Source organism: Lytechinus variegatus, chromosome 2 (assembly GCF_018143015.1).
Source record: "Lytechinus variegatus isolate NC3 chromosome 2, Lvar_3.0, whole genome shotgun sequence".
NCBI classification, from domain to species: Eukaryota; Metazoa; Echinodermata; class Echinoidea; order Temnopleuroida; family Toxopneustidae; genus Lytechinus; species Lytechinus variegatus.
Window position 1 is genome coordinate 2559399 of NC_054741.1, and position 255690 is coordinate 2815088.

At 36.5% G+C, this 255690-nt stretch overlaps 6 protein-coding genes across 9 annotated transcripts; 3 read left to right on the forward strand and 3 right to left on the reverse strand.

Moving 5' to 3' along the window:
* Nucleotides 1–16721: 16721 nt before the first annotated feature.
* LOC121409335 (protein PLANT CADMIUM RESISTANCE 3-like) lies at nt 16722–17057 on the reverse strand. Its single transcript, XM_041601270.1, has one exon. The coding sequence runs from the start codon at nt 17055–17057 to the stop codon at nt 16722–16724; it is 336 nt and encodes a 111-aa protein (XP_041457204.1).
* An 8496-nt stretch (nt 17058–25553) lies between these two features.
* Nucleotides 25554–53210, forward strand: LOC121407059 (zinc finger protein 423-like). 2 transcript variants are annotated; one of them, XM_041597975.1, is made up of 5 exons: nt 25554–26366; nt 41226–41336; nt 44127–44195; nt 47107–47322; nt 48245–53210. In XM_041597975.1, the coding sequence occupies exons 1-5, from the start codon at nt 26285–26287 to the stop codon at nt 52534–52536; spliced, it is 4770 nt and encodes a 1589-aa protein (XP_041453909.1). In that variant the 5' UTR covers nt 25554–26284; the 3' UTR covers nt 52537–53210. The 2 variants fall into 2 exon arrangements, with proteins under 2 accessions (XP_041453909.1, XP_041453910.1); XM_041597976.1 differs by lacking the exon at nt 44127–44195.
* A 14290-nt stretch (nt 53211–67500) lies between these two features.
* Nucleotides 67501–86112, reverse strand: LOC121407060 (probable leucine--tRNA ligase, mitochondrial). The gene is made up of 19 exons (XM_041597977.1): nt 85995–86112; nt 83305–83452; nt 82741–82836; nt 82382–82510; nt 81618–81709; nt 79367–79427; nt 78628–78768; nt 77626–77718; nt 77164–77274; nt 76652–76829; nt 76012–76220; nt 75289–75453; nt 74452–74737; nt 73921–74094; nt 72799–72981; nt 71530–71693; nt 70328–70561; nt 68908–68991; nt 67501–68120 (listed from the first exon to the last, which is right to left on the reverse strand). The coding sequence occupies exons 2-19, from the start codon at nt 83410–83412 to the stop codon at nt 67944–67946; spliced, it is 2685 nt and encodes an 894-aa protein (XP_041453911.1). The 5' UTR covers nt 83413–83452; nt 85995–86112; the 3' UTR covers nt 67501–67943.
* A 179-nt stretch (nt 86113–86291) lies between these two features.
* LOC121407061 (60S ribosomal protein L13-like) lies at nt 86292–96941 on the forward strand. The gene is made up of 4 exons (XM_041597979.1): nt 86292–86354; nt 89092–89345; nt 93378–93551; nt 96512–96941. Exons 2-4 carry the CDS (start codon nt 89100–89102, stop codon nt 96737–96739), a joined length of 648 nt encoding a protein of 215 aa, XP_041453913.1. The 5' UTR covers nt 86292–86354; nt 89092–89099; the 3' UTR covers nt 96740–96941.
* A 20476-nt stretch (nt 96942–117417) lies between these two features.
* LOC121409336 lies at nt 117418–185234 on the forward strand. Its single transcript, XM_041601271.1, has 4 exons — nt 117418–117888; nt 181836–182213; nt 183103–183316; nt 183881–185234. Exons 1-4 carry the CDS (start codon nt 117418–117420, stop codon nt 184135–184137), a joined length of 1320 nt encoding a protein of 439 aa, XP_041457205.1. The 3' UTR covers nt 184138–185234.
* Nucleotides 185235–192051: 6817 nt separating this feature from the next.
* On the reverse strand, nt 192052–236860 carry LOC121407062. Of its 3 annotated transcripts, XM_041597981.1 has the most exons (15): nt 236294–236860; nt 231830–232066; nt 218518–218627; nt 217717–217808; nt 210886–210915; nt 207780–207872; nt 206642–206758; nt 204555–204584; nt 203302–203556; nt 202932–202990; nt 202389–202510; nt 201361–201491; nt 200560–200833; nt 199406–199466; nt 192944–193527 (listed from the first exon to the last, which is right to left on the reverse strand). In XM_041597981.1, exons 1-15 carry the CDS (start codon nt 236579–236581, stop codon nt 193450–193452), a joined length of 1977 nt encoding a protein of 658 aa, XP_041453915.1. In that variant the 5' UTR covers nt 236582–236860; the 3' UTR covers nt 192944–193449. The 3 variants fall into 3 exon arrangements, with proteins under 3 accessions (XP_041453914.1, XP_041453915.1, XP_041453916.1); XM_041597980.1 differs by lacking the exon at nt 199406–199466 and having other exon boundaries at nt 192052–193032; nt 236294–236859; XM_041597982.1 differs by lacking the exon at nt 199406–199466 and having other exon boundaries at nt 236294–236859.
* Between the last annotated feature and the right edge of the window lie 18830 nt (nt 236861–255690).

Sequence of the window (255690 nt, forward strand, 5' to 3'; positions counted from 1 at the left end):
ACAATGAACACGATAGTACTGCAATCACTTATTGTTCCGATATCGTTGTCATATGGATTCTGCTTATATCCGGATCTACTTCAAATTCATTCACAGAGTCTAGTTTCGATGATACGGTTAAATTATAAAAAACGATTTATGAGTTTTGATTCCTTACTTTTCAAAACTAAAAATCTCCAGCCTCTATTTTGAGCTCACGTCTATAACTTACTTTACCCCCGTCTAATCTTGTAGAACACCTATAAAATCATGAAAATGGAATGGATACATTTTATAAATTGAATTAGCGATCACGTCTGCTCTGACAGAACGGAGCGACCTACACCACTGCTAACATGTACATGTATGAATCAAATAGGGCATATTGGGAAAGATGTTATTCTTTTGCTTAATCCAACCTCATCTGGAGCGGTTTTATAAGGCAATATGCCCAAAACCATCAAAAGAAAAAAAAATTAACCAGCTTGTTCAGAAAACATGGTCTATTCTATTCATTGCTGGCTGTGGTATAAGAAATTTCACTGAGGGAGAAGCAATCATTAGAAGAAAAAAAAAATCCCCTTCAAAATGCGGTCAATCTCGGCATACGCAATTATTGTTGAATATACTCTGAAAGACTTTTTATCTTATCAACGCGGAGCTATTTGGTATATAATAAAATGATAATCATGATATAAAACGACTATATAATACTACATGTCGTCACAATACTGCCCCATATTCACATTCAAAATGCACAGATTTTGCACGTACGGATGCAGGCGTTATGAACTTGTAATTCATGTTTTATTTAGCTATTGGCTGCACGCGACGATACATTTCTTTCAATAAACCATTTTGTATTGAATTTGAAACAAAAAGAGAATCATATCACTGATTATTATACTTGTACATGTCTGGGTTGAGATAGGCAGATATGTCTATTATATGCCACAATCATAATAATTGAAAAATCAATACATTCAAGCTTCAATAAAGTCACTGGTACCAAACAATATGATCTTAAAACCAGCATGAACAGGAGAGCCCAAAATCGAAACCATGTCAAAGTACTCAACTTTCTAGGCCTTTCAAAAAGCCAAAAGTCTCTTGGTTGCTTATAATTCCTTCTATAGCTTTGATTTTGAGATAATCTAGAATGTCCGTGCTCGTCAATATATATAAATAAATGTAGTTTTTGTGAAATTATTTATGAACAATAGTGTGATATTGTTGCAAGCCTTAATAATATTATTTTCACGTTCTTCATGAGTTAATTTCACCATTTTACTTTCGGCGCAGTCATATTTCGCCTATATGGTGGCATCCCATCACGGCGAATCAAAAACGACATTTTAAAAAAAGTTTTTGTTTTAATTTTTTTGTGTGTGTACCAGCTTCCTGTACGCGATTCGTATAGAAATGTTCATTTCGACCCACCGTGCGGACACCAAAGGGGAAATCGTCTACCACTCCAGATCATATAACTGTGTTTTATTTTTCAAACCTTGTTTTTTTTGTAAAGCACTTGAAAATGATTTTGCGGTTGCTTTTGCCGAACAATTCAACTCAAATGAATAAAACCTCGATACAAATAACCTATTCCCTTTAAAGTAGGCATATAAAATCATGCCTGTATTATATAGACACACAGCAATTGCACGATCAAAGTACTCATGAAATGATAGTAATAAGCAAACCACGTATACTTGTTTTTCTTTGGTAATGAATATCCAAGTAAACAATGTAATCTCGTCATCTTAATAACAAGCACTTAACAAAATTAAATATGTTTGAACCTAACATCTAATGTTGCATTTTATTTTTCATAACTTCTGAATTATGTTTCCCCCCAATTAAGAACAAATATATCTGGAGTATTGTTTGATTTTGATTGTTGCAATTTATGGTCATATTAATACCCATAATGAGATGATTTTCCTTTATCTGATCCTTATTGTGATATTTACATTGAACAGCCTCATGTCCCAACCTGTAAAACAGTTGAATGATGTTGAGATTGTGAAATGTATACTCGATGCTGAAATTGACACAATGCTGTGATTGGGCCTCAATAGTTAACAAGCATTGAAGATTCCATCAAAATGACAAAATGCAAATGGCATATTGAAGTATTGTGTTATTTCATAATTATGCATCTCAATAGTGTAATGTGTTTAATTAATGATTATCAGTATCCTGACTTATTTTGTGACAAGGGGAATGTTTTTATTAAAGAAATCCAAATTGATAAATATTGAATGATCAAGATTCCATACGAAATAAGACAAACTATGTTAAGCATCAACATGGACGTGACATTACTAGCTCACTCATTATACTATTTCATCCCCCGGGGGACATACCATGCGCGACCAAAAAAAAACAAGTAAAAAGGATGTCTTTTTCACGATAGGGCACGTTACGTACGTAACGTGGTGTCAACAACACAAAAATAATGAAAAAGGGTATCTATTTCGCTAGGAAAACTACGTGTTTAGGGTCGAATATGCGGGGATGATAAAACAAAATTAAAATGTTTTATATAGGATGTACTTTTTGCCCCAACATTTCGTGTTTAGGGTCCAATTTGCGCGAGGTGTATAAGGTGGGGTCGTACTCAACCAAATAAGGTAAAGCCGACGACCGAAGGACCCGTAACAATAAAAAAAATCCTGTACTTGTTTAGGGGTTCATTTCAGGGAATATTTGCCAAGAATATCGTTTTGTTTCCAATGCTTAAGGGTAGGGTTTCACACGCCATTACTTGTAAAGGGGTGCATTTTCAGAATATTAAAATTACGTGTTTAGGGTGCTTTTCGAGACCCCATGGTCGCTCATGGTATCCACTCGTGAATGTAAATGCCCCCCGGATTTCACCGAAGTAATCAAAGTTTCAAAATTTATCAACTTCGATGTATTTCCTCCGATTTTGATGGAACGTCAATACGTCTTGTAGGCCTATTGCTTGTTTCATTCTACTATATTCATCAACATATCATTTTAACCTGAAAATATTCTTTTAAAATAGATTTGAGTCTCATATTTATTGGGTTAAATAGCTATTGCATGCATCCTAATGACTTCGATTCAAAATGAAAGATAATGCAAGGAATTGTTATTCATTATCCATGCTCTATTTTCTAATGACTGAAATGGGAGTGATGGTCGATAGAGGCGCTCAATTTTTTTTATCTACATCTCTGTACACAACCTCTTTTACACACCCCCACACAGGATGCTATGCTTAGCAGTATAGTCTATCCTTCAATTTTTCGTTGCTGCTTGTTCGGTGAAAGATTGTATTATCGTCATTTCTTTACAGCGTGAAACCATATAGAGCTAATAGCTCTATAAGGTGAAACTAGAGCTAATAGCTCTAAGGTGAAACTATCGGGGAAACTATTCTGTATCCACTAACCACATCCAAGGGCAGGATGAAAAAAAAATCACGGTTTGCCACCCCCCCCCGCAATAATAACATTGCCAAGGTAAACGAGTAGAATAGTGTGTTTGCTTCATTACGCGTGAATAGGCGTGTTCGGTTCGACTGACATATTATTGCAGAATAAATCAATTTCAAAGTTCTAGGTTGTGTGATAAAGTGCGGAAAGAAAGGAGAGATGGGTAAAGTGAGATAGAGAAAAAGAAATAAAGAAGAGAAAGAGAGGGGGGTAAGTGGCGGGGATCTGGGAACGATTTTTTTTTAAGAGGGGGTGGTGGTATTGAAAACGGGAAAGAAGGTGATTTTGGTCAGAACAAAATGTCACGAGCAAAAAACAAAAAAGCCATGTGGCTGGAGGTATAACAAAATGTGATATTTTCAAAGAACACATTATGTAATTTTCAATTTTAGCGTGATCATGTTGATTATTAAGGTTTATTATTTTGTTAGGCCTGTCATCGTAAATGAAACGATCGTCGTCATCATCATCATTATCCTCCTCCTTCTCATCATTACTATCACCATCCCAAGCATCATTGTTGTCTCATTATCGTCATCGTCACCATCACCATAACCATTTTCGTCGATCGTCGTCATCATGAAGCTGGAAGATGATGATGATCATCACCTTCATTATCCATCATCTTAAATATATACTCGAAGCAAAAATTAAGATAAACACATAAAACCTACCAAACAACCAACGAGAGAATGGAACCAAGGAGCTTCCTTGATGGAACGAACGCTACACTGATGCTACATGCTGGAGGCCATTGCTAAGGTTCGCAGGGTCAACAAGCAACCGATGGGTCAACAAGGGCTCCGTAACACAAAGATTAACGATCAATCACAAAATAGACTGACCAATCAAGATCAATGTTACACGCGAATTTTAGTTTAAAATCCTGACCAGGAACCAATCAGAATCGTTCTTTAATACTTTCTATTCATCGCTAAGCTTTGTGTTACGGGACCAAGGGTATTGTTAATAGTGAGCTGGATGGGTCCACCAAACCTCATGTCGTAAGTTGGAGCAGCATGGACCTATACTACAGGTCCATACAGCGAGGTACGGAACAAGTCTGATGATCAGCACCTGGGTTGTAGAACATGTATTATTTATAACTGATTTAGAACAACACTTCTATGTTAATCATTATATTATCATTGTGTTTATTGTTATGAACTGCGGAAAGATGATTGTACTTGTAAAATGCGGAAATGAAAATTTAATGAAATGAAATCAAAATCAAACGAAATCTTCAAAAGCCACTACTATCAATTTTGATAACTGTCGCAAACATCCAAGTTCCATAACATAGCTTTTTCTTCTCCATATCTATTTGAAATCTGTAACAATCACTCTTAAAGTCAAACGGTTGCCCAATAACATCAAACGACAAAAAACCCAGCTGATTACATGAATTAAGTCAAGTTTAGGTGATGTTTATGTGGACCTGGACTTGGTAACGGGGATTACTATTGAAGTACGTTAGAATACCCACTTATTAAGTTATTTTCGAATTCTGGTCAGTCGCACACGAGACTATTGTCTATATATAGACATGATAAAAGAGGATTGTTTTTACAAACATGCGGAGGAAGGCTTATACGATACGACTATGGTAACTTCGACATTGTGGTTTAAATTACCACCGGGACCTTGAATTTGATTGGCTAATGAGCCCTGGTACCAAGATAATACGATGAATAATTGGCTGGTCCTATAGTGTAGATGGGAGGAAAAGACTTAATCCAAAATAATACATAAATAAGTAAATAGAAAATGAGAAATACGTGTTTTTTTCGTTATTGCAATATCCGTTCAAGGCCGAGGTTCCTTTTTGTGTAAAGAGAAAGAATTAATTGTTCAAGTGCAATCTTTCAGAAAATTCGATACAATAGAAGTTAAATCAAATATTACAAGGGGGGGGTCGTAGGAGTCTTTTTTTTAATAGCTGAATCGGTTTCTTTTGAAATGATAACACTGTTGAGTGTTGAGTTCAACATAGTTTAGCAGATTGTGGATCGATCTGTACTCAAAAGAATGACAGTACTTTTATACAACGGAACTCTGATTTACCATGGACCCTACTCCATGGATTTGTAAGTGATTCTGCAACTGTCCCATCGCATATTGACTCATGTCGGGCAATAAACCATTCATATGTAGAAAAGTATCCTTCTCATTCCTTCATCCTCTCGATGCAAGGCTGTAGATGTATTATGCTACCATCATAGGCTAGAACGACAACAAGCGAGATGATATACGAGGGAGAGTGTGGAAATGGGAGGGTTGATCGCTCTTCACGGGTAAATGTCATTGAAGTTGATGTTCATGAATGTTGACAAGATACCGCTTTCCATGTTCCGACAACCATAATGCACAGGCAAAAGCGTCCACCCCGCATGCAATCAAACAAGGGACGGTGCTACAGGGGGCGGGGTGGGGGTAACGCCCCCTGTTTTTCAAATTCAATTAATTCTTCATTCATTTTTTTCAACCATAATACAAAGTAATATGAATCAGATACAAACTAATACCCCTTTCATAAACCCCATTAAAATGAATTAGGCGGCTAATAGCAGCATAATTTGGTCGTAAAATTGGAGGAGGACAAGAGTTATCCGCATTACTCTGATGCTGCTATTATCCGCATAATAGCAGCATCGGGACAAGATTTTGAGTTTATGAACGCATTTCCAAATTATGCGGATAATTGCCATGGTGCGGTCACAAGGTCACCCTTTTCCAACACAACCGCATCGGAGGGGGCGTGTCCAGTTGTCATGGCGATTATCCGCCTTTTTCAGGAAGGGCGCTCGTAAAAATAATGCGGCTTATTTTCGGAGTTTATGAACGCAATTTTTATTGAATTATCCGCATTACTCTTAGGCGGCTAATTGGAGGATAGGTTTATGAAAAGGGTTCTAGGGATCGACTTTTCACAGAAAGCAGTATGAAATAAAGCATATGGAAATAGAAGGGGGGGGGGTCCACTAAAATATCGATATATAAAAAACAGTTTCCATGAATTTGTTCCGGCGACAATTATTGCTCCACTGTAAATTCAACACACTAATGGAATGACCATTATTCAATCATGGATTTATCCTAATACTAAACCTACCATAAAACCCTATTTCAACCCTGACCCTATATTAGACGAAATAAAGCCCAGAGAAAACGTCGCCGGAATGTCGTGTCACCCAAAGGTTAGGAGGATATAGTAAAAAAAAAATGAGGAAGAGAAGAGAGAAGAAAGAATAGCATAAAAGAGAGAAAGGGGGCCATAGGAAGTGTAACTCTATACGGCATATTACCCCTGAAATTCAATAAATTTAAGTCGTAAGTCGTCATAATATCTTGGCGCTGCCCCTGAATCAAACCTCTAGGCCTCATATCCTTAACAGTTTTGGGATGCAGGGACGATAATGGTATAAACATGCTGGATAAATGGACGACGATATCATTTTAGAAATGGCCAGGGCTATATGAGTGCAATAAGTCACGTCAACCTCGTCCTCAGCTAACCATATAACACATTCAGGAAAGATTAAACGAATGCTTCAACGTATTTCATCATCTAAAGGGAAATCAGATATTTCTTTTAATGCAAGGAGATTATTTCTATCTAAAATAACACCACATGGCGATTCCATGCCAGAAAAATTGGCCATTTTCACAACATTTTTCAACCTGCTGTCCAAATGAACGAATGTGGTGATATTAAAGTACTACTGGGTAGTGGGTATCATGCAAAATACAGACCACCAACAAAAATATGTCGTCCATAGGTATAGCTTATAATGTTGCGAGTCTTACGGGACATTTCTGCGTCCCGTACGACACAGAAAAATTTTCACATATAATTTACCCATAATCATTTATTTTGTGTGGGTTATTAGTTTTTCACATGACTATCCACTATAGCGTTATCATTGACAAAAAATAATACTTTATTGCTCAAGCATTCGGCTAGGAATCTAGAAATAATTGTCAAAATGTCCTGTATGACACGTATGGAATCGCCACACAGCATCTCTATATAAGGTCTGAAGAGTACCAAAAAGCAATTTGTAAATCGTCATGATGTGGGATCTGAATATTATGAGGTATTCCCCGGGGATAGGTTTTGGGTACAGGGTTGTTCCCGTTAACTCTTCACACTATTTCAGTAATCGACTTTTTTTTTGCGAAATTCAGTATAAAATCCATATCACACAATCATTATGTACTTTGCAAATTTTTAACAATCTATATCCTTTGCCTATATCTGAAATACAACCACTGCTAATCGTGCACTTAAACCAAATACAGAAAGACCAACACATTCCACCATATTCCACCACAATTAACGGTAAGATATACCGAAATATAAGTTGATAGCTTTTTCAAAAAAATCAGTAATTAGCCCCTCCCGAAAATAATGATAATTAAATAAAAAAATCTCATATTTAGGGATTCAAGACGAATGTTGCTTCTTGTGTGGACTGTGAAGTCCTAACCGCAAACATATAACAAAAATATATCTGACTAAGGCTGGAAACAAAGTTCTTTACTTCTCACTGACTATATGTATCAATCAATGATTTTGTACAGCAAAAAAAAATGACTTTAGTCCGAAGCTATTAATGACAGGCATCTACATATGGAAATCTTCTCCCCAGTGAATTTTATTCAATGAATGAATGGAAACAGTATATTCATGGATACGCTAATAGTGGACGGTATTATTTGAACGTAAAATAAGCCGAACAAGTAATTAACGGCTCAATTGTGAACCCCCGCATCTTGCCATGGTCTCAACAGAAAGTAGCATCACATTGATTTGTTGTGAAAGAGGGTAGACTATTGATGTGCACTTTGATATAATGACCTATTGACCCGTATGTACAATCAATTATCATAGAAGTTACTACCTCAACATAGTCCGAGCCAGTGGCGTATAGATGGAGGGGGACGGGGGGGGGGGGTGCTTGAGGGTGCTTGCCCCCGAGTAAGATTGGATCTTTGAAACAAAAATGTAGATATTTTGCTCGCTCGCTTCCCTCGTTCGCAATTTTTAATATAGATTGTGCCCGATATGTGATATTTCACCCTCCCCTCCCAAAAAAGGTTTGGTATTACGCCATTGGTTCGAGCTAAATTAAAGACTAGGTTTATCTAACGCAAGCACATTTCAGTGATCATGATAATTATAACGAGATTCGGCGAAATGTCCCTTTTGTCGAGTCCCAAACTATGCCCAAGCGTAAATGTCATGGAGAAAAGGAAAATCATCACAAATTTATCTCTTTATGTAAGTATATACTATAATAAAATATGGTTATAGTGACTAAATATGTTTTACGATAGGTTATATATTATCTAACATTGTGCCATCAAAACTACATACGTTAGAGGGATATAAATTTGTCAGATATTTTTTTTATTACACTAAAATAATGTAAGTGGTATAGGGACCCCGGGGGAAGAACAAATTGGCTATTCATAGCCAATCTGAAACGGGTTTATCCCTGTGATATAATTTCGGTATACATTAATTATTTATAATGCAATGTATATTTTGTTTTGTATTTCATTAACGTGAATGAAACCAAACGAAACTAACCCCTCCCCTTTTGTAGGGGCGACACCTGCGTGATTTTCTTTCTTTTCTTTTTTTTTTTGGGGGGGGGGTAAGATGACTTATTCTTCCTCAATTCGACATTATGGTACTACAGAGTGTAACACAGACTTCTCTTTTGAAAATATGTTTTTCCTCTCATAGTTCCTCTTTTGTGCCCTTTTCTTTTTAAATATCACTACTGGAAACATGATAAGGATCAATTCGCTTGCTTTCTTGCACAGCGGTAGACATTTTGTCACGAGAGGATAAGGGCACGATCTCTTGCCTAATAGCCTACGTACCCCGTGCTTTGTCAGTCATGAACACACCAACTCGTAACTTACATACGCACACTAGCGTACCTACGGGGGTGGGGGCAGGGGTCATAACCCATGCAAACATGCAAAGGAGCCCGGGGGGCCACTTACATTGACGAGTGGATACCATGCGCGACCAAAAAAACACGTAAAAAGGATGTCCTTTTCACGATAGGGCACGTTACGTACGTAACGTGAAAAGGGTGTCCAAAACACAAAAATAATGAAAAAAGGGTATCTATTTCGCTAGGAAAATTACGTGTTTAGGGTCGAATTTGCGGGGATGATAAAAAAATTTAAAATGTTTTATAAAGGATGTCCTTTTTGCCCCAACACTACGTGTTTAGAGTCCTATTTGTGCGAGGTGTAGAAGATGGGGTCCGACTAAACCAAATAAGGTAAAGCCGATAACCAAAGGACCCGTAACAATAATACATTCCTGTACTTGTTTAGGGGTTCATTTTAGGGAATATTTGCCAAGAGCATCGTTTTGTTTCCAATACTTGTTAAGGGTAGGGTTTCACACGCCAATACTTGTTAAGGGGTGCATTTTCAGAATATGGAAATTACGTGTTAAGGGTGCTTTTCGAGACCCCATGGTCGCGCATGGTATCCACTCGTGAATGGAAGTGGCCCCCCGGGCAAAGGACGTATCCCTGACCCCCCCACCTGGCGAGCTTGAAGACCTTTTTTTTGCTTGTCATGTTTTTTTCTGGTATGAAATAGTATATTTTTTGTTGAAGACTTTTTTTTTGCTTGTCAAATTTAGGTACGCCAATGCATACGCAATGTTCCATTGATAATCATTCTCAGTTCAACTCTATATAGGCCTACTACCATGTTTGCTAGTAGGTCCATGATACTACCAACTGACTAACAAGGCCAATGCCTGCCAACTATTGCAAAAAGGGAAGCCAGCGACATTAGAAACATTTCCTGTAAAAGGACATTTAATTTAATCTGCACATTGACGCCAATACACTTTCATGATATCTCGCCTGACATTCAATTTGGCTTTGTGGCCAGTCAATACATCCTAGCTTTATCGTGAATTCATTTCTTACGTTTTTTTTTCAAACTTCAAATCTAAGACCCTTGATCGACTAGTCCCTAGTAATAACAGAGGTAAATACGTTTGAATAAGTTTAAATTGTACTACTTCCAATTTTCCACGACTCCTGGCAATACGCACAAAAAACCCCACGTTCTGGTCTATATAGAGATGATGATGAGTACTAGATTGACACAGTACATACAAGGGGTGGGGTGCTTAGGATTACTGGACCCCCCAAATTTAAAGACAAAGAAAAAGGGGAGAAACATGACATTATTTGCTAAATATTGTGTAAAAATCGATGTCTATGATCATATCTATACTTTAAAGGGTTACAAAATTTACTTGTTCGCTTCACTCGATACTTAGTAATTTGCCCCTACGCAATGTCTGCGCTTCCTCAATTTCTTTGTCTCACTACGCCGCTCAGTATTTAGCAAAAATTGTCAGGTTAACTGAAATGTGAATTCAGTAAATAGATATTTGTTACTTGTTCCTGTTTGGATGTTTATCTTGTTTGCTCCCGGGATTTGCTCTCACTCTACCTCTCACAATACATGTACTTTTACACGTACCCGCAATATTCACCTCCATACCGACAATTTAACGGGTACATTTGGCATTTTTTTCTAATTCAAAGCAATGCATTTTATTGTATGCATATATTGTATACACGTATTGAAGGTCAGTCACAATAGCAATATTACTAGTCGATGTTCACCCTGCTATGAATGTAAAGCGTTTTCTTTTGTCAGTCCAGCACAGGTGCTGTTTTCATTTAGTATATACTAACATAGAAAAAAAATCTAATGTTCATTTTTTTCCTTTCATTATTTTGTACAAAGAAAATCCAAAGAGAAGTCGTCACAAGCGCAGTCATTTGCGAAATGATGTCACTCAGTTTTGAAACGGTTGCCAAACTCAAACTGCCAAAATCATATATTTTTTTTGTTCACAAGGTTTCTTCGGAAATTCAGAGGAATCAGTTTTTTAGGGGGGAAAATGGAGGATGGATCGGTGGGAGCTTGATTAACTCTCATTTAACTAAAATTTTCAAGAAGAGTTGCCGAAACTTTTAAGAAAGAGAGAGAGAGAGAAAAGAGACAGAAATGAAAGGAGAGAGTGGGGGAGGGGTAAAGCTGTTAATGTATATTAAAGGACAAGTCTACCCAAACAAAGAGTTGATTTGAATAAAAAGAGAAAAATCCAATGAGCCCAACATTGAAAATTTCATCAAATTCAGTTGTAAAATATAAAGAAAGATACATTTAGTTATATGTAAATTCTGGTCTGTATGCAAATGAGGGGACTGATGACATCACTCACTCACTACTTCTTTTGTATTTTATTATATGAAATATTCCCATTTTCTCCTCATTGTCCCGGGTAATTGTCCTTTGAAACATTTTCATTCCTCCCTGAACATCAATCACCATTGCCTTAACATTTTATGGTTCAGTCAAGGTGGTCCTTATACTGTCAAATCTGTAAAAATTGAAATACTATTTCAATGTTTACAGATTTGACAGTAAGGACCACCTTAAGACTTAGTAAACAAGTTGTTTACTTTCAAACAGTACAAAAAAGAAAGAAATGGTAAGTGAGGGACATCATCGACTCTCTCATTAGCATGTCAATGAGTTGAGCATAATAACCGTTTTGTGAAAAAACAAGCGAAACTTTAAAACTTCATATTACATCCGATTTTGATAAAATTTTCACCGTTATGCTTGTTTGATTTTTCTCTATTGATTCAAATCAACATTTTCCTATGGTAGACTTGACCTTTAAATATTATGATCTGATTCCCATGGAACAGGATAATCCTGATAGCGTTTTGAACATCTTATCTCTTCTTCCGTCTTCTCTCTCCCTTAATCTTTCTCTCCTAATTATCTCTTCTCATCTCTCTCTCTCTCCCTCCCCATCTTGATTTTTTTTTATACAATCTCTTCATTTTGAAAAAAAAAAATTGTAAAATAAAAATGACAGCCCTTTTGATAAGGCACCTTTCTAATTTCTGCAGACTGGCGTATTGTTTTTAAGAGTATGAATTTAACTTAAAACCCCACCTGCATGTTGCTCAGTCTGATAATTAATACGACCGCGTGGAATTTGAAGATATCGTATCGGAATCGGAACGAGTCCTGCTTTCACCCGTATACCCTGCTTTTTGCCATCATCATACGTCGTGTATAATACCATTCATATTTGCAAGTGAATATTTGACCATTTAGATGCAACTACAACTCCCGCCAATACAATAATGAAACCACAATAGCGTTAAGGCGCACTTACCAATACGTCATACAAAATAGAGAAATGAGGTGAAAGTTTGCACCCTAAATGCTATGTTGGCAGCCCCCTTTTGAAATGAAAAGGGGACAACTTTTGCCTTTGATCTTGTCTTGTTGGTATCTGGAAATACCCCTTTTGTACTCTATACAGAAAACAACTTGCTCCTTATATTAAAGGGGTGCAAAGTTGCACCTTCCCCAAAGGATACAACTCAGCAGTGTCTTTCTTTTGGAGCAAAAAATGTAATTAACCCTTATTACATTTACTCATTAAACGTGCAAAAAGGATCCTAGGGCGCCAAGCTGGATAAGAATAAAGAGATACAATTTTTACACTTTTATTGAAGTGTTCAAATTCACATTTTATTCTTATCGAGTTTAATGTATGTTACGCTAATACAGGCTCGTCTGAAACCAGGATAAGATTATCATAGAGAGCATATCCTACACATACTTGAAAAAAAAAACAATCGAAGATTACAGGCCTAGATACAAATGAGATCACCACACAATAATACGTTTTACCCCTTTATTCAGTGTTACATACAATTCAATTGGTACAAAATAACATTAGATCATAAACCCATTCTTTCCTTGTTTCCACTGAAAGATTTTGAACATTTCACTATCAAAAGTTTAAAATGTCAGTACAATATAATGTCTACAGATCTCACAATACATCATTTAATTATAAACGATCGCTATTTCTATTCCACTACAAGACTATATCATCTCATCTATACATGTATTATACGTCATCCATTTTACTTCCTTGCTTCGTTTTATTTTTCATCAAACTCAACTGGCAAGTAAAGTTAACAGCCTATTTTGCCAATACGAAATTACCTATGGTATCCGTGATGATTAATACCGACGGAAAAGGCATCAATGTACAATTCAAAAGAGAATAAAAAAATCAGAAACTTCCATCAAATTTCAAAAGGATAAATATACAAAGTTAAATTAAGCTACAATAAGAATGTAATCCATAAATCAACCAAAATTTTGACATTCGAGTACTGATATTGGACCAATACCCCCTCCCCCTGAAGAAAAAAAAATCAAATTATGAAATTACCAAAAGCCCCAGACAGGTCTTCAAAAAGACGTCTACGCTTGCCCAAAGTAAAGAATTACTTAAATCGGCATCTGCATTTTGCAGTAGTACTTATGATTTCGAAATAATATTTCCAGATATATCTCTTTTCTTTTCAGCCAAACTCTGAACTTTGCGTAGACAAGAAAATGTTTGTTGGTCCAACTAAAATCAAGATTTTCATACAGCCTCAATTGCTCGAAGTCAAATTAGAAAAGAAAAACTGACGAGGTGAACTGAAATTTAGAAATGATAATCAACAACAAATTAAAAAAGAAGTTAAACGAACAAAACGATCAAGGTTTAAGAACCAAATATTCAGCATCTCAGTTAAAATGGCCAAAAGACCTCACCCATAAAGATATATAAAAAGCCTCTGCTTCCATGAGATTAGTATTAGGAAGATGAAAAGAAGATAACAAGGTATGATTCCAAATTCAAGGAAATTAAAACTCATGTTGAGATTCTAGTGCGAATCCAAGGTATACAGAAACATATTAAGTGACAATGAAAATGTGAAAGACCAGAATATTTTTTTCCCGATAAATCATTATCATACACTTAACAGAGTCGTGTATGTGTCTTCTCCAATAATAGTTTTAAAGAACAACGTACCAACTCTGTTCTTGTTACATATAAAAATACAATATTGACAGAAAAGAATGAAGAGAATTCAATATCTTTCAAAATGAACTGGTATCTGATGTTTTACGTTGTTTCAAAGGCTTTCGATCTTTACATAACAGAGTCCGAGGAAGCTCGAAAAGGCACATTAATAAGCATTAAATCATATAAGAGATTATAGAGTTAACACAAAAGAAATAAAAAATCGACCACTTTAAGCAAAACATTAGCTTCCTCACGCTGAAAAAAAGGGCAGCTCTTTATTCAAGCGAGCAGAGAGAGAAGTTCAACCAATTAGCTTATTTTAGGCAAGTAGGCTAAGTATACTGCAAGTTATTTGGAAAGCAATATTTTTACCGTTCAGTCTATATTGGAAATTTATTTGAATAACAATTCTTGCTAAAAATAAACAATATGTTTGTGAAAAGATTATTTATGTCCATGCTAAACGACAGTGGTCAGAACTCCAACTCAAGGAAGTTATGGGACAAAATTTTATGACATCATTTGAGCATACTGTTGGTTCATTTTGATTTTTTGACCAATTTAGTCGGACGTCATAATTCACCAAGATATTGTTTATTTTTTTAGCAACATCTTTAAACAGCGTTATCTCTGTGTATACATCAAACAGGCATTTATATACCCACTGAAATAAGCTTAGAAACTAGCCGTTATACAATGAAGGAATAAGCATTTTCATATATATAATACAAGATATTTGACAAATCACGACAATATTCAATAATCAACTATACGTTTTTTCCTCTTTCCATCGTGCAGGTTGTACATTGGAAGCGTTCTTTACATTTTATACGGAAGTTTCGAAAATGGAATCTTTACATTTTTATCTGGTTCTGAAAAATGCTAATTATGATTAAATTATACATTTGCCACGCTGCATGAAATAGGATAGTTACCATCAATAAGAATGTATCTTAATTGCCTTTTGACAGATTGGTTAGGAGCCGTTTCTTCGATCTATAAGTAGACCCTACAACCTGATTATGTACCATCCAAGTTTAACTTTATAATTTCCATTCACTTCTCAGAATAAAATTTCACAGCTAAATTGGAATACCCGTCCAAAGGTAATGAACCGAAGAAATACAAGCCATTATTTATGATTTAATTTTCTGTTTTCTGTTTCTATTCATAGTAACCATAGGAACTCGGAAGGACATCATTTTGCTGGTAAACACCAAGCTGGTATAAAACCAGTTACCTCGGAAACATTTTACGTCTAGGGTACGTTTTGGTAACGAATCGCCATGATCGCATTTCATTTAAAATCAATTCAATATCTGGTTGTTCTTTTATGAGGGGGTGGGGATGACATTCGCTACAGAGAGATGTCCAAAGATGTGATCCTGGTTCAATGACCTGTCCTTGGAATCCATCCCATAACCCCTCGTGATGTCATCTCGTTGAAGAGCAGGCCGCCTCCGGGATGCATGGTGGGAGAGCGTTGGTGTTGGGAGGATGGGGTGGGGTGAAAGGGGTTACAATCTGGAGGTCATGGATATGGGGTGCATGCCTACCAGACGATTTTCGGACCACAATTGAGGAGACCGCGAGCGTGTGCAACCTTTTCATTGAATCAATTTGAAAGTCCAGAATACCCCCGCAGGGCAAAGAATCGATATCCTCCATGCATTGTTGTGGATGATTTATTTTATTTTCGTTGAATCCTTGATATTCCTCGCCGCTTCGCGTGGGTATGACCTTTTGAACTGCAGGCGAAAGTATGGAAACGCATAACAGTTCACCGATTTCGTCACTGTGATAAATAGCCCTAGACGAGGTTGAACGCCAAAGCATAACGAGGGTGATTGTCGGGTATCGGCAACACTTCACCAGCCTTGTGATGAGACAGGTGATGCCTGGTAAGATGCAGAGGATGCTCGCCGAATTTCAACTTATTACAATTATCCTGATCATATCAATGGAATACATGATGCGCAAAACGACAGCAGCTGCTCCGCTCCCAGCGGCTTCCGGACATTTATTTCAGATCATTTCAGATTCGGGGTATAACCCAGTGGTGTGCAATCCTCTCAGTCGAGATCATAGATACATAGATGAATAATTTGAAGAAAAAGTAGTACTCCAATAGTCTAACTCCCTTGGTAGTTGTCACAGAGAGAGTGACATTTCAATCCAGCTAAACGTAGCGCTTGTAATCAAAAGGGCGTGGTCTTGCGACACCGCTCTCTGTAGCGTTGGCGAAGCTGCCTCACAGTGCTTCCTTTGCATAATGAATGTACCGTTGATTTTTGAAAGTGATGTCAAGAGGTTTATGAGCGGGCAATAGATTCTCCAGCTCCCAGAGGGGTTGAAACAGACATCTCCAAGCTTTCTTGCATGAGGGCACAGAATGGACAGCAGCAAACACAGAGCAAATCGCCAAGAATGCCCCCTTCTATGCCCTTGTTAGCTCGAACCTTCCCGCGGGTGGTGAGACGGGCGTAGATGTTGACGATGGGAACAAGCAGAGCTATTCCACAGAGGAGGCAGTCATCTCCCAAAGATTCCGCCAACTTTCCTTGGGTATAGCAAGGTAGAACATAGGTGAAGATGCACATGCCAATGTTGCTGAAGCAGCCACAGATGCCATTGCTCCATTCGCCCATTTTGGATGTTGATTTACTTGGTGTTTGTTAGGATGGAAAAAGTGATGGGTGGAACTCGCCTGCGTGGTGGTTCGGTATGACAACTCACTCCAAAGTGAATGGCAATGTCGTTGGGCGATATCAGCGCGGCCGAGAAAAGGGTGTGTATTGTTTGCTTCTGAACGATTTGTCAGATTTCGGGGAGCCCTGCGCATGTCCGACCGACCCGTGGCGGGAGAGTGTTCATGTTTCGACCAATCGTGGCGCCGTATTGTGACTACGTCATGCATAATTAATTCTATAAATGGTAATGAATGCAGTACCTGGACGTTGTGGCTTGGTCATTTCAGGTCGCAGCTGCAACGTTTCATCACTAATGTATCGATCGAATCTCAAATCCAGTTTCTGAGCTCTCTAATTCTGTTCAAGCATTAACAATTTTATTGGTGAAGGCTGCCATTTTGCATACCTGCTCGCTCTTCTTCCCTGATTATAATTTTCGTGAGAAAAACACGATCGATGGCATATGGGGTACATTAGTAATATACATGTAGTAAATCCGTGCACACTTGTCCGAAACACTAGCGAATAGATGGGGCGGAGGTGGGGAGTTGCCCCTCCCCCCAAAAAAGTCCCACGACCAAGATAAAAGAAAGAGAGAGAGAGAAAAAAAGAAAGGGAATAAAATATGAAATCATATTTTCTGGATGCTATGTCAAATTCTGTCAAGAAATTCGATTTAAAAAAATAATAAGTTAGTTTTTGCTTGGTCGCGATTGCAAACATTTTGGGTTAGCGCCATCCATGTGAAACATGAATTTAGGGCCCCAAAGGTCGAATATGAATTTGGTGCCCCCTCCCTAGGTTAAACATAAATTTGGTGCCCAGGGGACAAACATCAAATTGGCGCCCAAAGATCGAATATGAATTTAGCGCCCTTCCCTAGGTTGAACATTAATTTCGCGCACCAGGACATACATATTTGACGCCCCTATGTCTAACATCAATTCGGCGCCCGTAGGTTGAACATCGATTCGGAGCCCCTACGTCGAACATCATCGATTGGGCGCCCCCTATGTCGAACATCAATTCGGCGCCCCTAAGTAAAACCTCTATTCGGCCCCCTCGAGGTTGAAGATCAATTTCGGAACACCTAAATCGACATTATTTGGAGCCTCATCCCCTATGTCGAACATCAATTCGGCGCCCCAAGGTAGAACATCAATTCTGCGCTCCCTTAGGTTGAAGATCAATTCGGCACCCCTAAGTGGAACATTCGTCGCCCCTATGTAGAACATAAATTCGGCGCCCCCTGTGTCGAACATAAATTCGGCGCCCCTGTGTCGAACATCAATTCGGCGCCCCTAAATCAAACATCAATTCGGAACCCCCCCCCCGGTCGAACATCGATTCGGCACTCCTCCTTCTTTTTTTCTCCTCTCTTTCTTCTCCCTGTTCTTCTCTTATCTTCTTTCCCTATATTTTTCTTTCCCTCTCTTTTCTTCCTTTTTGGATCCCCCTTTTTCGCCTACCCGGGAGGGCCGGGCCCCCGAGCCCCCCCAAAAAAGTGGTACTAGTAGTATTAATATATTAGCAGCAGTAGTAATATTAATAATAGTAGTAGTGGTAAAAAAATAGAAAAAAAAGAATAATGATAATAAAGATCATAATAATTCTGTAAAAAACTGTCATAATTTTTTTTATGTTACCCATTTTGTAACAGTAGAATAGGATTTCTAAACATGAATGGATAAAACTTGAGTAAAAAAAGTGAAACGATAGAAAATATACAAAGAATGTATCGTTCTGAAGATTGATTAGTTAGATGATAATATACATTCCGGGGAGATGGAAGTTACTCAAGTTCAAGTTTTATTTTCCTTTCCATTATCAATATTATAAGCAAATACAAATCAAACATAAATTATAAATAAATTATAAACAAATATATACTCTAAATTGACAGATTGAAAAAAAAACACACAACCATGACAACAAAGCAATTTTTGGGGAAAAAATCACTTTATAGAGGGCGACATTGAAGTTGACTCCTCGGTAAACATGTAGCGTGTCTCGGTTCGTTAGACTATATTTTTCGTGGAGGTGCCGTCCTTAGCCAGTGGTTTAAGGCGCCTGACTCTGCATGAAAAGTCCGGGGTTCGATCCCCGGCCGCGGCACCTATGCCCAAGAGCAAGACATTTAATCGACGATGCTCTTTCATTCTGCATTCAAATAAATGGAAATGCTTTATGCATTAATGGTAACTGAGTGTGCACTTGTGTGTTAACAAAATAGCACTTTCAACAAACCTGATTTTCAAAGGGGTCCACATTGGAAAGTGGGAAAAGTAAGCCTACTAAGAGGTGTGTAAAACAGTATTGATTTTATATAATTTAACAAAAATACGGTGTACGTGATGACATGAAACGATAGAATCCCATCATTAAAGAAAACCAAAACCTATGAAGAAAAGCAATCTTATTGGAAAGAGTAAAACAAGAGAATTTTTTTGAATAAGTTTCATCAAAATCGGTTATAAAATAGGCAAGTTTTGGACGTTTAAAAAGTCTTGTTGTACTTTCTATGGGGATCCTCAAACTGGCAATCATGCTTCATAATGGCTGATTTTGTGGAAAACCCTCCATTTGTTTTGTACACAAATTTTCAGATTTCTCCCTTTATTTTAGATATTTCACATCATTTCCTTGACATTTGTGGTGTGAATAATATTTTCCATTACATGTATTATGCTCGAATGAGGCCATATGCAATTTGAAAAAAAAATGGGGGAAATCTGAAAAATATTATTGTGTACAAAACAAAATGGAGAGTTGTAGTGCCACGAGCCCGCTAATTACATCAGGAGGGCTAAAGATATTCGTTCGACCCAACCCATTCGATTTTTTTCAATTTGATATTGCTGATTGACAAAAGTGTATGAATATGATTCAAAATCTAACACTGATTGAAAAAATGGTAACTACTGAACTTCCTTTGTCCAAATTGGGAAGATATATCAATGATTTGGAACTATTTTTTGACTGGCGGAAGAATTGGGGCTATTTTACTGTTTCAGTTGATGAATTTGATACCATCATAGTTATCTTCATAAATGGCGATTTATTTTTGAAATAAGCTGGCTACGATACCCTTTTCTGGTCAGATATGTATCCTATATCCAAAGGTAGTAAACATTTGACCCTCTATAATTTCACATTTATTTTTTATGAATTTTTCTTAAGTGCCATTTTAACACACAAGTCCATGGGAAATGTTTTACGCGCGTGATACCTTGTCCACAAAATCAGCCATTTTGAAGCATGTTTGCCAATTTCAGGATCCCCATAGAAAGTACCAGAAGGCCTTTTGAACTTCAATAACTTGCTTATTTCATAACCGACTTTGATGAAACTTGATTCGAATGTTCCTCTCAGTTTACTCTTTCCAATACGATTGCTCCTCTTCTTGGGTTTTGGTTTCCATAAACTCTCCCACATTTTGCATAACTCTTGTCCGAATTTTCGGAGTTAACTAAGTATTTTATTTCAATCATTGAAAACAATTTTCTTTATCAACATGTTAGTCAACCGACAAGGATTACGGATAAGACAGGCAGCATTTTAGATTTATTATTTACGTCTCATCCATCAGATGTTTCAAACGTTGATATCACTCCTGGTATAAGTGACCACGAGGCTATAAGTTTTAATATTTGTTATATGAGCAAAACTGAACTTAAAAAGAAACATACATATTTTTATTCTAAAGCTAATTTTGAAAAGTTCAGAAGAGATTTGACAAGCATAGTACTTTCTGAGGAAAACGGAGATGTAAAGGAATATTGGCAGTTTATTAAATCCGCCGTAAAAAAGATTTGTGATGCAAATGTTCCACATGGTAATTTGAGGAAAGGATCAAATGTTCCCTGGGTAGATAAGGTTTTAAGGAAAATGATGAGAAAAAGAAACAGATTTTTTAAAAAAGCTAAAAGAACAACTAAAAAAGTCCATTGGGAAAAATATAAACAATTGAGAAAAGAAGTAAAAAAGAAACTTAAAAGAAACTATATAAATTATTTGCGAAATGATATATGTAACAATTTAAAACACAGTCCAAAACGCTTTTGGAATTTTATTAAGTCTAGAAAATGTGACCGTGGTACAATAGATTGTTTAAAGGTAAATGGTACAATTATTACAGAAGATAAACAAAAAGCTGATGTTTTTAATGAACAATTTAATCAAATATTTAGTAATCATGTTACCCTTGCTCACCCTGAATTCACATGTAATGTACCTATTATGGAGGATGTTCAGTGTACCGAAGCTGAAGTTTTAAAACTGTTAAAAGATTTAGATGTATCAAAGGCGCAAGGACCCGATGAATTACCACCACGTTTGTTGAAAGAAGGTGCGGAACAATTGGCACCTGCCCTTTGCAAGCTTTTTAATATGTCTTTATCATCAGGTGTCCTGCCAGATGATTGGCAAAGAGCAAATGTATGCCCACTGTATAAAAAAGGTAGCAAACAGGATCCTGTTAATTATCGTCCTATATCACTTACTTCTGTTACATGCAAAATCTTAGAACGTATTTTCTGTAAACACCTTATTGAACACTTTAACAAATATAACATATTATGTGATAATCAACACGGTTTTCGCCGAAAAAGAAGTTGCGAAACACAACTTATAGAAGCAATCAATGATTGGAGTTATAATATGGAGTCTGGTTCTAGCGTCCACATTGCCTTTCTCGATTTCGCCAAGGCGTTTGACAGTGTCCCCCATGATCTTTTACGAACAAAACTAGAAATGTATGGTGTTACTTCTAAAAATTTACAATGGATTATGAATTTTTTACAAAATCGTTACCAAAGAGTTGTTATAAACGGTGAATGTTCGTCGTGGATTAAAGTTAAATCCGGTGTTCCCCAAGGGACAATTTTGGGTCCGGTGTTATTTTTATGCTTTATAAATGATATACCTAACAATATTTCATCCACTATTCGATTATACGCAGACGATTGTATAGTATACCGTCCTATTTTCACTGTTAATGATTGTAAAATATTGCAACACGATTTAGAAGTTTTAAGTAAATGGTCTGAAACTTGGAAGCTCGATTTTAATTTAACTAAGTGTAAAATTATGAAAATGTCACGAAAGCAACATGATATAACATATATGTACTCTATTAATGGACAGGAACTATTAGACGTTAAATCTGAAAAATATTTAGGTATCATAATAAATGATTCTTTAAACTGGAACGATCAATGTATGGATTTACATATAAGATGCAACAAAATAATGGGAATTATTAGAAGGAATTTTGTTAATTGCCCAGTATCTATTTTAAAAAGTCTTAAAAGTGATTAATCATAAATTATTTTTACTTTCTGCTATAAGAACAGAGCCACCGGGTCAAAATGGCCTCGTGTCCAGGTAATACCCGCGCTTCCCCTTACGATTAATATAAAAAATTAAAATATAGTTTTGATTTTTATCCAAGCAAAATGAAACATTCTCAATTTGAACATAACTGTATAGAATTCCAAAGGAACAAAAGCGAAAAGCAAAAAAAAAAAAAGTAAGGACAAGTGTTATAAGACGCACCTCACGGCACAGATAGTTTTATGTTTTTAGTTTATTTTCTTGGTCATTATGTAGATTATTTATTTAGCATTAGGTTTTAGTTTGTATTCTGTGGTTCTGACTCTCGCCTTTCAAACGTAGAGTCGTGGGTTCGAATCCTAGTCATGGCGTGTTTTTCCTTCACCAAGAAATATATCCACACTGTGCTACACTCGACCAAGGTGACTGAGGTGAATGGGTATACCCGGCAGCTAGAGTAATTCCCTGCGTACACTGAGCGCCGGTGATGGTAGCTCGAGCTGAAGCTGGGGGTAATAGTAACAGCGCTTTGTATCCTCTGAAAAAAAAAAACGCTTTATAAATCCAGCAATTATTATTATTATTATCATCATCATTATTATCATTAGGACCGAATCCTCAAAGGGTTGATATCTTAGCCCCCATGGGATAGTTATTAACTACACAGTAAAAACTGTGGTGTAAACCGGTGTACATAGAGGACCACACCAGTTATTTTACACCGGTGTTAAATTGGTGCTGTTAGTTTTACACCTATAAGTGTTATTACAACACCTATGGTTGTTACATTTACACTCTTTGGTGTTATGTTCAATCTCTAGGGTGTTATTTAAACACCTCAGGGTGTGGTCCTCTATTAACACCAATTGGTGTCAGTTTTAACACCAGTTTTTACAGTGTAATGGGGCTACGTTAGACACCCTTTGAGAAATTGGACCTAAAAGTCTTTGCCTCCTCCTTCCTACCAAACAAAATAATAGACTGGAAAAGGCAAATAGAAATAGAATTGTTAAATGAATAGAAATTAATATTTAGCAAACATTCGATTTAATAGCCCAATAACAGCACCTTTTCATTTTCACTTGACACTAGAGGAGGCGCGATAGCTCAGACGGTAGATCACGGGATTCGTATTCCGGAGACCCGGGTTCGATTCCCACTTGGCGCGCTAGTGCCTTTTGGTAAGGCAATAATCCTAATTACCAGACCCTTCGGAGAGGACCTTCAGCCGTCGGTCCTCTGGTTGCTTGCTTACAAGCATTCATGCTTTCTTAGCAATCAGGTAAAAAAATCACCACCAATATCAATAATTATCTAACAAGCAAAAGAGTGTCATCAGTCCTTTCACAACCTCTCCCTCACCTTCGCAGGGGGGTGGCATTCTCAAACTTGTCTTTATATTTGTTTTCATTTACATTTATTTACTTTTTTTACTTTGTTTTATTTTTCTTAAAACATATCCTGTATTCAGAGTGTCATAAATGTGACATTCATTACACATTGAGTAGGAAGGAATTTTAAAAGCTGGGAGAAAGCGAAGCGAATTGGAAAATGTGATATTTTATAGAAAAAAAATCTAATTTTATGACAAATTTTTACATTCAGAAAGCAATCTTATATTTCACCCTTTTCTTCTCCCCTTCTTTTTCTTGGTCATGAAAATGTTGGAGGGTCCATGGCCCCCAAGCCCCAACCCCATCTATCTGTGCTGCAAAAACCGAAAAGGTTGTATCTGTTTGCCGTAATGACATGAGAACAGAATCTTTTTTTTCACAATCATGAAAATAATCAGTGCGCTGCAAGCTTATTAGAGCCTCCGTCGTAGATGGCGTAGTTGCTTATGCAGCTTTAGGGCCAGCATGAGATATCCTCAAAGGTATAGAGATAAAATGCAAAGTTTTTTTTTAATATAATTACAAAGATATAAATTAATATTTTTTTTTCATTTCCCTCCGATAGGGCATATATTTGCATAAACATTTTAACAATGATATAATTGACATAATACCAAGCATATCATACACACATAACATAATTTTGTACAAAGTGTAGGCCTACAGGGCGCTTCAAACGATAATGTAGAATGTAATTCCATTTGTTTCATGAAAGTTGTCATCACTGACTAATGGTTTTGATTGGCGGAGAGGCATTTATTTGTCTCTTACTGTTACCATAGTTAGAAAGACAACTTGTCAGTGCTGACGACTTTCATGGAACGGTCTCCAGGTCTTTAGGGAGGATTCAAACTTTGTTTCACATAATAATGAGAAAATGAAAATATTTTTATAGAATAATAGACAAAAGAGATAGTGAATGGGTGACATCATTGCGGGATCATTGCTACCTTATTCTAATATCGGCCTGGATGTGCATATTTTTTAAAGCGAAACTTATGTCATTATCATCTAATTTGATATCAAACTTTTCGTTGGATTTTTTTCAGCGTTCTGCTTGTTTTATATTTTAACTTTTATTTTCATTAAAATCCCTTTCAAACTTTTTGTTTGGTTTGACTTTCCGTTCAAATATCAGTGCTACATGAAATTGTGATTTCCCGTCTTACAATTATATTTTTACTTTTCGAACAGAAAATCCATTATTTTGATGAGCTTGTACAGACATAGCATTTATGATTTCCTGGATAAAGAAAACCTTTAGTAAGAAGCTGAGGGTAGCCTTTTTTTTCGTATTCACTACGCGTTCTGATGATTGAACGGGTAATCAAATGGAGGTTGTTTTCAGCTTGCTTGCCCATCCTGCGAGGACGTCCAGGGACCACTCGCTTTTCCTCTCCCTTTTTACCGTGTATAGGATCATTACCGGTCCCATGGGAGGCGTAGAGGGTTGAGGGGACCAAATCCTTTTATGACAAGGTAGCGATCCCGAGGGGAAAGTACCGGATGATACTATTTTCTTTAGGGGGAACTCTAAAGGGGGATTATTTCATTATTTCAGAAAGCTCGTAAGAACAGAAATCTAAAGATCAGTAAAACCAATTGTACTTGTTATTATTTTTTACGATTGATTTAAAAAAGCAATAATCTTAATTTGATATTCATGCTTTTTAACTAGCCATATAACATAACACCCCTCTCTTTATACAATGAACTCGTCTAAAGAGCATGCGTGGTTATCACAGCAGGATACCATTTGAGAGCGTACAAAAAAAATTCGATTCACAGGAGAGAAAGAGGAAAAAGAGAATAAGGAGAAAAGATTGTTCTCGTCGAAATTACCAAGGGACTCCAAAGCATTATGGCCAAGTCTCCCACTGAGCGGAACCCTACAGCGTCTCACTATTTCCGTCATGCCAGGCGGGAAGAAGGACAGCTGCGACTAAGCTCTCCAGCAGAGACACTTCATATCCTGCCACACCGTGAGTTGCGATCAACGCCCAACTGCCGGGTAGAGTGTCGACTGAATTCCCGCTATTCCTCGGTGAGGTCCACGCAGAGCACAGGTTGGGTGCATCCATATGCAGAGACGGTCACGCCCGATTTTCACTGTGAACTTCCCGTTCGGGAGTTGAATTCGGAGTGGTCTGCTGTTACATAGCTCTTTTTGTATTGAAGGTCGAAGACCACTCTGGTCACAAAGATACTACGCACCGAGATACTTTTCTTCATCTTTTTCAACCCATGTTCAACAAGCGCTGTGAATCAGACGACAAATGTAATGTAATGCCGCTTTACGATAATTAACTAACTATCGATTTTAAACTCGAGATATTAGTAACCACTCTTTAATTTAGAAACGGACCAGTAGGACACACAGAAAGGGAAAAGTGACAAGTGGTTTCAAACCTCTTTTTATTTATTTTTCTCAACGTGCACCGGAGGAAGATTGTTCTAATGAGAAAGAAGAAGGCAATCAAACTCGTGTCCACCAGCATGTCATCACGACGGAAGCAGTCAAAACCAAGGGCACTCAAAAGTAAGTTTTGCCTAATCATATTTCGTAGTTTGCAACCCGCTCCATAACCATAATAGGGAGTTAAAACATGGACCTACTAGTAGGTCCATGGTTAAAATAACTGAGAAACCCCCTATGATATGACTGGTAGCCTGAAGACTATTGGCCAACCTTGATTTAGATATTCTGTAGGACATGTAGGAAGACTGCGCGAATCTATTGAACCTCCCAACTCCCTGAAAATCTATACATGGACTGTTATTTAGTTCATATTGCAATCAGCATATCAGGAATTGAACTGACACGACTGAGGACAGCACGAAATGAAGATAACAAATGTATATACAGTAGAAACAATGATCTTAATAATCTAAATACCACTTATACTTCTCTATACTGAACTTTAGATTAGTTTTTAATAGTAAAGCATGGTTTAACTGTTAAACAACTAGGCCAGCTGTAAAGTTCATGTACAGCATTGTATTATAGAGCGTTTTACTTTGTAATTAAGAATGTTTGTAATTTAGTGAAATATTTATTTTAGAATCTTGTAACGTTGTTACTGGTAGATATCTGAAGAATTGATATGTATGATAGAGACCTGCGAGTTGATTTTTGTCAATTATGATAATTGGTGAAGAATGTAAAGCGGTATTGTGAGCAAACAAATGATAGAAATTCGAAATATGATTTGACTCGTCATGAAGTGTGTGAGAATTATTGAACTGTCTTTATCTTTTTGGGCTATACTTCTTTACTCTCTCAACAATATCATCCACCACGCTAATTTGCATAAAGTCGAGTTTTCTACTTTCCCTACAATTCTCAAAGTGCTTCCGTTAACATGGTTAATTTGGTTTTATTCTCTATCCCAATCAAGGAGCTTCAAACAGTTGATTCTATCTCTTTGGGGAAGAATACACTATTTTGATCGCATATAGCTTTAAAGGGGAATCCAGCCTTGGCCATAAAATGTTGTGTTGGGAAGAAGAAAAATAAATTAAACAGAATGGCGAAAGTTTGAAAGAAATCGGACAAGCAATAAGAAAGTTATAGCTGCTTTAAAATTGAGATCACTAATAGTATGTAGATTTCAAATTGGCAACTGGGTAAGTAAATTATGACAAGGGGCAAGGACAACTTTCCCATAGGCCATGTACTTTATTATCAGGGATTTGTGGTTTTCTCCTAAGTACCTATTCCCCTGGGGCAGTAATCTGAATATAATCCTGGTAGTATATTGTTTTATGTCCTCATGAAAGAAAAATATAATTTGAAATAAAACTTTTGGGGAAAATGACATTTTAGCCATAATATGTATTGGAGTACATGGAAGAGTAGTCCTTGCCTTACATCACTATGACATCCCATATGCGGCCAATTTGAAGTCTCCATGGGTATAGTGATTACCAATATTTACAACTTTTAAAAATTCATAACTTTCTTGTTGTTTGTCCAATATTGTTCAAACTTTCATCTATTAACTTGTCTGATTTTTCTTTTTCTTATAAAAACAAGTCTTTATTTGGGTTGGATTCCCCTTTAACGAGCAGTCAGATCTAACTATTCAGAACAGCAGAAATGTAGGTAGGATCATTTTAAGCCTTGATAGATCAACAATTAAAGCTCAGGTCTGTAACACGACAAAAAGATTTAGAGGAGAAAACTCAAGCATGATACTGAAAATTTCATCAAAATCGAATGTAAAGATAAAGAAAGTTTCGACAATGACACATCCTGGCAAATTAGGGAACCAAGAACGTCACCCTCTTGCTTTTTATTCATTGGAATATGATATTGTTGATTTTTCATAGTAATATGGAAAAAAAAGATTAATGGGGCGTTGCAAGAAACTTGCGATCAATCGTAAGTATATTTTTGGTCTCTAAATGAATCATAAGTTGTGACATTAATTGTGACTTTGCAATTGATTTCTTATCTGTTTCGTGAAACAAGCAGTGTAATCGGACATGCTATAGTTGAAATTGATATTATTGTCAGCTTGCATTGCAATTGATCAATTGCAATCAATTTGCAATTGATTGCAAAGATTTTCCTGCAACACCCCTACGTCCCCCTAAAACCGTGAAATCGTCATTCTTCCAATCTATTGTGATTCAATGAATAACTTCATTGATGTCATATCTGAAGAAAAAAAAATATTCTCAATAATTCTGAAGAATTTGATATACATAGTGTTTGAGACATCATCAGCTCTCTCATTTGCAAATTCACACGCGTCATTTGCATCTGAGTTTGTTATATAATATTTTACCGTTTTGCTTGTTTGATTTTCCCCTATTAAATTGTATTTTTTAGGCCAACCTTGTCCTTTACATTATCATGACATTAGCAACCGTGAATATGTTATGTAATCTAGTTTATTGGGCGCCATAAATGCAACACATCGGAAGAGAACATTCTTAATTAACATGACACAAGCCATTTTCAATAGTTTGGTGATTGTTTTCCAAGTTCAAAATGTAGGCCTACAAGCATACGAACGGAAAGACTGATGAGACCATCTAATTCGAGCGTTGTGACCTTAAACAATACATTAAAGAAAAACTTTGGCTCACTTATCAATAAAGAAGTGACACTCGCACAGGAGAAGATACGGAATAAAGATTTAAACAAGGAAAATATGGAGATTAAACATTAATCAACTCTTTTTCTGGCTTCAATGTGAATTGAGAATGAAAGATTTTCGTTATTTTAATAAGGGATTGTAAGGGATGTAACTAATTTGTGATAGATTTTGATGAAATTTTCAGCGTGTTACTCGATGAACTTTACTCTATTTTTTCAGATATTTCTTTTTAGCCCGGAGTTTAATAAGGCTTGCAGATATTTGTTTTAATTTTCAGAATATGATTATGCAAAATGCAACTTTTGGGGTCGTGTATCTTATCAGCGGTAAGGTGTTATGACATTTTAATAGCTCAATCAAGGAAAAAACAGGGATGTAATACTTGTCAATATTATTCTTTGAATCAGGTCAATAGTTATATTGGGATAATAGATTAACAATTTACCCAAGCACTGAAGATTGTGATGTCAGGCATTGAGTAGTGTGGTTCATTAGTCAATCAATCGGTATAGCAAACGATCAATTTCAATAAATCAATAAAGCATAATGTACTGTATTATAATATCAGATAATTGGTTATTATGGTAGGGCTAGCAGCCATTTACATTGTTCTGTCAATCTTTCATTTTCTTTGCCTAATTCGTCCATCCACTTTCTTCACGTTATTCCATGAATTTGAAATTGATTGTTTTTTTTTTAGATGAAAATCGCTCTAGATCTTTTGGTTTTTTAGAAATTTGGCGAAATGAATAATTCCTCCATAATTGCTAATGATTACACTCTCAACATCAAAGGAGCCGGGGGAGATGAACATTTATTTTACACATTATTATTATCATATTTCATATATTTATTGGTATATATATACACCTAAAAATGTGATAAGCTCACACTAGCAAAAGGTTGATTTGAACGAACAGAGAAAATCCAAGTGTATAAAGTTTAATGCTGAAAATTGCATCAAATCGGATGTAAAATAAAAGCTATGGCATTCTTAAGTTGCGCTAATTTTTCACAAAACTGTGATTTGCTCAGCGTATTGATATGCATATTCGAGAGTGGATGATGTCAGTCATTCACTATTTATTTTATGTTTCATTATATGAATTTAATGAATATTTCATTTTTTGCAAATATGACGATAGGGAACCTCTTTATTCAAGTGGAAACCAAAAGTTATGTCACTTTGCAATATTCATATTTCATCTAATAAAATACTATATGAAGCAATGTGTGAACGGTGTCATCAGTTCCCTCATTTGCATACCGACCAGGATGCTGTGCAAAGAACACTTAATTTGTAAATTAAGCGAATCGTCATTACTTTCTTATTTTACATTCGATTTTTATAAATGATTTTTATAAAATTTTCACTGTTTAGGCTTAAAGGGGTGGTCCAGGCTGAAAGTATTTATAGCTTAATAAATGGAGTAGAATTCACTGAGCAAAATGCCGAAAATTTCGTGAAAATCGGACAACAAGTAGCAAAATTATTGAATTTTAAAGTTTAGTAATATTTTGTAAAAACAGTCATGAATATTCATTAGGTGGGCTGATGATGTCACATCTCCGCTTGTTCTTTTGTATTTTATTATATGAAATTAGGTTTTTTCTTTTTTTTTTTCCTCCAAGAACTAGAAAAATTGGATTGACGACTGATTTAGTGCATTAGATATTTATTGCTGCAACTTATTTCATTATAAGGGAGACATATTATTCCCACAAGTATGAAATAATGAAAAAAAATATGATTTTATGTAATAACATAAGAAAACGGAAAGTGGAGATGTGACATCATCAGCTTGCCTAATGAATATTCATGACGAATGTTTTCACAAAATATTGCTAAACTTTAAACTTCAATAACTTTATTATTTGTTATCCGATTTTGATGAAGTTTTCAGCATTTTGCTCAGTGAATTCTACTCTGTGTATTGAGATTTAAATATTTTCAGCCTGGACCACCCCTTTAATTGTTTGGTATTTATCTATTTATTCAAATCTTGGTTGGACTGGTGGACTCTATAATCTGGTTTATAGCTGAATAGCGATTATGAAGATAACAAGACATTGGCGTCATAATGAAACATTTGGGATGATCTTTTTATTTCTAGTATACTTCGTAGTCAGACGTTTGTATACATTATGCGGTATGCCTTTATGCATTTGGACACGTTGACGAGTTTCACATGCAGGCCCATATATTTCTGTACAGTGATGGTGGATAGAGGCAACCCACAGAGAGACGTACAAACCAAGCGAAGAAAAGCTAGGTTGCTCCGATCTCTAGGGGTTCCTTCAACGTCAAGGCTTCCAAACAACCCATAGTTCACTCCTGCTGTTTCAATCTTTCTTTATTCTCTCTCTCTCACCTTCCTTCTATACCTGACCCGCTATGGTATCCATCTTTTCACTCCATCCATTTCTTTACAGGTTCCTTCATATTTCTCCCCTTCTTGCTCAGTCTGTTGCAAATTACATTTTCTCAACCGTGGCAGGGGAATCGGTGGGAGATCAGGAGAAATGGGAAACTCAAAAGTGGAATGGATGAATTCTTTCTGCTGGATCCCCTGGGAAGACATCAAATCTAAATTGCAGTTTTCTTTTTCTCCCGCCATGTCTCTGCTTGCTTGCTTGCCCGAGTTCCCTATCCCCCACACTCTTGTCTCTTTCCTTCTCCCCTCTTCTCTGTTGCTGCTATTTCATACTGTGCGAGAGAAGCACTAATCTCCACAGGGAGTCGGTAGGATTGAATAATGGAAGGCTGTTGCCATGCAAGGGTCTTGGGGAAGATTTCCCCGCGGAGTTTCCAACGTCATTCCGACTGCTCCCACCGGGGACGGACCAAATTACGTGCGAGGCCGAATGTGCCAGGCAGATGTGGGGGTTACCTGGCAACGGACTCCCCCCATGGGAGGTTTAAAGCCCCCGTGGCGGCTACCTGAGTTGATGCACGCCTTGAGGGCCTGATTAGAAGCAGGGAAATAATATTGGAAATAGAGGGAGAGTGGAGATGTTTTTTCGATGATGGAAATGGGGTCCCCAGAAATGGGGCTCCCAGTGGAGCCGTTCTCGATGCTATTGCTGCCATTTCATTCTCACCCCTGGACAGGAATCTACCATTCGAAAACGAGGGAGATAAAAAAAAATTGCATACCTGATATGAATTAATAAAAATATAGCCAATGAAGTGATTTTTTTTCTGACGAGGCAGCTGGCCAAAACTTCTGAGCGAACTCCAGCCACTATGAAGAAAGTTTACGTTTTCAAAACCAGTTAATCACATATGGCTGCATGGACGCCATAATTAATCATTGGCAATTTTTGCTCACTTTACCGAATTTACATATAGATAGGCCTAATCGTAAGGTTAAACCCAAATCCCTATGAATCGAACAAGATGACACTCGGAATGTGAAAGTTTTACAGCTTCACTTATTCTCAAAAAACTTATATTCATTTAATTTCTGGTATTCTAAAAAGGAGTCGATGATGCAACACATTAATTTCCCGTGTATTTTTAAATTTTTTTTATGATATAGATTTGACAATAAAGAATATCTTTACAAAGAAAAAATAATTTTAATCATTGGGAGTCGAAGTTGAGCCATGTTTTACATTATTGAAGGAAAACTAATTATTCATAATAATTCATAAATTTAAAACATACCACCCTTACAAAAATGATGAATAGGTGACACCATGGACCTGTTATAGTAGGTCCATGGTGCAGTCATTTGCCGAAACTAGAAAGTCCTTGATTTGCATTATTTTGAAGAAGAAAAAAAAACACACACGAAAGTTTATAAATTTGTCATTTTAAATAATGGATCAATGATTTTTTCAATGTCATGCTTGTTTGGATTATCTATTCATTTAAATAAATAGGTGGAATATAGGGTCCGCGGAACGGTTTTCAAAGTGGGGGGGGGGCTGACCATGCCAAAAATCACAATCCTATGGTCATGTTTACGTTTTTGTACACGGTTTTGGAAAAAAAAGTGGGGGGGGGGAAGCTGAAGCCCCCCCCCCCGTTTCCGCGGCCCATGGAATATAAGCCTTGAAAAAAAAATCAACGGCATTGTGTTGAAAACTCTAAATCGGCATTGTCCTAGCTATAGGCCTAAACGTTTAAATAACAGAAAAGGGCGGGGGGGGGGTGCGACTGCACAAAGCACCGACGTCATATTTGTTTAAATCGGCGCTTGCATTTCACACACACTTGAACAACAATAGAAACGCCAAATTATGGCAGTTTGAAGTGAAACCGAGTCCATGATTTTGAGAAGTCCAAGGCTTCTCTTCTCTCCGCCAACTCCACGTCACGAGGGACACGAACCAATGTTTGCTGGACCTGCAACAACTGCCTTTCTTCTCAGTCCAAAACGACGTGGAGAAATGGGAAACATCGAATCTCGTGCACAATACACGTTTGGAAAACTTGGTGGGCCGTGGTCTGTGTGCTTTGGCAGCGACCCCTCGGCCCCCCGTGGGACATGGGAGTGAGGATTAGTACGAGTGGCTGTGCCCTTTTGTATGTAGTCCCAGTGGGCGCCCCTGAAGTGGGTGCAGGATGGTAACTTCGTGAGGAGAGATGCCACACAGAAAGACTAGTATAATGGTGATAAATCTGAAGAAATTATAAGAGTTGGGTAGCCGGTATGGGCAAAATATGTGATTGAAATGTATGTAAAATGTGCTTTTAGACTACTATAATTTTGGTCACTAATATTACTCACAAAAACCCCACAATCGTTCAAATTCGTTTATCTGTTCATCCTCATAATAATATGAAAAATTGGATTTAGAGGGGAAGGGGGGGGGGGGGGTGAATTGGAAGTTTGTTGCGAATACAGAGAACAAAACAAGTCATTGGTACCAAACATGAAGGCAGATTATCGTTATCTATTTCTCTCATCCGTTAATGAGTTTCCCTCGTAATGAGCTTCCAGGTGGGATAGAGATTGACGACAGTGATCACCCGTCGTGAGACCGTCAGTTAAAGCCATATGATACAGATTGTAGAAAGGTATAAAAAGGGGCATAGCATTATACTTATGTGAGGTAACCCCACTTCGTCATACTACAAAACCTTTTTATATTGAGCAACGAGCCTCCCCCTGTTATTGTGAACTCTTTTCAAATTTGTTGCTGTATATGTGCCCTTTTTATGGGAGACGGGGAACCTGGGACTTGATCGGAGTATGGACCCTTCTGTAAAAGTATGCCAACACAAGTCCCACTTGGACGAGGGTAAAATTGATTGCTTAGGCTATTATTTCAAAATCACAAAATTAATATGTAATCAACAGTAATACAAGAGACATATGATTTCACAAAGTTATAGGATGAAATTATGTAAGTGGCAGTATTATGTCATGGTATTGGGACCCATAAAATGGAAAACAATAGTAATAGAATTATTTTCCTTTGGAGGTCATATTCGTGCTGACGGGTATTATCTTGTTGAATTGAATGAAAAGATTGTTTTTTTTATTTCAGATTAGCAGCTGTATCTATCCAGGGCCTGTTGCAGAATAAATTGCAATCAAAACACAACTCCAAAGATCAAACGCAACTTGAATTTCAACCAATCAGCAGCACATATTTTTGAGTTACGTGTGACTTCTTGAGTTGTATTTAAACACAATTCTTTTTGCAACAGGGCTTAGAGCGTGATAAGTTGCACGTGCGTTTACAAAGTAAGGAGAAAAAAAAACCTAAAAGTTTCACCATGAAATGTACGTAGTGGTGCATAATTGTTCACAACAAAGTAGTCCCCTTTTATCAATATATTTCAAAACTTTAATTGATATTATGTTTCAAGGTCAAATCTAGAGCTTGAATGAATTAAGTTTCTCTCTTGAAGTGTTGGTTTGATATAAAATGGATATTTATTTCAACCGAAAAAGAGACATCAACCCTCTGGAGGCGCTGCTTTTAACACCCGTATCCCAAAGACCAACTCCCAAGGTGCGAGGTCCCATCACCTGCCACCCCCTGCTGCACCTAGTGGAACGTTCCGGGGGCACCATGTTGACGTGCTGTTGAGTACTCAGTGGGACACCTGAAAACAAGAGGCGGGGGAGATTTTTTTTTTTAAACTATTTTATCGAGTGCGAGCTCTTTTGAAATGTGTGTTGTAAGCGGCTCCTGCCTCCTTCTGTGATAATAATAGTCTGAGTCTCCGAGTTTGTAAGGTGTTATTACATATTCAATTGATTCGTAAAACTTTTAATAAATTCTTAAACAAAAACAAAATTGAGAAAGATGATAATTGTGGCCATGAAAAATTATCGCTATTGGAAAAAACCCAGAGGGGGTGGTGGTAATAAAGTTTCGTTTTGAATCAAAATAAGCTGATAAGCAATGGTCATATTTGGACCGCGCGCTATTATTTCAAAGTTTCCCCCACCCTCATCAGTACAGCCCTTGATTTTGCGGATCTTTTGTTGGTTTTTCCCTTTCAGTGATCTAAATATTATAACAACATAACGAATTGCAAACGTGAACATAGGGTTATATTGCAATTTATAAGGAAATTCGTAACGAGCAGTGTCTAATAAAATAATATATTAACAATCTAAAAGTTGTACAAAGGTCATGTGCTTGTCAGTATACTAACAATATTGTAATTATACTCAGTGACTATTCTCTCCCTTTTCGGCTGCTGAAAGAAAGACCTGAATACTAAAATATAACGAAATTTAAAAACAAGAATGAAGAAAAGGCGAAAGAGGTCCCCTTTCATCCCGGCGCAATGTGTAGCGCCCCCATACTCTCCGCCATCGTGAAGAAGAGTATTAAACTGGGCGTTGTGGCGTGCGCCTGTAATCCAAGCTGTGAGGAAGTTACAAATTGATGCAAAGGGTCGAGGTTCGAGCCCTGGTCACGTCTTTCGGATGGTGACGTTAAAGGTCGGTCCCAGACGTAAATAATCATATGTGATTGATACACGTCTGACAAAACTCAAATACACACACACACACACACACACACAGATCATTATACTCCCACCCCTTACCATTTTCTCATATTTTTAAAATTTGCGTTTCGGTAAAACACGGAATGAAGAAAGGGGAAAAATAGGGAGGGGGGGGGGTACACTGCTTAAAAAAGGTCGAAGAAAGGAAATAAAACAATTCTGTGAACTTCAAGAAACGGAATCAACAACAATGTGTGACTTGGACACCCGTGTAGCTACCTGTTGAGATTATTGTTTGCAAGGGAGGAAAGACACACCCCGGGGTGCCTCCACTACCCCCTTTGTCACACCCAAACGATAGACCAGACAAGAATTAAATCACCATCAATGACCGATCATTGGTCGCGGAAGCAATGGGACCGGGAACTATAATACAAAGGACATTTAAAGAATAAAGTAATGTAAAAAGAAGCATAATAATTGCTCTAATTTGCGCTGAGAGTCTGGTATTGTGAGATGGTGACATGCTGAGCAAAGTGAAGGGCTTCGGAATTGTGATTACAGACGTAATGAAAGAAAAGGGAATAAAGAAATAATCTTTCCAGAAAAATATGTATCAGCAATTATTGTGGCTCGTATAAAACAAAGTGGGGTGTTTTTTTTAACTGGAAAAACAAAATTGTGTTGTATCGATCGAGTGAAGAAAATTGTCAACAAATCTTATGGGAAATGAATGTTTTCATTGCCAGACCATAGGAAACGTTTCCTTAGCTATATACGCTCAAAGAAACGCAACCCCCCTCTCCCGACATGCCCGAGGGTATATGGTAAACCAACTACTAAACTAGTATAGCAAATCAGATGAAATAGCTAAATGTTTATCAGATTACTTTTTATTATTCGATGATGTCCTTCAATCACTATTTCGTTTGTATTTTATTGTTTGAATTATACAATATATATAAATATTTTTTTTTACATATTTGACCTTAAGGATCAACTTGACTTAACCATAGTATATTAAACAATGCTAATTCCACATGTTCAGGGAGGTATTAATCATTGTTTCACTTGACAATGATGAGAAAATTAGAATATTTAACATTTCATCTGACAAAATGGAAAAATAAAAATAGTGAGTGGATGACATCATCAGTCTCCTCATATACCGACCAGGATGTGTACATAACTGTTTGGGAAATTAAGCAAAACTTTGAAATATCATAACCTTATTCTACATCCGATTTTGATTAAATTTTCAGTGTTATGCTTGCTGAACTTTTCTCTTTTTATTCAAATCAACTTTTTGTAGGAGTGGACATGTCCTATAATTTGCGCGAACTTTGTCATGATATCTATAACGAATTTTAATTGTTTGAAATGGATTTACGATTACTTTTTTATGTGCAATTTGATTGAATAAATTTCTTTCGTAGTTTTTTTTTATGTCGTGAAAAGTGCTTTCATTCTTTGTCTGTATGATGACAGCTTACGTCACTGGCTAATTCTTTGCTCAAGCTAGACATAACAATTCTATAAAATTCTACGCCTTCCACCAACAGTTCCAAGTAATCCGTCACTTGTCAAATATGATCTGATATCTATATTTCTTTTGAATAATTCAGTACGAAATTCATCTTATCTTCAATACTCGGGAGATGGCCAGACGAAAAAAGACTGAAGGAAACAAAAGTATGAATTAAAAGATAAAGGAGATTATGCTGTTGAAGATACGTGAGACAGAAGAGAGGAGGGGAGGGGGAGCGGGGGGGGGGGGCAGAAAGAAGGGTTAATGAAAAACAAGAAAGAGTGAGAGAGGAAGGATGGGGGTGAATATTGTACAAAACTAAATGTGTATTTGAATTTAATTATCATGATTATGAGTTTATGGATAAGGGAGATGGGCTATGAGAACGAAGGAAGCGCATACCCCCTGAAAAAATAGGTGAATAATAATAATGATAATAATAATAATTATAACATCAACAACAACATTAACAATAATAAAGGTAGTGAAAGTAATAATACTAATGTTAAGAATATGAATATTTGTTTTTAAAGATGATAAATATTGAAAGAAAATCAAATGAATAAAAAAAAACCAGAAAGATTGTTTGTCAGATCGTAGAATGAAATAAAATTGATTACTTGGGATTAGCACATTTCAGTCACTTCATTGCATATATTCATTTGGCTTCGATTTGCACTACTATTATTCCCCCTATGTATTTCGTTACGATATGCAAGAAAAATATAGATATATAATAACAATGCATAAAAAGTGATCACACCCGTTTTTGTGATGGGAATTCGAAAGGAAAGAAAAAGTGATTGAATAATATGGTAACAGATTAAGGAAAATAATACGATTTTAGTTTGTCACTAATCTGTTTATCTTGTATTGCTAGAGGCATTGATGTCATGAATTGATATTGAAAGTAAAATGAGGAATATTGATGATGGAAGAAAGAAGTAAATAAGATTAGATACCAGATCCAGAAGGTTACAGTTATCAATTTAAACAAATGATTGTGAGATCACATAAGCGTCTCTTTTTATTGTATGAGGGATTTCCCCCCTTTACTGTGCTCAGAGGCTGTGCGATGAATTGGAGGATATGACGTAAGCTTACGTATTTTTCATGTAAATATAGATGTAATTATGTATAGTTTTTTTTAGATTATAGATATTTATTTCTGAACGAGACTGACAATAAGCATAGTTTGATTATTCTTAGTTAAGAATCCCCCAGATTATCAGATGAATGAAAAATAAAGAGGAACAGATTATCTCATCATGTGATTGTTCTGAACGAGATAATTATAATTTCTTGTAATTTGTCATAATTTTACTGCTTGTTATAAACGGCCGTGTACGTTGCGCTGTTGCATTGCACATGGCTTTACATAAGAAGACAGGATAAATTATGAAAAAGAAAAAGAGAAGGGAAGAAAGGATAAAGACTATATGCCATATCAAGAAGCATAACCCCTATTATTTAACTGAAACAAAATGACATCTCTTTTTTGGTCGTCTTGTCCCCCCACCCTCCCATCAAAAAAATCCTGATGCCGCCCTTTTGCATACACACACACACACACACTCTCCCTCTCACACACAAACACACACCTTCACGTCCATTTTAAAATTTAGAATGTGAAATTAAAACCAACCAGTAGGAAATTTATGACTTTTTTTTGGGGGGCGGTTGGAAAAATCATTGTGCTGTCCTCTTGAATTCATGCAAATAATTTATAAAAAGTTTAATAATAATAGAAAAATTGTAACTCTTGAATGGAGTATCTGATTTTACTCTGATTCATATATCATTATTACGGTATCTCATTTTTTATGGATCTCTATCACTATTTAAAATCTCTTTGAAGCTTTGTAGTACAGTACGTTGGAAGAAACCATAGGAAAAATTGGCCGGCTGGCTAGTTGCACTCCCCCAATTTAGCCATTACAGCTGCCAACAGATATTTATCCGAAAATTATACGAGCAACTTTCACGGCCTTTAAAAACAAATTAAATAATTTTGAACGAAAACGTCTACAAAAATAGAAACTAATGCCACAACATATTTTTAGGCCGGGGGGGGGGGGGGTGGTAGGGATTACCATCTTGTGACTTTTAGGATTTAGATGTTAAAAAATTAAAAAATGGCTAAAATTTTTTGGCCTTGATTGAACTTCTCATTTCTTCATTTTAGCTTGTCATGGTCCGTTGTCATTTCTATTTTGCGTATGCATTATTCTTCGCTCTTATGCGTACTTAGCATTCATTAACAATATTGTCAGGTAATGCGAGTATTAATCATTCGGAGAACTGCGTTTTTCGTGATCTTGATTTTAATTAGATGATCTAGTTTAAAGACATTTTGTGGGGTAAGATATGACTTTGGAAAGGTGTGTGGGGCTGTGGTATTCGTGGAAAACCTCGTCACGATCGACAAAAGTTTACCATCTGCCGTGGCCGAGTGGTCTAAGGCGCCTGGCTATACATGGAAAGTCCGGGGTTCGATCCCGGCCGCGACACCTATGCCCGTGAGCAAGGCATTTAATCTACAACGCTCTTTTATCTTGCTTTCAAATAAATGGAAATGCTATATGCATTATTGGTAACTAGGTGTGCACTTCTTTAAAAAAAATCTTCACCCTCAGTTTTCTACTCGCGAGAAAAATTAAAACATTTTGTCGGGGGGGGGGGGGGGGGTTAGTGGGTCGGAGCTAGTTTGCCCCTGCCTCCTACACTCTAAAAACAAATCAGTCAAAAATGACTGATAAATAGGGTCAGATGGGAGCAACTGTTATTCTAGTCATATTTGACTATTTTCTAGTCATATTGTACTAGAAAAGAGTTATTTCTGACTAGAATATATGTCAGAAATGTGAATATCAGTGATTGCCATATCAGTTGCTCCCAGCTGACTACTGGTCTAGTCAATTTGACTGATTTGTTTTAAGAGTGCATAGTATACTGCATTAATAATAATAACTATTTTGAATACCAAAATATCTGTAAGTCCAAAAATGAAAAATAAAATGGGTCGTTAATGTAAATATTATGGAATTCTTCCGAAGGTTTGTTAATCCGAAAACGTTATACATGATTCCCAAGTTTTGTTTCCAAAATAAAATGAGTTTCGTTATTACGAAAATAACGAACCTTAACAATTGGTTAACATTGGTTTAACTTTTAAAAAATCTGAGCTAGAAGGTCACACTTGTCATCTGTGTCTGTGATATGTTCCAAAAATGAAGCCCAGAAAAAATTGCGTTCGAAAATGATTATTTAGTGCTTCAAAAATTGAAACATAAAGTGACCGGAAACACCAAGTTAATTTCATCCCATACACTTATGTGTACTATTTATGTGTCTATAAGACGCCTATTTACAAAATCGGGGTTTGCCTTGTAGTTTTAACCTTTTTATTCTCAATAATTGTTGTTTTCAGGGTTTATTAATTCTAATACATGCACTTGTACACATGTTTCATCTTGGTTTGAGAATTTTTTAAATCGGCTGCTCACAAAGTTAAACAATACCTTTAATTTATTTTCGGGGGCTCTCGAGCCTTCGGGACAGCGAATCGTATAGTCGTTTTCTATTATGTATAAATAGTGGAAATGCCCATTATAGCACTCCTTTGTATCGGCTCCGCTAATCGACGATGTCATCAATACGAGTTTACTGTCTTCCAAAATCTGATTGTCCATTTTCATATCATATTGTATATGAGACACAATCCTCGTGACCCCCATCTCCCCGTGACCTACTTTCCATCACTACACCACAGTTATTAAGATTTAATAAGAATATATCACTTTTACTCTCTATCTCTGTTTTTGTCTCTTTCTTCAGGAGAAGTGAGTGAAGATGAGAAACAACCACCTCTGGCGGATGATGGAACAGGATGCGATCCGGAGAATGGTGGGGGAGATGTTGCCTTAGAAAAGATCGCAGCTTTTGATGGTGGGTATATAGTACTGGCAAGGGAGGGGTTGTTGTTGTGGGGGGGGATGGACCTTAACCTGTTAATGGGCTATTGTGCATTAATTTGGCATTATACAGTTACACGACTCGAAAACCTGAAAGTCTTCTTTGTTCCTTTCTTCCTTTAATCTTCCTTCTTCACTTTGGTCAAAATTTCCCTCTTTTACACTTTTCCAATTCATTTCTGTCCTTTCTATTTGTAGCCCCGTCCCTGGTTCTCCTGAATGCTCGACAGAAGAGAAGCATATGTTAAGCAAAAATCAATTGAAGGATAACAGATATGAACTTTTCAATGTTAGTTTTAGCAATGTTATTTGCGAGCTGCAGTTCCACTTCATACTGTGGAACACGACATGTGTAAATTTCCATTGTGATTTATGATGAGTGATTATATTTTGTTTTCATAAGAGCTTGTTTGGAACAGTGTGCCTGGAAAATGGCGGTTTGTGGAGTATATTGTCGACAACGTAATGGAAAAGAATCAAACATCACATTACTTCCTCTATTTTGATCATCATTTCACCCAATGCCACATGCAGCAGTATGTGCAAAATCTTTAAAATTCAGTTTGATTATACTCATATTCAAAATTCTCTCACTTCGCTCTCTTGCTTGTACTATTTATACAATTTTGTTTTGCCCCCTCTGACAAAAACCCTTCCTGTTGTCATGTTCCCCTTTATACCAGTTCACTCTTTTTAGAAAAAACAGTATTTGCACCACCTCACCGTTGTTATACGGCACTGTGAGAAATGGCAGATCCTATTGATATTTGCTCGTCACAAACTGTTGATCAATGCACAGAATACGAAATGTCTCCCAGTAGGGCGATTTGTGCTGAATAATTCAAGTTAGACAAAACTACGGCATGCCAATGAGGCCTGTAGAATCCGTAATCAAACTTTAAGGGTGTTTTCCTTTCTTTCGCTTTGATGTCTAGCTTTGATAGATATCTTGTCCAATTAAGGTGTTTGTAAATAACCGTCATGATCGTTGATATATGCTCACTAGAGTGTTGTTATGTATAATTGATTGATTGAATGAAAAGATATAACCATAGAGGGGTCATAGATCCGGATACAAGGGCAAAAAACTTATCCGTAATCTATATTAGCGACATTAATTTGTTTTCTATTTAGGCCTACTATTATTGTTAAATTACCTTTCATTGATAAATAGTTTGTATATAGGATAGGAAGTATAGGAAGAAAAAAAACCCTCAATAATTAAAAATACATAAAAAGGTTTTTTTTATATAGGACTATAGGAAGGCCTGCGGGTATGTCGCCAAGAGTTGCAGTATGATGAATGTCAGAATGTAACAATGATTGAAATTTGGAACAATATATCGTTGTTTGCCAGTCTCCAATAATTGATTTAAGTTCTAACCAAGAGAGGAAGATGCAGACAGCTGGGATTTACTTCCCATTGGTCTCAAATAATAATTATTCAAGCACCTATTGATAACATAATAGAAAGGAAGGGAGGGGGGGGGGGTGACGCAAGAACAGAAGAACAGTTGCAGAGGGATGTATCGGAGTGGGGCTTCAAGTCAAAGGGACAGAGAAAGAGAAATGGGAAGACTGGGGGGTGGGGATGGTGTGAGTGGTTCTCATTATCTGTGAGTCAAAAGAAACTAAGTGGATACTTCCTTCCTTTCGTAGCTCGAAGCTGTCAGGGTTTGATCCCTCCCAGGATGTCTCGCTCCCCATCTTCCTCCAGAAAAGACATTTCATCCAGTCTCGAGGGGTGTGGAATCTTGGCAGCTTCCGAGCCTTGACTCATCCCACGTCAAAGATGTTTGGAGTGCTTGTTCCTCAGCTCTTTTCCCCAAAGAAATGCAGACATATTTGTGCTCATTAGGTGATAGGTTGTCGTCTTAAATCACGCAGTTTGTTTATGGATGTTTAATATTAGGTCGAATTGAAGGTGAATTATTTAGGTTTCATCAGATGGACTTGGAGACTCCCCTACCCCTGCATCTACCTCCCTCCCCTCTTTTCTTTACCTCTTCAGAGTAATTATGAATCTGTGCTGCAAAGTTAAGAGACATTTATTTAGTAAGCTCATTTTTTTCAGATGGGCTGATAAAGATAAGCCTACTCGCACCGTTTTCTAGCTTTTTTGTTTGAAATTTATAGCAAACATGGCCTACACTATGTCAAAGGCAAACGTACTGCAGTGATAACATGAATATTTATAAAATGTATTGGATCATAGGATATTGAAAGAGCTAGAGGGAAAGAGAGAGAGTTTGTGAGAAAAAAAAAGATTTCGAGATTCATGTTTGTAACCGCAGGGGACAAAGTACAAATTATCACTAACATTTCGTGATTCTGTCCAAACCCTTCATCACCTTCAGAAATTCCTTTTCTTGGTATCAGAATCAATTGTAGAGACTTAAGAGATCGTTGAATAATTCTTTTATCGTCTGTATGAATCAGACGGCATCTCAACACATTATTCCCCAACGGGGCAAACCCCCACCGTTCAGCCAATATAAAAACTTGCAATAAGTCATGAGGAGTATACTGACAACACCCAGTCATCTTGTATCATTATTCAAACGAGAATACTGTTTTCCTTAGATTCTTCGGAGAGATAAGGAAACGCAGAAACATCCATTAGGAAAACGCGTCAACCCTCTCTCTCGATAGATTGAAGAAGTCCACTTGGTGTATAATGCATGATTCAGATTCCATTAATGGAAAACATGAGGCCATCTTGCTAACTCTCTCAGGGACTGTTCTTTCCATCTCTCACTTGCAGAAGCCACCCCTGGGGAACTCACCAACGACCCGGCCAATGAATCACCGACAGTCAACGATATGATGGCGGGTAAGTTCATAGCTGCATGGAGAATCTTTAGCCAAGCTATCCAGCGAGCTAGCATTTCTTGGCCAGTTAGAGCCTGGTATTATATTTGAGACACGTTGTTTGGTCAGAGTCAAGTTCCATTTTGATCAGTTGTTGCCCAAGAGAGACGATGCGCCATGGGAGTCGTCGTAGTCTTGAAGGTACAGGTTATTCTATAATTTGAAAGATTGCTGAAGCTGTGACCGAAAAAAATCCACTTACATTATTTGTTACCTGTAGAATTTCAAAGCGAAATCTTACTGTATGGGATAGACCTTTTTGATTATTTGTCTAGCATGTCCGGGCGCGATTAAAAAAAATAATAATAAAAAATTTTTTTTTTTTCTTTCCTTAGGATTTCAATATTCTTTCTTGATACTCAAGCCTGTTACACTTCTGAATGTGTTGTCTCGACTGTACACTTCTATCAATTGAAAAATTGCAATCATAACTCTAGGTATTTATTACAATCAGAATAAACTGCTGCAGTGTAGACTTGATTTGAAATACCGATGCCGCTCAGTCATTGGAAGAAATTCGAAGAGGTCACAGGAATTCTGTCAGAGTGTCGAAGAGACTTATTTTCATCCCTCCTCTCACCTTCTATCTTCAATCACATATTATTTGACAAAGTAACTCTTAAATATCTGGAATGATGGGCCTTTAGATGGGCTTTAGAAGAAGGAGGATCTCCAGGTAGTTTTCAATTCTAGTGGCGTATTTTCCTCTGCGATCGGCGGATCGGGCAATGCGGCTTTTCCCATATACGATAGGCATCCTTCTCCAAAGCTGCGGAGGAGTCCGGTCCCCAGAGAGTTGGTCGAGGATTTATGGCGACTTTGTTTGCAAGATTAAAGCTGCAGTATTGATAGTCTTTCGTTCCAGTCACTTGCCCAAATAAAGCTCAGCATTTCTAGAAGTTGATGCATTGCGATATCAAGATTTTGCATTCACAATTAAATCACATTGTTTCGTAATTGATTACTGGTAATACCGGCGCAATAGACTGCTATACTACTGTCTCAACTCCACTAAGTCATTGTTGATATGCATATTTGGGGTTGAGGTGAGGTATTACTAATTGCAACAAGACAGTGTTCTTGTTTGAAATTGTTTATGATGGGGACGATGAAATCCTGTCGCTGTCTATTTCCAGTTATCTCAGAAAAAAACCCACCCACAATATGATTATATACACCACGTGATAGCCTCTTAAACCAGTTTTCAACTAACCATTACTGTACTCCCTTATAGCGATTGTCTAAACAAAAATGCTTATAATTTCAAACCAGTCCAATACTATCGGTTTTTATTAGTTAATTCGAAGATAAATTTCGATATTTTATCAGTATCTGAAGTGTTAATGTGATTACCATCATTGCCTTTTGTGAAGCACTGGTATTTCATTGTCAAAAAAGCCCAAACATTATTTGTTAGAGGCGTGCCGAGAGAAATCGCGTTTAGAGGATACGCCAATAACAAATCTAGAATGGTTTCCCTGTTTCCCACACCCTGAACTCGGTGAAGCAAAAGCAAGGAGCTTCCAGTGACTACTCCGCTCTCGGCTTTGCAAAATGCATAAAAAGCATTGACGCCGGAGATATTGCACCCACCTTTTTCCCCCAAAGACGTGCATTTTCAAAGAAAAGAATAATTTAGGTTAACCAATCGCGAAGGGATTTGCAACATTTACAGACGAATACGAACCGAAGCGTCTTATCTTGCATTTCAATGAATCACTACCAGCAGAATACAACATCAAACAATAAAAGAAGAGAGGGATTTTGTTTTTCCCCTTTTTATGTCCCTCCCGCCTGCCTTTCCCTTTGGGAGAAAAACAGCCCGCAAACACGACTAATGACTTGAACCAAATTACCCCAGTGACCGAGCTCCCGAGAGGATGGCGAGGGAATTATGGGATACGCGATGTGAGATGATGTCATGTGGTAGAGGCATCAACCACTCTAGATATGACTTCCGCCCATCGCTAGGGAACTATGGGGGATATAATAATAGTGTTTGATAGAAGTGCTGAGTTGCATGCCTCATCCCGCTTGAAAACGTTCAACTTGGTTAAGGCGATTTGAATTTTGATGAAAAAAGTCTCAGAAGACGGGAGCGCGACATGATGAGAATGCAGAAACGGGGGACAAGAAGGGGGATGGTTTGGGATCATTGTTGAACGATATTTTGCGTGATGTTCTGGAATGATGATGATGATGAATGCTATTAGCGATATGAATTATTTCTTGTATGGACCTTTCTTTTCGCACTCCCACAGTCTGTACCAATCATTTTGAGATAATAGAAAATATTAAGTCTTGACGATGAGCTGTAAGGTATCCGAAGAATCTAAATCTTCCTCCCGTCGGTTTTGTATGTTGTCACAAAAAGAGCAAACCCCAAACGTCATTACTTTGAAAATAGACGAGAAAGAAAGCTTTAGAAAGCACAATTAGTAAAAATGCGACGTTATGAATCCTAAAGCATGTTGAAAGCTTTTATAAAAGTCTAATAATGCCATCTAACACTTTAGTATTTCAAAACTTTGATGACAGTCAAATCCCTATTTTTTACTGCGTTTATTCGTTATGAAATTTGGAATTTTGAATTTGACGATAGTAGTTACCCACCCTCGGTAATGTTCACCTTTCTCTTTTCATATTAGTGGTTACATATAGTAAAAAAGCTACAAACAATCCTGTATATACGTTTCAGGCTTGTTCCATAATTGGGAAATTCAGAATAGAAAATACACAATTATATTTATTTTGGTTGGGTGGCTAACTAAACTTTAAAGCATTTTTCATTTTTATGATAGAAAATAGTTTTGCTGAAATAAATACCATCGGTCTTTTCAAACGATTTTGAATCTTTGGTCTTTTGTTACCAGGGGATAATACTGATGTCGCCATGGAGATGGATGCTGCGTCTGAAAAGGCTGGTGACACAGCAGAGGAAGAGGATGAAGATGACGAGGATGGAGATGATGGGGAAGACGAGAATGATGATGACGAGGAAGAAGAGATATACAAATGCGATGTCTGCAGTGAGACCTTCAACAGTATTACCGACTTTATGGATCATAGAAATAAAGACTGCCAGCCAGGTAAACTTGAAATTAAACGTCTCATTTTAATTCCTTGGCGCATGAGACATTTGGAATAACAATCCACTAATTTTGAAGATCTATATATTCTGAATATACTATATAATTTAGTTTATCAAAGAAAACCTGCAAAGTTGACATCTGTGTCTAATACTCTGTACAATTTCTGTACCACTAAGTTGATATAAATACAAATTTATTATAAGTTTGCCAGCTCTCTATGTCTCTCTTTCTCTCTATTTGCCACATTGCTTGACTTTGGCTTTCATGCTGCTGTAGAATAGCATTATGTTTGTTATATAGTTTCCTTTAAAAAATATCATATCATTTGTAATCAGGGTTATATGAATGCCATAAGAAAGTATAAAAGTATATTTTTCTATGATAATATGTATGTTTGTTCAATAAGTTTTGTGGCGTTTCGTGCTTAGGAATATATCTCCTTTATTTAGTAAGAATTTTAGAGAGATATGTTGAGATACACTACTATTAGTGTTGCTATTCAAACAGCAGTTATCATTGTCTCCAAAACAAGTGGTGATCTAAGGCTTGCATATGCAAAGGAACTGTAAGACATTGGTTAAGTAGCCAAATTAATACTATTCACATTTTACATGTTGGCTTAAGCCGTCAGTTACTTTAAAGCATCTTTCCATTTTGATATTGTTATACCGAGCCATCGTTCATTTGAATATATATATAGATCAGGATTTCTCCATCCATGAGTCACCACCCATGGGAATCAGCTAAGGTGAACACAATGAAGAGAATTGTCTAATGGGAATAATGAATTATATTTTTCTCCAAGATAAGATTTAAACTTAGATATGATAAATCCCTTGAGGTGTAATTATGATAAGATCATCAAATGTCATTTGTAGCTTTTCGCTTCACTCCTGATTACCCTTTTTTTCTTTTACAGATGACAGTTTGATTGCGGGTGATGTTGAGGGAGAAGCTCAATATCGACTTGAACACAAGGGACTTGTTTCTGCAGTTGATAAGTCCTTACCGTATCCCTGCCAGTACTGCGACAAGTCCTTCTCAAGACTTCGTTTCTTGAAAATTCATGAGCAGAGCCACAGAGATAAGCTTAAATTTGAATGCACTTACTGCGCTCGCCTCTTCAAACACAAAAGGAGTTTGGATCGGCATGTGAAGCTACACACTGGATTCAAGAAATACCACTGTCCATACTGTGATGGAGCATATGCCCGCAGCGATCATCTCAAGACTCATATCCAAACTCATATTAAAGGCAGTGTGAAGAAACAAGGACCCGCCAGCCTGCACCTTTGTCCAACTTGCAACCGTGGCTTTCTAACTAGTCGAGCTCTGGTGCTCCACCAGAACACCTGCAGTAAATCTAGCCCTGAGGAAGAGCTAGCTTTCAAGTGTGATCAGTGCTCCGTTTATTTCTTATCAGCAGAGCAACTAGATGAGCACATTGCCCAACATGCAAGCAGCAGTGGTGTGGTGGTAGAGTATTCTGATGGGGAAGTTAAATCCAAGCGACCCAATAAGCTGGATGTCCAGGACAATAGCAATCACAGCATCATAATGGAGCCTTCCAGCTCATCCCAACCAAATAGTCAGAGTGGAACACCAGATACATCCTTGAATTGTCCTCACTGCTCATGGACGAATTTCCCAAATGCAGAATCCCTGAGCATACACATCCAGCAGATACACATAAAATCTCCTTCCACACCACAGAGCTATGTCTGCCACTACTGTGGGAAGGAGTATCCAAGTCTGTTCAATCTGAAAGAGCACATTTCAGCTCTTCATGAAAATGAAGTGAAAAACCTACAAAGTGGGGACGAAGCTTGCAATTTCATCTGTGGATACTGCACAATGAAGTTCAGCTCTATGACTGAGCTACATGAACATGTTAAAGGTGTGCATTCAATGACTGGACTTATATCTTACCGGGAAGATGGCAAACTTGTCTGCCCATACTGTAATGCAGCCTTCCCAAGTGAGGTAGCTCTCATGGATCATTTCAGGAATGTCCATAATTCTTTTGACAATGCCAAGGATTGTTCCAAGCTTCAGTGCCCTCATTGCACCAAAACATACCCCAACGAACGGTACCTCCAAGAACATATGAAGAGAAGTCACTGTAAACCTTTAGACAAAATGAAGTACCCTTGCCCATATTGCATCAAGCAAAACCTCTTTGACTCGATTGAGCAGCTGCAACTTCACATTGAAGTGTTTCATAAGAGCTCCCACACTCCTGTGTACTTGAATTCCGACTCTACTTGTAGCTCAAGTTCTGGTAGTATCCTTAAAGATCAGCTAAGTGGGAATCACTCCAGTAGCAAATCTAATGCTGACAAACTGTCTCCACCTCCTATTTCGATTCCCACATTCAAAGTTACTAAGGATGTAAAAAAGGAAACAAAAGTGGTGAAGAAAGAGCCAGCCACCAGCCCCATACCAACCCCTGTTTCTATTTCAGTATCGCCACCAGAGGATCAAGAACACCAATCACAAACCGGTGAAGATTCTACAAGTGAGGAGACTAAGGCATCTTGTCCCACCTGCCACAATGAATTTTCCAACAAAGAACAACTGCTTGTGCATGTCTTAACCCATTTCAAGAGCGTGTCCAAGGAGTATGTGTGTAAAGATTGTGGAAAATCTTTTAAAAAGCCTGATGAACTCCAGAAACATCTGTTTGAAATCCACGCTCACCATCTTTTCAAATGTTCCCTCTGCAAAGAGGTCTTTGACTCTAAGGTTTCTATTCAAGTGCACTTTGCTGTGAAACACAGTAACGAATACAAGATTTTTAGCTGCACTAAATGTGGAGTAGCGTACAATGCTGAAGCAGAACTGTTGAATCATGTAAAATCAGAACATCTCAAAATGGTACAACCCTTCAAATGTATATTCTGCAGTCAAAACTTTGCATCCGATGTAGAGTTTCAGTGCCATCTCACTACACATTCGAATCAGTTTCGTTGCCCATTCTGTAATGCTCCTTACCAATCCCAGGAGGCTCTTGATATCCACTTGCAGGCAGCGCATGACCATGTCGGTGGGAGCAGTACTCTTTCAAAACCTGGTGAGCCAACAGAGACTCCTAATGAGGTTCATGGAAGGACTTCTGTTGATAGTGCAAAAAGGGGCTCAGTGACTTCAGAAAGCAGTGTGAAAAGTCCAAAGCCCAAAGAAGACAGTGCTACTGATGAAGTGGCTGGATGTTTTACCTGTCAGATCTGTGATATCATGTTTCCTCTAAAATCCCTTTTGGAGAAGCATCGGGAAACAGAGCACAACATCAAGGCAAGGAGTGCTACTATCAAAATGGAAATGACCCAGTCCATCAATATTGCAGACCATATAAAGGGAAAGTTTTCATGTCAGATTTGTCCAGAGAAGTTCAAATCAAAGTTTGAGATGATGAAGCATTTGAATAATCACAGTATGCAGGAAAAACAAACCTTAGCCCAAATTGCTCGATCATCCAAATCACCAGCAGTGTCACCCCGTTCTGATAGTCCACAACAACCTTGTGTTTGTCAGGTTTGCCACCAGTCATTGCGCTCTGAAGCGGAATTCCTTGATCACACCCAGCGACACAATATAGATTTGTCTTTAGGTTCAGAGAGAATCCGCTGCTTGGTTTGTCTTCAGCAGTTGACGTCTTTGGTAGAACTGCAACTGCATGCTCGCCATCATACTCAGATTGTATCATCATTGTCTGGTCAAGAGCTCTATCCTTGCTATTTATGCGGGAAGGCATTCGCAAGCAGAGCCGATGTGGTACCAAAGCTTGACAGTGATGGGCGGCCGTGTTTCAGCTGTATGCGCTGTGTCAAAACAACCCTTGAAGCTCAGTTTCATGGTGTCACAAAGCCAACCTCAGTCAATCAGCTTGGTGGACAGTTTTCAAATGCCAAAGGAGAGGTCCCTGATTCTATTGTAGCTGTGCATAGGTGTACTGTTTGCAGGGTCAAGTTTGAAACACAAGAAGAGTTAGTTATTCACATGCAGGTTCATAGCCAGGCAACATCCAGCAGAGAGGCTAATGCAAATGCTGTCGGAAGCTCTACAGGGAAAACCTACCAGTGCATTAAATGTCAAAAGACTTTTGCTACAGAGGCAGAGATCCAACTACATGTAACATCACATGTCCTTGCAGAAGGTGTCCTACATGAATGTAAGCTCTGCCGCCAAGTCTTTGATTCCCCTGCTAAACTCCAATGTCACCTCATAGAACATTCCTACCCCGACAAAGAGTACCGCTGTCCAATCTGCAGAGCTTTGTTCAGTTGTGCCAATGACATTCAAGCTCATGCCATTGAGCATGGAATGGACAGTAGACATCACAAGTGCATGAACTGCAACCAGTCTTTCTTCTTTCCCGCTGAACTGATGAACCATGCCAAATCTCATCCACAGTGCCATCAAGAGAGCAAGTTCAATTGTGGAGAATGCAAGCAGAGTTTTGCATCACTCTTCAGTCTCAGCAACCATATGAAGCTTCATCTCAACAAGCCTACAGTGAAGTGTTCAGTGTGCCCTGAGGTTTTTCAGTCTGTCCTGGAAATGCAGCACCATTACTTCCGCGTCCACTCTGAGGCGGATGTGGTTGAGAAGACAAAGACGTATGACTGCTCTAAATGTGGGAAGAGCTTTCCCTGTCTTAGCAATCTCCAGGGCCACATGCGCATCCACCATGATGGGAAGAAGTATACTTGCGGTGAGTGCAACAAGGTCTTTGCACTGGCCCGTAACCTCACCATACACATGCGATCGCATAGCGGTGAGAAACCTTATCAATGTCCTATCTGCGACAAGAGATTTGCCCGCAAGGAGAACCGGAAAGTCCACATGCAGTCACACAGTGGCGTACGTCCGTTCATGTGTCCTCACTGTGGCAAGATGTTCTCTAGGAAATTCCATGTGCAGGTGCACATGAGGACCCACTCCAAATCCCGCATGTCTTCTACCCACCAATGCGAGATCTGCAAGGATAATTTTACCCTGGCCAAGAACCTTCGCCGTCACCTTAAGAAGGTGCACAAGATCCAGAGCAGTCTGCTGCCAACCATTGTCCCGGACAATCTAGATGATGAAGAAGAGGAAGCATTGATGGATGAGGGTATGGGTGAAGGAGAGTCTGGTATGGTGGAACAGGAAGTCAGTAGCAGTCAAGATGTTGCCATGGTATCGGTAGAACATAGGCAATCTGAATAGTGTGATTTTAATAGAATTAGTTTATCAGTTATAGGCTCAAGGCATAGCTTCTGTTGATTCTAAATGATACATGATGATGAAGTTTACATATATGTTAATATGTACATGTACAAGTTTTGTAAAATCATTATCTTAGGAATGTTTGATAATCATACATGTACATACTATTGCAATCTGGACTGGTTTTTGTCTCGCCTGCATAGCAGAGCGAGACAAAGGGCGCCGCTCTTCCGACGGCGGCGGCGCCGTCAACATTGAAATCTTATCAGGTTTTTTATAGGTCATTATGATGAAGTTAAGGGGTATATAGACCCAGTTCATGAAACTTGGACATAAGGGTAATCAAGTATTAATATCCTGCTGAGTTTCAGGTCACTTGACCAAGTTCAAAGGTCATTTAGGGTCAGTGAACTTTTACCATGTTGGGGGAATCAACGTCAAAATCTTAACTCAGGTAAAGTTTTTTAAATGTCGTCATAACTTTGAAAATTTATTGATCTAGTTCATGAAACTTAGATATAAGGGCGGGCATAAGGGTACCGGTGTATCACTGAACTTCCTGCCTATCCTGAGTTTCAGGCCATATGACCAAGCTCAATGGTCATTTAGGGTCAACGAACTTTGGCCATGTTTGGTAATTGCGGAATTGTCATCATAACTTTGAAAGTTTATAAACCCCTCAAAAAAAGTTTTGCAACTCAGTTTTGGGGGATGATATCTTTCTGGTTAATGAAATATAAAAGATAAAACTGGTATCAGTGGAAAGCTGAATTATTCCTCTTTACAATGACATGCCATTTGCTGTGATTATGCAATCATGAAATATGCAATCGCCCTGAACATAGAGAAAAGTCAGAAGTGAAATGTTGCAAAATGCATTGGATTCTAACAAGAGTCTCCATTTCTATAGAATTTTCACCATGCAGGTGACAGTGAATGCACTCGGTCCATCCTCGAAACAAATGGAAATTCGCTATTGGAAACGACGCATTTTGCAACATTTCATTTCTAACATTGCTGCGTATTATCATGTCTGTGTGTTTCATGAAAACACTAGCATAACAAATGACACATGATTGTAAAGAAGAATAATCATGCTTTCTAAAGATATCACTTTTACACATGATGATGGCACATTAAGAAATTTATTAGCACTCAAACTTGCAGTTTAAGTTGCAGAACTCAAACATGACATGGCAACGAATTTTGCAACATTTCATTTTTTACATTGCTGCATATTTATCATGTCTGTGTATTTCATGATAACACTAGCATTACAAATGACACATGATCGTAAAGAGGAATAATCATACTTTCCAATGACACCACTTTTACATATAATGATGGCACACTAAGAAATTTATTAGCGCTCAAACTTGAGTTGCAGAACTTTTTTTGAGGGGTTTATATCTAATTCACGAAACTTAGACATAAGAGTAATCGAGTATTTTATTAATGTATGATACAGTTGTTTTTCAAAGTCAGCACTGCTGCTATATTGAATTGCGTAATGCAGGTGAGACTGCCAGGGGCGTTCCATCTATTTTTTTTTTTATTTAGATGATACTTTCGGGGTGAGCAGTGAAAAATAGCCCCTGATCTGTAGTCTCACATTTTCACCTTTTGTTTCGACCACTGATTATTTAGAAATGAGAATATGATTTTAATGTATTTCAAATACAGTGAGTAATGAATTAGAGTAAATACCTCTTCTTTTCCCTAATTTAGCTACATGTGTTTTCTTTGACACAAATAGTAGGAATACAATTTTCTTGTTTTCTATATTTGTATTCCTAAAAAGTTATGTTTTGTTTAGAATCACATGTTAAAACAAAGTGACTAATCATGAATAACTGAAATGAGTATTTTCATCCAGTTAGTCTTTTTTAAACATTTGCGTTATGTTTGAGTTCAATATATAGGCTTGAAGTCTTACTCTATTTTTTTAAATACTTTATTTTATAAGTAAGCTAACAAGAAGGAATAACTTGGTCTGAACTTGATTCCCTTTTTCGCTCATTTTGACGTAGGTGCCACGTGTTTTAAAGTAATTACTGATTTATTTAATGTTTTGTTCAAATCACAGTGATTGCCTTCAATCGGAATTTTGTCAAGAAGGGAGGAAATAGAAAAAAACAACATAACTTCCAAAAGATACGGGCGAAGATCACCAGTCTTGATAAGCAAATAAAGAATAAATGAAGGCCTACATGTTCTCCTAGTTCATGCATTTGAGACACTCTCCCTACCCCAAATGAAATTTGAGCGGTTTTGCAATTACTTTTTTTTTAATTACCTAACTTTAATATACACCTTTTTTAAACTGTCAGTAAATAGTGACTGAATAATTCAATATTGAACACTTGGAATTTTCAGTTTTGCAACACATCCTATCTCATCTAAAGTGTGTTTTGCGTTTTGTAGGAGTGAAACGATTAATCGTTATTTTTTTGTAAAAGACTCACAATGTAAATGACTCGAACGTAGATGTTAGACGTATTTTCTATATGCGGATATGATACATGTAGATAAACACTAGTTTAATTTGTTAAAGATATGTATAAGGTTGTCTTGAAATTGAAAATGATTACGTAAATGCAATGAATATTTTAGCAAAATTTTCGATGGAACATTTTCATAAATGATGGAGTTTCCGAGACACGTTTGCTATAAACGTTCAAATCTTATGCACACTATTCGGGTGGCACTATGTTTATATGGGCTTTATCATGTCAGAACCCGTTTTTATTCAGATGTGAAAGGTCCGATCTTTTTTTTTTAAATCAATGGTGTTAAGACACGTGAAGGGTTGTCGCTATTTATTTTTTTATGCCGATGAAATTCATGTAAATTACATTTCCATTTTTAGTATTTCCCCCCACAAAATGAAGAACAGTGTATTGTGATGTCAAATCTTAACGAAAAAAGAAGAAGAAAAACTGGTGTAAAACAACGTTTATTTTTTTTCGGAAAAAAAATGTAAATCATGAATTAATACCTTCACCAAACAAAGTTTGAAGGGGGTATATAGGAATCAGCCTGCTGTCGGGCGGTCGGTCGGTCCGTTGCAAATCTTTTCTTCCTCAATTTTTCTTACAAATTTTCATGAAATTCGGAACATACCTTGGTCTTAGGGTAAAGATGTGCAATGCACATTTTGTGTGTGTCAGAAATCGTGTTGCTATGGTAACGAAATATTATATGTCGAAAATGGGTTTAAAACACTGCGATTCGAACTGCTTCATCAGTTTTCAACCACTGCATGCTCATGAAATTTGGCGCACTCTTTGGTCTTGAGGTGAAGATGTGAGAAAAATATTTTTTTGTGTGTGTCAGAAATCGTGTTGCCATGGTAACAACATGGCGAAAAATAGGTTAAAATACCGGAAAATTCGCGGATCAAACTTCTTCCCCAGTTTTTAGCCAGTGTTCATGAAAGTGTTTTTTTTTTCTTCTTGTTTATGACAGAGTTTGTTCTCGAGTTTATTTTTGACAAATAATAAATGAGAAATCATCGCATTTTTAGTATGAAACCATGAACGTGTAGAGCAGTGTCTCCTTTGCTATATACCCGAATGCATACCGAACTCACCATCTAAAGAATTCCAGCTTGTGGGATATGAATCGTTGCGAGAAATGTTTCTGAACTTTGGTTAAACTATGACCAAGGGAGTGTTTCTTGAAGCAAAGAATCGATGATTTTACTGACGAACTTGTTCTGAACCAATCAGAAACAAAGATTTTAGTAGCTTGTAATAGCTGTCGGTGAAAATAACTGATTTTTGTTATTGAGTTGCTAACAGTAACAGGTTTTTTTTTTAAAGTAGACAAAATGTGTTGCAAAAGTCAATGACAATGTAAATATAGTTTATACAACTGTATACCCATTATTTTGCACTACCTTTTTTTTCTGTTAAGAATCAACGCTTTCCTCGTGTGGGGGATCGGGGTTAAATGGGAGGTTAAGAGCGAAATAGAAATGAAGACGTGAGAGACGGCTCACGGGGATGGGGGGGGGGAGGAGAGAGTTGGAGAGAAAGGGGAGTGCGAGTTCAGAGAAAGAGGGATGGGGGGGGGGGAGAGAGAGAAAAAGGCGGGGGTGGGGGGGGGGTCAATGTGGTGTGATTATTCAGGAAGGAGAGTCTATGCACGAAGCACATTATGAACAAAGATTCTTCCAAATTCCATCTTACCGGGAAAAATCAGTATTTTATTGATTGATTTATTTATTTTCAATGCGGCAATTACAATATATACAATAACATTTCAACGAAATATAAATAAAAACAGAGCCGTAGATGGGTACATGTAGCTTATAGTTGCCTGGGTATGGGGAAAGCTAACTTGATAACTGTGACCCGAGGGTCTCCCTCCCGACCAAGCTACATGTACCCAGAATTGGTCTGTAATAATAATAATTGATAGAACATTAAAAGGAAGATAAATACACAGATAAACAACTAATAAATTTGAAGCAGAGTAAATAAATATAGACATGATTGATAATGTGGGTTGTGTAAATTGGTGGTATACTTGAGAGAACATGAAACCGTGTGTAATAGATTATATTATCTCAATAATCGAAATTGACAAATCATAAATCTTGAAATGAGAGTGTTTTAAAGGAAACATACATTTTACTAAGTTGGTGAGGAAAAGGGAAGAGAAAAGTCGCGCTATTAATACAACAGGGATATGGAAATAATATCTGATTCTGACGGTATGTGTATAGATGAAGGAGTCTCATTGTGGCAGTGAAAAGGGGGGAGATTGTGAATTTTAATGACAAATGTGGAAATGATATGTCGCGCTTGAATTGTTCCCAAACCCGACAAAGATTTACTTTATGGAGTTAGAGATATCAATTTTTATTTTAAAACAGATTTTAAGTGCATCCATGCATATCCGGATACATATCCATTGATAATAGCGGGACCCCTCCCCCATTCTGCCTCATAAAGAACAGGGGCCGCGGAACGGTTTTCAAAGTGAGGGGGGTATGGTAATTTTTGCGTTTTTGTACATGGCTTTGGAAAAAAGTGGGGGGCTAAAGCCCCCCCCCCGCTTCCGCGGCCCCTGAAGGAAAGACTGCATGAAAAGAGAGGAATTTATATAAACATACACAAATATATATATGTGTGTGTATATTATTGTCATTTGTGTGTAGTGTTTTACCTGTTCATGAACTATCACTTATATTAAGACAAAACAAGAGAATTAGAGTTCCTAAAGGAGAGAGAGATGGAAAGAACTCTGAAAGTTAATTTTCTTTCGTGTCTCTGCCCATACATCTCCATCGGGCATATTATCATTCTATTTCTATATTCTTTATTTTAACAGTTCCGTGATCCATTCAAACTCCCCGCATGCCAAAAATGTTGAAGGCGAGCAAAAAAAAAATGTTCCCAAAGAAATAGATATGGCTGCAATATGCAAAAGCTGACATTTACGTCAACACGAATGCACGAAGGGACTCCCCGCACGCCATCCAGTACACCTTCCCCTTACGACAAACCTATCAATACTCCCAACAGATCAATAGCCAAGAAATGACGGGTAAAAAAAACATGACGAGATGGCGAGAAGGGACATAAAAAGGCTGGAGTAGAATAAAAGATCTGTCTTCGCTTTTAGCTTTTTTCTTGGTAGGGCGAGGTTTTTTTTAAGTCCCTTCTGCAGATCACACCCCTGGGATGCATTACCTCTTGGCGCGTTTTAATTTCTTTATAAAGGGATTGAAATGAATTATAAGAGGGAGAAGACTGATAAAATACAATTTAACAAGAAACTTGCTGGATCATGCCGCTCCATGTCCCTCCGTTTTGAATTATGCATAGTGGATTTGAGTGGCAAGACGAGTCGCCTTTTTTTGTCCAGCGCCGAGTCCCCGTGGAGCAAGAGAAATGATGAGAAGACGCAATATGAATAGAGATATATTGGTAGGGATGATGACGATTGGTGTGTAGGATTCCAATTATAGGCCTTATGTTTGCCAGGGACAATTGCATTCGTTGCAAAATCAAACTTTAAATTTCACTTCGACTTTCGCGCGAGTGATATTATGGAATTGATGAAAACGCAAGACAGTGCACGATGTAAGACAAAATTTTGAGTGAATATGGTGGACGTTGAAATAATAAAAAAATGCTGCTCTGCACAGTTGGGACTGAGTTTGAGATATATATCAAATCATACGTAGAATTGAGACATAATCAATCCATTATCACACTATGTACATACCTAAACTGTTTTTTTTTTTTTGGGGGGGGGTGCCAGGGTATTTGGATGGGGGGGGGGCATGAAGGACCTAAAGATTACGCATGTGTTCTTCCTTGAATATCAGAGGTATTATAGGTTTACATGACCCAATTGTCTTTCTTTCTTTATCATTTTTTTTTACTATGTGAAAATCGTAGGGGCGGGCGTCTCCGGAACATTTTCTTTTGGTTGACAATTAAGCCGGCAATCAAGCCTGTATATCTCAACGATTACAATCAATAAGTGAACAAAACTCCATCGCGTTTGGTATGACCCATTATCGGCTACATGCATTCTGTTCAATACGACAATGAATCAAAACGAAATAGGAAATTGCACTTGTGAAAACTTTCATTGCAAGCCAAAGAGGGATTGTATTTTTTTTTTATCTTTTGACCTTTAAAACTTCAGGGAGTTGTAATGAATCGAAGGGAAATCAACATCATCACTATTCCTAGGAGGGTTATGATAAAAAAGAGGGTATTGAAAGGAAAATCACTTGACCTAAAAAAGACATCGTTTTAACTCTAGTGGGCGTCCATGGGCGTCTCTTCAAATTCCCTGATGAGGGTCGGCTTAAGCGGGGGGGGGTGATAAGTATCAGAGGAAGAAGGGAATCTTTCAGATGTAACAGGGGTCTATACAGCAAACACCCTTTAAACTCGGCAACCGCGACCCCAGTGGGTGATAGCAGAGTCATCCAGCGCCCTTCCAGTCTGGATGGTATTAACATCTATTTCCTTCGATCGGAGGAACCGCGGCTATTGGAGAGAAGGGGGAAATTGGATGTCATTTATCCCGGTTCCCGCGGGACTCCCATAAAAAGGGCGTCCCAGACTATTGTTACCGATCTCTGAGGGCGTTCGGAAGGCTATCTGTCTCGACTCGGCTATTGCCTGAATAGTAGATTAAAAAAAGAATTGGTCATAACAGGGAGACCTGGTCGATGGCGTAGCTAGATTTTGTTTAGTAGGGTCACAAGGGGCGGGGGATCACCATCTAACCATCTAGACAATATATCAGTAAGGGAGCTTTGGCTAATACCTCAGATATGTACCTTCCAACACTCAGCCCCGTATTCTGAAGTCGGGTTTAAATTAAACTCAGGTTTAAAGTTGCCATGGTTTAAGTATGGACAGCCAATTGTTACATAATCACAAACAGTAGAGATATCATACTTCAGCTCATTCGGCTCTCAAATCATTCATAATTGTGTATGAAGTATAAATAGATGATTGTCTTCACCATCGATGAATCAGGAAAGAGCACAGTGAACATAAGAAACATACAACTTAATCAAAATGTTGATACTTTTGGCCTCCCATACTGAAACTACAACTTTAAACCCGAGTTTAAGTTAAACCCGACTTCAGAATACGGGCCTCAATGTTTAATCATGGACCTATGGTATAATCAACACTGAACGGAACGCTAAGAAAAAATAAAGGCTAGAGTGTCGAAAAAAATAGTATTATGTACAGTGGTGCTAAAAAAAATGAGTGAACCCGATCGGAAAGGATGTTTGTTTCTCTGGGCTTACCGAACATTGTTGTATAGTTATTTTCATTCAGCACATTTGTGGTGGGGGTTCACTAACTTTTTAGCACAATTGTATATCTTTACCACCTCCAGGGGGGCGTTTCATGAAAGGACTTGTCGGACATTTTATCCGACAAGTACCAGTTTATCCGACAGTTACCATAGGAACAGTGCCTCTTAGCCAATCAGAATCAAGGAAAGATGTCAGATCTGACAACTTGTCGGATGAAAATATTGATGAAACGCTCCCCGGATATTTTATACGTTGGGTGCCTCATCTCTTACTCTTTTTTCCGTCTCTCATAATATTTTGCATGATTGATCAGCGCCCGGGATCTGCGTTGATAAGTACTTACCGTGATGAAATAATAGATGCTTGAAAAATGGAAATTTCTGAAGGATACGAATCCTTATTCGATTAAAGGGTAAATATTGAGATAAAGGTACATAATAGAAGGCAGAGGGTTCGGGGGGGGGGGGGGTGAAAAAAAGCTGAGGGATGCAGGCAAACAGAGAGTGACATGCACACACACAAAAAAAAACACTGTACACTCTTAAAAAGGTTGGGTAAATAAAAGCCCCCCAATTTTTTTTTTATGTGGGCAACATACTGTCCACACAACTATTGCTTAAATTCTGTCCAAATTGGGTAATAAAGACTAAAAGTTGAGTAGTAGATTTGCTCAATTGGATAATTGCCCAGAATATATATATTTTTACGAACATACATTACGTAACACAGTGGACAGTTGTATGTTGGGCAGTCAAGTGTACTGCTGCACACATGCGTGACCAAATTATTTCCTAAATGAGTTTTTATCTGTGTGCAAAATAACCCCCTACACAAGTTTTTCGCGGGTTTCATTTACACATGTTGGTCCCTAAAAAAAAAACTTTGGAAAATACCCTAAACACATTTGATCCCGCAATTGACTTTCAAAACCACCCTTCAAAAAAAAAATCGGTGTTTTTGGTACCCTTCTTGAACGAGTGCGCGTGCGGCCCGTCCAAAACTAAAAAAAAAAACACCCCTTGAAACGCGTTTTTTTTTTTTTTTTTTTTTTTTTTTGGGGGGGGGGTCACATATGTGTACAGCAATATATTTGACTGCCCCCGGATGTTGCCCAACATGTAAATGCAAATGGAGACATAAAGACAGACAGAGAAGCGGGGGGGGGGACGACATAGAAATCTTCATGAATCAAATTGACATTACTGTATAATATCAAACGCAGATAGAAATACATGTTACAGTACTCCCCTCCCTGTGCGTATATATCCCTTTCATATCGCCTGTATCCATTCCCTCTGTATCTTGGGTATCAAACCACATGTTTTCCAGTGAGATTCAGCAAGGAGAAGTGAAAGTACAGATATCTCATCTCGGATGATTAACGACAATATTATTTTTTCCTGTGGCAGAAGCATCACATAGTAACACATTAGGCCCAACCCATCCCAGTCTAGCCACTCTGACATCATCAAAACGAGATCGAGGACAAGAGATTTTACTCGAGATGTTTATTCATTCTCTTAAAGTGATTCTCAAGTAAGAAAATAGTACATTTCTGATTCGAGTTTACTATGAAGAAGAAATTAGAATAAGCACAACTTTGGAAATTTCAACGAAATAATATAAAAGTTATTAAAGCACAACTTTGGGAATTTCATTGAAATAAGATGAAAAATTACTAAGTTATGGGATTTATAGCTTTGGCATTATGTCGATGAAACCGTTCCATGCAATCACATGCATGGAACGAGTGAGCCAATGTTGTTACTTTCCCCTTGTTTTCTTAAATACTTTTAGAGTGTATGAAAATACTTAAATGATTATTTCACACATTCATTGAGGACAGTGGAGTTCAATGACTTCTTGTGGAGAGGCCTCATGTTGAGCCCTCAACACACTCACACTTTTCTTTCAAAATGCTCTGTCAAGCCCCCCCCAAAAAAAATAAAATAAAAAGGCGATCACTCTAGTCACAGCCCCCAAAGCAGGGGAGCGTTTCATGAAAGGATTTTATCCGACAAGTCTTGTTTTATCCGACAATTACCATAGCAACAGTACCTGTCAGCCAACCAGAATCAGGGAAAGTTGTCAGATCTGACAACTCGTCGGACAAAATATGTTGATGAAACGCTCCCCAGATAGGAGATACTCAAATTTGTGTAAATGCAGTTTTATCATCTTACGAAATAATATTTTTCCTGTCCACGGCCAGCGAGGGGGGGGGGGGGCTGAAACCACCTCTCTTTTTGTATTCTCGGAGAACAAAATCTTATTGATCATAATGATTTCATGCTGACACAAAAATACAAAAGAAAGAGGAAAGATGACACCTGGATCATTAGCTTACTAATTTCAGTAATGAAAGCATCTATAAGCATTATATATTTAATCATTTTCTTGTTTTTACTGAATTTTGGTATTTTGCTTATTTAAAGGTCAAGTCAAGTCAACCCAACCAAATTAAGTTGAATGAATCGGATGTGAAATAATACAGTTGTTATATCCCATCTACCCTCCCCCGGCCTCCCCCTTGTATTCACAAAACAGTGATATGCCAATCATGAATGACAGAGTGCACATGGCACAGCCCTTCGAGTCACACACTAGCTATATTTGTCCTTCGTTTAAAATAGAAAGTATTCCCAATTTTCCTCCAATAATATATTTCTAAGGGAACATGTAAAATCATCATTATTGGGATTTATCATGCAATTAACAGCTTTATCATTGAATCACTAAGAATTGAAATAGGCTCATCAATGAATCTATAAAACTGTATTGCTGATATAGTAAACTACAAAAGAAATAAGGAAAGAGTGCAATCACTGACTCGCTTTTGCATACTACACAGGATGTGACTATCCTGTTAAGAAATAAGCTAAACTTAAAGAATATGACATGACTTTCTCATTTCACATCCGATTCTGCTAAAAATTTTCAGTAATATTCAAATAAACATCATTTTGGGTTGACTTGGCCTATTTATTCAATTCCCATTAATATAATTCGTTTCAGGACTTGTCAGACATTTCATCCGACAAGTCCTCTCTTATCCGACAGTTTCCATAGTCAAATTGACTCTCAGCAAATGAGAATCAAAGAAAGTGGTCAGATCTGACATGTCGGACAAAAATGTTGACGAAACGCTCCCCTGGAGTAAACTTTTTCATCCCTGGGCAAATTGCTCAAGCATTTTTTCAGTTGGCAATAATAGAAAAGGAGAAATGTTGAATTTAGAAATACATTTGATGAAACATAAAATGGTGACATTCTTTGAATCAATTCACTCTTTGGATGGATGGAGGTTCCCACATCAAAATGTGAATAAACATAGATCACAGCTTCTCAAACGGTGGACCGCGAAGGTCTCCCAGGTGGGCCGGGAAAGCGCCAGAGGAAGAAACAAAAATCAGGGAAAAACTATAGTACATTTCACAGACTTAGACCTGTCTGAAAGTCTGAATATGTTTTATTCGATGGGTGGGTCTACGTGGGTCAAGCAAAGCTAAAACCCGCTTAGGAATCATGCATGTTGCATTAATTACATGATGGTTTCAATCTAACTTTGACGTGAACCTCATCAAGTATGCACACTTTGCTTGTGAATGTAGTTAATTGTCGCCCAGTTACTGGACCTTTGTGAATGCAGTTAGTTGTTGAACTGTTTGTTTCGAACATGCTTCAGAGCTTTGTGTTCAAATTTTAAGAAACATACTTTCATCAAATAGAACTTTTTAAAAGCGATTTAAAAGGGTGAGGGAGGAAACAAATCTACTATTGAAAAGTCTCAGAAGGTAACTTAAATAATATGACCCTGAATACATTAAATTTGGATTCATCATGATCATATATATGTCTGGGGGCTCAAAGGCCTGGCTACTGAATGTTACACACAAATATGCTTATTATAATCATTGCGTATCTTTAAGTCGAGACAAGGAGTCATACAGATTTTCTTAAAATTTTGGTAGGTGGGCCTCGAAAAAAATTGAGAGTCAAAGTGGTCTTTGAGTAAAAAAAGTTTGAGAAGCACTGATATAGATAATATATTGACTCTGGTTTACATACATGCATCTATTAATAGTTTTATCAACATATGAGGATTAATATGACCATTACAAAAAAATACACCTCAATGTAAATGGCTGATTTTTCTTAAAGTTAGAGACGATTATTCTAAATTGTTGAAAATGACAATGCATGGAAGAGTAACTGAATTGATATCATCGCAAATGAAAGGGAGAATCCACATTTTCTGGCCTTTGTGCACATAACTGATTCATTATACTGCATTGAAAAGTTATGGTCTATCTGTATTAACACACAGGACTATTCAGTGTATCCTAATTCAAAGTGTATTACCTCATATGAAGACAAATATATGATAAATTGTACTCAGGGATGCCATTCAGAAGAGGAAAAAGTCTGATAATTATCTACAATGACCCTTCTCCTACACTTATAAAATGGGGGCTTTCTAGACATAAAATACATGTATGTTGAATTGTCTGAATTTGGACTTTAGTCTGAAAAGTGGCATCCATGATGTGTAGGGGAAGGCGGGGTAAGTTGAGCATAGGGGTAAGTTGAGCATAGGGGCAAGTTGAGCCACCAGCCCAGGCCAATAATGAATGAGTCAGAGATTGTGGTTGTGTCATGTATTGATGACCCATAGCCTAACCCCACCATATTGTTTTCAACTTTGAAACAAAAAGTAGTTTTTTAGAGGGAAAAATATGAATTTCAGCCAAAAAAGTAAAAAAGAGTGTGAAATAGATAAGTGCTTTATAAACACACACGTCTTTAAATATAATAAAGACATGATAACAACATTATTAGTCCAGGTATGGATCTTCATTCTTGTCATAGTCTTTTATATGATGGATGCATAATAAATGTGTGGATACAAAATTATCACACTAAGTTGGGACTGGGGTAAGTTGAGCCAAACAGCATGGGGCAAGTTGAGCCATGGTAATTCCTATGGTAATGTATCTTAAAAAACAAACAAACCATAAAAATCGATTGAAATGCTGGTTGAATGGAATAAATTTACATGGCTGCTCTTTTCCTTTTAAAGAATGTTAGTATTTATAGAGAATTAGCAAGTGAAAAGACTTTAAACAAAAATTTGACATGCTGGTTCTCCCTCATACATTTTGTACATAGTTTTTGTGGCTCAACTTACCCCAGAAGGTGGCTCAAACTTACCCCATATATGGGGCAAGTTGAGCCATTTAACATCGTTTTTTTCAAAGGTCACGATGACTTTCAGTGTGGGGATAGAAAGTTATATATAGGTGGAAAATATTTCAGAAGAATTAAATTTCAAGGCAAGGTACTTATTTCGACAAGATTATTAATCATATCAGTTCTAACATGCAAAAAGCAAAAACTGGCACAACTTACCCCGCCTTCCCCTACTGAATTCAAGTAACATAACTTAAGTTATTTGATACATGTCAGAAGAACTAAATCTTTTAAAGACATACAGGCCAATGAACGCTGTCAAATTTACAAAATTCATCATTTAATGTAAATATCAATTTACAATTAGCTTCTTCAAACATAATACAATACAATATTGAAAAAAAGAATAGTTGTAAAATAAAAATAAAAATTACACTGATCTAAGCTTCACTTTAGGAAGCCCAGTCATCCTTTCAGGAGTTATAACAAAGTAGGCCTAAATATTGCACCAAATATAAATGTGAAAATATGTATGTCCCTCATCTCCATGCGCTCTGAACGCCTAGCTTAGCCGGGTAATATAGGAGCGCCTTGAGCACCTAACGAGGTGGATATGTGCACAATATAAAAACCCTATCTTCTTCTCGGGTCACTACACAAGACCTGTTCAGTAGAGGGTACAAGATCTGGCTTTGGAGTTAAAAGACTCCAGGGCCCCGTCTTACAAAGAGTTGAGATTGATCCAACAATCGTAATTCTATGGAAATCCATCAGTGTCATAATTTTTTTGACAGGAAATGTGCAAAATGTCCTTTGTGAACAAAGGAGAGCACACCGATCTTTCAAGAAATCAATGAATTCATGGATATATATTCATATCTAGAAACAATTTTGAGCACACATGCATTTTATTTGTTGACTTTGCTGGCTTTCCATAGTTGCGATTGATTAGATCAATTGTAACTCTTTGTAAGATGCGGCCCAGATCTTCGGCAGTGCACAGCTCTGGTAGGAGGAGGCAGACCAGAAGGTGTACCTCATAATCAAGTCATTGAGTTCAAGGGACTATTCTTCCTTCAATCAGGGAATTTATCAAGATTGAATTTTCTACAAACACAGATCCCAATGGATCACACAATGGATCTCCTGTCATAGACGTGTGTGCTTCATGGTATTATTGGTACATAACCCTTTTCATTAAATAATTGGAAATATATTGTAAATTTGGGTTTTTAAACAACAATGATAGCCAATTGAACTTTATTAGAATAAATGAAAGCTCTGAAGCATACTGCACTTCTTGATTCTAGGCATAGTATGGTGGCATGAATGTTGTAAAAGAAGATGATGGGCAAAGCTGGCAAAAATTTTAAGACTAAATAATACAAATGTTGTACCTTGAGTAAGAAGCCGGGAACTATTTAAGTAGTTTATGATACAAGTTCTGAGCTTTTCTGTCTGAGAAATAGTGGTAAACATGTGGTCACTAATAAAGCTTGAGCAAGGAATATTCACGTCTTGATGTACGTAAGTTTTTCTTTGCTAACCGAGTGATAGACGTGTGGAACGGTCTCCCAGAAGATGTAGCTATTGCTTGTTCAGTGATTGGATTGAAGAATAGACTCGATAAGCATTGGGAGAAGATTGCCTATGACTTTGAATTTTTTTTCAATTTTCAAGTGTTTTCATTGAATTTTTTTGCTGTCCACGATACCCCTGCCACCACAAGTAGTGCATCTGTATAGATTTTGTATGAAGGAGAGCAGCAATGGACATCTCTATTTTGATCGATGAACAGGCTTAGTCCTACAACATTGTTGGATGTAAAGTAAAGTAAGTAAGTAGTTTAGGCCTTATTTTGCCATAAAGTCAATTTAGTATCATATCAAGAAAGTGTTAATTGATGTATTGAGATGCTTCAATGATCTTCAGAGTAACACATTCACAAGGAAATGTCCTTAATCTGGACATCACCTAAGGAAATATTAACACTAAAGTTCAAACAGTCCCTTTATAAAAAGTTCGTAATGCAAATTGATGCCTGCCGAACTCTCTGAAATGCAAGAATCACAAGTGTATATTGTGTTTGGTTTTTAACCGACGTGTATGAATTACATATGATAATGTAAGTCTGGGACTGACCTTTAACAGTACCATCTAATATGAAAGACAGCGAAGGGCAATGTCAATTAAATAACTTGAACAGGGGCATAAGAACTGAAGCTGGGTTTGGAACTCAGACCTTCATGTGTGGAGTCAGGTGTCTTAGACAACTCAGGCACAACATCTCCACTAGTTCCCTCCAGCATATTCCAGTTGTTCAAAAGTACCATAAGCTTCCAGGTGCAGTTCCTTTTGGAACTGAGCTCTTTTTCTGGATTCATCAAAGAAGTTCTTGGTGCAAATATCACCTTGTCAAGAAATTGACAAGGGGCACTTTAGCTGCAACGATCATCTTCTTAATAGTCTTTGTCGCAAGTTGTTCTCTGACCAACTCGCTGCCTAGTAAGTATTGCTCCAGCTCTTCCTTGTTTTCCAGTAAAGATGGTGGAACTTTAATTTTCCCGCTTGTCTTATTATTGACCTAGAGTAGAGGGGAGTAAAAGGGTGAAAAAAAAGAGACTTAGGGGGTACATAACAAAAAATAATCAAATCAGAACAAATGGAACACATTTTTGGTTTAGTCAAAAAACTTATAATGCAAAGCCATAACAAATCGTGTGAAATACATTGGAAGAGAAAACATTGAACACATACTTCTTGCAGCAACATCTTTCAGACAATGGTAACAAAAAAACAAAAAGAAAATAATCACTGTATGCAAATGGACATTTTTCTAACTTCCAAACACATTCTTTATCAATCTACATTTATTCCTGAGTCCTGATACTTAATTTGAAAAAAGAAAGGTAGCAATGATAAAAAAATATAACCAAAATAATTGCTACCAAAATGAATTGCCAATTGCTATGTAAGCATATGAGGTTTTGAGTTGGATTGGTGGGTGATCATACTCATTGAAACAAATATCAAGAAATAATAAAATTTCATTCTTCTTGTGGCATAAAAAGTGCTTCCTATGAACTTTTTTCCCGATGCCATTTTGACCAAAACTTACTTTTTTATCATTTACATCAACTAGACCTGTCTTGTGCCCATATGAAGTACATTTTTGCACAGATGCACCCACTCATCCAAAGGATAACTATATTCTTATCAAGGATAAGACCTTCAGCTCAAAACCTGCAGAAAATTTGCACTTGACCTGAAATAGATAAGACCTACATACCCAAAATCATCCAAATTTAAGCACAGACAGACATGTTTTACGGGGGCATTACAATTGTGTATACATACATATATGTACTCACCTTAACAACTAGATCAATGGTATCCAAGCTGACCTGATGACATTCGGTCACTGACGGCCACCTTTGCTCTAACACCGCCTTGGTCTGTATCAACAATACAAAGAATACAATCAGTGATATCAATAACAAATGCTTTCAATCAATTTCAGTTCAACATTTCGGTAGCTTGTAACTATGGAATGAAATAATTCAAATTTAGGGATATCACTTTACAAAATAGCAGTTTTGAGATTCTGCAACCAAATATAAGTCCTACCACGGCAAGTAACATTCATCAGGCAAGAGTAATACATATAAAATGCAATGCGGAGTGACATTTTCTAAGTACATATTTAGTTTGTAGTAAATTTTTATATGATATTTTAAAACTGGATTTGAATTTTAGCACACTAAAGAACACAAAATGAGCTATTAAATAAAAATCGGAAACCAGGGATTTTCTTTTAGACTTAATGAAAAATCATTCAAGAAAACCCCATAATGTCTAGTAAAGGATCTTTCATTCCTCAATTAAAAGTATCAATCCATTTTTAACAAGAGATGCTAACAAATAAGTACACTGATGTATGGTTCAGTGCATTACTAATCTACAATTAAGATCTCAATCCTTGTTGCGTTAGAGAAAAATGTATTTGTTTTCATTTTACAATAATAATAAATAATAATAATGCTCAATTCTTGTATAGCGCATCACACATAGCATAGCATGTCCCTATGTGCTTAAAGAAGAAATAGTGAAAGGTAAGAATAAAGTAATCAAGATATTTAGATTGGATCATTAGTTCAAAGTTGGTATTTTATGCATTGAAAAGATATGTTTTGAGGGATCTCCTGAATGTACATAAATCACTTTGATATCTCATTGAATTAGGTAAAGCATTCCAGAGGACAGCAGAGGCATGAGTAAAAGCACGCTCACCATATGACTTTGTAAAGACAGAGGGAACAACAAATAATGCTTTTGAGCTTGATCTAAGATTTCGGGATGGCTGGTAATATGATACTAAATCGAGTAAATAGGACAGGGCAATTTTATAAAAACAGCTGTGTGCAAAAACTAGAAGCTTGAATACAATCCGGGAACGGACAGGGAGCCAATGTAATTCTACAGAGATATCTATACATGAAAAGTGATGTTAAAAAATGTATTATGTAATGGTTGCTTCTAAAACTGACATAACAACCGCAGCTGCTTTTTAAAACTGACATTAAAACTGTTGTTGCTTTTAAAACTGATTATAAAACTGATGTCACGATTTCAAAACTGAAATTAAAACTTTGTGCAAAGACAAGCACTTATGAGGATAATAATGTGATAACAAAGACAGAAGTTTTCATCAAAACTGGATGTATGACCTTTAGGATACTTCACATTTGATACGGGTTAATATAATATTATTTTGTAGATCTGTCAGCTTACCCAGTCCCATCTACTCTCTTTGGTGTTGGCAAAGCCTGAGATCCCTTGCCACATCTCACTGGCTATGAGTGGAGCCATCGGAGCCACCATGATGCAGAGTGACCCCAGAGCATCCTGGAAGGCTACAGAGTTCTTGATGAAGTCATCAGGGTATGCTCTCAGCTGATTGGTCAGGGTCATCAGTCGACTGATTGCTACGCTCAACATGTAGTCTGAGCCGAAGTGAGTGGTCACCTAGAATACGGGGAAATGAAGATTGGTGTTATCAATCTAATGGGGTGTTGCAAGAAACTTGTGATCAATTGCAAGTAAATTTTTGGTCCTTTAAGCAATCGCAAGTCTTGCTATTAATTGCAAATTAGTGATTGATTGCTAATCTGCTTCTTGAAACAAGGAAAACAAAAACCTTTTCACCTTCTTAATTGAGATTTTTGAATCACCGCTGTCAGATGGTAAAATGGTCTATCTTCGAGGTAGACCAGTTTATTGCCACGTCACACGGCCGTCAGATGGTAAAACGGTCTCGCAATTCGCTGAAGCATGTTGTGCATTGGGGTAAGATGGTAAAATCTTGAAGATAGACCATTTTACTATCTTATGATGTGTAGTATGAGTGTATACATGTGCTGTGGTTAAACAGTCTGTCTACACAAAAATCTCATTTTTTTCATAATCAAAACCCAAATAAGCTAAAAATTCTTCAATTATTAGTGTTTATTGTGCTTCTTCTTTTCCCATTGCTAAAAATGCATTATTTACGTCTCATAAAAAAGCTCAAACCTCTAAACTTTAAAGTCATTTTTCTCAGAACAGCAACGGCCGAGTTGTAATTGATAACAAACATTTTCGTGCAACACCCCCTAAGTCACATTTTAAATTATTGATTCTATCAGCATTGCATAAATGAATGAAGAATATAAATAAAATAAAAATTCACTTGAAGCATATAGATGCATTTGAACGATACTGGTCAGAGTCCTCAACACAAATACATACTGAATTACAGTGAGCCCTGATAATGAAATAATAACACATACAAAACAATATAAAAGTGGTTGAAATTTTTAGAAAAAGAAAGTCTTGTGATTCACAAGATTTTTGTAAAGAGGATGATTTAGCCACAAGAGGATTTCAATGAATCTCGCCTATTTGCTCATTAGCAGATGGACCGGCCGTCATTATCAATGATAAAAAGAACTCACATCACTGATAGCCTTGTTGAGTTGAATTTCAAGTTCTCTCTCGAACTCAGCATGATGATCTTTGTGTAGACTAGTATCATTTCTCTCACTATCAGTTCTTAAATCATGAAATCTGGTCACCAGTCCCCACAACCTGTTCTTCCATCTGACTACTCCAGTTATTGCTGATTGAAAAGAACCAAAAACATACAGTTATGAGTAATTTTTGCATCTTATCCATCTAATCTAGAAATTTCTTACAGTGGAATTGAAATAATATAATATGCTTCCCAACATGAATACAAATAAATTTAAGTCTCACCATGATTATCTGCTATTTCCTAAAACAGGACTTTATGATTAATTCAAATCTGATAACTTTATTTCAACATTCCACATCATATCTAGGTCTGGTGGCATACCACTCAAGATGAAGAGCCTGACGGTATCTACACCATACTCCTCTATCACTCCCTCAACTCACCTTCAACATTCCACATCATATCAAGGTCTGGTGGTATACCACTCAAGATGAAGAATGACAGTATCTACGCCATACTCCTCTATCGCTCCCTCAACTCACCTTCAACATTCCACATCATATCAAGGTCTGGTGGTATACCACTCAAGATGAAGAGCCTGACGGTATCTACACCATACTCCTCTATCGCTCCCTCAAATCACCTTCAACATTCCACATCATATCAAGGTCTGGTGGTATACCACTCAAGATGAAGAGCCTGACGGTATCTACACCATACTCCTCTATCGCTCCCTCAACTCACCTTCAACATTCCACATCATATCAAGGTCTGGTGGTATACCACTCAAGATGAAGAGCCTGACGGTATCTTCACCATACTCCTCTATCGCTCCCTCAACTCACCTTCAACATTCCACATCATATCAAGGTCTGGTGGTATACCACTCAAGATGAAGAGCCTGACGGTATCTACACCATACTCCTCTATCGCTCCCTCAACTCACCTTCAACATTCCACATCATATCAAGGTCTGGTGGTATACCACTCAAGATGAAGAGCCTGACGGTATCTACACCATACTCCTCTATCGCTCCCTCGACTCACCTTCAACATTCCACATCATATCAAGGTCTGGAGGTATACCACTCAAGATGAAGAGCCTGACGGTATCTACACCATACTCTTCTATCGCTCCCTCGACTCACCTTCAACATTCCACATCATATCTAGGTCTGATGTTATACCACTCAAGATGAAGAGCCTGACGGTATCTACACCATACTCCTCTATCGCTTCCTCGACTCACCTTCAACATTCCACATCATATCAAGGTCTGGTGGTATACCACTCAAGATGAAGAGCCTGACGGTATCTACACCATACTCTTCTATCGCTCCCTCCGGGTCGACACCATTGTACTTGGATTTACTCATCTTCTCCCATTTGACTACCAGCTCCTCTCCTGTGTCCTTCTGGACCGGTGCAGAACCTGTCAAGAAAAAGAGCATATATAATTCGAAGAGCCAGGTCCATTCAAATCACTGGAGCGTTGTAGCCCAGTGGATTAGTCTCCGGACTTTGAAACAAAGGGTCATGGGTTTGAATCCCAACCATGGCGTAATTTCCTTCAGCAAGAAATTGATCCACAATGTGCTGCACTCAACCCAGGTGAGGTAAATGGGTACCTAGCAGGAATTTATTCCTTGAAATGCAGCGCGCGCATAACAGCTGCACTGCTAAAGCCAGGGTAATTATGCTGCATATACTGTAGAGCGCTTAGAGACTTCTGACAAAGTATTAAGTGCTATATAAACAAGTATAATTATTATAATACTGAATGATTCAAGTGAAACTGATCCAGTTGACAATCGGTCCTGTCATCCCCAAAGCTTTTCATATTGACAAACTGTTCCCATTAGTCAAGAGGTAAGGGGTAACTTACTGGCCTTAGACACTGGTTGATGATTATACAAGATTTTGAGTCTTATCAATTGTAGACTAGTCTCTACAACATCTTTGTTGCACTAGCCAAATCTTTAGAGTAGCATGAAAGTCAAATATGAAGATTTCTTAAAGCTGACATACCTTTTTTTGCCATTTTATAGGTCTCTGCCTCTGCCTTAGGACAATACTTTATCTCATGAATTATGTGTAAAGAGAAAGAGATCAGTTGTGGCAGAAAAAATCCTCAATAATAAAGCAAAATGGTGATTGTAAATTTCATTGAACACATTCTAATATAAAATATAAAGTTATACCAAATTTCACAATTATGTTTCATTCTCTTCAAGAGGTATAGGGATCAAGCCTGGTTTACAGTACAGGAGTCTTTCAGAGGATCCCAACTGTGCAACTGACCTTGTTGGATGAAAGAAAGGCTCCTTCTATCTGTTCACTGATTAAAAGATTATTCAAAGAGCTACATTACCTGAGTGATCTACTTGATCAGGCGTGATATATTGACCACTGGATGCCACCTTGTAACTCTGCCCCATCACAAGACCTTGGACAAGCAACCTCTTGAAGGGTTCTTTGTGGGCTACTAGCCCTTGGTCATGTAAGAAATGGTTGATGAATCGAGCATACAGGAGGTGCATGATAGCTGGGTACAAAGAAAAAAGAATGCAAAACCATGTTTCATAGACTTGTTAAATTCAAAGCAATGTTCATACTTTTGCTTGTAATCAGAGTATTGAGAAGATATCAATAGTGAGTCTGATGAAATGCAATGTTAAAATGATTTGAATTTTCTGAGAAAATTACATTTTATTGAATGTTACCTGTTCTCATGTGACATAACTAAATTCATTTTTAAAGAAATTAATGACTGTTATTCTTTGATGGATATTTTTTTCACACCTTTGATATGTTCTATTTCCTAGTCCTTTAATAGAGCAATGTCTGAATTTCACTCTTCTCTGCTCTTTTTGAAAAAAAAAAATCTTAAATTGATTTTTACCATGTTCTTTCCCTCCAACATAGACATCCACAGGCAGCAGCCGATCAGCATTCTCCTTTCTGAATGCTTCCTCCTGATTAGTTGAATCAGTATACCTCAGGAAGTACCAGGAAGAATCTACAAAGGTGTCCATGGTGTCTGTTTCTCTTTTCGCTGCTCCCCCACACTTGGGACACTGCGTATTGATCCAGTCTACCTGGTCAGCAAGAGGGGACAAGCCCTTTCCTGAAAGGGAGTCCAGCTTGGGAAGGGTGACTGGAAGGTCAGCGTGAGGAACTGGAACAGCCTGGAAGATACAATGGACAATCTTATCATTTTGCACATCTGAATGTTATGATAATATCTTTACCTCTGTGACCCTTGACCTTGATATCCAAATAATCAGGTCTCAGTCAATCCTTCATGCATACTTGGAATGAATTTGAAGTTTATCTGCCACTATTCTTTGGTTATCGCGAGAACAAGATCAGGATGTATGGATAGCCAACCTGAAAATATAACGCCAATGGTGGGCAGAATCATGAGAGACCTACATCAAGACACCCTTTACACTTGTCATAACATTTCTTTTCCCTTCGATATTCGATCAGGCCCTTTCTGGTCGAGATCTTACTTAATCTAACTTTCCCTGGCCAGACAATGCTCAAAGCAGGCTATAGTGGGACAGCATGTTTAGGCTGTGCCCCAGAAATGTAATTATATTACAGGTATTTCCAGTGCTGTCCACAAAGTCTGGTATCAGCAAACTATAATCCACTCCCCTTGAAATTAGGCACTTATTACAATCAACATTAAGAAAGAAAATACAACAAAACATGGAATAAAGCTGAATGCTACCTGGCAAATTGGACAGTGTATAACAGGAATGGGAGTACCCCAGTAGCGTTGCCTTGATATCAACCAATCAAATTGCCTGGGACTTGTCATGTGACCACCAATTCCCATCTCTCTGGCACGTTCCATGATGACTGGCCTTGCTTCATTCCTAGACTTGCCGGTGAGCTCTATAAATATTGGCAATTATAAGAGAGGTCCTGAATGGATTATCAAAAACTGATAAAAGGACTGATTAACTATGTCATATAATAGAAATTTTTGCTTTTGACATAATGAGAGATATATCACATCTTTCCTTTTGCATGCTCAACAACATTGTTTCTTTTTAAAGTTTTAGAAGAAAAGTCTTTAAGTTCTTAACAATCAATTGTTTTTTCAATGAAGAATGCCTAAGAGCGCCACGCAGGAAGAGCACATGCCTGCACTGACACAGTTCGCATACAATGCACAATGACTTCTCATCCTCTAGGACTTCTCACATCTGATGATATAACTTTCAAGCTCTCTATCCTAATTTTCATATTATCACCATCATAGTCATCACCACTACCATTATCATGATCATTATCATCATCATCATCATCATCAACATCGTTATCATCACCATCATCAACATCACACACCATATCATCATAATCTCGATCATCATCATCATCATCATCATCATCACCACCATCATCACTCTCCTCCTCATCTTCCACAATAATTTCAGTACCCCCTTACCTGATCTGAATTGATAATCTTCTCATCCTCTAGGACCTTCTCATATCTGATGCCATGCTGAAGAACAAACTCTGCATCCTCTTCCGCCCCGCTGCAAGGAATTCCTAGATGCGACTCAACATTCTCCTCAAAGCTCTTATGACTTGATGCAAACATTGGTAGTGGTTGCTGTGTTAAGGGGTGAAGAACTTGGACACCAAGATCTACATCTGCAGACAAAGAAACAGAACATTATTGTACAGATGAAGATGATAACATGGTTTTTAAAAAAGCTACAAGCTGTAGACATTTACAAGACCAGGACAGCAATTTTGCAAAAGGTAGACCTAGGATTTCACAATTAGGGGAAAGGTAAGGTGGCAGGTATAAAAATGCAACAAAAAAGGCAATGAACTGCTAATTTGACAAATATAAGTGAATTTGACAAGCTAATTATTATTTAGTTTTTGTACATGTCATTCTACTGTAGGTTCCTTTCACTTGTGTGTTCAAATGTCAAAGGAATTTTGGATAATACCATCCTATTTAACTGATATCTCACTTGGTACTATACATTCCTGTCGCTTTTAAAGTGATCCATTATCTTGATGAACAGTTTTAATGAAACATTACCCTGGCAAGAGGAGTGTCTTATTCCCACCTGTTCTCTCGGATTCCAGCCTCCCTAACTTGATCTTGACATCTTGTGAAAGATTCTGGATGAATTCAGGTTTCTTGAGGAGTGTGTGAGTTGGAGCAAGGATGATATGAGATGCTCCATAGATCAACTCAGGATACCGGGTGTGCACTGATATTGACTCTTCTGATGTACTAGGTAACTGAGTAAATAATAAACAAACGCCAGATCAAAAGAATTAAGTATATATTTATCACTGCCATTACCAACACATTGGGTGTATTCTAACATGCCTTAGTAACACCAGTAAAATATGACATAGACTGTATGGTGATCAGCTTTTGTGAAGCTACATCATCGCATTTAGTTAGATCAATACTGATTGACATGATGGTGTTATGGCAGGATTAAGTTCTAAAATCTGAAGGAACATCCTGAGCAATTTCCTATCCAGATTAGCTTGAAGGTCACTTTTAGAGATCGTCTAACCATCCAAACCACCCTTTCAATCTAAGATCTAATAGTTTTCGTCTTACCTGAAGTCTGAAGCTGAAAGCACATCCAGAGCAATCTCCTATCCAGTTAGCTTGCATGCTCTTGATTCCTGAAGGCCATTCTGGCAGATCATCTAGCCCTTCCAGTAGAGACTGTAAAAGTAAAGGCAGTCTCAGTAATTCAGAATCAAAAGTTTTGTTAGTTCTGGGTCCCCTTTCATAAATGTTTCAAATGATCAAATCAATCTCAATTATTTGTATTCAAGGAGGATAATTTGATATTGTATCTCATCAGATTTAGATCAATAGCTTTTCTTACTGTCAAATCGGCTGTGAGCATTAACCCACAGTATGGACAAACGGTATGGCACTTTTTTCAGTTCATACAAATTAAATAATAATCCAGTGTGGAAAGGATTTGATAAAATGCTGGAGACTAAATTCCTCACATGAAAATTCAAATGAAGCAATGTGAGAATGGAGAGAGTGATACTTTTTTCCTACCTTTGAATAATGAGTCATTTTCAGGAACCACTGTTTGAGTAGCCGTTGTTCAACCTTGGCTCCAGACCGCCATGAGCAACCATTCTCATCAACCTGTCAATTACAAAAGAGAATACAGGAGCGCCATTAACCCTATTGTTAGAAGTAAACCAGGTGGGTGTTTCATAAAGCTGTTCGTAAGTAACGAGCGACTTACAAACGACTGGTGATCTTTTTGTGGTAAATTATACACATCAAATTTTCACTCATGTTGATGTAGCGCTTGAGAAAGGACAACCAGTCGTTCATAAAGTTTCTCGTAACTTACGAACAGCATTATGAAACCTCTTACATGGCCTGTAACACAGGTTTGCAATGAATACTGATAGCAGATATGAAAGAAGAACATTGATTGGGTCCTGAGCAGTGTTTTCTATAGGTCATGAATGCAACAATGATATTGACTGGCTAATGCTATTTAGCAATGGAGCGCTTATAGAGTTGTGGATTCCAGATAGGCTCTGCACAAGATGAAGGAAGAGTTTTGAAATTCTGCTTTTGACAACTGTTACAAACTGCACAATGCTACTGGGACCAGATTTGAAAACAAAAAATTGCTGAAATGCTGTAACAAGTGAAAACATTGTATTTGAGTTTCCCACGAATATCAAGGTACACTAAAATCTAAATTTTGGTAACCTGCGGGTCATTAATTTTGAAAACGGGACAACTAATTTACTTTGAGTTATAGCAGCAATCACAGGTTTGAAAATATTTGAAAAAATATAATATGAAGAATTCTTGTTTTACTTTCATATCAGGATAGTGCATATTAAAATAAACTATCCATCAAGATGGAATCAATTTTTAATTCAATAATGCTCACAATCTTCCCATAATGTCTTTAAGAAAGACATGGTATTGCTGAGACATAGGTAAAAATTACACATTTTTTCATTTATTGCTCTACAGGAAATGTCACTTTTGTGACTTGCATCCTTTTAGCATCAAGGGCTGATTTACCTGTTCTTTCGCTAGGACTGTCTGGTCAACGGGATCCCAGTTAACGATGGCTTCTTTCTGATAGGCAAGACCAGCTTCCAGTAATCTTACAAAGATGGATTGAGTCCAGCGATAGTAGTCTGGTAAACATGTTGTCACTTCCTGATCAATATTACATGACAGAAGCATTTCAATAGTCCCTGACTTTCACTGTCTATTGTTATAAGCCACCAAAATCGTTACATCTGATTGGCTTAGATCAAATTTGTCAGTGAAAATCATTGACTCTTGGTTTTATTAAAAACTCTCCAAGTTCATAAAGAAAGGATACCTAACACATTTTAATATATATTTCATTTCAAATTCACAGGCAATATAGTTATATATTAATTGTGTTAAACCAAGTACCCCCACCCTAAAACAAAAGGATACCAAACCGACAACTGCAAACAAAAATGAATCTCCTTGCTGTGTTACTAATAATTTATTTTTTCATTCATCTATTTCAATTTCAAAGCATATTAACATGTAATATAAGTTCAAAATATTTCAATGATTAAAAATATAAAAAAGCTTGTAAATAAAGTAATTTAGCACAACAGATGGTGTACATTATGTCAAAAAGTACTTTGATCACCTATCAATGGAATGTTCAGAACATTGACTACTTTAAAAAATGACCCAAAACCTGAATTATTTGATTACATTAAATTTCATAATCTTTCAAAAATAGTTTATAAAACTTATTTGGAATACTCACTCGTTCCCAGTTGAAACAAAAGCTCAGCTGTTTAAGTTGCCTCCGCATGTAGTCAATGTTACTGATAAAGAACAATAATATATTCATGGAAGAAAATACTTATGGAAATGAGACATAAATAATTTAGTTCTTTACAGATTGCTGAGCCAAAATTCTATTTTCGTTTTTGATAAAAATGTTAAATTAGGTATCATAACAAAACTTACTTCTGTGGATGATTTCATAGCAGCTTTCATATTCCCAATTGTATTATTCACACATAAATTTGAGATAGATATATTTATATATCTTTTTAAGATTTTACCCATTGAATTAGACTAATTTTTTAAATCAAATTTTCTAATTCGAGTTACTTTAATTGATTAAATTTTATTGTCAAAGTGCCCCTGAAATATTTTAACTTCTTTTTCCTTTACCCTGAATTCTCATGATCCATTTAAAAGGAGCTGCACTTGATCTTTGTTATGCAAATCAACTCCACCACTAGCATGCTTAGTACTCTAGGTTGACTACACAACTTGTATAGGTCATGTAGGTAGTGGGGTGTGGAGCTATGTTGGGAATATTGAATGTGTTGGAGAGGTCTCCACAGAAATCAGGGGCCGATTGCATGAAAGGGTCTTTGCAAGGACCGTCTTTCGTGTCGCCCATCTTTTATGACGCGCCATGTGAAATGCATTTTAAATAAATCATCTGCAAACATATTTCATTCTTCCGTTAAATTAAACAAAATATTTGTTTATAAAATGATGTGATATATTATGAAATAGTATAAAATTTGATTTAAAAGCAAACTAACAAATCTTATTCTTTATCATAAATTTCAGAAACACCCCGCCTATAGCGTATCATAAAAGATGGGCGACACGAAAGACGGTCCTTGGAAAGACCCTTTTGTGCAATCGGCCCCAGGGACCATTTTGATTTGTGCAGAGGAAACTATCAGACCCTCATTGAGAGGAGTTTCTTCAAGTTTATGTTTTGCCAGCTTTTGAGAAACCAACTGGTATTGCCAGCTTTAAAGTATCAACTGGCGGCTTTATTTCATATTCATCTTCCAAGAAATCAAGTGTAAGTCTTTGATATTTCTATACTTGTATTAATTTGGACAATCAAACTTCTCGTAGCCATGATATTTTAAGACGTTATGAAAGTATTAAACTATTATTGGTATTGATAACGCTACTAGACAAATATAATTCTGGTAGACAAGTCATGTGAAATTATATATTGAAATCACAAATTTATGTAAGGGAAGGTGGGGTAAGTTGTGACACTTTTTGCATTTTGCATGTTTGAATTGATATGACTAGTACTATTGTAGAAATAAGTACCTTGCCTTTAAATTTGATTCTTGGGAAATGTTTTTCACCTACATATAACTTTCTACCCCCACACTGAAAGTCATCGTGACCTTTGAAAAAACCGATGTCAAATGGCTCAACTTGCCCCATATATGGGGTAAGTTGAATCAATGAGCATTGAACTTGAATCAATGAGCATTGCTCTTCTTCGCTTTGAACTGGACATTACATAAGTCCTTTCCTACTTGGAATAGATTTTTATACCATACCGGTCCGGTAGTTATTGTGAGATGATCAAGAGGGCAATCACATTGCATTACAATCAGAACAAATTGCAAAAACCCAAATCTGTCACTGATTATCCTTGGAGATTGTATATGTTTTACTACCACTTTACACTTGGTTGTAAAATTATTTCACATGTCTTGTAACTGATTTAATTCTGCATGCTAGCATCACAAGAGTGAACGATAGAGATGATTGTATTGTAAACCTTGAAAAATAGACTGATTATTATGTTAATAAACCTGTACTTCAATTAGATGCAGTAATTTTATTCTTTTTATTCTGAGTGCAAGCTTTTACCCGGCATTTATCTTCTTTTCACTAACTTCCGTACGTTAAGCTCCTGATTAATACTTTATGTTTGATATGCCCTGCCTGTGTCAGTAATGCGACCGTGTCCTGGGCTCTCTATTTTTACATCTAAATCAATGTATAAAATGTATCTGTATTGTATGTACTGTTCCTTTAATGCTATCTGTTCAATAAAGTGATGCAAAACATTTTCTTGTCAAAGTGGCAATGACCATTTCTTTCTCTCTCGTCAGAAAACTCTATGGGGGAAATGTATTCCTGAAAATAGACTAAGCACAGGTTTGGGCCAAAACTTACATGTAGCTGAATCGCTTTTTTCTTTGGCAACAATAAGCAGTATTGATGATTACCTGTAAGTCCAGTCGTCAGGCTGGAGGCCTCTGTCTATAGCCGCATTCTCAGCAGGAAGACCAAATGCATCCCAACCCATTGGATGTAAGACCTTGATAAGAGAGAGAGAGGGGGGAGGTGGTGTGTGTGGGAAGAGAAAAAAAGAATGAGGGAGGGTGGGATGGAAGGTGGGAAGAGGGGTCAGGAAAGAGGGAGGGGGGTGGAGGGAGAGAGAGAGAGAGACAGACAGGAAGGGGAATAGGAAAGGAAAGAAAGAGTTTGTTAGCTCCATTGCACTTGCTTTGACGGGGAGCATTTCATTAAAGAAGTTGCTGGACATTTTATCAACATTAATAAGTAACAATGCTTCTTAGCCAATCAAAATCAGGGGAAGTTGTCAGATCTGGCAACTAGTTGTACAAAAAATTTGATGTAATGCGCCCCAGTACATGTCACTTGATGACTTCAATAGGAGACATGGAGAACATCAACCTATTAAAAAACAATTTATACGCAAGTTCCTGAGGAAAAATTCCATTTAACAGTATTGGCTTTCATCTGTTTTGACATAAATGTCATCAAAGACATTCTACAAAGAGGTGAAAATTCCCAGATTTTTATTTTCACAGAGATCCTCTAGGTGTTATTAAACAATACATATATGTATGTACACATTTTGTCTGTAATATACATGGATGTTGACTGTACAATCGTGTCAAAACCACTGAAAATATAAATCCTTCACAAAAGAAAATGATAATTTCAGACAATGTTTCTGCGTTACCTGCTTTCCATTGAGTCTCTGGAAGTGGGCTATGGTATCACTGATAGTGTATACCCTAACATGTCCCATATGAAGCTTTCCTGATGGGTACGGGAACATAGACAGGGCATAGAACTTGTCCTTCTCATCCTATAACATAGAACCAACAAAAACAAAAGATGTCAGGGTGAGATACATGTAATGTGAATGATAGAATCTTTTAATAGCGTGCCACAGTTACACGTAATAGCCCCCCTAAAAAAAAATCAATATGAAAACACTCCATACAAATATTAACCTTATAAGTGAACATCATCATGTCAGTCATGCAGCCTAGATCTTGCTTTTCTTTTAAACCTATTGTGGATTCTTGGTCTTACCTGATTACTCAATACAGATTTTTGGTTTTCTTGAGCAAGATGATCTCTCCAATAGCTCTCCAGTTCTTTCCTTGTTTCAACTGTTAAATCAGATTCCTGTGAATATAAAATCATGTATTATTCCTAAGCAATTTCTTATGAAAAATAAAACAATTTATTTGTCAGCCTTTATATTGTAATGTACATACAAATCTAACATATATATATTAATATCAATAAGCCATATGTATGTAATTTTCCCAATTAACCTTTTAAATCTCCCGAAAGTCCAATAACATTTATAATCATATTAGAAAAAAAAAATTAATTCAGATTTATCTATTATCACAGCATTTGGCTTCAAACAAAACATGTACAATATGTTTTCAAATACACTGTATTCTTATTTTCCAATATGTGAAGTGTTCTTCGTAATCATTGTTAAACTCAGGATATGCTATTTAAAAAGTATAATCCAAGTGGATAATGGATATAAAACATTAAATCTTTCCAATTCTACAACTCCAACACAGAAGCCTCTATTGACTTATTTGGAAAAAGGTCCCATTTCTAATATTTCCTTACCCATATCCCTGTCTTGGAATAGATGCACCTGAGCACTTTCTTGTGCCACAGTGACCTCTGGGTTGATTGAAATAAATGTTGCAAATTTGATTTCAACCAAGGTGACATGATTTAGAAGTGGAGTGCCTACTCTTCAAACGAATTCAGACTGGGGTGAAAGAAATAAGAAAAGGAAATCATAGAAAGTTATGTGTAGAGTTTGGATGGCAATAGGAATTAAAGTTGATATTCAATAAAAAATGAAAACAAACATTATTTGTGATATCATCATTGGCTAACCATATTTACCCAATTGTAATTGTTTCAAAGTGACAAGTCAATTGAAAGTGAATAAAATAATGTATTTTGTATAGATTTGACAATAAGGACAAACTTGACAGAACCATATAGTATTAAACAATGCTAATTCCACATGTTCAGCCCAGGAAAAATTAATCGTATCACTTGAAAATGAGGATAAAATTAGAATATTTCATATTTAATATAATAAAATACAAAAGAAATAGTGAGTGGATGACATCATAGTCTCCTCATTTGCATACGAGCCAGAATGTGCATACATATATAACTGTTTTGTGAAACGAAGCAAAATTTTAAAATATAACTTTCTTATTTTACATCCAATTTTGATGAAATTTTCAGTGTTATGCTTGTTGGATTTTCTCTTTTTATTCAAATAAACCTTTTGTTGGGATGGACTTGTCTGATTGATTTGAATGATTGTGGCATTTTCATCATGGAGCTTCATGACGAGATCTAGTAATATAAGTCCAACTTTTATTCGCGTGCACTCACTTTTTTATCATGGAAAAACATTCATTCAGTGAACGGGCATGCTATCCTCCCTCTATTTTTTTCTACTTAATTCCTAGGTTAGGGAAAGTAGACAAGTATCATGAGTATGGGATATGGGGAGGGTTTCAAGGCTCCGTGTAGACCTAAAGCTTCGGTCTCTCATGTTGGTTGTTCAGCTGAACTCCGTTGGCTTCACTCACCAAATTGGCAAATACAGAGACCGAAGTTCTAGCGCGATCTGTACAGGGGACTCAATGGCCATATGTTCATGTACTTAAGATCGGATAAAACAGGGAAGTGAATTTGCGCGACAGCCGAGGTAAGTCACTGTTTTTGTTCCTTTTAACTTGATTTTTCGGCAATTAATGCCAAGAGGGAATATTAATTTGCATTTTGGTCGCGTTTATGTTCAAAATTTTTATTTATTAAAGACAAAAATTGAAGAGCCCCGACGGGGGGATTTTACATTGCAAGTCCCCTAATGCCTTGGTGGCTGCACGATAGTGAGCCGTCTGTGTACAAGGAGAAATAAAAAAAAAATGTTTATAAAAATTTTCGAAACAGACGGCTGCCAGCTGTCTAGGCTCCATGATGAAAAAGTATATGTAAAAATATTTTCAAATATCATCATGGAGTCCTGAAGGCTAATACAGACAGTATTTGGCCAAGCCACTTTCTTTCAATTTCATGGCCCATGTCCTGGGAGCACTCATGGTTTCAAATCGTCTCGTGTGTGAAGGATTCATATGCACCTGGTGCACGCGAATCTTTCACACCCTTTTTACCAAAATAACTATGACTTTACATCATAGCTAAGAATTCTAATTGTTCTATAACACTTACCGAATCATATGGATTGTTCGTTGAATTCTCTTTGCTGTTTTTTTTAATAAAATAAGAGCATTTTTCGTGATCTTCACGTAGATAACTTCTGCTCAGCGTGGATATCAATTTTTGCCTAAAGAGGGCGCGCGATATTATTCACCAAGCCGGTAGGCACTTAAGAACCAAGTTTGAAAGGATACTCGTAAAATTATGTCACTCTCGCCGATGAATATTCATTTGATCGTGGTCGTGCGTGTTCAATACACACTGAGTGCATGCATGCAGAGAGTTTGTATCGAACATGCACGACCACGATCTAATGAATATTCATCGCGACAGTGACGTAATTTTACGAGTGTCCTTTCAAACTTGGTTCTTAATTAAGTGCCTACCGTACCTTTGTTTACGGTCTTGCAAGCTAGCTGCATTCTAGGCGATCAGCATTATTTTCTTGCTCGTTCAATCCACTTTCATCATCATCTTGTCAAAAGATGGCGTACTTTACCAGTAAGTCATGTAAGTATATACATGAGATGCAACCTGTTGATTTTTGGTACAATTTCCTATTATGCACTGACGACTTGAATTGAGAATGTTTGATACGAAAAATTGCTTTTCGCTTGTTGTTTGCGTACTTTCCACCGCAGTATTAAGGACGGATCGAACGGAGTATCCTGGTTGAGACTTGGAGGTAAGCGATAAAAACACTTTTATAAACAATCTCCAATTTATTTTTAAAACAAACTTAAATCATTAAAATAATACGATAGTGGAGAAATACTGAAACGTTTGGCGTTTTTCATTCCCTCACATTCGTGTGATGAATGAAAACGTCAAAGTCCACTATGAAACCACATGCGTTGTGCGAGGTTAGTATTACTAACCTCGCATGTTGTGTGACTGTGAGTGGCCGGGGGAAAAACACATACCATAATGTAAACGGTTCATTACAAGAAATGCAGCGTATGGGACCACAATGTAAATCTCGCACATCGATATCGTAGTAGCGTAAGTAGGTCTCTATTAATCTCATCTCATGCCACAGGGTTCCCTACACATTACACACATACCGTAATTGTTTGTTCAAAATAGGCCAACTTTGGCAGCTTTTCTTCCCTTCTTTTTCTTAGGAAACACGGCTTCAATTACTTCTGTACTTGATCATGTAGGCTGCCATTTTATCTAAGATGCCAATCGTGTAAAGAGATTCAAGTCAAAATCAAATTTATTAAAATCATAAATAATTACTAGAATTCATATTAAGATTTTAAAAATAATATTGTACATAAAATAAAATACAATAACAAAAATGAATAAATTAAGAATTTTTTCATCAAAAATAATATGATATAAAAAGGAATCTTTATTGTGCTTTAAATTGCATTGTCGCACTAATATATCCTTTTCTGTGAGCACTGCTGAAGTGCAGGGTCAGTTGACAAATACATTCCATTAAAATCGTTGTGAATCTAAATTATTGTAGATGTTCAAACTCTAATGTTACTTGATTCGAATAAAGTGATTGCTATAAATGTAAAATATTCATTCCAGTTTGGAACATGTGTCCATTACAAGTGGATAAAAGAAATAAACCATGACCGTAAAACACTGGTTAGCGAGAGCGATAGTGTGCGGTCGTGGACCTGGGCGGGTTTGCCTTTTCAATCACGAATCGATGTCTGAGACTTGGATTGGATTCTGACCCTATAGCTTTATGAATATGCAGAGGGAATCTGCTACCCTTGTTCAAAATAATTGGTAGACCTTAGAAGTTAGAAGTTAATATAAGCCACCAAGCCGTTTGCAATGCAAATGGCATGCAGAGGCCATCAATCATGCCTTCGATGGTGACTGCCATGACTGCGCACCCAAAATTGAAACGGTCTGACTCGTCTCAGAGTCAGAGATGAATTCACACATGAATTTTCCTTCATACTACAATTTCTAGATCTATCTAGGTATTCTAGGCCTAGATTTAAATGTTCTAATGCATGTAATTCGGCACTGCTAAGATTTCTTCAAAAATTGAGTCAAAATTTATTTGCAATTGCATTTCCACCCTTCATCATTCGATTTCGAAATATCTTCACTCAGAATATAAACACTTGTCATGCTTGTCAGTGTCATTGTTAGTTACCCAGGGAGCTCCAGTCCACTCGCGGGCCAGAGCCCAGGACTCATCTGGGTAATATTAGGCAGAGGATACTCTCTGAAATTATGGGGTAGAATGGGGTCGCAATATCATTAATCACCCCAAATAAAAGGGGAAAAATAAATTATGCACTTGCCTCGATTGTGAATGAAGGTCTATTGTGACACAGATTCCTGACATCCGAGGCACAAAACTAGACCCTTAGAAAAAGGAAAAGTTGTCTCGTTCTTTCTCCTTTTTGAAATTGAAAACAAATTGCCAATCGATGCTGAGAAGGAACGCGACAGAGGTCTAACTTTTCCTTTCTTTGATTAAGTGTCCAGTTTGTGCCTCGATGTCAGGATTCTGTGTCACGATAGACCTTCATCTATATTTTCCTTTTATTTTGAGTGCTACTGTGACCCCATTCTAGCCCATTTTGGAGAGTACCCATGTCTGCAGAGCACTAAGTCTCACGCATTGTGCGTGAGACTCACGCATTCAGGGTCCGTCTCACAATCTCACGCATCGGGACCCGACAGAAATAAAAGAAAAAGTAGCATTATTCGCCAGATTATACGACTGGCCGACCGCCTTCGCGTCGCCCGACACGCCAGACGAATCAAAAGTGCAGTCAGCGCTACGTGATACGATGAATAGCGTGCGTGCATCGCGGTTTTGAAGCCCATATCTCATGCGCGCGCACCTTTTCGCAACGTACGAGTGTAAGTACTGGCCGCGCGCGCACAGAGACGTCGAGTCATGAAAATCTCACGCATTACATTTTTTGAACTTGGCATCTCCATGTCTGCATACCTAGTATTACGCGGACGACTCCTGGAGCTCCCTGTGTTATTGTCATTGGAACCATGTGTCTGTGCACCCACACTCTTTGCAAATGATTGAACTGGGACTTGGAAGGGATGCTGTATTTTGAGGTCTTGATATATATTATCAAAGAATGTAGGTCTAGAGCACCTCTAGTGATCTTCTATTCTAGATCTAGGCCTAATGCCAATCGCCACAAAAAACGTCATGAATCATGATCTGCAATGTGGAGACAGACGCTATGATCCATTAAAAAGAGTAAAACATCTTGCTCTCATTACAAATCGTATCAATCAGTAGTTCCCCAGAACATGATTATTGGGCTGTCACATTGTGAATGTTATAACAGATTTCATGGATAAGCCCAAATGCAATCTCCCCATATTCAAATAATTGAATCCTGTGTTTATAATGGACAAAAATGTGGCAACTTTGTTTTTGTTTGTATTTTTTACATTCAATTCCAAATACTAGCCTGCATTGTTTTACATATAACAGTAGAGGTGCACGGCCAATATGGGAGACTCCAATAAGGGAGACAATCTCCCATATTGGAGACTTGCTTTGCGAAAGAACAAAAGAAACAACACCAACAAAAGCATGATTTTTTCCACCCAAACTTTTGTCCCACTGAGGTCAGAAGCCCATTTGTTTTGTGTGTGGATGACAACAAAAATCCTTATAAAAACAAAAGTAGACGGTGAATTTTTAAAGTAGACGGTGAAAAGGGGTAATATTTCATGAGGAATCTGCTTATCACATTTTTATTTGCCGCCAAGGTAATCCTTTTTAAGCAAATGTAAACAAAGAAAATTGGTCTCCCAAACTGGAGACTGTCTCTGAAATTGGATACCCAAATTCTTTATAAGTCTCTGATATTGAAGATAATCTCTCTCATGGGAGACAGTCTCCAATATTGGCCGTGCGCCTCTACTGTACAAAATATCTAAGTGATCTGTGATGTTTTTCTAATCATTGATCTAAATCGATATTTATATTTTTATTTTTGTCATTAGCATTACATCAAAATGGAAATCGTATACTCATGCACCATATTATACTGTTAATTTGCAAAGCCAAGCCTTTCTTGCAAAATCTTTCAATAAAATTGTTAGGTTTCATTTCATTACAAATTAAATTAGTTTACAAATCATTGACATGATTTGAATTGAAATTTTTTATGACCTCTTTTTCGCTTGACTTAACAGATTTCACCATGACTCGCAAGGGAAACAGAGTCCTTCCAAATGTCCATTTCCGTAAGGAATGGCAAAACTATGTCAGGACCTGGTTTGACCAACCAGCTCGCAAGAAGCGGCGACACAACAATCGTGTGCAGAAGGCACGTAAGATTGCCCCTAGACCTATTGCAGGAGCTCTAAGACCCCAAGTTACTTGTCAGACGTTCAAGTACCACACCAAGCTGAGGGAGGGACGTGGCTTCACTCTTGAAGAGCTCAAGGTATGACCATCTTCAAATATGTCTCAATCAGTTCTCCAGGGATTTAATTTGCTTCACTTGTACAACATGATGTGACTGACTAGGCCCTAGACTGAAAATGCAAAAGAAAGCATACAAAAAGATACCAGGCTTGAGAAAATAATGTAGGGAGAGATCATTAAACATCTCTTTGATCTGGTGACATGACATTTGCTCCGGTCTAAATATCTCAGAGGGCATAGGGTTAGAGTTAGGATTCAGATTATAGATTTTGGTTAAGAATAATGTAAAGATGATGCTTAGGGTTTATTTAGTTCTGGATGTTAGGCATATTCATTGGAGCAAATTACATGGCACCCTACAATGTATTATAAGCCTAAAACAAGAGGTTGTGTATTTCAAGTTTGAAGGTAGGTTGATTATTGATGAAATTGATCTGAATTTTGTTTTTAACTCTTATTTATCACTCTGATGTTGCCAGATTAAACTTTGTTTGAAAATAATTTGAAAGTATCATTGGTGCCAAGTGCATTTGTACCTGCTATGTGAGAGATACTAGGCCGGGAACTGGAAAAGGTGTGAGATTAGCAGAGCCGCCAAGTAGTACTGATTTTCAGTATTTAGTACTGAAAAGTGAGAAGAATACTGATAGTTTTATGTAAAATACTGATAGTTTCATGTAAAATACCGATTTCTAAAGCAAGGCTCCACATTAACTTTTTTTGGTGGTGGCCCGTTCGGGCCACCAAAACCTTCAAATAATTTTTTTTTGGTGGCCCGAAAAATATAAAGAAAAACATTAATTAAAAATGAATAAAACAAACTGAAATATTCTGCAATCACTAACACGTACCACTATTCTTTGTACATCTTGTATGTAAATCGTGCTTGCTGTTATTTTACTTTGCTTAATTTGTGGTAATATATTGTTCTATCATTGTAAATATGAAATGATTGAAAGAGAATAAAAGAATTGTATTGTTCCCAGGTTGTGTAGATTTTTAATCTCCGTATAGACACATACTCATAATGGTAAAGTAAATAAATAGTGATCAAACTCAGATAGATTTACAAAACAATGATTTTTCCTTTCTTCCTTTGATTGTAAAACCTAGATTATGCAGGCCCCAAATCCAGTTTATTTTCTCTTTTCCAGCATATTATAGCAGGAGAAAATCACATGCTGCAGAATTAGAACAATGTGTAAAAGGGGGAAATAAACAAAAATAATTTTTAGAATAGTATATTGAAAAAAGAAAACAAAAATTGTAAAAATGAATACGGTAAGTGAAATAAAACAAAAGAAAAAATGAAGAAAGAAAAAAACAAACGGGTCATAAAAAAAAAATTGAGAAAAAACAAAAGAAAACTTAAGAAAAATAAATAAAACAAAATTATCAAAAATGGGGAAAATTATCATTATTCAGTAGAAACATGTTCTTTAATCAGGCATTTTCAATGGGAAGGGGTATAAATGGTTTAATCACTGAAAAAAAATGAAAGAAAAAAATAAAATGGCAAAAGTTATCTGGAAAAAACAGTGAGAAAATTCCTTCCCTATATTTGACAAAATGATGGAAAAAAATCCCATGTCATATCAATGAAATGCCTTCCCAAAGTATTCACTTCCTTAAGAGTGGTTTAAGAAGTCATTTGTAAACAAGAAAGAAAGAGCGGCCTATTTATTTTTGGCTCAAAGAGACACAGCGCCGAAATAAACCAAATATCAACATACATACAAATGCACATATGGGACTGTGATGTACTCACCTATGTGTTTTATGTGTATTAATGCATTTGGAAATCGGTCTTTTTGAGTCAAAAGAGAGGTCATAATTCCTCCTTTTAATGCTTGCAATTAATCAGGTTTCAGTAATATGGACTGTAGAAGGGCATTTCATTGGTGTAAAATGTGACTTTGACGTAGATTTCCAAAGTTCTGGGGAAGATTTCTTAGCAGTGACATTTCGTATCGCAGCTCCCTGGGTCTGAATAGTCTGCTCGTGCACAGCTAGCTGCATTGGTTTCATGCATGCAAAGCTCAGCCAGACAGCCGGCACGGCCGGCTACTGTATGCTAGCGGTAGGCCTACATACTGTCATGACTATGCAATCTTTGTGTGTGTGTATTTGTGTGTAGATTAACAAAAAAGGCGCATGACGAACTGGCTTGCAATTTTAACTGTAGAAGGTTGATAAATGCATGCAAAATCGGGAGAAAAATTGCGCTACTTTGAAAATTATTGGTTGCCCGATTCGGGCCACCAAAACTTAACATTTTTTCAATAATGGTTGCCCGAGATGAATTTTTGGTGGCCCTGGGCCACCGGGCCACCGCTAATGTCGAGCCTTGTCTAAAGTTTCAGTTGTATGTGTGGTCCTATGGTATTTTTAAAAAAATACTGATTTCCTCACCGAAATACTTATTTTCAGCTTCAAAAATACTGAAATGTTCCTTTTCAGGTTGGCAGCTCTGGATTAGTCAGACATGTATTTATTTACAAATAGTTAGGCCTGGGACTTTCGGGTTTTTTTCTTTTTGGGTACCCGTGGTAATTTTCGGGCGGGTACCCGGGTACCCGAAAATCATGTCGCTCGAAATATGACTGGTGGAAAACCCCATAGGTGACGTCATCAAGCCAATGCGATGCAAGCCAATTTATGAATGAAAATATAGTAAGCATGCGCATTGCAAGCCTCAGCCCAACGCAGTATTCCGTCAAAACAAGTCTGCAATACTCCGTCACCTCGTACCAAAATCGGCCTAGAAATCCACTTTTCTATATTTTATATGAAATATAAAAGGTATTCTCAGAGGATCTGTTTTCCCACCGATACTGCACTGGTAAGCAAATTTTTATTACTTCTTGCTTTTCCGTCAAAATCTTACGAAGTAGCGTCGATATTACATCGTGTTCGTAAATTTCTAGAATCTATCGCTCTGTGAACAAAATCAATTGATTTCCGGGTTTCGGAGAGTCAAATGCGCCAGCCAATCACGATCGTGTTACCATTTCGGTTTATGATAAACTGAAAATGGTATCAAGAACGTGATTGGCTGGCGCCTCGTATGCTCCGAAACCCGGAAATCAATTGACTTTGTTCACGTAGCGATAGATTCTACAAACTCACAAAGACGATGCAACATCGACACTACTTCGTAAGATTTTGACAGAAAAGCAAGAAGTAATAAAATTTGCTTACTTGTGTGGTATCGGTGAGAACACAGATCCTCAGAGAATACCTTTCATAATTCATATGAAATAAACGAAAGTGGAATTCTAGGTCGATTTTGGTACGAGGTGACACAGTATTGCAGACTTTTTTTGACGGAATACTGCGTGGGGCTGAGGATTGCAATGCGCATGCTTACTATATTTTCATTCATAAATTGGCTTGCGTCGCAGTGGCTGGATGACGTCACTGCGCTGCAAAAGAAACATGGCGACGATTGAACGATCTCAGTCACATCGTCATCACTTGAAAAACTAATATATTTATTAAGGATATTTCGAGGGTAATTGGTGAGATTCAGAATGAGACTTGTGTACTTTTGTGATGAGTTTACAATCATGTCTTACACTACGCAATACAAATCAAATGTACGTTATACTGGTGAGCAATTTTCGGGTATCGGGTATTGATTTTTCTACCCGGGTACCCGACGCTTCCGGGCGGGACCCGGGTACCCAGGTTTTAGTCCCAGCCCTACAAATAGTTGTAGAGAGATTTTGGAAGGATAAACAAGTCTATTTTGTAGGAGTTGTGGACATATAGCATTTATTTGTTTAATCCTGATTGAAATTACCATGATGTAATGTTATTTTACTTTTCATGATATCAAGTTTGAGAATGAAAGATAGAAACAACTGCCATCTTTGACGTCATCATAGCCAAGATTTGTTGTTGCCTGGAATGGGAAGTACCAATGTTTCGACTGTTTTGCCTTCTGTCTTCTCAATTTTTTTTTTTAAATGAACACCATGAAGACAGAAATTAGTTTTTAAGTAAAATATCAGAATGTTCAATTTGATTTTTGGTAATCATTTAACAGGCTGCTGGTATCCACAAGAAGTATGCCCCAACCATCGGTATCTCCGTCGACCACAGAAGGAAGAACAGATCAGTGGAAGGTCTCCAAGCCAATGTCCAACGCCTCAAGGAATACAGATCCAAACTCATCCTCTTCCCCAAGAAGCTGAGCAAACCCAAGAAGGGAGACAGTGAAGTAAGTATGGTTTAGATGAGGAGTCGGGTAATGTTGTAACTCGCTCCCGTTGCGGTACGGGTTAACCTGCCGGTGTACCCCCGATCGTGGGTTGCGGGCCATGCCGAGTTCATTATCAAACCCGCAGACCGTTATACGAAAAAGGAGACGTAACGACGCATAATAAAAACATTTACAATGAAAATTTAGTTAGGATCATGTGCTTCTTATGTGGCGGATTCTTGTAGAGACGTAGATATTTCCTTTAAAAAAATGCCGGCGTATTTTTGTCTTTTGAACAGTGAACAGGACTGAGACAGTTTGACATAATACATCGAGTTGCTCTTTCGAAGGATTGCCAGTGCAGCGCAGTCAAAATGAATCGCATATCAATTAAGCTAAGCTAGCTAAGCGCTAGTAACACAAGCTGTTTATGTAAGTTGATGGACGTCCTCGTGCACGTTTGTATTAGTTTACAAAGAATTGGAAGAAAGACAAAAACAAGGAAATAATATGGAGATTTACAAGAAGAAAAAATTGACTGTATCATCCAGGTATTTCAATTTTGATTACTTCATAGACGAGGTCCCATAGAATTGAATATTGTAATTAGGCCCGTTTTGAAAGTCCATTTTTGATGCACGTGTACACGGCGTGTTTTTCGGTCGTGTACACGTGTACACGTTGTAAACACGGTGAGAGCGAGTTATGTTTTCATGTCGACACAGACCCGCATCAACATGTCATAAAAGGGGGTCTATATAACCTTAGTCACGGTTCTAAATCTTACCTTAGAAGTTTGAAGTATCAATCCACAAAAATTTGTGCAAATTAAAAGTTTACTCAGCTTAGCAGCGCATTAAATTAATAAAGAATGCAAAAGAAAATCAGTGCAGGGCCCTAGCCAGCGCCGACGCTCGTTGGATGCGCATTTTGTATACTGTACTGTACATGCATGCACAGATCGCTGCAGAATTAAGTGTAACTGAAGTTATCGATTGATTTTCATTATTTTGTTGCCAATTTGAGGAGCGTTTGTTTATAGGCTTATAGCACAAGTGTACGAGCGTATAACACGTAAGTTGTAGCAATGATCGCTGTCGCAATTGGTGATTCTCAAATTGGCTCTGAGTGTGATTGAGCAGCGTTTTCGGGCCATTTCGTGGTACAAAAACTTGAGTCTCCAGAATGAATGTGGATTAAATCGGCGATTTTTGAAGTGAGCTCACTCTAGATCAATTGAAATATATTGACATATTAGTAATTAAAATATGTGCAGTGTCTGAGAACTAAGATTTAATGTGAGGCTGTGAGCTTGTTCACTGACTTTGTAGTCCCATGCAAGCTTTATGTAGATGCTACCGTGTACACGGTGATGGAATTTAGTACACGTGCACTGACTTGACCGTGCGTGTACACGTGTACACCTGTACCCGAAACGGGCCTAATTGTAATTATGGTTGTGAGTCGCCGTGTCGACTGACCTGGACTAAAAAACAACATTGCCGATCTTTGCTTGGCTAGCTAGCGTGCTGAGCTGCGGCTCCGATCCGAGGAGTTAATTGCGTAATGCTTTCAATTTCGAGATCAGAGCGGACCCATTTCGTGGTACAAAGTCACAAACAAAAACAATTTCTCTCCACAATAAAAGGCCAATTTACAAATTGTAAGTAAATTCACTCCAGGCTAGGTCAGTAGTTGGCATATATTTTCCTGATTTGAGCCTGTATAGTGTGGGGATTGTAGAAATAATATTTTTCATTTTTCAAAGATAAATTGACTTGGTTAAAACCCAGCGGGTCAGGTCCCGCTTGCAAATTATTGGATTATACGGTACGGTTCGGGTTTTCACTTGCGGGTTACAACATTACAGTTGGGTAGAGATGGGTGTGGTCTCCATATTTGATACTAGATTATCTCTCTAGCCACTCACTCTGGAAGGCACATGTAAATTGTACTGTAAAACTGTTTTTTTCCTTGACATCAGCCCTGACCTTGAAAACTATGATGTGGCCTTGGCCTCGTTGGTCTGAAGTCCCTTGCCTTGGTTTTCATTACCAAGAAAACAGAAAAAGAAAGGAAAGTGGGTGAAGTAATAATAAAGGGTCAACGTTTTTGCTCGTTCGCTCCCTATTTTGCTCCATATATGCCATGTAAAGCCCCCTCTAAATGGTTGGCTCATTACACTACTCAGTACTGCCTTGAAGGTCTGAAGCCCTTGGATCCTTGGCTTGACCTCGAAAAGCCAAGACCTGGGGAGCAGTTCCTCAACATTTTCGTCCGACAAGTTGCCAGGACTGACCTCGATTATGACTGGCTGAGAGGCACTGCTATCATAGTAACTGTCGGATAAAACTAATGTCAGACAAATCTAGTTATTTGACAAGTCCTTTCATGAAACCCTCCCCTGGCCTTGCCTTTGCTTTGGACTTGGCCTTGGCTGTTCGGCTATGCACACAACACTGGTATAAGAGCTGAGTGAATTCAAAAGAGTATTGTGAACTAGAAACAATCCATTGATAAGGCATTAAAAAGTATCGCGAATGGGGCCCCCATTCTTTTATGCAAGGATATATTTTGATTTATATTTTCTCAGTGATTTTGAAGAGTTCGCATTGTGTGTCTTTTTATGAAAGTGATGAATATCTTCAACACAACGGTTAATTTGCTGTTCAATAGAATATATCTGAAGTATTTCTTTAGCAATGCCTTGAACTTTTTCCCTATTTCCATTTTCTTTTTTTTTCTCAAGTGGAATTCATGAAACAAATAATTTCTTGGTGTGCAAAGAATGCACGGATGTGAAAATAAAGTGACCTGAATTTTTACAAGATTCAACATTTGTTCTTACAGATTCCCCCCCCCCCTCCCTTATGGTAAATTTTAATTATCTCTTTTGCAATTTATTTTTTTTTCCAAATAAATTTTTTTTCTGAGACGAGATATTATTCTTTGGCACTTTCTCTTTTAATCTTCACCAGGAGGCCGAGCTTAAGATGGCAACTCAACTGTCTGGTCCAGTCATGCCTATCAAGAGCGTCCAGAAGCGCGAGAAGGCCCGTGCCATCAGCGATGAGGAGAAGAAACACAGTGTGTTCCAGGCTCTGCGTATGGCCCGCTCCAACCAGAAGCTCCATGGTATCAGGGCAAAGCGTGCTAAGGAGAAGGAAGCTGAGGAAGCCCAGAACAAGCCCAAGGGCAAGAAGTAAACTCCCTTCCATCTCCTCGTCATCCCAACATAGGATATCCATACAAAGAACACAACAGAACTCGCATCAAAATAACCTCAGTCCTTGTGAAATCCTGTCGTTGAGTAAGATTCGATCACGCTATTCAACGTGCCTAGAAGTGTACATTACAAGATTACCTTATTGAGACGTGCGGTTTTCAATAAACAGAAGCTACACAGGCAGAATCGTGTGCTGTTCTTATTTGTGAATGTGTTTGTAGTCCGTTATGTGCGTGCGACTTACCGGTACTGGGGAAACTAGGAATATGGATATCACATTTATCTTTGTGTAATAATAATGCACTCGTATCTCCATGCAGAGTACTCAAGTCATGTAATGTATACAAATAATGCATGCAGCCGAGTGCGTTAGTGGAAATGCAGAGCACGCAAGGTTTCTTTAGATAGAAACCGCACTGTTCACGAGCCGCTTGCGGCGAGTGCCCAGTGTGCATCATCTAAAGAAACCGAGCTTTCTCTGCATTTACTTTAACGCACGACAGAGCGAATGCGTTATTTGTTTTATAAAATAGCAACACAGAAACAAATTTTTAACGAGTTACAGTACAGTTTAGTTGGACTTCTACCGCACTGGTATGCTCGAGCGTGCAATATCGATTTTCGTTTCGCACCTTTTGCACTGCCTTGCAGTGCACCAAAAAAGTTGGATGTCGTGTGACGCATATTGGCCAATCACGATGCTTAAAAATACAGAGCTATGATGATGCCTTAGGTCATGGTGAAATTGTGATGGTTATGATGAAAGTGAAATGGTGATGGTTATGATGAAGCCTTGGATCATGGTGAAAGTGAAATGGTGATGGTTATGATGAAGCCTTGGATCATGGTGAAAGTGAAATGGTGATGGTTATGATGAAGCCTTGAATCATGGTGAAAGTGAAATGGTGATGGTTATGATGAAGCCTTGGATCATGGTGAAAGTGAAATGGTGATGGTTATGATGAAGCCTTGGATCATGGTGAAAGTGAAATGGTGATGGTTATGATGAAGTCTTGGATCATGGTGAAATGATGATGGTTATGATGAAGCCTTGGATCATGGTGAAAGTGAAATGGTGATGGTTATGATGATGCCTTGGATCATGGTGAAAGTGAAATGGTGATGGTTATGATGAAGCCTTGGATCATGGTGAAAGTGAAATGGTGATGGTTATGATGATGCCTTGCATCATGGTGAAAGTGAAATGGTGATGGTTATGATGATGCCTTGGATCATGGTGAAAGTGAAATGGTGATGGTTATGATGAAGCCTTGGATCATGGTGAAAGTGAAATGGTGATGGTTATGATGATGCCTTGCATCATGGTGAAAGTGAAATGGTGATGGTTATGATGATGCCTTGGATCATGGTGAAAGTGAAATGGTGATGGTTATGATGAAGCCTTGGATCATGGTGAAAGTGAAATGGTGATGGTTATGATGAAGCCTTGGATCATGGTGAAATGGTGATGGTTATGATGAAGCCTTGGATCATGGTGAAAGTGAAATGGTGATGGTTATGATGATGCCTTGGGTCATGGTGAAAGTGAAATGGTGATGGTTATGATGAAGCCTTGGATCATGGTGAAAGTGAAATGGTGATGGTTATGATGAAGCCTGACATGTTCTGATCACCTTGATATTTTTGTAGGTCAAAAGTTTTTCAGTACTTTGTAATTTTTTCCGTCGTGTCATTGCATAGTATACATTTGTATGGTCCATAGTTGACCGTTAGTTTGAAAGTTGGACAGGGAAATTGCAGCATAGAAATATTAATGTTTATGTGCTAAATTAACTTCAGTAAAATATAGGAAATAATAAGATATAAGAGTTTGATCTACTAACCACCAACTTCACAATTTCTACAATAGGCGATTATCATGATCAAGCGTAAGAAGGAGAAATTGTATAGGTCAATGTTGCAGGGAAAAGCGCGGGGATTAGAAAAATAATGAAATGGAATAACAACAAGGTAAATGGGGTGGATGAATAAGGAGCCAAGGGGGGGGGGGTCCCTGAATCCAATTTGCCAATCTTATATCTTTTTTACGGATCTTCTTTTTGGCAGAAAGCATTTTTATTTGTCAGAGGATGACGTCAAACACAATTCCACGTGTGATGATTTCTGAAGCATGATGAGTAAGGCAAATTGGATAAGTTCTGTTGTTTTGTAAGTGATTTACAAAATGGCTACAAAACAGCTAATCATATTAATTTAATTATTGTTAAACGGATATAATCGTATTTTTGTGAAAATGTGATATTCCCATGCGGCTGTACTTGGTTGCCGGAAAAATACGGCGAGGTAGGGAGGCTGGGGTATCACCTCTGAACAGTACGTACTATTAGAAGATAAAAAACACATCACATTTTAAATTTCGGGCGAGAATTTACCCATTAGAGTAATAAATGCTTTAAGTATCAAAGATGTGAGTGCCCCGGCACAGATCCAGGGGTGAGGGGGACATATTATTGCAAAACTAAGATTCGACATTTATAATGTGATAAGTAAGAAAATAAACTTAACGGTTTACGGGAGCACTTTCCCGTCTAAAACTATCCGGAAAGCTTGGGAATGAGTAATTACATTGAACATTTAGACTTTTTTCATACTATTTCTATCCGGGCACCCCCTGATCTGCACATGCCCCCCCCCCGCCGAATCAAAGACAATTTGATTCCCCATATTCTTCAACCCATCTCTTCCCTCATTTATAACCGGGAAGTTAACATCGGAAAGCGAATTAAAACTCCATCCTATCGCTCGTATTGATTTTTTGTTACTTATTTTCATGATCACACTCCCTCTTTCCCTTTTCTATTTTTTAGAGTGCGATGCTGTATCCCTTTTAAAGTTCTTTCGCTTCTGAAAGGTCGTGTATCCATCGCTGGTTGTTTCATCCAATCCTCTCAGGCTGAAATTCATATTCTGATAGGCAAGCGTGAAATGTTCAATCCTTTAGATTGGACAAATTAATAACACGCCCGTGAAGAAAGCTTATTTTCTTTGGAGCAGCACTAGCAGCGAGTAACTGAGAAAACGTGTTCGATACTTCTCCCCGAGGCTCGTGTACTCTCTTACATCGGCTAATTCCAGTTAATGTTTTCGTGACGTGAATACTTGCTGGGATTTCGCATTCGTGTCTTTAAGTATTTTCTTTTGAAATTATCATTAATATGATTGATAACTGAGATTAAAAAGATAGATTTACACATTACGTGGAGTCTTCAAAAAAAAATCATAAAAGAAGTAATGTTTGAGATGTTAACCTGAGTCTGCTTTCTCGTATAGGCCTACGGCTAAAATGGCTTTATTGTTCATAGCTACTCTGCAATCAGTGTATTGTCTAATGGCAAAGTAGTAGTAGCGGAAATAAACATGATAAACGATTCATATTCGTAAAAAAAAATCTTAGCCCTCCATAAGTTAAACTAGTAAAGTCAAGCAAAATAAATATATTCTTGATGCCTCTCTTCTCATATACAAGAGTATGATTATGACATTTATTTTTGTTATCAATCAATCCAATTAATGTTCATGCTTGGGTATAATTTCTCTTCTTGCTTGAAACAACAACGCAAAATGAAATCTCACTTGAAATGCCACTTTCCTTGTTTTAAACATATAGTTTGATAGTTACAGTACATTAACTTTTCATGCATCCATTTACTTGAAAATAAATGAGACGCTGGTACGCAGAGGCAAAGCACGTTTCCCAAACAGATGCGAAAGGGAATCTCCGATGAAATCTTTGAATTTATTTCCGTTTTCATCTCTTTTAAACATGTCTGAAGTGACGGATACCACTGAATAATGCTGATTGAGCTAATTCATACCTCCTTATGCGGGAGCCTATCATGTACTCTATTATTTGTCTCCTTAATGTTTGTGTACATGCTCTATCTATTAAACGAGAAGATGACTTGCAATAAGTATTTACAGTGCGTATAAAAAAAAAGTTTACACTTTGAAAAAGCTCTGGGAATTAAAAAATATACAACATGTGGGTAATTTTTTCACATATAATCTTGGGTTTGGGTCTCATCTATCCAATGAAAGTAAAAGTTTTGACAGAATGTTACACTTGAGTGAGCACTGACCATTTTTGTAAAGCTCGTAGAAATCTGTTTGCGCAGAAAGGCTTGTTTTCACGCTGTGTCCAGGAGAAAGGGTGAAATCAAACTTACCCTGCAAACCATTTCTCGCACATTTCCCTTGCACTTTTAGTCAATTGAAATTAAAAGGATACATTCAAACATTTTGTAACAGTTTTACCACCCAAATTGGAATTTCAATACTTAGTAAGCACAACCTTTACCCTTTTTGTGCCAGCTGGATCTGAGGACATAACTGAATCTGAACAAAAATTTATATCAGACATCTCCAGCATTTTTTCACAAAATTTTATCATTTAAAGTTGGTTTACACTTCATTTTTCATTTAATACTTGTTTCTCCTCACTTTTCCAAAGCTTGACAATGATTAAAAAATGAAAATCAAGCCTGAGCCATTTCATGTAAATCACAGTTCAGTGTAAAGCAAATATCGTCACGATGGCCCACGGTGTGTGGGGGAGTGGGGTGGGGCGCAATGCACACTTCGAAGTGTTTTGGGCGAGGAAACATGTTGAAAAGGTAAAAGATATCTTCAAATCAATTTTACTACCTAAATTCCATGTGTTCTTCATGATTAAGGTCTACTTTTATTCGCATAACTATTTCAAAGTTCTGCGCAAATCATTTTTCACTAACTTTTCAAAAGTAAGTGGTGCTCACTCAAGCGGAAATATTTTTCGACAGTTATAGCGTCATTTGCTTAAATGGATCTGTACCAATGTGAAAATGTGGAAAAATCCTCAGGATATTACAAATGTATAATTTTACAGGACTTTTTCTAAGTGTAAACTTTTTTTTGATACGCACTGTATAATGACGACGATTTTCAATCAAATTTAATGCACATGTTTTACTTCGAAATGGTTATAAACTGTAATGTCATTGATTAATAATTGAGTCGAAATGTCCAATCAATTGGTATGTTGCAAATGATGTGTCATCATTATATAAAAATAAAATTACTTTATATCTTATTCTTATTTTATTCGAGTTCATGGTTGATGGACATACATGATTTGTTTTTGATGAAGATTGATAAATCAATACAGACAATGATGCGATATATAGCACGATGGTTCTAAAATGCATGTTTCCTTTAAGGAGCATAGCTGACGACTTAAATATTTTCTCTTTTTTTTCAAAAGGCAATGATAGCCATTTTTTGGGGGGGGGGGCAATTTTCGTATCAATTTGAATCGAAGAACGTTCGATTAATGTCTTACATCTGGAGATATAATCGAATAGGATAGATATCAAATTGGTGGACACAAAGTACCGGAAGGGAGCATCTGTTTTTATTCAAAGAAAGCTCTGTGAATTGTTTGATTGAACACACAAAGAGGTAAATTATGTATATAAACGCTATGTCGGGAATGAAACGTGGACAAACAGACAGTGCTCCTATGTGCTTCATAATACATTAATTATGTTGCCAAACATAATTGTTTCATAATACTGAGACTTATATAATATATATTAGAATATTGAAATGCAGTTTTCTTGTATTTGAAGGTCATGATGGTGATTAGTAGATTGAAAGACTATTTTGAGAAATTCTGGAAGGAAAAAGGTCATTTTATCCTGACAAGATGACATTGTATATAGTTCCCGAGGGCAAACACGATTTTTCTTTACGGCGTTACCCCCATAATTGCTAGCTACAGTAGATGTGTAGTTCGTGCGCGAAGATGAACACGCTCATATCATCATGGCAATCATTATAATGACTTAGTGTAATGATTGCATTCTTTTCATTAGTGTTTGTGACTCCCTCCCAGGGGCCGTGTTTACTACGATTATAAGAGATACACTATACCCAAAGACGCTCAAAGTGTTGTAATAATAATAATAATAGTAAAAATAATAATGATAATGATAATAATAATAATAAATAATAATAACATGCAACATTTATATAGCGCTTAATACAAATGTTTCTAAGCGCTGCATACTATTACCCCAACTTTAGCACTGCTATCCTGATCGAACGCTCGAGCATCCAAGGAGTTCCTTCCTACCGGATACCCATTTACTACACCTGGTGGAGAGTGGCAAATGCAGATAAACGCCTTGCCAAGGGACGCGAACGCTGCGGTGTAGTTTGAACCCTGGACATTGTGGTTTAAAGTCCGGAGACTTATTCACTGAGCCACAACACCTCTACCTGCTATCATTGTAACAGAAATAAGCCTAGCCCTCGACATTATAATGTGCATAATAAAGTGCTTAAAATGGTACACTGCAATTTATAAAACTTTTTACAGAAATTTAGAATAAAATTCAGGAAAAGTTTGATCCGAACCCTTCATTTTAAAAACTAAAATACAAAAACACCTTTGTGGAAAGCTCACTTTGTTTTCTCGCCTACTTTACACTTTCAAACACTCCAGTATTCGCCTCAGTGGTGGGTGAGACTTAGTTTTTCTCGTGTAGTTATACACCCCACCCCCTTCCCCGGCACCGCATCACCCTCTCCGCATGGCAAATTTTCATTTGGCCATGTACTGTTTTATTCTAGGCGGAACATATTAATGTCGAGTTTATATTTTCATCAATTATCATCCCTTTCTTCCTGTACTCACTTTTGAAAGCTAGTTGATTAGTAGGTAGGGGATGTGCTTTCATTATTTTCATCCAAATGATTTAATTTCCTGTTGTTCTTCAACTTCTTTCTCCCCCCCTCCACCCCACTCTCTCCGTCGCACCATCTTTCTCTCTGGAGAGAGCTGGAGAGAGAGGGAGGGGGCCAGATAGAGGGCGATGGAGCAGTGTAGTTTTCACTTGTGGAAAAGAACATTAATCACATCCATTGGAGTACTCGAATGGGATTATTCTATGTCCTCAAGGCACAGGTGCAAGTCTTTTGAAAATATCTTCAATTTATAATCATTTTAATTCACGCATTCAGAGCTACTCGTTTTTATGCAATATACAAGCCAGTAATGATTTATTTCATAAAAATGTTGTTATTTTTCCTTTTGAAGATTTTGTAAATGTCAAGTAATTAAACGTAAGCGATGTATAGCTTGATTGATATGGGCATCGCACTTTTCGTCTGACTTTTGGTGGATTTAAAAAATTAGAGTGTTTTTCTAAATCATCATCATCATATTCATATTCATCATCACCACCCTCTTCACCTTCATCGCTATTTTCCTCATTATCCTCCTCATCGTCACCATCTTCAACGCCATTCTCCTCCCCTCTTTATCCTTCTCATCATCATCGATATATTCATCATTTTCATCATGAAATACCCACAGCATCGTCATCAAATTCATTACTACATCACAACGCGTCTTCAACACATTTACGTCTTTCGCTCATATCTACGACTGATTGAACGATATGTCTGTATGTGAATAAGGAATAATTCATTTTTGACCCCAGAGGTTCTTTCCCAAGAGTGCCGAAGGAGAAGGAAAGGCACCACTAGAAAGTGATAGGAAAATAAGGATGATGGCTGCACTTATCTTTCATCTTTTCCATCGTCATGGTATGCATTTCATAACACCATCAGCATCATATAAATCGTCATAATCATCATTATCACAATCATCATCATCCTCATCGTCATCTTCACAATAATATTCATCAATAATAATGACTATACAGTCACCACCGCCTTTCAACATCATTTTCAATATCATCATATCATCATTGTCATCGTCATTACCATCATCATCATCGTCATTCTCATCATCATCATCATCATCATCGTCATCATCGTCATCATCTTAATCACAATCATCATCATTATCATCATCGTCATCATCTTTATCATCATCATTATCATCATCATCGTCGTCATCATTTTTATCATCTATAATCACAATTATCACCCTCCCTCGATCCCCCCTCTTTCTCTCCTCCACCACCACCTCCTCCTCCTCCCAGCATCTCCCTTTATTTCGATCTCTATCCCACGGTCCCACCTCGATCATGTTTGGCGTGAACATAATTCATTCATGTCCACCCCACTGGAATACCCTCCACAGGATAACAGCAAAGCAACTCCAGAACGTGATATGTCACGGTAGTCTGCATACCATGACGCAGGTCTTGTTATAGTACTTGAACCAAACGTCATGTATGACGTCAGCTAGTTGAATACAATTAATCTGTAATCCTCCGTAACTGTCATTGAGTATAAGAACTTTACTCCTATAATTAAGAATAATTACGAAAATCAATTTTCCACCTATTACATTAATGCATATGTTTCCACAAATTTGTGGAGATGACTGTCTTTTTAAATTCTTAAAGAAAATAAAACACATGGCATTTAAACCAATAACACTCTAGTCGTGCTTAAATATGTTGTGTATTGTGACGGAAATATTCCAGACACAGAAAAACACGGTGACCGTTCTGTTACAGTTTATTAATAACAATCATTCCACGCTCGTTTATCAGGTTATAGCCAAGTTGCCAGCGATCGAGCAGTATCAATCAGGACCCATCTTACGAGAGTTACGATTGATCCAATCAATCGCGACTGTATAGAAATCCATCCATACCATAATTTTGTCTACATCAAATTTGCACAATCTCCTTAGTAAACAAAGAGAATCACACTGAATCTTCAAGAGAATGATGAGTGCATGAATATACAGCATATCTAGAAAATAAATCATTTTGAACAAAATTTGCATTTTAGATGTTTGGGTTGCTGGCCGTCCATAGTTGCGATTGATCGTATCAATCGATAAATTCAAATCAATCACATCTCTTTGTAAGCTGAGCCCAAATCAGTCGAATCGACTAGACCAGTAGTCAACTGGGTGCAACTGATATAGCAATCACTGCATAGTCACATTTCTGACATATATTCTAGTCAGAAATAACTCTGTTCTAGTAAAATATGACTAAAATAGTCAAATATGACTAGAATAATAGTTGCACCCAGCTGCCCATATTAACTAGTCATTTTGACTGATTTGTTTTTTAGAGTGCAAGGTGGAAAGTGAGAAACTGTAGTTAAATGCCGTGTTCAAGGATCTTGTCATGTCTAATATTAACCAACCATGTTGATTAATTTTCATGAACAGGGCGCAGGTGGTATAGTTCTTATTTTAACTTTTAAAACCCATGTGCTATGAACTTTCCAAAAGACAACAGATTACCATTTAAATCTTGAAGCGTTATTACATTTCAATGTCTTTATAATGGCAGCCATTTAGCGAATGAGCTCGAAGGAATAATGTTTGATTGATGAGGCAAGAATTTTGTGTAATTGTGTTATATTTGGATGGTTGATTACTCATAAAGAATAAATCATTCGGCGAATAAGATTCATGCCTCAGAAGTAATTTTCTTTCAGTAGGAATAGAAAAGTGAAAAATAAAAGAATCAACTTCAGACAACTGAAGAGAAGGGGTTATTCTTCATTTTCTGTAGAGTGGAATTTAGGTTTTCTTTATCGTGTGTTCAACTTGACGAAGAAAAACCCTCTGAACATTGTAATGCTATACGCACGGCTGTTGAGCTATATCGGCATAGCTTTACTAATTTTAATTCTTGCCCCTAAAAACCTGTAATAGTTTTGAATTATTGCGATTTCAATACATTGAAATTTGTCCCCAATGTAAAATTCTAATATTGGCTCACTGTGATTTGGTTCTTTCTTTTCGTTATTCTGCAAAACTTAACAGTAGATTTATACTTTCAATCTGTCCATATCGATAGTATCCATTTTGCATCCCCCCCAAGCCTACAAAATGGCACCAAAATGAGATTGGAAGATCCTCCCTTCTCTCATCGCAATTCGAATTATCAGGTTTTGCTTTAAGCTATATAAATAATCTATCGAATTGCTTTTACAATTAGAAACATGAGGAACAATTTGATTTATTCAGGTTTATCACCGTCTCCAAAATAACTTGATGATGATGGTGACAGTGAACGCTGGGATGTTTGCCCAGGTGCCGCTACCTCTTAAATCGCACGAAAAACAAATTGCGCGGTTATGTGTAGTTACAATACAGAGAATGGAAGATGAATAGAGTGATGTCATAAAAGTGCATTCTGGTTATTTTTCTAAATGTTACTTGTGATGGCTTCGATGATCATTTGGCAAAGCTTGGGTGGAACATGGAGTTGTTTGAAGGCAAAAGATTGCAATTACAATGAGATTCAAATGATGGAAAGAAAGAGAGAGGGGGATGAGGTGAGGGGGAGAGATAGATAGATGGGGGGGGGGCAACGAGGCTATAATGCTTCCACATCTTGTGTAGATATATGTACATGATGAAAGAGGGTGCGGGAGAGATGGGGTGTCCAGGGACCAAAATGAGAGTAAGAGGGGGGGGGGAGATGAGTGTTCTTCTGTTTAGAAAGCGAAGAAAGTGAAGGAGCTAGAATAGATCCACATATATACATTTGAAGGACAAGTCCACCCCTAATAAACAAAAAGTTTATTTAAATAAAAAGGAGAGAACACCAACAAGCAAAACACTAAAAATTTCATCAAAATCGGATTCAAAGCAAGAAAGTTATGACATGTAAATCTTCACTTACTTTCGAAAACAGTTCTATGCACATCCTGGTCGGTATGCAGCAGACGAGGGAATTGATGACGTCATCCACTCACCATTTATTTTGTATTTTATTATATGAAATATAAAAATTTCTCATTTTCTCCTCATTTTCCTGTGAAACCAATTTTGTTCCTCCCTAAACATGTGGAATTGCCATTATTTCATCAGTTTATGATTCTGTCAAGTTGGTCGTTGTTGTCCAGTCTGTAAACATTGAAATATTGTATAATAAAAAAAAAGAATTGGTGAGGGAGGGACGTCGTCGACTCTCTCAATTGTTCATCATTTGTGCATAATTATGACTGTTTTGAGAAACACTAAGCGAAACTGAAAAATGTCATAGCTTTCTTATTTTACATCCGATTTTGATGAATATTTTTCGGCTTTATGCTTCTTTGATTTTCTCGCTCATCTATTCAACAATTTTCTGATGTGGACTTGCCCTTTAAATTGAATAGCAAAATAAGAAAACGAGAGAGGGGGTGTGAAAAAAAATGCGGAACTGGCTGGTAGGGATAAATAAATGACATGGGGAAACCGAACAAGATCGCTGGGTGTTATAGCGCTCCATGCAAGACAAGAAAAAATGAAATAATGAGGATAGGTATTGAGGAGAATGTGAAAATGAGTTTGGGGTATTTGTCCAGCTGGACATGCATGTTCCTTGTTTGTTATTACACAGAGTGGTTTGAGGCTCATGTTTTCACCTCTATAGGTATATCATTCCTCTTCCTCGCGTCTTGACATGAACACAATCATGCAAATGCGAATTTTGATATCTCTTGTTACATCAAAATGTGAATCTTAGAAAATGTTTCACATGTCTTGTGATAATAGATATTTTCTTCTTATCTTACTGTCTTAGGGGGTGTTGCTAAAAAATATTTGCAATCAGTTGCAAATTACAAATATAAACTTACAAATGATCAATCACTTTCAACTAAGCAAATTGATTTCTACAATGTTGAAGAAGCAGACCATTGGTCAATGCAAATTTGTAACTAATTTCAAGACTTACGATTGATTTGAGGACCTACAATTGACTTGCAATCGACTTGGAGGTTCTTTGCAACTCTCCACTAAATCAGACCTTTTCACACTTTCGATAGCGATATGTTTTTCATTGAAACATTTTAGAGAATTCTAAAATCAGTAGGTATGCAAACAACAAACGAATATAAATAGAAACAAAAATATGTCTCCATCCTTCTCCCAAAAATTCTGGAATGATGTTAGGTGGTTTCAATTCATTATGGCCATGACAGTCTGAACCGCATTTACATTTTGTTAAATGTTATTCAAAATCATTAGATTTTTATTTTTTATATTCGGTATACATTCAAATTCCATGTTAGTTATTTTTTTCTTTATTTGAAATTGCTATTCAGACTCAAATTATAAGAGTGTGTGATGTTACAGTTTACATTAAACTCTTTTTATTCCGTGGAATTATGTCAGAATGTATCCTTATGGAAATGAAAAAAAAATAACTAGCCAAATAATATTATACTGCAATACAGACCGGCTTGAAATGTCAACCATCTGAAATTAAATTGTATTATTATTGATTGTCTTGCACCTAATTAGTCATGCGTGTTGACTCGATATCTTCTATCATAATGTGTAATTAGTTTATCATGGAAAATGATCTTGAAACCTATCTAAATTATTTTATAAGTTCATTATGTCCTCATGCAGCTTGTAATATGTTGCGAGAGAGAGGTATCATTGGAAAGGAGCGAAAAAAAGTTGCAAACTCAAGTATCTGAATTACGAACATCCTGGCGTGTGTTTCAATAAAGCTGATTGTTTACAGTTACGAGCGACTTTACGAACGACTGGTGACACTCTATTCGGAACTAAATCAACATCGATGACAATCTAGAGTGTCGGTAACATTTAACATGTGAAAGAATCACCAGTCGTTCATAAAGTCCCTCGTAACTTACGAATAGCTTTAAAAACACTCAACTGTAGCTAGTATTTAATTGGGTTTGCAGATTAAGTGATGCTCTGTTAGTCCATAATTGTAGCAGTGCTTTATATATTTTAACTCCCGATTCTCTCTTTTTTTAAACATTCTGTCATGTTCTATAACACTCTGTTTGAATGTATATTGCGTGACTTGTATATGCTATTACAGCTGATACCGTCACAAAATTGTATTTTACGGGAGAGCCCTCTTTTATTTGTGGAAGATATATCGCTCAATTATCCTGTAACAACGAAATTCGTTCTCTAATAGAGTTCTGTCTCAACTGTTAGATTACTTAAATGGCCCTCTCCAACATACACAACATATTCAGTAAATCGTATTCAATGTCTTCAGAATTGGATGCACTCCTAATTTATCAAGTAACAAGATTCCACTCTCCCTTGATTCGTTACATTGGCTTCCCGTTAGACATCGAATAGTTTTCATGTTACTTTTGTTGGTTTCAAACAGGCACCTAAATATCGAAATGATTGTTTGACCCTGTACACCCCTCGCAGTGACCCCCTTCGGCTAACGTACAAAATTACGACGAAAACTGGCTGGGGATAGGGCTTTTATTGGGCTGCTTTCAGATATTGGAACAAGTTACCTCTTTTACTCAAACAATCAACATCTCTCTCTTAAGTTAAATAGAGACTTAAGATATTTATTTTGTTTCCGTTTCAGAGTTTTAGGATTGTAAATTACATTTTATATTTGATGTGTTCTTTTGGTAAAAGAGCAATACATAAATAATGATAATGATAATAATATTAATAATACTTATATTAGTAATAATAACAATACAAATATTTATAATGATAATAATAATAGTGAAAATAATAATAATAATAATAATGATAATAATTGATTGTAATCATTTCTTTATATCAAAGAAAAGCAGAATACAAATAAACAAAGTGAAACAATGAAGAGTATAACAAGCGAAACCAGGTCCATGAACCTATACTGGTTTAAGGCAGGTTAAAACGTGAAAAAAGTAAATTAATAATGATAATAATAATGATGATATTGATAATGATGATGAAAATAATAATAATAATAAACATCGGGAATTCGTAGCTCAGAAGGACATCCATCAATGGCTAAAGTCGGCGGGACTATAGGTGAAACTGAAGGGTTCATCTATGCTATTCAGGACCAGGGGGCCGTTTCATAAAGCTGTTCGTAAGTTAAGAGCTACTTTAAGAACGACTTGTGATCCCTTCTCACGCGCTATACCATCGCATATGAATATACCATTTACCACAAAAAAAGGATCGCCAGTCGTCCTTAAAGTCGCTCTTAACCTAAGAACAGCTTTATGAAACACCCACCCGGTGGTGAAGACCCGTGCCTACGAAAAATCTATCCTCAGAACAAACACAGATGACACTTGCAGGATGTGTGGAAAAGAGACAATCATGCATTTGGTATCAAGATGTTCGACTCTTGCTGGAACTGAGTAAAATCACAAGACATGACAATATTGCCAAACTTATCCATTGGCAATTACAGAAGGATCGCGGTAAAATGACCTGTCATCACGCATCAGCCACAAACGATCACCACGATCAATAACAGCACCATATATAGGAACTGTGGTAATACTAACGGATAGAACCATCAACTGCAACAAGCCACATCATCGTCAGAGACAACAACGTAGTAAATATCATTGAGGTCCCTGTTCCCCATGATATCAACAATGATGTAAAAGAAAGAGACAAACGGCTCAAGTATCAAGACCTAAGGATTGAGATCGAGAGGATGTGGAACGTGAAGGCAGAGGTCACACCAGTCATCATTGGTCACTCAGGAATGGTGAAGAAGGGAATGGAAGCCTGCATAACCAAGATATCTCCTCATCTTCGGATGTACGACATTTAGAAGGGGCACAAGAAGGAGGCATCTTGGGCACAACCAGATTGACAAGAAAGACTTTCGGACATCAGTAGTGTAAAGTTCTTAGTTGCACTTGAAATTACTTGGTGCTTTTTGTTAGAGCAAAGTTATTTAAGAAAAAATATGGACTCGATCTTGTTTAAAGGAATAATAATAATGATAAGTAATAAAAACAACAACAAAAATAATAATAACAATGATAATAATAGGGCTATCTACAATTAGGGTAAAAGTTAACAAAATGCACCAATGTGATTGAAATAATTGTTTTGTCTAACCAAAACAACGAACAAGGATAAAAATCAAAAGAAGGAAAACGAAACTTTATACACCTCCCCAAATAGAAAACATAAAAATAGGCATATCACCGAAAATTCAATACTAATGAAGTGTTGAAGGCAGGTCTAGAAGATGGCCATGCTACTTCAACAAGTGGCTTCAACAGACAGCAAATGCCGCAATACCTAATTTAGAAGCGAAACCACTTCACTTTGAAGCGAAAAATCATGAAATAAAATGCGGGTTAAAAACGTCTTGGTGAAAGTCGTGAATGGCTTCAATTCAGCTCATTTATTATTCGAATTAATTTAACTTAATAATTTACTTGCAAATGACACTAATATTGAATTCTATCCTCAAGCCATTCAAGAGAGACTGCATCTGATACAAGAAAGTTGCATGATATAAATAAAGACAAAAAGATATGTGGCGGATCCGAAGGATGTGAGTAGAGGTGAGGAGTGAAAAGGCAGTGGTCCAAATGTGGTGATTCCTTTCACATGTTTCAAATAAATCGATCGGCTGCGAGAGTTTGCGGAGAAACCCTCCTCAATTTAATAATTTAATTTCATGGTTATGAGGAGGCACGATGGGTACAGGTGCGGTGGTTTCGAAATCCGGGGTGCCGGGCTCGATTCCCAGTTGGTAAGGCATTTATCCTCAATACAGGGTCCCTCGGACAGGACCCCCATCCTCCGGTCCTCTAGTTATTTGCTTATACAAGCATTCATGCTTTCTTAGCAACCAGGTTAAAAAAGCAACACAACTTTAATACTTATTAACAGGTCTCCCCTTTGAAAATTCTTCAAACCTCAATACAACATACATGGGGCGGGGCGGGGAAAGGGGGGGGGGGCGGCGCAGAACCTTTTATATAATTCATTTCATTTCATTTATTGGTTTCTGCAACACTTTTTCATAAACACATGAAAAAAGAAAATACAATAATAATATACGTAAAACTGACAAGCGAACATTGAACATAATTGCATTTCTATTGATATCGATTGTTAGAAGGTTGCATGGGTTGCAACCCCAGAAAACAATCATTATTATTCATCCAACGTGTGAAGCTGCAGGCCTATATCCACTTTTATACAGGCTATTGATTTTTTGTTTTTTGTTTTTGTTTTTATTAACGGAAACAACATTTTCGAGGATTCCATTGAAGGCTTGGAAAATTTGCAATTCATATCAGTTCGATTGTTGGCAATTTTTAAGCTCAACTTTCTTCAGTTTTAGGAGACAGATTGAATATATTTACAGCTTGTTTAGTCCCATTTCCCATTTAAAGATCACTTGATTCAGTCAGTAAATACAGTGGGAGTTGGATTTGATTTTTTTTAATGAAAAAATTCAAATAGAGATTGGAAACATATTACCTACATATACATGATATGGAGGTGGAATAGAATTATATTATTTTTTCAGAGACAAAGGGTTACAAATTTACGTAATGAGACGGGGGATTTCGAAACTGCATGCAGGTTCCTATTGCCGATCTGTTTGCTAACCCCGAATAAGCTACTTTGAGGCCTGTGGGTGTTGGATAAAAATCTTCCCCCTTTTTATAGCGAATTTTTATCCATTCAATGAAATAAACATTTAGTCTCTTCCTTTCTCACAGATTATCATAATACCACATGAAATATGCAGAATCTTTTGTCGTAAAAGAATAAAAATATGTAACAGGTTTATTTACAGAGAGTGTGACTCAAAACAATAGATTGGTAGGTTAACTTGGTACTTTTTTTTACTTCTAGATATGAAATATTCCTTATCACCCCTTTTTTCTGATTGTGATGTCAACCTTTAATCTTCATTCTCATTTGTCATTGGTACACAAACGCAGCTAGTGCGTACTTGCGAACAGTTACCAAGGGGGGGGGGGGAAGGGGGGGGGTTGTTCCCTGATACTTTTCGTCATGTTACACAAGTTTATAGCAACAATTGGATATGACGTGCCAAAATGGGAACCAGAATAATTCAGTCAGTCGAATGGAAAGTCATGACTTGTGTAACAGTTTTATGAAACAGTCCCTTCGTTGATCAAAATACAGCCATCTGTCAATCTGCATTGATGGGCAGCGATCACTTTGATACCGGTAAACTATTCTTTCAAAAATTCGAATGTCAATCGCAAACCATTAAAAATTGAGAATTATAAAGAAATGAGAAGTCAGTCAATCTTTTCAAATGTAATATGGTAATATGAGTATGAAATAAATTATTTCGCTATTCACAATGCTCGCGTTGTGAATGTCACTCAGTAGAGCAAAAGGTCACGATTTCATATTTCCGCCATCTGTTGCACAAAACAATACTCAAATCCTAACTTTTGTGATTAAAAAATCAGAGGAATCATTGGGAAATTCATATTCTGGAAAAAAATATCTTAATTCTTATCCATCTATTGTTCCACTTTGATTTAACCCCTGATAAAGTCTGAGGAATCAGGATAGAACAGGGTGTCAGAGGACGGGAGCGAGGGGGAGAGGGAGGGAGAGAGAGAAAGAGGGGGGGGGGGGGATAAGGGGAAGCGGAGGAGGGGCTTAGGCAAATACCTTTCAACTAATTAACTACAGATAATGATGGTTAATTGGTGGAGGGGTGGAGGGGTCATAGACGAGGCGAAGGAAGTTGACAGAAGTTGATATAGAAATACGTAATCATCTGAAAATTATTATGACGTATTACCATGCTTACAGAGAAAGGATATTTTTCATTAGAAAAGGAGGTTGGGGTGAAATTAGATAGCTGAGCTCACAAATCAGCACATCCTTGTTACTGGCTACTTCATGACCATGATGCAATGCGATCCTGATCTTGAACTCGCATAGGGTGATTAGACATATACAGCTCGGCCAAAAAGATACGGATATAACAAGACGAGAAAGTTTAGGGTTGTGGAAATAAAATAAAATAAAAAGAAGAAGAAAAATAAGAATACAAAGAAGAAGAAGAAAAAGAAGAAGAAGAAGAAAAAGAACAAAGGACTAAAAGGATGGTCATTGTAAGCCCGGCTGAGAGAGGGGAAATAATAAGAATATAGAAGAGTTTTTATGCCTAAAATAGACCAACGACTTGTGCATAATATTTTCTCCTCCGCTATTCAAAAACTTTGTTCTCTCATGGGCATGATTTTGCGAATATGCATTTTTATGGTTTTTCTTAAGTGGACGTTTCGAACAGCCTGATAATCAAGACTAGTGTTTAATAACACCAGGCAGGGAGTTGGGGGGGGGGGGTCATATTCAATGAAGGCTTAACGACTATTCAACAAAATTAACGTATCGGGGGGGGGTTTTAATCATTTTTTAATGTTTATGACAAATATTTTTATCAATGAACATGATGAAGTGTAAATGAAATACTGTGTCCTGTGATATTTATTCAAACTAAAAAACATTCATATTAATTTCATTTCCAAGAGAAAAGGGAGACAAACTTACAACATTGTTTATTATATATATATATATATATATATATATATAGTCTCAAAACAATATTATATAAATATATATATATATATATATATATATAGTCTCAAAACAATATTATATAAAATCCACACGTAATATAAAGGGTTTTTCGGAAGAAAATTACATTCATGGAATTCATGTCATAATGGCATTATGGTGGAGCTGCTCGCATGACGTCACATAATTAATTCAGAGTTAAAAAAAATCACAATCCTCATCCTTTGATGGATTTTCACCAAACCTCTAATGATAGGTTTCTCTCTTTTTGTCTGCCTTTATCATTCCATAGTGACGTCAGCAAGATGAACAAAACAAAACAAACAGCGGACTAATTGAAATGATTATGTTTGTTGTATGTTTATTTTCCATACAGTGTATTTAACATAAATTTCAATCAAACCCCCTCCCACTGAAATCTAAAACAGGGAATAGGTAAACAGCAAACTGTAGCTAAAAAAGGAACGTTATTTAATCTGCTAATATTTGACTATCATTTTAGAAACACAGTTATCATCAAAGTGAGTAGAAAATCGTATATGGATAAATTGACAGAGAAATCAATCATGGAAATGCATTTGAAGAATTTGAAATAACGATTTCTGGAAACAACTCGTATATGTGTCCGTCACCCTCTCTACTTCAGTCTCGTATCAATTTCTTTTCATCCTTCCATCATCTCTCTCTCTCTCTTTCTCTTCCCCTCTCCTCTCTTCTTCTTTTCCTCTTTCTCCCTTCCTTCTTCCTTCTCTATATCTATTGGGCAGTATGGAAGATGTAGTGATGTGAACTGAACCGCATCTCACTTGAGTGCATTAAGAAGGGTACCCGCTCTCAGTTTACGAATTAACGGTATATAAAATTAAACACCTTGTTATTCAAAGAACTGGGGTCCGTTGCAGAAAGAGTTGCGTTTAAACGCAAGTCAAAAAATCAATCGCAAGTCCCAAATGCGCGCTGTTGATTGGTTGAAAATCAAGATGTGCATCATATTTAGGGTTGCGATTGATTGCAACTCTTTCTGCAACGGGCCCCGGTAACATTACCCACTGCGGACACGATGTGAAAGAGCAGCCACACCGACGAAATCGATCACATTCCGACCGATACGGTGATGTTCAATTAGATCAATCGGCGTGATCGATCTTCGGCTGATTTCACTGGTCGGGCTGGGGCATGATTAGTGTAGAAAATGAGAACATCACTTGATACTTTATACTTCGGTTGGGACGGTGGAAGTTTATGATCGAGATCTTATATAGACGACTATGGGTTCGAAAATAAAACTTTTTGTTTTGCTTGGAGCACGATTCTGAATTTGAGCTCTGAAGCAAACGTTTAGATGGAACTTGAAATAAATAATGGAATCGACAAAACGACAGAGTCTACCCTAAACACATTATTTAGACTAGTACACGTACATTATTATTTGTTGTACAAAGTGCAACGCATTATACACTGCTGGTTAGACATAGAAAGTAAGTCCTTGGTGGTTCATTTTCAATGTACTTTGTAGTTACATTATCGAACAAGAACAATTGCGTTATGTGTTTTCAGGTCAGTTTGATATACAACACCCAATATCAAATCGTGATGAACGTCGCCTTTTAGATCAGACAACCTTGCCCAGATCAGCGTCAGCAAATTGCAGATTTCTTCGCTGTGGAGGTCAATGATACTCGAAGCGCGCGAACGAGCGAGAATAAGGCGCGGGCAAACGAATCTTGAGTCAAAAAACGAAGCATCGTCTGCATCACAACGTTCAAGTCATTCGTCAGAGTCTGTGTAAACATGCATTGCGAGAGCGTCTAAGCCGAGAGTGCATGCACGATCTAACGCACACCTTTCTATTGGAATATAGGATTTATATATTTTGATGACAAAAGAGGGAGACCATCATTTCAGCCGATAAACTTCTCTAGAGAATGATCGCTTATTAAGTCAACAGGTCTTTTTGTCGGCAGTGCAAGGGAGATGGCATCAATTAAAAATTAATAGGCTCGTTAAACCACTCTCGTTCTCCTTGTTTTCCGTTACTGTATTTGGACTGTACAGTGGTCTGCGGAGAGTACTTTACATTATTTTTCTTGTGCAAAGTGCAGAGAAAAGAGTATTATTCTTTCTTGATACGATGATTGGATGGATTTATACCATGGCTTAATTTACGATAGGAGAACGTTGTATCTGCATTATCAGGATTGCACTTAATACTTCACAGGAGACGGTTTTATAGGGCTTAAGGGCTTAACAGCTTTTAATGCAAAATCTCTAACCGCATCAGAATAACTATACACGCATAAAATTTTTCAACACAACAACAGGTTGATAATTATATTGACTCTGTAATGCACCAATTGAATGCGAACATGACGATGGAGATATCGCCCGACATTCGACCACCGAGTCGTGGTGTCGGCGGTCTCGGTGATGCCTGTGACACGATCCTCGCCACGCTCTTCGTCGTTGGCTGTTTCATAGCGTGCAAAAGCTCATACGACTGTCTCAGACGATGGCGAGGGAAACTCAACGTCGTGGTCATCGGATGCGGCCCAGTTGGCCTCACCGCGGCCCTGGTCGCCGTCCGAAGCAAGCGAGCGAAGAAGATCACCATATTCGAGGAGAAGAGGCGATCGCAGCTCATGGACCGGCCACACCAAATCGGCATCGAGCCGAGGACTGTCGGGTTCTTGAAAAAACTGGGGGTGGATTTTGATAACATGGAGGGATGCTGGCATCAGGAGAAATTCTACACGAGGATTGGAATATTTCAGGAGCATATCCTGAGTCTGCTTCAACAGATAGTCGAACCTCCTCTCGATATCAAACTAGGGACTAAGGTGAGTCATTCAGGCTATATCTTAAACAGATAGAAAGTTTGTTAAAGGTTCAAAGTTAAACAATTCATCCATTTGCTATTCAACACAGATGAAGTTTCACGATCAAAGTTCAAAGTGATATTTTCCTTAGGCATATTATCTACCATGTCGAATTTGAAAGTGATCGTTAGTGTCATGTTGTGTATTTGGTGTGTTAATTACACCTTTTTTTCTAATTTGAAGGATATGGGTAGAATGTTGAGCACGCTTGTGCTATTAAAGGCTAAATTATATTTGCACCAGTCAATAATGTGAATGACATTGCTGTTTTCGAGACAGGCCCACTCAGAAATGAATTCATATACAGAAAAAATATATTGCCCGTTTTGCCGGTAATCAGTAATTAAACGTTATAAACCCTTTTGTGTCACGTTCATTCATGAATCTCAGACACAAAGATATCCACTGAAATATCAGTGTATTGGACGATCCTTTGTCGACGGAGTCTTACGTCACCACAACAGTAGATTGTTGGACTTAGATGAACCCACCCCCCCAAAAAAATATATATGTATACTGTTGGTCAAATATTATTTCAAAGTCATTGGCTTAACAAACTGAAAAAACAACATTAAACAGCTTCTTTTTTTAATGCATGTTGCTATCATTTTTCATGCGATATTTCGGCCAAAGGGACTGGTAGAGTTTCATATCAATTATCATAGATGTCTCCCTCACCAAATGGTGATTGTGACAAACTCCACCTGAAGCCATTGGAAAAGATCATTGCCAATTACAATCTAGTATTGATTTAATAAGTAATATGATATACCCACCGACATGATGACGTCAGAGTTGAAATCGTATGCAACCTTGAAAACAATGTTTTCTTCATGCACATCGCATTCTGCAAAAGTTTTTACATGAAATGCGCTGAAATACTCAAGTCTTTGGCGTGGTATTGTGTACTACCTGCCATATCTAGGGGGCGATTGAAGTTCTGATTTTTTTCCCAAAATTTTTTTTTTCAGACTTTTTTTCCAAAGTTCAAGGTGGAATTACATTTTGGAAATTTGTCATGTTTGTAGTCAAAATTGACTGCGAGTCAATTTGATGAGGAGATTCTCTAAATGTCTTCATTTCCTTTCTGCTTTTCAATACTCACCGCTGGATACCACGATGACCTCTTTCATCTTCAGTTGTTCATAGAGTTTTTCTTCGTTGCTTAGAGTCTTCTTAAAACTTACTTTACAACATGCAATAAAGAGATGTTCTGTGCCTTTACGTCGAATCTTCGTTTTGTAAATTCAAGATCTTCCGATATTTCTATTTTGTTAAATGTTTTTGTTGCATGTTTCCCCAGTTGTATCAAAGATGTCATATTTGTTTTCATGATCCATTATGGGTTTTGTTTCCCCATTGTCTCTATTTCTGCTAATGAGACGTTACTTGCAGAAACAAAATGTTTTTACTGTGAACTTACCTTGATGTTGGGCATAAAGTATGGAAGACTAATTTGCCACTGTATGCAAGGAACAAAGGCCAAAAATTACCATGTTTGGATATTTATCGTGTTGCAGTTTAGTACGTCATTTCATGTTATTGTAATTCTCACGTGGAAGGCTGACACAATTTCCCAAAATTAATCTCTATATAGAAAATGTCTGTTTGAATCCCTTTCGGTTATTATTGTCGAGTTAATGATTTCTGTGATTCGCTTGATATAGGTGTTTGTATACTCGAAATTAAAAAATTCTGCTTAATTTCTTGAAAAGTAAGTCTTCTAAAATTAACATCTTCATCTTGCATTGCCTAGTTAACATGGTTAACGCGATCGAGGATTCTCCCATAGGCTTCCAATTTTCAATTAACTGAAAAGTTTAACTGCTGCTTTATTTTTCCTACTTATCATGGTTTCGGGCCTCTGCACTGATCTATTTGATCTTCTTAATCCAATCCAAATGATAAACAGCAGATTAAATTATAAATTTCTCTAGCTCATCCCTCCTCTCTCCCAATTCCCTCTCTTCTATTTTCATCTCTCTCTCCTCCCACTCTAACTCTTCCCATGCTCTATCGACTTATTTTACTCTATTAATGTGTCTCTGCCTTCCTCTCCCCCTTTTTTCTGGATTTTATATTTTTTAACGTTAACACAACATTGGATAAATTAGAAACAAAAAAATATTTGAATAAATCATAGGAAATGAAAGAAATATTTTTTTCATCAAAGTTTTCTGCTTGTCCATCTCGTCCGTTGTTAAACTATTGCCACACATTTAGTTCATGTGTTAATCGGTGGTTGGAGAGTCACTAACATTCTAGAACAACTCAAAATGTGAGAATACCGATTAGTATTAAAAGCAGCTGTCTTATATTAAATAAGTGTGTTAAATATCAAATGAAAGAATATGTATTTGTATAAAAATCGGCTTATTTACCTTCCAAAGTAATTTTTAATTCAGTTATTCTCTGGTTATGTTCAGTTGAAGGACTAAGGGGTGTGCTCCATGTCGGTTTCAAAATTTAAACGGCAACATGAATCATGATTGAATACGCGATTACGCAGATATATTGTGAAACAATGGGTGTGTTCAATGTCCTCTATTACCGGTCGTAAATGTAAAGGTCTTTCTGTTCAAATCACGATTCGGATGAAAATTTAAACGTCGGAATAAATGCGTTTGAAAAAATGATCACCTCAGATTTTACGACCTTCAACATTGCGAATGCGTCAGGCGGGGAAAAAATCAAGTTTTTGTACTCTTTTTCGGCAAATCTCGCGATGTGTTCACTTTTTTCCATTCGCTTTCTTTCAAGAAACCCTTAATAACACGACTGTCAAGGTTAACTCGTAAAGAGAATGAAGAGAGGGACTATTAATAAAACCCAAAATGTTTACAGAACATTTTCCCACCAACCTGTTTGATCTATCGTTTGGGTAGAAATTTTAATTTCCTGTTCGACATCGTCATTTGTTGTCGTCTGACAGCTTCGAGGCTTCTGCCTGTTTTTCTTGTGAATTTGGCGGGAAAAAGAAACGTCCCATCTGTGACGTCGATTCGGTTTGTTTCATCAAGACGGTTGTCACGTATACAGTAATCCCACACGGATCAGCGATATTTAATGTTTCTATAACAACTCAGCCGTCGCGAAGATTAGCTTCTTCTTTATTTTCGCTATATAGGTTGTGGAAGGAAAGACTTGAATCGTCCAGGGAATTGTTTTAGTATATTCATGATTCTCCGAAATCTCTCCGTGCAACCTCGCAACCCACCCACCCAAAAAAAAATCATAGAAAGAAATAGATAAAGAAATAGTACATAAACAGTGTATTTTTTAAAACAATGTTATAATTTGCATCGGAACCCTTAACAAAGTGCGAAGTTGTTAACATTTCCTTTTCTTCTTTTTCAGATTATAGGCTAACATTATCAATTTACTAATAAATCCATCGAGTGATAGATAGATAGATTGGTTAATCGATTGATTGTTGTTTTATCTTTAATTTTATTCGTTATTGTTGTGTATTTCATATTTACATTATTTCATCAATGTTTTTTTTTTCATTTGTATTTTAAAATCAATCAAAGATTCATTTATTAAGCTATTTAATCAGTTCGCTATATCAACGGTCAACTGCCCAATAATCATGATAATGCGAGGCAAATGTTTGTGATCCACTTCTGTACTAAACTAATCATTATGTTTTATCGAGTGGCTTTGTAGTCCCCAAAATAGTCAATCCTAAGTGCATTCGAAGCCCCCACATCATCAAAAACCCATTTAACATCGCTTCAATAAAGCTGTAGCATTAGCCTCAATGGGATGTAAGTGGTATGAGAGGTTTTACCCGCTCTATGCTTTCTTTCCTCGGCACCCTGTGAAACAAAACTTCACTATATTTCACTGAAATTGCATTCTTGATCTAGATGATTTGTAATATTGTTGTTTCCTCCTCTCTTTTTTTTCTGGCAATTATTGATTATAAAATGTTTGTACATAAATTCGATGAAGTATTTTGTGTTATAGCATTTATCAACATTTATCTAAAACAATGCAATTGCATTTGTAGATTGTTTTCATGTTGTTATTTTTCTAACCTCAAATGAAGAGTAAAATTTTCTTGAAGTATTTGATCGTGAAACCAGACTTTAATATACTGACTCTTGTAATGTAACTTAGTCATGTTAGTTGGATGAAATGTAATGAAATTTGACATCGCTCTTTTTTTATTATTCAGTAATAGCCAACAGTCTGTTTGACAACGTTTTCATATAAATCACATTATTGTAAAGTAAACTTATGATTGACAATCTCCCTTATTTGCCCTGAATCTTAGGTTTTCAAGATTTATTGCGATTTAGATTTGATGTTCTTTCTTCATAGTTCATTCCATATATATTTTATGTTTCATATAGGGTTGAATGGCATAGGAGTGAACTCATGGATATTAAGCCATGTTAGCACAACGATCGCGATTCTTACAAATTTTAGTTCATGTTAATAAAAACTTATAGATGTTTTATGTATATAAATGGAATGGACATCAAGAATGATTCCCAGGACCATGTTCTTGCTCTCCTGGGGCTCTTCCTTTCACCTCTCCTTCACTGTAAATAAAAGTTGGGTACAATTTTTCCCACCACGAGGGTTATAATGTGTCTAACCAATATTGGGCAGTAATTTACCCAATGCGGGAAGCATATTGTCCAGTAAGGTTTAAAAAATAAGCAGCAATTACTTTAGAATGGGCAAACTTGTCATCACATCGGATAAATGAAAATGCCCAAAAGAAATGTTGGTTGGACACATAATGACCCTCATGGAGCACTTTCACCCAATATTTTTTTTGGGTGTTCTTGTTCATGTTTTCTTTTTCTCTGTATAATACTGATATTGGACTATGTTCTCATCTTTCACTTTTTATCCAAACTCTTTGCTTCCTATATTTTTCATGTATATTCCATGAACTGCATATTTTTTGAAATGTTAGGACCTATACTTTTTTGTCACTTAAATCCCCTTTTTTGTTTTTCATAGGAATGGTCGAACGCTACTTTAGAGTCCAAATATGATATTGATATGAAACGATAAATAAGACTATAATTTTCCACAACTGGGCAATGAATCTTCCGTATTAGAATACGGGATATGTTTTTTTTTTAATCATATCACGCAGATAGTCACCGTTGCCAGGCAACGCGCGCTTTCACTATGTTCAAGATGGTGCGGAAATTCCCTGAAGGCCATCCCCGTTCCTCAGGACACCCCTACTTCCGAAACTGGCACAGAAACTGAAATGATTCTTCAGTCAGTCTTAACACCTTCAATCGATAAATATTGCAGTTACACATGTTCGATGTTCATTTATCGTGTTACATTATACATCCAGTGGATCCTCTTCGATCTCTATCATCAAATTTTTCGGGACACAGGGGTGCTAATTATCGTGTTCTTCCCGAGTGTTCTTCGTGCTATATACTTCTATGAAAGGAACAAGAACTGCTTAACTTGATGTGAGATGTTGGAAAAGAAATTGTGAACATATTTATTTCTCAGCATGGACCTTTATATTAGCAGGTCCATATTCTCTGTAGCACCTTAAAGTTGAAAGAATGTAAAATTATTGAAAGCGTCTCGCATCTTGCACCAAGAACTATAATAGTCCTTTAGTATTTTCTTTTCGGGGAAGTAACGTCGAAGTACATGCGTGACGTAATGGCCTAATTTTGTGCGAATACACTTTCCTTAGTGTCACATGGCATGCTTTTCCTCATCATCTCTCATCATGACCGACTATTGGTTTCGATCTAGGATCACCGTCGGTCTACGCGTGTCGTGACGTCACTCAAAAAGAGAGAGCACGTGAGGTCACATGAAGTTCATTGTGACATCACAAGATTGTGATCCAGTATAGTTTTGAGTGTTTCTCCTTTGTTTTGTTCTATTGCAATTCAGAACCTTCTTGAATAAATCTGAGCGAGCCACAGGCACTTTCACTTGGATTTTCTGTAAAGCCTAGGCATGCATGTTAGGCAACTTTCGTGAAAATCGTAACTGCGTCATTATACTTACGTCCATGTTCTTTTTTTTTATCCATTTCTATTATTGAAAAATGTAATAAAATTGAAATAATGTTGGCATATGACATTTGGCACTGTGGATCAGATGCGGATAAAAATGCACCATAGAAGATTTCAGAAGGTGAATAGAAAGAAAACTTTTCTCACTCAGACAGTGTCACTGGCATGATAAAAACAGTATTCGACAATTCAACGGCGCTCATGCAGGGTGGTAGTGGTTATGCTGAAGATTTTACTTAATTTCAACATCCAATAGGTGGCTACTCTGGCAAATACACGACGAGGAAACAAATTAATATTCCGATTCATTGTAATAGTACGAATGTGCGAAATCGAAGCATGCAGTCACACCTTTGCAACAGATTCCAACCTGTGGACACATGTCACTGGAAATAGCGTCATGATTTGATCGGTCTGGAGCCGGTCTTGTTGGAGTCACTGCGACACTAGCATTAAAGATACAAAATATTATTTTGATATCTCATAAATTTTGACACTTTAATGACCACCCATGGACTTACGTGTTCCTGGTGTCATGAACAGTGGATAACTCCAGACTGACGATGCAATTGTGATTTTTTCCCCTATTCCTTTAAGTTTTTATTCATTAAATCATCAGAAGATCACAATACTTACAAGATTAGAAAAAAAAGTTGCATCTATAAACATGATATACATTATAAAGGAGCAATTACATAATTCATAGAGCAGTTCTCAAGATATGTGTATATAAATATTCAGTACGAAATCTTCACTTTTTGAAGTGTATTGGGAGTTCATCTCTTTTCCTCAAAATGAAATATTTGTGTCTTTTATAATCTTCAATCGAGCTAAAAAAAATTATGCAATTATGTAATTCTGAGTAATATTGGGCCATGTTGGGAGACTGGTCTTTTTATTTTCTGTTTAAATATCTATCAGACAAGGTTTTGTTTTTATCTCACGTGATTTTCCGTGGTGTCATCTCTGCAGTGGTGTCATCTATGTATTTTTCTCCTCGTTGTGTGTTGAGTGGATTCAATCATATTTTCATTACTGTCATGAGGATTTTGATTGATGTGTGCAATTGATGTTCGAAAGAGACTGGATTTCGGCTGAGATTTCATAATGTCATCATATTATTCTCGTAGACGTCTCTTTCTCATCGATTTCAGAATTTTATTGATGGAAGTTTTGAAACCATAATATGATGCAACCATGCACATGACTCAACGGAAACCAAAAATGAAAGATATAATGATGATGATAATAGTAATAATAATAATAATGTTCATTCCAAATAAAGTTATTTATTTTCTTCAATTTTTCACAATTTATCATTTTTTTCAATGTGAATACAAAAAAAATTATGTATGACATATTTGTTATCAGAAGAAGGCGTAGTTTTTTTTTTAAAGCAAAAGCATGGTACGGGATAAGCCTGTAAGACAAATACTGCAAATACACGATACAAATCAAAATAGTAATAATGATGATGATGATGGTGGTGGTGATGATCGGATGATGATGATGATATTTTATTAATATTGCGCACTTTATATCTTATTAAGATGCTCAAGACGCTTCAGAGCAAATAAGAGAAATACATAAGAGGTGTATTATTCTTGATACGCTGTGTTTATGACCTCATTAGACTTATGTAACGATATCATCTTGTTGTAAAAATAATGTTATCTTATTTTTTGCTGGTATGTATAAAGCTGGAATATTGAACTGTTAAAAACAACTCTAAAAGGCGTATGTCCAGTAATTCAAGTAAACCTAGCTATACATTTAGTTGGTTAATTTACGAGTATTACGTGATATCATTTCATATTTCTTCCATTTGTCAACCCCCAGGGGATATCAGACTGAATAAAACGCAAAAAAAAAATAGTAAGGGTCATTTCATTAAGTTCCTTATCAACAGAAACTCAGAATGAGATAGACTTGGCTTAAAAACCACTTCATTGATCTCATTAGTATCCAGGAAATGTAAAATACGTCATCACATCTCTCGCTCTCTGCCCTTCTTTCATCTACATGATCTACAAGTTGCAAAGTAACGGTCCGAAATTGACTCATGCTAATGACAAGCGTAAACGTCCTTTTACGATGGATATTCATTGAACTGGCCAGGGTTAATGAATTTCTGCTGTTGGACATTAGCAAGTTTGTTTACCCCTTGTATACAGAGTGATTCAGATTAATTAAGTTGAAGTTCGACAATAGTGACAGACAGGTTGGAGAACCATGCGCAGTAGATAGCATTATGATTAGATGATCTTCCGAATTAGGTTTGACCTCAGTGGTTTTGGCCAAGAGAAGATAAATCAATGAAATATCTCAATTTTAATCATGAAACGGCCACATAATTGGAGAAGATTTGGAAGAAATTTGGCTACAGATTTATGGAATTATACTTATCTGTGCATAACATGCGAATTTCGATAAAATCTCCACATGCAGAAGTCCCTAAACTTACATTTTTGCATTATTTTCAATTATCTGCCTTTTTCATACGCCACGCTCGGATCCAGAGGATATTTGGGTGTGCGTGCGTGTGTGTGGGCCAGTTTTCCTCTTATGTGCTCCTCTTTGGCAGTGATGAGTAAAATTCGGAGTGACGATTGACCTTCAAATTAGGACAGAATGTGTGACCGATCATTATGGAATAATAATAATATGTTTGATTTTAGTCAATAAAATTGTCTGTAACCCCCCCCCCTTCCCGAAGCCTGGATCTGCACCTGCGTGTCATACCAGTATTAAATTATTAACTAATACCAGAAATGTTAAATCATTACTAAAATTATCTGGCAGAGCCTGAAATGAGAACACAAAGTGTAATCGAAACGCCGATATTAAAAACACTAAACAAGCTTACCAAGTCTAGAACTATATATGAAAATGCAGTTCAGTTGAATTCAATTCATATGGGGGAACGGAAATGAGATAAAATAATGAAGAAAATACACGATACTGTCTAAGATGAGTTACATTGAGCCTAAAAGGTTTTATCACCATGTAAGTAATCTACGTAGATGATGCTAACTAATAACGATTCCAAGAAAACGCGCCATTATATCACTTTCATCATGTTCATATACAATAATGACTTGCATTGGCTATTTGTCACGGTGTCGCTATTACTATTAATGTTATCAACCCTGCGTCTCTTTTTTTTATGACGCACAGGAAATACTTTTCAACACTTTCATTTAAAAGGATGGAGGTGTGTTAAAAGCTTTCAAATATATATTCTTTTATATTTTCAATTTTTTCGAATAAGATATGCCATTTTCACTCTCCTATCAGGGTATTGTAAAAATGATGTACATAAAACGTATAAATATAATACTCAACATCGGCAGTATGTAAGAGTATATGAAACGAAAACGTCATACCTTTACCCCTTTCTTTTTCTATTTCTATTCTTTGCATCACAATAAAGTTATTTTCTTATTATAAAATAAATTTGAGCATGGTTTGTTTCCCCTTCAATTCTATTGAACATAACAGAATTGCCGTAATTTTAAGCTATCAAGCTCCATTATACAGAGAGCGAAATATAAGAGTACATAAGTACATGGTATATGTATTTGTCATTTTCGTTGTAGCACGATGAGATTTAATAAAAATATATTTAACTGTGTTAACGTAATCAATATCAGGGATAGAACTTTAAACTTCACATGACTGCTTTCTGTGCCCGTAAAATCTCTTATTTGTTGACTTTAATGAAGGATAACATTGATGATAATAAACAATGGCCTCTATTGATTCATTATTCGTTTCCAGATATGGGTTCTATTTTTGGAAGTTCAAATAGACCTTTTACGTGTTAAAATGTTTCTGTTGATGGTTGTGAATAATGATGATTCCATGCCTCAGGCGCTAATGCAATGGGGGGGGGGGATTCAGGAGGCGACCGTCCACGGTGTTTTTCTTAAATAATGGAAGACGGAAAGAAGGGTATAAAAAGAATGGTGTGGGCCATGTAACTTGTGACACTTATGTATTTAGAGAGAAAAAAAATGACAATCCCTCAGTTCTAATTCTTACCCTTTCCCCATCATACCCATACTAAAATACACCAACACTGCCCCTGAAATTGTATTCATGAATTGATTTAGAAAGAAACGAATTTTCAATGAAACAAAAAGCAGGTATTCTGTCAAGCGGGGGGGGGGGGTCCTTTTATGGAATCGTATAACTTTTTTGTCCTTGTTCGCTATATTACAAGAGTAGTATCCTTGAGTACATCTCAGATCAGTCAACATCACTGAATCATTGGCTTTAATTGGTTTTAATATTGCGTCTAAAATATTGAATCCTAGATTTGCAGTTTATTATTTTCTTTATCTCTTTATTTTATTTATGGTTGACCTGTTCAGTTTGTAATTGCAATGCAGCTTTAACATGAAGATACAAAGGTTAAATAGGTGAAATTAAATCCCTGATATGTGGGCTATGGTTAAATGTTGAAGGAGGGGAAGGAGGGGGAGGGGTGGTCCCTGCTATAACTTCCAATAAGAGAATGGATGCAGACTCGGGGAGACCCATTAACTAATTTGGCAGAAGGTCCCCGCGGCAGGCACCATTTAATTTGGGTTAATTTGCAAGGAGGATAGTACGAGAAAGATGCTCCAAGTTTTGATACGATGTAATTGACGAAACCATCACAAGATTGGACGCTGATCATATAGGCGAGGGATGAAAGGAGGACAATGACTGAATGAAGACGAGGAGAGCGTGGGGGAGGGGGACATCTGGTGAAAATATATCACCTTCCTAGGCTTCCTTGAAGGTTCGTTAGTCCGAAAACGAAATTAGGTTCGTTAATCATTTCGTTTTCGGACTAACGAACCTTCGGAATTATGAACCCCACTTCGTTTTCGGACTATCGAACCTTCGGAATTACGAACCTCATTTCGTTTTTGGACTAATGAACCTTCGGAATTACGAACCTTCGGATATACGAACCTTCGGAATAACGAACCTTCAGAATATCCGAACCTTTGGAATAACGAAGCTTCGGAATTACGAATGTATGAGATTTAGTCCACCCCTTCACTATATGCAGCCATTGACCCGATTTTGGAGAGATAAAAAAAATAAAAAATCCAGATCATATAATTTGATATGAACATTCACAGCTAAAACTGTGGTGTTAACCGGTGTACATAGAGGACCACACCAGTTATTTTACACCGGTGTTAAATCGGTGGTGTTAGTTTTACACCTATAGGTGTTATTACAACACCGTTCGTTGTTACATTTACATTCTTTAGTGTTATGTTTAATCTCTAGGGTGTAATTTTAACACCTCAGGGTGTGGTTCTCTATTAACACCAATTGGTGTCAGTTTTAACACCGCAGTTTTTACAGTGTTCAAACACAGAACCTAACGTTTTATATAGTTGTATAAGCACTTAATGTAAATTGGATCAAAAAGCAAAGACAATTCTGCATTGTATTGACCTCACATCACACATCACATCACGACCATGACTTAAAAATATAAAGCCGATTTAAAATTTCCTTCAAACTTGATAAGTATACAGTATACCGAATTTGTGATTTTAGTATTGTTTTCAAACTGTCAATACATTGATCTGCTTGTTTTAACCTTTATGTTTGAAAATGATTGCAATTCATTTCTCATTTCAGAGCGTTAAACAATTAACTCAATATCATTTCATGATTCTGAAGTTATCATTTGTTTTACTCCTTATCACGATTTTTTTTTTAATGGACAAGGAATCGAAACGTCGCGCTAAAATATTTGTTAATTGCCATTCGCTTTCTTTTGTCTTGAGCTTGCCATCGCAAGAAGTAAGAATGAAAAGCAAGAGAGAAAGAAAGAAAACAGAAGATAGAGAGAGAGAGAGGGAGAGGGGGGGGGGGCATTTTCTAAGGCATCTCCATTGAACACGCATTGGAAGATGACCGTGAGCTGAGACCATGCATGCGTTTCACATGTTAATGTGACATTACTAGCTGTATGTATAATCATGCAGTCGGAAAGTCAAGTAGACGAGAGATAAAATGCTTCCAAACATTTACATTTTCAAGCTACATCAGACATACAACGTCTTGTGAAGGTCATATATTCTCATTCAGGAATCAATCATTGATATATTATTAGAAAAATAATGAATAATTGTATAAACTGAAATAGTAACGGGAGTGAAATAGAAAATGACGATTGTGGATTGTGTGTATTATATTTTAAGGGTGAATGTGGATGCCTAACAAAGGAGAGGATTAATGAAGAATGGATGGGAGTTGCTGGCAGTACGGGATTCTCGAATCAAAAAGCAAGGGGTCCCACGTTTTCAGCAAATTTTGTTTGCAAGCCGAGAAAGGGCCATCAAAACTTACAATAGTGCCCCCCAATTTAATACTAGGCAACCACGGCAAAACAAAGCCAATCCCTCTTACATGCTCTCCGTAACACCCCTTCCCTCTTTATGTCATTATGGATCATCCACTCGTTGGCGGTATACATCTACATCTGGTGTAGATGAAGTTCTGAACAACATGACAGAGAGAGAAAGAGAGAGACGGGCGGGGTGGATGAAGAAGATGACAAATAAAAAAACTAAGATTTGGAGTAATGATAATACAAGAAAGCTGTTTATGAAAACGTGATTGGGTGAGTCTCGTTCTCATTTTCTAAGCTTTCACCTCTGATGATCAGTTTTTATTAGGAACTCACAGCAACCCAACCCCGTCTTTTTTTTTTTGCTTTCATAATATCTATTTATATACTCTTCGTATTTATTATCTTATCCCTTTCAGCTAAGTTAATAACCAATCTCGTTTTCGTTACCTCTTTCTTTTTACTTGGGAGGGCGATATTCAATCGCTGTAAATCCTATTAGATTAGACAGAACTGGGGCGTGTAGGTAAAGCTTTGAATTTGCCGATCTCCTTTTCTCGTCTCCATACCGTTCTCTCTTTCTCTCTCTGTCTGTCTTTGTTTCTGTATATTACGTTAGCTTATGACCGCAAAGACTTTATCTTTATAATGTTCAGATACTCTAAAATAGACAATTCCTGATATTTCAGAAACATACTCTTTTACCTTATGTGTTTTCATTCTGTTCTATTGAAATCTATATGATTATCATGATTTAAGACTTCCTTGTATTTAATTCTGGCAAAGGCGCTCTATAATTATGTGCCGTTATTAAGTTAAGAAGCTAATTATCATTTTACATTAAGAAGAATCTGGCAAAGAGTGTCTTTTGGCTGGGCTGTCTTCTATTCATACTTCTTCATCCTTATAACGCCCTTCAGGACATAAAAATACCGCATTTTTACGGAGAAACCGGGAAAATAATCAATAATATTTTAAAGTATATTCCTGGCCGGTGTTGTAGTCTAGTCCCACTTTCCGAGATCGAGTACTAGTCCGAGTCCTACAAATCGGGACTACATCAATGTCCTGGAAACCTGCTGCTGAAGTTTTACTCTAAATTGTTTAATGAATTTTAAGTTGTATACGGGATATATATTTCATTGTTGATTTGGGTCTTCCTTTTATTTCTATTTTTTCCATATTGCGCTGTAAATCTGTGGTTTCCCGTAATACGATCATTATTTACAGTGTACCTATACCTCTCTGTACTTCCGATCCTTTCTTATCTTCCTCTTCTTTCCCGCTGCCTTTATTGACCTCACTACCCAGTTTATAAGAAGATCGTATCTCAAGAGGCAGATATCTGGATCAGCGATCAATCTCACTTACACTCAACACCTTACACCTATATAAGGTCAATCTTTCGTGTACTAGGCCATCTCAGTTATACACTCAACACCTTCTTAATAATTGCTAAGGCAATCTCACTCACAACACCTTTACAATACTGACACCGAATGCCGGTTTTCCTTTTAATATAAGGCCATCTTAGTTACACCCAACACCCTCCTAATACTTACTCCTTACTTACTCCTTGTAATAAGGTTTTATGAATCTCACTTACACACAACACCTTCACGATAATATTTACTCTTAATTCCAATCCTCATTGTAATAATAATAATATTATTATTATGTCCACTTATACATGTATAGCACAGTTACATATGTGCAAAATATACCTTACTGCGCTTTGATACTTCGTATCAATATTATTACCCCGGTTGTAGCTGAGCCGCCATATTAATAGGCGCTAAAGCGTTCAAGGAATAAATCCTACCGGGTACCCATTCACCTCACCTGGGTCGAGTGCGACGCAATGTGGATAAATTTCTTGCCTAACGAAATTACGCCATGGCTGGGATTCGAACCCACGACCCTCAGTTTCAAAGTCCGGAGACTAATCCTCTGGACCACAACGCTCCATAATCATGTTTCAGGCAATCTCATTTATACACAACACATTCACAACACATAGGCCCCTACCGCTGTATTATTTACACCAATTAACAGTCTAGTTAGGTAATATCGGTTACACGCAACATCGTAATCAGGTCTCCATTGTCTTTGACACCCATATTACACCCAACACCTTCAAAATACTTACACTTGATAAACTGTCTTCTACCTCCGGTAATTTTGACAAACTGTTGGTAATATGTTTGTTTTGTATTGCTAAGTAACTCGTTTGATTGTTTGCTTAATGTTTGTGCTCGCCATGATTTCGAACGTGGCAACATAATTATCCGGAATCTTTCTCATACTTCCCCGTGAAGTACGGGCAAGCCTCAAAACCTAGTAATCCTCCCTATAACTGATCTTGATCATATTTCTCTCTCCTTTGTTTGGACGAGATTCTAAGAGCACTTAGCCTGCAACCCAATACCTTACTTTGGTTGATATTAGCAAGAATCGATGGAAATCGCAGGCGGTATGGTATTTATTTGCCACTATATAATGTACCTGTTAATACCTTGCCTAACATGGCATACTATCCTCAATATGACATTCGATACAATGTTGTAAACGGCAAGAAACTGTTGAATATAGGGTGTGATTTTCTTATAGAAAGACCAAGATAATATCAGTAATGGGTCACAGTGTACACCTTCGCCATGTTACAACCGATAATGTCGCAGCAACGCATAATGTCGCAGTCAACGCATAATGTCGTAGTTTTTATCGGTTGTAACACGCCATTAATTTCGTAGACCACGGAGTTGAGAGTCATGCTTTATAATGATATAATATGTATAATATATCTATACATAGGTACGTGTATCTGTATGTATTGATACAACAGCAACAACAACAACAAAATAATAGGGGTCGGGATGGGTGGCAGGTAGGGTCCAAGACTGAGATTGGGTGTTTTAAGATATGATAGTAATGAGGCTGAGGTAATGGGGGGGGGTATGGAAATTGTTGCTATGATATAGCTTCAATTCGACTAGATTTTATCAATTATTTGATTTTTATGTATTTGGAAAATCTCCTTTTTCTTTTTGTGAATATTTGACACGAAAAAGTTTGGAGTACGTTGATTTGTTAGGTTTTATCGTACCACTCAAGGAAAAAAATATAGAGAAAATGTAAATTGTTAAATATATGAGTTTTTTATATATCTATATATTAATTTTTAAAGAGATGATATTTTATTTGATGTATGTATTTTGTATATTTAATGGAATTTGTTGACAAATAAAAACTTCTTAATAAAAAGAATACGTATATACACATAAGGCCTACAAAGTTCTAAGTTAATATAACCATCATTATTGTGATATCTAATTGGATTTGTCTTCTTTAATGAAACAAGTGTATTTAGAAATGGAAGAAAAATAGTGGCGGAATTATGATCTTATTTATGTATTTATTTATCTATAAATAACCTTTATTTATTTATTAATGAAATAATTTATTTCTTTATCTATTTATTCATTCATTCATTTATTTATTCATTTATGATAGTGTATCCCTGGCCCGTGAAGCCACCCCTAAGTAAATATGCCCTCTTTCACCAAAGTTAGACCTGTCCTTTTGCGACTAAATCAGATTGCGAGGTCATAACTATTATTATAATGACATCACTTGAATATACAGACTCAAAAGTTTAAATTACTTTACTGTTCAACTTTAAAAATCGAAATTAAAATTACACTTTTTTAATCAACTCCTTTCCCCAAAATTACTTGTAAATCTGGAAATGTAATCATCTTGATTGAATAAAAAAATCATGCCATTTTTTCTCACTTTAGTTTTAACGAGCGGATAGTGTATCTAAACCGCGTCCACTCTCGGGCCTCCTTCCAGCCAAAATGACCTCCTCAAAAGGTTGATTTGGATGAATTTACAGCAAAAAATGCTATCATAGAACAGTGTGGGATTAAATGAAACGCCTTCTTTATCCAGAGTCTCTGAAGTATCATTTTTCTCAAGTGGAGTACGGTAATGCATACATCTCGGCCGAGTCAGATGTCTGGGGTAGTCGTCGGATATTGTTGCCTACAAAAAAACAGAAAAAAATCCCACTTGTATCCTTGCCTCGATACAAGCTGGTTGTGCTCGGTCAATGGCATCCTCGTGTTTTTTTACTTCCTGTCTTCTGTATGTATGTCCATTGCAAAAACTGTGGTGTTAACCGGTGTACATAGAGGACCACACCAGTTATTTTACACCGGTGTTAAATTGGTGGTGTTAGTTTTACACCTATAGGTGTTATTACAACACCTATGGTTGTAACATTTACACTCTTTGGTGTTATGTTCAATCTCTAGGGTATTATTTTAACACCTCAGGGTGTGGTCCTCTATTAACACCAATTGGTGTCAGTTTTAACACCACAGTTTTTACAGTGTATAATCTTGCTTAAGTGGTGTATGCACATCGATTTAGAAACTGTCAAATTAACACAATTACTATTTTTTTTAATTTTGATACTGTTGTATTTCCATTAAAATTCCTGAAAAGGTCTTACTTTCGATCCTTGATACATATTCACTAGTATTATCGACCCATTACACCTCTCTGCTCTCTCTTATCAGCTCATTTTTTTTTGGTGTACTATGGTGTCGTGTGTGGGTGGGGAAGGATGTGTGTGGGTGTGTGTGTTAAGGAGAATCACTTTCGTTTGCATACATTATTTCATGTTCAGTTTTTCGTTTTATTTTCACTTTGTTCGCCATCTACCACAGACGGTATAACCTTTAGCTGTTACATGTTGAAGGGAGTTGCTGTTGCACCTATAACAGCTTCGTCACCGAAAAGAATGTCATTGAACCATGCTATTCATCTATCCATCCATCAGGCTTCCAACAAAAAATAAATAGTAATTACTATATCTTTATTAAATTTATTCTCGTAATATGTCGATCGTATATATTCTAGGTAACGATTCTAATGAGGAGAGACAAGGCCTGGTGATGTTTCATAAATCTGTTCGTAAGTAAGGAACGACTTTGAGAACGACAGGTGAACCTTTCTTACCGCGCTTAACCATCGCCAATGAGTATACCAATTATCACAAGAGAGGGTCGCCAGTCGTTCTTAAAGTTGCTCTTATAACTTACGAACAGCTTTATGAAACACCCACCTGTTATGTTTGGATTTGTAAACGTGGCAGACGATCGATTGGAAGGCGGGAATTCTCGCCGGTGAAATTTGTTTGATTCATCGGAAGACGTAATAAGATTGTAGAAAGGCATAACAAGATAGCTAAACCTTGTGGACGAAGTGATGTAAGTGTTTGTAGTAGGAATTTGAGAATATAGGGAAATATAATTGCCATTATTTGCCTTTCTCGAGAGACGCATGAAATGTGATTTAAAACTTATCATGTGAATTTCGATGTGAATGAGTCGCCGTTGCTCATGGCGTTATTTCACTCTAAACTGCTCTGTACCTATTCATCAGATTTGTTTTTATCCAAACATTAATATTAGAGGACCATGAAGACCATACTGATAATGATTTGGGCCGTTCGGCCATCCCCAAATCAAAGACTAAAAAGGTATAATTTTGTATGAAATAAAAGTATTGTGGCGTCTTATGCGAGCAACTACCTAGAATGCCACATAATATTATCTCGGTAAATTGTCGTTTGTATGCCTAAAAATATATTCTTCCATAGACACGTATTTTTAACATATCTATCATGATATTAAATTCGTGGCTGAAATCATTTTAAAAAAGTCAATTTTATGTGGAGAAAATGGCACCTTCCTGAATTCATATTTCCTAAATATTTCATGGCACATGTTCGAGCGTTACGCCTCAATTAAAATTGGAAGTAAAACTCGTGAGTTATTACCCTAAAAATCCGAAAAATCGTCATATTTCTTCTCCTTTATTTTCTAACGTTTTTACCCCCCCCCCAAAAAAAAAAATAAAGAATTGACGTCTGGGACCTCTATTTTAGTGTTGTCATTGGGTTTGTAGAAAGTGGGATTTGCCGCGTTTGATTATGATGCATTGGGTCTGTAATATTAATAGAAGAATGCATCAGTCGTAAATAAAGAGACTCTATTATCCATTACTTACATCGTGTCCATTATTATTTGTATTCCAATGATGATATATTTGATGGATGAAGTTGACTCTCCAGCATATCTATAAGAGAAATTCAAGATAAATCAATCGACAATGATGTAAAATATGACAAGCATGATGAATTGTAAGTGTTTGATGATCATGGTGATTCGAATTGTTAGTAAGAAAGTAGACTGCTAGATGTATTGTCCGATTCCTGTTGCGATAGATCAACTCCAGATATCAACTGTAATGTGTGTTTCATGATGATCCTTTTTTATCAAACGCATCACAAAATAGTATAGATATATTTATCATTTTATTCTAATTAATGATGAATGGAAAGTACACATGGTAAATGTAAATGAAATTTCTTGGGAACAAGTGCGTTTCAACGCCACAGCGACTGTTTAATTTTGAATTACTATACTGTATCAAAGCTTCAGAATCGAGTAACATGCTGTATATTATGGATGATATAGCCAAAATATTTTTTTTCTCAAAGTTAATGGTAAAGGAGAGAAGATGCGAAATACTTTCTATATTTTATCTCATTTGTTTATATTGTCCTTAAAAACATATCATTTACAGATGATTTAACAGTAAAATCAAGTTAAAAACATCACAAAACATGAATATGAAGAGAATAATTAGTGAATAAATGTGACTTTGTTTGCATAAAGTAACAAGGCATTTTTTATCCTATTTATGATATATTCATCCATTTAATCATTTCTTGGCATTACAGTGTGAAATATAATCAGTATAAATGATTTTTTATCATTTTTCTTAATCATCATTTTCTTTATTTTGTTTAATTCAAACATTAAAGTGCAGTATATTATGTACAAATATTTGATTATTTTCTGATTTACTTTTCTTACACAGCCAAATGCATAACATAATTTGTCATACCCGTTTGACTTGCATGACCTCGTTAATCTTCACACAACGTTTTGCGTTCATGGTTCCATCTATGCTTACCGACATGTCCACCATCGTCCTGGCATTCATTGAAGACTTGGATGGATAAGAGAAGTGGGACGAAGATTAAGAGGAATGTGACGACGAGAACGTACTGGAAGAAATCTCCATGGACATGATTGATGGTGGAGTTGGTTATCTGGGGGTTCACCAAGGCAAGGGCATACATGATTAATAGGCGATAGATAACACCTTTCGTTTACATGAATGCAACACATCTGCTGCACGTTGCTCTCTTCCCTTCGTGTGTCTATAGGCCTACATCTTTCCCGTTTTCATTGTTTCTATGGTATTGTGTGTTCGTATCCCCCCCAAATTTTTGTTTCGATAACCCTTTTTTTTTTGCTTGTCAATTTTTTTTTCCTGCGCCCCCCCTAAATTCACGTGAACCCCCCCCCTGAAACTTGTGTTGTCTCCCCTAAAATTTAGGTTGATGACCTTTTTTTTTTTGGCTTGTAAAATATTTTTAGTTAGCAACTCCTAAAATTTAGGTTGATAACCTTTTTTGGGGGCGCTTGTCCAAATTTTTACCGCCGCCAATGGTTCGTAGTGATTTCCTTTTTCTTCTCTCACCCTGTCTGTCTGTATGTTTTATGTTGTCACTACATACGCACACACACACACACACACACACACATACAAAAATAAATAATACAAATGGCTTGCCATGCATACGTGAATGCATATGAATATCTTGTCCAAAATTAAGCTATACTTTTCCAAAATTCATTTGAAATGGGCTTCATAAACTCTTGTAGATTAAATACAAGATCTAAATGATGTATTACTATTCCCTTCGTCCGAATCATCATCTCTTTTAATCGCACGTTCCTTTCATCTTACTTCCATTTCGTTCATTCTCATTAGTCTTGTGACAAAACACTCTGTTTCGATGGCATGTAGAGTTGAATGCGTGCCCTTATTAATCTTCCTGACCAGTAGACTAAACAGATGAAAATGTGTGATTGATTATTCGATTATTTGGTCTGTCTCTCCTGTATACCCTAAGAAGAAGATAGATACCAGCACTGTTCTTACTCAGATGCATTGCTTGCCTTGACAGAGGTTTCCACCATCCATCACCAAACCGAGATCGTTTTTAGTCTCTTGTCAAGGCTATCCGATGTTTGTTTAGCCTTCACAAGGTCCAGCGAAACCTTAGGAAGAATACGTTCACATCTACCGTTGATATCAGTGTGCATCGCAATGTCGCCTCCATTCTACGTACAGATTTGCAAAATCTTAATCTCTACCACAAAACCCGTCGTTATTGTTCTACATAGCATGCCCAACTGAGTTTGAGGGACGTTCATGGGGGAAGGGGGGGGGGGGTGAAGATGTATTTTGGTCACAATGTGATATGTGATAATTAATAATTTTAATTATCATTCCAATCGCCGATACGGTTTTTGATCTTTTAAAGGCATTTACATATCTCGAGCAGTGTGCCATGACTCATACAATGTCACATTTTATTCATGTTTAAAGCTATCACATGAAACATTATCTATTAGAGTAAAAGTGGACAAGAATGTATGTACCTTCTACCATGTCTAAAAAAGTAAATCGAGGCGCCACTTCATTGTGATGGGGCGACCTAGAAGTATTTTATTTAAAATAAAACCATATTTCTATAAAACCAAGCACATACTTTTTAGATATTTCCTTTTCTTATTTCTTCGTCCTTTTTATTTTGTTCTCAAATATTCAAAATCTTCTTCACTTGAAAATTCACCGAGAAGGCCACCCCATTCCCCTTTCCTGTAGTGAAACCTGTGACTCTCGTATCAATTCTTCTAAACCCTTGTTTTAAGTGTCGCCTAAAGCTTGCATCCTAACATTCGACATGTACGAATATTCGCCATGTTTGTGCCGTGTTTTCTTCCCGTTTCGGCTTATAACATTGTACTTTTCTATGAAAACAACTTGCAATCAAAGTTTCTGGCCCCTGCCTAAGGCCGACCTAGTTTTTTTTTTAATTGGACTCATAGGACATTGTCTCTCATGTATGAGGGAGCGTAGCAAAATAATCAAATTTTCGGTCGGCAAGACAACGGATGACTTTGCAACCTACGGCGATCATTAAATTTGCAGACAATAATGAATGATAACTTCAATTTCCCTCGTGTCCCGTTTATAATGTTATTCATCTATCATTGTCTGTTGGGTCTTGGGTTGGCCAAATACGTCTTGATATTCCCATTTTCTCGCTTCGATGGTCTTTCTGTCACCCTTCAATGTCCTTGTGTTCTTTATTGTTAAAGGACTTGTGGGATGTTGGAACATGACCTCTCCGAAATGGACGCGCAGTAGCCGAATTTGAAAATTATTCGTCATCGGCGAGCATGGTTTAAAACTACTTACATTATGGCATGGAGCTATTCATCATCATCGAGTCGGTTGAATGAAGCTTAGAGCCACCCTTTCTCCATTTTTTACAGCTCCCCCCCCCAAAAAAAAAGGGAAAAGAAATCTGTATCTTAATGATAGTTACGATAACGATGATTCATAACTATACATTTATGTAAACAAAAATAAGCGTCGTCTCTCCTGGAGACGCACAAGAAACGAAATGAGAAAATCACACACATCTTTTGCGTATTGTGATAGAGCTGGAAATTCTCATGGGATTTTTTTTAATAAGTTTTGAGTTTATTAATCGTACGAAAGGTCAAAGGTCATGAGAAGATGAATTCAAACAGCGTCATTAAATCGTTGTTGTACTGTGGCCTACTTCTTTGTCTGAAGCAAATAAAGAAACGTAGCTTGTTTCGAAAGAAACCATAACTCGAAGCTGACGACACAACCACTCGAAGGTGGGCAGAATCATCTTGAACATCGTGAACGGTCCTCCAGTTATACGATCTCCAACTGCAGAGGGCGTGACAGGAGATAATGGTACTGGGGCTGGGGGTGGGGGAGGATATTGTGATGTAGAGTTGAGTGAAGAGAAGTATTGTGAATTTATTCGCTTCAGTTTTTTCTTCACCATGTTAATCCAGTGCACGATATGCATTCAAGTTTGGGCTATTTGGTAGGGATGGGGCATCGTTGTGAGACTGAAGAACTAATTAATGGGTGTGTTCATTTTGCTTATTTGATCAAGAGATATGGGAAAAGATTCCGCAGTCCTCACTGACACTTCTCTCCCAATTGAATTTAAATCATAAACGAAAAAGAGACAGAGACATGAGAGAAGAAAGGCACCCATGGTAACATAGAGAGATATTGGGGGGGGGGTAGCAAAATAATTATACACTAAAGAAAGAAGGAAAGAAACAAAGAAAGAATTACCAAAACAGTTTAGTTTCATGAATACTAATGAACATTATGCATCCCGCAGACCCGGGTTGTTCAAATGCAATACATGTAGGTAGTTCAACACGATATACATTTTGATGGGTCTACGAAGGGGTTTCCCCCACATATTCAACGATTCCCTCTTTCCCTGTTTGCATAGGCGCCGCGCACGACGGAAATTCTACAGTTTAGTGACACAAGAATGTATGTATTTGACTAAGTACTCAACATCCATTAGCTTTATGTATTATCACTGCAGACTAACAGACGATAAAACATGTCGAGATGTAGAGCAAATACCTAGAGAGAGTTACGTATACGAATGGCCTTTATATAGTGGTCTCAATATAGTTTAAGATAGGTAATAACTTTTACAACATTATGTGGGGACCATACCTGTTATTGTATAGCATCTTTAGCACACAGTTTTAATCACTCACATGGTTAAAAATCTAATAACTGATTTTTAAAATGCAGACATATCGTTGACTGTAAAACAAAGATACTTCAACCCCCTTTCGCAGAAAGCAATAAGGTCGTGTTTCCTGTCCCTTTTCTCTTAATTTGCCTCCGTGTTGAATTTATGCACCTATTCCAACTATGGAGAGGAAATCAAATAAGAGTTCCTACATGTTATTTTTTTTAATTTAAATATTTTTTTTTCAAATACATACTCAAAATTAATACTACCTACTAAAAAAAAATACTACCTCCAAAAAATCAATTTCCAGCTTCGTGGTTTAACTCAACCCAAGAAACGCTTTTAACTTCTTGATTCCGGTTGATAGATATCTAATTCAACCGCAAGCAAAGTTTGATTGAATCTAAATGAAAAATTAGCTGAAAATTAAATGTAATGATTTGTACTTTCTATTTCAGTACAATTATTATTGATTAATGAGAGCTTAATGTGGAGAATTAAAAAAACTGCTTCTCGGAGAAGCCTTTAAAAGTGTAGTGAACTTTCTTTGTGTTTTTTGTTGGGTAATCGTTAAGAAGAGAAGGAATAACGGTTTTTTTTTATCACACAGCGCACACTCACACACACGCGCACACGATGTAGTCCACCCACTCTCGCTCTCTCTCCCCCTCTCCCTAACCCGCAACACACTTCATGATAAACTTACTACATATATACGATAAAAATAAAAACAGAAATAAAATAAAATCAAGAATAAAAAGGAATAAGATTCAAGTGAATGGACAAGAAAATATTGTGTAATAAAATATAAATATATTTTGACAGACATTATATCAATACTAGAAATTATAACTTTTTATATGCAGTCTTACCAAACCCAACATTTTTAGATTTTCATCTAAATATGCTGATATCAAGGTCTCGAAATTCTTGCCCACATCAACCCAACATATCCAATCCCTGCAATCTTTTAAACTTGTATGATTAAAAAGCATCCTTTTTAAACTGTCATTCTTATCATTTGCCTTTGCTCACTTTTTGAATGATTTCTTTGCCTATTTTTTACCAAATTTTTGGCGACTACTTAATAAATATATTTTATCATGCATAAATAAATTCAAATAAATAACGAGCTGGGCAGTGTCAGTATAATAAAGATTGATTAATTGATGAATGAATATTTAATATTTCAATTTCTTTATGTCTGAAAACTAAGAATGGGTGTTTCATAAAGTTGTTCGTAAGATACGAATGACTTTACGCACGACTGGTGACCCCTTTTGTACTAGATGATACATCCCTATGTCATTCATTTAGGACATAAGAACGTGTTCCAGTCGTTCGTAAAGTTGTGCGTAACTTTACGAGCAGCTTTATCCTTGGCTTCGCGAGAAGACCCCCTGTCCTGTATTTGAAGGACACGCAAAAAGAGTATTCATTTAAAAAAAACAAAATCCCCCTTCTGAAAATTCATATACCATTTTAGTAGATCATAGATGTCACTTCTTTTATTTCCTTTATACATTACATTATGATACTCAAATCAACTTCCGCTGTCCATTAGTATGTCCATGAGTTAATTTTGGAAATAATCCTAATATTAACATTAAAAAATGTTGTTATCCAAGACCAAGGATGAAAAAGGCTTCCAGGGGGAAAACAACGAGTGTGACGGATTTTGCAAGTCTCATGGCGGGTAGCGAAATTGCCCGCTGCGCCCTTCGCGAATTGATTCCGGCTTTCATTTCATCCAGCGTGAGGACTTGGTCGAGTGAAAGAGCTGTTAATAGAATAGGCTGATCACCTTTCATATAGCTGCTTTTTATAAAGACTTGGGGCCAGCGAAATGTAATCTTGATTGATAGTTTCGATGAGATGGTCGAGGTTTCTAAAAAAAATGTTTTTGAATATTAAGGGGGAAAAAAGTTTCTGAAGGTAATCATTATGCTCCATGGCCATGCAGATTCCCTCTGTTTTCATAGTTGTAATTCTGATTGAAATTCTTGCAGTTTCTTTAGTGTGATTAATGTTTATTCCATTATTTTTACTATCGCAACTATTTTTGTGGGTGAGGAGGATATGGCGACATGAGCTTTAAACTCTCTGTACGCAGCTCCTTCCTGCCAGCCTTTTCACTTCAATGCCAGGGATGTTTGCATGAACAGACGATTCTTCTTCTTTGGCAACATCAATGACATCGATTAGACATCTGTTGAGGTCGTCGGACCCGTGCTCGTATATCAACTGCACGTAGGCTACTGAATAAACCTATTATAATCGCCTTAAAAACACCCTGATACGAGAGAGTATGCATGGAAAGAAAAGACATTCTTCCCATACATCATGTCCAGGTGCACTTTGAAGAATGTTGTCGTATGAATAGCTTTCTCAATTCGAATTGATAAATCGCTTTGAAAGAGTTAGACGGGGCAATATGCTCTCAATAGGCATGATAAAGGAGATCTTCTGACCTTATTATACATAAACACTGGCGCCGTAGTCTCCAAATGAATTGAGCATGCCGAACGTTTACCAAAGTATATTCTTGTCGCCAATCACGCAAACGCACCTGGAAAATTAATTTCACACAGTTATTTAGCCAAGGGTCCAGCGGCGAATGTTATACCTTGGTCACATTTGCTCTACGGCGGCCGTACGGCGAGTCGAAAACAGCCGTGTTAACATTTTTTGTCCACCGACATATACAGGTGGTTTGAATTAAAATTAATAAAACGGCTGTTTTCTACTCGCCGTTCGGCCGCCGTAGAGCAAATGTGAACAAGGTATTACAGGTTGAAAACTTAATCTTCAAATTTTTGTTAGAAACATTGACCACTTTCCGTAGAGCCAACTGGGGCTGTACGACACTCTCATGCACTTATCAGGATTAGAGCTATTATTCTGAGAATCAACTGTCCCTTTGCTAAATAATGTGCTATTTTATAATATCAACATAACACTAGCTCAGCCTTTGCTAACGAGGATGCACTTATTGTGGAGGTCATGAAAGTAGAGTTTCTCATTGCTAAATACACAAATTAAACACCCGTAAAGACGAGTATAGCGTTGACGAGCTAATAGATGCTTTATTCTATGCCTATGGTCATTATCTAGGCGTGGTTATACCTCGACATACTTATTTTTTTTTTATTTATGACAGATGTATTCCGAAGTCGGGAGGATCATATCATTTATTGTTGTCATGGTTTCGATAAGTCTGTCATAGAAAGTGATTCAAATTCGAGTTCACTTTCATGACAAATGCGCAACACCTTATCGTCTAATATTTTTTGTTATTGGAATTTTTGTGTTTGTAGTTGGTTAAATTTGTATCTCGCTTTGTATGTATACAACCCGTTTGCGTAAGTATATTTTTTCTTCCCTTTCCTATTTTATGTTATTTTTTTCTTATTATACGACCTTGGTATTTTTGGCGAAGATGATTAATGAATTGATGTTTTGATTTGTAATATACAGATACAGAATGGGGGGGGGAGGTTAAGTTTTAAATACAAAAAAACGAGGAAAGAGAAAAAAATTAAGCTGTAAATTCTTATCAACATAACGCAGTGTTTTAATGTTTCTAATCGTATTTCGTGTAATTTGAACAAAGAATAAAGTCTTGCACGTTAGGGTACAAGGTTTTAATGCCGTTGGGTAAACAAGAGCCACAAAATTTGCCTTACGTTGCTTGTCGTACAACACAAACTTGTTTATCGTACTTTCATACACCGTTGGGGACATCTGCATATGATGTGAACTTTCACTCAAGTTCGAAAGACCTTTCTCTTTCTCCTCTAGCATGTCTAGTCAGACGTTGCATGGGGATTTAGCAAAGATTTTCAACTCCAGTAGTCAATCAAGAAAATAGCCAGCATGAGTGGGAAATTCGCCAGACTGATACAAGGACATTCACGCCTTGTGTGTTAATAAGCTGTGCTCATCCCTACCGTACTAGCAATTAAGTTGCGGATTGGTTGTACGGGTCAAGCCTTGGGTTAGGTTTATGCATCGCCGAAGTTTCCCCGGTTTAGCTCACCTGCCACAGGTGACAGGGCCGCTTCTAATATCCCTTATTGATTCAAGCCTTTTTCATTACGCCATCTTCCCAAAGGACCTCGTCTGTCTCTATCTCCCTCGGTGTTCCTCTGATTCTCTTCTCATCATCCATTTCTCTTTCGCTTTATTTCACCGTATCTCTCTTCTCCATTTACGTTTTATACCTCAGTCATATTTGCTCGACGGCAGCCGTACGGCGAGTCGAAAACAGCCGTTTTATTCATTCTTATCCATACCAAACTATATAGCTGGTACAAAAAAAAGTTAAAACGGCGTTTTTGACTCGCCGTACGGCCGCCGTATAGCAAATGTGACTGGGGTACAATTATTTGGTATAATCCATTGACCCAGCTAAGAGCAACGAGTTCAGATGAAAAATGAAACGGCGAAAACATCAACAGTAAGAATTAAGATATATAGATAAATGAATAACTCTGATCACGTTATTCTGGTCACTCTCTGCAGTATGTCTATCTCTATTCCTTTTTTTACTTTCTGTTACCACACCTCTCTTCTATCTCCCCCTCTCTCCCTTTCCTTTTCTCTCTTTCCATCTATCCCTCCCTCCAATGAGAGTATGGTGATTTCATTAAGCTAAGAGTATTGACTGAATAAAGTAAGGACGAAAGAGGATGCCTTCACGGTCAGAATGCAATTTTCAGATAATCTAGATACCCTTGTCCTATATACAGCATAAAAGATCCTTAGCTTCCTTACTGTGTCAATGTCACGAGCACGAGATAAAACATTATACAGAAACAGTGCTCTACTATCATTGGAACGTGTTAAGAAATATATATAAGATATTAAGACTACCGTCCATCCAAACGAATTCAAAAGTTGTTTGATGAAGAAATGAAACTTCTGCTCATGGCTGATTGAAGATAATGTTGTTTATTAGACTAAAACATTTCCCTTCATATTTAAAAAAGGATTTTGCAAGCTGTTAGGTAATATGTTAACAAATATCTGAATTGTTATTTTTTAACTTGATGTTTGTGTTGTAAAACACTTCATAATACGTATCTTGGCTTGTCAGAACAAAACCGAAGGCCACAGAGGCATTTCTAAGAATATGATATATACATTTTACTGGGAAACGCTAAATATTCTTGATGACTGCTTGAGTTTACTTGGTTATTAAAAATGATCTTTGGGCCTGCATAGGCCTAGCTAAGAGATATTATTCCTAATCCATTCTGTCATATTCGGCACGTTTGTAACACATATTGACGGTATCATATTGACGGTAAAACCATCGAATAATGTAAGTGTATGATATGTTAGCTCGGGGTTTCTGTGTTCTCCTTGCAGTCGGGCCCTTCCAATGCCGTCCAACCTGAAGCATCTTGCGGTGTGCAAACAATGTTTCTTGAAATCCCCACGGCCATAATAACACCGTGCATGCTTAACCATCGATCGACTGTCTAATATGAAATTAGCTGTCTGTCACTTTTTATCACGTGAACACGCTACCTGTAATGTCAATATCATTTTCATTTACTCACTGTTTGTTACGAGAGAAGTGCATATAGAATGGTAAAGTAGTCCTACCTACATCTTGTAAATGTGCTGGTTGGAGCTCAAACCCCGTTCGCTCTTGTCTTGAGATTCACTCAGATTAGGCATATCCACCAATTGCACAAATTGGCTGATGTGAGACACTCTTAAACCAAGTAAGGAAATATTGCTCTCATAATCGGTCACTTTTAATCGCTTTAGAAGAGACGTCAGACGGGGTCAAAACAAGTGGCACACCTTTAAACAGATGCAAAAAAAACCTACATAAGTTTTGCCAAATATTATGTTATTTAAAATCATTTATATTACTTGGAGGGGATGGGGGTTTATCATTAACAGACCGTTAACATCAAGCATTTTCCTATTTGTGGTGTTACTGTGGCATAAATTTATACTGCCGGAAGGCTTTAAGTCATGAATTCCAAGCTACACTTAAAATTCGACTGATTGCTTTCTTGTTATCAGACATTTTGAGTTGAATTGCTTCGAAATCGTAGCCTATATATTTTATAGCTTAAAAATCTCAATTGGTTGTGATTTAAGAGATGATTTACAATTAAGTGAGTATGGGTCTTCCCAATCTGAAAATTTGTCGTATCTTAATGGCAATCAATTTCCCACAAGAGAAGTAGTACAATATTGTCCTTCTTGATTTAATCTTTCATCCGACAAAGGTCAGAAAGGTTAGAATCTTAAAGTACGCGTATATCAATAACTTAAGAGGAAAGAAAATCACCTGCCTAATCATTGTGTCATTAGTCAGGATTTCTTGTGATATCGCCATGACAGGTGATTAGAGGCCTCGGTTATAGCATTCATATGCCACCACAATCCATTATCTTGTTATAGCCTATAAAAGTACCAGTTATTTATTCGAAGAATGTGATACAAATGCAATGTTGTTATCATCACCAGGCAATAGAAGGTTTTCGCATTAATTTTACTACGGAGCCGCTCTCTACAACGCATCAATTCCTTTGAAAATGCAAGTCAAATCACAACGGAGAGATGAGAGGCTCTTGTCGAAAGTTGGTGGACCGGGACAGCAGATCGTCTGAAGATTTGCACCGGACGAACAATTGTAAATGTGTCGTTGTCCAGGATCAAGAGACAACGTTACCCTGGTCCACTAACTTTCGACGTCATTAAATCATCATCACCACCATCATCATCATTATCACCATCATCACCATCATAATCATCATCATCATCATCATCATCATCATCATCTTCATCACCATCATCATTATCATCATCATCATCATCACCATCATCATCATCATCATCATTGATTATTATTCTTCACCATCAACGTCGTCATTAGGTTCGTGGTCATTATTGTCATTCTTATCCTCGATATCTAATGAAGATATGAAGTTTTTTGTTTCCATACGCTGCTAACATGTCGCTGCTAACATGGATTTGTGTCATTCTCTTGAAGTTTAATTTCTTAAATTTCCTTTATTGATCATTTTGATCATCATCACTATTATCATCAATATCATCATCACGATCGTCATTACGGGTGGCCACTGTCTTTATCATTATTGCCGCCGTCAACATTCACAGACATCATCATCATCATCGTCATCGTCATCAACATCATAATCATGATTATCATGACCATCATGAATGTCATCATCACCATTAACATATTCATCATCATCACCATCATCATTATTATCAACATTATTATCATCACCATCTTCATCACCATCATCATCATCATGAACATTATCACCACCATCGTCATCATCATCATCATTATCATCACTATCACGACCATCATCATCGTTATCACCGTTATCTATTATTCGTTGAAATTAATGAATAATAGAATGTGGAGCGTAGAGGCCTTGTGGATCAGTCTCCGGACTTTGAAACATAGGCTTGTGGTTTCGAATCCCACCCACGGCGTAATTTCTTTTCAGCAAGAAATTGATCAGAAATATGCTGCACTCAACCCAGTTGAGGTAAATGGTACGGGCAGGAAGTAATTCATGAAAACCAGAACACCAGAATCGGTAGGCCATCTTAGCTTGTTGTTGTAGTTGTAGTTGTTCAAAAGTTCTATTTTTATTGTCATCTTTGAAATCTGACGTAGATGTCAACGTACCCCTTTCTCGTCGCATTCGAGACATCTTCAGTCTGCTGTCATTAATTTCTTTGTCTGTATATTTTATCTCTTTTTCATCTAATCTTATTTGTCTCCAGTACAGTAGGTAATGGAGCAAAATATTTATTTCTACTTTAAGGCGGTTTTTACAGTTTATTTAGTCACTACTTTGAATCGTGATGTTAAGTTGATAAAACTAAACCATTCTGTGGTTGATATTGCGCATTTCACACGACTTGTTACGAGTTTACTCGCAGTTTGATGGTAATCGATCCTCTCATCAAAAGGCATTGTTTTTATCTTCTTTATTTGAAGGAAAATCTTTGGCTTCTGAAACAACACACCGGGATTATTTACATCAAGTGTGGTTTCAAACTTGAGAAAATTTTAGAAGAGTGCGAATAGTGACGTATATTAGGTGTTAACTTGAGTGGGGTTTAGCATCGATGTGTAAATGAGGTTTATTTCTTTTCCCACTTCAGGGAAGATTTGCGCAAAGACAAAGCTATTTTGTGTCAGCGGTTTCCAAAGAAATGAAGCGAAAATACTATTTTCGCTTGTCATTCTTACTTTAATGGCATGAATCATTATTCTAAATGTTACATGGAGAAATGAAAGTAAGCTGGGATGACAATCACCATGACAAGATACTTAACTTTTCCAAGTGTAATATTTACGCTGTTAAAGTTACACTGGTTATAACGTCATAAATGATATCTGAAGATCTGACCCAGGGGCGGGTCCAGGAATTTCCAAAGGATGAGGGCATTTTTTAACAGGAAAATTTGACAAGCAAAAAAAGTGGCTTTTCCCCATCAAATCGAGGTATTTTTATACCAGGATGAATTTTGCCAGAAAAAAAGGAAAAGGTCCTCAATATGCATGCCATATTCCTCTTAAAATATTTTGGTGGTTCTCAAGGGGGGGGGGGTCCACGGGTCGGATGTCCCCCACCCCTTGGATTCGCCACTTAGCTGATTGCATTTTTAAACACTATTTTACTTCTAAGAATGTGATACAGTATGATCTCAGTGTCTATCTCACAGTGGTGAATAGGCCTTTATTCTATTTTTTCCCATGTATTCTTTAAACAGAACGAGATCCTTTTCATAATTTATTGCGGTTTGTGCATGTTCTTCTATCATGTCTACGGCAATGTTGTTGTACTACACACAGTGAACTTTTTCTTTTTTTTACTTAACTCTGCGATCACTCCAATTGCAGTGGTATATTCAAAATCAGTCCATCGTTAGAATGTGTATTTGCAATTGTTTTCACCAACCATATCAATGGTTTGTTCAATCTGAACTGCTGTATACACAATGCAGGGGCAACACAGGGTTTTTAGTTTCAGAAAGTGCATTAGTGTGCTCGATGGAGAAATCAACAATCAACACAATTATGGTGTGTTTTCGCTAATGTATTCGTCCACAGTTTGGGGACAGACTTTGATCACCCTACTGGCGTACATACATGTAGGGGGAGGGGGCGCTTGATTGCCATGGACCCCACATAATTGTCCCATATTGTCCCATATACGCAATGTCTGGCCTCGATTTGGGGGTTCATTACGTCACACTGTGCATGTGCAGTATTGTGCAATAACACAGTGTTTTTAATGAATGAATGTCTTCGGTTTGCTGAGGAAACGAGACATCACTGGTTGAAGTCAGGGTGTGATTTAGATGTCTTGGTTTACTACCGCACTTTTCTTTAGTGAACTAATTCGGTATTATTTACCACCCGTTGGGTAAGTTAAGCTGAAATGACTCGCTGCAAATCGGACATGCTGAAACCAAATACAACTTGGTAAATAGAAAGCAACTACGGTCTATTGATACTGATCAACTGATTTCTGATTAACAACATAAGTTAGTTCTCACTTTCTACATTCTAGATCATGGGAGTGAAAAAAAAAAAATTTTTATGCAGGACATATGGAAAGTGTCCACGATGTATCTGTATGAGTAATATGACTTTTCATTTTGAAGCATTAATCTTCTAAATTCACACAAAGTATGTCACGTATGTCACTTTTTCAACGGAAGTTTGTCATACAATGACACTTTTGTATAGACAGAAAAGATTTATTCCTAAATAGAGAATAGACATAAATTGGAAGAAAGGGTAAAGGACGAGAGTAAATTTAAGAGATGAAATAAGGATCATAATTTTGAATGAAAAACATTAAATATGGGGACAAAGAAATATATTGGAAGAAAATGAATATTTTTCATCATAATCATTTGAGATATTGCAGAATTTGAGGAAATTAAAAAGTGAAATAATAACCTAGGCCTTTCTTCCAAAAGAAAGAGGAAGCAGTAACAGGTGTTATGCATCTCCTATTTTGCTGTCCTTCATATTTTACTTGCCCTCTCTCTGTTTTTGACTGACTTCACCCGCCACCGCATCTACCTCATTATCAAATATCGATGCCTGAAGCAGAATACCTAATTCGAGAATGAAAAAAAGAGAGGAATTTATCTCCTCCGACTCTCCTTTCCCCATGGACCCAAAGGGACTGTGTGACATCTAATACCGGTAAACGGTTCCGACCAAGGGATGTCAAGTTTAGCTACTGGTGACTTTGCAAACGAGCCGTGTAAGGCGATCATGTCGAGGGCATTTGATAACCTTCACGCATGATGGCGATCTGAAGATGGTAGGGATGATTTCGGAAGATTGTTAATATGTGGAACACCTTATCATTGTCTTGATATTTCGTGAATAAGAAGATAAAGAAGATGAAAATGATGATGGGGAAAAAGAAGAAGAAGTAGCAGCAGAAGAAGAAGTAGTAGTTGTAGTAGTAGTAGTATAATTTAATGTAATTGTATAATTATTTTTACCTTGTAAATGTGTTTAATGTTGAATGAAATAAAATCGAAATTAATTATAAAAAGAAATAAAACAAAGGAGATGAAAAAGAAGAAGAAAAAAAAAGAAAAACGAGAAAAACAAGAAAAATAAAGAAGGACAAGAAGAAATTAAAGAAGAGGAAGAGAGAAAAAAGATGGAGCCTAAACAATAAGATGGGACCACATTATAACATATAATTGCTAATAGGTTTATCAGAGATACAAAACAAGTCAGAAGAATTTCAAGGAGGAAAGGAGAAAACAGTAAAATTGAATCCGTCTTCGCCTCACTCGACCTCACTTTAAAAGCTTGCCTACATGACTGACCATATCAGTTGCCTTCGAGTTTGAGAGAGGCCTGTTTTTGCGAATTGGTGCTTTTAGTTGACCGTTCGATATTATTAGACAGTAAAGTAATGACCTTAATCATGTACAGAAAAGTACTTAAGGGGAAGAGGCTCAGAGAGAGAGAGAGAGAGAGAGAGGGGGGGGTAGAAGTAAAAGATAGATGGTGAGATAGAGTATCCTCATCTTTTCGTTTGACCTCCCATTACTCTTGAAGCTGGCATCGTATATGAAACACGATTATTAAGACGTAATTTGGTCCATCCTTGATCAAAATAAGGTTTTTAGATTTTGCGAAGTCGTGGTTGTCGCTCTTTGGTTAGAAAACCGACAGAGCAAGATGTCCGGATGGAGGACAGTGTATATCTCTGATGGAAATAAGGCTGCCACCCCTCTCCCCACTCTACCCGTGCGCCTTCGTAAAATCATTATGTGATCGAGTGCAATATCCTCTCGCTTATTCTTACAAAATGATAAATCCTTGATAAAATTAGCATGGATTTGTGAATATTCCCGATAAAAAAAGTATTTTTATAGAAGATATATTTTCCGTTTTTATTGAAACGGGGAAACAATGTACATCCACTCACTATGGCTCCTCCGGGCTTCAAGAATGCTATGCAAAAGTCTTTCGAATCTGATTTAACTCTTTACTTGCAGCCTAGTTATTTCCTGAGGCTCTATATAAGAAAAGGAAAATATCCTCCAATCCAGTTTCCATGTGCTTTCGATAACCAATCATCACAGCTTTCCCTCTGGGCTGCATAAAATGAAATATATCCTGGCTTGGCCCGTTTGGTTTTTCAGTGTATTGTGTTTCATCCAGGCCACCGTATTCCAAGGTGATGCAGTAGCAATCGGTATCTTCATCATAGCTTTGCCGCTCTATAGGTCTTTATGATCATTAGTCATCAATGTACAAGTTGAAAGCTAATATAGAACAACTCACATTTTACACATGCTACTAAGATTAAGAAAAAAAAATCAATTTTGCAGATATCTACTTTCTTCTGCTTAGGCATTGCTCACGAGACCGATTTCAAAGAATTCGATTCCTAGTATGAGCGTTATCGTCTGCCTCTCTGCTCCGTGTTTGCTTTTATCAGAAAATCGTAATACGATATAGGATTTATGCTTTCAACTTCCCGGGGGAATGTTATCTAAAGAATATCCTCCGTGAAACAGTGTCGCAGAACCGTGGCTTTTACAATGCTGACATTTCCTTTATACGTGGAAACTAAAATCAAATGCGCTGATGTTATGGAGGTGTCCCAAGTCAGTTGAATAAACACGAATTGGAACGGGTCAAAGATGTCATAATGATGTGTTGGGATGGATCAGTCATATATATATATTATATATATTTATATATTGTGTAAAGAAATGGATGAAGAGAACAATGGTAGACGTAGCTTATAGATATATACATATATATGTTAATTCAAGCAGTGATGCAAGACGTATAGCTTTCAAGTATATCTTTTATTGGGGCTAGCTTTCGGCCAGTAGGGCCTTCATCAGGCCGTTAATGCATTGAAACAAACAAAATAGAACAAAACAAAACAAATGCATTTGTTTCAATGCATTATAGGCCTGATGAAGGTCCTACTGGCCGAAAGCTAGCCCAATTAAAGAGATACTTGGAACTACGTCTTGCATCAATGCTTGAATTATTTACGCCTATACATAGAACATGATGTGCTGCAATAGACGTTGTGCAAAGGGCCCTCTTCCTTTATATATATATATATTTATATATTATACATGTCCACTCATGCCTGGTATAACTTACTCGATTCGTTTTTTGGGTGTTTGTATTTTTAAAATTTTATTTAAGATCAAGATATGGTCATATATATATATATATATATATATATATATATATATATATATACATATATATATATATATATATATATATATATATATATATATATATATATATATATATATATATATATAACTCCTGAATTGTTAAAGGGTTCTCTAAATTAATCAAAATGCATCCCTCAAAATAGGAATCACACAGATGGTTATGGATTGACCTAATTTAGTAGAATTTCATAGACTCTATATTCCATGGCAGATAAAGTTAACAGAACTCGGTTATTTACAATCTTCATGTTATTTTCACCCCGTAATTTGAAAGTATTTTAAAACGAGGTAATACTTTGCACCTTTAAAAGTTCCGATCCAATAGCAAATTGTGAGCATTTTTATATATACAATTTTGACCCTCCCCCTTTTTTAAGGGGGGGGGGGTGTATTAGAGCTCCTTGGTGCACGTATACACCTTTTATTTCTCACAGACTCCATACCATGTTTCTCATATTGGTAGGCATGTATATATCATACCTACGCAGGACTCGTCCAATGTTCCTGACCTTCTTGCCTTCCTTGACACGCTTCCCCTTACTTCACCCCACCCCCCTCTCTCTCTCTTGGCTCACTGACTCTCTCGTACTCTCTTCTATATACATCGTTCTGCAGAAAACGTAAGGTACCCTGCCTCATCTTCATGTCTTGTCACGATTCTTTTTCGCATTCCTTCATTCTATCTCCTCACATCCATCGACCCTTCCTTCCTCCTGTCTTGCTTCCCATTCTTCGACTCCTGCTCGGGGGCATCAATTCGATAAGATGGGGGATGATTTGCTCTTCCTATCACCAAGTCACGTTCGAACATCGTCACCATCGTCATCCCCCTCCTCCTCCATGGATCCATTGACGCGTATGGGGACGTGACCAACGTTCTCCACCACCAATCATTGGAATGTTACCCCCCCCCCGTCTTGGATCGCATCACTCAGAATGTATCTGTTTCGACTCATCGCACCTGTGCACAATCCTGCATACACGCGCTTCGCATATTCCTATCAGGTGATTCCTTTAGCGATTTTTAAAGAGAAAATCCTGCAGTGGTAAAGATTGCAAAACCTGATGAAATCCAACAAACACTAAACACGCTAAGACAAGGCTTTGTATTTGAGAGTAATTCATCATGTGTGATTAATACAGAAAACGAGAAATCGTTGTTTGATTAACAATATAGATATCTAATTGAGACTATTAACAATTTATTTTTTTCTTCAAGATATAATCCAATCTCGTATTAACGTATGTGTTTTGTTGGCGATTTGTGTTCTTACACTTCAGCTAGAGCTTTCAATTTATTTCTTCGGAAAGAAGATTTGACTTGCTCTAAAGATCCCAGTATGTAATAAATCTACATCCCGATCTACACTATGAGGATATTAAAAAAACTCAACAAGCGTGAAACATGAAAACCATTACTTTAATTATCGTTTATCATTACTAGAAGAAGAGGCCTTTTGGCTGTCCACGTTTTATTTCTGTTTTCAAATTCCAATATCGACTGCGATTGCATCGCCAGCTTCCTTATGGCTTCATTGTGATTGATAGCAGAGTGTCTTCTGTAAAACAATCAACATGCTATTTACAATTTTTATTATAACCAAATCTTCGACAAACAACTTTAATTTTCAGGAATGAAACATTGATTGCTATCATATCTTACACGTCCCTCGTGGTTCGCCGTCTCATCCTGCCTTCGAAGCGTCACCATTTCATATCATATCTTGAAAATTGATTTATAGTTCTTCGCGGCCTGATAAAAATATCCGCGGTTGACGTCTGGGTTTCATCGCGTCATTTAAAATCTACCCGTGCAGATCGACTGCAGTAAGCGACAATCGTAGTTTTCGTTTTGTGTTCTTTGTGTTTCGATGTTATGTTAGCCAGAGTCTCAGCAGTAATTGCTCGCAAGAAACGTTTGTAAAGTTATCTCAAATGTATCGTCATTGCATGTGCTGAATAAACACCAATTACACGAATATTGAACTGAATGATTGATAATAATTGATACACCACAAGATCGGACTACATAGATCACTTACAAATTTACGATTTTGCATTTTTATAAAGAAATTAGCCTAGTAAGGCTACTAGCTTGAAATTTGGTAACAAATTTGTTGCAAAAACTAGGTCACAGAGGTTTAGGCTACTGCATTCGACTATACTCGTTACATCGAAAATAGCAGACGATGTCGCAGTGTGGCGAGCAAGTGCGAGCAAGTGCGAGCAAGCTTTTGATTGAGAGATACCCTAGCGCTATATTATGTTCCTGCCTTTCAGCAAGTGCTAATTTGCTCGACACTCATCGGAGCATCTGGGTTTTGTTTGAGGAAATTCACTTTTGATCACGCAGACCAGGCAGCGGTCCCTCGGGCAAGTAAAATTCATAATTCCCATCACACCATGGTTTGATTGGCATAACCAGGTCGCGCATGCTGTATAATCATAAAGACAACATTCGATTTCAACTTTTATTACTATTTTTATCCACATTCCTATTATAAAAACCGATTCGGGTGTTGAACCCTTTACTGAAAATCGACATTCGTTAAGACTGTCTCCGATTTTCTTCATGTTTTCTTCATGCTTGACTGTGTTGGGGCGTGTAGAGTAAGCCGACTCGGATCAAGCTGTGATGTGCATATATGTATATAGATACTATAGTTTTATTTAATGTAGTTTTGATATTATTGATAAATAAAATAGTTTTTGCCACTCTGGTATATCTGCTTTTAGGTGTTCTGTTTCCTTTCCAACAATGTTGTCTATCTATCCTGAGAGGGCCAATATTCATATGGTGCTGTAACACACTATACCTTTTACATGTTAGACTAGACTTTACAGGCATGCAAGACCTATTAGAGTTACTCAAACATTATTTGTTTTATTTACATAATGCCCGTAGACAGGGGCGTCGATCCATTTTCAGATAAAAATGCGTATATCATTTCCCGCGCGGAGCGCGCGGAAAATCATATTTTCATATTGTACTATAGATGTAAAAAAAATATACTGTATTTGGTTTGGTCTGTGTAACTGGATAGTTTTATTTTCTTTTTGCACTTACAAAATTATGGGAGGGGGAATACTGTGCTTGCCCCCCAACCAATATTTTCGTTGGTAGGGCGATCGACCCCTGCCCCCCTCCCCAGGATCGACGCCTCATAGATTCTGAGATGCTCTTCGTATAACACCTTTGATCTTTTCCTTTTATAGTTCATATCTACTGGAGATAGCGATATAGGCAGCGATAGATTTCAAGTTTGTTGTCAGAAAACCGTTGTTTTGTGTCAGGGTATAACAAACAATGGTCACTTAAAGAAACTTTTTGAAAACAGACTGGTTTTCAGACTGTCGCCACTGTCAATAATAAACATAATGCAGTACGCATATCAATGTAAATCATTAGGAGATTTCCAATACCGTTTTCGAAATCATTCCATCATCGTTATTCACTCCCAGAACACACACATGAGCACCAATACTTAATCTGGTGTTGCACATTGAAACCAAGGGACGTTTTCTCAAAGGATACCCTGGCCTGTCTTGAAGGTCAAGGAAAGGCCCAACAACCTTCTCAAGCGAGACAGGATAATTGGTTCAACACTCTCAATTCCATTCTCGTCAAAACGTGCTTTGAATATTCATGATTTCAAAATGGTCGTGTTGATGTAAACAGCGTGGAATTCTTTTTTATGGCTCTCAAGATTTGCCAAGCCTCTGATTTCCACAGGATGTTGTCCCTGAGGACATCCCAGTAGGTTACTGGTCGTTCACATCTGAAGATTTATCAATTCAGCATGTCCAATGTCCCTTTTCATGAAGACAAGAAATGCAAAAATTCTATAACAACTTTGCTTAACATCGAATCAAATTGAATTATTTCAGTAGCTTTTAACTGTTACTGTAAATCGGTTATCACAACAAGTTTCATGAGATGTGCCTCTGATTTGGTTGGTGTATTCTAACACCGAACTGAAAGTGACTCTAGGTTTTGTGTTCTGCCGCGATTTCATGAAATATTTGTAATATGGATTTTGGATAGGGTGATCTTCTCCCATAACTTGCTCTTAAAAAAGTAAGGATGCGGGATGACCGTCATAAACACTCGTTCGATTTCGTCACACGTTTACAAGATTAGTGTTTCGATCAGGGTCTCATTTTGAATACTGGTATGAGGAAGTTGGTATTCGACGATGAAAAAGGAGAAGATCGGCAAATGTAGAAAATTCCTATGCAGAAATGAGTCATGATTCTTCAGTTTAGATTATGCTTAGTATTCAGTCGAACTACGGGACCACTTATCCATTTTTTATCAACTTTAAGGGCGATTCAGAAGATAATATCACCATGCAGAGACTTGATGTTCAGTATGAACGGTGTCCGAAGGAGATGAGCTACAGAAGTTCAGGCGTGACCACAAATACGAAATTCGGAATAAACCACTTCAGGTTTGGACCACAAGTTACGCAAGTTCGCAGGGACACGCAAGTGCAATGAAGTGCAGTCGTTTTCTAAATAGGACATTATTTATTTGATAAACCACAAGAAATCTTCACTGCTACTTTGACTGTGTTGAATCTTGTGAAAACGAGTCTTTGGGCCCGTTTCGTAAAGGACTTGCAACTGTTGTAACTTTACCATTATGGCAACTACCATGGTAACAGGGCTCATCAGCTAATCAGAATCAAGGATACCATGGTAGTTGCCATAATGGTAAAGTTACAAAAGTGAAACGAGCCCCTGATGTAAATCTCTTGTTTTGATAAAGTTCTTTTTTTTAAATAAACTAGCTATTCTTCAAGTTTCATCTCTGCTCATCTGAAAATATGTAAACTAATGCCAAACTGGAAATTTGTGTAACTTTAAAACTTTTTAGTCTTGAAGTTCCTCGTTAGGGTGCATCTCTGCACCTTTAAAACCAGATATATGCAGGACTGCACAGCTTGGACATGGTGTACATGCACGCCTCTTCTCGAAAATTGTCCAAAGCATGTCTACATGAAAATTGCAATTTTTTTCAAGTGTCTTGAGGGGTTGGGGTGGGGGATGACTGCCTTTTGAGAGGCAACGATGCTGTACCCGTAGCCATAGGAATTATACGTTAATTCTATTAGCGAAAATAAAATAAGGTACAATTTACGTTGACCTTTCTATCCTAATCGGCAGTGGCGTACAGGTGGGGGAAGGGTTTTTTCACGACGAAGAAAAAAAGGAAAAGTAAAGAGAGAAGGGTGAAATGTGATATTGTTTTTGTCAAAATGTTTCACAAAATTGGATATTTGTCATCAAATTTGGAAATGTTATTAATGTTGCCCGATACGCCATATCTACCCCCACATTTTTTTGGCTCGCTACGCCACTGATGCTCGGAAGAAAAGATCAATGTATGGACGCTTATTGCACTCTATTTGTTCTTATTGAACTTTTTTGTTTTTGAATAATGTTAAAAGGAGCGTAAGTATTTAGTAGGCATATAATTATCAGACTAAATTATCACAAAATCGCATTCTTGTAAATTACGTGAAAACTAGACAAGGCGGCTGTATCATTGTTCTAACTTTTATTGTTGACGAATGTATTTGCTCAACCTGTAAAATGAATGTTAAAAGAAAAGTTTGGGAAAGTTCTTGTTTCCTTACGAAATTCGACATCCAATGACTGAAGATTCAAGTCACGTGACATCGCGATCACCTAATAATATAACCTAAATAAATATGAACGAGTTGTAGTAGTAAACGCTCTATATCAACGAGCGAGCATCGGCAATTATTGATAGTAATCATTTAGGGCGCAGGTGGCTCCAATGATAAATGCCGTTCGTATTATTATAGCCCTCGGCGAAAATAGATGGACGTTCGGTTTAATCAACTATAAAGCAATTGCTTTATTCTTCTTGGTGCTTTCATGGAAGGTGAAACGTGAATGGTTTAAAAGTCTTCTTATAACTTTGTTAGATGTTTTTAGAACGATGTAACTATATCAATTCCGCCATTCTTTAATATAAGTGGCAGCCGTACAGTCATTCCCTGACAATTTTGCTGAATCTTTGGTTTGATTGGTCAAGGTGCACTAGATACTGACTGTTACTCTGGCCATTGTCACTGGAAGGCACCCTACATGGCGTATTGGTCCCATAACATCATTCTTAATATCTATAATTCATTTTGCATCAACTAAAGTGAGATGATTGGAGATTCAGACATACTTAATGGATAACTCTTTGCAATAGTTATTGGTACTCCATATCCGTAATCATTTTGGTAGTGATAATTAAGGTAAATATTATTTTATTAACCTTTTATTTGCTTTTGCTTGGAGGGTAAATATCATCATCTCTGCAGTTACAGACTTACTAATTCCAAAAAATCCCCCTAACGAAACCCCATGGCCCTGGAAAGCGGGGATGCTGACGCACCCCCAGATTTTCCCGGGGGGGGGATGCTGCGAGTGTTCTCCCTGGAATTCTGATAAACGCGGCAAACTTGAGAAATATAACCAAAATGACCTACATTTTGTAGCGAAACCCTTCTGTATTTTTGCTTGTCTACTTTCTCTGAACCAAAATGACATTCATTTTGTAGCGAAAAAGAAAGAGTTATGAATATTACGTCAAAAATGTATTAATCTTTTCAAAAGGGTAAACAAAATCTCTACTCGCTCACTTCGTTCATTCGAAACTCTGAAGAAAGTTTGTTACACATGCCATTCTGTGACGCTCAAATTGTTTGGATCATGAAGCTACTGAAGGCTTGTATTTCCCTTTACTCCTTTTTATTGTTTGTTGTTAAAGTCCTTACGATAGTCTAGAGGTCAAACATGAATTGAATTACTGCTCGTATGACACTGTCGGCAGACTCGCAGAACTCAAACCTTACCAAACTGTTTCTGGTCGTTTCTACCTGTTTATTTTGAAGTAACAGAATATTTCGTCAGAGGTTGTTTCCTATTATCAGTGTGATGTGAAACCGAACATCCAACCAACATGTTGTGTATGTTTACTTGGTAATTTTTACTCCATTTATGCAACAGTCTAAATAATTATAGCTTTTTTTAAAACAGGCAAACATGTTCTATGCGAAACCGCCAAGGTCGTTTCCATAAAATGTTCATTGTGAATTCGATACTAATTTTACAAAATATCAAATCCTTTTTTATTCAACTATTTTCTATTCAGATATTGTCTGTCATTTTTATATTTTCCGTAATATTTCTCGACTTCAAGGTTGATGAAGTTTATTGCAATTTCTCTTAATGATAATGGCGAGAAGTGAAAATGATTTAGATTTAGTTTTTACAATTTTTGTCAATTACTCCTGGCTTGGAAGAAGAGTGCTAGCGTGACTGGATAATTACAAAAATCAGACGGCTAACAAATTATTATTTTGTTCCATATTCTGTGCCATTAATACCAAGCATGGTCAAAACAATTTTCGTGACTATCTCTTCCCGCGCGTTATAGGCGTCTTTCATTAATTTAGTCTCTATGATTGTTTTTACCTCCCACGGTTTAGATAGCACATTATCGTCGGATTTCTCGAGGGAATATTCCTCTATTCGGGCAATCATTCCCCGTTGTATGAATTTTCTATAATTTCATAATAATTTCATAGTTCAACGTTATAACATACAATGCGTCTGATTCGTGAATTAAAGCCATCATTTCACTTTCAAGGAATGAGAAGGCATCATGCTACATATACTGTTTCAATGGAAACGTGATGCTTCGATTAAAGGGGGAATTAACCCTGACTACTAGTTGGTGTCAGTGAAAGAAGAGATTGATGAAGGTTTTATGAAAATCAGTCAAAGAATGGCGTCACAGAAGAGCAAGTTCTATAATTATGTTGTGTGAAATAAATTCCCACCAATATACCGTTTTTTAAATGATTTGAAAAATTAATGTTTCCTTTTGTGGGTGGATATATCATCACACGCATAATTTCTTCACACCCCCTTTTATGAGAAAAATATTTCTTTTCTCCATGTTTCAGAAATAAGAATTATAATATATTGAATTTACATGATGATGGAGGAGCTGCTCTCATGTGACGTCAAAAATTAAAAACATTAATTTAGTTAAATTGAAAATTCATAACTCTCTTATTTGTATGTATATGTAATATTATTATTTATAGCGGGGAAAAAGTATGGGATATATATTTCTTTCTCAATCTCTCATGCCATATTGTAATACGTACAGCACAAAGTGCATTAATTCAATCTATGCCTTCTACCATCTCCAGTAAAGGTTACCATGGGTTATCACGTCCAGGCTTTATCACGGCTGATAAAAACGAGTTCTAAAACAAAATATAAAAATATCAATATATAATGTTGTGACGCAAAAACTTCCAAATAGCAAGTGGTATTAGGGATAATCTTATCTGTAATCGTTTTCATAATCCCCCAAATCTTAAATTATCAATAGCATATTTTGTGCGATACAGAACCGAATCTCTTAAGATGCTTCGTGACATTTTCCTGAAAGCACACGCATGATTCGAAATCTACGTTGTTGTTTTTCTCTTAATTCTGCTGGGTTTGCCCAGTGGAGCTACATTAAATTGGCGAAAGGTCAAATTCGGAGGCTTCTATGTTTGCATTCGTTCCGAATTACTATCAAAATATCCAACCGACTGAAGAAGTTAATTATTGGCCAACCCGACCATGAAGAGGCAAAAACAAAAATACAGAGATGAAAATTATGCGCATGATATAGTTTTTGTCTGCAGGCTTGGGATTTTTCGGCGCTCTAAAAGGCTTTAATGGATACCATCCTTGTCGGAATCATATAGCAGATGAACATATTCATAAAATGCATCCTTCATGAGGATAAAAAACAATAGAAATTGGCCCAAATAAATATATGCTATGCATTATGTATTATCAGTAGTATGTCAATGAAAATATGTTACCATGGTAACATATTTTTTATCTCAGCATTTTCACATGTTATTCTATAAGAGTCATCGGAGTAATATATTAAATCACCAAGGAAACAAAATCACAAAGGACCGTCTCAATTTTCGCAGGAGAATGGAATACAATATATATATGTATGTATGTATATATATATATATATATATATATATATATATATATATATATATATATATTGTTTCATATTCTATTAGCATATAGATGGAATATTCCGGTTGTTTACTCCAAGTTGATTCAACTCAGATCACTATGAGAACATACAGAGGGAAAGCTTATTACAACCCCCAACCCCCCAAAAAACAACAACAACCAACAGTTTATGAAATCATTGATTTGACCCTACCATATATAATTGTTTGAGTGTATGTGCGTTGTGTGGGTTCGGGAAGGTGAGGGACGACCCCCTCATCATATGCCCCTAGTGAGACAGGGCCTAATAACAATGCTGTCTATTATTATACATTTCATGAATACGTTGATATAATTCACTTGTTTTGTTTTGTTAGCTTCCTCACATCATAGTCTTACAACGAATCATGTACTTACAAGCCCATGGTCAATCATGCTTTCGGGCACACATGAACTTCATCGTGTCATATCAACAAAGTAACATCCTCAGCCGGGGAGGTTTATAAAATACAAAAAAGTTTGAATTACAATTAAACAAAGAACATTACTTGTCTTCTCGTTTCTCCCTTTCACATTCACATGAGCCATTTTTGAAATGTGACCACTGTCTTTAGGCTTATATCAACACGCAGAACTCGACTGCCTCTATTTTTAGATATCTAAATGTGGCTTCTTGTTTCCATTCGCACATAATAATTCATCCACACAATATCCTTAGCCAGAAAGTGTTCTATACTATTGTACAAACAGAATGAACATGAGTGAGCGCATATACCAGTAAACTATTGTAGTCACAACGTCTTGTGACGTGTATTGTTCTCTTTTCTATTACTAGGGTTATGCATATTGTCCATCGTACTAGTCACAACATCTTTCAATTTATCTCGAGTCATGTTACAATAATTTTTAGTTTGTTTGTTATTACTTGTGACCACTGTCTGAAGTATAAGATACAACAGAAGCTTGGAGACTTCCTGTCTATATAGATTAATCCGTCCTATTTTGTTTTCATGAAATGATATAGCATTGCGTATATGAACTTCCTGTTTACATCGGGGGTTTAGTGAAGCTTTAATTTTTGACTCAAGAATGAAGCATGTAGGCAAGTGGACAAATTATCGTGGAGGTACGCAGAGAGTGGGGGAAGCTCGTTGCAAATTTTCACAAAATTAACCAAAGATTTGCACGAAGTCCTTTCATTTACCTTTAGAAAAAAGCAAAAGCACACCATGATAAGCTCGGTTGCTTTGCTCACTCGCTTTCTAGTTTCTTTGAAACCCTCAGGCCAAAGTTTCTGCGCATGCAGCCATCCCAATTGTGTAATTACTTTAATTTGAATCGAGTATTGTTTGCATTTTGTGGACCGAGTATTGAGTAAAAAAATCAATGCCACAATCAACCACTACGATTAAGGGTCTCAGTGGCCCCGTTAAACGTGCAGGTTCAGGATTATTGTTGAATTACATTAAAAATCGAAGTATTCATACTTTTTGGTCAAAATAGTGATTACGAACCAATTGAAATTATTCTTTCTTACGTTAAAATCAATCGCAAACCTTTGTGTGATACGAGTACATTGGTGAACCTCATATCTACTTTAGATTGTAGTTGTCACCCCAGGCTTCCGACACCCAGTGCACCCCCCCCCCCCCTCTCATGGGGCCCCTCTCATCCCGTCCTCGTAGCCCTCTGCCCTTTCCGAAGTGTCTCTGATTGTGAAAACATTGAGCGTAAGCGGTGAGTGACATAGTAATCGCTCATCCTCGTGGGTTTATGTTACACAGCATCAGTCATGCTCTTTGAGAGGTACATCAATCTTCAAACTCAAGGGTTTTCCCCAGCCCCTACCACTTACCATTCCCTTGCCCGCATTGTGTAGCATTTTCAAATTGTTAAGAGCAAATGAAGGGCTAGTGTTTGTATCTTCTTTCATCAATAAATATCGATCCTCAAATCCTTTAAAAATACCAACAACAAAAATGCACAAAAACGCATACTGGGGCTTCTTGAGTTCATTTTTTAAAGCGGCCCTTCGTTATATCATTTTGATGCTTAAATTGTGTAGCTGTACTGCTATTGGTTATTGGATTCATTTTGATATTCACTTCCCAATATGATGCTTTACGCCAGTTATGTATGTAAATTTAACACAGCGAAAATACTATGAAACAAATTGTGGAAATTAGATAGTTGTCCTATTGCGTACAACCTATCTACAGTTAAACATGTTGTACAAAATCTCAAACTTTTTAAAAGCGCTTTATATACGAGATGTTATATCAATGTATTATTACAAATATTTTTTCTTCAGTTCTATCAGGTGAGATCACAAGTCACTATTGCAAAATTGCGTGGGTGATAGACACCATTGTTCTGCTGCTCACTGTAATACGTTTAAACATAATTCGAAGACCAAACAAGCTTTTTGCAACTAAACTCGGCTAGACCTTACGTCCTTCTGCAAATTATTATGACTCCAAATCTCTGATTCTCCCAAAGCATTAAGGGCGACCATAATGAATTTCACATCCTCAGTCATAATCTCTTGTCCATTTTCTCGACAGAAGACGATCGCCAAAAAGGCAATTTCGATGTCAATATAAAGCGGCGGAGAAAATTGTGTTTGTTCGCTTATTGTCGGTCGTAAAGGTCTCACCACTGACACTCAATCTCGAATGTACATTCATTTCAGAGTGCAAACAGTCGATAGCTCTGTTCGTCACGCAACAAATTCCTTGATTCAAAAGAAGGGTTTGGATTCTACTAAAGGTGAAATGGATTTTAAGATTTTTTTAGAACCTGTATTTTCTGGTTGGAGTGCATACCATAATTACAATGCAGCAAACAGATTGGTCTAGAATTTCTCCTTTTTTTTGTTCTTACAATGCATGTATTTAGAAGTATAAGATTGCAAATTTAAAGTACTTTGAGACGCCTCATTTCATTTACATTTGTATCTTATATCACGTTTGATGTAGTAAACCTTAATTCACAATTGGTATTGATTTTTTTTTTCAAAAGCAAAAGCAATATAATTCACAGTGTCTTATTAGCGTTATCAAACTTTTTGTAGCCTTTGCAGACAAACATCATATCATGATCATATTCCTATTTGATCTGTAAATCAGCAATTTCAAATACATTCTAGATATTTTGTCCCCGGATTTCAGAAGACGATTTCTAATCTCACGCGACATTCATCTTTGAGGGTGTTATTCCCTATATTGGAACAGAATTAATGTTTACCCAGTGTTTTCAGAACACAACTTCGGTAAATGACGAAAGGCAAGAAAATTCAAGCAATCGTTAAAAGCTCAGGAAGCATGTTCTATTTATTGAAAATGGTGAGTTATCTCCATGACAACAAAGTAAATGTTAAGCCCCCGTAATCAAGAAAAGTGGCATTATTGCTTATTTAGGAATAGAAACGAAACCGTCTCAATTCTTTTAATCTTCTTTGCATGGGAGTGTACAGTACACTGTTAAAAAAACCTGTTTTTGCAGAAAAAAAACAGAAGATTTTGCAGAAAGCAATAACAGAATCATTCTGTACATTCATAAAACAGGAATTTTTCTGCCAGTGCAATTTAACAGAACAAGTCTGTTTAAAAAGGGGAAAAGGCTGCCTTATTTAAGGAAATTTTGTAAGGATTCATACACCAAATACCAATTTCCTGTAAGATTGCGCAATCTGGTAAGGTTACAGGTGTTCTCGAGACTATGCTGCAGGAACTTCTTTTATTTTAAGGATAAATTTTCTAACAGTGTATGTGACTATGTAGAATAGGGATAGAGATGGTGTATAAAAACGGATTTTATTTAATCTTTTAACGGGATGGGTACATTTTTATAGGTAGAAGTGTGCGTCTGGATTACTTTGTTTAATCACTATAAAAAATATTGGGTAAAGTTTTAACCAACACGAGGGTAATTATGTGTCCAACCAATCTGGGGCAGTATTTTACCCAATGAAGGAAGCATATTGTCCAGCAAGGTAAAAAAAAACAAGCAGCAATTACTTTAAAATGGGCAAAATTTTCATCACACTGAATAAATGAAAATGCCCCAAAAGAAATGCCCAATGTTGGTTGGACACATAATTACCCTCATGGAGCATTTTTACCCAATATTTTTTAAAGTGAATGTTGTTGCATGAATTAAAAAAAACAGGAATGACATAAATGCAGAGAGAAAAATGGTAAAATTAGGATGCATGGAGGTAAGAAAATCATCTGAATTACTCGGCAAATAAACAATCAAAGAATACCTTACGGAATAACGACAAAAGAAAAATTAATGAATGGAGTGAAGGATATGCCAACCTGATTATGCCAGGCATAATGAGAGACGCTGACATTAATGAATGGGTAATAGTGATGTTGATGTATTGTAAAATGGGACATGTGGGAATAAAGGCCCACGAGGGGTGCACAGAAACCCAGGGCAGGACAGGTTCGCTTCGAGTATATCAATTAAAATGTGAGAGTGTGAAGAGAGGAGAGGGCGGGAGAGGAAGAGGGAGAGAGAGATAGAATTAGATGGAGAGGGGGGGGGAGGAATATAATCATGAAGGAAGAGACGGAGAGAAGGAGTGGTGGAGGTTTTTCATTGGCTCTAGATGAAGTAACAATGATATCTGGAAAACGCGTATATTAAATCCATGAAAAGCGAACAGTAACAAAATCCAAATATTTCTATGATAGAAATTATGATCGTGATTAAGATTTACATTTTTTAGATTCGGTTTGAATGAGATCACTAATGAATTAATATTTGATACAAAATATTAAAAGATAAAGCAAGAAGGGAGAATCGCAATGGAAGGAGTGGGAAAGAGAAAGGGAAACACTTAGAGAGAGGGGGAGTATGAAAGAGATAAGAAGTCACGTCCCAATATAAGATACAGGTCATCTCAAGAGTGAAATGGTTGAAAGTGGATGTTGAAGAGTGAGAGAGTTGATGTATATGCGGTGATACATCGTCAACATTGTACACAAGGACCCACTAGAGAGCAATAATTAGCCTAGTTATACAACCGGAGATTCTTCAAGACATCAGAGATAAAATTATGCTCGATTGTAGAGGTTGCAGAATAGATATCCCGTGCACTCAAAATGGATGTTTGCGTTCTTGAACAAAGGCGTATGTTACAAAGCGAAACCACGTTTGAAAAGTGCAGGTGCAATGTCATTGCATAAAATCAACTATATACATACATGTAAGTCTGATAATGCCCATTTCAATAATATTGTGTTCACCTGATATTTCAAACCCGAATAGGATATGTAATTCTGTAGTTCCGTGCAAAATGGATGATATTTTTAGTATTTTTTATTCCTTGCAAAGTCCCCTCCACATCCGTATACGTCATCAAATCTTTTCTACCAAGGCGCCACATTCCATCAGATTTAGAGCTAGGTTTGAATACAAATGTGAATTACCACAAGACAGTGACCGATTACATACAAGATTGCACTGTTTACCTTATAATTGACGGAAAGTACAGAGAGTTGAAAAATGAATTGCCGGTTCACCGGGATGGCGGAAAAGTTAGAATATACTTGCGCTGTCCAAATAAATTTTCATTGGTGATCGTTTATCATTAATGTAACCTCATTTCATTGCCCAATATACATACCCCCCTATCTCCGCCTTTCTAACCCTCTTCGCTTACTCTCTTTTCTCTTTCTATCTCTTTATTGCATTCAGTCCGGCATTCATCTCTTCTGCATCTGCCCACCCCCACCTCTCTATGTTTATGTTCCAGTTCATTTTCCCTTTCTTTAAAGCACAAATCATTTACATAAAAAAAATAAATTGATAATAAATACATTGGTCGATCGGCTGTTCATGCAAATGCACTGTACAGTATAACATATAAATGAATATGCATAATGATTGGGAAAGGTGAAGGAGTGAGTCTTTGTGTGTGGGGGGGTATGAAGGAGGCCCCAAACACAGGTCAGGTGGCAATTTGTTTATTCTAGAATAAAGTTCCCTAACCCCTTTTCGGTCTATGAAATAAAGTTCCGCGATCCGTCATTACCACCTGTGTGTTTTAATAGCCAGCCTTCCTCCTCATTTTTTATTTTTACTTTTTGGAAGGAAAATTAGTTTTGTGATTCCGGAGGTTCGATAGTCCAGACATTTGAAACAGAAGAGCTAATGCAAACCTTCCTTTATTCATATCTTATTGGATTTTATAAAAATGAAAACTTCTGGATAACGATCCATCGAATATCCCCATGCACAGTTGCATTTGGACGTCCACGGCTTTCCAAGATTTCTCCCAAGAAGTTTAGGATTATGGTTATTATGATATAGTCGTAGTTCTCCATGTATTCATTCATTTCCATGTACCAAATTTCTTTCTGGATTTCTAGAGCTTCTCAAGTTTTCTTCAAAAGAAGTGTAAAAGCTACTCGTGTTGTATTTATTTTTTTCTCAACCTTTCTTAAGTCAATATACTGTCTTTCGCTTGCACGCGTCCCCAAAGACGGAGATCGAGTAGGACGAGAGGGATGTTGGCGAAAATTGAACCAGGTACGCTTCCTTGACAGAGTAGCGTGTGGGGCCTCTGAGGAATGTTATGAAGATCCTCACAAACATGGGCTTTTCCTTTCGAAATTTAATAACGAGAAAGAACTTATGTTAGCTGGAGCATGGCTGCATTGAGGCTTCTCGAAGTTGGTACAAGTATGGACTAAGTCATCGAAAATGGAAACTTGGTAGCATTATTTTATTATCAAGAGTACAAAGTTTCAGTTACTGAAATCCACTCAATACCTTTTTTTTTCCGGCATTGGGGAGTTCAGCCCCCCCCCTCAACTTACAAAGAGTTACTATTGATCCAATCAATCTCAACTGTATGGAAATCCATCCATACCATTTTTTTTCCAAAAGGAAATTTAGATAGATAGATAGATAGATAGATAAATGGTTTATTAATAAAAATCAAGACATCATCGCGGCTATTATAAAGGCCGAATTGCGATGTATTCACAAGGTAATAAAGACACAAAAATATTCAAACAATAACACAGATAATTACAAAATAAATAATACGGATACTCATATCTAGGCAATAATTTGAACAAATTTGCATTTTAGATGTTGGGGTTGCTGGCCGTCAATAGTCAGTTGTGGTTGATTGCATCTATCGCAACCTGTTGTAAGACGGGGCCAAGATTTGCGGTCTCACAACGTATAATGACGCGGAATCTCCTGTCCTTATTATAGAGCTGCCGCTGAGCACTCTCTACCTTATTCGCGCGAAGCTAGGCCGAATCCCCTAAAACAGAAGTTTTCCACGGAACGAATGAGAATTTTAGGCCTCCGTTTTGAAGAAACGAAGAAGATGCAATGTCAAAGTTGTTCTTTTTTTTTCACTGACGGATATCATTTTTTTAAATCCCCAAATATGGCTACCTGTAAATGTCAAGTGAAAAGGTATTATAGATATCTTACAAACTTATTATCAAAAGTGTTACATTGATTCTTTTGAGAAGTACATGAATTTTGATACCATCGTTTCTGAAAGAATCTACGTCAACAAAGACTCCATCCTTCATCTGCATGCATATTTCACACCCCATTCCTTCGCCCTTCCCTCCATCTTTCTCTCCAACTTTCCTCCCAAGATGACGGACGGGTTCCCGTGTGATGAGGATGCGATCATGTTTGGCAAGTATTGTCTTTCATACGCGTCTTACCTGCATAGTGCAGCCGATGAAAGGTTCCTGCAGCGCTAACAAAGCGCGAAGTGCATTAAACTCTCTTGTCCCAGTCAGACCGACGAAAGCAACATCAAACCGATCGATGCTAAGTAGTGGAAATAACACTATCGTTTGACCAAGTCCTGAATCGGTTCCCTTTGTGTGGCAGCAGTTGCTATCTTTCCCCATCTTGCAGAAATTCAATACTTTTTAATTCTCAACGGAGGACGAAGCCGACTTTTTTCATCAAATATGATCTTGGAAACTTTTAGCGCGAGATGGGAAAAAGAAAAGAGAAAATTGATTTGATCGCCGCAGGTAAGGTGTTAGTATCACTGTACGCAGTGCAAGCGATGGATGAGGTATAGGAGATTTGTTCGCTGGATATGGAGCAACTGATTTTGAAAAAAAGAAAATGTGCTTATTTTTTCCTCTAATAGAGCAACAAATTATGCCGAAAGAAAAATTATCCGTGACGACGGAACCAATCCGCAATCAATGTAATTATTACTTTTTTTCTTAAGGATTGTTAAAAAGGAAGTTCATGAAAGATATGGTTCCAACTCTTTTCTTAAAATGTACATCTGATATGAATTCGAATATACTAACCGTTTTCTCAACTTTGTATTGCATATTCTTTTATTCTTAGAAGAATGGATATGGTACCGTATGCTTTATATTATGATTAATTCAAAATGTCATACTATGAAAATATTGGAAGTTCGAAAGAAAGAATGAACAATAAGACAACATTTTAAATTTATTCTTTTCAAAAATGCAGCCCAATATGCCTCATTTTGAGCACCTCCAGGGGTGTAGATCACTTCGGTATAGGCCTACAAGTTGTACAACTTAACACCTTTCATGCCAAAAGGATGTTAAGAAACATACGCAAAGGTGCTCTAAGAGGCATTGCTAAATGTGCTATAAAGCTGCAAAGCTGAACAGTGTTTTCCTCGTAGTAAAGTGAACTTGTGTTAATTGTGGCCACCGTAGATAAAAATTAAGACGAAATAGTAGTAGTAGTAGTAGTAGCAGTAGTAGTAGTAGTAGTAGTAGTAGTAGTGGTAATAGTAGTAGTAGTAGTAGTAGTAGTAGTAGTAGTAGTAGTAGTAGAAGTAGTAGTAGTAGTAGTAGTAGTAGTAGTAGTAGTAGTAGTAGTAGTAGTAGTAGTAGTAGTAGTAGTAGTAGTAGTAGTAGTAGTAGTAGTAGTAGTAGTAGAAGAAGAAGAAGAAGAAGAAGAAGGAGAAGAAGAAGGAGAAGAAGAAGAAGAAGAAAAAGGAGAAGAAGACGAAGAAGGAGGAGAAGAAGAAGGAGGAGGATAAAAAGGAAAATTAAGAGAGGGTAAATGGCAAACCTATGAGGAGAAAAAAGGAAGAGCAGATGTACAAATTTAATTCAAACTCAATAAAAAAACTCCCGATTTTTATGTAACAAAAGGGAATGCATAATGAGCGCTTCAATATTACGTCCCCGTCACTACGTAGAGACGATCTGAGAAAAATAATCTTGACCTTGATATCTCTGATTGGTTCAGATTACCGGCTGAGATCTACTCTGATTTGGATGGGTAGAAGATATACGATAGCAAAGAAGTACTCAAGACTGAAAATGCAAAAGTGGCGTTCTGCTTTTAAGACAGTGAGCTGCAGATCGCATAATCAAGTGTTACGTGAGGCAACATTTCCTGCAAGGCACAGGATTCGTATAACATTGAATGCCTTTCTTGTAGAGCTTGCATTTGTATAATGTAAAGGTTAACTCAAACGCTTTGATATATTGAGAAAAGAGTGGCATATGTAAGGAATCCTGGTACGATGGATGGGACATCTTGCCGCCATTTTTTTTTTAACAAATTAATTTGCCGAAACAGTATATATTGGTGAAAATCAATCGAAACAAACATTTTGTGTGTTAAGAAATCGGTAGTAGTTGAGAATACAAACATCAGCATAATTTTGCCTTGAGTGTAATATTTCATTTTTTTTTGTTTTCATTCACAACGAATGCAAGAATGAATGAATAAACAAGCAAAAGTAGGTTGATATAAAAATGGATTTTTAAAAGAATATAATTATGTAAATGATAGATAGATATGTGAATAATTGTTTTAACAAATAAATGACTTGATCTATTCATACATAGATAGATATACTGGTAGATTAATAAACGAATACCTGTGTGAATAAATGAATGAAGAAATAAATTTCTTTTACCACTTGAATGAAGTCATTGCCTTTTTTGTTATTTAGATTTCCCCCTAAATATCATAGCTAAACATAGATATAAAATTTATGTAATGATTACATGAATATGAAACAAATACCATATGGCATATCCATGATCTTACTATCTTAAGAAACTATTGCATCGTTACATTAAAGGACAAAAGTAGCTCTAAATTAGATTGTTCATAATAAACCGATTCGAACAATCGTTTAATATTCTTGATGATATCAAAATAACTCAAATAATTTATATTCCTCAGGCAATATTAGATTTTTTTTGGAAAATTGCTCCGCTTGCCGGTAATCTCATCATCTCTTCTGCTGGGGCTATTTTTACGGATGAATCATGTTGTAAAAATGCCCAATCAGATAAAAATCGAGAATTTTAACGTGTAGAATATTAACATTACATGACTGACTCTCTCTCTCAGACATGCCGATCTCCCACGCACAAGAGTGTCCTGTAATCATGGTAATCTCAATCCGATAGAAATGAAGCTCTCAAATCCACAAGTCTGTTGAAATCGATATAGCAAATGCTGCAGCCAAAGGCCCTGCAGATATCCGCAGAGTCTTTCTCTTCTCACATGACTCTCGCGGTTCTATAAATCCAACCCCCCTTTTTTCCCTCAGCAATGTCGAAATTTCATCTGGCAGGCTCTCTGTGTAACAATGTTTCGAATGAGACTCTCAGTTGATCATAATCTTTAAATTCATGTTGCGTGCATGCATGGACTTCGATGTTGCCTCTTCTTTTGTGTTATTTTTGGCGCCATGCTCTGTTCGGTTCTGCAGTGTTTGCTGGCTGTTTTTATCCATGACCATGAGTTTCATCTTTAACTCCCCAATTAAATATCATTAGTTTACACGTATAAGGTTGATCTAACACGTACCTCATCTCGGATTGAAGATCCCTTAATTTCTTACCGACTATCCTGTAGAATTTGTCTTACCAAATGTTTTGTCGCCTATTTCGATCTTTTGTTCGATCCTGCATGACCTGTGTTACAACGACGATTCTACTACCAGTATCTCCCCGCTCTTCCCCTTCTCCTCCTTTCCCATCTCTTATTTCCTCTCTAGCCTGGTCATTTTTAAATACTACTCTCCCACACACACACACACACACACACACACACACACACACACACACACACACCCTCACCCACACACCCTCACACACACAACCTTCACACACATCCGTATTCTCTGTTGGCATCATTACAACCTGCTAAAAAAACCCCGCAAGGTTGCACGTTTCCAGGCATACAAAACAGGCCTCTTTAACGTTGCCTGGACAAACATAGAAGATTAATGATGCCTGTGAAGAGACTAGGCCCGACCTCAAGAGAGTAAATTGACTGGCTTAATTTGAATGAATTGATCAGTGATGGATGGCTGGACGAATGACCGAAGAACCTCTCGGATTGGACAGTTACATCGGTCAAGAGCAAGGGATATAAATTGCTTTCAATAAGGAGAGTCGCCATGTTTATTTATTTTTTTTTCGTAGTATATTCTCTCTGTCTGTGATTCATAGCGAAGGTCCTAGGTCCTTTCTTTAATATCGAATCATCAATGCAGCAATAACTCTTTGTGACCAAATAAAAATCTTGCTCCTGAAAATGAATGGCCATTTACACATTTCTTAAAACCATCCACGATGATCGTTCCTAAAAGTATGTCATTTATGTGTTCATTTCAATCAACATGTCTAGTGACGCCAAAGAGAAAGTGCTTTAGTGCCATTATTACCCTTTATCATGAACTAATTGAATGCATCTGATCGTTATGCAACATTATCAAATCATGACAACTGAATAAAATCGAATAAACGTAAATTTGCACTTCGCCCTAGCTCAGCATGTTTAACAAACTCAAGCGTATATCAACCAATTACTGGTAAAACAAAATTCCAATTCATTTTGCACGCAAGTCTGTTTTAACCAAGAGTTGGTCGTTTTAGATTCATGATATTTGAACCAACTTGTAGGTTTGGTTACAAAATTTCTTAGAGTGTACGACGTCAAACATAATTGGGTAATAGTACGAATTTTTCCTTCCAAGACGTATTTACTACCAATAAACCCGTAATAAAATGGTACATTAACAACGTGTTCAATCGTAAATTATGGTGATTATAATAGAAGTATACACATTCCATATTAGGATCACCCTCGAGAATTCAAGCTGTAGGAAGGATAACTAAGGCAACTGTGATGTAGCAATAAGATTTTATGAAAACTCCTTTTGAATCTATTTCAGTTTCCCTAATGGCAGTCTGTGGTTTACTCGTTTAAAGCTAAAGTACTTTGCTATCTACTGTAGATGTCTGTTCAACCTTTCTTAAAAGTATAATGAAATGGAAGAATAAAATCGTATCTAGATCTTATTAAAGGATTCTATATAGTGTTGTAATGAAACCTTTAGAATCTTTGTAATAGCTCGTTTCAATAAACACTTCTCCGAATCCAGTAGTTTACTATCTACTTTAGATGACTATGAAGTGTGTTATTAATCACGAGAGGATAATAAGTTGTGAAAATGATCTCTTGTCATTAGTTATTACTTTGAATTTTCTGTAGAGAGTGTGTTATTGTTTGAAGAGAGAGAAACAGGGAGAGAGAGAGAAAGGGTATGGGTGTGGGGGTGTGTGTCTAAAATAATATAAAAAATACGATTATCGGTTATTTGATTTGGTCTGCATAGTTTTTTATGTAGTAAACGATTCATTATAATTTGCATAGGTTTGACATTCGTTATAAAGTCAAATCGGTCAGAATATTCAGGAAAGAAAAATGACCGTGTAAAAACACAAAATATAGCCTGAAAAAAAAGGCATATTATGTTTTGATGTTACAGGGATAGATCAACCTTTCCCCAAACCCCACTAAATCGTCCGCTCGTTTGTTTTTAGGGATTACCCCCCCCCCCCCGAATCGAATAAATTTTGAAATGGTGAATGCTTATCTCAATCAGCCCTGTAACATGCATGTAAGGCTATTGATGTTTTATACACGATGACCTTTAAAATTCCCTATAGATCTAAATCTAATGTCCTTCTCTTCGACCACTCTTTTCGTTTGATCAGATATGAGTTCTTTTAAATTATCAATTAATCACTTGGCTACATAAGAATTAATTTAACGTTTATTAGTTCAGTCCCAGTTTCTTCGTGTATTTTCATGTTACCAATCCCCAATCTTATATACTCACCACGTCGATCACTGTGAATGGATTCTATACGTATGACTGGTTCATTGCACTGCTGTGGGTGATTTTCCTCCCGATTCCTCCCAAGAGAAAAATGTAACCTCTAGCTAAATCCGTATTACACCATAAAAGAAGCACACCGTTAACACACAGGACTGGTAACACTAACGATTATGATCGGTCGCAAAACTTAAAGAATAGTTCTGATTGGTTATTTGTCATCCTTTCGAACAAAATGCGCTTGCAACACTTGTTTTGATTTGTCCTTGCCTTTTAATAATTGAATCTCGGAGTCCAGATTATCGCTCAAGCAACTTTTATCCATTCATTCTCGCCAGAATGCCTCCTCCTTTTACTTTTTGACAGATATTTATAGAAATGAATAGAACGTTCCACACACTTCCTTCAACATCTATAGACAAAGGATTTTGCACGTAAAAGAATGACACACTATAAAATTAGAAGAAGAGAAAATCAAATCCATATTCCAATCGTTAAGACAATTAGCTTTAGACAATATTATGGTAGATTAATAAGAAAATATTGTCTTATAATTATGCTTGTTATGATAATTGGAGAGCGCCTTCGTAGAGCAAACAGATAAAAAACAAACATGAAAAATTGATTTGCATTTTATTTCAAAGTAACATGTATATATGAAAGGAATTTATGCTTTGTTCTGCTTTTTTAAAAATCTATATCAGTTTCTTTGCAAATCTGCACATTAAAGAAATACAAAGATACGCCCAGGACACTTCCCTTTAACGAGAAAATGCAAGGCAAGCTGAAACTGGTCAAACGCCTTAAAAGCATATCCCAGTGTTAATCTAACATCATACAGTGCTAAAATACAACCTGACAGGGGCAAGCCCACGTCATGCATGGGGCTGCCCCTCGCAGCACTGAGGCATGCTTTAAAATTGGGTAAACTTGACACATTTTTTTAAAAATTCCATTTCATCATGTTTTTATAAAAGGTTGAACACGATACCTTTCAGACAGACAAGCGCCTGTAAGTGTGTTTTTATTTGACAGAAAAGGAACAGACGATGCAGTTTCTAATTATGTTTTATGTTACAGTTCATGCATTTAAGATGATAGATTTTCAAGTTTGGAAAAAGACATCTATTTTTAACAGAAGCAGGCGAATACCATGGTATGGTGTGGGGGGGGTTTGAATGTATTGGCGTTGGCGTCAACTATTTTATATGCTTTTATTTCATGGCTTAAATTTATATCATTATTGTCGCGTCAACATAATCATGAAATAAATTTCCTGCATTTTATAGGCGCTAATGGATGTCATTCAAACCGCTAACGATGTTGTTTTTTGTGAGTTTATCCTTTTTCTTTTAATATTCTCCTTGTTACTAGATATCAATAACGCATGATGTGATGCGTGACATACAGATAACGACGTGATAATGCAGCGAAGTTACTTAAATGGCTTTTTTAATTAAAAAAACGGTATTCTTCTTACATTATGTAAATTTTTGCTAATGGGAACAATAACCATTAATGGTCAGTGAACAAAACCTACTCAATACCTTGTTGTCAATTAGAATTTATTCATTATGATACACCCTAACAAGGTTTACTTAAGTGGGCATGTTGGATTGAGGGAATATTTTTTTAAGTATAAAGCTAAATGCTGAGAAAACTTTGTGTGAAAATGTATCTTCGAAAGAAAAACCGTATGTTTTACCAAACAATCATATAAGTTACCTTTTTAAAATTTGATTGTGTATTTCATTTGAATCGAAATTGTTTTAATAGTAATTTTCTAAATAAAAATATGTTTCTATATTTGTAAATATTGGGGTGCGACATTGAAAATATAATTAAACAGCTTCTCTTTATGATAATAAGAATACAGTATTCTTAACCCCTTTCTCTGTATGTAGCCCAATTTTATCTCAAAAGTAATATGTTTTTCATTCTACCACTTCCACTGATAGAAAATGAAACAGATGTATTGGCTTAAGTTGTAATGATGCAATTCTCATGTTAGGAGAAAATGATAATATATACACAACAAAAAAAGTAAGTCCCCCCTTAAACAAACATCAATAATTTCCAAACCAATTCGAGTTTTTAATATATTTTTACATGAGCGTGTAGGTAATTTTATAAGCTACCCTCTGAGTAAATGTTATGGACGTATTTTACGTCATGCTTCAGTGAGCACCGTCAGAAGGCAAAAATGTCACTTTTCAAAAGTCACAAGCAAAATATCATGACTTTCATTCCATTTTATTGGAACTAATTCCACATTCTCATCATGAAAAATAGTCAGAAGGCTTATAAAAGGTACTTTCTAAAAGACGATACAACTTTTTTGGCTAAATTTCACGGTTGAATAAACACCAGTCCGAATTTGCTATAATTGGATATTTTACAGGTTTCTATCAATAAAATGATTGAATATGATGACAGTTATTTTGGGGAAGAGTTTCTTCAACAGTATTCATCGTTTCACGGTTCAATGAACATTTATTGAAAACAAAAAATACGATTTTCAAATATCATAGGCAAGTATTGTTTCATTTTGGTAACTGAAAGTGATCTTTTCTGAACTTTTTCGTTGTGTTCATGATCAATTAACATGCTTCAATGATTCAAAGGCGTTTAACTAAACATTCACGCTTGAATGAACATGTGGAATGTGATTAGCTCTTTTTTACGTTATTGGAAAAAATGCAATTTGTAACTATGGATATCTGTCACAAACCTCCTTGCACAGTTCATTTGATTTAATTTTTGTGAAAATCCCGATGTTTAACGCATCAGTGAGCACACAATACTCGAAAATTATGCAAATGAGAAGAAAGTTCAAGGCCTTGGCCCCACTCTGTGCTGCATCGAATGGTTATTTTGGTGTGCGCACCTTTTGGATAGTGTTACTCTGAAGCAATGTGCGAAGTTTCATGAAATAACTGTTGGCAAAAGTAACAAAAACCGTCCATGAAACAAACCCTCATTTCAAAATTTGGACTTCCTCTCTCATAGACTTGTGTACATTATGGGTGCATATGTTTACGAATAAGTAACCCCTTATTCAATATGGTGGAACTTTTTTTCAAGGCTGTCTTTAGCAATGTCGTTTGGCAGTAATGTTTATCAACCTATGGGCAAAATTCTGTGCAAAAATGAAATCGATTCGTTTATTTATGGATGAGTGAGCACGCATCAAAGTGGGAAAATTGGTATTTTCAATATCACAGACGCATTTTAAAGGATAATATAGTGATTATTGGGGGCAAATTCGGTTTCAAATGTGACTTTAATTGCTGTTGTTTTTATCATCCATCATTTCTATCACCAAATACTTTCCGAATTTTAAACATTTTCATGGTTGAGCGAGCACAATCGAAAACTTAGGAATTAATACTCTTTATACTGCATAAATGTATTCGTTTCCTAACAATTTCTCAGGATCAGTTGAATGTATGGACAAATCAGTGGTAGATCCAGAATTTTAAAATAGGGGAAGGGGCCTATAATCGGGGAAGCCACCAACATTCTCAAATTTTAACATGATTTAACAAGTTGTAGAGGATACTACCATAAACCCCTATGATGATACGTCACAATTCAGGGGCCGCTGAACGGTTTTCAAAGTGGGGGGGGGAGAGACTGGGCCAAAAGTGAGGGGGGGGGGCTGATCATGCAAAAAATCAAAATCGTGTGGTCGTTTTTACATTTTTGTACATGCTTTTGGAAAAAAGTTGGGGCTGAAGCCCCCCCCCCCGCTTCCGCAGCCCCTGCAATACATTGTGTTCACTCAACCATGAACATACCATTTCAAAATCTGGTCTGAAGTGGTTGAATGATGGATAGTAAAACAGCATAACACAATAAAATTCACCTGAAAACAACTTTTGCCCAACTTTGTATTTGAACAAACTGAAAAACGACTCTTGTGACTTTTAAAAATGGTCATTTTTAATTCAATCTTTAATTACTCATGCATGACTCAACCGATCGATTTCATTTTTCCTCAGGGTTTGCTTAATGAGTGCAGAAAACCACCTATGATATATCATATCTCAAACTAATTCGGTTCAAAAGTTACAGCAATTTGATTTAGGGGGGACTTACTTTTTTTGTTGTGTATATTTTTTAAAAATAGGCACCTTCTTAGGCATTCATCCTATTTGAATAATTCGTTTATGACCAATTTAGGGGAAAATAGAGTTAGCATAGCAATAGCCATTTTGTCAACAGAAATAAAGTCACTTTGAAAATCTTATTTATTAACCGGGCATGGTGGCTCAGCGGTAGAGCGTCCGCCTCATGAACGGGAGGTCGTGGGTTCGATCCTCGGCCGAGTCATACCAAAGACTTATAAAAATGGGACCTTCTGCCTTCTTGCTAGGCGCTCAGCATTTAGATTGGAGAAGGGTAATGATAACATGTTATGTTATGCAGGGCCGCGTGTAGAGCAGTTTCCTAACTGAAGTGGCTATACCCTGGGTAAATAAAAAACGTTATTATTATTATTATTAAAACCTAAAAAATATCGGAACCTTTGCTGGCAATCAAATCATATGAACAATAATAAATTCAAAAGTAACTTTTTACTTTAACATCGATGTATTTTCAAATTAAGATGAACATACGCACACACAAAAAGATTAATGATCAAATGTATAAGGAAATCCCCTCAACAAACAACGACGGTATTGCTATATTTCACATGGCTTACATATTCCCCAACCTAAGACATAAATCCGATTTACTGAAATTGATGACGCAAGTGTGTTTCGTACAGAACTGTTTTTGTTTAAATTTCTAGGCTACGATTTCAGAAACAAAGGTATCAGCATTCCCACAAATCCGAATAGTGATCTATCAAAAATCTTTCATTCTTGGATGACATTTCTATTTTTATGTCCCGATTATCTTTATCAGTCGTCACCATAGCAACACCTGAAGAAAGACTTAGAAATATTCTTTGCTCTGTTTTTTTAAATGATTTATATGGAAACTAAGATGCAATGTTTGGGTATTTTTTGGTCATATAGCAGAGAAACAATATTATACCACTACGAAGTGATCTAGGAAATTTCTTCATGGTCATAATGATTATGCAGCATTCTTCGAGCCGAACTTCTCAAAGTCAACTAGAAGATTGACCTTCCATGTTTTTTTCTTAAAATATATAGGGCCTGTTGCAGAAAGAGTTACAATCAATCGCAACTCTAAAAATCATGCGTAAGTTTATTTTCAATCAACAGCGCGCATTTGAGACTTGCGATTGATTTTTGGATTGCGTTTAAACGCAACTCTTTCTGCAACGGGCCCCAGATCGGATAGTACTCGGACATGATTTGAACACATGGCCTCGGGTTCAAGTGCAGATGCTGCTCCAATGAGGCTGCCATCATACCCCAGTATCTCATTATTTATGATGAGAGATGTAGGGGAGAGATCGCGGCATAAGACAGACGTAATTTGATGGAAGCTCTGCCGATCGTTGAAAGATATTGAATGAGGACACACCCTTCTTACAGCCATGCATACAAAGCGAAACATGCTCAAACTTATCGAAAAGTGTATAAAAAAACAGGCCGCTGGTGCGTTCATTCGCTATTATTTTAGCCTCTTTATCATGAACAATTTATTGCAGCTACTTACTCGCGACATTGTCTCCACGCTTAAAAAATGAATAAAAATGATATTGCACTCATATCAGCTAATGAATCTTTTTCATTTCTTTATTACCCCATGCAGTTTGGAACCGACCATGTGAACAAACTGACCTCTCCTCGGGCCCTCACCCTCGTGATCGTCGCAGACGGCATCAGGGGTACCGGATCCAACTGCTTAGGCCTCAGCGACGAGTTCATCCAAGAAACATGTAAATCCTTCTGCGCCGTGTCATCGCTGGAACGCACCGATCAGCACAGCCTGCCGACCCCGGAGACGCGAGTATTTCGACTCAAAATGGACCTGTCCGCTTTCGGATCCGAGTTCCGGATACCGGATATCAGTCGGGCCGTGTTCTTTTTGAAAATCTTCGGTACCTTTAGAAACCGGTACATGATGTTGATGTGCCATAGGGGAGATTCGAACCTTGTTCGGCAGCTAAGGCTCAATGTTGACCCAATGGTAAGAATAATCCCATAATAACCATGGTATATATCGTAGAGAACTATACAAACACAAGTGGCATACATCTGTCGTTGGCGTGGTCATCTTTCATAATCATAAAATATCCTAGGCTCTTCTTCAAAGTAAAATGTGTTTATATGGATAATATTTAAAAATGTAGTGACCGTTACTTCAACATATACTTGTCATGCTTATTTCTGGTCTCTGCTCCATTTTGTACGTATCATATTCAATTGACTTTTTAAAATGTCATCGAGCTTGTTGTCGAATTATTTTCCACCATCTCTGAGCCGCAAGATAGAGGCTTATGCATTGTGATGATTCAACTGTATTTAAACGGCCAAGACTGTTATTGACTGCCATTGACGGACACGGCCTGTTTTAGCCAACATTCTGGTATAAGGGTACCTTAAAAATAACATAAATGCTTATCAGTCAATCCAAGAATATTACCTCTATAAACTAAGTTTACTGGTGAATCATTGGTGATAACTTTGATGAAAGTATGCTATGTTCTAGATGATATCATCTAGAATATGACTAGTAACATGGTGTCGATTTGTCATTATTTTATTTTTTCTGGATGGCATGTTAACAGCTGATCTACAATACGCTGAAAAAAAATGAAGTGCTAATTTAGCACTTAAAGTGCTTGTATAGTGACTGCACTACGAATGCTGATTTTCTAGTTAAAATTTGAACTAAAAAAAATCAGCACTCGAAATGCAGTCACTATACAAGCACTGTAAGTGCTAAATTAGCACTTCATTTTTTTCAGTGTATTGTAGATCAGCTGTTAACATGCCATCCAGAAAAAAATAAAACTAAAATAGCACTTCATTTTTACAGTGTACTATTATATCTCTTTTCAACCCCCACTCTCCAGCTGATGCGCAATATATTCCAAGAGTCCTACAACACCTATAAGAGCAAGGGTGAACGGAATATGTCGGATGTCGAGGCTCTCAACCTGAAAGCGAGTACCCGACTAACCGAGGTCAAGATGTCGTACCGGAGAGAACCGCTTGTCTACATCGAAGAGGAAAACATGGTTGTGTCGGTAGAGGGCGATGCCACTAGAAGTTTCAACTACAGTTTAGGTAATACCATGGGTAATACACGCAGATAAGCGTTCCAGGGGCGTCTTGTTGGTGATTTCTACTGACATTGTTCTTTCAGCCAATCATAAGAAAGGATTTCAGAAGCTTTTAACAAATGTCAGTGAAAAGCTTCATGACTTGTTTGAAATGCTTCCATTAAATAGTCTTCCTAGTAGCAATATTAATCTATCCATGTTCAGTTTTTGTATTCTTTTTCATGCACCCTTTCATTGATATTTGATTTTTTCATTTATGTATTTATTTATTCATTTATTCATTCATTCATTTTTTTTTCTTATACACTTAAAAAAATGTTAACCTAATATTGGGTCAAATGGAAACATTCATGTTGGTTCGGTCAAACGATCAGTATTTGGAAATTTTGCGCAATGTTGCGTTGAAATAGCCCAATGTGGGGTAAAATATGATTTAGGCAATAATTGTTTTGTTATGATATAGCTTAAACACTTATTGTTGTTTTCTCTATACCCCTAAACCAACGTAGACCACCACGACCAAGGTGATCATTGTAACCACTGTTTTATTTCATAATCTACCTTACAGGTTTTGAGTTGAATCTCGGTCTCAGGGGACTCGAATGCCTCGAAAGGTTCATCGACCAGCTCGTCCTCGCAGACGGTCTCAAGGACATCGTCCAGGCCCTCAACTTCAAATCCAAATGCACCAAGAAACTCAACGAAGATGCAATAAAACACAGGCTCCATGCAGAAATGAGCAAACATAAAAGCAAAAACGGTAGTCCAAATAACAACAATAATCATAAGGATAACAACAATTCAGAAAATGGCAATGGATCATAGCAAAAACACTGGTCCGATCGGAATCAAATCTGCCATTCCATTTTCGATTTTTTTTTTCAAAGATGTACGTATAAAGTCTGCACCATATTTGGACATTAAGATCAATGCCATGCATTTTGTACATGACTGAATTGTATATTAGTGGCTGGTGTGATATTGGAAACTTTGGTCAAATTTGGACACTGTTAAAAAAATTTGGAGAACAATGTCCACATTTGTTGGCCTTTATGTTTATAACCATGCTCAACGTAGATAAGAAACAAAATAATATCAGGAAGATAACATGATGCAATCTGGAACAAAAAGATGTAAAATTTATGTATCAATTTATTTTTTTTAGCTTCGGAAGCGTTTATGCGCCAATTTTTTTACCCTAGAATCACGATTTGAAACACGTTTTTGGAAACATTTCTGCAAATTTGATTATAATTTTTTGTTTTGTTATGTTATTTGGTCGCAAGCTCGTTCGAACATCCTTTGGTTGGATGTGATGGGCATTTTCTTTATTCATAGGTTTTTTATGTTGATGGGGGCGCTAAAACGGAATCTAGAACGCAAAAAAGACAGGTTATCATTGCATTGGGACAGCGAGTTACATGGTGCCATTGATTATACTATTTCCATTTTTATCCTCAAAATTCTAGGCTCATGATAATAATAGAATTTTTCGTGTGTAAGCTAGTGTCTTGAAAATAACCACGTTAACTTGTGATGGCAAAGTAAATGCGAGTGCAATATAGGATGAATTGTCTTGTAAATCTCGGTACTTTATTTTGCTAGATGTCGTCGAGGTGTCTAATAAATCGTTTTATACTCTTTTCTGTAACATCACATCCCTGGCGGATGGTGATGGTATTTTATACCTAAAAATGCAAGAAAACACACGTTTTTCATATCCATGCAATTCATGGTGTTCATAAATGATGGTATTGCGTTACATGCATGTGTGTGGTATAAAGTTGAACCGTAACATGGGCGGAAATCCCAGGGGGGACAGGGGGACGCGTCCCCTACTCAATAATATAGTATGGGGTGGACACAATATCAAATGTCCCCCTACTCTTTTTTTTGTCTTTGTGATGAAAATAAATACAACATTCAAAATCGAAATAAAACATGTATTTTGGACGAGATGACCTTACTTTTCGGGTGATAACCTTTTTTTTTTTGCTTGTCAAATTTATTTTGTTCGAAATGACCTTACATTTGCTTGTTAAATATTGTCCAACCTCTTGTCCCCCCACCTTTTGGGAGAGATTTCCGCCCCTGAACCGTAACAATAGCTTTAATAATAAGCATTAATTTATATAGCTCAGCTTTCATGGCTTTTGTATGGATATATCAAACTGCGCTTGTTCAGAGCTCTTTTTACTTATATTGGTCTACACAGCATATTTTCTTAACTAAAGAGATATGTTTTTAATTTTGATTTGAAGAGAGCCAAGGATGGAGAGCTTCTTATATCAATTGGCAGGCTATCCCATTTAGTTTGGGGGCAGCAAGTGCAGATGCACGATCACCAAGTGTGATCGTGCATTTGCTGTAGTATAAATTGGTATTGTTGATATTGTGCCTCGATGTGTGTGCTTGTAATTCTAAGAATATATAGGTGTACCGGTATTTCGCTCCGGGGCGTACGGGGGGGGGGGGGGGGGTCAAGAACATAGAAAATGTGTTGTCAAATGTCAAAGAGTGAAAATGATATGCTTGGGAATTGCTGGCAAAGCGTGATTGTGAAAAGGGTGCCTCAAGGGAAGCATACTGTCATCTTACGTGAGTATATTCGACTGGTTTTGAACATTTCAAAACGAGCCGAGTCACTCCACGAATGTTCCAGGATCCCTACCGAATTTTCTCGCATTAGGGGCCGAGGAGGGATAACAGACCCCCCCCCCCCCATCCGTCCGAATACAAATTTGGATGATCTCGCAGCTAATCAGCTCCTGTGTAATCTATGATTAAAAGAAGGAATTCTTCGCATTCTAGCATTACTTAAAAAAGTACTCATGCCCAAAATTCTTTTAGTATAAATTTTTTTCCCATGTACGATTATAAAGTGTGAATTATCTTTGAAAAGAAAATAACATTAATTTGTGTTGTTTCTCGAAATCATGATAGCCTAAGTTAAAGCTTTTATAAATCCTAAATCTTTTTGCACAAGTTTTAATTTTGAAAACGTTATAACTGCCTTGTCTGGAGACATTTTTGGTCCGCAGATGATAGATGGTAGTCTAGATCTGGACGTCAGTAGTTATTTGTTGGGAAAACCCAGCACTCACTCATGTCACTCATGAGTGTAAAGGGTTTTCCAAGCAAATAACGTCTAAAGCCCCGTCTTAGAAAGAGATACGATTGATCCGATCGACTTAGAGTAAAAGGAAATCCTTCAATGTTATCAATTTTTACATGTATTTTGCTCAATGTCCTTTGAAAACAAAAAGAAGCATACTGATTTGTCAAGAAAGCAGTAAATGTATGAATAGACATTGTCTAGAAAATAATTTGAACAAACATTGTATTTTAGATGTTGACGTTGCTCGGTTGCTGACTGTCCATAGTTGTGGTTGATTGAATATGTCGTAACTCTTTGTAAGACGGAACACAAACTAGGAAGATGGAGAAGGGGGGGGGCAGAGCTAACCATGTCCCAATGCTTGTTTTCCCAAATTAATAAATAAATACCGGGCATTGGGGAGGTGGTACTCATCCCGCTATTAATAAAATGACCTTACTTCACACACCGTTTGGGCTGTTTTAATGATTTTGAATCAGGTGTGCTTACCAAAAAAAAAAGTTTTCGTTACTTGAGAATAGATTTGTACGTTTGATCGTTGTATTAAGCAGGTGTAAGTTATGAATATTTATTTGTTAATTTATGTAATAAACAATTTCTTAGATAAAATTTTCAAGTGATGATAGATCTTTTATCTGTTTTTAAGGATTCGTGTTGTTTTTCTTGTGTTCCGCGTAATATAGTAGCGAGTTTTCTCAATTGCAACGGGACGGATTCTAAAACGTATTACCAAGGAGTTACCAGCACTCCTTTGTAGTACTAGTAAATGCATTGGACATGTTGGAAATACACGCAAAATCAGCATGAACAACTGAGAGGTATTTGTTGAAAATTGTATGGTGAACAAGGATGCGAAATTATTTTTTCCCACCGCAGTTCCGGACCCCAAGTCTACATTATATAAATATTCATGACTTGCGTCTTCGGAATGAGAGTCCGCATAGCCAAGCCTAGCATAATTATTGTATTGTCATTAATGTCAATTTGATAATTGTTAGGAATGGGATCTAGATATAGATCTATACCTAAGGGCTAAAGCCTATATGTCAGGGTACTAATTAATTCTGTTAAGATCCACGCGCATGCGTACTCTTATTCCGAAGACGTAAGTCCTGAAAATTCATATCATGTAGACTTGGGGTGCGGAAAAATAATTTCACAACCGGGACAGCAGATGGTCCATGTAGTCCCAAGATTCGGAGAAAATTTTGAAAATATAAATCGGTTGTTCAGTATCAGTACGGACAAAACTACTTTTTAGATTCACCGATTTTCGACAAAAGCTGCTTTGTCATGAGGGGCTTCAGACGATAGATTCTCTTAGTTCCTCCTCAACTCAAACTCCCTTTCTTATCACCTTTCTCATATTATATCTAATGATGGGCTTATGTCGAAAGGGTGGGTGCTGTCGCGTTAGGGTGCGTCAACGCGAACGCGAAGATTCGTCCAAAGCCCCCCCGGTTTGGCCGAAAGGGTGCGTTGGGAGCGCCACGTCGCGTCGCGTTCACTGGAACGCGCCCTTTCGTCCAAAGCCCCCCCCCCCGGTTTGGACGAAAGGGTGTGTTTAATAATAATGAATAAATACAAATATTTATAAGAAAGCTGAATATAAGGTATTTTGTCAAACATTGCCAATTTGCAGGTAAAATAGTGGATTTTCAATCATTTAAAGCATTGACAATTTGAGGAAAAGAAAGAAAAGTTCAACTAAGAATGATAATGATAATAATAATAATGATAATAATAATAATAAAATCAGATACCCACCCTTGCAATAAGCCACTTGGCGCCAATTTTTCACTCCAAATTGGAGTGAATAAATTCACTCTTTGGGGTGAAAATTATTATTATCAGTATTATAAGTATTATTATTATTATTATTGTTATTATTTTTATTATTATAAGTATTATTATTATTATTATACAAACAACACGCACATATTATTATTATACACACAACACGCACACATACACAACAGATACATCTCACAAAATATATAGAGGCAGGGTCTCAAGTGTGAAATATTGTAAGGTAGGGTCTGAAGAGTTAAACGTTGTGAATGCTGACCCGACATCAATTTTGGCCTTGCCCTTCCAGGACACATCTGCCGTAAGTTTTATAATTTGGGGGACATCAAATATCTCCAGGTATACGAATGTTTTCCTTTGTAATAAATACACACCTGCAAAGTATAAAATTGAAGGTAAGTTACTTTTTTTTTATTTGAAAGAACCTTGAAATCAGTCATAATTTTTACATGTATCAATATTACACCATAAAATATTTCCACCGAAAAATCCTCATGCAGCATGCCGTCATTGTTTTTTTTTACCTTAAAAAGAATGTTTGTGCCATATGATGATTTATGTTCCTATGCAAATTTCACATATCACTCGTCTTTTTTGTTTGTTCAGCTTTCTTATAAATATTTGTATTTATTTATTCATTATTATTAAACACATCCTTTCGTCCAAACCGGGGGGGGGGGGGCTTTGGACGAAAGTGCGCGTTCCAGTGAACGCGACGCGACGTGGCGCTCCCAACGCACCCTTTCGGCCAAACCGGGGGGGCTTTGGACGAATCTTCGCGTTCGCGTTGACGCACCCTAACGCGACAGCACCCACCCTTTCGAAATAAGCCCTAATGATGTGTGGAGTATTAACAGGGGGTGTGGGTCGACAGACCGATCTTAAATATGCATGGTGGCATTTTAGGCCTTTAAAGTAATAATATTTCACCTAATCTTCATGCGTCAAATAAGTGATTTTAATGTTCACTGATTTATAAGATGAAGTTTGGCTGAATTATTAATCATTACTATATGAATATCATGTTTATGTTTGGCCTGGTCAAATGTCAAATGATTTATAAGATGAAGTTTGGCTGAATTATTAATCATTACTATTTGAATATTATGTTTATGTTTGGCCTGTTCAAATGTAAGCGAGAGGCGGGAAAAGGGGCATCTCAGGATTCAGATAACGAATACCTCTGTCGGGTCTGTCTGTCTCCCTCTCTCCCTCCTCCCACCCCCTCCCTCTCTCTCTTTTCTTTGACACCCTCCTTTTCACTGATGCAATCGCACTACCCATACACACACAAAAAGAATCGAACATGAATGATTTTATATTATTTTTTTATACAAACAATGTATTAAAGCAGACAATGACTAGAAAATATTGTCACGCTGAATAATTATAAGAGAAATAAATACATCTAGCATGATCTTGAATGTCATAAAGAGCCAATATATCCGACATAAACTGAATCCCCTGTTCTTAGTAGATTTAAATCACATAAATATAAAACTACCGTTTACAAGCTTGTATATACATGACTGTAATAATAGATTAGCTCCCTTTTATGTACATTCCTCATTCAAGTAACAAAGGATAATCCAAGGAAGACTGATTTGAAGAACGCTCTTAGAGTTGTTGGGCAAAAAATACCCAACTTTTAACCAACCCTGGGCAACATACTGTCCACACAACTATTGGTATAAATCTGCCCAAAATGGGTAATAAAAACTAATAATTGGGCAATAAATTTGCTCAATTGGATAATAATTTCTAGAATATATATATTTATTACCAACATAACTTAGTGGACAGTATGTTGCCTAACACAGTGTGAAAGGAAGACGAGTAGATATTCTTTCTATGAATGCTAAAAGCACTGATGAACACATTCCACTATTATATACAAATTATATACATAAAGAGATTTGCTATAAAAAATACCATATAAATGGGAACAAACCTAGCAATAACAATCGAATGTACTTTTCAGTAAATTCTGGCAAAAGAAATCTAAGAATGACATGACATCTGATTGCCACATCCATAAATATAGCTAAATACCCATTTTGACTAATAACATTATTTATATCATATTGTGTTTATATAGTTTGTTCGTCCTCTGAGTAAAGATTTATTCTTGAAAACTCATCATGTTAAGAAACATGTATGAAAGGCAATACATCGAGCTGTTGGACTGACCTCCGGACAAAATTAATGCCATAATCATTATACAGTTATACATATATATTTTGTTAAATGCCATGTTGATCACTTGCGTCCTTTCCATTATCAGTTTGAATGTTAATTAACATTTTCTCGAAGCCTGAGTATGGTCCACATGGGGATAAAGCGAGGGAGAAAGAAAGAGAGAATTATGGAAAGAGATGGTAAACAGAAGGGGGATATACCAAGGGAGAGAAAGAGAGAGAGAGATGACACATTTGACCTGGGCGCCGTAACTCAAAGGTTAGCGATTAATCGCTAAATGAAATGACCAATCAAGATCCTCGTTGCATGCGTATTTTGCTAAGTAGACTGATTATGAACCAATCAGAATCGTTCTTTGAAATTAGCGACCAATCGCTAACCTTTGTGTTACGAGACCCTGCACTTATATCGAAAACTTTAATGTGCATGAACAATAACGGAATTCTGCATGTCATATACTTTGGTTTGCGTTCATCTTCAATGAGATTTTGTGACTGAAAATAACAAAATACTACATTACTGCATACAACCCTGTTTCTTACTTGCATACAATATTCACACCTCATAAACAATGAAAATTAACAATATAAATAATATTATGTATAAAATATCTATATAACTATAAATGTGAATTAAAAAAAAATGATATCGGTATGCGGAACAATAAAAAGTTTCCGTGGCAAGAAATTACATCTGAATAAACAAAAATGATATTTGGTATGAGGCATATAAAATATCATTGTGGCAAGAAATAGCATTAATATTGCTGGTATAACATACTATAGCACCATGGTAAATACTGATAATGCCAAATATAGTGATTTCTAAAAATATATTGTCCCTTTGGTTATACAAACAGCAATGCACTGGTAATTACAAAAGTTAATTTATGTTTTGACTTGAATGAACGATATATTGATAAATAGTGTGTATATTCAATATTTCAATATTGTTCCATAGTGAAAGACTATTGCATGTATAAGGGAATACAAACAGCTTTCATTTATATAGAGTATCCAGGTACTCTCAAAATCCATTGTTACACACAACAATCGGTTTTCATAGAGTATGGTAGCTCTGAAATTGATATACGAATAGAAATAATCATACACAAAACACAATACATGTGAAATCAAGTCAATTAATAATTTTAGTTATTATCACTTCTCCTGTAGTGTCGCATTTACGACGGGGAAACTCTCTACAACGCATCGATTCATTTGAAAATACCAGTAAAATCACAATGGAGAGCTGAGAGGCTTTTGTCGAAAGATGATGGACTGGGACAGCATGCTCATCCGAAGATTTGCACCGAACGCACATTTGCAAATATGTCGTTGTCCAGAGTCAAGAGATTCCGATTCTGTCCCGGTCCACCAACTTTCGACAAAAGCCTCTCAGCTTTCCATTGCGATTTGACTTGCATTTTCAAAGGAACCGGTGTGTTGGCTCAGTTGGTAGAGCTCCGTCTCACAACCGCGAGGTCGGGGTTCAAACCCCGGCCGCGTCAGACCAAACGATGTTAAAAGATGGGAGTGGCTGCTACCCTGTTTGGCGTTCAACGATGAAAGGGATAGAGCCTCGTCGATCTGAAGCTGCACAGTGGCTGCCGGGCCCACGATTAATTGGGCAGAGTAAATTTTCGGAGTATTTCATTTCATGTCTATTTCGAACAATTAATTTTGGATTTTCATTTGTGTAGAATTTCCCAGTAGTAAATGCAACAAAATCCGGATTGTTTCATCTTGCTCAAGCAAGAGTCATGAAATTATTCCCAGATAACCTCTGAATAAAACTTATAGTGCATTTTATGTCTTTCGTCATCCTCATTTTTGTTTTAAATCCTGAACATCTTCTATCTTATTTTTTGAGAGTATAAACTAATCTAGAAAGACGGTGATTAAAGCGATTCGTGAAATGACTTTAAACAAGTATCCAATCTAATGAATTTCATTTTTACATTACAAGATTTTTTTTTAATGTTGAGACCTTTCAAAGGCAGAACATAATTATACAAGACAGATTTTCATTAAAAATAATTATAATACACAATTCAACCTTTTTTAAGGGTAAGGTCATAACACCACCAAAACTTAGAAAAAACACCGGTCACTGAGAAAAGTAATGTTACACGTTAGTCACAAAGCTAGTTACACGAAACACGACATTGCATTGTCACGAACAACAAGAATATATTCCCTTTGTCCTCTTTGGCGTCAATGACACGACATGAGACGTGCGGGAGTAATTTCTTCACCGATTCCAAAGGACAATGGTCACTGAAACCATTTCCTGAAGACTGGCACACCAAGGGTCAATGGGGAAAAAGCTTCCCTTCCGACGTCTGCACTTGAAGTTTCCTCCTTAACTGTTTCCGAGTTGTCATCAACCACGACCTTCTGGACATCTTGAAGAGATTCGATGTCCTTGAAATCCTGACGGCCGCCGACTCCATCCTGGCGGCTCGGTTGTGATATACTTCGTCCTTGACCGTCAGCGCCGAGTCACCGTCACCGTCCCCGTCCCCGAGAACGCTGACGAAGGAACTCTTGGTCGACATCGCCGGTCGGATATATTCTTTTTTCTTTTTCACGCTGCCACAGAGCCAAAACACGGGTATGGAAGGAGAAAATATGGGAAGGGGTAAAAGCAAAGAAGGTGAGTTTCGCTCTTTTTCGAGGTTATTGTTTATGTTTCAGATACATTAGTCGGGAGCGATATGGATGAGTTTTGTTCGACGATCTTTGTCACCACATGCTCTTTTTAAAGGGAGTATAGCAGAAGGATATGCGGGATATGAAGGAGGGGATAGGATAACGGAAATAGAGATCATCAAAGTCATGCATGTTAGCTGTCGTTTAGCACGAATGAGGTATTAGAAGAAAGACCAACAACCGATGCGTGGTCACATAATCGGCAACCGTCGGTGATGTCACTGATGTCACGTGATGTTCCAAGCCAATGAGATCCTGCCTTATTTTTAAATATCGTCGGTGGCAACGATGGGCCTCTTAAAGATACTCTTTGGACGTCGGGCGGACCGATTTGGCCTTGCACGGCGACGGGTTGTAACCATTGTAGTTTTCGAGCTGAAAGTGAAGAGGGAAGGGGAGAATATCAAAAGTCGGAGAGCCCTCGATGTGAAGGAATTCTAAAGGAATAGTGAAGCATACGCCATTTAAGAATAAAAATGGACATGATAAAGGTGCAGGGCTATAAGAAAACTTTGCATTGACAGGGGCAAGATGAGAATTAAGAAAAAAAATAGAATAAAAAGAAAGTAACAAGGGAAAAGAGTTGGCCTAAATAGGTGGGTGTCTGGGTCGTGGAAATATAATACTAATACCCCTTAATTTAAGTCAGTTTATGCTACCCCCTTTGTCTTCCTCCTTTAAAAAATAACTTGGGGCCACTCCTGACGTAGATGGAATAATCAAATAAAGCTTAGAATAAAAAATAATATAAAAGAGAGAGAAAGCAAAATTTATACGGATGTAGCCTTCATATAAATTATTGAGAATTTCTTTTCCATTTTCCAGTTATTATAAAATTGGTATAAACAGTAACAATCACTTTGTTTTGAAATGACCAAACACAAATTCTATTCGTTTAAAGTGAAATTAAAACAAATATGCACAGACCAAAAGACAATGAATTTGTGTGAGTTATTATTCAACCAATGTAAATTTGTTATATTTCGATTTTAAATTGTCATAACATGGAAAATTTTCATTCAATTGTGATGGCAGTTTAGGATAGTGGTATAAATAGGGTATTGATAAGGGCAGTGTTGAAAATAATGATTTTTCGGAATCTGAAAGCTGACACATCAATAAAACAATGGTCGAGAGCCGCGACGTGACATTAAAGTGATGGTCCGGGGCTGGAAGTCTTTATAACTTAATAAATAGAGTAGAATTTACTGAGCAAAATGCTGAGAATTTCATCAAGATCGGATAACAAATAAAAAAGTTATTGAATTTTAAGTTTAGCAATATTTTGTGAAAACAGTCGTCATGAATATTCATTAGGTGGGCTGATGATGTCACATCCCCACTTGTTCTTTAGTATTTTATTATATGAAATTAAGTTTATTCAATTTGTTTTAAAAAGAACTAGACCCTTTTGATTGACAACTGATTTAGTGAATAAGATATTTATTGCTTTAACTTATTTCATTATAAGGGAGACATATTATCCACACAAGTATGAAATAATGAAAAAAAATATGATTTTATGTAATAACATAAGAAAACGGAAAGTGGAGATGTGACATCATCAGCCCACCTATATTCATGACGACTGTTTTCACAAAATATTTGCTAAACTTTAAACTTCAATAACTTTATTATTTGTTATCCGATTTTGATGAAATTTTCGGCATTTTGCTCAGTGAATTCTACTCTATGTATCAAAATATAAATATTTTCAGCCCGGACCATCCCTTTAAGGAGATGCTTTGTGAGAAGTTGTGATAATGGAACACATATTAGACTTGTTAAACTGTTATATGGAAAACAAACGATGAAAAGCCTATGCAAAGTCAGGGTTACACCGAAACCGAATTCTCCCGAATAAATTCGAACCGATTCTGCCCGAATACGGTTCGGATGGTTTCGGTGGATTCAGAAGTTATTCGTCTCTGCTTAGGGGAGCTCTCTGAATAGAGAGAATGGATACCGAATATTTCCGATTCAGCGCAGAATCTCCAAGAATTGACCCGAATCAATTTTGGCCATCCCAAATAAAGCTGAATGCTACCCAAATAGTGGCAAGAATTGGATCAATATTAAAAGTGCCCAGAATCGAGCCGAATGTGGTCCGATTACAGCCGAATGACGGCACAAATGAATATGGCCGATTGCGCTATGCTCGGACCGTTACTCCCGAATGATAAGAATACTAGTAGGTCGGTAACTGCCCAGAATATTCCAAATGACTCCCCTCATCCGACCGAATGTCCTCCGAATACATCTCAAAATGCGGCCCGAATGGAATTTTGTGGCAACATTCGGGAGTATTTTTGAGGGTATTTGGCAGGTTTTTAACATATCAAAACGAGCCGAATTCCCCCGCGAATGTTTCCGAATCCCTCCCGAATTTTCTCGCATTCGCGGAGGGAGAACAGAATACTTCCGAAACCCGAATACGTGTATTCGGGTGGATTCGTAGATGTGATTCGGAGCCAGTGTATAACCCTAGCTTTAGCTAAGTGAGATGGGAGAGGGGGGGGGGGTGTTACACCCACAAATGTAATAATCGCCCACAAATGTAATAACGCCCACAAATGTAATAACACTTTACCCACAAATGTAATAACGCCCACAAATGTAATAACACTTTACCCACAAATGTAATAATTTTTGATCGCCCACAAATGTAATAACACTTTACCCACAAATGTAATAACGCCCACAAATGTAATAACACTTTACCCACAAATGTAATAATGCACTTTACCCACAAATGTAATAATGACTTTACCTACAAATGTAATAAATTTGAAGTGATTTTTGGCGAATTCGTTCTAAACTAATATCCTATAGTAATGCGTTCATATAGCACAAAAGTTCAAAGTCTTTTTTCCAGACCCGGTTAATGAAATATTACAGTACAAGTCCAAGTCTTTTTCCAGACCCGGTTTTTCAAAATTTTAATATACGTCCAAAGTCTTTTTACCAGACCCGGTTGTTTCAAAATTATAATATACGTCCAAAGTCTTTTTTCCAGACCCGGTTAATTCAAAAATTATAATGCAAGTCCAAAGTCTTTTTTTCAGACCCGGTCGTTTCAAAAGTTATAATATACGTCGGTGAGGGGTAAAGACAACACTCTAAGCCCAAGCATTTTAAGTGGGTTTAATTTTGAAGATTGGTCTCAGCTGTCATTTTTTTCAATATTTCTTTATCTTTTAAATAACCGGGTCCAGACGAAAGACTAAGCATAATAATCGTGTTATTCCACAAGAATAAAAATATGAGTCTTTTGTTTTTAGGATTGTTTAAATCATTTTTAAATCACCGGGTCTGGAATAAAGACAACGCTCTAAACGTGTGCTTTTCTACATGCATGGTCTTAATTTGGAAGATTGTTGGTTCTTAGATTCGTTGTTTGGGGTTGAGTTTTATTGATTTTTTATTCCTGAAATAATTGTGTCTGGAGGAAAGTCGATCTTCGACAATCGGTCTTCATGTTGTTCCACAGTAATTAGATTATTGGGTATTCGTTTTAGAATATTTGTAAAAACTATTTTATGTTTCAAATAGTAACCAAGTCTGGAGAAAGGATGTCTGCTTTACCCACGCGTTATTACAATGTTTTGTAGGGGTAGTAGTATTATTTAAAAAAAGACATATTTGTACTGGGTGAAAAGGCTTTGGAAATTTGGTCTTAGATTCGAACTTTTTTCAGTTACTTTTTTTTTTAAATAGCCGGGTCTGGAGGAAAGAGTACGTTTAAAAACTCGTGTTATTCCAAGAGAATAAGAATATAAGGTCTTATGTTAGAAGATTTTTTTTCGTAACTGTTTAGGTCTGGAATAAAGACAACACTCTAAACCTCTTTTAAAACAGGTTCTTAGGTTGAAGGTTTGTTTGGTCTTAAACTTTGATTTTTTTAATTCTTACTATTAGCGTTTTTTTAAAGAAAAAAATGGTCGGGCTGAAAGATTACGCTATATATCCAGCATTGATAAGATTATGGGGTCTTTATACTGTTTTTAAACTGCTATTCATAATGTTTAAATATCAGGTAACTGGGTCTGGAGAAAAGACTACGCTTGATTCTCAATTTACTCTTAGTGCATATATTCACAATATCCACCGTATAAGTTGAAACAACAACAAAGACATTAATTCCACCAGTTTTAATTAACTGGGTCTGGAGAAAAGACTAAGCTCGATTCCCATTTTTTTCCACAGGAATATCATTATCGTATCTTAGTTTGGACTTATATTATAAATTTTGAAATAACTGGGTCAGGAAAAAGACTTTGGACTTATTAAAATTCTTGAAACAACCGGGTCTGGAAAAAAGACTATGGATTTATATTATAATTTTTTAAACAACCGGGTCTGGAAAAAAGACTTTGGATTTATATTATAATTTTTTAAACAACCGGGTCTGGAAAAAAAAGACTTTGGACTTATATCACAATTTTTTTAAACAACCGGGTCTGAAAAAAAGACTTTGGACTTTTATCATATTTTTTAAACAACTGGGTCTGGAAAAAAGACTTTGGATCTATATTATAATTTTTGAAACAACCGGGTCTGGAAGAAAGACTTTGGACTTGTACTTTGATGTTTTATTAACCCGGTCTGGAAAAAAAGACTTTGGACTTACATAACATTTTTTTTAAACAACCGGGTCTGGAAAAAAGACTTTGGACTTTTATTATATTTTTTAAACAACCGGGTCTGGAAAAAAGACTTTGGATCTATATTATAATTTTTGAAACATCCGGGTCTGGAAGAAAAACTTTGGACTTGTACTTTGATGTTTTATTAACCCGGTCTGAAAAAAGACTGCACTTTTGTGCTATATGAACGCATTACTATAGGATTTTAGTTTAGAACGGATTCGCCACAAATCCCTTCAAATTTATTACATTTGTGGGTAAAGTCATTATTACATTTGTGGGCGATCAAAAATTATTACATTTGTGGGTAAAGTGTTATTACATTTGTGGGCGTTATTACATTTGTGGGTAAAGTGTTATTACATTTGTGGGCGTTATTACATTTGTGGGCGTTATTACATTTGTGGGTGCAACAGGGGGTGGAGAAAGCATTTTAAGCTAAATTTGTGCGTAAGATGGTAAACTTATATCAAAATGATGCTCCAATTCACTTTGGTGCTTTGAAAATATTCCCAGCTATTCGTGCAGTTCAGATATTTTGTTACATGCACGCCTATGATGGTTACGAAAAAATAGTAGGAGTAGGCACAAGAGTTAGTAACACAATGCATTAGTTGAAACTGTATAAAAGAAAGCAAAAGAAAAACATTATGCTTGGACGATGATTGGTGCAAAACAAAATTAATTACAAAACAATAGGAGAGATATAATACATAGAGAGTACAAAATGGTCATGAAAGTGGGCATTTTTATGCTTAAAAACTACAAGGTGACAATAATAACATAAATCATAATGGAAGAAATAAAAAAAGATACAGCATAAGTGATGGATTGCTTTCCCGTTGCATAGTAATAAAAAAAACATCTATTACTACCAAAAGAACCTTTAAAAGGTTTATAAAGTGTTAAACATGTTTAGTGTGGTATCCCACACTGTTAAATCTGTGGTGTTAAAACTGAAACCAGTTGGTGTTAATAGAGGGCCACACCCTGAGGTGTTAAAATTACACCATAGAGATTGAACATAACATCAAAGAGTGTAAATGTAACAACCAAAGGTGTTGTAATAACACCTATGGGTGTAAAACTAACACCACCAATTTAACACCGGTGTAAAACAACTGGTGTGGTCCTCCATGTACATGGGTTAACACCACAGTTGTTGCTGTATGGTATGCTTGTGATATTCATTTTATTACCCATCATAAATTTCAAGGATTTAAAATGAATCCAGAGTGAATGTGATAAGCCAATTACTGGATTCATGTTATGTAACCAGTCGAATCATCAGGATCTATTTCAAAAATCTTTTCAAGAATTGAAATCCAACTTTGAGCTCTAAATCCAAAATACCCAAGATTTAAACCTAAATCTGTTACTCGGCTGGTACTATTCATAGCCCGCCGGTTTATCTTCAAATCATTGAAATTTACAATAGAAGTTATTATACCTCTCGTGAAATAATAAATCATTTATAAGTGTGGTTTGTGTTGCCATGGCAAAGGATATAAATGGCATAATCACGTTAATATATAGCGCTATTAATTGGAACATAATGAGCCATTGCGTCAGAAATATATCATAAAGGTCTCAGCTATTTTGCTCACACTTTTCAATTTATGCTGCGGTGTCTGACTGCGACGATAAACGTAGTAAGTGTGTTGGTAACTGTGAATAATATGTAAGAAATATTTAATCCACATTAAATATATATACCGATATCATGAATAATATAACGCATATTACTGTCAAATTCGTCCCTGTATTCCATATAAAAGGAATAAGAACAGTAAAAAAAAATGTTGCTGGCAATCTCGAAGCTAACTTATTTAAAATACTACTATAAATAAGTGTGTTTTAAGTGGATTCACACTTGGATTTAGTTAAAAGCCAGCCATGTGTTTGGTAAGTTATGTTTTGAAAAATTACTTGGTAACAAGTCCGATTTGGGCGAAAATACTCAGTCGTCACTTTTGTCACGTATATATTTGATGTGCATCCTTGATTCCTTTATAACTTTGCAGTATGATTCCCCCTTGACCACGTTGTATTGAAATTCTATTTTTCAAACAAAATGTTTCTCGAATAGATTTAAATAGAGGGATATCAACATTTCGTCGTTTCATTGTACAATTTATACTTTATCATTTCACCGACCTTGCAGCGAAGAATGAAGTTTGCATCGTAATAAGTATTCTATAGGAATCGAAACATCGGAAATAATGGTGACAGGATTAGCTAACAAGGAATATAACGATTACGAGAAAGGAAACCATTGAAGACTTTCTAAAATCAAACAAGGGCAGATCCACGTATGTTTAGAAAATGAGCATAACAAATTTAACTAACTAAAAATAAAAACATCAACAATTAATATTAACACTTAGTTAATATCTATGGTGTGTAAGGGTGATTGGACAATAGGCCTATCACATTCGATTATGCGATGATACTGAAAACTTTGGTTCTGCAATTTTTTTTATTATTATTATGTCGAGAGACCACATCTGGCTTTACCATCACACCTTTCGTACGCTTTGAATTTTTAAAAATGTATTCATTATTATTATTATTATCATTAGCCTAATATTATTATTATTTTTTTTTTTTGGGGGGGTAAATATTACCACAATTTTTGTTTTTAATGGCTGAATACAAAAAAAAGATGAAAATACATGGATATGCCGACAGTGAACAATATACCACATTGGATCTGACCTTGGCTGAAATTAGTCTGACATATCACCAAATATACACTCACCATTTATGTATGGCCATGATGATAATCGTGATAGCGAAGATGGAAGTGACTGCTGCTACGGTTGAAAGAACGATGGTGAGAGTCTTTTCGGCCCCTTCCTTGCCCCCTTCATCGGGCGAGAAGGGGTCGTCGGCAGGGTTAGTACTGGCTTGGATCTCCCTACCTTCAAGGGCGTAGAGGGTGAAGTTTGTGGTGACGCTCAAGGAAGCTTTGATGCTATCGAATTGGTATCCGAGCGATGAAAGGAGTAGGTTCTGAGTTAGATAGCCGCCGTCTGAGGGGAGGGAGGATCGAGTTTGAAGGTTGGAACGGGGAGAAGAATTTGAAAAGATGGTGTTAGAATTTTCGAAATAGGGAAGATAGCAAACTTTCGGATATACAGACTTAATGATTACTTTCCACAGATATTAATACCACTATGTTAATGGGGTAATTTATTGTTTTTGAAAAGGCAAAATAATGATTGATGTTTTGTACACTTTATTTTTTCTGTTATCATGGTTATGGTGTTGCAATAAATGTACCAGTACCGATTTTATTTTGTATCATTTGCGATTTTTTATATGAATTTGATATAATTCATTACGACTTAGACGCCCTTCGAATTACTAATCATTCAATGCTAGTTTTGCAAAAACAAAATAATGTAAAATATTTTTGTTTGTTACCTCTTTCAAAATATGATCACTTTTTATCAAACACTGGCTTCATTTTAAATGGCTTTTGACGCCTCGATTGAAATTACAATTCGTGAGGGGGAGGGTAGGGGGTAAGGGAAAGGGGAGATTGATCCCTACTTACCTATACAAAGAGGTGATTTAGGAGGAGGATGTACAAGCATATCAACCTTGAATTCATTTTCATTAATCTTGACAGGAAACCCTACTGCAGCGCTTACATGACTGCCATTGATGTAAGCAGGCACTCGAGTTCTATAAATTAGAAAAAAAAGAAAATGAAAGGTTATTAGGTCATTAAAAGATACAGGGAAAGATTTACTCTATATTAATATCGGAACAAGTGTTTGTGGCCAACCGGGTAGGCTATCGCATTATAAAAAAATCATCTGGAAATCGTTTTTAAATAACAAAGGAAAAGTATATTCTTTTAAGATGATGATCGTGCATTTTTCAAGGGGGCAATTTTGGTTACAAAAAAGATAACCATTTCCAATTGGCACGTATTTGCATCTTCGTTTTTAAGGTTGACAAGAGAGGTCGCCACATAGTCATGATAGTACCACAGAGAGCCATTTCTGAACAAATTTGGGACAAAAGGGGTGGGGCAGGTGCTCCCGTACCCCCTAGATCCGGGCCTGGATCTGTTGGTACAAGAATCACTAAAAGCAATTTTACACAGAAATAAGGGCACATAAACCCACTTATATGCACACTATGTAGAGACAGCACAAGGTTGATTTATAATCAGCGTTAATTTATCAATTTATAAGAACAAGGTGATTTTGTGTTTTCATTCTAAAAAATTCCAACAAGACAATACCAATGGTAGTTGTTCCGCAATGCTCGTCATTTCTGCTGCCTTCCCATATTAGCTTCTTTGTCTTTTCTCGTCTTTAACTTTACTTTCCATCACCTGAAAAATTACTTTACTTACTTAGGAGCGGCCACCTCCTTGTCATCTGTTATTTGACGAAGCACTCATCTTTGGCATCCCCATCCCATACAGTATTAATAGAGAATGATTTTTAAAAGGAAATGGGACCCTACCTAAAGTGATTACAATTAAAACAATTTGAAAATATACTGCAACCATCGTAACAACTGTAAAAATACAGATTTGATTATTTTGTAAACCTGCGCAATTCTTACCTGTTTAGAAGGAGATTTTGTAAATTTGACGATTTAAGACAACATTCATGAGGATACTGAGAACAATAAGAATTTACAGCCATTGCGATGATAGCCTTCAAGACAGATTTACTCGTCGGCCACTGCGGAGGAAACATGAAATAAGAATTTGTAACATGGTGAAGAAAAAGCCCCCTGATTTTTAGGAACAAGTCTTGAATCTTAAAAAGTATAACGATATGGTCATGCAACAATTATTTGTTTTTGCCAAGTAAAAAAGCAGTATCTTTCAATTGTACTACATGGATTTGATTGCAGATCATGTAAGATTTTAAAAGTTTATGGTGTTTGTTGTGAAGATGCTGCCTTTTGCAAACAATTACAATGATATATAATGAGAGACTCCACCTTTGACCCCTCTTTTTATTAACTAACGAATTATCTATTTAGAATGTAATAATCGAGATTTCAACAAGTTACACTATAACTCTAATGTGATCTCATGAGAATAATTATTATGAGAACAGAGATTACTGGTGTGATTATTGATAAATGGTCACAAACCTGTTTCATATTTCCTTCCAAGTAAAATATAACTCCATGATCGAGCTCAGTAGTCACATCTGAAAAGTTTTTTTTACAAAGAAAATGAAAATTAAGACTTGATTTTTAATACAAATTAAGAAAGGAATAACAAATAAATGAAGCTTTTATATAAACATGCACAGTTGATTATATATTTGAGGATATTGACACACGAGTAGATAAAAGAAGAAGGTGAAATGTTGCACCTACCAGATGCAAAATGAAGAGCTCCTTTTTTAGTGCAATTTTGCACCATTAGAAGCATATTGCCTGCATTTGGGGTGCAGAGGTGTATTTTCAGGCTTGTTTCTGATTTTTTTTTTTTATAATGATTTTCAAATGAACTTACATTGGCACTCTCTGCCCTCGTACCCGACTATACAGGCACAGCTGCAATCTGTTCCCCTTACAATGCCGTTCTTGCACTTCTTATCCACACAAGGGACGTCGGTGATAGTAGGTCGCTTTCGACCGTTTCTTGGTGTTATAGCGCCATCTACTGTGGTCATGTCAGTCGCCCCAGGCCCGAAGAAAGACGCTGTCGTGAAGAAGTTGCCGTCTGTGTTGAATGGCTGGAAAGTCGGAGTTTGTGCCGTGGGGAGAACTAGGACAGTATGTAATATTGCAAGAAAAATTACTACCAAATTTGTACAAATCTATTCATCGTCTTTATGTTTAAATCTTTATTTAAACAAATCCCAAGTTGCAAACGAATTACAAATAATAGATTCCTAAAATAAAAAGAAACATAAGATAACATTCAACTATGGAAGATTTAACTTTTTTCAGTACGGGTGTCACTGCATGATGTCAATCTATTTCTGACTTCAAATTTATTTCCTGGAATTCCCTATAGTCATTGTCCCTCAATATTACGTAATTGGTTATATGTGCACCTTCACTTGGATCATTCTTGTTGATGGGGGGTACCCTCTTTGTTCTCCAATGATGTATGTCTAATAATGTTCATCATCATGTTTTTTTTTCGTATTCTGGAGCCCCTCGCGGCCTCGCCTTCGATGATAAATGCTTCAATTTGGCCATTTTTAGTCAAGTGTCAAGAGCTATTGAGAAACCATTGTGATTTTTCTCTGAGATTTTTTGTTCACACATGCCTTATAGTACGATATTTATACGAGAGGTGCAAGTATTGATTAATGACTTATCTAATCAGTAGAACCCATGACATTACTTCCCTTTAGTTTTCACCATCCGTGATTTGTATTTTTACTTGTTAGAATTAGTTATATTTCATAATATTTGTTGTGATTTGTAATATTATTATCGTTAGCACTGTTTTTAACATAATTAAGTTCAATTGTTATACGGACATACTGAGAAAGAAAAACTGCCTTTCGACTGAAAACAAGGTTTCTAATAATCATATTGAAACAACACCTCACAATGGACGGACTTCCCCTTTAATACCGATCTACATGATTTAATCATGTTTGTAGCGTGTCTATTTTAATTAAGCGTAACATTGGAGTTTACCGCTAATCACACCTTTATTCCGTACACCATGATTTGGGGATTAATCATGCAAATATTTGGATATGGTACGCATAACCACAACCTATTTATAAAGGTCACTGCACTTACCACATCTTGGTGAGGCGGGGTCAGGTGGCGCTGTTGGGGTAAGCGAAGATATGGGGTCAACGGTGATAGGAGATGGAATTGAGAGGGGGCAAGAGAGGGGGGCAATGGTAAGAAGTGAGTTGAAAGATAAAAGACGGAAATGAAAAAAATGATGAATAATTAATGTGTTATAGACCTAAAGTGAATAAAAAAATAACAAACATATCAATATTGAACGGATTTACAGAAAATACAAGTTCAACTTATTTCACCACTTTGGGAATAAGACTATTAATACTACTTGTCTAAAAAAAAGTTGAAAGGAGTTAAAAATAATAATTTCATCATGCTTATTATCGTTAGCAAGTAACTTTTATTCATTTTTGAATTGAAACATCGAAACAGCATAAACTCTTGTATGTTTTATTTAATATATTGAGAACTTCTGTTTTTGCCATTTCTCAAATCCTACTGAGAATTGAGCATTTAATGACTATCTCCTCTTGATAATCATCATCATGATTATCAACTGCATTGAGCGTTTTGCATTTTCTTAAGTAAAATTGAAGGACTTATGATTTTTTCAGTAAACACTGTAAGTTCTCGACATTTTTGTGGGGAGCAACTGCCCCCCCCAAAAAAAACATACACACACGATACATGAATGCCCTGTCCCTCGCCCCTGCGGCGTACTGCCAAGTATCTATTTGCGGATATATTGCATATACTACTTCGGGAGTGAGAGGATGGATGGCCTTAATTAAATAAAATAAATACCTAATTCGACGACACATCAAAACCTGACGTAGGAGCGGGGCATCGAGGCCCCGTTTTCTAATCTTATCCGCTACTTTGCCCTTTTTGATGGCCTTGAAAAAAATCTCGAAATTTTCTCCCTTCGCACCTTTTGAATATAGGGCGGAGGCACGAATGGCATTATCATGGAATAAACAAAGGGGCGAATTCGAAAGGGATTTTAATTAAGACGGGATGTAAGAAACAGGAAACAATTGAAAAGATTCCTTATTGGATGTTTCCGACCTGGTGTGTTACGTCTCCTCTCAGACAGGCCGAATGACTTTTCCAAATACAGAGAACAGTTAAGTGTTATATTTTTAGCACATATTTGTTGTTCTGGCATATATTTTGGTATTTAGAATGCATGCGGATATAACACGTTTAGGGTTGATTTTGGGATATAAGATATAAGATGGATTAAGGAAATGTTATTGGATTACAACCGTGACATTATACTAGTGTGGTGTATATTGCATGGTAGACATTTATCTTCATACAATGACCAATTAAAAATATCGAAAGAGATAAAAAAAAATAGAAGAATCTTAATGAAATATTAAAGTAATCAAGGCGCTCTTCTCTTGAAAACCGATTTGGTGACTATTCCTGACTGCGAAACATAGAATATACCAGTTAGTTTCTGATAATCATACAGGGATGTAACTCACTAATATCATGTTTGCATGAAGGAGCATTAAGAATGATTAATTCGCAAATCCATGATTGTATTTATTTTTATAAAAATGCACGTTACACATTGATTTTACTTTTACTTTTCCATGACAGTGATATTTTCATAAATATTTTTATAGACTACTACTACTACTACTACTACTACTACTACTACTACTACTACTACTACTACTACTACTACTACTACTACTACTACTACTACTACTACTACTACTACTACTACTACTACTACTACTACTACTACTACTACTACTACTTCTACCACCACCACCACTACCACTACTACACTGTACTACTACTATACTACTACTACTATAGTACTTTTACACTGTAAATTCCAAGGATTCAAAATAATTCCAGATCGGCTGTGAATAGTGACCAGCCGAATTTTGAATTTATTTTAAATCTTAAGGATTAGCTTTTAAATCTCAAAGATTTAAATTAAAATCTTTTAGATATATATTTGAATCTACAAGGTTTAAATCTAACCGGCTGGTCATTGCACAGCCAATCTGGATTTATTTCAAATCCTTGGAATTTAGAGTGTATACTACTACTGCAATACAACCGCCACTACTGTCATGACTGTTACTTGTTAATTTATTAAATAGACTTACTGCAAACTTTGCACATCTTTGGGCAGTTTCGAGGGATTTGAGGGTGTAACGCACAGGTCCAGTACCCGGGCCAGCCGGGGGATTTCCCGCATAGGGGATGCTTGTCCTCGCAGTATTCTATTAAAAAATAATGAGAGTGAAAAAAGCAAGGATCAGATCACAACGCACATACACACTAAAAAGAGTATAAATTGTGTTTTCTCAAATACATATTCTATAATCATGAAAAATAGTCCTCTCAAATCTTTTACGGCAAGAGATCATAAAAAAACTATTAAAAATCAAGAACATGCATATGATTTTGACCTATCCCTACATGAGTTATTGCAATATTTTAGGGGGTGTGCAATTCAAAGAATGTTGCTTTACACGTTAAATTTTTGCAGATGATTTTGCCGACAACCACGAAAGTTCATTCCCCGGCCCCGCCCCGCCCCGAATCTGCACATTCTTGTTTTGATTGGTATACAATTTTTACTTTCCATATATTCGAGTGTCGTCGTAAGAAGAGACGACAAAGATGACGTTCATGCACTTGGAATGAAAATTAAATCTACAAAAATAGTTGAAAATGAATGAACCAAAACATGTTGCGGTTCACCAGCTCTCATCTTATTTTCGCCCACGATACAGCACTGGAGTGTTATTCTTGTTTTAAAAACCACATCTGTACTTCATTTTCTTGATAATCTGATCAGTTCTATGTTTCATTTTGTTCAATGCGATAAAAATAATTGAATTCTTTGAAAGTGGAATTTTCTATTTCTCTTTCATAATAAACTCGTTAAGTTCTTGTTTTGGTGCAACTAATTTAGAACAGCTTGAGTTCACTTTCTACAGACCTACCTTGGTCGGTATCATATTTTGAATTTGAAAGTTAGCATTTACCCTATTTACAGAGGCACTGATGTCAAATCATTTAGTTTAAAATGATAATGGATAAATCTATTAAATTGCTAGAATTTAACACCGAATACGTATGCAAAAATATTATATTCCAAACTATAGTAAAGATATAACTCTCTCTAGTGAAACAAATAACAAACGAAGAAGTTCTTAAGGTATAGGGAGATGAAGTGGGGGAGGGGACATAATGAGATGAAGGTGGGCTGGGGGTGGGGTTGGGTCTTTATCTTACCAGAACAGTCGGGACCGAAATAGCCATTAGGACATGCGCAGGTGCAATCATCTCTGTTAAGAGTTCCACCGCAATGACAGACCTGCCGACATTCTGTGAAAGAAGAAAGTTACAATTGAATATAATCATATTGGAATTTTCGTTCAAGTAGTTTGAAGGATACTGTTGGAGTGATAAGGCTCAACCGTCAATCTGTGTGCAATTTCTGAGATATGTTGATGAATATGCGTTTGTAATAGCGTTCATTAGCGCCAGAATATTTCAAATGGTAAAGAAACATTCTCTAGTCCAGGGCTGCTCTAGTCATTCTCATTTTCTATCCCGGCTATATAATGTATAGTATTTATGAGCTTTCATAAACATCTCATCTGCCAGTTTGTTGGTCTAAGGAAGATCTTAAACTCCAAAATCATATGTGAAGATGTACACGAGCAGGATTAGGAAAGAGAGCAAACAAAATTAACGTTATACCTGAAAGAAACTTGTAATTATGGAAATTACAGATATCCAAGTCCGAACATAATTGAAGTTTACAACCAAATTGAAGCAAGGAACACAATTTATACGCCATAATATTTCCAGAAAAACAGAGCCTCAAGGATCCTTACACACAGACGTCAGTGCAAAATCTTTGCCTAAGAGCAGGGTAGTCATGTATCGTGTTTATGGAATAGGAAAATCATAGGCAAAATAAAAAATGTCCATAATTCGAATGAAAATTTATCAATATTGTTACTTGCGTCCTTCTGGCATCGCTGCGAAACATTAACGGAGATCTGATGTGACGAAGTGTTCATCATTATCGCGTGTGTAACTTAACAAAATAATTAGCATGATTGGGGGACCCTTCCCAAATAGTCAACCGTGCCATTAAAACGAACTATTAAATAACCGGCAATTAGTCATACATTAAAATTTGAAACAGAATACACGACATCAATGCGACCGTGTATGTATTGTTATCCGACATTAAGAGCCTCGTATCCATGGGCCCAATGATGATTATGACTTGAAGTGACGATAGCATTCTATACTTGCTTTTCTGAAGCAGAACATAACGGAAATTTAGTTTACTGATACCCAGTGCCCTGGATTGTTCAATTAGGCTCCCAATATATCATATTAACTACATGAATCACTAGTTAACATGATTAAAGTGCAATGCTTACTTCTATAGTTATGTTGAGATACCGAAACAGTTTGTAAACGATGCATGATATACATTCGTTCATTTACTCATTAACATCCTTTACAAAATGCAATTTAAAGGAAATTTCCAACTTATTATCTATGAAAGTGTTGAAAATATTAAGCGTGTCGTTTTATACGGCGAAAGGAAATGACTTCGATTATAAGTTTGGTTAATAAATAGACTGGATACACATTTATCCACTAAGGCGATGAGCCCCCCCCCCAAAAAGAAAAAAAGAGAAGAAAATAATAATGAATACATATTTACAAATAGATAAATAGAGAATAAAAATAAATAAATAATGAATAAATTAAAAAAAAGAAAATAATAATGAATAAATAAATACGAATAAATAAATAGAGAATAAAAATAAATAAATAATGAATTAATGAAAGATAAAATAGAGGGGACGGACATACTCTCTAAGTTCCATAGATTAAGATTCAATCTTCTATATTGTGGTCAGGGACCAATCCAGATATTAGATCGAAAGTCTCAATCAAATAAGATTGTATTCTAATTTTATAAGATTGAACACTTCGATCAAACTTTGGATTGGTCCGTAATCGCAATCTATTTCAATGTAATGAATTTAGAGAGTAGCGTAAAGGGCACAAGTTTTTAAGAGCTGCGAGCGAGCGAATCGAGCTAGCAAAATTTGTTGACCTTTTCAACACAAAAGTTAAAAATAATAGATAAAGAATACAGCATTTATCCCCTTTCTTTTCCTTTACTTTCCTTTTCTCCTCTTGCTTTCTTGATCGTAAAAATGTTGGGGTCCATGTTCTCTAAGGTCCCCATAATTATTTGCACGCCAGTTCACTTATCGTTCACGCTTTACATGTATGTGCACGTGTTCTATCATAATTTTGTTTTAGTTTTCAGTTTCCAAGCGAAATATATATATTTTCATGTATATTCATTTTATGTCTATGTTTCATGAATATATGAAGAGGAAGTTTAGCATCAAGGTATCTAGTAAGTTTAGCATCAAGGTATTTAGTAAGTTTTCAAAAACTGTAAACCCAATTGCAATATCATTTATCGTTGTTACATGTTCATCAGCAGTTTATTAATACTATATTATTATCAAATAATCGCCAGGGCAATGCGGCATCAAACTTACGACGTGAACAATAAATTAATTTCCTTCCGATTAATTGCATTGATCAATGATAATTATAAAATCACATGGGCCCCACCCAAATCTTGGTCGAAAGATTCTGTAACGATATGATGCATTAGGTCCATCCCGCAACTAGATCTCCCGGGGGGGGGGGCAGTCAAACGTATTGCTGTACACACGCGTGGCTAAATTATTTCCAAACACCCACTAAACGAGTTTTTCTCTGTGTGCAAAATAACCCACTAAACAAGTTTTTAGCGGGCTTTATTTACACATTTTGCCCCCCTAAACAAGTTGTCGCCAGATTACGACCCCGGGGGAAAAATTGGGAAAACATACCCTAAACACGTTTGACCCTGCGATTGACCATTGGCCAGTCTTTCAAAACTACCCCCTTTTTGAAAATCGATGTTTTTGATACCTTTAACGAGTGCACGCGCGACCCGCGTCCAAAACTGAAAAACACTCCTTTAAACGCGATTTTTTGGTCACGCGTGTCTACAGCTATAGGTAATATATGACCCCCCCCCCTGGCTAGATCTGCAGGAATGTCTTTCAAAACGCGTTTCAAATCATGATTCTAGGGTTGATGCATAAACTTTATGCACGTGAATGCACCACTCTTTCTCATCTACTTGACAATGCATCCGGTATAAAGACATGAAAGAGGGTAATGTCTCGGATCGATAACTCGATGCTGATTGGTCAATAAAAAACACTGCGGGTATAACAACATTTACTCATGTCTAATTTGAATTCTCTCTCAAAATTAAGAACAAAATACTCACGGCATTGCGTTGAAATTCCCGTACAGTTTCCTGCAAAGTCAGGGGAATAAGGAGAACAGTCATCTTGATTATAAAGGCATCATTGTGAATTATTCGATACACATAAGCGATCTTTATGGTAAAATAAATTCAAAACACAATTCAGTGCCAGAAAGACAATAAAATGGCAAGTGATGAGAGCTCGATACAAAGTTAGTAGTAGCCGTTTAACATCATGTAACAGCAAACGTATTAACATAATCTGTACATACCAACAACAGTTTTGTAACGTAACAGTAATTATTTTACACCGACAGAAGGAGGTCAGCGGCTGTGTTACATAACGATTTATGTAGCTTCCTTAACCTGCTATGCAATAAAAACACTTTATTTTATTCATATACAATGCTGTAATCTATATGTATGAACCTTACAGTACGACATTGAAAATCTTAAACAACAAAGATAAATTTTCAATATTTAATTCTCAGTGAATTAAGCATGGTTGTTTAAGTTGTATACTGCAAGTTTCATACATAGTGAACAGCATTGCATAAAATTCCAGCCAGCGTTTTTACTGTGCATGCTCAGAATAATTTGCAAAGGGGCCATCTTCTACCATTAGCATGTTAGCAATCGTATGCATGAAGATCATCTAATGTTTTTCCTCGACTCTGTCACCATGGCAACTGTCTTTTGCTATAGGGATCTTTCCCACATCTATGATATTTACAACAAATCCATGGATGGCATTGTCCCCGATTGAGAAAATAACAATATTCTCATAAAAATTAGTAATTATTTGGTATTTTTGTCTCATGATTTTTTTCTAAGTTTATCATTTAGTCATATACTGAAACCATGGAGCTACTACGAATTCATGGTGTGTAGAAACTAATATACTGGTGGAGTATATCTGTGATATCATCCGAAACTGCATGATATCAGGCTTGACAGGCTAAATCGAATTGAACGGAATAGGACCAGACTAAATCGTTCTTTAATCACCATGGAAACTAGGGGAACAACAAGGGTTAAATCATAATAACGTTATACAGCCGAGGGTTAGGCAAATCAAAAGTCAATTTGTGAATGGTTATTGTCTTCTATCACCTTCTGAACTTGGAAAGAAAGTATGAACGTCATTAAATAATGACGTCTATCCCGGTGGGTACCATCATCACGAAGAAGAAAAAGAGAAAACAAGATCCTGTTCGATTCAAGTAAAACGAAGATCTGTTCAAGGTAGCCTGAACAATAAAAAGCTGAACCTAAGAAAAAGTAGCAAGAACTTTTTTTTTGTAAAATGCTTGCAGCTTTAATAACATCCCCAATCGATTTCTTTTAGAATATTTTGTTTCATATAGATTTTGAAGAATTATTGGTCCTGTTCTTTTTGTTCTTTTTAAGTCATCATTTTGTATTTTGCGATGCATTCATTGTACAGATAAATTGTGAGATGCATTATCTTTCACCGATTTTATTTGATTTTTTATATACGTGTATATTGGAAACTCTTGAAAATATTTCACATTTGAATTGCGTGTTTACTGGGAGAATTAAATCTACATAGCTGGCCAGAAGAGATAAATCACATGTACCTCATTTTTTTGCGAATTTTGGCTCAAAACACGCATATAATTCACATAAACCCATGATACCAAAATGAAATTACAAAAGAGGCCAAATGATAAGAAAATGATTTGTACAATTTGGTGAGATTTCGGAGAAATCTCATAATTCAGTGATCAACAAGGATTTGCATTGGTGCCAAATCGTAAAAAATCTGGCTTTGGGCCTAAATATGTCCTTATGTATAAAACGATACTTGAATAATCTTTTGTGAAAAACCGGGGTGAAAATTATATTGTCAGCCTTGTCAATACAATCTGTTCGTTTTTAAAATTTATATCAATTATCAATTTTTTAAAGGCATGATAATTTATATACTAGTATAGAAATAATGGTAAAGATGAAGGTTACCATAATTTCATATTTTCATTATCATTATTGCTTTTATCGTTTTAATATTATTACCCTTATCATTATCATAGTTATTACAAATATCGTTATCATAATCATCAGCACCAACATTAAAGGACAAAAACAAATAACATTTTAATGACGATAATACACAAACAAAAATAAATACGAATCAAAGCAGAGATTCTTCTTTCCATGGATACATTAATAATAATGGTCTGTAAATCAAAGTTTAATTGAAGGGAGGCATTGTCAGACAGTTCATATTAATTAATTATAGATAGGAAATATGAGCTGATGTCTATAGCAAGGGTCATCCGTCGGCTAACCAATACGATTACTTCCTTTTGACATGTGAGATACATCATTGTGTCCTTCAATTTTGTCGATGGCCATACTTCATTAGAGCAGTATTATACATGTAGTTACAGTTTTGTAACCTCGTCAAACATCATGATGAATGCAATAATTGTTACAGCCAGCACTGGGTTGCCGTTATATTTTCGACAAAAGCTCTGATTTAGATACAATTTAGATCTTATTATTCTTAAGGCAACACAATTTCCCCCCAAAATCGTGTAGAAAAACGTTAAAAAAAGACTTTCTGATTGTGACGTTTTTGCCTGGTCGGACCCCCCCAACCCCCATTTTCGGCTCATGCATCACCCTCCCCGTTTTTACAAAACTGTTCCGCGCCATCCGCTTCCCTTGAAAAGGTTATACATTTCTCGTTCATCATCCGATTTTTACATGAATCATACTTTCACCATTAATGTCTCTTTTCTTCATTCTTGTCTTTTCACACATACCATGCATACCACCAAGTTTAGATTCCCCATTTGAAATAGTCAATTGAACTTGGCCTAATCTATCTTAATGAGCAAAAGCCAAAGTTGAAGTCGCGTTGGGGTCACACCCGTTTTGCTTTGAATGACAGATAAAATCGGCAACATTGAATCATGATCACCCTAATTGATTTTCAGGTGTGGACTGTGAACACATCACTACACCAATAGTAAAACGATTGCAAAGCAGGGGTGTATGATTCAATCATAAATCTGGCAAAAAAGGAAATGATTAGTGTTGGGTGCACGGACAACAAAAAATATATATGACAGAAACTCGTCATGTTATAATACAACCATGACATCATCGATGTACAATTTCCTGATAACATTTAGCAAAGACTTTGTTTTTAAAGTTTTTTAACAACTATTTGATTCTCCTCGTTGTTATGCTAGATAAGACAACTTCCAGCCAAAGTCGTAGACCTTCTGAGATGTTTAGAGGTTGTTTTTTTGTTTTAAATTTTACCCACGTTTTTTAAACCCATCACTCTAACAACTATCGTTTACAGTTTCAATAAAGTTGTTTAAAAAAACAATAAAAAAATTTAAACAACTTGTTTTTTAGTGACGGACTTAACGACGTGCTTGAATATTTTTTTTACAGTGCAGTGTTTGGAATTCATTGATTCAATTATCTTGTTGTCGCAATGGGTCGTTGTTTGTAAAGACTCCAAATGGGTTTCTTTTTCATATATCAGCATTCGTGATGAAATTAAAACCCAAGAATTACCTTTGATTAATCATTACCGCGTTGCTAGAACCTGACTTTTAGTACGATGTGTAGATATTCATGATGATACAACTATATCATGTGCGTGATTTGTTTTTAGAAAGAGTCTCGGTTTAAAGAACACTGCATATCAGCCGGTGCGAAGCGAAGTGCCAATTAATAAAGATAAAGGCTCGCGCTTCTATCATTCATGAAAAACTGTATGAGCGTTGTCGTGGCAACCATAATTTCATGATTAAGTCTTTAGAGGAGATGAATTACCGAGTGAGGATTCGTTCAAGTGTAATCTGGTAATTCGTACCGGAAGTCTCACCCCCAGAACAGATGCAGCAATGGATGCAGCTGTGTTACGGCTGACAGATCTGGTGTGTGGGGGCCCTGTTAAAAAAACTAAATTTGTATTCATCGGCTATTGCCCCAAATAAGGGAAAAGTGCTGTAAAAAGGAGGATTACGGTGAATTTTCCTTTGCACTATCAATATATAGCTCGAATGCTGTTTTATCAAGATAATGTTGTTGTTGCTGGCTTTTTCACACTCATGTGCATGATCAGTACATCGGAACATAAATCATGACTGCAGACTGTCGTATTCTCGCAAAACAGACCTTGTGTATTGCCTCATATATGTATATTTATCCAAAATAATTTCATTAGGACCTAGGATGATTAGCATTTCACCCCCTAAAAAAATACATTCTAATTATATAATTTATCGAAAAATGATCAACAGCAATCCTCATAAGTACTTCATTGATGTGCATTCTCAAAACAAATAAGTCAAAATGACTGTCAATCGGGTCAGCTAGATGTAACTGCTATTCTAGTCACATTTGACTATTTCTAGACGTATTTTACTAGTACAGAGTTATGTCTGACTAGAATATGCGTCAGAAATGTGACAAGACATATCATTTACTCCCAACTGACCACTGATGTAGTAACTTTGACTGATTTGTTGTTTTAAGAGAGAAGACGAAATTCTGTGCCGAGAACTTCAAAGAATAAGGAGAAAGTAAGATCTGAAATTTGGGCTTAATTCAGACATGAGATGTGCACACTTTTAATGAAACTTCTCAGTAGCCATGAAAAAGAGGTGTAAAAGAACTCTTGTATCTCGTATTTTGAATCAGTCACGACCAAATTAATATTTACACTGACCCTTCACTGACGAATTTTCATGTTTTTTAGGTGGCAGGCCCAACCGATGAAATCGATCAAATTCTTGGTAGATTTTAACCAATAATTTCATTGATTTTGACCCTTTATCTCAGTCGGACACAACCAAGAGAAGGGCCTTTTTGAACAATATTTTTAGGGTGCAATATTAGACTAAAAAATGGCTTTGCTTTGAAAATTTTTAATTCCAGGAGCCCTGGAACATTAATGTTCCTTGATTCACTATACCAAGAATTAGACAATGAAATGCACACAATGATCATTTTAACCAACATAAAAAAACCTCTGATTGATTAAAGCCGCCTTTCTAGGAAGACCAAACAACATTCGTGTAGTTCATTAATCTTGATTTTCCAATTCCATGTCATCAATTGTACTGTTAGGAATAGATGGTTTTATTTCCTCGAAACCAATTGCTTCATAGAATCAAACTACATGACAGAAAGCTCATTCATTGAAAGTTGTCCATTGTGAATTAACATTATAATGCACTGTTTAACTCACTCTTATACCATAGATCTAAAAATGATTTTTTTTACAAGATCTCAAACGCGAATGTACAGTGAGTATATCCTGTTAAACTGTTAAATCAACATAAAAAAGACTCGTGTTGACCTGTTTGGTTTTCAACGAATAAAAAAAAACATTCGTAAATCATTCACCCATTTCACGATATTACATTTTGGATAAGTCTAGCAGATGGCACCCGTTCCTTAGAACAAAATCAAGAGATAATCTTTCCGAGTATAAATCATGAGCCTGCCTCCCCTGCCTTCCACAAATTAAAACGGAACCGTCATGTTTCATTATACATTTTCTCATTCCATACCACAAAATAATACTACATTTTTTTTATCTTTGCCAACTCCTTGCTGATTTTCAAGGGACTAAACATTAACTACCTGATAACAATTCAATAAATCAAACTTAATTTTAGACTGGTGATGTTCTTCATTGTTATTGCCATGTCAATTGTCATCTTCTATCTCAATGCGTGAAAGGACCACCTGTCCGTCTTGACAGAACGCATTTCGTGAGAGTTTTGACCTCTTATAAATAAATGTGATCGTTTCATATCGACATATTCCAAGAAACGGTAAGTCTCGGAAGCAATTCGTTCATATCACCTGTCACATATAAAGTTGTTATAATCTTCTAAGAAAAGGGGATGAAGAATTATCAAGTAATGTGTTCTTTATAGCGAAAAAGGAAATGCAAAACTACTTATTATTATAGCATGCATCGTGCCTATGTGCATTGCAAAAGAAGGGGGGGGGGTCTGCCTAACCTTTTTTGTCAGGATAACTTTAGATCTGACTGTGAGATACAATTGCTGACTCTCTCTAAATATGCAGTACTATCAATTGTGATAATTAAAATGGTTATTTACTTTCATGAGCTTAATTATGTCGTCTCAACAAAAAGTGTATTATTTTACGTCGACACTCTTGAAACAAAAACATTGTCATGAAAATATTGTTCACTAAATCCGCGATTACAAAGAATCAGATGCAAAGATATTGGGTAAAATTTTAACCAGCACGGGGGTAATCATGTGTCCAACCAATTTGGGGCAGTATTTTACCCAATGCGCTAAGCATATTGTCCAGTAAGGTTAAAAAATAAGCAGCAATTAGTTGGGCACAGAATGGGCAAAAATGTCATCACACTGGATAAATGAAATGCCCATTGTTGGTTGGACACATAGCTACCCTCATTAAGACTTTGACCAAATTACCAAATAATTTTTTAGAGTGTCCACAGACCTCCATCGTTTTAGTCCTCATTGTTCCATATTTTGAACAAAATTGTCATATTATAAGGTTGGCATGGTTAACTTGTAAAATACGGATATCACTAAAAATTTAGTATATTATAACGGATTGTGAATGATTTATTCGAATCAATATATATCAGATTGATGGTTTTCCATTTTGCATCCAAACCTTAAATTTCAGACCATAATTTGCATTTCAGATAATCAGTCAAATGTTATCTAATTGACATATTAGCCACGCTTGTTTAATAATTCTGACTATTAACATTATCAACATAACATGGTAAACATACAATTCAATGAATGTTTACGATACAATATGTCACGTGATACTTACTGCATAAATTATTACTACACGTTCCAGTTCCCGATTCACATTTTGTACACCTTTCACCGGCAATGTATGGCTTGGCACCAATGTAGTTTCCCCTGAAAACAATATAATAAAAATTCATCAACAATCATAATAATTGGTCAATAATTTAATCACTATAGATATTGCAGTATATGCAATGCAGCAATTTATCAAATACTCAAAACGATGATTAAGATTTTTTTAATAGTAAAAGCGAACTGTTAATTGATGTATCGTGAAAAATAGACGTGATATCTGGATATTACCAACGAACGTTTTATTATTGGTACCATTACTATTATGTGGAGGTGCCGTGGCCGAGTGATCTAAGGCGCCTAGCTATACATGGAAAGTCTGGGGTTCGATCCCCGGCCGTGGCACCTATGCCCGTGAGCAAGGCATTTAATCTACTAACGCTCTTTTATCTTCCTTTCAAATAAAAGGAAATGCTATATGCATTATTAAAAAAAGTAAATATCAATAATCGTTCTCAAGAAAAACAAAGTGGTACCATATACATGCCATAAATTTCCTTCATCAGGATGTAGTTATGCTTTTGCGGAAGAACCAAATGGGGGTGGCGCACTTTCGAGGTATAGCGCTTTCGATTCCCTCCATACTGTAGAAGAACGGCACCCCCCACACACATTTTAAACATCATTTAATCTTTTAATTGCCCTTTAATCCCTCGACATCCAGACTTAACCAGACTCGCAGCCCCCCCCCTCCCCCCATAAAAATAGGGGAAAAAGTCAAAAGATGATGATGAAAAATAATACTCACGGTGGGTAGTAATTGCAGGTAATGAACCAGGCCCTGGCGTCGCCCGCCCCCGTCACTCTTGGGCAGTAGTGCCTTCCGCAGCCCACCTTTCTCGATGACGCCCACATTAACTGGTTGATGAAAGACAAATTAAAGACATAATTCACTTTTTGGAGCTAATGTGATTATTTGGGCACTTTTTTCTGAGTCAGGGGGCTGTCAATGAAAATGATTTGGATGAGGAGGGTTGCGGAAATATGATGAGTAAACCATAGTTCTCCAAGGGCACATAAGAGTGTGTGTGGGGGGGATGGGGGTTCTTTGGTAAACCAAATTATGATGGACATTATTATGCATATCCAATAGTTTATACAATAAAAAGAACAGAAGTAAGTCTAAGGAATGTGTCGTAAAATGTACACCTTTTCATACGACCATGCCCATTTTCTCCACTTCATTTCAGTCGTTACACTTTGAGAGCAAAGACAAATCATTTTTGGAAGATACGAATTTGGAAGATAATAAAGACAGAAGTACTTCATTTCATTTCCTGATTGGCCGAAAAAAATTTTTGCCACATGATAATATCACCATATCAGTTGAGGCTTCTTCCTTTTCCTTATAAGTCACAGCCAAGCAACATAAATTGTCTTAACAAGCTAAGCCACAGTAGCTTGCCAATCAATCACTTAAAAACGAGGCCTTTTATGATACAGCCTTAAACAAACCTTTTGTTCATGTTAATTTTAATTCAGCCTCAACCATTAAGCCATTCATGTGGTTATATCGACAAGGACTTGCCAATGATAATATCTCCTTTTTTCGCTCGCAACAATTAAGCCAAATTTAGTATCAACATGGTTATAGCCTAATGGCTTGCCAAAACACAGATAAATTTTGAAATAGATAGAATTATCTGATTGGGATGCATTACGACAGCAAGGTAACCGGTTATTGCAGGAATTTGAGCTGAACATCAGAATAGCTGCCGATTTGCAGATCAAGTTGGAAGTAATGGTTCAAGTGACTTGTGATATGTCCATTGATACAATTGAATAAATTGAGATCGTCAGAGGATGACAGGAATTACGCCTTATTGTTTTCACTTTATTCTTCGACAACCTTTCAACTTGTCCACTAAAAAAAAACACTACCGTAAATTATTCTATTTTGCCTCCGACGAAGGTTCTGCTAGGATCGAAAGCTTATTTAGGCCCCTCTTGACTCTCTAATATACAATATTGGTTCTTATTTTTAGATAAGCAGTTTTCAACAGCTTCTTCCTGCCGTAAATAATTTTAATCAAACAGTATACAAGACAAATCACCTGAACTCTGTACTGATAAATACTTAGTGGGATTTTTGATCTGTACAGATTTTCCCTTCTTTAGAAAATAGATTTGCTGCTGATGACCACACTTGTGGTTACAGGACGCTCCAAAAGGGCAAGGCCGATATCATATCAACCTCGTTATGATATAAAATCACCCTTAAATGGGTAAGTCCGCTATCCCAAAATAAGTTTGTTTGGAAAGAAGCAACAACAATAATTCGACCTATTCTGACGAAAAGCGAAAAAGGGAAAATAGTTTTGACGGTTTTGTTTTATTTTTAGACGCGAGGTCATTGAGACACGAATTGACATTATTGAATGAATAACGTGCATGTAATCTCGACTTTCATTATTTTCAGGCTGGAATAGCTATTTAATGAAGTATCTGAAGTTGACTTTGGTACCTCTACCTGTTAGCAGGGTTGAACAGAGGGAGAAGGTTCAAGATATTTACATAATTGATCATGATAAAGAAAATCATCATCCCTATTAGCAGTCAATGGTAACGTTTGTATCATGTTACACCTGTCTCAATCTGGCAAACATAGAAGTTGTTGTTGTTGTTGGTGGTGGTGGTAGTGGTGGGGATAGTGGTAGCGTTGGAGGGTGGAGGCTGGAATCAAAGGGTGAAATGGTTGACCTGGGTCCCGTAACACAAAGGTTAGCGATTGATCGCTAATTTCAAAGGCCGATTATGATTGGTTCACAGTCAGTCTACTCAACGATGATCTTGATTGGTCAGTTCAATTAGCGATTGATCGCTAATCTTTGTGTTACGGAGTGGATGCGAAAGGAGCTCTTTCTGGGTCAACCTATATCCGGAATGACTGTTTCCCCCTGAAGATTTCCGATGACAAAACCATGCCTCCTTACTCTACATCTAGCTAATTGAAGGTGTCCAGGGCCCCGTTACACAAAACATAGCGATTGATCGTAAGACTGTTATCTACGATCGATTGTATTGACTGTTGTGCATGATCAGTTGTAAAAAATCAGCTCTACGATCAATCGATAAGCTTTATGAAAAGGGGCCAGATGACTGTAATTAGGGTTCGACCTCTTTCATCTCACTTGACACAATTCTGACTGATTTTTTTTGTTAAACAATTCACCTCGCTATTAGTCATGTTTTAACCAAGGGTGACTTGAAGGGGGCCGGGTAGTAGACGATAATCAATATCCGCTTGAAGACGGGGTAACTCATGCCATAATAAATGTTTACAAGACCTTGTTTAAGAACGATACAACCCCCTCCCTAACCCTCTCCCTTTCTCATTCCCTGTTGCTGGCACATTAGTAATACCTTTGACATTTAGAACGCTTTTCTTCAGCAACGAAGAGAATCTTTGCGTGTACTTTATTTTCATACTGTAAAAATGCGTTTTAAATTGACATTAGGCCTACATTATACCGTTTAGCAACACTGCTTAAAATACATACCTTCTTTTTCAAACACAAGCTTTGAAGAAATCGGTAGTTATTTGTAAAATAATATTTTAAACATTATATTGGAAATTCGCGATATAGCACACAGCCGCATGGCTTCATCACGGCGGGTGATTGTTAAAAAGTTTGAACAACATCGGTTGATTAATCGTTTAAGCAATAAAGGAAGTTAGAGTGACGGGTTTGAACAGCGTTGCTTAAAATTTTAAACAGTAGCTCCAGATATTTTTACTATGTAAAGTCTGCTTGCTGTCTGCTATATGATATCTGTTCGTTAAAGATTGTTTACGAGAGTGTGTACTTTAGAAGATGTGCTTTTCGTCCCATGACAATTGCTCCTATGGAAAATCTGCATGTCATGACAAACATAAAATCTAACCTCTAAAACTAAATAAACCCTAATCATTATCTAATAATTATTCTTAACCAAAAACTCTATTACAAATCCAACTCTAAACTTATGCCCTCTGAGATATCAAAAACGGCGCAAATGTCGCAGGAGCAAAATTTGTCACGTCACCCCGAACTGATTATCCATAATACAGGGTCCCTGAAATAGAAGTATAAGAAAATAAAGATAAAAGGTAGATTGAAATAAGGAAAACTTTTCCATCATATTTCTATCCGAAATGTGACCCTTTCCTCTTCAAATGAGAGGTACTGTTACGATTGTGATCACGCTGCAGTGTTCAATACTAATTATTGACTCGATTTGGATAGTGCAGAAACAGCGGGCATGCCGAGTCTGATTCATGGGGAGGGGCATACATTTTCATATCGTTTCTAATTTCGATTTGGTCAAGGGCAAGGTTTATGAGCCGGCCTACAGACGGTGAATAGGCCTAAATCTGCTTTAATGTTAATCTCAATCCAAATCAAAAGCCCACAGTTAGACATGCCATATCATTACACTCTCAGGGCCCTGGGAATGATTCTTTTTTTACATGGGGTACTGGTTTTAATTTGACATGCACAAAAAAGTTTCACTACTAAAAGAAGGTGATTTAGTTCGAGGAAAAATATTTTTTTTTAAGTTTTCATTAAAAAAAAATGGAAGCCATTTTGGTTACATTCCTGCCAATTAGCATACCTACCCGATTTCCAGGGATGGAGAATATAATACGTATCACCCCATAATGCCCAAGGAAAAACTTGGAAGCACCAAGGAGCTTCACCAACAGCACTGTCGCTCCTCATGCAGGGCCATTTATGAAGACTCGTCATCGGGTTGGTCATTAGGTCTTATCACATCTTGACTTTATCGATGCGAGAAAATCCGAAGTGAACCAAACACATAGCCGTCACTCCGGGTCGAATTTAAACCGAGTCGCGTATTTCGGATTTACTGGATACCCCACCCCATGCTTTTATCGTCCCAGTGATTTGGGCTCCGTAACGTAAGTTCGCAGTCAATCGTTAAATTCAACGACCAATCAAGATCAAGGTTACATGCACACTGCGTTCAAAACACTGACCAGAAACCAATCGGAGTGGTTCTGTCATATTTGAAATTAATTGGAAACTTTTAGGCAACGAGGCCTGGCAAAATAATTCAGACAATAATAACCTACAAAAATATTTTGTCATCACGATTACAAAACAATCGTAAGGTTAAATCATAATTATTTACAAATTTAACCGGAATGTTAGAGGAAACGTATATGGTGATAAGAATTTCGATAGAGAATTTTGGCAACAAACGCATTTTTACATTTGGAAAGTGTGTGTCGGTTCCAAGGTGGCCTCAAATGAAGGAAACATTGAAAATCAAGTAAGAGGAGATAGCCAGCTATAGCAAAATTTAAATATGAATTTGTTACAAGACTTTCATTTCCTATAGGTGCAGTTCATATTTAATCAGCTTTTTTTTTGCTGTTTCTATAAAATAATATATGCGTTGTTTTTATGATAATTCCTCGAAATAAAAAAATGTCAAAGGGAAGCAAAACATGTTTCTCGATTGCAATTTTTGAATAAAGCACAGCCCCTCCCTTTCCTTTTTCCGCTGATTACAATTTTATTGTGACAAGAATTCAAACAATATCTGAATATGAATGATTGAGTCAGTATAAATTTATCAAGGAATCTAAAAATCGATATTATACAATATACACTATATAGCATTAGTTTGAAGAGAATGATATTAAGCAATATCAATAACGAGTTCAATTTTAACCTTCTCTCGTGTGATATTGACAACCCCCTCCGAAGAGTAAATGATTCGTTCGATTTTTTCATGGTCGGTCTATCTATCTTTCTATCTTTCTATCTATCAAACTATCTATCTATCTGTCTGTCTATCTCTTATCTTTAATCTCTTCTTTTCTCTCTGGTGCTTCATTGAATTTTCCTAGGATCTCGTTTTGAAATAAATCAAAATCTTCAGGAACGTCATACATAATCATAAAACACAAAAAGTTTGCACTCCCGCCAACATTTTCCTTCATTTGACGGCTTACACGTGGTACAGTTCATTTATTGAGTGCACATTTTTTTAAACATGAAAGTATAACATGAAGTTATAAATACCGACATACAATATGCTGCTATCATTTTACGTTAATGTGACACCGTCTCGTAACGGTGATACGAGTTCATGGCTTAAAAAAGGGCCAAGAACATTATGAACAACCGGGCTAGGAAGGAGAAATCAAGATTATCCAGAAGAGATTATCCTTCTATTTTTATATCATAGAGATTATTTCTATTCTCAGCTTTCTCTGAAGATAATGCCGATTTCTTGAGCTAGTGCAGAATTAGTGTTGTAATACTCATCATGCTTTTTTCTTCGTTGTTTCCTTTTTAATGTATAGGGGAGGGGTCATTTTAAGGAGGATAACATTACAGTTCAAAACATTGTGCAAAATATTTTTTCAGGTGCTGAGATGCTTTAATACCACCCGCTCTCACATCGTTTGAAAAATCGTTCCTTTTTTTCTCTCTCTCTCCCTTGGTCTTTGTCATGATATGAGGAAAGTCAATCAGATCTAATACTGTCGAAATGAGTCCATTTGTATGACTTTTGACAGAATTTGAAGTGCAGCAAATACAGACACGACACAGGCTAGACTTAAATTGCCTATATTGTTTCATGTTTCAGCGTCATTTTCAATAACGATACGATAGGTCATTTGGGCCAGAATATTGTTTTGATTACGGGTAAGTGGATCTGCATAAGATACCCAATTAGGAGAGTATAAGCGTTTTGTTACTTTCTGTCCACTGTTTCTTGGGGGGTGTTTGTTTTTGCTTGTTTTTTTTTGGGGGGTGGGGGTGGGGGCTCTTTTTAAAGAAAAATATATTTTTCAGTGAAGCGCCCTTCTCTAATAAGCTCATCATGAATCGACTACCCCCCCCGAGACCCTTACTTTCCTCCTTTCAAGACAAAACCGTCATAATCCTGAATTGAATTGAAACATGATTGACTTTGTCAGAGGACATATTATGCGCGGAATTCAAAAAATCAGTCACGCCTAGTAATACCACAGCAATAGAAAAAGATAATCATGAATATGATGGAATGTCAGAAGAATGTGGACTTTTTGGAAGTGCCAATGTTTTATAATGCTGATAGAAGCACATGCTCTTATTGTCAATCGAGAATTCCTTTCCAATGTTTCATAATAATATAAAAGAAAGCGCTACATAAAAAGACGGTGGCCACTAAGTATACGCCCTTGAATAATATTAAAAAAGGTATATTCACCGTCCAAAATTATTTAATTCGCAAAAATAACAGATACATTTTCATTTGCTGTCGGATATGAGTAAATTTAACAGGTTCTTCCAGGTCAAATCCTGCTATGTATGAAGTAAATAATTCTAGAGAACACGATATTGAAAATGTATGACAAGATAAATTATATCATCACATGCGAGAATGTGACGTCATCAATAAAAGAAATAAGAAAAATATATGACTTAGTTGTAATGATGGATTTTTTGCCAAACTTCATTTATTATCTTTCTATATTTTTTCAGCTGCTTTTACTAAAATGAAATAGAAATCTGGTTGAAAGTGCCCTTTGATCTCAGAGGCATATACATATACATATCATTGTCTGGTGACTATGCTTACATTGATGTTGGAAATCAGTTTTTTTCTGTAGCTGAAGAGTTTATGTACACTGAGAGTATGACATCGGCATTATCGCGATGGTCTTTGGAAACCTAATTTTTCTCTTGACTTTAAACCTCAACCAATCTAAAAAAGCAAGTCATATCTTTCAGTAAAGGAAGGATCAGCCATGTGAAGAGGCGAGGGAAATACCCTTCTCTCCGATAAATATTCGGTTCCAAATCCACAAAATGGCAGTTAATTCCTCCTTTAGCACTTTAGATGCACAAAACCCACGCGGACTTCATTCTTAATATTTGATATCTTTTTAACAGTTGGCGTAGGCCTATATCCACTTGAACTTCTTGTTGTCTCATTCACCGCATCCTTCTCAATGGGAACACGAAAACCTGGTATATTTCCAGATTTATTTATCGAATTTAATATTTTGCGATGTAGGCCTATTGAATTACGTTGGCATTAATTTGTTGGCGTCATTTAAAGCCATCAAATATCAGCAATGAAAGCTAGATCTGCAATAAGTATTGCATATATTAAAATAAGTTTAGCTTGAAAGGCATGAAAAAGCATAAAAGGTAGATAACCTAATTATTGATAACGGGCTACTTACAGTATATTCATGCATTATTTGGTGCAGATAATTTGATCACGTTTAAACACTCCATCATAGCTAAATGATCAAAACAGGAACAACTGGGTCATAATTTGTATCGGCACCAGGGTGGCATGAGGACATCCCCCATCAGTTATAACGGGTGCCCCCACCCGACGCGCTGACGAATTGTAGAGTAATTGATTTTGATTTGAGGTACACACCTTTTTTCTTGCCCACCCTTGCCCCAACATTTCTTCAGTCATCCACTTGCCATCCCCTCCCCATACCGCTACCGCGTCTGGTCGTGTTGAAAAGGGTTGGCCTTTAGTAAGGCACACAGCAAAAACAGTGGTGTTAACCGGTGTACAGAGAGGACCACACCAGCTATTTTACACCGGTGTTAAATTGGTGGTGTTAGTTTTACACCTATAGGTGTTATTACAACACATTTTGTTGTTAAATTTACACTCGTTGGTGTTATGTTTCATCTATAGGGTGTGATTTTAACACCTCAGGGTGTGGTCCTCTATTAACACCAATTGGTGTCAGTTTTAACACCGCAGTACGTTTCATAAAGACTTGTTATAATGCACAATTATTATAACAAGTATTAGTCTACAATCATCCAGGCATATCGAATGATTTCAGTAGTTTGAAAATGTTATTCATTTTTTTATTATTATAGCAAGCTTTATGAATTGGACCCATATTAATCGACTCTTACGTTGTTTTGGGGCATTTTGACACCTACGCATCACCATGCAGCAATTTTCTTTGTTTGTTCTACTTTTTGAGGGGGTGCTGTCGATCATGTGTACAACAACATTTTTTTTTATCCCCCCCCCCGGAATACAAGTCACTCTACATCAATATTAACATTACCCTGAACAATTGTTCTCAAATACAGGAAAAGATTAAAGCGATTATTAAACCAAACATGCCAAATAGTTGCCAAATGTTCCAGGTTGACGAGATAGAACGAAGGATATTTGATGCTCTCCAATCCTCTCTGAACATTGTCCATATATCTGACACGGTTGGCGCCAATCCAATGCCTAACATGAATCACTATGCGAGGGACTGTAAAGAAAACTATATTTGATTTTAAATGTTTCTTTCTGACTGAATCACAGCCCTGGATATGTAGTCATGTACTTCTTTTCCGGATGACATCATACCTATAACTTCATTAGTGTGAAGGCCATACTACTTGGATACACCCACAAAATAGAAGAAGTTATACCTTACTGAAAAGAGCAGTACCCCACAGTGTTTTCACAGTGCGGAACACAAGTGAACACACTGTGAACACAATGTGAACACACTGTGAACACAATGTGAACACACTGTGAACACACTGTGAACACAATATGAACACACTGTGAACACAATGTGAACACAATGTGAACACAATGTGAACACAATGTGAACACAATGTGAACACACTGTGAACACAATGTGAACACACTGTGAACACAATGTGAACACACTGTGAACACAATGTGAACACAATGTGAACACACTGTGAACATACTGTGAACACAATATGAACACAATGTGAACACAATATGAACACACTGTGAAGACAATATGAACACAATGTGAACACAATATGAACACACTGTGAAGACAATATGAACACACTGTGAACACAATGTGAACACAATATGAACACAATATGAACACACTGTGAACACAATGTGAACACAATGTGAACACACTGTGAACACAATGTGAACACAATGTGAACACACTGTGAACACAATATGAACACAATGTGAACACAATATGAACACAGTATGAACACACTGTGAACACAATGTGAACATAATGTGAACATACTGTGAACACAATATGAACACACTGTGAACACAATGTGAACACAATGTGAACACAATATGAACACAATGTGAACACAATGTGAACACAATGTGAACACAATATGAACACACTGTGAACACAATGTGAACACAATATGAACACACTGTGAACACAATATGAACACAATGTGAACACAATGTGAACACACTGTGAACACAATGTGAACACAATGTGAACACAATATGAACACACTGTGAAGACAATATGAACACACTGTGAACACAATGTTGAACACACTGAGTTACATTTGAGCATTCAACAGTGACTATTCACATAGTCGACCATGTCAACACAATGTAGACAGTCACACTGTCGAAGTGTCCACAGTGTGAAAATATCTATACACTGTTGAATTTGAGCATTTAGACAGTGTGAATAATATTTTCACTACTAGTATATGTGGACACACTGTGATCAGACTGTGACATTGTATTCTTTCAAGCAGTGTCGATTATCCATTCAGGTAAATATTCAACTGGTTAAGTTTTAAAATGCCCAACATCACTCATGTTGACCCAGTTTTTGTTTAAATCTATACTTGATTAAATGCATTAGTTTATCTTCACTTGTATTTTGTTAATGCATGACTATGTGAAAATATCATTCACACTAATGCACTTCTCTTGCTTAATATTATTTTGTAAATTTATGGGTCTCTCAAGCTATGTAGTTAATTGTGTGTTTATTTATTTATCAATTTGTTTGTGCATTTATGTATTGATTGATTTTTATTCACTTTAATTTCATTACGTCACTAATCAACTTGTTCATCCATTATTCATTCCGCACTTGTTGAATTTCCAATTCGAATCAATCAATGATTTATATTTTTATTGATTCATTTCAGGATTTCGCTTAGATATACGGAATCATTTAAATTTGCGTATAACGCAGGATGTGAGATAACAATTCAGAATGCACCTCTCACATCTAAAAAAATTCTCCCCTGACAAATAGGGTTATTCTAAAATTCAAAGAATAACTTGATTAATAAATTTATTTCGGTCGTGCTTTTCCTATTATTCTTAATCATCGATGCCCAGGTTCAGAGGTCTCACATTTTATCCTGAATTTATGAAGTATCATTGCATCATATGACATCCAATATGTCATATGCGACATGTTATGAAAAACATACACACATTTATTTTATACGCTCAAATAATGATAATACATGTATATAGGAGAGAAGTGTACATTATGATATTAAATATTTTTTTCGATTAAAGAAATGAATGACTGAATAAAATAACCATTTGCAAATGTAAACCACAACTTGTCAGCACGGGATGGGGGGTGGCGTTCGTAAAAACTTCATCATCAATCGTCATCCAACAATTCCACACACCTCTTTCGGATCACACTTTGTCCATTGTTCATTTGTATATATGCCATGGACTATATAAATATAATTCATGGGATTCAATTGGATTGGATGTATATTATTGTTCTCTTCATCCAAAAATAAAAGTGTTTGAGGTTCGGCGAGATACAATTATCAAATATCCGTCCACTGCCATGCAAAAAGACGAAGATTGTGAAGATGGAACTCAATGCCGATGAAAAGGTTTTCTCGCCGACCTTGTAAAATGGGTGAAAATTTGGCACGATGGGGGACATTTTTAGAGCTAAAATCGTCTGAAGAAAGTATAAGGCAGGAAGGATTATTCCCGAATTAGATTTGAATCGTGACCAAGCTGAGCCCCTTAACCCGTCCGATTCTGAAAGGATATTTCCTATTTTGATTGGATTTCGTCACGTCGGTATAGGCCATGAAGCTAAGTCAGTGTACGTGGTATTTTTAAGCAGTATATTAAATATTTTGTTTTACATATGAAAACTCATTTCAATATTGACGATTGACTGGATGGACACCTTAGTACCATACAAAATATAGTACTAGGTTTTAAACCCTGTAAAAATATTATGAAAATTTCTACTCTTTCGAAATATAACCTTGTTGTGTCTTCAGTACTCCGCCGATTAGATACAAGCACTCTTTTTTTTAAATCTAGAGTTCCATTATTTTGTAAATATCCTGTTGCTTTATTAATCCATGGACAGGGGCCTCCGAAGTAGGAAGGGGGCTGGGTGGGCTTCAGCCCCCCTCTCCCCTACTTCTTTCCAAACCGTGTACACAAATTGATTTGATTTTAATATTTTGCATGGTCTGTCCACCCCCCAACTTTCAAAAGCGTCCCACGGCCCCTGATGGATATGATATTTCATCCAGTAATCTTGAAATATTTGTTAGTTATGATTCTCTTCACAGAGTAGAAACTGACAGTTCTCGGTGGCCGCCAAGTTTCATTGCTATTGCTCAATGGTTTCAATTTAATTCCTGATTTAGACTTGGAATTAGGAAATACATGTATCTTGGTATCATCATATAGATCCAACCAATCAATTAATTCCATCGCTTTAAGGAAATACAATGCGATATGTTTTTTTTTCATCGACATTATTATAGCATCAATGGCGTGTTCATCATGTTTAGAAGCAGTAGTAAAATGTCTTCTTTTGGCAGAGATAAGCAGCGAGAAAAAAAAACAGTTATATCAAGTTAAATCATTAGTAAATGACCGAACAGGATCAGATCTACCGTGAAAAAAAAAACATTTCCACTCAAATTATGATAAAACCCACAGTTTTATGAATACTTCGAAAACGAGGAAAACAATGCTTTCGTGGTTTTTTATTTGAAATTTGGCAAACCACACTCAAGCTATTGATCATCACAAGATGACTCTACATAGGTTGATTAAAAATTTACAAAACCACACAAGTTATTTAGAAAATACCAATTATGGCTAATCACATGCAGAAACGCAATTTTTTAACTCCTTCGTACACCAATTTTGGATGGAACTTTTCGTCCTTTGGAAAATTTTGTTAACCGCTTTCACTTATTAATCGAACGCTTGATAAAGCTGCTTTAATGACATTGTCAATTTTCTGATATCGGTTTCAGGATTGAATGTGATGTGTCTTGTGACCATTCACCGCAAATATTGATAGCTTGCATGGTCCGGCTTTGTCCATATTAGCTCTTCAAGACAGCCGCGGGGGCGTCTTGGTCAATAACGTTATGTTATTTATGGTATAAGATTGTTCTTTGCTGTACATGATTAGTCGATAAATCACAATCAAAGAATCAAAATGGATGACCATTTATAGGTCTATAATCATGATAATGTTTATATTTCATGACCATACATTTTCCTAAATTCTAAATGCAAAACAGCTAATCTGGCACCTAATCACACTCCTCTCAGAGTGAGACGAGGGACCAGTCATTTTGGAGTGGAATTTACATCTTTTGAGGGTGGATTATAACTGCTTCTTGAGCGAATAGTGTATATTTCTAGATATTTTCACTCCAGAAGGAGCTATAATGCACTCTCTCACTAGATATAAATCCCATTCCAAAACGAGTGGTCCCTCGTGTCACTCTGAGAGGGGTGTGGTTAAGGACCAGATTAGGGGCCCGTTGCAGAAAGAGTTACAATCAATCGTAACTCTAAAAAGAAATCATGCGCAACTTGATTTTCAACCAATCAACAGCACGCATTTGGGACTTGTGATTGATTTTTTGACTTGCGTTTAAACGCAACTCTTTCTGCAACGGGACGGGCCCCTACATTTAGAGGGGGGACTATACGTAATATTGTCTAGATTATAAGTGATTGAGTGAAGCGATTCAAAAGAAATGATGATAATAATGATGACTATAATAATAATATTAATAATAGTAATAACATAATAATAATAATAATAACAAATAATAACCATAATAATCATAAAATAATAATAATGATAATAAAACCCTATATAAACGAATCATCATGGCCGCGTAACATAAGACATGATGATTGATCGTTGATGATTTTATAATTGATCACATACAATCAATGTAATCCTTTGTAGCACTCTGCCAAACGATCGATCGCAAAAGATCAATGTCACCGGGCCCCGGACGAGTATCGAACCACAGACCTACCTGTGTATAGTGACCACACTGTTCCCCTGTGCATCCGTTGGTTGCATAATCGTAGAAGCTACTTTCTTCGAACCATCCCCGCGTTGCTGTGATACCAACGAGGTTTCCAGAAGTGGCTACTTTATCAAGCCAAACATTCTGTCCATACTGGACAGTGACCACTCCAGCTGGCCCGTGACCCCAAGTACAATTCTCTGACCAGGCCTGGGCTGCCCTTGCTAAACTGTCGCTCCATATCTTAAAACAGGAAAGAAGAAATAAAGAAGATAGATTTTCTTGTTGGGCAGTTACATTAAAGATTCGATTGTATTTGATAGTGAATCTGTAATCGTGGGCCATGGCCCAGCGTCATGAAGTGTAAAACGCAACTTCAACAACATTAACTCTCCAGAAAAGAGAAAATATCACATAAACGAACGATATGAGAGTAAACTTGACAATTAAAAGAAACATAACAAGTTTTCAATTGTTTAACGGTAATTTACTAAAACTGACTATGATCCTCAACCCTTATGTTGTTCTGTGAATTCTTATGCCAGGACCTGTCGGATGTTTTATCCGACAGTTACCATGGTAACTGTGAGCCATTCAGAACCAAGGAAAATGGTCAGATCTGACAACTTGTCAGATTTTAAAATACTGTTGATGAAACGCTCCTCCGTTTTAAGATATTCCCCCGGAATGTGGGAATGGGGGTGGGGAGGGGGGGGGTCATTCTCTGCACGACTCTCGACACACTATCGTCCAGAAAAGGAATCGAAAAAGGGATGTCATCATCGTTATCATCTGAACATGAAAATTTAATTAATATACCGCATAATAAATGACCACTTAAGTTTTTTTAATGATCAAGTTAAACTGTTAATTTACAAGTGCTACTTCTGTTTCTGTTTATGGTAACTCCCGTATGAACTCGGCAGGACAGCATTTTTTGCTGGTAAACGCCAAGCTGGTATATAACCAATTACCTAGGTAACATTTTACACCTTGTTTAATCAGTCATAGTGGCTGACTTTATAGACGACAGATATTACTATTCCAGGGCCTCTTTTTATCAAAGTGGAGACAATGGCAGAGTGGGGATTCGAACTCACAGCCTTGCGATTATGAGTCCAACGCTCAAACCACTGGACCACACGACCCTAAAAACCCTACTTTGAGTCGGTATCATTATTAAATTGCCTGTATTGATGATCTGATGATAATAGAGAGTTGTCGCTCCGGGAAGTACGGAGGAATTAAGAACACAGTAAATGAATTGAAAATACCAGTCAAATGACAAAGAACAGCTAGGAGATCTTTGTCGAAAATGGTGAACCGGAATTGCAGTTTTGATCTATATATAAAAAAAAACTGGCTAGTTATTAGGGTCAGCTGGGTGCAACTGTTATTCTAGTTATATATAGCCATTTTCTAATCGTATTTTAATAGGACAGAGTTATTTATGACTAGAATACATGTCAGAAATGTGATTAGACATATTAGTTGCACCCAGCAGACTAGTCAATTTGACCATAGCCCTATCATGCCTATTATAGGTCCATGGTTTGACTGATTTGATTTTAAGAGTATTCCATCTCGAAAAACGTTTAACAGATATTTATTGTTCCATGTTGATAACAAATATAATTTTGAATAGGCCTAGTAAGAAGAAAAAAAGTTCGCTGTCATTGAACCTACACTCTGTGAGGGGGGGTATACTGAAAATACTTGAATACTTGTCCTACGCAGTTGCAATGCTATTAGTTTAACAACTAATCAGCATGATCAGCGTTGCATAAAATTTCAAACAGCATTTTTACTGTGCATAGTAGAATTGACCAATCACAACTCCTCCCTAAGCAAATTAATAATTCTATTATTTTTGTATGAATGAGATCTAGGCCGCTCCTACAAGGTTCAGCTGACATTTTCCATGTATTGAGGAAGCTAATTAAAGCTTTAGAAACTTTCATTGTACATGTTGGATGACACTCGATAATCAGTTATCGAGACTTAGTGCCACAAACGTCGAAACGTTTGGCAGATAAATCGACATACTAGGCACGAACATTATTCTTATCAATGAACATTCACCACAAATAAACTCAACAACAACCGCGTCTCTTCCTCAATATGAGGTCTGAATAAGAAATCCCTTCCAATAAGGAAATAAAAAAAAGTGATAGTAAAGCATCTTGAAGAAAAAATAGTGCGTTAAAAATAGAAAGCATAAATAACCTAATATTATCAAATTTTGCCATTTAGATTTAAAGGGATAGTTCGTCCATTGGATTGGATATCTTATAGAAGTCTTTATAAAATGGCTTGGCGACTTTGCACGTTAATTTATATGAAAAATAAATACCAGTGCTTAAATCTCTACTATTATTATTGTCATTATTATCATTATTATTGTTGTTATTATTATAATTATCATTATTATTATTGTTGTTGTTGTTATTACTAGAGTAGTAGTATAGTAGAAGTAGTAGTCGTAGTAGTAGTAGTAGTATAGTAGTAGTAGACTACTACTAGTAGTAGTAGTAGTCGTAGTAGTAGTAGTAGTATAGTAGTAGTAGTAGTAGTAGTAGTAGTAGTAGTAGTAGTAGTAGTAGTAGTAGTAGTAGCAGCAGCAGTAGCAGCAGCAGCAGCAGCAGTAGTAGTAGTAGTAGTAGCAGCAGCAGCAGCAGCAGCAGCAGCAGTAGTAGTAGTAGTAGTAGTAGTAGTAGCAGCAGCAGCAGCAGCAGCAGCAGCAGCAGCAGCAGTAGTAGTAGTAGTAGTAGTAGTAGCAGCAGCAGCAGCAGCAGCAGCAGTAGTAGTAGTAGTAGTAGTAGCAGCAGCAGCAGCAGCAGCAGCAGTAGTAGTAGTAGAAGAAGTAGTAGTAGTAGTAGTAGCAGCAGCAGCAGCAGTAGTAGTAGTAGTAGTAGTAGTAGCAGCAGCAGCAGCAGCAGTAGTAGTAGTAGTAGTAGCAGCAGCAGCAGCAGCAGCAGCAGCAGCAGTAGTAGTAGTAGTAGTAGTAGTAGTAGTAGTAGTAGTAGTAGTAGTAGTAGAAGTAGTAGTAGTAGTAGTAGTAGTAGTAGTAGTAGTAGTAGTAGTAGTAGTAGTATAGTAGTAGTAGTAGTAGTAGTAGTAGTAGTAGTAGTAGTAGTAGTAGTAGTAGTAGTAGCAGTAGTAGTAGTAGCAATAGTAGTAGTAGCAGTATAGTAATACTGTAGTAGTATAGTAGTAGTATTTAAAACCTTATTACACTTCATTCACATAAAGAAGGATCGTCCACATTCAACAACCAATGTAAAGGCCATTTTTCTTCCGTTGGGTCCAAAAAAATATAACCAATAAGAACAAAGCATTGGTACATATCTAAACGATAATTAATCAATCATGAATCGTCAAATTAAGCAAAATAATGTATATATGATTATAACGAATCACACAAAGTTATCAAAATGACTCAATCCTACACTTAATTAGAAAAATATATCAGATCACGCTTCATTTTAAAGCTTGTTCGCACCATTTGGAAACACATTACTCATCGCATTAGTTTAATCTAGTTTAATACAGGTGTAAATACTTTCTGTAACGAGTTTCATTCAATTCAATTCAATTCATTTTTTAAAATTACGAAAATTAAAGATCAAATCACAACAAAAATGCCTTTTTTTACATATTGATTCCTGCGTTAATACACATTTAATTAGAATAAAACACTTTCAAATGGATATCGTTAGGTTGTAGTGTTATATATGTGCTTGGATTTTTTAATGTCATTTTAAGATTTGCATTAGAACTATTAGGTGTTTAAAATGTAAATATTATGCAAATTAAATAAATAACGTATATGGCTTATAAGTACGTTCCAGTTTATCTTTCATTTTGTTACAAAGTGTTATACTTATGTGCCAACTATATTTTTATGATTGTTTCTGTTCATTTTTGTTAATATTTTATTTCTATGTTCTGATTTTAATGCCTCTTTGTCTGTAAAAGATTCAATGACTTGGAAACGAATGCTGAATCGAATTGAGATTTACAGAAAAGTTTGCATACATATGAATAATATTTACAAGTGTAATGGGCATTTTGAACCAAACTAAAACTAGAATTGAATACCACTTGAAATGATAAAGAATACACACAAACGGGTCTTGACATTATTCCCGTAACAAATCAACATACCAAAATCAATTTTATAAACTAAATTTCATAACAATAAGGATAGTAATAATACTAACAACAATAATAGTAATGGTAATAATAATGTAGCCAATAATTATAATTATAGTAATAATAATAACAATGATAATAACAACAATGATAATAATAAAAAAATAATAATGATACTGATACTGATATGCATCATTTTGAATGGCGCACCTTGCATCTTCGTTAAATGCTCATGGCGCTTCAGAGCAAATTATAAAATGAAAAAAATATTCTTCTTATGAATTGAGTAAAATTTAGAAACATTTCTGTACTTACCAAATGCTCCATATTTGCTGCTGGAGGAATCGACTCCCCTCTAAACCTGTTATGTAATTCCACTATGGCATGTTGTTGAGTTCTAGTAAACCCCACCGAACGTCTTACCCTTCCTCGGGTCAAAAACTCGCTCAAAGGTCTATTCACATTTTGATCTTCGTCCACCACTTCTAAAATAGTACCATCATTTTCACAAGTAATTATTCCACAATTGATAGAAAGCACTAAGAATACAAGGTGTCTCACGATCGCCGGCATGGAACACCGGCATAGTTTGTGTATATCCATTTTTAAAACCAGAACAAGGGACGGGGACTGGAGAGCAGTGTTGATTATGATGCGACTCCCCTATCCGTGTCTACATAGTCTGTTTCATTTTGAAAGCTGTTACCCCCTCACGGAGACTGAGCCTTTGCTCGCTGCGATGACTCAGGAAACTGCTTTTTAGCCCTGAAACATCTGCCAGCCTGAACACATTTAACTGTAGAAAAGCAAGGGGGAAAGAAAAGGGAAAGGCATTAATTATCGAGACCCCTATAGTTTGTTTCACCTAACTATGACAGAGAGTTGGCCTCTAATATCATTACTATAAATCTGACCGCATAACCGTTAGTCCGCGATAGAAAAAAACGTGGACTCGGCAAAGTAGAACGAAAATAATATGGTCACACTGAGCTCAGTTTCGACCACTACTTAAGCTATTGTCATCATTATTTAAACTTGGAAAGTTTAAGTATCGATTTTAGAGAAGTGATTGTCAGTTTTCATTGGTCAATTTAGTTGCTAGTAAAAGAGAAAGATTAATAGGGAAGATGGATTGAAAATCCCCGTCGTTTGTAGTGTAGTTCTCGGAAATTACCTTGTTAAAATGTTATGTAAAAGTACAATCATTTTCAGGTAATACCATGATGCATTCTCGACTTCGCACTGGTGGCGTATTGGGCTTTTTTTTAAGGGAAAGAAAAAAAAGGGCCTCTCTGTGGGCCCCCTATATTGGTCAACCCTATAGAGTACACTGCTACCATTTACAATATGTTGATATTAAAGAATTTTTAAAACAAATGATTTTAATTCAGTGATTCAAAATGTTAAATAATGATTTTTGTTTGAGGGGTGTTTAGAAATAATGAAATCTACAAAAAAAGAAGAAACGATTATCGTTTTAATCTATCTAATCTCAGAGGTTTTAATGACACTTTAATAACGTCCATGTGGCTATAAATCTAGATATCAACTTCCTATGCATGTATAGGTCTTCAACATGTTCAACGATTCATTAACAATGCTCGAAAAATTTGGAGAGTTAGCCCCGATTCATATTTAGAAACTTACGTGATATTATAAATGCAGTGTACGGTTTTGTAACTTGTTTACTTAAATCCCATGGACTCCTCTCCAAAATCCCAGCATGCCCAGTAGCACCGTTTTTGTTGTTGGGTTGTCTTTTTCACATCCTTATTTTCGAATGCAGGTTTTTGGTATTTGGGATTACCAAAAATATATTTATGATTTTATAGGCCAACAAAATAAAATTGCAAGTTTTTTCACTTCACTCACCGCATAAATTTAGAGAAAAGAGAAATAAAAAGAAAGAAGGGGATATTGACAAAAGCTTAATGTGATGAACACACAGAGAAGCTATACCAGCAAAAAAGTAATGATAAGTTGGAACTTTCAACTCTTACTCCTCGAGTAAATTGTAGTGACTTTCACTTCATTTCAACATGATTTCACAAAGAGTGAAATGCACGGCGCAATAAGGAACTCATTTTCAAACGGTCACTCGCTATTACATAATGATAAAAAGAAGATGATATCTTGTCTTTATTATATTATCATACCTTGTTGAATCACAGTCTTAGGCCTATATTGAAATAATTCGACTTCAAGGGATTTGTTTTATTAATCTTAACAAAATATTCAAATAGATAAAATCGTGAAGTGCGTGACATAATACATCAAGTTGGTGCTCTTTGGGAAGGTAGTGACTTAGCAATGTACACCCCTCGAAGGGGATAGAAGCAGTTGGTCTTCTGGTTACATACTTACTGTCTTATGTGTAAGTATATATATATACATAATTATAAGTAAATGTGTGAATTCTTAAAACATGTTCCGATTGTCCGAGAAGTGAAATTTATGTCTCAAGAAACTTTTCGTGCTTACACCTGATGCCACTGTCCCACTTCGTGACTATAGAGGGATAACTAACGAGAATTATAGCGAACGAACTAATTGAAGTCGGATCTGCCAATCTGCTGCTGATCAACTTGTCTCATTTTACCATACAGAGAGAGATTTTTGCACGTAATTATAGATCTTGAATTTCTTTGGTTCTCCAAAATGAGATGAACGAGCCTTTCTCCATACCCTTGAGAGCAATCCAGCAAAAATTGTTCAAATCTAATATCTCTACTTGTATAAGCATACTTATATTGCCTACCGGTTACCCATTTAACACCTGGGTGAAGAGTGTCATTGCCTTGCCAGAGGACGCGATGTACAGCATGTTCAGGCTGCGCGGTGAGTGGGGTTCGAACCAAAGGTTCGAACACACTACACTCGCGATATTATTAGTGCAAGAGTCAGCACTGCTTCACCATGACCGTGATGAACACTCTCTTTTACAAAGAAAACAACCATGATCACTGGGGGATGGGGGGGGGGCACAGCCGGCCCGTGCCCCCCCCCCCTCCCTTGAGAAGCAAAATTAAAATTTGTAATGTAAAATGCCGTTAAAACAGAAATGTGAAAGTGAAGACCCCTTTTTTTTGCTTTCGAATGTTTCCTGGGAGGAAGTATCATTAATTCTTTGTTAAAACCACTTTTTTTTTGCTTGTTAAATTTAGTTCGGAAAAATGTGCCCCCCCCCCTTTGGAAAATCCTCGATCCGCCCCTGATCATGATGATAGGGAGGGGTACTGAGTAAGTAAATAAGTGTATTCACAACATAATTTCAAATTAGAATTTCCTTAGATAGCCGATAGTCTCTTACTTCGTCTGCATTTTGCCAAATTTATTGAACATCAATATAGTCCAACGTATCCTACGTACTCACATAATGTGATTGTGGAAGATGCGTTGACGCCAGAAACCACTGGTTAAAGATTGGCAATCCAGTGTTGACGAAGATTGATGCTCGTTAGTAGACGAACTCCTTTAGCTGATCCGTGGCACACACTTGGAAGATAGTTGAATCAAATTAGAAGATTGAAGCTTTTTGGACTGCGAAAGTCTAGACTTATGACTTTTACCATGCACAATGTCTTTAAAATAACAGGATCTCAGCAGAAATACATACCTTCACATCGTTGGCATGGTCGGTTGCCAGTGACAGCAAAATACGTTGAACACCCAAGAGTGAAAAGTTCAAAGGTCATCACCTTCATGGGCTTTTCTGGTATAGATCATTTTCTCTGAATTTAGCGAGACATGAATATTTGAGGTATAGATCGCCATTCAAATACCACATTTTTCAACGAAATAATGTTAATGTCGTTACACGGTAACTCCTGAAAAAAAAGGGGGGGGGCTTCTGAAAGGGCGTGGCGGTTTTAACGAAATGCATAACAGAAGTTTGAACAAAAAAGCAAAAATCAGATGGATGTATTATGGGAATTTCAAATTGGATGCACCGGTGATGTCATATGTGACGTGGGGTTTACAACCATTCCGTATGCTCTAATAACAACCCGGCCAGATCTTTTTTTTTATTCAATATGATATTTCTTTTTTTAATGAATACATAAAAATAATAATGTGCTATCCTCGTTATATGTTGATCATAGCCCTGTATAAGAAGGGGTTAAAGATAAAACCACAATGATAGAACATAAATGTGGGAGTACAATTTACCACAATCATGACCATCTACTCACAAACTGCTAAAATTTAGAATTATTATTTGTTCGTAGTTATGTCATTTTTTTGTAAACAGCCATGATTTATGAATATTGGTCCAATTTTTTTTTTCAACGTATCTGTTTTCTTATTTTTTAACATTTTTACCAATTCCTTTTGTAACAAAGAAAACGCTTTAAGTTACATTTATAAAACTATTCCTATCTTTCGAACATGCTTAAATCTATGACCTTTTACATACAACATATAGGGATACGGGGGGGCTCCATCGATATAATGTATGATATCTATACTTTTAAAATGGGAAATCGCTATAATGAGAATACAAAGCCTAGAATGTTCACGACCATTTTGTAATCATAACTTTTTTTTATATTATATTGTTTGTTACCCCTCATCTTTGATGTGTCAAAGAAACCTTTTCGACTTCATGCTCATAACAATCATTGTATTAAAAAAATTGTATCCAGTAGTTTTGATGTAATAAAGAATTGAAATTCCCTTTTCAGTCATTGAATTTAGTGCATCCAGTAAAAGCTGGATGGATGTGATTGTTATAAGAAAGTACAATTTTAATCCTTTTTTTAAATTTAGGTTTTAACAAATGTATCCATAATACTAAATTATTTCCCTGTATTGGGGTTTCCACTCTTGAAACTACTCTCGTTCAAATTTTCCCACAATACTTTCCTGCTCACAAGGGCATCAAAACTAGAAGGAAGTGTAGACTTTGGCATTATATTGATAAAGTTGGGAGTTTTTTTTAATTTTCCCCCGATGTTTCCCTCCACATGATTTACAATGTCATAGTCAAAATTTGAACCACAATCATTATTACAAACGTGTATTTGATTAACGTGGTCTATTTTATTTACTGACTAGCCATCGTTAGCATGCTTTTTGAATATTCTTATCAGAATGTTTCATGCATGATATAATGTTTTTTCTCCCTCTCTTTAGAGGCCTACGTTATTGTCCCAAAATAGATATTCCTTTGTTGCAAATCATCCCAGAATTAAAAAATCAAATTTCCTGGTATGCTTTGTACATTTGATTAACTTTTATAAAGACTGCAACTGTATTTTCATGCTAAAGATATAAATTTACAAAATGTGATTTCCACTTTTTGCTAATCTTCGTCAGTGGAGCAATACTCCAGAGCTGTAATTAAACTTTGGCAAAATTGTCTTCTGGTATGGTTATTTATGTAATATTCACGGACATGACTTGTTTAAAGATTGTCAGGCATGGGCAACACCACGGGGGCAGCCTGGTGGCCGCCCCCTGTGAATTTTAAGTACACAGCAAAAACTGTGTTAACCGGTGTACATAGAGGACCACACCAGTTATTTTACACCGATATTAAATTGGTGGTGTCAGTTTTACACCTATGGGTGTTATTACAACACCTATGGTTGTTACATTTACACTCTTTGGTGATATGTTCAATCTCTATAGGGTGTTATTTTAACACCTCAGGGTGTGGTCCTCTATAAACACCAATTAGTGTCAGTTTTAACACCACAGTTTTTACAGTGTAGTAAAAACGAGGGGGGAGGGAGAAATAAGGGAAGAAATAGGGAAGATAAGGGTGTAAATTGTCATACCCCTTAATTCAGTTGAGAAACAATAAGGTAGCCTAATTGCCCCAACCCCACCCATATCAACGAATCATGCGGCCACACTTGTTGCAAGGTGTTATTTTTATTTTTGAATACAACGATCGAATTACAAATTTTCAATTTTTGTTGGGGGATCAAAATCGATCACAATCATGTCATAAAAATAATGAATGCTACTATTCGGGATGAAAGCATGATCTGACGGTCTACCATCTCGCATAACACCATACGCTTCTTTTCAAAAATCTGTTTACAATCCCCGCAAGTGACGTCAAAATTTAGTGGTTAATTAAAGCCCTTTCCTGTGGATATAGCGTGGGTAATACGATAGACTACGAGTTTACTAAAATAGAACTATTCCACGTGCTATGATCTACATCCATTGTTTCAATCTGTTTCAATCTGTGTGCGATCCACTGATCTGTATATCAATAGCATACTGATCAGTGGTAGGATGGTACCGGGGATGTTACTATGTACCATGTGTTGTGGTAACTTTTGTTGTTTTATCAATGAACTTAAATGAACACATCCATGTTCTAGGACAGTCATAAATTTGGTAGTAATCAATGGCGGAAATCTCTCCCCAAAGGTAGGGGGACCAGGGGCTGGAAAATTCGACAGGCAAAAAAAAAATTTAAAAAATGTAACGTCATTTCGACCAAAATAAATTTGACAAGAAAAAAAAGGTAATAACCCAAAAAGTAAAGGTTATCTCGTCCAAAATACAAAATACTAGTAGTAGAGGGCATTTGAAATTGTGTCCCTCTACTATTTTTTTCAATATTAAATTTTGTTCATGCTTTTATTTATTCAAATTGAATCAATCTATCTTGTACTTATTTGTATTATAATGAAGAATGAAAAATAAAATTGATTTGAATTGAATTGGGTAGAGGGACACGTCTCCCCTGTCCCCCTGGGATTTCTGCCCGTGGTAGTAATTATCATTATTTTGCCTTTATTTATTTTTAATTATTATGATTTATCTATTTGTTATTCATTCATTTAATTTCATTATTTGATTTAGATGAATTATGCCATGTCTGAATTATGTATTATTTTGAATCTTCTGATGCTATATTGTTTTTGTATTATGTTCACTTACGAAATATGTAAAATAAAGTCTTTTCAAATCTAGGGAGCGGTCACATAAATTATAGCCCTCTGTTCTACCTTCTTCGTTTTCATTTGCGTATTTTTTCGATTTCGATTACAGGTTTTTCATTTTCCTTGATCTATTCTACCCCTTTTATTTATTATTAATTCTTGGTCTAATTGTCTCCTCTTTAATGATTGGGTATCCCCCCCCCACGGCTTCCGTTAATTCTGCCAAAGATCAATATATCTTTTATAACTGTTAAGTGTTTCCTATAGTTTATTACCCTTAACAGTAGGTCAGATTTTATCGTAATTAATCAAGATAAAATGATGGACGCAGAATACGAGAGACAATCTTGCGCGAGCAGTTTTGAATCGGAACAATAAGTTGCGATTGCTGAAAATGAAATATATTTTATTTTTTTGCACTTTCACTTTATATTACAGCCTCTGACAGATAAGTTTTCATCTGTAGAGAGAGAGAGAGGGGGGGGGAGGGATTGAAAATATTGAGAGAGGGAGGGGAGATGAATAGAAATATAGACATATAAGACGGAGCGAGGAGAGAGATCAGCTATCAAAATTAATAAGAAGGAGATCATATTTTGGTAATTCACGGTGCGTCCAAAAATGAGAAGTAATTGGTTGGAAAATTGGGAACTCAAGATGGCGCCCTTGTAGCCTGGACTGTCCGTATGAATTGAGCTTAACCATGTTAATAGTAGGGGAAGGCGAGGTAAGTTGTGACAGTTTTTGCTTTTTGTATGTTAGAATTGATATGATTAAAAATAATCTTGTCGAAATAAGTACCTTGCCTTGAAATTTAATTCTTCTGAAATATTTTCCACCTTTATATAACTTTCTATCCCCACACTGAAAGTCATCGTGACCTTTGAAAAAAAACGATGTCAAATGGCTCAACTTGCCCCATATAATTATGGGGTAAGTTTGAGCCACCTTCTGGGGTAAGTTGAGCCACAAAAACTATGTACAAAATGTATGAGGGGAGGACTAGCATGTCAATTTTTGTTTAAAGTCGTTTCACTTGCTAATTCTCTATAAATACTAACATCCTTTAAAAGGAAAAGAGCAGTCATGTAAATTTGCTTCTTTCAGCCAGCATTTCAATCGATTTTTATGGTTTGTTTGTTTTTTGAGATACATTACCATAGGAATTACCATGGCTCAACTTACCCCAGTCCGAACTTAGTGCGATAATTTTGTATTCACACATTTATTATGCATCCATCATATAAAAGACTATGACAAGAATGAAGATCCATACCTGGACTAATAATGTTGCTATCATGTATTTATTATATTTAAAGACGTGTGTGTTTATAAAGCACTTATCTATTTCACACTCTTTTTTACTTTTTTGGCTGAAATTCATATTTTTCCCTCTAAAAAACTACTTTTTGTTTCAAAGTTGAAAACAATGTGGTGAGTTTAGGGGTTATGCTATGGGTCATTAATATATGACACCACCACAATGTCTGACTCATTCATTATTGGCCTGGGGCTGGTGGCTCAACTTGCCCCTATGCTCAACTTACCCCGCCTTCCCCTACTCTTCTTTTCCAAACTCTCGTCAGCATGAAACCAGTGCAGACGGGGGGAATGGGCTGGCGCATCCCCCCTGGAGGAAAAACATGGAAAAAATTGGAAAAGATAACATTACATATCGTTTTATTTAGAGTTAGCGATTAATAATTCGTAAATCAAAGAAATATTTCAATTAGTACTAATATGTTACTTATTATATTAGGGGAACCTTCATTAACAAGCTAAACGCTTTACACAAGGTTACCATTTCATGTCATTATGTCGCATTATATTTTGCATTATTTTTTAATTTTATTGTTGAACTTGAAATCAAATAAATAATTATCAATCAATCTTAAAAGTGAGTAAGCCAAATTGGGCCCCAGTTTGGGTGGGGAGGGGGTATGGGAAAGTCTGATTTTAGTACCATATTTGCTTGTAACACAATTCTGATATACGTGAAAATGCTTCACTTGTAAAGAGTGTCAAATTTCATGTATAAGCATTCAGTAGCCAGCCTCAATCAATGTCAAGTTTTATAGTGTTATAGGCCTGGAATGAACTCCTTTATTCATTCACATTAGTGGAAAATAATCTAGCAAATGATGTCTCCATGTATATACTGGTAGTTCATTTTTTTTTATCAACATTGACAATGTTTAATCTATTTATCTTTTTTTCGGGGGGATGTGAAAATGAAATTAAATCAAATTAAATATTCGGTCATTTTCCACTTAGCTTTTGTACACTATATCAACACAGGTCAGTTGAGAGACACACCCATTCTTCTTTCTTCCCCGGACAATAAACGTGACCAACTTCATATTCCTTCGAAATGTTGGTTTGTGGGGGTTTGAACACACCAGTTTTAGTCTATGATTGACTGAAAGTAGAAAGTCTGGCGCCATCTATCATGTCTCTAAGGAATCGCTATACAGACTAGGCAGGTTTGCTTCCGATATTCACGCTGATCTGCATTCGTGTCGTACAGATCAAAATATTCAAGATTACTTGGTCAAACTTCAAATTAAGAAATTTTAATGACTGTCATGACTGTAGTTCCAACGGACGCAGAAAAGAAACAACGACAGTAATGTTGCCATAGATATCGGATCGTTCGAAGCTGCCAGTTTCATTGGGAAATCGAGAAGTGATTTTTGTCATCCTTTCTATCAATAAAAGAGCTGGGTAATACTTCAGGTCACATTTAGTCCAGGATAGGCCCCATAGAAAATTGACCAAACCTTGTTTTTTATATATACAATATTTTGATGGTTTCTTTTCAATTCGAGGGTCCTGATTACGAATCTGGATGATGCCACTCGTGTAACCTTGAGCACTTAGTTTCCGCAAATTGGCAAAATCCAATATGGCCGCCAAAATATGCAAATTACCCATGAAAATCATAAGATTGTCCGTACAATGGCTGTGAAATGCATGAAATCGTGTGACAGGAGTGAAATACAATCTTAAAAGATAATATTAACAAAGTATTCATTTTCCTGTTATTCAAATGGCCGCCATAGGCCATTGTATTCACTATCATGTACAATGTGAATAGGGTAAACTAATTTTCACAAAAATGAGCACTAAACTGCAAAAATCGCGATGTATGAACGAAGTAATACTTGCAAATCATCATTACTAATCATATATATTATTTAGTATGTCATATGGGAACATTGCTGTGTTTTGATATCTAAAATAGCCGCCACTGGCCCAAAGAGTATTATGTACAATGGCAATGGCTTGAGCCCCAAAAATGACAAGATCGAGCATTAAAATGCACATTATTAAGATAAACGAGTGGAATACTGACTAACATAATTGTAAATATGCCATTTACGTGATAAATGCTGTATTTTAAAGAAATTCAAAATAGCCGCCATAGCCCCTATATTCATCATGTACAATGCGAATGGAGAAACTAATTTTCACGCGAGTAAGAAACATAAAATGCATGCCTGTAATTGTGGTCTATGAGTAAAATATTGTCTGACAACATTTTTTATAGCAAGACATAATCATTTCTTTTGTCATGCATGTGATAAATACTGTATTATGAAAATCAAAATGGCCCCTATATGCCCTAGCAGTATTATCTACAATGTGAATTGGGACATATAATTTTGTAAGAATTTGGATTTGCTTGACTATGACATCCATAATATCCTGTTGTATGAGTAAAGCGTTATTGGAAAACATTTTTTTTTTAATCATCACATTTCTTCTTCCATATAGGTGATAAATACTGTATTTTGACATTCAAAATAACCTCTACAAGCCCATAGAGATATATATCTCTATGTACAAGCCCTAACTAAATTATGAAACATGCAAACAGGGCAACTAATTTTCACAAGAGTGAGAATCATAAGATGCATATAAGTGTGATGTACGAGTAAAGATATTGTCTTAAACATTATTTCTAACTAAATACATCACAATCACATTGGTCGTGGACATGGTGGAGGTACAGTAATAAACGCTGTACTTTGAAATCCAAAATGACTGCCATATAGGTCCTAAAATTATTGTGTACATTTTAACATGCATATGGGACATATAATTTTGACAGAATTTGGCTTTGCTTGACTCTAAATATTGCATATAATTATGAATTGTGATGTAAGGGTGAATTATTGTCTAAAACCATGGTTCCTAACGAGATATATCATAATGTTGTGTAATTAAGGTGATAAATGCTACATTTTTAAATTGAAAATGGCTACCATAGGCACTTATCGTATAATATACAATTTGGGTGGAGACAAAATAATGTTCACAAAAAGGGCATATGGCAGTCATTTTTAATGTTGAAATACAGTATTTATCACCTAAATTACATAAGATATGATATTTTTTGTTATAAATCATGTTTTCAGACAACATTCCACTCATACATCACCATTTGACCAAGCAAAGTCAAATTCTGTTGAAATGATTTGTTCCTATTTATATTGTGCATAATACCGTAAGGGACTGTAGCGGCCATTTTGACTTTAAAATAACCGTATTTATCACCTAACTGGCAGAATAAATGATATATCTTAATAGAAATTATGCTTTCAGACAATATTTTACTCATAGATCACTATTACGTGCATTTATGGTACTCACTCCTGTGGAAATTGGTATCCCAACCTGCATTGTACATTTAATGTCTATGGCGGCCATTCTGAAAGTCGAAATACAGTATTTAACACAAACTTGAAACCTGAATGATATATTTTGTTAGAAAATTCGTTTTTAGACAATATCCAATAATTTATCACATACTTATATATGCATTTTAGCGCTCACTCTTGTGATTTCTTTTCTCCCATTTCTCATTGTGCATAATACTTTTAGGGCATTTGGCAACCATTTTGAATATCAAAATACAACATTCACCACATACCCGGCATATTAATAATATATTTCGTTAATAGTTATGTTTATAGTCAGTATTCCACCTGTTTAATCTTCATAACGTCTCTTGTGATTTTTTTGGCCCCCATTGCCATTGTACGCAATACTGTTTGGACCAGTGGCGGCTATTTTAGATATCAAAATACAGCAAATGTTCCCAAATATGACATTATAAATGATATATCTCGTTAATAATGATGATTTTCATATATTATACATCGCGATTTTTGCAGTTTAGTGCTCATTTTTGTGAAAATTAGTTTTCCCTATTCATATTGTACATAATAAGGTATACAATGACCTTTTGGCGGCCATTTTGATATCAGGAAAATAAATATTTTGTAAAAAAAAAAAATTCAGAGAGTATTTCACTCCTGCCACACAATTTCATGCATTTCACAGCCAATGTGTGGAACATTTTATGGTTTTCATAGGTAATTTGCATATTTTGGCGGCCATATTTGATTTTGCCATTTTACGGAAAATGCTCAAGGTTACACGAGTGGCATCATCAAGATTCGTAATCAGCACCCTCGAATTGACAATAAACCATAAAAATATTGTATGTATAAAAAAAACAAGGTTATGCCTCTTCTATCCTAGACTAATTTGCTCTACGGCGGCCGTACGGCGAGTCGAAAAAAAGCCCTTTTATTCATTTTTATTCAAACCACATAAATGTAGCTGGTACAAAAAATATTACAACGGCTGTTTTCGACTCGCCGTAGAGCAAAATTGTGACCGAGGTATAAAGCGCATGATGAAATATAATTTTCCAAGCCATTTTGCGCTAAGAAATTTGGCCAGATTATAATCATCAGGTCTCCGTTTATTATTGAAAAAAAAATAGATTAACCTTATCGCAGTATACTAAATTTTGACACTTTTCTGTCGCTCCATACAAATGAAAAAAATAATTATTTTATGTGTCATTGATTAGTGCACACGCATTTCAGAAAAATATTGCGCCATTTCTTTTCGCATATCCCCTGAAAACATAAAAATGGACTCATTACCAGCAGACCGAGATGCAGCTAAAAGTGATTATCATCAAAAAGGCATAGGCCCCTATTTTGACCTGTTGGTATAAGGACTAATGAAAGAGTCCTTCGTCTACCCATTTGGAAGGAAAGGCCTGGTCACACCGCCCGAGCGTTGTTGGAGCGGTAGGGAGAGGGGGTCGAATTTCGCTCACAAAATTGTGACCAGGCCTTTCAGGCATGGTCACACCGCCCGAGCGTTGTTGGAGCGGTCGTAGAGCGGAGAGAAAAAAATCATCACCGCTCGCTACCATTCACCATTTTCGATTTCGATTGTTTTTTTTTTGCGATTTTTGTTTTGGATTATTTCCCCAATTTTGTGAGCGAAATTCGACCCTCTCTCCCTACCGCTCCACGACCGCTCCAACAACGCTCGGGAGGTGTGACCAGTTTAGTTTGCTGATAATACATTTCTATTCAAAGCTCCTTGGTCAAAGTGTATAAATTATGTTGATTTCTTTTTATTTGCTTTTTATTTTAACATGGTTGAGTTATTTCTCCATACATTCCTTAGGGCCTACATCCCTATACTCCCTATATTCAGGCACACACCCTCACCCCGTACTTCATGTACCTGGTTGATATCTTTACAAATTTTATTCTTATATTTATTTGGTGCCATGCATACGCGAATCCAGGGGGCCGAGGGGCCTCCTCCCCCCCCCCCCCATTGGCGGAGCATCAAAAAAAAAAAAAGAAGGAAAGAAAGAAAAAGAAGTGGAAAGAGAGGAGAAAAAAGAAGGGGAAACATAAGAGGAGGAAGACGAGTGAATAAAATAAGATAAGGGAAAGACTTCTATTTTTTTTAATCTTTCATGTCACTATACAGTATAAATTTCTTTATGGCTCATTTATATTTTTTGCTCAATATGGAGCTTGAATATCAAATTTTGAAGTCAATATACATAGCATATTTTATCTCAAAAAAAGGAACTTTCATTATTTTGTTTGATCTACAAATCGATTTTTAAAAAGTGCTCTGTAAAAAATTATGTTTTATCTTCTGAATATTAACATTTTCTGCTCGAGCTGCGCGCTCGCAAAATTTGGTTTGTCTACTATTTTCCTGTTTTCAAACAAGTTCTCAAATATTCCTATTTAGGTCAAATTGTCAAAACGTATCAGCTAGCACTGCACGCTCGCTCTTTGATTGGTGATTTGATAAGTATATCTCAATATTACTTCTATAAAAAAACTTCTCGAAATCCCAGTTTCATGACAGTTTATCAAAACTGTTGGCTCGCGATTTACGCTCGCATTGATTGTTGAAAATATATTAACTCATGCATGTTATTCATAATTACAAAAGTGCTTTACATGTCCAGTTTTCGGGCCATAATTTCGCGCTCTAATAAATAAGATATTAATTTAATAATCAAATTGTCCCTTTTTTCTCATAATGGAATATCGACAAGTTTCATCTCCCGCTTAGGAAGAGAAATAGGAAGATAGTCATCATTTTCATTTGATGACATCGTGTCATGAGTGTTTTTTAAATGTCCCTGTCCTATGTCAAAGCTCAAAGTAATAATAATGAAACATATCAGATCTTTTTTTTAAGTGTGATTCTTATCCACCTCACAATTTTCCTACAAAGTGCTTGAAATACAGAGCTTAACTTGACCCCTTTTCAGATCGGAATATAAAATATTTCAAGCTCACGCTTCGCGCTCGCTTTATTGAATTTCATGATGAAAAAAGGTGTTTAGAATGCCCAGATTCTAGGTCGAAATCTGAAACACACGCACGCATGTTTAGTCGGATACGCAGCTTTTTTTCTATTTAAATCATTATGAGCCTATATATCCAGTTTCAGATCAGAATATCATTTTTTTTTTGCTTAAGCTTTGCACTCGTATTATTGATGAAGGAAGATACTAAATTGTACTAATTTTTTAAATAATTTTCAAATTATGAAATCTTTTCCGCTCGCGCTTCTCGCTCGCATCAATTTTTTGGTTCTATACTTATACCGTTCATGATTTAAAAATTGCATAGAAAGTTAATTTTTTTAGCCGGAACGTCAAAAAATTTCACCTCGCGCTTCGCGCTCGCATTATTTAATCATTGAAATATCGTCTTTATGGCGAACTGCAAAACTTCCTTAACAGGTCCCTTTTCGACAAGGCCAGAATTCATTTCAAGAATTTCTACTCGCGCTTCGTGCTCGCAGTAATTATCTAGTTACATACGCATCTTGTTCAGGTTCACAAACATTGCCAGAATGTTCAATTTTCAGGACAAAATATATAAAATTTTTAATTTTTTTTTAGCTCGCACTTCGCGCTCACGCAATTTAAATAGGGCTTATGAAATTACACATTTATGTTGTTTATAACAATAAAGCTAAGAAATTACTGTGAGGACATGGGCGTTATGCCCCCCCCCCTAAAAAAAATCACGATCAAGAAAAAAAAAGAGAAAAGGAAAGGGATAAGGGTGAAATATAATATCATTTTCCAAAGTCAAAATTGCTCGCTCGCTCGTAACTCTTATTAATTTTACACGATACACCATATCGAGCCCCCTCAATTTTTTTGGCTCATTACGCCACTGGACAACCCCTCCAAAGAAACAAACAAAAATCAACTTTGAGCGGCCGATCGGGGAAAATATGGGTGAAAAAAAAATCGGCACCTCCCCCCCTATTGGCGGAGGCTGGATCCGCCCTTGCCATATCCATTGAGAAATTATTTTAGTTGATTGGAACGAAAACTAAGAAAATTTAAACCAGCGTCACACTGAAAAAAATCGGGTAATTTTTATTAAAAAAGAATTATGGCATTTACAACTTTTGCTATATTCACAAAAAACATTGTTATGAACAATTAATGAAATTGCAAGAAATAAGGCCACTGGCCTGGATCAAATTTCAGCACATGTAATTAAAGAAGTTATTGACTACATCATTACGCCATTGACACACATTGTCAATACTTCACTCAGTGGCGTAGCTACGGGGGGCCTGGGGGGCCCTGAAAAAATTGGCAGAGCAAAAAAAAAAGGAAGAAAGAGAAAAGGAAAAAAGGAAAAGAAGTAGTATAGTGTGAGGGGAAGACTTGCAAAAAAAAAATTCATGTTACTATATAAAATTTTTGCTTGCGCTTCGCGCCAGAATTGCCTGTTCGATGAGATTCATATCTTGCTGAACAAGTTTTGAAGTCAATATACAAAACACATTTTAGCTCAGACATCGAGCTTTCATTATTTTCATTTACAAATTTAAGTGCTCTGTAAAATGACCGTTTTATGGTCTACAAATCAGCATTTTATGCTCACGCTGTGTGGTCACATTGTTTAATTAACCAAGTTACTTTTGTCTACGTGTATTCCATAATGTTCCATTAAACAAATGAATTCAGAATGCCCAGATTCTAGGTCTAAATCTAAAACATGCGCGATTGTCTGCATTTCTTTATTGAAAATGTGCTTAAATTGTCCAGTTTCACATCAGAATATCAATTGTATGCTCACGCTTCACGATCGCATTATTAATGATACTCAATTAACTATATCTTATTTATGATTTACAAAATATGAATAGAGTGTCCCGCTTTTAGATCTAAAATCTCAATTTTCTTCCTCTCGCGCTTCGCGCTCGCATCAATTGTTTAGTTACATACCTATCCCATTTATTAATACAAAAGTGTTTAGAATGACCATTTTTTTTAGGTCGGAATGTCAAAAAAAAAATTGCTCGCGCTTCGCGCTCGCATTTTTGATATATATACCGTCTTCGTGGGTAACTGTAAGCAGTCCTTAACAGGTCCCTTTTCGATAATGCTAGAACTGTTCATAAAAATTTCTGCTCGCGCTTGGCGTTCGCAGTAACCATCTAGTTACATACCATCTTGTTCAGGATCACACATAACATTGCCCAGAATTATATTAAATTTTCAGGACAAAATACACGAAAGTAAAAAAAAAAATTGCTCGCGCTTCGCGCTCGCTCTTTTCATAAGGCTCATGAGATTATTTTATGTTTATGTTGTTTTATAAGAATAAAACTGACTGATCGGGGCCCCGTCTCCTATTGGCGAAAGTCGGGTCCGCCCTTGTGACACATACACACACACACCGGAAAATGGTGCACCCCCTGAAAAAGCAAGGACCCCGCAGTGCCCCCCAGGAAGAAGATCCTAGCCACGCCACTGACTTCAATGTTCACAGTGCATGCAGGGAGTATTCCTGATGCATGCGGGTAAAGGGCTCGTGTAACGCCAATCTTTAAAAGTGGTGACATTACCGAGATAGACCAATCTCGGTACTCGCGGTTTTGTCTAAAGTCTAAGAAAAGATTGTGTTTAATCAAGACTTCAAGACTGTAAAACAATAGTTTGTTTGATCCATGCCAGCATTGTTTTCATCCAGGCCACTCCACAACCACTGCCTTGTTAAATGATTTTGCTAACAAAATTGATCAAGGTTGTACGTTATTGGTATGGTCAATATACATGGAGCAGGCATTTGATTTAATATCATCCGAATTATTATTATAGGTCAAGTCCACTTCGGAAAAATGTTGATTTGAATAAAATTAGAGAAAAATTAGACAAGCATAATGCTGAAAATTTCATCAAAATTGGATGTAAAATAAGAAAGTTATGACATTTTAAAGTTTCGCTTATTTTCAAAAAATATATATATGCACAATTTAGTCACAAGCGAATGAGAGAACGATGATGTCCCTCATTCACTATTTCTTTTGTTTTTTTATTGTTTGAATTATACAATATTTCGATTTTTACAGATTTGAAGATAAGGACTAACTTGACTGAATCATAAAATGTTAAACATTGGCAATTCCAAATGTTCATGGCGAAATAAAACTTTGTTTCGCAGGACAATGAAGAGAAAATTAGAATATTTCATATAATAAAATAAAAAAAAAATATAGTGAGTGATTTAATCAGTTCCCTCATTTGCATACCGACTATGGGATCTGCATATAACTGTTTTGTGAAATTCAGCGAAACTTAAAAACGTCATAACTTTCTTATTTTACATCCGATTTTGATGAAAATATTCAGTGTTATGCTTGCTGGATTTTTCTCTTTTTATTCAAATCAACTTTTTGTTGGGGTGGACTTGTCCTTTAAAGAAATTATCTTATTTTGGATTTGATCAGGATGCAGTAAAATGGTTTCGCAATTGTTTATATGGTAGACAGCAATCAACAGTTGTCAATGGTATTATGTTATAGGTTTTCTTACTGTTGAAAGCGGAGTGCCTCATGGGAGTATCCTAGGCCCCCTCCTCTTTATAATCTCTCTAAAAGATTTGGTCAGATCTGTAGAACACTTTTCCCTCCCTATCTTTATATGGAGATGATAATATACATGCATTTACTTTGCATCTAAAGAACCTAGAAATGACTATTAACAGAGATTTAAATTTCTCGATGGTTCTCTAATACTTTTAATCAACACTGGTAATTATGTTATTAGGATCTAAATGAGCTCCGTCTATTTTGATGATATAAAATACAAATGCAAAATTATGAATTGAAAAGGGTAAGCAAATGTAGATATCTTGACGTAATTACAGACAACTCCCTTACCTGATGGGCCCCCCAAATTGACAGTGTTCGGAAAAAAAAGTTTTACAGACATTTTATTCTTTAAAACGCATTCGATGTAATATACCAAAAACACAGCTCTTATGCTGTGTATAGGCTTTAATCCAACCGACATGACCGATATTTGACTATTGTTGCACAGTCTGGAGAAATGGCAATAAAAACCAACTAAATCGTCTCCAAGTTCTACAAAACAGGGCACTGAAATCTGTCTTAGAAGTAAACAGTCGATTTAGTACAGCGAATTTTATACATGCAATTTTGAAGGTTGATCAACTCAACATGAGATGGAATAATCAGTCAATTTTTACCATTTTTAAATTGGTCAATAATCTAGCTCCATCTGTACTTTGTACTCGAATCACACTTAAATCACGAGAATATCTTATAAAAAAAACGTAGACCGACAAATTCAATTATCAAAGCCTCACTCTAATTATAATAATAACCTACCCGCAACAACCCGATTAGAAAAAAAACCAGACTACATTTGCACATCTCATATCACTTTTTTTTATTCAATCCTTTACCCCGACCATGCACCCTTGTTGAACACATATACCCTCATTTTTGTTATCATAATGTTTAATTTTGACATAAATTTATATATTAGTTCGTCTATTTATTTTTAATTTTTGTTTACTCTAACTTTATTTTTGCCAATTGTATTTTATTCATGCTTTGATATGTTTTTCGTTGTTCGTATTTTTTCAAGCTTATTTCACGTTGGTATTACTTGTTATTATCATTTGTTCACGGCCTTGCTGAAAAAGCAGCTTATATTAGCTGAAAGCAGGCTTTTTAACCAGCTTGATTGATAATAAATACAATACAATACAATATAATGCAATACGCTCGCTCGCTGTATTTCTCCCATTATTACAGACTCTTGGCAGATGATTTTGGACACTATTCTGTAGTCTTTACTGAAAACTTTTGCTCGCTTGCTTCGCTCTTTCGCATATATTATATCACAATTAATGAATCCATTACAATAACCATCTACAAAAATGGTGAGAGGCCTATGTAATCACCAATAGATGGTATGAGGGAGGGGGGGTCCAACAACTTTGAAAAAAAAGTTTCAGCTCAATTTATCACCCCCGGGCCCCTCCACTGCTCGGACTGGATTAACGCAACTGGTCACTGGTCACGGACGTCCATGCACCAACCTCTTCCTATTATTTCAGTGACTTTAAATGTCGGTAATAATAGTGACAATATAGCCATTTACTGGGG

Bases quoted from the DNA above. Each gene is read 5' to 3' on its own strand.
- LOC121409335 (XM_041601270.1), bottom strand. From the start codon at position 17,057: ATGGGCGAATGGAGCAATGGCATCTGTGGCTGCTTCAGCAACATTGGC.
- LOC121407059 (XM_041597975.1), top strand. From the start codon at position 26,285: ATGAGAAAGAAGAAGGCAATCAAACTCGTGTCCACCAGCATGTCATCA. The intron at 41,337-44,126 runs GTGGGTATATAG...TCTCACTTGCAG, and splicing joins AAAGATCGCAGCTTTTGATG to AAGCCACCCCTGGGGAACTC. The intron at 44,196-47,106 runs GTAAGTTCATAG...TTTTGTTACCAG, and splicing joins AGTCAACGATATGATGGCGG to GGGATAATACTGATGTCGCC.
- LOC121407060 (XM_041597977.1), bottom strand. From the start codon at position 83,412: ATGTCACCTTGGTTGAAATCAAATTTGCAACATTTATTTCAATCAACC. The intron at 81,710-82,381 runs GTAACGCAGAAA...TCTCTTATCAAG, and splicing joins AGAGACTCAATGGAAAGCAG to GTCTTACATCCAATGGGTTG. The intron at 78,769-79,366 runs GTGAGTATTCCA...AATATTGATCAG, and splicing joins TTTGTTTCAACTGGGAACGA to GAAGTGACAACATGTTTACC.
- LOC121407061 (XM_041597979.1), top strand. From the start codon at position 89,100: ATGACTCGCAAGGGAAACAGAGTCCTTCCAAATGTCCATTTCCGTAAG. The intron at 89,346-93,377 runs GTATGACCATCT...ATCATTTAACAG, and splicing joins TCACTCTTGAAGAGCTCAAG to GCTGCTGGTATCCACAAGAA. The intron at 93,552-96,511 runs GTAAGTATGGTT...AATCTTCACCAG, and splicing joins CCAAGAAGGGAGACAGTGAA to GAGGCCGAGCTTAAGATGGC.
- LOC121409336 (XM_041601271.1), top strand. From the start codon at position 117,418: ATGACGATGGAGATATCGCCCGACATTCGACCACCGAGTCGTGGTGTC. The intron at 182,214-183,102 runs GTAAGAATAATC...CCCACTCTCCAG, and splicing joins GGCTCAATGTTGACCCAATG to CTGATGCGCAATATATTCCA. The intron at 183,317-183,880 runs GTAATACCATGG...TCTACCTTACAG, and splicing joins AAGTTTCAACTACAGTTTAG to GTTTTGAGTTGAATCTCGGT.
- LOC121407062 (XM_041597980.1), bottom strand. From the start codon at position 236,581: ATGGATATACACAAACTATGCCGGTGTTCCATGCCGGCGATCGTGAGA. The intron at 206,759-207,779 runs GTAAGATAAAGA...ATTTTTTAATAG, and splicing joins TTTCGGTCCCGACTGTTCTG to AATACTGCGAGGACAAGCAT. The intron at 202,991-203,301 runs GTAAGTTCATTT...AAAACTTTTCAG, and splicing joins CGAGGGCAGAGAGTGCCAAT to ATGTGACTACTGAGCTCGAT.